The sequence below is a fragment of the Coloeus monedula genome (assembly GCF_965178545.1).
Source record: "Coloeus monedula genome assembly, chromosome: 17".
Lineage (NCBI taxonomy): Eukaryota > Metazoa > Chordata > Aves > Passeriformes > Corvidae > Coloeus > Coloeus monedula.
The window spans coordinates 724,125-972,500 of NC_138797.1; the positions used below are offsets into that span (position 1 = coordinate 724,125).

The 248,376-nt window shown below is 54.7% G+C and overlaps 7 protein-coding genes across 19 annotated transcripts; 3 read left to right on the top strand and 4 right to left on the bottom strand.

The window, feature by feature from the left end:
- The first annotated feature begins 17,406 nt into the window (after positions 1 to 17,406).
- TP53INP2 (tumor protein p53 inducible nuclear protein 2) lies at positions 17,407 to 39,240 on the top strand. 2 transcript variants are annotated; one of them, XM_082292689.1, is made up of 4 exons: positions 17,407 to 17,567; positions 26,403 to 26,733; positions 29,904 to 30,213; positions 31,641 to 39,240. In XM_082292689.1, exons 2-4 carry the CDS (start codon positions 26,610 to 26,612, stop codon positions 31,891 to 31,893), a joined length of 687 nt encoding a protein of 228 aa, XP_082148815.1. In that variant the 5' UTR covers positions 17,407 to 17,567; positions 26,403 to 26,609; the 3' UTR covers positions 31,894 to 39,240. The 2 variants fall into 2 exon arrangements, with proteins under 2 accessions (XP_082148815.1, XP_082148816.1); XM_082292690.1 differs by having other exon boundaries at positions 30,084 to 30,213.
- A 3,018-nt stretch (positions 39,241 to 42,258) lies between these two features.
- On the bottom strand, positions 42,259 to 86,576 carry NCOA6 (nuclear receptor coactivator 6). 7 transcript variants are annotated; one of them, XM_082292876.1, is made up of 16 exons: positions 86,476 to 86,576; positions 79,725 to 79,827; positions 74,351 to 74,503; positions 73,973 to 74,247; positions 70,960 to 71,115; positions 70,269 to 70,391; positions 68,745 to 68,873; positions 67,113 to 67,925; positions 64,233 to 64,379; positions 62,176 to 63,295; positions 56,345 to 56,466; positions 52,463 to 55,456; positions 50,835 to 50,903; positions 48,878 to 48,914; positions 45,880 to 46,028; positions 42,259 to 42,944 (listed from the first exon to the last, which is right to left on the bottom strand). In XM_082292876.1, exons 4-16 carry the CDS (start codon positions 74,205 to 74,207, stop codon positions 42,898 to 42,900), a joined length of 6,141 nt encoding a protein of 2,046 aa, XP_082149002.1. In that variant the 5' UTR covers positions 74,208 to 74,247; positions 74,351 to 74,503; positions 79,725 to 79,827; positions 86,476 to 86,576; the 3' UTR covers positions 42,259 to 42,897. The 7 variants fall into 7 exon arrangements, with proteins under 7 accessions (XP_082149002.1, XP_082149003.1, XP_082149005.1 ...); XM_082292877.1 differs by having other exon boundaries at positions 42,259 to 45,750; XM_082292879.1 differs by lacking the exon at positions 67,113 to 67,925.
- A 7,914-nt stretch (positions 86,577 to 94,490) lies between these two features.
- GGT7 (gamma-glutamyltransferase 7) lies at positions 94,491 to 112,774 on the bottom strand (the record flags this gene model as incomplete). Its single annotated transcript, XM_082292641.1, has 15 exons — positions 94,491 to 94,654; positions 96,102 to 96,201; positions 97,164 to 97,301; positions 97,807 to 97,924; positions 98,445 to 98,597; positions 99,374 to 99,462; positions 102,227 to 102,354; positions 103,386 to 103,473; positions 104,756 to 104,949; positions 105,755 to 105,828; positions 106,456 to 106,523; positions 107,040 to 107,154; positions 108,365 to 108,516; positions 109,605 to 109,831; positions 112,588 to 112,774. The coding sequence occupies 15 exons, from the start codon at positions 112,772 to 112,774 to the stop codon at positions 94,491 to 94,493; spliced, it is 1,995 nt and encodes a 664-aa protein (XP_082148767.1).
- Positions 112,775 to 116,539: 3,765 nt separating this feature from the next.
- RAB5IF (RAB5 interacting factor) lies at positions 116,540 to 121,847 on the bottom strand. Its single transcript, XM_082292731.1, has 4 exons — positions 121,657 to 121,847; positions 119,979 to 120,082; positions 118,849 to 118,978; positions 116,540 to 118,242 (listed from the first exon to the last, which is right to left on the bottom strand). The coding sequence occupies exons 1-4, from the start codon at positions 121,783 to 121,785 to the stop codon at positions 118,201 to 118,203; spliced, it is 405 nt and encodes a 134-aa protein (XP_082148857.1). The 5' UTR covers positions 121,786 to 121,847; the 3' UTR covers positions 116,540 to 118,200.
- A 3,709-nt stretch (positions 121,848 to 125,556) lies between these two features.
- MYL9 (myosin light chain 9) lies at positions 125,557 to 134,325 on the top strand. 2 transcript variants are annotated; one of them, XM_082292777.1, is made up of 5 exons: positions 125,557 to 125,665; positions 126,595 to 126,669; positions 131,867 to 132,070; positions 133,135 to 133,296; positions 133,464 to 134,325. In XM_082292777.1, the coding sequence occupies exons 3-5, from the start codon at positions 131,887 to 131,889 to the stop codon at positions 133,634 to 133,636; spliced, it is 519 nt and encodes a 172-aa protein (XP_082148903.1). In that variant the 5' UTR covers positions 125,557 to 125,665; positions 126,595 to 126,669; positions 131,867 to 131,886; the 3' UTR covers positions 133,637 to 134,325. The 2 variants fall into 2 exon arrangements, with proteins under 2 accessions (XP_082148903.1, XP_082148904.1); XM_082292778.1 differs by lacking the exon at positions 126,595 to 126,669 and having other exon boundaries at positions 125,583 to 125,665.
- Positions 134,326 to 139,636: 5,311 nt separating this feature from the next.
- On the top strand, positions 139,637 to 144,653 carry TGIF2 (TGFB induced factor homeobox 2; the record flags this gene model as incomplete). Its single annotated transcript, XM_082292722.1, has 3 exons — positions 139,637 to 139,670; positions 140,484 to 140,719; positions 144,108 to 144,653. 3 exons carry the CDS (start codon positions 139,637 to 139,639, stop codon positions 144,651 to 144,653), a joined length of 816 nt encoding a protein of 271 aa, XP_082148848.1.
- Positions 144,654 to 149,357: 4,704 nt separating this feature from the next.
- Positions 149,358 to 211,858, bottom strand: DLGAP4 (DLG associated protein 4; the record flags this gene model as incomplete). 5 transcript variants are annotated; one of them, XM_082292586.1, is made up of 12 exons in its annotated part: positions 149,358 to 150,994; positions 152,082 to 152,234; positions 153,371 to 153,462; positions 155,236 to 155,645; positions 156,078 to 156,169; positions 157,493 to 157,854; positions 196,817 to 197,063; positions 198,101 to 198,151; positions 200,812 to 200,926; positions 204,014 to 204,231; positions 209,460 to 209,627; positions 210,908 to 211,858. In XM_082292586.1, the coding sequence occupies 12 exons, from the start codon at positions 211,856 to 211,858 to the stop codon at positions 150,779 to 150,781; spliced, it is 3,075 nt and encodes a 1,024-aa protein (XP_082148712.1). In that variant the 3' UTR covers positions 149,358 to 150,778. The 5 variants fall into 5 exon arrangements, with proteins under 5 accessions (XP_082148712.1, XP_082148713.1, XP_082148714.1 ...); XM_082292587.1 differs by lacking the exon at positions 209,460 to 209,627 and adding an exon at positions 210,272 to 210,325; XM_082292588.1 differs by lacking the exon at positions 209,460 to 209,627.
- Positions 211,859 to 248,376: the final 36,518 nt, after the last annotated feature.

Sequence of the window (248,376 nt, forward strand, 5' to 3'; positions counted from 1 at the left end):
GTGGACCGCAGGGGCAGCAAATGTCCTCCCTGCACGGTACTATCCCCTCCTCAGCCCCAGGGTTCTGGCCACAGCAGCTCCACTCGCCACAACTTTCCCCCACAGCGTGAAGGGGAGGACATGTCCAGAGCACAGGGTGTCCTGAACCCGGCACGAAAGCACCAGGGTGCTCAGGGTGTCCAACACAGAGTAGTGGAATCATTAAGGTTGGAAAAGACCTCTTAAGATTATCCAGTTGAGCTGTTAACCCAGGCCCACCACTAAACTGTATCCCCAAGTGCCACATCTACATGTTTTTTTTAACACTTCCAGGGATGGTGACTCCACCACTCCCCACTGCCCTGGGAAGCCTGGTCTAATTCCTGACCATCCTTTCCATGAAGAAATTTTTCCTAATATCCAACCTAAACATCTTACTCTGCCATTGGCTGGAGCACTACATGGACACATGAGCCCCTGAGCTCTTTGGAAGTCCCCTGGCATGGCCATCCTGCTGTGAACCTGCACAAAAGCACTGCTGCTCACCCCACAGCCAGCCCCACTCTCTGCCCCGTTTCTGTCCCCCTGGGGATGAGGAGCAAGGGAGGCTCCCCAAAACCACATTCCCCCATAAATGGTCCTTCACTCGAGACTTCTCCCTTGTCCACTCTGCCTCTTCCCACCTGGAGGACAGGCTGCTTCCAGATTGAAAATATGCTGAATTTCTTAATTAGAAAACTTTGCAGATCAGGGTCTGGCTGGTCCCACACTACCCTGACCTGTCAGAGCCCTGGTGGGTGGCTGATCCTGGTGGGTGGCTGATCCATGGTCTGTGTGGTGCTCCTGGGCTGCGAGGAGCTCCCTTCTCTCTGCTGTGGGGTGCACAAGCCAGGCTTCCCCAGCCGGGCTTCCCCAGCCGACAGCAAAACCTCCAAGGTAGCAAACATCTGTCTCATGTAACAAACCCCCCAGGACCCCGTGGGCAGGGACAGAGCCACGTGTTTTCTTCCCTGGCAGCAAATGTAGCTCAGGACGTTCCTGCCTCACCCCAAGGCCTCATCCAGATGCTCCCAGGCTTTTAAGGTTATTAAAAAAATCAAGCCCTGGTGCAAGGTGCTGGCCATGAGCAAACCAGCTGGGAGTGTCCAGCTCAGCACAGCCTGGACTGCTGGCTGAGCTGGGCAGGAGGTGCTGGCACCACTGTGTCTGTGCCAGGTTGCCTGGGACAGAGGTGTGTCACCAGAGCAGAGGACTCCCAGCTCCGTCTCCTGGTGCCGGGCGAGCTCTGAGGGCTGGCTCCTGTCAGAGCTGAGGGTGACCCTGCCTGGACACAGGTCCCCCCAACCCTGAGTGCTCCTGGAGGTCTCCTCGTGGCACCAGTTTGGTGGGGATGAGCCTCCTGGCACAGGTGGGGGTGTCAGGAGAAAAAGAACGGGGAGAGGCATTCTCAGGGAGAGGGCAGAAGTTCAGCCAAGGTGTGACAGTGGGAAGGAGGTGCCGGGCAGTGCTTTGGGCAGTGGGGCTGGAGGGGAGCCCGTGGCTGGAGCTGGGGCCTGTGGTGCTCAGACCTGCCAGTGACTCAGCCGGTGACCTCAGGTCCTTCCTCCCTCCCGTGCCTGAACCTGGGGCCATTTGTGGTCATGCCCAAAGCCTCCATGAGGCATGACCTGCCTGGCTGTGACTGACACTGCTCCGGATGCTCAGCATGGCTGCTGGGTGCTCAGCCCTCAGACCGGCTCTGCCAGAGGAGTCACTCCCCACCTGTTTTGTCCCGTGGGACCGGGTTCTTTGAAGTCCCCACCCCGCCTGTCCTATGGTGCGTGACTCGGCTGTCAGCTGCCCCAGGGACCCTTGTGCTTGTCACACGTTGCCTGAGCTGCCAACCACATCCCCATGCTCTCCCCATCCCGTGGCCAGGAGTGTTGGGGGTCTCTGAGCTATGAGCTCTGGGAAAGCAATGGGATGTTTATAGCCAACATCTGGAAAACCATGTCCTCCCAGGTGCCACCACAGCAGAGCATCCCTGCAGCCAGAGCTCCTGTGCTGCAGCCCTGCCCTGGCCAAACCCTCTCCCTGTGTCCTGCCTCGGGAAGGACGAGAGCACTGGGGTTCACCCTGTCCTGTTGGGGTGCACCCTGGCTCTCTGGGATGCACCCACTGCCTGCCTCTACCCATGATGGCCATTCCTTTTCTCACAAGGAGGGACTCTGGGGCACAGGGAGGGGAATGGAGCCCCGCAGCCCTCCTCAGGGGGAAGGTAGCTCCAGACTGTTGTAGGTGCCACCCCAGCACCTCTGCTACCGCAGTGCCGTGCTCCAGAGACCATCCACACCTGCCACGGTAACCACGGTGGTCTGCAGGGCCCGCGGGAGGGGGAGCGCAAGGTGGGCACTGCCCCCTCCATCCCGGCACCCGGACCCACCCGCCTGCTCCGACAGCGGGTCAGGGCTGTGCTGGCGGGTGGCAGGAGGCAGGACAGACAGACAGACAGACCCTGGGGGTGCCCTGCTCTGCCTCCCACCCACCGCACCTCTGGCTTTGCTGCTTTCCCCGGGCAGCCACGGGGGGTTCGATGGCCACTACACGGACTCACGTCCAGGCGATCTGGCTGCGGAAGGACCGGTCCAGGCTGCCCAGGCTGTTTGGAGGAAGCTCTGAGGAGGTGCTGTCCTTCTCCCAAACCTGCCTGTCCTGCTCTTTGCCGCCCTGACTCTACTCGCCCGGCCAGATTGCTCAGGCCAGCCTTCCCCAGCTTTTGTCCCCAGGGTGTTTTTGCCAGTGCCCGCCCCGGCTCCGCTGCCTGCACGGCACTGGGAAGGTCTGCTGGACACGGTCCTCGCTGCCACATGAACCCAGCACAGCCCCAGCCGTGCCGGTGCCACCCACTGCTCCTGCTGGGGGTGGGCATGGAGGGAACCCTGGGCCGGGCGCTGACCTGGTCACTCTCCTCCTGGTCACTGCTGCCTGACCCCAGGGCAGCAGGGCGGGGGATGCACTGCCCTCCGTGGGATGGTCAAATTGATTCACCTTTGTATTTCTTCAGATTTCTGTCAGATAGAGCTGGCGATGGAAACACCACCTTTAGGTTCCTGGTTATAGGGTGGCACAGGAGCAGCTGGAGTCCCGCTGCCCTCAGAAGGATCTTTCTAAAGAGAAGCATGTCTGTGAGCGTTCCCCTATAATGGCCACCCCTTGAACCAGCCCCACTGATGCCAGCTCCAGCGGGGGGGGGGACAACATTCTGGCTCCATCCCGTTTGCAGGGTTTGGGATGCTGAATTAGGCACATCTAAAAGACTTTTTGGTAACCAGAAGAATGGTTTCTATCCTCTCTGTTGCTTTTCCACATCTCCCCCACCTCCCAACCTCTCTCTCCAGCTGTACTTTCACACCAGCTCAGTAAATCCCCCCTTGCACAACACCCTGTGTACCGGGGCAGGAGAGCAGGGACGGTGCTGGTGCCACCCAGCTGCAATCACAGCTGTCTCTTGCATCACCTTGACAGCGTCCTCTGGGTGCAGAAGAGCAGGAAGTAAAAAGGGGTATTTTAATGACCCAAGTTACACACACACACCCCCCAATTATCCAACTGGGGCAAAATGGGGTTCACAGGAGAAGCAGTTCTGCAGGAGCCTTTCATCCAGGTGTGTGACGGTTCCCAGGTGAGAGGTTTGTAGCCAGAAAAGCAGCAGTGCTCCTGGACATACTCCTGCTGCTGCTGCTCTGCTCTCGTTGCTTTAATTTGGACAAGACCAGGAAAGAGGTTTATTGAAAAAAAATTCACAGGAATTTTATTTCCTGGGAGTAATGCCTGCCCGGGAAGGCATGCAGCAGAGCTGGCAACAGTGCTGCAGGGACGTGGGGTTTTTAATGCAGAGACAGGAGCTGGGTGAAATATATGGGGTGATTTTCCCCATTGGATCCATGCTTTGATTCCCCTCATTTTGGGCCAGGCCATAACAACCTCCCTGGTGTCCTTGCTCAGGGAGGTTTCCCTGAGGTCAAACCCTACTCCACAGGCACAATCCCATGCTACTGCTGGAGCTGCTGCCCAGGTGGTGGTGCAGGAGAGGAGTGGTGTTTGGGGAGTTATTCCCAGTGCTGCCTGGCTTCATCCCAGCTGGCTCTGACCACCAGCCACGCACATGCTTTGCTGGATGAGGGTCATGGTGCCCTCATCCAGGCAGAGTCCAGCCCTGTAACTTTGAGAAGTGGATGGTGCACAGGGCAGGCTCTGCCCCTGTCCCTCTGCCTACCCAGGTCATGGGCGGGTGGGCACAGCCACCCACGCCTGCTGGAGCACTCTCAGCTCTGAGTGCCACAAAGTGCTGTTTGTCCTCCATCTCCAATGCCCCTCCCACAGGTGACCTTGCTCCCGGGAGGAGAAGGGAGAGGCCTCGCAGGAGCCTCGAGCCCCCAGGGTTACCAACAGCAGCACTTCCCCTTCCCGTTCCTCCTCCATGTTACGGGTTCTCCTCATCCACCAGCGAGCACCCTGCCCTGCACACCCATGGGCAATTCCTGTGCTGGCCTCACCTACCAGCCCCTTCCTGGTCTCAACTCTAATGATGGGGTGTCACGGTCCCATGAAGGACAGGTGAGGACAGGAATGCCTGGCGCTGTTTGTCAGAGCTTATCTGCACCCTGCCATGACACTGTTTTTATGAAATAAGCTATTCAGAAAGTCTGGGGCATCAGGGAAGATCTGGGCACAGGTCCTGGAGGCTGTTTGTGTTTCTGGTGTTGCAAAACCAGCTCCCTCGGTGGCTGAAACTGGGTGGCTGCAGCTGGAGGTCAGGAAGGGCTGATGCGAGCTGGGAGCAGAAATGCTGGGGAAGCACCTTGGCTCCTGAGGGCAGTGCCCTGCAGAGGAGCAGCAATCCCCGTGCTCCTTGCTGAGCTGCCTGCATCAGACCTGCCTGGAAAAGTGTGCATTTACCTAAAAATCCACAAATAAAGTGCATCTGGGAGCACTGGGGGAGGAAGGCAGCCTTGTGCTCCAGGTGTGGCTTTGTTCCCAAAAGAGACCCCACTGCTGAAGGTGAGGCTGTTCCTTGGATCTGCTGCCAGCACCAGCAGAGGAGGATGCCAGGCTGCCAGGGCTCACTCGGGCTGCAGGCAACGAGCCATGAGAACTTCAAAGGATCTTGGACCTTTTTCAAGGAAACTTTCCAATCTCATTTCAAAAATAAAGCAAGACTTGGCCCTATAAGACACATTTTATGTGCTTTTTTCCACCTTTGTCAGTCCTTACAGTCAGTTTTTTTAATCCCAGGAGCTGGTGACCAAAAGCCACCAAACCCTAGAAACATGCAGAGCTGATAGATCCATTTTGGTGCTCACCCAGAGCTCTGGAGATCTCCTGGGAGAGAAGTCCTCCAGTGCCTGGGGATCGCATGGGCAAAATTCCCTTCCTTCCCTCCTGCTGCCCTCTCCTCCCCCAGACCATGCTTGTCCTTGGAACATGTGTGTCAGGATGGTACGGTCACTCCCACACCTTGATGGGCAGGAGATGGAGAGGAGGTGGATCTATCACGTCAAGGGGTCTGGCAGGCTGCAGGCAGAAAAATTCTCCCCTGGACCTGGTTTTAGTGCCCCAGCCTGGGCAAGGAGAGACTCACTGGGGACATCCCCTCTGCAGGTGCCAGAGGCAGCAATGTTGGATGGGCTGATGGATGCTGGTGGGCTCAGGGATGCCTGGACCCCCCTTCCTGAAAGCTTCTGCAGCAGGTTGCCATTCCACTTTGGGCAGGGCAGAAGGAAGGGCCAGGCTTTCACAGGGCTATGAAGCGCCAGAAAACTGGAAGTTTTCCCACTGTGCTGTAAATGGAGCTGAATGACCTGACTCGGATGAAGGGAGCCCTTGCCTGCACCTTCCCCTCTGCTTTAAACCAACAGCAAAGTCAGTTGTGAAGTTCTGAGTGATTTGAGAGGTTTGGTGGCTGTGGGATTCTGGTTGGTGGCTGTGGGATTCACTCCCAGCAGGATCACCTGTGCCTGTGCCCTCCAAAAGCCAGTGCAGACCTGCAATGGAGGTTCCATGTCTGGGGTTGTACAGAGCTGGGTTGCTGCCTCCTCCTCACCCTGGGAGCACCCCCGGGGATGGGAATCTTGGGCACTCACTTTGGGTGCCCTGAGAGCCGAGGCAGAGCGAGGTGGGGCTGTAACCGACCGAGGTATGACATGAAGCTGCTCTGAGCGTGTCAGCTGGGACTGCAGGCCTTTAAAATCCTGTCTGTCTGCAAGTGACACTGAGCCCTGTGCTGGGCTGGCCCCGCTGCAGCTGGGGCTGAAACACTTTTGTCTATATTTAGTGCATTTTTCAGATAACCCTCGTTCTATTTTTGGGCTATGTGCTGACTTAGGGCCCCTTCTTGCTCTTGTGCTCAACTGTATCACAGGTCAAAGCCTCTCCATTTTTGGGATCCTCAGGTACTCAAATATTTGGAAGGGGGTTAAGGAGAAGTCAGGCAAATAAGCTTTTTGGCTTCTTCCTTAATATTCCAAAAAAGGCGAGAAAATTGTTTTTTAAGGCATTTTGGTGGAGCAGCTAATCCTGGAAACCATGAAAGGTCTTTGCTAGCTCTCCTTCAGAAAGAAGGAGACTTTCAGAGAAGCAAAAGCCTGGACTTCATGTAGGAGATAATGGGAGAAGGTGCAGGGGCATCTTCTGCCTGGAGTGGTTCGGTGGTTCTTGAGGGTTTCATCTCCACGTGCAACATGGAGAGAGCAGAGAGATCCAAGGGCAATTTCAGTGAAGGGTCCTTATAAGGCAGCAGTGGCTGGGCTCGGTGACAGCCACCCTCCTGGTGGGAGAGCTTGGCTGGCAGGGCCAGGGTGCCTGCCAAGACCCAATGGAAATGCCTGAGAGCAGGAACCTTCAAAGCAGCTTGTGTTTTGCTCTTTTTAAGGTCAGCTCCTTGGAAAGAGCCATGCTTGGGCAGGCCACTATCCAAGGAGCAAAGTGACAGGCACACGTGTCCCCAGCATCCCCGTGCCAGGGGACAGGTCTTGCTGCTGTGATGGAACAGAGCCAGGATGGTGACACAGGGCCAGGGGCGCTTCACCTGCCTAGGGAGGTCCTGGGCAGTGGAGCCACGATGCCCTGGAGTGGAGCTGGGCACAGCCAGTGCAGTGCTCCTGCAAGTCACACCAGACCAGTGCCACCACCAAGCTTGATCCAGGCAGGGTGAGCTCTGCAGAGCTGCATCTGGCTGCGGCTGCCACCACACTCACACTCGGCCTGCACCCAGGACCCAGATGACGTAACCCAGAGGCACGGGGTTACCAGGGATTGTGTGTATTTTAATACTTCTCTATGTATCAAAGGTCTTGGGATGGTGCCCGAAGAGCAAAGGAAAAACTTTCCCCTTGTCCTCTCCTCAAATTTGGAGTCCCATCTCCAATGTAACTGTGATCCTAATTCCTCTCCTGGCTCCAGGGGAGGGTGACATGGTCCTTCAGCAAGGTGCCAAGGTATACACAGCGGGACTCTGCCTCTCATAGTATCTGGGGGAGGATGTTTGAAATGCCACAGAGTCCTTGAGGGCTCTCAATCCTGTCACCGAGCTCTGCAGTGTTTACCTCCACCCCAGCCTGGCGTGGTGAGACTGGATACACCCAGCTGAGGTCAGCTTAGGGCTCATGGAAGGACAGAGCTGCTGTCTCCCATCTGCCTTGGGGGTGACCTCGGCCCCAGTCTGCAGTTCCCGACCAGCACTGGCAGAGCCTGGCTCACCTAGCACCCCACCACGGCAGGACCCCTCTCCCTGCCCCTGTGCTGGGCTGCTGGAGGATGCCCTGCCAGCACAAGCAGGTGCTTGGCAGCACCCAGAGCAAACACGACCATTGACGCTGCCCATCCATGACTGCCAGCACGTGGAGGTGGCTCGTGCTCAGGTTTTTAGGAGCCGGCTGCACACGAGGCACGGCTCTGTACAGAGGGGCTCGCTCCTGGGCATGCCCAAGGCAGCACAGCTGCAAGGTGGTCTGCTTTTGTGCCTGTGGGAGAGGGGCAGCAGGAGGAGGACCAGAGCCAGGATGAGACCAGGACTCTGCTGGCCTGATTCATCTGAGACCTGCAGGCACTGAAGTCCGATGTCCATCAGCTCATCTCCTGTCAGGCACCAGATGTGCAGTGGTGGGCTGGGAATTTTCTCCACCATGGCCCTAATGTGGCTGTGCACTGCAGTGCTGCCTCCCCAGGCCTGTGCATGTGGCTGTGGCTCAGCCTGAGGGAATAACTACAAACCCCAAACATCTCCAGGGGGGTAGAAAATGGAGCCTGGCCATTTGCAGTCAAGTTGCAGCCCCTCTCTCTAGATCCCCACTCCATGCCTGGCTGGCTGTAGCCATGGTCCCACATCTTACACTGTTCTGGTGTGGCAGCTGTGCTCCTTCTCCAGCCAGGGCCATGACATATCCAGCCATGCCACTGGTATTGCCCCCAAGCAGAGTTGCTGGCCTGACTGGAAATAGCCCCAGGCTAATTTTACTCTGGGTGGTGGTGTATTTTTCAGGTCATTGGGGTGGGTGGTGGGCAGGGCTTGGAAGGGTGTCCTGGGGCCATGCCGCGTGCAGGGATGGGCACACACCGGCTCTGCACAGACACCGGGACTCGGGGGAGGCACCCTGGGTGCGGTCACAGGGGATCTGTTCCCTTCGGCTCAGCACAAAACCAGACTGCGGATTAAGAGGAGACTTTAGTGTTCCCTTCCTCCCCTCGATATAGCGAAACCTACAGAGGACAGGACATTTATAGCTGCCCTCCCTTATCGGGAGCTCTCTTGGGTTTCACTCTGGAGTGACACCTGGGAGCAAACTCTGGTGCTCCTGGAGGCAGCTGAGAGGAGGTTGCAGAGTCCTCCTGCCCTGCACAGCCCCAGGTTCCTGCAGGCTGGGGCCAGCGTTGGGCAAGGTGGGGGCACAGCGGTGGTGCCAGGCACCTGTAGGACCCGCCTCATGCCCCTCAGAGCCATCCCACTTCTCTGTGAGCATCAGGCACGGGAGGTCTCTCAGTCTGGCATCACACCACTCCTGTGCCACCTGTGCCATGAGACTCCAAAGACTCTGCCTGGTGCTGCCATAGTCCTTACCACAGTCATGGGAGCTCAACAAGGAAGAAGATCCCTCCTTTGGAAACTGGTGAACTCGCTCCAGGCTCTCCATCAGCTCCTCAGTTCCCTCATCTCCTTATTTCACACCTGGCTTTACAATCTTGTTCCACGAAGGATATAAAGTGATTCTCAAGAGGGTACTGAGAGCAAGGGTCTCTCCAGGGAGAGACTGAGCCAAAGAACCAAATGGGCAGGAAGATCCCAGTGGGGCAGGAATCCTCCCAGCATCATGGACCAGGGAAGCACGTAGGGAAAGCTGCAGGCAGCTAGTTCCTGTCCCCAGGCAAGGCTGAGGCTCGGGGCTGCAGGAGCAGTGAGGTCCCTGTTCAGCCAGGGCAGCTGCAGAGTGCAGGTTCCCTCCTGGCTGCCTCTCACCACCGGGACAGGGAGCTCAGACACCGTGGTGGGAGCTGGCCTCTCTCCTGGGTGGCATGTCATGGTCTGAGAACAAAAGAAGAGTCAAGGTGACTCAGCACAAGACAACCATCAGCCCAGCTGGAACAGATCCTCCAAGGCTGAGGATACCACTGAGTGCTGGATAAGCCTGTCCTTGTCCTGGGGTCTCTACTCCAGCATGAACAACTTAGGTTGTTGAAAATTCACCCATTAGAAAAGGGAAAACAGAGCAGAGATGGTGCTGGTGACCTGGCCAGGGCAGCTGAGCACAGCATGGCCATCCCAAGGCTGCTCTGCCAGCTCCTGACATCACAAGGTTCCCAGCCCCTTCCTGGGATGCTCTGGGGAGCTCTGCCCCTCCACATCGGGACAAAACCAAACTGCAGGACAGAGAACTCCTCAGCAGAGGGTGATGAGTTCGCTGTTCCCCACTTTACTCAAACCTTCTTAGATGAGGATGCTAATGGTGAGGCCATGCAGTTTGGGTGGGAGCACAGGTGTCCAGAGGAAAGCCTGATGGAGCAGCCTTGTCTCCACACCAGAACTGGGCTGTGCCACCATATCACCAGGTCAGCGTGGTGGTGTCCAGCAGCAGTGTCCCCTGCGGACACCGGCTGCTGGGGAAGGAGTGGTGTGACCCTGTATCATGAGGTACAAGGACCAAAGGGAAGGAGCATATCTGGATGGCACCAGCAAAGTGCAGGAAAACTGGTTCACCTGGGGCACACCACCTTGACCAATCTGCAGCAAGCCTTAGCTGAACAATCAAGGCTGGGCAGCTACAGAAGAGTGATTTTCTACCCTGTAATTTTCCCATCCCCTGAAATGGAAGACCCAGGTTTCATTTTATTTTATAGTGATTGTCCTGGCTTGAATTTGAGTGTAGGAAATTCCTGCCTCTGTCCGAGGGAGGGATTTAAAATAAAATTGGAACAAATACATGGGACTATGAGCAGATGAAGATGAGGATGAAGTCCTCCGTGTTCAGCACTGCCTTGTGCCTCATCCCAGATGGGGTCACAGTTCAGGGTGTGCACTCCTGGGGCTCAAACAAATCCGCACTGAACTGTGGGAGGCCTGGCTGGGTGATTGTGTTGTTGCTCTTTTATTTAGCTTCAACCCAGCCTCTTTTTCCACTCTTGCCATAGAGGGCTGAGCCACCCCGGCCTGGGTGGATCCCAGGGCTCAGCACTGCTCTGCAGCAGGACCGACACAAAGACCTCATCTTGCACGAGACAAATATGTGGCAGGAGTCAAAAGAGCCAGAAATGCTCTCGTGTGGGAGGTGGCAGCTTCCAGGTTGAATCACCCAATCCAGACACACACAGGGCCCCAGCAGCATCATGGCATGACCTGCCCTGACCCAGTGGGCTGCAGCACCTTCAGTGACAAAGGCATGGCCAGGCTTGCACTTCTACTGGCCTGGGGTTGGCTTAGGCAGGATTTAACCCTGACCTTAAAGAGGCCCTGAATGCTGATTCAAATACTCATCTTACTTTTGGGACACACAGACTCGAGGGCAACTTGGGAACGCACTAGAATAAAGCACCACTGACTGGGCAGAACACGGGGCACCTCATGGCACCTGTCTGGAGGGGGTCACTTCAACCCAGGAGCAGACAGAAGGGCCAGAGACGTGTGATCCAAACCCTGGGAAATCCAACTGTCCCGATTTATAGAAGCCACAAAGACATGCCATCACTGAAGCTCCTCAGGAGTGTCAGAGTCTTGGGGGACTCTGGAGTGCCAAGGCTCCCAAGGGCTCCAGGGTCCTCGTCTAGCCTGCTTGCAGTCAGAAGGACTACAGGAAGAGCAAGCCTTGAGCCAGGGTCCATTCCTTGCCTCCACAGCATGATGTGCCCTCTGGGCCAATGCACACTCAACGGAGCTCACACTTCCCTCTGTGGAGAACAACTCCCCCATGGAGAACACCCTCCCCACGGAGAGCACACTACCCTGTGGAGCACATCCCACCCCTGTGGAGCACATCCCACCCCTGTGGAGCACACACCACCCCTGTGGAGCACACACCACCCCTGTGGAGCACACACCACCCCGTGGAGTGCACCCCAGCACTGTGGAGCACACACCACCCCGTGGAGTGCACCCAGCACTGTGGAGCACACCCTACTCCCACGGAGCACAGCCCACTCCTATGGAGCACGTCCCCCCACTGCGGCTTATGGCATGAGCTCTTTTGGGGGTGAGGCTGGGGGACTCTGGAGGCAACAGCTGCCTCTGGGATCCAGGAAGGCGGAGAATGACGAGCCCCGGGGGATGCGAAGGCTGCCCAGACCGGGGAGCAGGAAGGAGCGGCCGTTCCCTGGAGCAGGGTGGGCAGGCTCCTTCTCCTGGCGAGGTGCGGAAGGTGGAAGCTGGGTATCAGTCACTTTCGAGGAGACCCATCAGGAGCTAAGGGTGAGATGCTCCGTGGCCGGTGGCTGTTAATGGCGCAGCAGCTGCGTTCCCCACTCTCTCCCGCAGCGCAGGCAGGGAGAGTGCAAACCTTTCCCTGCTCTCCTTGTCTGTGCCAGCTGCCTGCTCCCACCGCCGGGCTCCGGCGGAGGTGCCGGGGCGGGTGGCAGTGGCAGGGGGTGACAGGGAGCTGCCGTGTCCAGTCCCACGCCTCACAGGCAGTGACCCCGGCTGCGGCACCCCGGCCGGCAAGGCTGCTGCATGCTGAGACACACACCCCAAAATCGCCTCGGGTCAAATTACCGGGCTCATCTCAGCAGCTGCTATTTCCTTCTGTCCCCGAGCCAAGCGAGGAGCTTGTGGAAAACAAGGAGGTGTCAGTCCGGGGTGCCCTGAGTCAGAGCGCCGCCGGGCCGGGATCCCGGGGCTGCTGGCGAGGGGCTCAGCAGCGCCCGCAGCCAGAGGGACACCCCGCCCCGCCGGCCGCTGCTGCGAGAGGCGGCCAACCTCTCCTCTGGTCACCCCCCCGGTATCTGCCTCCCTGGGCAGCCTTCCCGACCGGACACTGCTGCCTGGCCCAAAGCCAGTTTGCAGCCCTGTTTTTCAAAGTTGTTTTGGTGTCTCCTGGCAGAAAGCTGCTGGTGACCCAAATTCTAAACATAGAAGCAAGCCCGTTTTTTATACGACAAATGCAAAACCTCTGTTCATCGTTGGGAAATAGGTCTTTTTGCCAGAGAAGTGCAAATAGAACGCCCGGATTTCTTTCCAGTGAGGTCACCTCCTGGCTGTGGTCATTCCCAGAGCGCACTCACGGTATTTGTTCTAGGTAAACTCCTCCGTGCTCCTCCGCTGCTGGAAAGCCACACTCAGAGCCTCAGGCAAAGCCCAGGCTCTTCATGGACCGTCCCCATCTCAGGTGCTGGGCAGTTTCTCTGGGATGAAAGCGTGTCATGAGGCCATCCTGCTGCCCTCTCCCACGGCAGAGCAGCTGGGGAGCCAGGCCCGGTCTCTTCCCCTCACCCTTGGGTGCTATGTGGGCTATGGGTGTCTGTGGGTGGCACAAGGAGGTTTTATGGGGCTGGAGGGTGGTGGTTGCCCCATAGGTATGATCATCAACCACCTGCTCTGCTCCTCGCTCAGGTTACTGTCTCTCGTCCAGGCCATGCAGCACAGAGCAGCTCCTCCCACTGCAGACAGTCCCGGTCCCACACGTGTCCCAGGGGAGGAACTGTCCCCAGCCTTGAAACAGCCACAGGTTCCCAGTGCAGGCCAGGGAGCTGGGCAGAGGTCTCTGTGCCCACTGGGGGCCGAGGCAAAGCCCTGTGCTGGGAGCAGGGGGGTGCTGGGAGCAGGGGGGTCCTGGCCACCAGGCAGCAAATGACCAAAGTCGGTAACAAATCCCATTTACCACTCACCTGAGCCGCACTGTATCGATCCCCACTGCAACACACCGCCTCTGGCAGGGCCTGAACCAAACCTCCCACCTGGCCGTGAGACTGGCCAGACACAGCTGTGTGACCCTGCCAGCATCCCTTTGATGCCAGCAGGGAGGAGAAGGAAGAGGGAGGAGACACTGCTGTGGAGCCCTGTGGAGCTGGGATGGAGACCACGTGAGCCAGCCAGGTCTCGGGCATCTCTGTGAAGGGCAAGGCATTGGGCGAGAAGCCACTCTGAGCCTGTGCCTCATGGACCTTACTCTGGCCACCAAACCCCAGCAAGACCACTGAGGCTTCTTAGGAACTGGTAGTGTTTCCCAGTTTAAGTAAGGAGCACACCTCCGTCCCCAGTGCCACCACTCAAGGGACCAGGAGGGCTCCCAAGGAGATCAGTGAGGATTGTGAATGATGTGAAACAGTGCACGTTGCATTTTCTTGATCTACAAAACACAAACAACTTCAGGCAGGAGCTTCCAGGCAAATACATCCCAAAGGACAAGCAGCATGAAAACAGCCACCTGAAGAGCTGAAGTGTAGCACATACAGACACCAGAGGTGTGTGTGGGTGATTGGTGGCACCTTCCAGTCCCCTTCACTGCGGCTGGGTGGGTGTCTGGGCATATCCCTGGGGCCCTGGAGTGGATGCCCCAAGGGCTCTCAGCAGGATGGGGGAGGCTGGGACAGGGTGGCTAGGGGAAGGAGAATGAGCAGCTTCTGCTCATTCATAAAGACCCTGAGATTAGCTCAGTTGGTCAGAGCATGGTGCCAATAATGCCAAGGTGAGGCCTCGATCCCCGTATGGGCCATTCACTTTGGAGCTGGACTCCTCGGTCCTTTTGGGTCCCTTCCAGCTCAGTATATTCCGAGATTCATTTCCCTGTTTTCTGCTGTTTGGCACAGAGCCCGTGTTGAAGGACTGTCTCTGTACACTGCACATGTACTTCCTCATTAACTGCTCTTCCCAACCTCAGCTAACGAGCACCCAGCTCACGGTATGGCAGCAAGCCCTGTGGCTCGCTCAGATTGTGGCCTGCAGGCACCTGGGAGCTGCAAGGACTGAGCCAGCTGCTGACCCATAGCCCCAGGACATGGCTGGGAAATGCTTCTTCAGGTGCTCAGCAGTTACCTGGTGACCTCAGCATCACCAGGAGGAATGGCTGGGGCAGAGCTCCCTGGGCCTGGGGAAAGCTCATGTCAGGGATGCCAGGAGCAGCATCTGCTTGGGATGCAGCAAGGTCACCCTAGGGACCTGCAGGGAAACCAGAGCGGGCAGCTGGGGCTGCAGGGGTGCCCTGGGACCCCCTTCTCAGTCAATGCCAAATGCTGGAGACATGTTCTTGGAGGGCTTTGCAAAGACCTAAACATACTTTTATTTCCTGATCTCTTATTTTTCTAGAAGTTTTGGGTAGCTGGACCAAGCATATTTTTTTTAATAAAGGACAGGTAAATGGGGTTTGGAACTAGATGATCTTTAAGGACCCTTGCAACTCAAACCATTCTATAATGAGCACCCAGCCTGCTTTGCATGCCATTTGTTGGGTGAAATGAAGCACGTGCATTGCACACTGGTCCTGCACCTTGCCAGAGGCTCTCAGTGCTGCTGCCAAAACCTCCTGCGTGTAGCCAGCGTGATCACCTTCCTATTTTCAGCCATCACCCAAATTCACTGAGTGCCTCCAGTTAGGTACCTGAGCAGCAGAGCCCGAGGCACCTGCTGGGGTGGACTCATGCTGTGACACACCAAGGCCCCAGTTAACTCCCCATTACCTGCGGGCAGGTGAGCTGCAGTCAGCTGCTTGCTCGTCCTCTCCAGGCACAGCCACCTCAGGCCGTGCAGCTCAACTCAGCGTGACTTTCCCAGCGACCGGAGAGCCAGGGCCATCCAGGAGTCAAAGCCAGGTCATGCCCTGTGTCCCCCCCACCTCAGGATGCCACAGGGAAGGCACTGTGGTTTCCTTTCCCTTACTCAGTGTCAGCAGACGCTGCTGTCCCTGGGCACCGAGGGGGGGTCCCTCCAGGATCTCCTTGCTATCCCCATGCACGGACAGGAGTCACAGTGATGTGGACCCCAGCTCAGCACTGCAGGCTTTCAGGCACGTGAGGGCTGGGCTACCACGGCTTCCTGCCTGCTGCACCCTGTGCCAGCAAGATTAAAGTCATTTCCCGCTGTCACACAGCACAGCTGCCACCCACTGCCAGAGCCCCCGACCACAGCCCCCGGCCGGGCACAGCAGGGCCTGGCAGCCAGCGCTGCTGGCCTCAGGCTGCTGAGAAGCTCCTTCCTCTGCTTCACCGTCTGTGCAGCAGCTTTCCCAGCAGTAAATCACTGGGGCAACACACTGCCCTGGGAGGGGACTGCCATCCCCTTTTGGCAGTAGAAGACCAGGGCAGGGTGCAGCAGAGACTGAAGCATTTCCCACCCCTGTGGGAATGGAGAGAGGGTCATCCCATTTAAACGGCACGAATGGGGCAGTTTACCCTGGAACATGTTTCACATAACAAGATTAATTCTGCTGCTTTTATTTATATCCCCTCCTCCATGGCAGAGGGACTAAAGGTTGATTTCTGTATTCCTGCTGCAGCCAGCAGGAGCCATCTTGTAATCACTCCCTGTGGAACCAGGACTAGTAGAAGCAGCAAAATGAACCTGCATGGGGAGCAGGAGCTCCTGGCTTCGGGCAGGGACCAGGCTGTGGGTTAAGTGTGGCTATGCTGTAACTCCTGGGTATCTGCTGCAGATTATCCCCCGCTATGCCCAGCAGCTCCTTGGGTATTAACTGAAACTGCCATGGCCAGCTCAAAATGCCCACTATGGACATCCCAAATAAGTGGATTTTCTTTTTAGGACTGTACCAAGCTTCATAGGCTTCTGCTCCCCTCCTAGCCAAGTGGTGTGGGAGCTCTGCAGGGTGGCAGCTCTCCTCCCGAAATGGTTTACACTCTCCTGCAAGATCCTTCAATTACAGAAGACTAAATGCTATTTAATTTGTGACCTCGTGTTGAATAAGACACAATTAAATTCTACCTCTTGTGAATTTTCAATGGGGAATTCTCACCTGTGATGCCAGATGAGTCCTAACTGTTCCATGCATGACTCAGACACCCAAATTGCTCCATTAATGACTGTTTTAATAAATGTTCTATCTTTATACAGACAATATCCTGCCCTGTGACAAGCCTGGCACGGTGTCAAACCAAACCTGGGTCCCATGGTCAGCCCATGCTGAGGAAGGCAAACCTGGTGATGCCAAGGACCCTGAGGGACTGTGACACTCCTGGGATGTTCCTGGTGTCGGTCTGCAGGAGCCCCCTGAACCCGCTCCTGTCTCGCAGGTGGGTAATGGTTGGGTGGCACATCCAGGGGTTTCAGCCCCAGCCCCCTCACTCGTGTCCCGCAGCAGTGAGAAGGGAATGGGTGTCTGGGCAGCCTCCAGCCTCTGTCCCTTCCCTTCGGCAGGGGCCAGCACATCCCCCGCACCCTTCCTGTCCCCCCCGCGTCCTCGGGGCGCTGCGGGCGGGACTCGGCTCTATCGCTTTTTTTTTCAACGGCTTCAGCTCGTAATTTTCGTCCATCTCGCTCCTCCCGCTCCCGCTGTATCTCTGTGCCGGGGCTCCTTCCTCCCCCGCACCCCCGGGGTCTCAGCCCTTCCCCTCCACCCCAGCACTCTGGGGGTCTCCATCCTTTCCCTTCTCGCCCCACGGCCCCGGCGGTCCCCAGCCCCTCGGCGCTCCCTGCCCGGGGCTCTGCCGCCGCCTCGGCCCCGTGGCACGGAGGAACGGAACGGAACCGAACGGAACCGAACGGAACCGAACGGAACGGAACGGAACGGAACGGAACCGAACCGAACCGAACCGAACGGAACCGAACCGAACGGAACCGAACGGAACGGAACGGAACCGAACGGAACCGAACCGAACCGAACCGAACCGAACCGGCCCCCGCGGCCCCCCGGGACCCCGCTCCCCGTCCCCACCCCGGGGCGGGCCCCGCCCTCCCCGCGCCCGCTCCCATTGGCTGCGGCGGCGGGGGGCGGAGCCGCTTTGTGACGTCACGATCAGCTGTCGGAAGGTCCCGATTTGTGCGGGGGAGCGGCGCGCGCTCGGCAGAACCGCGGGGTCCGCACCGGCACCGGCACCGGCACCGGCATCGCCCCGGCATCGCCCCGGCACCCGCACCAGCACCCGCACCAGCACCGCCTCAGCGCCTTCCGGGACCCGCAGGGCCGGTGAGTCCCCTCGGGACGCGGTCGGGGCCGCGGGGTTGGGGTTTGTCGGGCTCGCACCGCCCGTGCGGGGAGGGGGCCCGGGGGGGGGGGTGGGCTCGTCCCGGGACCCCTCGGTTCGGCCCCCGCGCCTGTTGTTTTGTTTCTTCATCACCGGATTAAGATTCGCGGTCGTTCCGCGCTCCCATTGGTTGCGCTGCGGTGACGTCGCGTCATTTGCATATGACATTGAGACGTCACGGCGCTTCCCCCCTGTCCCGCCGTGACCCCGGGGGCGATGGTGGGGCTGGCCCGGCTGGCCCGGGGACGTGGCCGTGGTGGACACGCCTGGGCGACCCCCGTGTCCCTCCCGCGCCACTCGCTGCTGTGGCTTTTCTGAGCAGGAAACGTGCGTGTGTTTCCCCCCGTGATGTTTAGACGCTCTTCGGGTGCAAAATGTGGCTTATTGGAAAAGGAATGCGAATATATAAATATAAGTATATGTTAATCGATGAAGTATGTCATAGAATCACAGAATGAGTCGGGTTGGGAGTGACCTTAAACATCATCTCGTTCCAACCCCCTGCGGGGGCTGTCCTGGCAGGGACACCTTCCTATACTATATACTATATAAAATACAGTATATATAGGATACTATATAGAATACATTTGTGTAAAGAATGTAAATAGATGTAAATCTCGAATGCAGAAAAGTATTACCTATTTAACTTAGTTCCAGCAAATCCTTGGTGCTTTGGAATTCTGCTGTCTTTAGATCTCAGTTGTCTTTGTAAATCCCACCAGTTTTAATGAGATTCAGATGTATGCTTTGGTATTTTTATTGAGTTTAGTTGTGCTGCCCAGGAAGGGGCCGTGCGTGGCAGGGGGAGGGTGCTGGCAATGCCAGGCTGAGGTTTGTGCCGTGGGGCAACTCCACCACATCCCAGGGTGCTGCACCCAGGAGTCCCTCAGGTACCACACACAGCATCCCCTTCTGTTATTGCTGCTCTAAGGGCACCTCCTTTGGGACAGCTCAAAACAGTCCTAAAAGGGAACTTTCCTCTGGATTTTGTGTCTCTCACCTCAGCTTGGGTGACCCTGGCAGGCCCTGGAAACTAATCCTCCTCCCATCTGGGGAGACTCATTGTGGAAAAACTTGGACTTTGTGGAGTGTAGAAAAGGGTTAAAAAAGGACATTATTGCTCTTGTAATTATTTTATGCACATACATACACATTTTTGTGTAGGGGAGCTACAGCCCTGTCAGAGCACGTAGGCAAAGAGACTGGCACCCTGGGATCCCAAAATAGTGGATTAAACTGTCTCCCTTGAGCCCAGCAATACCCAGTGCTGAAGTGGCACCAAAGAGGACTGAGCTGGGTGGCTGCCAAGTGCTATTGCTTGTTTGGCCAAGGTTTTGCTGGGGTAGGAAACCATCCCAGAAACCCTCCCAGAAACAGGTGTTGGGCTCTGGTACAGGACTGTGCTGGACCTCCTTTCCCACCAGGCTTAATCTATAGAGTGCCAAGAACTGTGTTGTTTTGCTCTAAAATAAATCAATAAATCTTTCCTCTCCTTTTATATTCCCCCCCCCCCAAGAAAAAAACCCAAACAACAAACCTACAACAAAAAAAGACAAAAGCTGTCTGCTGTAGGTCACTGTCACTGTTGGGCACCTGTTGCATCAAACTGCTGCTTATCTGGCTGAACACAAAAGGAAAAATACAAAAGTGTCTCCCCAGATAATAAAATGGTAACAGCTGCTTGTAATAAGACTGGAAAACCCTGTGACATAAACTTGTATCTAAGGGGTTTTTGATGCTGACTGCACAGTGAGTGGGGCACTGGGTGGGCTTGGGGGGAGCTGCTGGGCAGCTCGGGGTGTTTGTGGTGTCCAAGTACTGCTCAGCCTCTGTGATTTATGGAGGCTGTGAGGTTGGGCTGCTCCCCTCCCGGTGTGCAGCTCCTCGGGATGCTTCGCTCCTTGGGATGCTTCACCCAACGCATCCCAGAGAAGAAGGTTCTAAAATTTCATAGCACAGCTCATGGCAAATCTAAAATTTCCTGGATCCTGCCAGCCACTGGCAGATTTTCCAGGACTGTGTGTGATGATATCAAACAGCACAAGGTCACATTTGTCCTTGGGGTAAGGACCTTCCTGCAGCAGTGACACAAGAGCCGGTGTGCATGCAGAGACCAGCTCTGGGAAAAACATTTCCCCCTCATTCTGCAGGGTCCTTCTCCTTCAGGCAGGATCTGGAGGAGCATGTGGGAACTCCAGTCCCTGCTGAGACCCTGGACTGGCTGAGGAGAGCCCTTCCAGGTCCTGTCCTGGTCTGCCGTTAATAAGAAGAGTCTCATGATGAAGAGTTCTGTAGGGATTTTTCAAACTGTTCTGTGCCTTCCCCCCCTCTACTCCCCTGATCTGCCATGGAAGAGACTCTGGCTGTGAATCAGCCTCTGTTTTGCTGGAATCAGCCTGTCTGTGCCAGCAGCACCTCGGGGTGCAGCTCTGCCCCTGTGCCCAGGGCTCCCCCAAGGGAATCCCATCAATGGGCCTGCTGGCAAAGCAATGGGATCAGCTGGACCTGTGGCACAGTTGTTGTGGGACCAAATGCATCAATTCAGCCCCGCCAAACTGTCCCAGGCAGGTCTCTGCCAGCTCTGGTCCCTCCCTTGATGGGCATGGAGAGAGGACAGCACAGGGATGATTCACTGGTCATTTCTGGGGTGACGAGCAGAGCTCGCCTGAGCTGCCCAGCTGCCGGACCCCCTTCTCCTGTGTTTTGTGTTTCTGTGCCAGGTTTAGGATTTTCATACATCCAGCACAATGAGCCTGTGAAATGGTTGTCTGATTTAGGTAGAACGAGTTGAAAATCCCGTTTCCCAAGTGGGTTGGAGGAAGGCACCTGATTTGTACCTCTGCCGCCTGCCGGGATGCCTGCGCGGGGTATTCTTAGCTGTGCCGAGGAAGGAGCGCTCCTGCGCCTGCCAGCAGCATCCCTCCCGCCCAGTATTTATGGAAAGTTTCAGGGAGCCTGTTGCCATTTCCAAGGGGAGTTGCTGTTGTTCTTGCAGACTGTGACTTTTGAGAGCTGCCAGTCCCGTGGCGCTGCAGCTCCTGCCCCGGCGAGCTCCTGGCGCATCCCAGGGCTTTGCTGCCGATGCTGTTCCCTATTCTTAGCTCCTGGGGTTATTTGCAGCCACGGTGACTCAGAAAACGAATTATTGTGTCAAGGTTTCTGAAGGGGAAAAAATAACTTGATGCACTGTGGTTTCCTTACTTCCACTTTAACTTCTAATATTTTTAATACCTTCTGGCTTGTTGTAAAAGGCTGTTGGACTTTGTGGAAGGATTCTGATAAACGTAATTCATTTAGAAACTCATCTGTCCCCAAGTGAGCGTCCCTGGTGGGCTGTCCCCTTGTGCTGGCAGTGCCTGGGATGGGGCTGACATGCCGAGTAAGGGGCTTGTGGAGGCCTGGGAAGGATGGCAGCTGTCCTGTGGTGGTGGCCCCAGCTCTGGCAGGGGACAGGAGGTCAGTGTGTGGTTTCTGGGGCAGCTCAGCCCCAAGGATGTGGTGCACAGGGAGTCCCCTTATGTCCCGAGGGGGGACACCTGGGACACACCTCCCCCACAGATGTGGGGCACCTGCAGACACAGGACAGCTGGAAGAAGGGACCTGAGAGGAAGAGAAGCCACGTCCTAGTGCAAACTGGCTCCGTGGGCACCACCTCTGCCTGGTGACGAGGCACAGCACTGATTTCAGTCCCTGTCAGGGACACAGTTGGGTCCCTCCTGTGCTGCAGTTCCCGTGGAGGCTGCCGGCCCTCCATTCCCTGCTGTAAATGGGGCAAATGTTTGCTGCAGGGAAAGCAGAGGCTTTCCAAATACCTGGATAAACTTCAGAGCTTGATCTGCTACTGGCTGCCCCAGCCAGAGAAATGCTTGCTGGAACCTGCAGGGACTGAGGTGGCACGGGGCCATCTCACTGTCTGGGTAGGAGCCAGCCAAGGAGTCTTTTGCCTCGTGAAGGGTTGAGCAGGTCACCCTGAGCTCTCCATGGTGAGCTGATGGAGGAGCTTGGTGGCTGCCAGGGAGGGTCTGGAGCAGCTCAAGGCCAGGAGCTGCTCCCTTCTAGGGGGGCTGGGAGATTGCAGACTCACAGAATGGTTGGGGTTGGAAGGGACCTTACAGAGCATCTCATCCCACACCCCTGCCATGGGCAGGGACACTTTCCACTAGACCAGGGTGCTCCAATCCCCATCCAACCTGGCCTTGGGCACTGCCAGGGATCCAGGGGCAGCCACAGCTGCTCTGGGCACCCTGTGCCAGGGTCTCCCCACCCTCCCAGGAACAATTCCTTCCCAGTATCCCATCCATCCCTGCCCTCTGGCAGTGGGAAGCCATTCCCTGTGTCCTGTCCCTCCAGCCCTTGTCCCCAGTCCCTCTCCAGCTCTCCTGGAGCCCCTTTAGGCCCTGCAAGGGGCTCTGAGCTCTCCCTGCAGCCTCCTCTCCTCCAGGTGAGCACTCCCAGCTCTCCCAGCCTGGCTCCAGAGCAGAGGGGCTCCGGCCCTGGAGCATCTCCATGGCCTCCTCTGGACTCACTGCAGCAGCTCCAGGTCCTTCTGATGTTGGGTCCCCAGGGCTGGAGGCTGCTCTGCAGGTGGGGTCTCACCTGAGCGGGGCAGAGGGGCAGAATCCCCCCTCACCCCTGCCCACGCTGTGGGGTCAGCCCAGCACAGGGTTGGTTTCTGGGCTGCCAGTGCCCATGGCTGGGTCACATCCAATTTGTCACCACCAGCACCCCCAAGTCCTTCTCGAGGGCTGCTCTCCACCCAGCAGCCCCAGCCTGTGCTGGTGTGGGGCTGCCCTGACCCAGGTGCAGGACCCTGCACTTGGCCTGGCTGAACTTCATGAGGTTCACATGAGCCCACTCCCCCAGCCTGCCCAGGACCTTCCGGATGCCCCATCCCTTCCCTCTGCTGAACTGACTGCTCCACGCAGCTCAGTGTCATCCACAAACCTGCTGAGAGTTTTGGAGATCAGAGCTTCATCCTGCTTCTTTAATCTGAGTTTTTCAGAGGAGACAGGATAAAGTGAGGGCAAGGATTAATGCTCACTTTGGCCCTTGACTGCCTTTTGGCCTTGCTCCTCCCTTCATCCTGCAGGTTTGATCCTGAAGGCTTTGCCAGGAGCCCCCTGCAGCTTCCTGGACACCACCATGGGGCTGATCCTGCCACTGTAGCCCACCCATGGCACAGATTCCCTTGCACCAGTAAAGGGGTCAGGGCCACCCCACGCTCCCTATCTCAGAGAGGGTGACAGCTGGTGATTTACTTGAATCCTTCAGGGAATGAGCCTTTCAAATTATCCATTTCAAGTTTTGCTCTTAGGGGAGCTTTTAACTCTCTCCCACTTCCTCCAGAGCTATGGCAGCTGCCTGTGAGCCCCTGTGCCTTAACTTAAGAAGTTAAATTTAGGAGAGGGGACAATCGAAAATAAGTGTCTGTTGTGTCTTCAGAAAAGAGAAAATACCTCTGGGTTGGGGTGGGCACCTGGGGAGTCCAGACACCTTACTCCCATTGCCTGCATCCTGTGATTTTCTGGGGACCAGTCCCTAAGCAGGGGGGTGCTCTGAGCTGTTCCTGGGGGATCAGCTTTCCTGCTGTCCTGTGAAAGCTTTTGTCATGTTTTAACAAAAGAAAACTAAAAGGTTTTGGCTGGGTCATTGGGCACTTGACTTTGAGCTTGCTGGAGGACGAGCCCCTTGCAGGGGGCTCCCAAAGCCAAGCCTGCAGAGCATGGGAAGCACTCACTGCTGCAAGACTTTGCTTAGGCAACAGCAAAATCCCTGCCTGGCTCAGCCCCTGTCCTGTGGTAGCTGCTCAGGTGCTTTCTTAGTGACCCTCCCCTGGCAACCAGACTGGGGCCCTGACTTCCCCTGTCCCTGTGTGCCCGCTCTTGTCCCTAGCTCTGCTGTTGGGTGACACCCATGTCTAGCAGGGAAAAAGACTGACAATTGCATGAGGTAGGTCAAGAGCATTGACAGTGTCCTCCCAGCATGGCAGGCTTGGGACACAGCCCAGGGACCCTGCAGTCCCCAGCCCCAGAGTGTCATCCTGAGGACCTGCCTGGGGACACTGGGGTCAGCTTTGGCTCAGCACTTCTGCCAGCCTGGAAACGGCCCAGCTCAATAAGCACATGAGCCCACTCGTGGCCTTGCCCTGAGCCAGGGCCATGGTGGCCTTGGGGGACTGGAGCTCCCTGGGACCCCTGTGCCTGTCACGAGCTGCCCCAGTCCCTCCTGCCCGGGCACCTGGGGAGGAGCAAAGAGTGGGAGACTCTGGGACATCACCAACAGGGACCTGGGAGCTGTGGAGTTTCTGTCACAATTAGATATCTAATAAACTTCTTAAATAAATAATATTAATGTCATATTAAAAGCTATTTACTGACTAGGTGAGTGCTCAGGCAGGTGCCCGGCTTCCAGGCAGAGCTGGCGTGGTGAAGCTGTGGCTGTGTGCCACAGCCCTCAGGGCTGGCCAGGGTGGCCTGTGGCAGCCTGGCCCGGTGGGAGATGGATGCACATGGGCATCGTGGGGGAGGGAAATCCCACTGTGCTCGGCGTGGAGCACACCAGAGTCCCTTCAAAGCCCAGCCGGGCATCAGCCCCTCCTCGTGTTTTTTCCCTAACTTACATTATTGTGCTTTACTGATCCAGGTAAAGGGGCTGATTTAACTGGGAGCACTGGAGGGTAACAGAATGGCCGAGGCCTTGCTGTGGTTGTGGGGTCAGAGAAACAACTCTGTCATGTCTCAGTGCTCAAACCCTCCCTGCTCAGTGGCTCCAGGGGAAGCCAGGGACCCTCTTAGGACACAGAGAGTCCTTCCTGACCTCTGATTCTTCCTGGTGGGAGGCTCCATGAGCCTCAGCCGAGCCATCCCAGAGTGAGTGGGAAGCTGCTCTGGACCCCTGAGCAGTCTGCAGCGGGGCACAGCTGTGGCTCATGGTCTGCCTCATGCCTCTGGGGCAACTGGAGTCACCAGGGGCTTGAGACCTGCCCTAGGGGACAGGTAGTGTCACACTGCTGCCCTGGCCGTGCCAGGGAGGGAGAGCTGGGTGTTGGCAGGGCTGCTTCATGCTCGTTGACTCTTCTGCGTCTGGGAGTGGTGGAGATCAGAGCCCCTGAGGTCCAGGGGATCCCATCCAGGGGAAAGGCTCCTTTGATTCTCTGCCTTGTAGAGCAGATGTTGTTCCTCCTGAGGCACATGAGAGACTGCAAAAGGTGTTGCCATCCCACAGGGATGAATAAAAGAGTGCCTGAGCCCCAGAACTGCAGTGCCCATGCCAGCCACCTTCCCAGGGTGCTGGGACTGGGGAAGCCACTTCCCTGGGCAGCAGGGCTGAGCTAGAACTTGAGCTGCCGGAGGACTGGGGTGTGTATGCACACATGGTGCCTCCTGTACCCTTCCCATTCCACGCTGCCTGGAGCAGATAGAGTTTCCCCTGGCTGGAGGATCACTCACAAGCTCCATGGCCCCTTGGTCAACAGGGCCATGAACTGGGGCTTTGCCCTTTGAATGCACCCACATCAGTGTGCCAAGCACTGTCCCCTCTCACTGCACTGAGCTCCTGATGACATTTTAGGCCTTTAAATGCCATAAATGTCTTTAATGTCTCTGGACCAAAAGGCACACAAATAACACACAAGTAACACTCTGCACCTTTTGGCTGCCATTCCCATGCCTTGCCAGGAGCTTGGCATTTGTTAATGAAATTAATGAGTGCTGACCTCCCCCCACACTGGGGGGAATCTGCTTCCCCAGGGGTAAAACAGTGATGAGCTGAGCAGACATGAAGCAGAGACCCACAAAGGGCTGGGGTGAGAGGCTGGATGTGAACAACACTGTGAGCCAACAGCATCCTGGGCTTGTCCCCCCAGTGTGGGCAGCATGGGAGGGGAGGATTCTGCCCCTCTGGCCCACTCAGGTGAGACCCCACCTGCAGAGCAGCCTCCAGCCCTGGGGACCCAACATCAGGAGCACGTGGAGCTGCTGCAGTGAGTCCAGAGGAGGCCATGGAGATGCTCCAAGGGCTGGAGCCCCTCTGCTCCGAGCCGGGCTGGGAGAGCTGGGAGTGCTCACCTGGGGAAGAGAAGGCTCCAGCAGAGCTCAGAGCCCCTTCCAGTGCCTAAAGGGGCTCCAGGAGAGCTGGAGAGGGACTGGGGACAAGGCCTGGAGGGACAGGACACAGGGAATGGCTTCCCACTGCCAGAGGGCAGGGATGGATGGGATACTGGGAAGGAATTGTTCCCTGGGAGGGTGGGGAGGCCCTGGCACAGGGTGCCCAGAGCAGCTGTGGCTGCCCCTGGATCCCTGGCAGTGTCCAAAGCCAGGTTGGATGGGGATTGGAGCACCCTGGTCTAGTGGAAACTGTCCCTGCCCATGGCAGGGGTGTGGGATGAGATGCTCTGTAAGGTCCCTTCCAACCCAAACCAGTCTGGGATTCTGTGACAACAGTGTCCTCACCCTGCCTGCTGCCAGGAGCTTTGCATGTTTGCCTGACTTAGGGACAGTGTCTGGCTCTGTCCCTGCCAGCTCCTGGGGATGGGTCTCCTGGGACACCCCACCCAGGATGGGAACACACTGCGGGGCGTGATGCAGGTGGGGGCTGCAGGACACAGCCCTTCACTGCTGCTTTCAGGTATGACACCAGCTGGGACAGCCCATGGCACAGGTCAGTGCCAGAGCCACCGTTTTGCTGTCCCCTTGAGCCCAGCTGAGCCCCTGGGATGCAGGAGGGCCACACTGCTGGCCTGCTTTAATGTGCTATTCCTTTTTCTCTCCCTTTTACAGGCCTTTGCACTGAAGCCAAGTGAAGAACCTCACAATTGCACTACACACCGCTTAGCTCTGATTTCTCTGGCAGCCAAACTTCTCCGTCACCAAGACCTCGAGGGCTGTTTTTCCCCTCCCTGCCCATCTCTCCTGTGTCTGTGCCTGGAAGCTGGTGCCCAGCAGTAGCTCTATCTCCCCGTCCATCCTGCTGGACTGCTCCCCACCATGTTTCAGCGTCTCACCAGCCTCTTCTTCAGTGACAGCAACACGCCAGAGGGCCTAGAGGAGCCCAAACCCTTTGTTGAGGAAGAGGAGGAGGAGGATGGCTGGCTCATAATTGATCTTGCAGGTGAGGAAAGTGACAGAACTGGCTTCCTACAGCCTCTGCTGCACCTTGTCTCTTCAGAGCTGGGCAAACCCTTGAGATGTCAGCAGATGAGCTTACACCACACGGGAGCAGCTCTGCCCTTCATTTTTCCTCCCCTGGTCCCCATGCCCTGCTCATGGTGCCCAGCCCTGTGGTCACTGCAGCAGCCCCTGACCTGCTCCTCCTTTTTCCCTTTCCTCTCCCAGTGATGGTTCTCAACTTTCTGCCAGTGTGGGAGCAGCATCAGCATCTCCAGCTGGGGTTGCTGCTGCCCTGAAGCCTCCAGGTGCCTCCATGCACCAGCCAGGGAGGTCCCCTGGAGTTTTGCTGTGATCCTGCCCGCCAGGGGTCGGTGGGGTGGGGACCCAGCCCTGGCAGGCTCTGCCACCGGCTGTGGCACTGCCATGGCCCGGGCTGAGCTGTGCCCAGGACAGCACTTCTCCAGGAGGAGCCAAGCTCAGCTGCTCCCTGCCCTGCCCCTGCTGAAAGCAAACCAGGAGCCTGTTCCCCTGGGAGACCCCAGTCCTGGGGCGCTGGTGGGGGCGTGGGGTTGTGCCCATGTGAGGGCAGGTGGCAGTGGTGCCTGCCTGTCCCAGCTGGGGATGTGCCACCAGTGATCTGGCCATGTTTGGGTCGTTTGAGAGGAGTAAATCTCAGCTCCATGGGGGTTATCTTCCCAAGTTATTCCCACTGCCCATGCCAAGCACAAGGGATGTTTGGCACCAGGTCCCTGTACCTAGAGAGCCCACAGGGCTCCCCATTCCCAGAGCCATCCAGAGCCCTGTTTGACACTAACCAGGCAGATTGAATTCTTCCTGTGCAGATCTTCTCCTGCTCTGTTCAGACCTTGGAGTTTCTGTTGTAGATTGATGACTCAGCCAATTGCAATGATGTTTTTATGACCTTTTCCTTGCAAATCCAGCAGCAGTAAGAGCTGTGCAGGAGCTCCTGATGGCCGTGCTCTGCTTTGGTAGCCCCTGGTTGGTTGTGACACCCCAGCCTAGGGGACCACAGATGTATCCTGCAGGTTTAAGAGGAGGGTTTTGTCCTCCCTCTTGCAGGCAGCACGTCACTGAGCAGATGTTCTCTGCCTGTTCCCCATGCTTGTTTTTGTGATTCGAGTTGTTCATTAGGGTTTTTTTCCATATGCAGTGACCTGGAGAGGGGACCAGAGCAGGGATGAGCCTGGGATGGGGCGTGGTGTGGGCAGGGGCAGCTGTGGAGGATTCCCTGTCCTCTGGGCATTCAGGTGACTGTCCAGGGAGGGTCACGGCAGTGCCATGGCAGGGGGTGTTGCAAGGAGGTCCCTGGAGCAGCAGGCACACAGCCACCACGTGTCGGGGCCAGCTGGCAGCAGCTGCAGTGAGCCTAAAGCATGGCAGGAGGAGCCAGCAGCTTCCCCAGCCAGAGAAACGCTACTGTGAGCCCTGATCCCTGGGTCGAGATGCAGATGGCTCAGAGGGGACCAGGGCTTGACTCTGGCACAAAACACTCCCATGTTGCTCCAGTGAAGTGCCTTGGCTCTCAGTGCAGCGCTGGCTTCCAGTGGTGTCTGCCAGTGAATGCCACCCCTCTGCTAATTCAGCTGCAGTCTGTTCCCACAGCAGTCCCTGAGCAGTGGGAGACCCGATTCTTTCAGCCCTGTTTTTGGGGCTGGAGTTATACCAAGCACTCCAAGAACCAAACCCGGAGACTCCAGCCCCATCCTTCCCCTTGGAGCTGTGGTGGCCAGCAGCAGCTCCCGGCCTGGCTCGCTCTCAGCAGCAGTGGCAACCTAGGGAGCCTCTGGGTTCGGCCCCTGTCAGCCTGGTCATTGCCCCCTGTGTTGCAAAATGCACCCAAACTACTCTGCCCTTCCCGGAATGTTTCTGATGCCATTCTTGCCCCCTTGCTTAGCCTGGCTCTGCTCAGCACCCAGGGAGAGAGCAAAGAGCACTTCCCAGGATGTGGCAGCATCACTGAGGTACTTGAGGAACCCCAGATATTGCTTGTGACATTAAAACCCACCTTGGCGAAGGATGGGGACAGGGTAGCCCTGTGCTCCTCGTGCCCACAGACCACTGCTGTGGGAGTGCTGCTGGCCCGGGGATGCTCCAGCCGGGCTCAGTGGCTGTCTCCAGGCTGACAAACAATCTCCAGCCTGGCATGTCAGCAACTATTAATAGACTGATATCCTCTGACCTGGAGAAAGACATTCTCGTGTTTGCAAGGCCAGCTGTGGCCTGTCCTGAGCCCTGGGCTGGAGCATCAGCTGCAGGAGGAGCTGGGGATGCACCAAGCCAGGAACACCCGGCCCCGTGCTCTGCATTTCTCCACGCAAGAACAGCTTCATCTGTGCTTCCTCCTGCTCCCTCACCCAGCTGCAGGGTCACTGTGTCCATATAGATACTGCACTGCCTCCCCCCTCACCAGTTCCCTGAAATCCCCCTGATGAGTCTGGGAATGGGTGTGGGCATCTCAGCAGTTAGGTGCAGGCTCCCCTCCCATTGCAGCACCAGGAATTCCAAGCACAGGCAGCCTAGAAAAGCACCGGCCCAAGGTAGAGATGAGGAAGGGAAGGCATGGAAGGCTGCGGGGGGTGGGTCAGCTTCTGGATCAGCCGCTCAAAATTTGGCCTCTAACAGGCTGGAGTTGAAGGCACAGTGAAAACCTTTGCTGAAGAATTTATTCCCATGATTTCTTCCAGAGAAAAGGTGTGGACTGTTTTTCTGCTCTGTGTGTGCTTGGTTTCCATGTTTGCGGAGTGCTGGGTGGTGTTTGTGAGCAGGGGCGTGTCGGCGCTCCCCCGGCCCGGCCCGGCCCGGCTCAGGTGCTATCAGAACGGGGAAAGCAGCGTTTCTCACTGGCTGAACTTCTGCTCTCATTTTGAGAAGGAAAAAAAAAAAAAACCAACCAACCAAACCCTTGCTGCAGTAAACCCTGCGGGTTTCCCAGCCTCGCGGTTCCCCTTGTCCGAGCAGCCCCGTTTCCAGGGGTCCCCGGAGCGGGGGGTTCTGGCCGGGGCGCGGCGCCGGGCCCGCGTGTGGCGGTGTGGTGGCGGTGGGTGTCTCTCGCACTAACGATGCCCCTTTCTCTCCCCCTCCCTCCCCACTGTACATGGTATGTGTGTGTGTCCCCGCTGTGCCCCGCATGGCTCTGCACCCCCGCCCCAGGCAGCCGTGCCCGCCCCGGCCCCGCCCGCCGCCCCGGTGCTGGCGGTACCGGGCGCTCGGCGCGACCCCGCCCGACACCCCCCGGTCCGCCACCGCCACCGGCCGCTTCCCCGGCTCCGGCCGGTCCCTGCTTGATGGACGAGAGTTGGTTTGTCACCCCTCCCCCCTGTTTTACTGCAGAGGAGCCCGGCCCCGACGGCGTGGGGAGCAGCCCCATGGAGGACCTGCTCATCGAGCACCCCAGCATGTCCGTCTACGTCACCAGCACCCTCGAGGTGGATGGGGAGGGCCCCGAGGACGATGCTGCAGCGTGAGTGCACTTTGAGGATGTTTGGGGGGCCGGCAGCCCCAGCACCCACTGAGGGATCAGGGGTGGATGCTCAGTGCTGCCATCCCAAATCCCCACCTACACCCAGGAATGTTTCACCCATGGACGTAGTGGGGGACATCAGTGTCCCCATGCCCACCTCAGGGAACACCCTACCTATCTGACAGGGTGCCCCAGCTGGCACCGTGCATGGCTGGCAGCCCCCGTGTCCCAAAATCCTCTGCTAAGGGGTCTCAGTAGCATATTCGGCTGGCCATGGGTGCAGGACATGAGCTTGGCACTGGGCTGTGGTGGGAGAGGGCTGTGTTCATCTCCCCTGCCCTTAGCAGGGTCTCCTGGCACAGCCGCCCGTGTCAGTTCCACTCCTGCCAATGCCACCTGCCCAGGGGGGTTTGCCAGGCAGGGCTTGCACCGGGGTTTTGCATAGGTAGGGCCCAAGCAAAGCAAACCCCATGGGACAGGGTGGCCTTTGGGCACAGTGGCCCCCTGAGGACCCCTAGGTCCCCCAGGCAGGAGGGTGCTTCAGCCCCCCTCAATCCCCCACCTGGCCCCAGACTGGCCCAGCACAGGGGTATCCCACAGCTGTGGGGAGTGGGACACCACCAGCTTCTCCTTGCTCCAAACCCCAGCTTAGCAGTGGGGAAATCAAACAGAGAAGCCCCCAGTGGCCCCTTTCCCCCCAGGCCTGTGGGCTGGAGCCCTCCACACCCATTCCTGGGGCCACATCCTAGAGCTCTGCCCTCCCCCCAGGGCTGCTCTCCACTGCCCAGCAGCCCAGGGAAAACCCGGAGCATGCACACACATGCTCAGCCCGACTGCTGCCGGACAAGCCCTGCCTGCCATGGGGTCGCTGCTGTCCCCTCAGTCCCAGCCCTCCAACGCCTCCCCCTAGAGCCCCTCAGTGGGGCCGGGGAGGAGTAAGAATTTGGGGTGAGCTTTGCTCCAGGCCAGGAGACACTGTTCCTGGTTAGGGGACAGCATTCCTAATAAGGGGTGCTATTCTGGGCTAGAGAACACCATTCCTGGTTAGGTGACACTGGTCCTGGTTTCTGGACACCATTCCTGTCTAGCTGACCCCTAACTGAGACTCTTTCCAAAGTCTCCCTGAGGGCCGGAGCTTGATCTCCAGAGCTTCAGGAGCTCCTCAGTGCTGGAGGGGGCAGAGAAGGGCTAAAGGGAACCCGAGACTAGCCAAGGCTCCAAAGGGGTCACAGTGGGATGGAGACAGACCAGGCTCAAGGGACTTAGTGGAGTTCCCGGTGGTGTCTGGATTTTTTCGGGCGTCGCAGAGCCTGCCTTGCTGGAGCATCCCTGTTCTCCGCAGGCTGCTGGGGCGGGGGTTGGTGAGCTCTGTCCCCCGCTGCCGGGCCGAGGGCAGCGCTGTCCCGCTGACCGCGCTGTCTCCGCAGGGACGGGCCGGAGCCGCGGCCGGAGCGGCCCGTGGCGCACCACGGCCGGGCGCTGGCGGTGAAGGCGGCGGCGCTGGACAAGGCGGGGCAGGCGCAGCGGCTGCAGCGGGCCAAGCAGCTGGCGGAGCGGCACCGCCTGGGCCAGAAGGCGCTGCAGCGGCAGAACCGGGCCCGGCAGCGCCCGCCCCGCCGCGCCAAGCAGCTCCCCGGGGCCTTCGTGCACCAGCCCTGCCAGCGCCACTGCAACTACTGACCTCGCTCCCCCGCCCAGGGGCTGCCCCCGGCCCCGGGAGTGCGGGCCCCACGGACACCGGGACACGGCGGCTCCGCTCCACTCCCCGCGCCCGCACGCCTCGCCCGCACTCCTCATCTTCCTCCTGTCGCCCTCACCGCGCCCCTCGCCCTCGATGCCGTCTGGGCCACAACCCCTGGAGCCGCCGGCATGGAGGGCCACGCCACCCCTCCGCAACAGCCTCGACAGCCTTCACGTGGGAAATCGGTATTCCCAGTGACATCACCTCTTCCCGAAATACGCCTGTTCCCGGTGAAGCCTGTTTGTCCTGATAAGCCTGTGACATCAGTGCCTTTCCTCACATCATGACTCCATGTACAGCCTGGATGGGATGTCACACAGACAGCGAGCGGGAGTGACAAGAGCAATGAAGCCACAAGATTGGGGATTTTTAGGAAAATCTCATCAATGACACTAAATAATGCTTCCGCCCTGCAAAACCAGCAAGTGCTCCTGTCCCTCGATTTCTTAGCTACATTTGACCGTGATAACCCCCCACTGCCAGTCCCAAAGGGGCTTGTGGTTGAAAGCGCTGGTGGAATCTCTGTGGCTGGGCCAGCCAGGCGGCTCCTGGTGCCTCACGGTGGTCTTTTTAAAAATCAACCTTAAAAGGAATCTCAGGAATCAAAGCACCGTCCCAGCGCCGCGCCGGAGCCCTTGGCTACCGTGCCAGGAGGGGTGGCCAGACTGGGGTGGCATCACCGTGGCTGGTGGTCCCATCTGAGCGAGCCCCATCCTCCTGGAGCCAGTCACCTGCCCCAGCCACAGCTGTATCCCTGTGGGTACGCCTGTATATGTGTGTGTATATATTTCTCTCTGTACCTTCATACTCAGAAGAGCCCCTGTTAAGCCGAGGAGCGTTGTCTGCCTGGTGTCAGTTCCCGGGAGGGGAGAGAGGGCAGGGATCTGCACAGCTTCCCCAAGGTGGCCAAAGCATGTCGGTGGTGGTGGTGAAAGGATGCTGAAGAAGAGGCCGGAGGGAAGAGGCTGAAGTAAGGACAAAGATGGATCTGGGAGCCACTGAAATGGGTCAAGATGGGGCAGGCCTGAGTGAGAGGATTGCTGTAAGAGGAGCTGTAACAGGAGCATCTTCTTTCCCCACTAAAAATTGCATCCTTTCCCATGAAGGGCCAAATTCCTCTGCTAGGCAATGCTGATTTTTAATGCAAATCCCTCCTCTCTCCATGATGGACTCCTTCTGCCTTTGGAAGAACATGGCTCCAGCACCAGCTGAGATAGCTCCAAATCCAGCAGAAATTTACTGAGCTGCCCCCCAGTTCTCTCCTTTTAGGAACTGGTTTTGCACCCTGTGCCCTGCGAAAGAGTCCTGCTCACGACCAGCTCACAGTCTGGATTCCCGCACCCTCTAAGACGAGAAATACCTCCACAACTCCAGAAAATTCCAATTTCACCAGAGGTTCTTCCACTCACCATGTTGCATCCCTTAATATCAGCCAGGCACCTCGGCTGAAGGAGTCTTGGTGAGCCCAGACTCAAGACAGCTGATAGTTATTAATTCTTTTAATGAGATTAAAACCAAAATGAACCTTCTTAGGAGCAACAGCCCCCAGCTCTGGGCCAGGGAGCCTGGGCCGCAGTAGCCGGCTGCTGCTGCTCACCTGCAGCGTTTCCCCTTCGCTGCCTCGGCGTTCCCAAAAGCCCAGAGCTGGGGAATTCCGTGCCCCCGGCATCGCCCCGCCCTCCTCGGGCCTCACTGCAACCTCTGTCCCTCGCCAAGCCTGACACCACACTGCAGATCACCCTGTCCCACCCCTGCTGTCTTCTTGGCGAAGAGACTGACATCTGGCTCCAGGGGAGCGTTTACATCCTTTGGCTTCCTGGGCTTCACACTCGATGCCTTTTTTTCACCCTGCAGTGATGCCTGGGATGGATGGGGAGCAGGGCATGTGCAGGGACACTGGCACAGGTGCATGTGACAACAGGCAGGGGCTGAGCCCGAGCTCCCAGATGTCTGATGGGGTGCTGCCTTCCCATCCCGCTCTCCCCGTGTCGCTGGATGAGCCCCTCTGTGGCCACTGGGCAGCAGCATTAGAGGAAGCGTTTTCTCTGCAGCCCCAATACACATCAAGAAGTGAAGCCCAGCACTGTCCAGCCCCCAGCTTGGTCTCCACTACAAATTCTCCTCCTGTGCATCCAAGTTGCTGCCAGAACCCCTGGAACACTCCAGAAATCAGAGGCTGGCTGCGACCCCATTGCCCCCTTGGCAGCTCCCAGAGGAACAGGCTGGGGGGAGCAGTGGCCCTGAGGCAGATCCTGCTATGTCTCCCCTGCCAGGCTCTCCTGTGCCTGCCCGACTGCTGGAAATGGTACCCCAGGAGAAATCCCTTCTGGAAACCCTCCCGTGCAGCCCACTCATCTGCTGTGAGCCAGAGGCCTTTGGCCGTGTTCCGGGGGGACTTGTCTCAGTCTGGCACTGCCACCAGCACCCAGCCCCCAGTGCCCATTCCAAACAGGTGATCTTTCTCCGTCCTGGTTTTCAGAAGCAAATTCAAACAGTTTTCTTTTCCTTTCTTCTTTCCATGCCAGTCTGAGATGTCTTTCATCATGCTGTGCCCAGCCAGCACAGGAGATGAAGCAGAACTGTTGTCACACTTTATATCCAGAGTATGTTTATAAAGGATTAATAAATTATTAATAATGTTTTCATGAAGAGGTTAATCCAGACCCTGAGCCTCTGGCAGCTCAGTGGAGTGCACAAACCACAGCAAATGAGCTCCTGCAAGCCCCCTCTGTTGTTTGCACCCTTGCCGTGTATTAACACCCGACACTCACCTGCCAGCCCTTCGCCCCCAGTATGACCCACCCTCCCTGTGCTGTGGCAAAGGTCTGTTCAGCCTGGGCTTTGCAGAAGACCTGCAATGTTCTGCTCCTGCCCAGCAGCAAGCACAAGGCCTGGCCTGGTCACAGGCCTCCTGCCCAGTGCTGCCAGAGCAAGAAAACCCCTTTTCACTGAGGTTTTTTGTCTCCTCAAATGTTAAAACAAATGAAAGGTGCTTAAAAACTGAGAACTTCCTGTGTCTGCACCCGTGTGCATGTGTAGATATTTCACAGCCCAGTGTGGGTATTCAGTAGCTTGTTTTGGGGTGTGGGATTGAATTTTTTAGGGGTTTGTTGGGAATTTTTTTTTTTTTTTGCACCCAGTATTTGTGATGCGCTGTGTGGTGCTTCCAGTGGGAAGGTTCTGGTTTGCAGGGAGCACTTGGGCTGGTCCTGCTGGGACAGGTGGGGTGAATTTTGCTTTCTTTTCTGTACTTGTGTAGGGGGAAACTACAGCATGGACTCAGGGACAAACCAATCTGCTGGGGTCTTTAAAAATGTCTTTTTCCCAGGCTTCTCTGTTAGAATGGGGGGTTTGGTTCTGGGGTGCTTGCAGGGATGTGGCCTGTGGCAGCACATGGTGGTGACAGGAGCTGTGGGGTGCTCTGACACTCCTGTGTGGAAAAGAATTTGTGGCCATTCATGGTGGGACCATTCCTGGGCTGCAGCCCCTCTTCATTTGTTCATTGCCCTGAAAATTCACCTTTACAACTACTAGAACGTGTCTGGTCCCTTTTTAGACTTGCTTGTGAGCTACCACGTACAGATTTTCAGCACTGAGGCTCCTAGGGTTTGGGAAGTGCAGCAGAGCTGTGTGTTACAGCGTGACCCACCACATCACTGGGATCAGGAGACAGCCAGGATGGGGCAAGCCATTGGAATGATCACCTGGAGAAATGGTGATGCAGGCAACTGAAAGAAAGTTTTGCATTTCTTGCAATGAAAGCATAAAAAAGGGGAGAGTGGAGAGACCTGGGCAAATGCCTGTTCAGTACATGTCAGCTCTGCTGGGCAGCATGGCAGTGCTGGGCTCAGACACCTGAGCTGGCTCCAGCCCCAGCAGCAGCTTCCCAGCCCTGTACTGGAGTCGCAGGCTCGGGGGCAGCAGGGCACTGGGACGGGCTGGGGCAGTGCCCTCAGTGATGGCTGGAGCTTGTCACACCCCTTATGGAGGGAAGGATCTTTCCACCACTGAAGCCCCCATGGTGCAGGGATCTTCTCCAAGCAGGATTTCCATCTGCCTGCCCGGTTCCGCTCTGCCTGCCCGGCCCAGCGCGAGGGATGAACCCCTGAAGTGTGACGGGGCCAGGAGGGACAGCCCTGCTGGAGAAGTGTCACCTCTTGGGATGCACCAGGGCCCCCCATGCCCCCAGGCCCCCAAGGCTGTGCTTGCTGCACTGGCAAGGCCAGGCTGTGGCACACTCAGGACCCCTCACTGACAGCTGCAGCGAAGTTCTCGCACTGAATTCTGGCTCTTGCTTGGCACTGCGAGGCTGGAGGGCTGCAGAGGGAGTAGGGGCAAAAGTCCTCCTCACCTGTTGCTCTGAAATTTGCACTCACAAATGTGCTTTCTAAGAAGCTCTGCTGCAAAAGCGTGGTCTGGAAGAGAAATGATTCTCTCCGTGGGAGGCTGTGTTTCCTTCTCATTGTGGATAACATAAATGCATGGCTCATCCCAAAGATCACTGCTGTGGAAATCTTCTCTCTTTAGGCATGTTTCTAATCAATAGTTTTACATTTACATCATACTGATAATTCTTTGTCTTCTATCCAGCCCTGCTGGGGAGCAAAGTACCCACTTAGATGTCTTGCCATACCAGAAAGGAAAAAAAAGATGAAAAATACTCCAGTGAGGTTCTAGGCTTGAGTCCCACAGCTTTGCAGTTGCCCCTCTGGATCAGTATCAATTCCATTGCCCTGCATAAAGTGGAAATTAAACTTCATGTGAATTTATTGAAAAACAAGTGAGCCCCCAAAGATCAAGCATCTAATAATTAGGAAACAGTAAGAAGACCTAAGTCACCTTAAGTCAAGAGAAATCATTCTCAGCATCTCTCAGAAGGCAGCACCGAGCCCCACTGCCCTGGGAATGGCTGGTGGCAGTCCTTGAGTCTTCCCTGAGTGTCTGGGTTAAAACAAGAGGCCATCCATGTCCAGCTGGTGCCAGGGGACTCTCGAGCCACCGGGGATTGTCAGCTGCCACCCCTCCCACGGGTGACTCTGATGTGCCTCCAGTTTGCTGCTCCTCCTTTGCTGCATGCACTCAGAAATAGCTGCTGGCAGCAGGAGGGATGCACCAGCACCTCAGCATCCCCCCAAGCTTCACAGAGCTTCCCCCCAAGCCCTTCTCCACCACTGGACTGTGGTGGCCTCAGCACAGCTGCTGGCAGGGACTGGAGCCTGAGGAGGGACACCCACAGCACTGACAGCCCCTCCCTCCCAGGGGACTGCCACGGGCAGACCCACCAGGGACAGGAACGGGCCTTAAAAGGGGCTGATCCCCTCAGGGCTTGTCTTCTTCAAGCTGGAGCTTTCTGTCTCTCAGACCTGCTCCATACAAGTCAGTAACCTCCTGTCATCCTCACGGCCTCCGTCCTCGTCCCATTCCCATCACTGGAGTGGCTGCTACAGGTTGCCTGAATGTGGCTGTGGGAGCTGGATGCAGCAGTGGGAAAGGCTCTGCCTGCCTCAAGAATCCCTTCTTTGCTGAGAGGTGTCCTCAAACCTATTGGAGATGCCACCTTCTCCTTGCTCGTCTCCAGGATCCCAGGGCACTCCCCAGCCATGGGCTCTGGACAGCTGGACACAGTTGGGCAGGAGGTCTCCCTGTTCCAGGCTGTCCATTGATGCATCTCCATCAGCTTTTCTTTTTGCTCCTTGAGAACATTTGTCATTAACTAAACCTGTAACTCTCTCCTTAGAGGAATGACAGGGATGAGCAGCTCCTTTTAATAGCAAAGGTGGCTCTTATGTGTGATCATCTTTCCAGTTCTTCTGTGCAGAGTGGTGACACCCAGGTGTGGCCCCTGTCACTCATTCTGAGCTGACACCTCCTGGGCTGGCAAGGGGGTTGCTTTTCCAACCCTGTATTTTATATAGGGATGCTGCCCCATGCTCCAGAGCACAAAAAGAGCTGCAAAGCTTTCACTCTGTTGCAGCTTAATGTGAGAATCTTTCTGCCTTCCACTCTGACCCTATTTCATTACATGGTGGGGGGGAAGATTTTATTCCCTGCAAATGGAGGGGAAAACAGCACAGTAAATTCTAAGTGTAGCTTGACAAGGGGTTGCATAGGGGAGCCCAAAGTTCCTCTGCTCTTTCGCATTCACCTCATGTATCCTTGCTGGGGAAGCCATGAGCAGCTGTGCCCAAGTCTCACTGAGATCTTATCCTCAGCTTTATGCTTTAGGAAGTCTGGGGATGAGGGAGCAGCACAAGGCGTAGCAGTAAAGTGAAATTTCCTCTTGTGTCAGAGCTGTGCTTGTACAGAGCCACCGAGCACTGCAATATTCTATCTGTATGGATCCACCCCTGGTATCTGCTTGTAAAACTCATGCCCACACATTACCCTCCCTCATGCTGCACTGACTGTACATGTGCCTTCACCCTTTTTCATGGTTTGGCATCTTTTTTAAACACAATTACAGAACTTGAATAATCACTGAACTGCAGTTACAAGTCCTATGCAAGAGGTGACCAGGGAGTCAGTTTTCAATATTTCTGTGTTTCTGTGTTGTTTTCAGAGTCACTGTGGGGTTTTTCAGAGAAGCCCAACAGAATGAATGCCCCAAAAAGCATTAAGATTACTTTTTTTTTTTTTTTTTAAAAGCATTTAGCATTTTGGATATACTTAATCTCTTAGGCAGCTTTGAAAAGCTCAGTCTAAACCCCAGTTGCTCACCGGGCCGTGTTTGGAGCAGGAGCAGGAGCAGCAGGATGGACGAGCGCCAGGACAGATGGCCTGTTCCATGGTTGGAAAAGGTTGCCTTAAGCCTTCCCCAAAATGCACCGGAGAATGTTCCCGTGCCCTCCTGCCCCACGCCCGCGGGCAGCTCGGGGCAGAGCAGCTCCTGCCCTGGGCTCTGCTGGACGGGGCACAGCTGCCACTCGGGGATCTTGGAGAAGAGGGAAAACCAGCCCCACGTTTTCTACATCACCTATGCTGTAGGACTGAGACCTCGTCTGAAACTCGAAGCTAACAAAAACCCGTCCTTTTGTGTGTTACGTGTTCAGTTGGTGTAAGCAGGGTTCGTAGGGAAAGGGCGTTTCCTCCTCTAGGACATTGTGTAAACATTTGCCGTGTGTCGACAGACTGAAGGACACGACTGCCTGGGATGCATTGTGTAGTGTGCCTGTGTGTGTGTAACCTGGTTTTGGTTGTTAGGTTGTAATGCTGTCTCTTGACTGAAAAAAAAAATCTAATATAAAGAAAAATCACAAGAAATAAAAAAAATATATATTTAAAATCTATTTATGTGTAGTCCTCTAAAGCCTTCAAGTAAATCTGTCTGCAAAATGCTTTGGTTTTTTAAAAAAGCTTCTAAAAGTTGGTGGTGTGAGAGACAAGTAACAGAAAAAGTCCCCTTTGAAGACAAGGACACACAGGGGAGGGTATGGCACAGGCTGAGGGGCCAGAGGGGATTTTTTTTCCCCTCCCCGTTACCGAACCCAACAACTCAGCAGATGATGACAGAGCTAAAGCAGATGTCGATTGCCCTGAGAAAATCCCAGAGCAGCCAGTCTCTGCAGCATCAGCTGTTTCTCCAAGCACAGTGTGAGATGTTCTCAGCACCCACGAGAGGCAGAGATGCCTCCAAGGGGATCAAGGGCGTGGAGATGAGGAGAGGCTGAGAGCTGGGACTGCCCAGCCTGGAGGAGGTTCAGGGAGATCCCCCCCTGTGTGTGGATTCCTGATGGGGAGAGTACAGAAAACAGAACTGGAACATTCTCAGTGCAGGGACAGGGTGAGAGGCACAAATTGAAGTTAAAAAAAAGAAATTTCACTTACACGTAAGAAAATGCTTTCTCACTGAAGGGTGGTTGGCCACAGGAGCAGGTTGAGATGTTGAGGAGTCTTCATCCTTGGAGATACCCAAGATGAGAGGAGACACAGTCATGAGCAGCTTTGGGCAGGGGTGGGATGGGGCTTGCCCAGCCCAGTGGCTGTGCCAGCTCCTCCAGTAGAGCCAAGCCAAAGAGAGACCCATGACCCCCCAGCTGCTGGGAAAAGCCCTTCAAAGAAATGTTAGATTAGATATTGGGAATGGAAAAAATAGCTGAGAGCTTTCATAGTTTTGATAAACCCTCTCATGGGAAAACCAAATCTGGCAGCTGGAGACAAAGCCTAGGGTTATTTGGGATAGATGGAGCTCAGGAGGTGCAGTCCAACACCCTGCCCACAGCAGGTTAAATACTGAATTCAGACCACGTTGTACAGGCCTTTGTTCAGCCAATGCTTAAAATTCTCCAGAGAGAGGTCCTGCCACTGCATCCCGGGGGGAATATTTTCTCCTGTTCAGTCAGAACCTCCTCTCTTTCTGTTTATTCCAGTGGTGTCTCTTTCTCTCAGCTCACATCTCTATAAAAGCCTGGCTCCATCTTCTCCAGAGCATGAAAAGGTGAGGAAGCCCATCTCCCTCAGTATCTCCTTTTGGCCAGATGTTCCAGCCCCAGGCCATCCTGGTGGCCCTCTCATGTCTCCTCTACCTTATCAACATCTTGTGGGTGGGTGGGAGGTGGAAACCAGGTGATAACATTCCAGCTCCCCAAATGCTATGGGGAGCAATCACTTCCCTGCCCCACAGACTGCCCCCCCTGGCCACAGCCTGGCTCAGCTCTCCTCCAGGGCTCTGACTGCAGAGCTGCTCCCCAGGCCAGCACTGCTCAGGGGACCAGTACAGGGGCCCTTTGTTCCTTCCAAGGCTCCTCCCAGCTGCAGGATCTTGCAGTTCTCCTTTCCCAAGGTCCATGTCCTTGTAAATGGTGACCCTGACCTCAAGCTTGTCTGCTCCCCACAGTGTGGTATTTCCCACAAACTGAAGCACATCCCCTCTCTTCCCCTGGTTTATTGGTGTGTGGACCTTTTCTGTGAAGACCTTCCAGTTTAGTGGACTTTGTCCTCATTCTCCAAAACTTCCCACCCAACCTGAGCAGGAGCAGTGAGGCCAAGCACAGAGCAGGGTGAGCCCCAAAGGAAAGCAGGGGCCCAGCAAAGAGGGGCTGCTGGGGCAGCACATCGACTGTGCCTGTGCAGGGACACGGAGCAGCCACACTCTGGCAGGGAGGATGGAGACACTGAAGAGTGCCTGGAAAGCTGCCTGGTGGGAAAGGCCTCAGGAGTGTTGGTGACAGCAGCTGAACAAGAGCCTGGTGTGGCCAGGTGGGCAAGAGGCCAGTAGCACCTGGCCTGTACCAGCCATGGTGTGGCAGCAGGACCAGGGCAGTGACTGTCCCCTGTGCTGGGCACTGGTGAGGCACCTCCAGTCCTGGGGTCAGTTTTGGGCCCCTCATGGCAAGAAAGACCTTGAGGGGCTGGAGCATGTCCAGAGAAGGGAACAGGGCTGGGGATGGGGCTGGAGCACCACGAGCAGCTGAGAGAGCTGGGGAGACTCAGCCTGGAGAAAAGGAGACTTGGGGGGGACATTCCATAGCTCCCTGACAGGACAGTGGAGCTGAGTGGGGTCGGGCTCTTCTCCCAGGAAACAAGGACAGGATGACAGGAAATGGCCTCAAGCTGCACCAGGGGGGGTTCAGGTTGGATGTTGGAGAAAATTTCTTCATGGAAGGGGTTGTCAAGTCCTGGCACAGCTGCCCAGGGCAATGGTGGAGTCCCCATCCCTAGAGGGATTTTTTAAAAGTGTGGTTGCTGTGCTTGGGGACATGGGTTGTTGGTGGCCTTGGCAGTGCTGGGGGAACAGATGGACTTGATGGTTTTAAAGGGCTTTTCCAACCCCAGTGGTTCTGTGACATCAGCCTTGCTCAGTGCCTGTTATCTTGTGCACAAATAGGTAATTTCTGTGATTATAAAAGCTGACAACTTATATTTAATAACAATTTATATTTAATCAGCACTTTGAGATACATATTTTCAAAATTCAGCGAGAAAGGGAAGAGGTGCAAGTGTGTGTGCACAGAGCTGAGGCTCCGGGCTCTCCCAGCAGCTCCCGGGAGCACCGAGCCTGACCCACTTTCTGTGGCAGCACATCCCAGCCGCCAGCGCCCACGGCAGCAGAGTTACCCACATAAAGGATGCCAGGCTGCTGCCTGGCACGAGCCTTTACCCCACGGAACTGGGCCTTCTCCCTGCCTGTTCCCTGCTGAGCAGCCCTTTGTGGGGAGCCAGGCTGCTGGGGCTCCTCTGCTCCCTGCACAGCCCCGGGGGCAGCAGGGTGCCCTTCCCGTTTTCCCCTGCTGTGCAGGAACAGCTGCATCGGATAATTTGTTTGTGGTTAAACAAATTCCTTGCTAAAGCTACATATAAGGAGCTTGCAGGCCTGGAGCTCTAAATAATCCCTCCAATCCTTCTGTTTGGAACGATGCTGCTGTTGTTGCTAATAATAATTCAACCCAATTTATAGGACAATAACATTTATTTAGAGCATGAGGGATTCCACATTATACAAACCCTTAAATTTATTTTTTGTCTCACTGGTCCATTTCTACAACAAATACATCAGATCTACTATATAATAAAATTATTTACATTTCCAAACAACATGGGGTTTGTTTATAAACCCTCTGACTGCTATTCACATACAGTACTTAAACAACAGCACATTACATTATTTTAATACCTAAAAATGACAACCCTGTATTCTAAATTGTTTATGAAAAGTGGAAACAAATAAATTTACAATTGTCTTCCCCTCCCCTTCCATTTCATACAAACACGTTACCCTAATGTGCTAACCCTGGACTTCACTTTGCAAATCCAGGGGGTTTTAGAAGAACCCAGTTTTTATATCTATTTATCTGTTTTTTAGAAAAAAAAAAATCATTTATTGGGAACAGTATAATATTAAAATGACTTACTGTACAGAATTTTATTTAAAAAAGAAAAATCACAGCTCAAAATTGCTATTGGTAAATTCACACTCATTTACAAGTCTCATGTTTCCATGCAGTAATTTACTTGGATTTTCTTCTTTTTGACTGCATTGCACTGGCACTCGTTTCTGAAATCAAGAGAAGAAAAAGAGCATGGATACGGAGTCGGTAAGCCATTCCCCAGAGGGGCACAGACTGCCCTGTCATTTTTCCAAACTCACACCAGAGTGGAAAGCTCTGGAGAGCAGGATTTCCCCAGCACCGGGACTGACTCTTCAGCAGCTGTGACAGCCCTGGGCCGTCAGCCTGACACACCCGGGGCCCCCGCGCTGCTCTCCGGGCACCAGCGGCCTCAGGCAGACATTTATGGAGCCCCAACAGCCTTTAGAAGAAGAGCCAAATATTTTTAACTGTCCCCTATGTTCAGTCCCCCCCGTGCCACAGGGGAGCCGTATCCCGGGGGGAAGCACAGCCCCAGGTGCCACGGAGATGGAGCTACACAACACTCGGGGAGGTGTTTTGGAGCCTGCCATGCCAGTTAACAACCCAGCTGTCTGAGTTCTTAGAAAGTCATTAGAAAACAAGTCTGTGCAGTCTACAGAGTCACAGGAACACAGCTGATGCAGAAAGACACAAATATTAACACCTGCAGGGCCACGGCGACGGCAGATGACATGTCCAGTGCACTTACCAAGGCACTAAGTTTCCATTTCAAAACAAAAAAAAGAGTAAGGACCAAGGGCATTTGCATTTTAGATCTTTCTAAAAATGTGATTTCAAACGTTGGCAATGTCTCTTTGGCTCTTCATAATGTTTTCCAAAAACTATTGCAGCTGTGTGTATTTTAAGAGTCAAAAGGGAAAAAAATTTCCAAGCCCATCTAAAATTAGAACAGCAGCAGTACAACTCCATGGCTGTTACATGTGGAATTAGAAAAACAATCAGCATTTCAAAATTTAACAAACTCAAAGCTACAGTAAACACTAAAAGCAGCCCTTGCTGGAAAAGTACTCCAAAAAGGGAAAACACCAACACAGCACCAATTTTCAGAAGTGAAACATCTCCACAGGCTCGGCTCCAGCCTGGAGCCCCTCCAAGCAGCAGGGCTGACTTTGAAGTAGCTTCAGCACCAGCTGTTGCCACCCTCGTTGGTGCTCAAGGCTCCGTGTTTGGGAGGAGGAGTGGGCCAGCAGCGCTCAGTCCCTGGCTCAGTCCCTTGGGAGCATCAGCAGCACCTCCCCAAACCCTGCACCCCGGGGTGTGCCCGACACACGTGGACAGGGCTGACCCTCTCACAGTGACCCTTCTGCCTCCTCCTTCCTGAGGCTTAGCAACCGAGTTCCTACTCCAGCTGGTCAAAGTCTGCTTCTCTCTCTCTGCTGATTTTTTCCTAATAATGACTTTACACAGCCTCTATCTCACGAGATAACTCCTCCCAGCCCCACATTCCTTTTACCATGGGTTAGGGGGTTTCTCAGGACACAGATAACATAATGAGGACAGGAGCAACCAAACCAGAATAATTAAGCTCTGATTGGCTAATGAAAATGTACAACAGAGCAGGCACAAGTGGCAAACCAGGTGACACTCCTGCAGCCACCTCATTAACGTGCAGCCTTGTCCTCTGCCACAGCTGGTTTGGCTCATTCTCCACAGCTCGGGAGCAGCTGTGTGCCCACAGGTAAGGCAGCACAGCCAGGTGTCCCCTGGGAGCTGCGCCCCAGTGTCCAGCAAAACCCTTGGACACGGCGGCAGCTTCAGATGCACGATTTAAAAACAAGGGTTTTATTTACAGAGGTAAGTGAATTACACAGTCAGCACAAACCCCTGTGAGAGTTTTGGTATTATTTAAATTTGATGCACTTTCCTGTTCCCAGGTTTTCAGAACTTGACGTGTCACTGGTTGTCATCTTTAGGTTTACCCAGTACAGCGTGTGGGGCAGGTCACACGCTCCAGATCCCCTCAAACGCAGGCAGGGATTTTACACTGGCTTCACATTTTTCGAACTTTTTTTCACAATCATGAAAGAGAATTTATTTTTACAATACAGACTCAGATTCTTCTGCACAGTCCTGCCACAAGTAGTAAATGTAATTAAATTCAGCAGTCACAAAAGTGCAGAACATATAGGTCCCCTGTGTAATCTTTGGGAGTCATTGCAGAATGACGTAAAGCTGGAATGCTTCTCTGAAACTCTGAAAACACAATATTCTTACCATCACACTTTAGTACCTCCAGTATGGAAATGGTGGCTGAATTCAACTTGACTTCCTTTTATAATCATTTTATATTAATACCTCTTTGTTCTGTATATTATCTTTAAAATAGTGGTCGAATGTTGCCTCTTGACGGTCTCTCTCTACTCTCTTGCATAACTTTGGTCCATCAGCATTTTTCTGACCCTTAAACACAAGAAGCTGATAGAATTAGCTTCAGCCTGGCACTGGGCGTGCATATCACACAATTGTTAAAGGCTGTAACCTGGGTAGGAGTAAGGTACATCAGCACCTGCTAATGCCATGGCTTAATAACTTCAGGAGTTCAGATGTTGTTGGGAAGCAGAGCTGAGGCTCTGTGCTAGCACACAGCACTCCCTGATGCTCCCGGCTGCCACCCCAGCAGCCTCTGGAGCGTGCCTGAACCATGGCATTTGACTTGGCAAAAGCTGACCGTGCACTTGGGAAGACTTAAGTCTTGTGTCTTTCGGGCTTCAGGAAAAGGAAAATGTCACTTTTCGATCTGAGTACAGTCCTTCCAACAGCAACACATTTCTGCCAAGAGAATTCAACTAGGCAAGGTGCTGAACACCACGGTGGCGAGTGCTGCAGAAAACAAGTTCCACAGATGTACCAAAGAGGAATTCATACAGGGTTTACTGCCAGTGCAGATGCCGGGAAACGCTTCAACACCAACCTGTGGCTAAATCCTTGAAACTAGAGATAAAGCACCCAAGGTGTACGAGCTGCAAACCAGCGTTACAAGGCAGCTACTGCCAGGGCAAATAGCTGGGGAAGCAGGCTAGGAGCTGCCCTGTCCCCAGGAAGGGTGGCTGTGCATGTTACCTTTTGCCGTGCCGGATGCAGACGCGGGTCGCGAGGATCTCTTGCGCTGCCCGTTCTCTACAGTTTCCTGTGAAGCGGCAGAATCCTCTGTTCTTGAATTTCTTCTACTTGGAGTTTTAGACTTTTCACAATTCTCTTTTGTCTCATTACTAATAAAGTGGGACAAAATATTTCTGATGAAGTGTGAGAAGAATTACGTTTTTCTATGCAAGTCAGACAAGCTGGAGGGAGGATGGCCCGACACAGGTGCCAGTTCCGGACTATTAGCACTGAAGATATGAAACGCTAGAGATACCAGAAGTTCTATCAGATGAAGAAATGACCTGAGTAAGTCAGAGTATAGTCCATTTCTATCAAAAATTATCAGAGGGTACAGAATTGAGAAGTCCTCAAAGAGAATATTTTCAACATTAGAAGACCAAGAAATTAGATGCATTATAAATTGTCTGCTCTGTTTTCCACAGGTGCCACCATTACTGAAGTCTAGGAAAAGCAAACAGGTTACATTAGAGACTGCTGCAGTATGGGGGTACAGAGTTGAAATTGCAGATGAACATCAGGAGGAATTAAGAACTCTTCAGGGAGTATGCCAGCTTTTTGGGTTTGCTAAAAAGACTTACTCCATTGATCCAAGTGATTCCTTCACATATTTAAAAAAAAAAGGTTTCTTTAAAACTTTCTTCAAGTTTTAAAGCTTGAAGTCAAAATCCTTTTTTTTTTTTTTTTTTTTGTAACAGAAAGCTTCTTCTGCTATAAAATACTAATTTAGGTACTGTGGAAATCTGTTTCTTGCCAGTGAGACAATAACGGGAGTGCTACATTTTGTAATCAAATTCCTCCTTTATTTTATCTCTCTCAGCCCTGTAAAGTCATCCTGAGCTTTGGGTGTTTTCTCCTTAATGCATTATTGCCAGACAATTTCTAGTGACTAAGCAGTTCCAGAAGTTTAAACTAAACTTCTCTCCTGGGAATCCAAAGGTAAGCAATTAACTAAATAAATTATTCTGCTGATAACTGAAAAGAAGAAAGCTCATTTCAGGGCCTTTGGGTGACACTTGCAGGATTTCAAGGAAAGCTGCCTGAATCAGAGACTGGAGTGAACACACAGCACAGGGTGACCTGTGTGTGACAGGTGCCACTGCAGTGTCACCCTCCAGATGAGTCCTGCTTTGAGGGGAAGGACTCAAACCACTCAAAAGGTAAGGTTAAGTAACAGAAACCTGAAATAAAACAGTTTCTCAATGGAAGGAGAGACAAACATTCTCAAGGAAGGACACGCAGCAGAGGAGACTATGGATTGTAGATTATCTCAGATACAAAATAAATCCTGAAATCTATTTCCCCATAAGGGAGTACTATGGGCAATCTATAAACTGGATCCCCCAAAACAGGTCTCAAACTGGTCTTCTCCTATGGAACTGGGGCAGCTGAACCAGCAGTCACCTACCTCAGAGGATCCCTGGAGGGAAGCAAACAGGCACCTGAAGTTCAGTTAGTACAGGTAATTTTTACAGATTCCAGTGACTAAATCCAGAGCTGGGATTGTCTCATAGGAACCAGCACATCACTTCCCTCCTTTTATAGGAGGAAATCAAGTTACTCTGAGTGAAAATATTTCTAGTGCTTTATGGGTTGCAAGGTTCCCCTAAGGTTTTAAAGGTTTTAAATGGCTTTAAACTGAGAGTAGGTTTAGATTAGATATTAGGGAGAAATTGGCACAGGGTGCCCAGAGAAGCTGTGGCTGCCCCATCCCTGGATGTGTCCAAGGCCAGACTGGACTGGGCTTGGAGCAACCTGGGATAGTGGAAGGTGTGGAATGAGGTAAGTTTTAAGGTCCCTTCCCACCCAAACCATCTGTGATTCTATCACAGTTTGTCCTGTGTGGTTCAACTCCAGGAGCCCAAAGCTGCCCACTGTATCAGCCATCACTAGACCCGGTTTGGCTGCAAACTTCCCTTCTTTTCCAGTCTTGCTCAGAAAAGCATCAACCAGAAAAACCCTGAGAATGCCCTTGTGGTAATTTGATGTGCTGGGTGAGTTTGGAGATGGTCACACAAGGACACTTCATTTGGAGAATTGGCTCAGCTGCCAATGTCCCACCTTGAGCTCTTCAGAAAAATTCTACCCTGAAGAAAACTCACTGTGAAATTTCAGCTTGTCTTTGAAAGATGCCAATCCAAATGAAGGTAAATATGGTTAAACATTCCATTCAGAGCCATTCCTGATCTGAGGAAATGTGCTGCATTCCCTCCCTTACGAAGGAAGGCACTGCCTCATCTCCTGAGGAACCCAATGAGGGGCTGCCCCTCCTGCCCTGGCCTAGGGGTCACTCCACCCATGAGGGCAGTGTCCAAAACCCGGCCAGCTGTGCCAGCACCAGTAGCCAAAAACCTCCCCAAGGGCTCTCACTGCCAACGGAGTCAGAGCCTGGGGTGTTTAGAGTCTTCCAAGTAAATCTTGGAAACTGTATTTTCTTCTGACAGAACACAACCATTTGAAATATTATCTTTTAATTCCTGAACGTCTTAACCAGGACAACATGAAGTTTCTACCTGACTTTCCTATCAAGTTTTGGCAGTGTTAACAAGCAAATAGAGGAAAACTGTTGAAAACAATCCTCAAGGCAGAAGAACAAACTTTTGAGAGACTTCCTTTCAGAAAACAAAAATTCACATGACAGCTAAGCTGCAGGCTTTGGGTGGTTAGTTTTGATTTGTTGTGCGACCATCAAGACCCTTCCAGGACATGAAACACCCAGGCCTGAAAGGATGAGAGGAAACATTGCCCAAAGCACAGACTAAGGAAAAAGTTACCTTATATTCATTGCATTTCAGCAATGGTTTGGAACATTCAACTGGCCTGATTTCCTAGCAGGAAAGAAAGGGTATGGCCGAGAAAATGAAAAGCAGTAGCAGAGGTTGAGCAATTGAAGCAAAGAGAAAGGGACTTCCTCCCACGAAAGCTATATCTACTCTGAATCTACAAACTATCTCCTTACCTTTGACCAGCAACTACTGCAGCATTTGTCTCAAGTTCTACAAAAGAAAAAGATAATTTTAAAGTCTGCTGTAGAAGTAAGTACATACCTGCTGACAAGGCATGACTAGCTCACATTTTTCTATCACATATTAGATCTCAAGGACAAGCTTCTCTCAAAGCAAAGCAAGCCAAAATACCAAATACCACATTGGCCAAGTGCTTGGTCTGACTGCAGCTTTCAGGACACTGCTAAGTGTCAGCTAAGACAGGGGACAATTAAAGCAGAAGAAAACTGTAGAGAAACTCCCTGACAAGGGCTACACTCTTCTTGCCCTATAAACTTCCATTTCAGACAGCTTATTTCTACTAAACCTAGGTTTTATTCGTTTTTAAACCTTAAAAGTACCCATCTGGCTCTATTGTGCATGTAAAAATTTGCCTTAACCCAACTGCCTTTCACAGCAATATCTTCTAATGACAAATTTCTGAAGCCCAATTGCACCTGTACAGAATTGGAAAATATCTCAGGGGAGATGATGCAAAGAGAAGTCCGACCTGTTTTCTCTCCCTCTCTCAGTGATTTTATACATACAGGTCAGGTTTCCTTTGGAGTCTTCACCTCAGTAAACAGCTCTCCTTTTCAGCATATAAAATGTCAAGTCTTTTTACTGTCTGGCTTTTGATTCTCTCCACATCCACCGTATCCTTTGTTGAGAGGGAAGACCTATGCCTAAACACAGCCCCTCTCATGAGAAACTGCCAGAGATTCAGGGATTACCATTGCAATGTCATGGATGAAGTCCCTGTGCTTTGTCTCATTGCCCACAGCGAGATCCAGCTCAATTCCCTCATCAAACCTGGGGCCAGTGGGGCACAAACTGGGGCTTTGCCTTTGACAGCAATTCAGCACCCAAAGGTAGCTAGAGTGTGCACAGTGAATAGAGGCATGAAAAAGGTAAGAAAATGGGTAATGTCTGTCTTCCCAGGATGAATTTGCAGTGTTGGAACATCAGCCTCTTCAGAGTAAATGGATATAGCACCCTCTGAGAAAAACAGACGTCTTGGGAACAAAGGAAGAACAGACCAAGCAACATAAGGAAAGAGTTACCTTTTTTCCCACCCAAAATTTAAACAGGGAGATTATCCAACAGCAAAAAATGGATAGCACCAGTGCTTCCCCCAGCAGGAACTCCCCAGTATAGTCACAGCAGCACAGGGCAATGAGTCAGATGTGAAAAAACAAGGGTATATGACCACTTTGGCTTAGTGGAAATTCAAAGAAAACGATTTTGTACAATTTCTACTTTCCAAAAACTCTATTTCTAATCAGATGAGAGATAGCAAATGGATGGAGAGTGGCACTTCCCATAAGTAAGCCCACATCTATCCGTTTTCCCTACTCAGCTTGGGAATTACTTTTTTAAACCACCCCAAAACTGACAGTGAAACACCATGATAGTAGATGGCAACACCACAAAGTCATCTGCCAGGGCTCCATCCTGAAACACTGCTGAGGGGGCATGAACAGAAAAAAAGGATGACAACTCTAAAACACATTCCCAGCATGGCATGACCATATTTCTATATTCAGAAGTGTGCAATGAAAGAAAGACCCCTCTTACTAGCTCTGAATAGAACTTCAAAATTCAAACACACTGTATCATTACAAATCCAGTCCCTCCAATTTATCACTGAATGCCTAAAACCTTCCTCGGTGATTTTTTCATTTTTTACTTGACCCCATCCTGAATCTCCCACAAGGCTTTGGAGACCTCCAAAGCACAATGTAAGTAGCAAAGAAAAACAATCCCAAAGGCACAAATAATAATAAAAAACCCAATAAAAAACCCCACCCAACCCCCAAAATAGCCGGTGTGTTAGTGACCACTGAATATGCATTCAAATAAATGCATTTTCAGTTCCAAACATAAAGGGTTTAGTTCACCTCTATTCTGCTTTTCCAAAGGAAGATTTACCTGTTCTTTGAACAGTACTTTCTGATGTTGCAACTGAACTTTTTTTCTGTGTTAAATGTTGAGAGGATGCTAGAATAAAAGTGAAGGGAAAAAGCATTATTGTCAAAGGGAGTCAAAGGAGTTCCTGTGGTGTGATCAGGCTGGTACAAAATGCCCTCTCTCCCAGCTGGCTGCACTTCAGCATTTACAGATGCAGTATTTTTAATCTACCCTCCACTTCCCTCCCACCATGTGCCTCCCCCTTTTTAAAACAAACTTTGGCAAAACTATCCCAAGCAAGTTTTCTCAAACTAGAATGAGTGATGAAATGGAAGTATCATAAACCACATTTCAAAAAGTAACAGTTTTTCAGCAGTCTGAGACATTAAAGGAGTCCTAAAATTTCAATAGTTTAGTCTCCGTTATTTTAATGTTCATTTCAACAGAGGTTCTGGGGGAAAACAGTATATTCCTAACAAATCAGTGCCCTCACTCCTTCAATTAAAGTGCACAATATGCTCCAGAATTGCCCTTGAAGGCCTTTGGCAATAAGATGACAACTTAACCTTTCTTAGGTTGACAAGTAAAAAAATCAGATGGAAAAATAATTTTTGTTGGGCTAATGCTTTCTAGCCTTCTATGTGATAGTGTATTGACAGAGAACAGGAAGACAAAAAGTTTAACATTCCTGCTTAAATAAAGACTATCACTTCCATTTTTCTCCTAGAAAGCCGGAACTCCTCTGTGAAGCTCAAAGGAAGCATTTCCATTTTCCAGTGGCATACAGCTATGACATCCAACAGCTACAGGGAAAGTCACACTGAGGCTGAAGTTTTCATTTGCCCTGACTTCTGTGGATTTGATCATCCATGATTTTATTTTCTGTGTCTAATTCATGTTGTAAAGCACAACACTCAGCTCACTTCAAGAGTGATAGGTTTATGTCCACACCAGATTCAATAAATTAAAAATGACATCAAGAAATAGCATCAATGTAATATATAGAGTCTGTCAGATGCTCAAATTAAAACAGCAAAGCTCAGGTGTAAAGGTATCTTATGTTTTCAAATTGAATGCAGTCAACCTTTTCCTTAATTTCTCTGAAATGAGCATTTAAGTTCTTCCCTAGACAAAAAGGCATGGTGGGGGTTGTTTTTTCCTTCTGTTCTGGAGGTTATTCAGTAATTTCCCTAGAGGGTGAAGCTTATTCAGAGAGGGAAATAGTATTATTAGGATTAATTCAAAATATCATAATTAAGTCAATAAATTGAAATAATTTACAAAATCAAAAGTCTATGGCAAGACCAAAGCAGAATCCCAGAGTATCTACCAGTATAAAAGGCACCCTAAACACTTGTCATTACTGATACATCTGCTTTTCCTCCTTGCTTCCAACAGTTACATGAAGTTACTGAATCCTCTGTTCATGACAAATACCCCACTGAAGCAGCAAACGGAAAGCGAAATAAAACATCTGAACTCAAATCTTGGTGAATACAAGCCTGTGTATCACCCAGCTGTTAGAAACAAACAAGCAGCTGGCAGCCTGGCCAGCAGAGCCTATATTTTCTGGTGCTCGCGGAGAGCAGCCCCCGGGATGTCCCGCAGCCAGCTCGCTCCCCCCGAGCCCCGCGCAGCCCCGCACTCACCTGCGCTCTGCAGCAGCTCCGGGGGTGCTGCGGGCTTCTCCTCGGCCGCGGCGCTCCCGCTCTGCTCCGGGCCCCCGCCGGGGCTGCCGCTGCTGGCGCTGGGGCCCGCGGGCTCCGGGGCTGCCGGGGGGGCTCCGGCCGGGGGGGCTGCGGCCGGGAGCGCGCCGGGGGCGGGAGCGCTCGGGGGCGCGCCCGGGGACGCGCAGGAGGGAGCGGCCGCCGCGGGGCTGAGGCTCGAGCTGCCGGGCGCAGAAGTGCTCTGTTTTGTAACGCTGGCTGCTGGAGGTGTCCCGCTTTTGTTATCGAGTTCTGCTGGTGGTTGCTCTGTTCCCAAACTATTTGGGAGCGAGGTTTCTAGTCCCTGACCGTCTGTTTCTCCATCCAAAGCATACTGCTCTTCCCCTTTCTCCAGGGAGCCAGTGACCTTCTTGCACGCTTTAGTCAGCAGGAGTTGGCCAATCTTGTCTACTTTTCCCTTTCCCTTGCTGGATGAAACAGGACTGCGCCTGTTCCCAGATCCCGGGCTGCTTGTAAGCAGAGGGGAAACAACAGGTCCCGACTGGGCTGCTGGCACAGGGCACTGCTCACCCGACCCTGCACCTTGGGAAGGCTCCTCCGGGCTGAAGTCCTTGGCTTGCTGAGCAGGAAGGTGTGAAGGAACACTGGAGGGAGTTGGAGCAGAAGAAGGCAGTTGGACAGGAGATGCCAAGGGATTCAGAACGAGTGATCTGCTGGTGGGAATACTGGACACAGGACTGGTGGATGAGGTGCTGGGAGGAGCGGGCCCAGAGGAGAACTTGATATTCTGTGGGATATGCAAAGGACCAACAACCGCGACCGACTGAGGCATCAGGCTTGAGTTAGAAGTCATGGGGGCTGCTGGAATCGTGCTGGACTGAGAGCCCTTCATCACCTGGATGATTGAGGATGAGTTTATGAACACAGGTGTGATGAACTGCGGCCGGGCGCTGGACTGAACCGCGGACTGTCCTTCCGAAACCATCACTTTGCTCCCCACATTGGGCATGGTGACAACAGTGGACACTAACGCAGATTGCAAGTGGGATGGCAATGGAGCTGATGTATTAGCAGCAGATGTAATAGGGTTGGAAGTCACAAAAACTGTTATCTGGTTGGGGGGTAAAGGACCTGAAATAGAAGAAGAACTGACAGGCCTCTGCATTACTGGAGGAACACTCTGTGCCACGCTTGAGTTCACTTCTCCCAGTTCCTGGTGCCCTGGATTTGGACAGGGCTCATTATTTTGAGGCAGGCTAAGTGAATTAGATGGCTCCTTGCTCAAGGATGAATCCTGCAGTGGAGGAATGACAGCTATCTTCTTTAGCTCCTCACCAGTGGGGACTATCGGTGCCATTTCAAGACCTGTCAGCCCAGGGGGCTTAATGGTCACATTAGGAGCTCCAGAATTGTCAAGAAGTTGACTTAGAGAAGTTGGTGCCTCCCTCATAGCTGGAGATACCATGGTTTTACTTTCCTCCATGACTGGGAGCTTACTGCTGTCTAAGGCTTGCCCATCTTTTTTTGCCTGCTCTTCAGGAACCACCACTTTCATTTCTGGAGTAGGGACACCTTTCAGTTCCATAGTGGGCTGGTCTTTGCTACCTTGGACACCTTGTGCACTTTGACTCTCAGTATCTTGAGGCACACTAAGGCTCTCCTTATTGTCTTCAGGAATGCCAGTCACAGCAGGTACAGAAACTGCAGGATTCTGGTTACTCAAAATGGAATTATTTTGAAAACTTGTAGTCACAGGTGTTGGCAAAGAAGAGGGACCAGCCATCATATTTCTTTGTAATTCCATGTTCTGCAAGAGAGATGGATTCTGCTGAGTTGTCAATGATAATTTAGCTGCTTTTGAATTCTGTCTGCCAGGGCTTGGCGTAGTTTTCCTACTGGATCCAGGACTGGACCTTCTACTATTGCTTGGACTTGCTCTCTTTGTTCCTCCAGTGTTGGTTTGTTTGCCTGAATTGATGACCACACCTTCCAATTTGTGTGACTGTGAGGCAGTAAAACTGGACTGATTGTTAATTGTGAGATTTGATGGGGCTTGTCCAATGGCCTTTAAAGTAGTGGGATTCAGACCCTGCTGATCAAATCCTCTGTTGAGGCTAGGCCTGGGAGGTAAAGGAATATTGATCTGGGGAGGGAACAGGCCAGCTATAGAAGCATTGAGCCTCTCTGGAGACAGGCTAATTTCTGAGGGTTCTGTGCTGGGTGGACGGTTATTAGGAGTCTGAGGGTAATATGGCCTTGGGCTTGCTCTGTTTGGGGTTTTAGGCCTTGAAGTTTGTGATGGGGCAGCAACATTGGGAAAATGGTGTGTAAGAGCACTAGACAGAGAACTAGACTGCTGCTGGGGACTTGCACCTTGGGCAGCTGAAAGTGGGGATGGTCCAGGCTTGGGTCCTGTCATCATTAACTGGTTCTGTGAAACTACTAAATGAGATGTCAAATTATTCTGAGCTCCTGATGTCGGAGGGCCCTCAGCTCCACCTCCTTCTGGAAGAGAGGGTACTGATGACACCTCTCTGAGGGGAGAGCTGGAAGGATTCTGTACGTTATCTGGATAAACCATTTTCCTGGCATTGTTTCCCAGAGGAGGATTGCCCGGCAGGGCCAGTCTCTGTTTGTCAGGAGATGGAGGCACCGGCCCAGGCCCCTGGAGGTTCACCATCACCGGCATGTTCCCGCTCTGCTGCATCGGCATCCGCTGAGCATCTGGGTTCAGGGGCCCCCTGGGGGGGTGAACCCCCTGGGACACAGGCAGCCTGACTGATTTGGGATCCTGTTGCATCATCAGCATCATCATCATCTGCTGCTGCTGCTGTGGGGTCTGGGGGGGTGCCTGGCCTTGCTGGGGGGCTGGCTGGGGCTGCTGCTGCTGCTGGGGCTGGGGCTGCTGCGTGTGTGGCATGAGCTGAGGTGGCATCTGCTGAAGTGGCCTCTGCTCCACCGGCTGAGATGGATAACCTAAGGCAACAGGATGACACATTCATTAAAACCAACCAAAGATCAGAGGAAGCAGAATTTCTCTAACAAACAGGATTGGATAGAAAGTACAGCCTGGAGCCTGTTTATCCTGGATGGGAGCCACATTAACAAAACAGGCTTTACAAACAAAGCCGAAGATTTTACTTAATTCATAGAAATAGTTTTACTTCATGTATGACTTGCATGAGATTTAACTGGAGATCTCTTAGTGTATTGTATCAGCTACTAACCCAGGTTCACACCAGCTGAGAAGTCTCTGCAACAGCCCACGGGCTTCCTTGCACTGACAAACACGGAGCTGGACTTCCACTAATTATTACTCCTTAAAGCAAACTTCAGTTTGACAGCCCTGCAGCACACCTGCTACAGACCTGACATTTTCTAGAGTACAAAGTAGCATTTGCCATGCATTACTCAGCCAAAAACATGCTAAGGACCCCCCGTGTGGTTTATAATATAAATCCTATTGCAGACTTTAGATTTAATCCTCTCTACATGCAAAGGATCATTCCAACTACAACCCCTGTTTCTTCTCAAAAATCAGCTATTGGTCAATGCTAAATTTTTAAGACATCAGTCTGTGCTACATCTAGAAACACAACATTTTTTTATCAGTTATGTTACTGCTGAATAACTCTACAGTACTCAGTATGATACCTCAGGATGATACCTGAGAATGGGGCCACCTCTTCATTTTGAGCTAACCCAAAGAAAACACTTAAACAATGGCACCAGTTACTTACTAGGAGGAAAAAAAGTTTGAACTTGAATGTGTGATAGCATAAATAAAATACAACTGTCACAAAGATCAGTTAAAAGCTCTCCTGCAGTTATTACATTCAGATAATCACAGAAAAATCCTTCTACCTGGTGGCCTACTTGCAAAATCTGAGAGTTTAGGGCCTGACTTATCTAAATTCATTCCTTGGTCTCCAGACATCGACGACTGATCACTCTCCTCCAGGCCAGCTGGACGTGATTCTGAAGAACTGAAAGAAAAATAATCACAATTAAGATCCAGCCCCTACATCAGTGTTTGATTTCTGCTTCTATAACCAAGTACTCCAGTAATTAATTCCTAGCACTCTCCACAGACCTGGAATAACCCACTGAAATGCCTCTGAGGTAACTTGCCAGACTGGAACACACACACCAGGTCTGTGTATAGTCACTGCCTTAAGGACTACTGAAAAGGAAACAAGTTGCTTGGTGCTCTGTTGATCAGAAACATTTATTTCTACTGTGAATCTGAGCTTTATAACTAAGAGATGTTGCAAATGATAGAGCTACACATATTTCAACTAAGCAGGCTTCCCTATGACATCTCTGTGGATAAGCAAGTGCCATGGGTAGATGCATTTTTAATTTGTTTTAATGGTAGCACCTTTTCTTCCAGTACTGCACCCAGAAGTGACTCACTCAGGGTATCCAAGACCTCTGATAACATCACAGCACAACTGCACTGATGTGTCAGGCACTGCAGTCACCCTCCAGAGCACAGACCTGGGTGGTTCTGGGGCTCTGTAAGTGATCCCGTGCTGGTCTGGGTTGGAAGGGACCTTAAAGGCTCATCTCATTCCAGCCCCTGCCACGGGCAGGGACACCTTCCACTATCCCAGGTTGCTCCAAGCCCTGTCCAACCTGGCCTTGGACACTGCCAGGGATGGGGCAGCCACAGCTTCTCTGGGCACCCTGTGCCAGGGCCTCCCCACCCTCCCAGGGAACAATTCCTTCCCAATCTCCCATCCATCCCTGCCCTCTGGCAGTGGGAAGCCATTCCCTGTGTCCTGTCCCTCCAGCCCTTGTCCCCAGTCCCTCTCCAGCTCTCCTGGAGCTTCTTTAGGCCCTGCAAGGGGCTCTAAGGTGCCCCCAGAGCCTTCTCTTCCCCAGGTGAGCACCCCCAGCTCTCTCAGCCTGGCTCCAGAGCAGAGGGGCTCCAGCCCTTGGAGCAGCTCCGGGGCCTCCTCTGGACTCTCTCCAGAGGAGTGTCCTTCTTGTCCCTCGGGGCTGGGGCAGCTCTGCAGGTGGGGTCTCACCTGAGCAGGGCAGAGGGGCAGAATCCCCCTGGACCTGCTGCTCACACTGTGGGGTCAGCCCAGGACTCGAGGCTGTGAGGGCACATTGCTGGGTCACATTCAGTTTGTCACCCACCAGCTCCCCCAAGTCCTTCTCCTGAGCAATCTGATGCTGCAGGAGACTCTCTAGGACAATTAAAAATTGTTCAGACTCAATGCCCAATACTTCCACTAAATCAAGACAGATTTTGCAGACTCAGAAAAACCCCAAGTTTCTATAGCTATCAATATATATGGTCAGAGGATGTAAAACAGAGGGATCAAGAGTAGAAGAACTAAACTGCTTATCACCTTCATGAAGGTTATGGGAAGATCTATGTAAGAAAAGCTCTAAGCTAAAATTAAAGACATCAAAAAAAGTACACTGCCAATAAAAAGAGGCAGAATCATGCAGAAATGCCACGGACAAAAGTAACATTTTCAGCAAAATAAGAATTTGAAATACATAAAGGTGGGGAGATCTGTCCTATTTCAATTTACTTGAGAATAAGTTTCTGGCGTCGGTACAGTTGACCCAAAGCTGTAGACACCCATGGAGACACCCTGGCCTGTCCTAATGCTACCTAATCAACATTCAAAAAGCAGCATGTGACTGGAAATCCCTGAATTTTTGTGGGTCAAAACAGGGGAGAACATACACCAAGAGAGAAGAAAGGTGAAAATAGGGCAAACACAAAATTTCCAGCCATTGCTGCTGAGGGCAAGTACTGCCAAGGAAAGCACCTGGAGTGCAATGCTGTGTCTAACCCAGCACATCACCAATTTTTGTGATGCAGGTGGGGTAGGCTTACATGCCTCCACTAATGAATTTGATGAAAACTGGCAAAATGCAGAGATATGCCCCAGAGCATTATATTAACAGCCACAAATGAACAAAAATTCTGGCAGCAAAATCACCCAGAGGAACTGCAGCCTTTGGTGCAGGTGCCAGCCATGCGAACTGAAAGAATGCCTAAAATTGTGAATGTAATCTCCGATGTGTCAATTTGCTATTTATTTAAAATGGTGGGAGATTAAAAATGCTACAGTTAAAGTTCAGCTCAAAGCTGATACACAGCATCACTGCACAGACAGGTTTAACACAGAGAACAAACCTGGTGCACAGTGGATCCTCAGCAAACATCTCCTGCCAGCTGGGTCTGTGCAAATCTGGCAGAACAGACCCGAACTTGGTTTGCCAGTGAAGAGCAGCTATGGCAGGAAAGGCTGCTTCCATCACTGCTGGGAAATTTAAACATCAACTGAATCTCAAACACAGCTGAAATTCACTGGGCATGTTTAGCAACCACCATTGGTGAAAAAAAACCAGAATATGAATAACAAGATGTTTGTGTGAGGGACAAAATATTCCATGTTTATTCTTCTTTTCTATTGCTCTAGAGGTAAAAAAATATATAAAAGTATCTGCACCCCAGGTACAGTCTGGATTGTCATCAGCAGGACCTCTGCTCCACCAGCTGCGCTCTGAAGTACAACCTTCAGACACAAATCTCTCATCAGAGCAGAGAGAGAACTCCAGGAAAACCCAAACCAACGAAGGTGGCAGCTGTGCCATCAGGAGAGCAAACCTAAAATGCCAGGTGTGGCAGAGCCAGCCTGGCCCAGGAGCAGCAGCTCTGGTGGAACAGAGGCTCCTCCCCTGCTGCTGGGTGAGGGCATTTCCCAGCTCTGCCAGGGGACGGGCACCCCCAGAGCTGCAGTGAAACCCTCTGAGTCTGTCTGGGAAAAGCCTCTTTGTCCTGCAGTGCTGTCACCACCTGCACTGGGCACTGCAAACCTGAATGGCAGCACTGGGAATGACCTTCCACAGTGGATTATTTCTGTTCTACCAGTGCACAGGGTGTTCATAGTCTGTGCACAGGGCAATATTAAACAACTGCTTGTTTGTGCATGGATTTAATAGAATTAACCAACCTGTTTTATCCACAATCCCATTCCAGCTAGCATCCTGCTCCTCAGTTTACATCCCATTACCCACAGTCTTCAGGTTCAGCACACAGATGCAAATGCTTTTAAACAACCAAAATGACCTGGGTTTCATTCCAATGCAAAGTTGCTCAATTAAGCAAACCCTTGAAATTATTTTAGACTCAGGTGAATAAACTCTTTCAATAGCTCACTTAGCCTATTTACATTCCAACACGACTCAGTCTGCAATCCATATTACTAATTGTATTTTTGTTACTGTTATTATTTCTCAGAAATTATTTCTTTTTAGTGTCTTTATCAAATTAGCTGCATTTCCACACAAGGCTTGCTGCTCTGAATTCTAACATTTCTGAGGAAGAATGACAGAGAGGAAGCTGAGATGAAAAGCATCATATTTGCTTCTGATGCAAGAGAAAGTGATCCAAATTGGATTTAATTCCTGCCAGTTCCAAGGCAGGAAAATGCTGAGCTTGCCCAACGATGTGAGGGAAGCTGAGAGTGAGGGAGGCAGGAGGGTGTTACAGCAGCTTGCACTGCACTCTCCCTCTTTTTGCTGGAGAATACTCAGGAACTTTTGTAAGAACAGCTCTCTTCTTAGTGCTTCTGCAAGGGTCAAGTATTGATATAGTCCCTGTAGAACCAAAATGCTCATCCATATCAGAACAACATTCTGGTTCCCTTGTTAATTACACCGAAATCTGATTCAAAGCCTTATTTAGGAGCTGGAACTGAGCTGTCAGAGCTCATTAGAAAAGCTGTAATTGAGACTTCTACTGTGAAAACTTTTTAATAAGCAAATAGTCTTGTGAGGCTTTGCAAGCTCAGAGGAAGAGCTTTATAGACCCATTTATTGATATTCCCAGGCCACACTGAGGCCGAGTGCTCATCAGTAAGACCAATGAAAACAAAATCCTAAGAAGAGTTTTCTTTAATGATTAGTGGATTTTTTTTTTCAGAAGGTGGTACCAACTCAGCTGCTCCCTCTGAATCCTCTGTCACTTCCACAGCAAGGCACTTGCTACAGCAGTGGTTATCATTGTTTTATTGGAATCTATTTGCACTGGAGGAGCTGGTGTCTGTGTTAGGTTTCTAAGTCACCCCAAAGCTGCAGACTGGCCACACACTTGGTTCTGGCCAAGTTACTTTACCCAGGTTTCCACATCTGGCCACAGACTGGGTCCTCCTCCAGCTGTAATCTGAGATCACACAGCAGCAGTGAGGACCTGACAAGCCATACCATGACTGTATACAACTATACAGGAGAGGCTTGAAAAGCTTTTCTCCAAGACCTACTAAATTAGCATGCTTTGCTTTACCTTACAGCATTTCTGCATTTTATTTTTGTACTAGTTAAGCCAATTAATGATTGTCACAAAAGATCACTTGCTATAGATGATGTGAGTTTTTCAGTCCACAATTAAAAGGTCCACGAAATTATTAATTCCACCTTCACGAAGGAATCTTGACACTGTGCAGAAAATGCAGGCTGGGGCTACACATTGAATAACCAAGGGAAAATTAGAATATTGAACAGTTGCTTAGTACTTGATGCCATCTTCTCTTTGCACTGAACTGAACATGTGTCCCTAGGAAAGGCAGCATAAACTTCAGGTTAAGGACATAATGATTATTCAAAGGGGCCAGACTGGTGGAACCAGAGCCACACCAGGAGCTTAATGTGCTACTGCCACCTTTTTGTTTGGTTTTAAGAATTTAATTTTGATATTTGGATATTTCTGTGTTATAATTTTCTGTGCAAAGTTTTTTCATTTCCCCCATTTTTTCTTGATTGAAAACAATCTCTCAAAGTACCATCAGGTGGATTTCTGTTAATGCCCCATGTGCTCATCTACAGCATCAGGATAATTAGATAAAGCATATCTGCCTTCTCAAACCTACCATTTGAGCTGAATAAAAGCACAGCAGCAGCAGCTACCACGCTGTGCTGGGTGACAGTGGGCTGTCAATGGCAAATGGTTACAGGACAGCTGGCCAAGAAAGAACATGCTGGCCAAAGAAGGAAGAAGAGATTCTGCAATCTTGTCTTTTCACTAAAAAGGCACACTCATTGATTATCTTTCAATCTTTTCCATTGGCCTCCTCCCTCTCAAGAGCTGTGGGGTTTTTTTCCCTTCCTAATCTCTGCTAGGCCAGGAAGACCAACTTGCTTGGATTTGTTAATCTCATACCCAGAAAGTACCAGATTCCTCCCTCTAAATTCTAGCTGTAGCCTCAACTAAGAGAGAAGTCCAGCTCAATTCCAGGCAGAAATGTGTCAGAATATGCACATAATTCAGGAAACAAGCCCCCAAAATCTGTCCTGCACAGGTTATATAGAGGCTTCTAGTTCTTCTGAACATACTTCCCACCCTTTGATCGTGGCTGTCAGGCTGCTTAAAAAAGGCAGCCTCCTCTTCCAAGGGCTGTGGCACCAGGGGCTGCATGCTAAACTTCCTTCACCCAGTAAAGGTAAGGAACAGTGCTGGTAAAATTTGGTTTATAACTGAGTTTGGATATTTGCATGTTATTTTTAATCTTGAACAACATTCCAATGACAGACTCTTGAGAGAAACTGCTACAACATGAATTAAATACAGGTCCTTCCTCACCCATTACTTGCTGATAAAATATTGACAAGGTGCCTGTGGAGTTTCTTCATGCCCCTTATAAAAAACACTGTAATATTAAACCTACGTTGTTTGTTCTAGCTGTTGATTATTTTTCTTCTTCCTTGGAGGCTTCTTCTTCTTTGGCTTGCTGGCATTCTGGTTATTCTGTTTGTTGTTCACACCAAAGTGCCCTGCTGAGATATCGCTCTGGAGAAGGTTAACCAAGAGTGGACTTGTGAGCGTCACATCTTTATTGACAGGAAACACAGGATTCTGCCCACAGGAAACCTGATTCCCATTGGGAGTTCCACTAAACCCCGTACTGAAAGGCAGCCCATGGCCAGAGAAATGACTCCCTGAAGCATTGTTGTTTCCTTGCATTCCTTGCATATGAGAAGGCACCATGTTTGGCTGCTGCACAGGAACCTCAGGTAACATCTGTGTCAAGTTCCCATCGTTGTTTGCTGTGGTAGCAGTATCCCCAAGTTGCTGAGAGATGTGAGGACCAGGTCCAGTGGGTCTTAAAACTTGCCCTTGAATTCCCATCACCTGAGAAGGATTCCCATTCACGGGGCCTTGCTGTGCCATCATCTGCCCAGTGAACTGCACCATATTTCCTTGCATGTTTGGGGTTGGTCCTCTCATCAGTTGAGCTGGCCCCGTCATAACATTGGACTGGTTTTGGGTATTAAAAGGCTGTTTATTTCCTTGCATCTGAGTGGTCATCATCTGTTCCATCATTGAGTTTTGCTGTAGCAAGACCTGGCCCTGAGGTCCCATCATCTGATTGTGTGTGGACATCATCTGCTGTCCCTGCTGGGGAATCATCTGTTTGGGTGGGGTCATCCTTTGAGGAGAGGGACCAAGATTTTGGTTTTGAGGTGTCACCATCATCTGGCCTTGTGGCATGAGCTGAGTTCGAGAAAGTATCATCTGGTTTTGAGGGTTCAGCGATCCCTGAGCCTGAATGTTCACCATCTGTCCTTGAGAGGACACGATTTGCTGATGCATCCCCATAAGCTGGGACTGTGGTCCTTGCTGAGGCTGTCCCTGCATGTTGCCCATGTTAACCTGTGGCACCCCACTAGCACCAGCCTGCTGGTTGTTCATATTTCCATGAAGTCCCATTAGATTGGTCTGCATCATATTTGCTGGGCCATGTGCTGCTTGCATCTGAGTTTGAGGAGGTCCAGATCCTTGGCCACCTTAAGAAAATAAAAAGAAAATACCAGTAAGACACTAACTGGATTGGTGTAAGAGTTTTCACACCTTTAACTGTTGAGTACTCCAAAAGTCCCTTTTCCAATAAACTGGTGTATCTCATATATTTGCAGTCCTGGGATGCAGAGTTTGATGCTACAGACACGTGTTAGTTGTCAAAACAGAATATCATACACCTCAAAATAAACACTTGGGCTGGTATTTCCCCTGTATCCCTCTGCAGAAGACAGAACAGAAACTTAATTTCAGTTGTTATCTGCACCTAGGTTTGAAAACCTTCCATAATGTCACCTAACTCAGCAGAGTAATTCCTAACCAAAATGAGCTTCAAACCCTGAGGTTACTTTATAATGGGTTAAAGAATAAATGCACAGAGTACTGATGAAATGACATCATCAGGGTATCCATAATCCAGCCAAAGGACTAATAATTGAATTGTTAAATTGAGACATTTGTGAATTAAAGATTTCATTTTCACACTTTAAGCAGACTTTCAAAATTTTTGAAGGAAGTAACAAGTAATCTTTTCAAAGCAGAACAAGATATTTTGCTATTCTGCTTCTAGGATAATTACACTTTTTTTTTTTTTTCTGGACAAGAAGTTCCTTTTGTGTTGTATCTTTATTACCCCTTGCCTCCAAGTTGCAGTGTTACCTTCCATTCAATTTCTGAACAGCTACTTCTGAAGCCCAGACCCACAGTCCTCATCAATAATAGTTGGGTTTTGAGAAACATGAGCAGCCTTATGCTTTTCTTTTCCTTATCCAGCACTACACCCAGAGTGCTGCTGCAGTCCCAGGCAGCAGCTCCCTGTTGATGGCAGGAGTTGAATGGCTTGGGACCCGTGTGACACAGGAAAAGGCACCATGTGCTACAAATGGAAAGTGGAAAAGGCTGAGGAAGGCCCCAGTGCAGTCAGACCTGTGTGCTGCACGTTCTGGCTGGTTGGCAGCTGCGGTGCTCCGCTGTTCCCTGGTGTTCCTGGAGCTGTGGAAGGCACCTGACCTTGCAGGAAGTTCTGGTTAGCCTGGCCTGCAGGGAACCCCGGGGGGAGCCGCTTGGGCATTCCTGAACACGAGAATTTTCTGATTAGTTAGTATGGAAAAGGGGAAGGAAAAAATAGACAAAATCTGTAATTGGAGAATACCTTTGAGTCTGTGCCATCATGTGACACGTTTAGGCAGCAATTGTTTTTTGCCAATATACAAAATCCACTGAAGACATTCATAGTTCTTACCTGTGCAATAATTCTGCCTAACAAATTACTATGACTAATTTCAAACTATAATTTCAGTACAAAACTTACTGCCCAGAGAAGGTGAAAAGTCCACGTCTGACCTTTCAGAAACTAGAACTTTAAGTAACGTGGTTTGTTGCTTTCTGCTCTCCCGCATCTCTTAGCATGCCCTTAACTTATTTCATGTACACAAGCACAAATAACTGGTATTTTTGCTAGTGATGTGCTCCTCTCACCAACTCTGACACACCAGGCACACACTCCTTATCAGTGCTGCTGTGTGCACACAAACCCAAAGGGTCTTTTCATCCCAGAGTGGGCTGAGGAACCCCATGGTCCAGTACATCCAGACCTGCTGCTCCTTCAAGTAACTCTGCTATTCCTGCTGCAAGAGCAAGGAATTCTGTCAGGCCCCTATGTGGCACAACACCCACACTTTGGCACATCCAAACATCACTGCTGCCCTGGGACAGAGAGAAAAACCTCCCCTCTACCTGCCAACATGAGCAGCAGCACAGATGGATTTTAGAGAACTCAGTTCTTTTTAACTCACTGTCCACACAATGCCTCAGACTTTAAGGCAACCCTGCCCACCGCCCCCTTTATTTTCCTGACCCAGTGCCAGAATGTGACTTCAGTTCCTTCTGCAGTTACAGCTTTCTTGCACACCTAATTGTACTACTTGTGCTAATTATCTGGTCTTAGGTTGTAATTAATATTTCAAGGTAATCAGGTCTATAGGTCAAACACCAAATATATTTACAAATACAGAAACAGACTTCTTGAAACACCACATCACTCCAGTTTTAGTTCTGCGAAACTTTCAGGGAAGTTTTGCACATAGGAATGCTTCAACTGAGAAAAAAAGAAAGTGTTAGCTTGGTCTCTTCCAAATCTGATATAAATTTTGATTTGCTAAATTGACTGTGTGAAATGCAAAGTGTTTGAATGCATTCATTTACACCAAACCTTTAAATGCAAGGTGGCTTAAAAATGGAAATATCTATAATGAAAAATTAACATATAAACTGCAGCAAAGAATGAGTATGCACAGAAGTCAGGCAAAAATCTCAGCAGTGGAAGCAACGCAGCTTTGCTAAAACCAAGGAATCCTGTCTTTTAAAATCAGCTGAGGGTACAGCTCACAGCAGGATTGTTGATTTTAGCAATAAGGTCTACAATAAGACCGAGTAACATATTTTGATGGTTTATTGTGGTGTCACATTTAACTCAAAAAAATTGAGGTTTGTTTGTAGTAGGTTTACTCAGGAAGCAGAACATGGTTCTTCTTTAGCCAAGCATATTCTGGCTAAAGGTCATGGCTAAGATTTCTGATGGGGACATATGGCTGGTGAGGCAAAACTGTAGGGAAATGTGACTATAATGAATAATGAATAACTGCTTCCAGAGGGAGACAAAACAAGATACACTAAGTGTAAGGCACTGGCAGATCCCAAGAGGAGAACATTGAAACAGAGAAAATTCATCTGACTTCAAACGAGACCCATGGTACAAACAGTGAAACCAAGAGGCTTGTCCACATCAGCAGACCAAGAAACAGGAATTCCTTACAGTGTTTTGACAGATTTTGGATGTACAACATGAGAATGCAAGAAACTAGAATGTATTTATGTGTGTGTAGGTAGACAAAGAATATGGCCCATATTTAATAAGTACATAAAGGAATTATTTCAAAGGCTTAAACAAGAACTGGTGTATGGGACCTGAGAACAGCCATCCAAGAGGAAGATGAACAAATGAGTGAGCAAAGAGAAGCACGACAAATCTGCATGGAAATACAAAGAGCTCAAGGGAAAAAAAACCACCAAGGACACAGAAGAGATCCTGGGACTGACAAAAGAAATTCCTTCATTGTTAGAGAAGAACTCTAGGAGTAGTAAGGAAAAGAAGTGAGTGCATTGGTCCAAAGAGGAAACTAAAGACAACACAGCCAAATGAGAAACTAAAACATCCCATAACCTCTTAATTTTAGGATAGGAAGTACAACAGCATGGCAACAATAGCTCTTTCCTCTTTATATGGGAAGAAATTGGTGACAAAGACAGGGTGAAGAAGAAATATCCACAGCTTAGAAAGGAAGATGCAAAACAATGCCTCGGTTCTTTAGAAAATGTAAATGGTGACAGAGGAAGCTGAAGAGAGAAAGAAAATTTGTTTGTTTTCATGACACTCTCTCGCAAAAAAATCCTCCCTTTCCCCCCCAAAAAGAACAACTCCCAACCTAAAAAAATCCCCACACCATCTCTGAACATCCTAAGCTTGCCTAAAGGCAACAGAAGAGCTGTCAACAGGACAACTGGCAGTAATAACAGTAATGCACACAGCAACTCCTCCCTGACCCTTCAGGCATCTCTGTGACACTGCAGGACAGAGAGAATAGAAACCAAGGGATGCTGATGCTCATTCACCAATACCCACCTCATACTCCATCTATTTGTTGATTCTGTCTCATAAAGGATCTTTTCAGAACTAACAGCAACATTAGTTCTTGCCACTTTATGCTTGGGTTTTTTTAAATAAAAGAAGATCTCAGTACTTCTTACCTCCTAAACCAGGGTGTAAACCTTGTGGACCTTGGTTTTGCTGCTGCATCACCATGAAGTTGGGGGGTACATTCCCCTGTTGCACCATAGGATTACGACTAGGAGAACTGACAGGCTGCTGGAATCCCTGGGGAAGTGTGCTACTCTGGGGAGGCCTTGGTCCCAGCTGCTGCTGTGTCTGGTTAACAGTTGGAGATGAGGCAGGAGAGCCCTGCTGGAAGGAGGAGGGAGAGGAAGCAGGAGACTTGTTGGTCAGGTGGGGTTGTTGTAGTGGTGTAGGAACCCGTGAGGGCCCTCCCTGAAGGCTTTTCATTTGAGGAGCAGTAAACTGGCCAGGATTGCTCATCTGGGGAAAGTTTGAGTGAGCCTGGGAAGCTTGCTGGCTTCCAAAAGGATATGGAGGTGGAGGATGAGTAGGAGTTTGTACTGTAGCTAGAGATGGTCTTGCTTGAAGCTGCTGCTGCATTTGTCCAGGCAACGGGGCCTTTTTCCAACCCTGGTTTACTGTCAGTGTACCCAGTGCTCCCTGGGTTGGAGGAGGCTGAAGTGCTCCAGAAGGAAGGTGGTTCCAGCCAGGGGGAACTGGAACCTGTGCTGGTGAAGTGAATGAAGGTCGAATACCCTGCTGTGGCTGCTGATGTGGCTGGGGAGGCCGACTCTGCAACTGCTGCTGCTGTAGCTGCTGAAAGTTGGCTGAGTTCATCTGCCTGTTTACAGGAACTGACTGCATTGAATGGAGCTGGGGAGCTAAAGATCCAGATGGATGATTTTGCTGCTGTATATTTAGCCCAGATAAGAGTGGGTCCATTGCATCTATTAAAATAGCAAAGAAAAACAATAAAAAAAAGTAACCTACTGTAGACAAAACCCATCACAAAACAAGAAAGGCTAAATTGCTTGCTTGCATTTCCTGATTCTGCATAAAATGTCATGTTCCAGAGAAGCCAGGTCTTATCAATTTATATCCTCTAAAATAAAGCACAACAGCCCCACAATGCTACAGACTGATGTGAGCCCTCTACACACTTAGAACTGCAGAATCACACAGTATCTCAGCTGGAACAACCATTGAGCCCAAATCCCTGCTCCTGGCAGGACCATCTAAAACTAAACCACAGGACTAAGAGCATCATCCAGACACTCCCTGAACTCTGTCAGGCTTGGTGCCATGACCACTTCCCTGGGGAGGCTGTGAAGAATAAACCCTAAACATTCACACCTACCAGACCCCTGATCCTTAAACTACCAGTCCATCCACCCTTCCTGAAAAGAGGGGAAAAAAGAGCACCAGAAATATTCCTGCCTCGTTGAACTAATCCTTCTCTTACCTCTGGCTAAACATAAAGCTCAGTCACAACAGTTCAACTGCAAAAATACCACTGCCATTGCTCAACACATTTGAACAAAATACCAAGTAAGCTGATGATTTATTAAGCACCCAAATTATTTGAAAAAATTTAACAGATTAAGGGGGAAGGCAAGTTTTCACAGGAAGAGTAGCTCCCAGAAAGGCAGGGAAAATGTTCCAGAACAATTCTGGAGTACTCTCAGGAATACACACTCAAGCCTGTGTGCTGAAGAATCAACATTTAAGAACATTTTCAGATCAGTACTATGACTAAATTTTACCACCTGGCTGTGAGGAAGGCCGAGGTGTTCGTGGCTGCAGCTCAGCACTAGCACCACTTGCCACCATAGAGGAGGGCACATTTCCACCCTGGGACATCATGACAGCTGCAGCATTGCTCATTCTTATTAAACCTTAAAAAATAAAAATAGAAATTATCAAGTCTTGCAGTTACATAGAGAAGAATTTCAGAATTTTTTCCTTTAAAAAGAAAAAATCATATTTGTCAGTAAAACATTTCTTTAGACTTCAAGAATTGTTTGTCCAAAATAACCTGAGGACACACCTCTCTGTCTGAAAGCTCAGATTCCCTGGTATCAAACAAGTTCAGGTCATGCTGTAGCTCTTTCTTTAACACTAAATTTTTAAAAAGAGTACAAAAGGAAACACTACTGACTCATGAATTAATGTGAGCCTGACTTGCCACTGAAAGCACCAAGTGACAAGATTGTATCAAAGCTGTACATGGAGCTCAGGCTTTTGCAAGATCTGAAACTAGAAAGTAACTGAGGTGTTGCAAGAGAGAAAAAAATTCCATGTTTTACTTCCACAGGCTGCTATTTTCTAAAATGATTGCTATTGTTGCCCTGTTGGTTATACTGCTGTTATGTTGTTGACCTGCAGAGAGGAAATAAAGGCACTGATCAGCACAGTGGAGAGCAGAGCCCTTCTTTAAATGTTTTAAAGGACAAAGATTTCACTACTGTGTAATTAGGTTTTTACAAAGGCAAAATGTTCTTTCCATTCCTTCTCCTCAACAGCCACTAATGCATCTTAGATAAACTGACCAAAAATGCTCCTGCTTTAATTGCTTTAAATCCTATTTACTAAAATATTAGTTATTTTGCCCTATGAGTCAGCTATTTTAATAAATTACATAGTAGCTTTCTTTGTAAAAAGTCTTTGTAAAATCTGAATTTTGTAGCTGAAAATTCCTTATGCATATACAAAGCTCTAAAATACAGTTTGATCAACTACACCTCTCCACAAAAATTCCTTCTTTACGATCAGACCTCAGAAGTTTATCAGAAAATAAAATGAGAGAGTAACAATGACAGTCCTGTACTTCCCATAATTCTAACGGATTTAATCTAAGTCAGTTTATTGTACACTGAATAAAGACTTATGCACATTTCCATAAAGGGAACCAAACAGAACGCTGTGAAAATTTGTGCATATTTCAAAGTGAATTCACTATACTCAACTCATGTGCTTTAAAAGGCTTTATGTGAAAAAACCCCAACCAACCAACTAACCAACAAAACCCCAAACCACTACACCCTCAAAATACCTGAAAACAAACAAACTGGCCCCACCAAAATCACTCCAATGCTTGTGGGACACAATGCAGCCAACAAGTTATTTACATAACACCGAACATGGTTTGACAGCGCAGAACAAGAACAGACATTAATTTAAATGGCCATTACAATTCTGCAAACAATAGCTGCTGTAAGCAGTAGTTTCATTAGTCCAGCAGCAGATTTCTGAGTGTCTGAAGCTGCACAAAGGCAGCTGAGGGGATTTACCTTGCCCCCCCTGCATGGGGAACCCCGTGTCCATGCGCATGGCGCTGCTCGCTCCCAGGGGCCCGTTGATCCGCACATCCTGGCTCCTGCTCTGGGCTAAGGCCAAGTTGATAGCACCTTCCCCTAAAGCAATGCACAGGGTGGGTGAACAGAAGAGACAGAAAAGCAGAACACAGACATTTGCAAAAGGACATGTAAGAAACGCTGAGGAAGGAAGAAGAGGCTCCACCTCCACTGTGCACTTTAGAAGGACACTTACACATCACACCATCCTTCTGGATTCAGTTTTAAGAAAACCAAATGTCATGACAAGCATTACCTGCCCTTGGTTTCATCCTGAGGGTGCTCCTGGACAACTGTCCAGAATGGATAGTGTAACAGTGAAATCCACTGAAAACTTGCCTTAAAGACAGCCTCATATGAAACAACAGGGAAAGAAAATGAGCCAACCCTTTCCTAAGTCAACACACAGAAAACATTTTCCAGGAGGGTTCCTGATGCCCAGAGCATTTTCAGGTTTCATTTTTATTCGTAGTAAATTTTATTCTTGAAAGAATAAAAGTCCTGGGCTATCTTTTTCACTAAAGCTAAAGTAGTAACTTAGAAGTTTTGCAACATTAACCAAGTACACAAAACTGCTTTTTGAGTCTGCTTAAATGTGAGCTTTGGAAGCAGATTTGGTGTGAAATACCTTCAATCTGAACTGAGAGAATGCCCAGGTCTCGGAGCTGTTGGTTGTTGTTCTGAGCCAGGATTCGCAGCCGCTCGGCTGCTTCCCGGGGGATGTTGAAGGTGACACGGACACTGTTCCAAGGCTCTATCTTCTGCACTTTTAACTTGTTGGATTCTTAACAGAAAAACAACCAAAGTCAGTGCAAAGGCAGTTTTTAAACATGTCTGATGAAACAACTTGGTTAAAAAGTTGAAAAAAATGAAACAGTTTTTGGCTTTGAAAATTGCCAGTGCTTAGTCACAGGTACAGGAAATTTTTCCCCACACAGGTGTACAGTGACCAATGCTGCCAAACCACATCAGGGATTTTCCAAAAAATTAGCAGTAAAAAAACTACTCAATGATAACCAATGCAACAGACGACACCCTCACTTGATAGTATTACTCAAAAATTGAAATATTCTGTGGATAAACTACTTTGGAAAGATAAGAAAATATCTAATAAAACAGATTTCATACAATTATAGGTATTAGGTTTGGGTTGGAAGGGACCTTAAAGCCCAATCCATTCCACTCCCTGCCATGGGCAGGGACACCTCCCACTAGACCAGGGTGCTCCAATCCCCATCCAACCTGGCCTTGGGCACTGCCAGGGATCCAGGGGCAGCCACAGCTGCTCTGGGCACCCTGTGCCAGGGCCTCCCCACCCTCCCAGGGAACAATTCCTTCCCAGTATCCCATCCATCCCTGCCCTCTGGCACTGGGAAGCCATTCCCTGTGTCCTGTCCCTCCAGCCCTTGTCCCCAGTCCCTCTGCAGCTCTCCTGGAGCCCCTTTAGGCCCTGCAAGGGGCTCTGAGCTCTCCCTGCGGCCTCCTCTCCTCCAGGTGAGCACCCCCAGCTCTCCCAGCCTGGCTCCAGAGCAGAGAGGCCCCAGCCCTGTGATACAGTACATTTGTTTGGGAACCAGATGAATGAGGGGAAAAAACTGACTACAGGAGTGAAACACTTGAAATATTTGCTCTAAAAATGCTTGTGAAACTTTTTTTTTTTTTTTTTTTTTTTTTACAAGGCCAGTGCCAACAGAGTCCTAGCAGTATTTCATTGATTTCTACCTTATTATTTAGTTTTCTGGGTAGGTATTTCATATCCACTGCCAAAAATGTCTCAAAGTCATGCAAAATACTTACTTGCACGTTTTCTGAAAGCCTGTTCTACACATGAGTGTTTCTACATAGACCAGTGGTTTTCAAAGTAACAGCAAAAAGGTTGGGCAGTTATGTTGGATACATTATCCAAAGTGGTACCTACCTAAATGATTGCTACAAAATGCAGTTAAGGATAGTTAAAAACACAGCACCCAATATAGCTTTATAAGTTTCCAGTTTCTATCTTCCTGTAAAGAAAGTTCCTCTCAAAACAGAAAGCATTGACCCAAATTTTCATCAGCCAGCTCCTCCACTGTAACCTTAGATTTACTCAACATTTGCTACCTTTTGGAGTCTGAAAAACATGTTAGTTAAGAATGCCAGCACTCATTCCTACTTAGGAATCTCTTGTTCACCACTAATTCACCAAGCCCCTTTTGCTGCTACAGTAACAGAATTATTAAATTCATCCTCGTTCTACCTATAAGCCTGTTTTTGGCTGGGAACATGTCAGGAGGAGTTTTAAAATCTCCTTTTGTGGAGGTTTGAACAGTCCCATTTTCTCTGTTATTAATGTCCCAATATTTAACACAGAAAAATTGTATTATCAGTTTTGGTATTTCTATGTATTTGTACCCAGGTTTCTCATTTTTCAAACACTGCATCTGCCAAGATAACCCCATGTTATTTACTAACTCCACATTCAGGATATCCTATTTTGCTCTGAATCAGTTTAAATAACTTCTCACATGGATAATTTTCAAATTAGCTTGACATTGATTTTAAAAATTTGCTTTCTCAGCTGAGGTCTGAATCATGTTTATTAATCCTGGCATTAATATTTATAACAGACTCAGCATGCAGATGCCTCTGTGTAACAAAGGTGACTACGTGCAGCAACAGACTGAATAGATGTCAAAAACTACACAATTCATCTGTGGAATTACACACATCCCTTCACACCAGTAACCATCTGTTAGTTTACATCTACTGCCAACTGTTTGTAAGATACAGCTCAAAACTGTAGTATTTCTTCATAGTATTTTTTTCTTATCCCAGCTTTTTTATCTCCCTGAGCAAGAACAGCAAGAACCCAACAAACTGATGCCAGCTGACTACATGGACAAACTTGAAAGAAAGGAATAAAGTGACAAAGAAATTCAGTTTGGTTCTTGAGGAGTAATGTGTTATTTTTCTGAAAAGGTGTTTGACACTGTTGAAGAAAACAGTCACGGCTACCTAACTGAGCAGCCATCAATAATCAGCCTAAGACCTTTTGCAAGGAAGTTCAGACAGGATTTTCCAGATCTAAACATGCTGGCAAAAGATGTCCCAAAAAGCCTGCTATCAGTGACGTGCCATGGAGCTGCTCCCAGAGCTGGGTGAGCATTCAGGGGTACATGAGGGCACTCCCCCACCCCCAACACAAACCAATCAATCAATCAGGAAGGGTAGGTCAGAAAAAGGCAGTAATATCACAGGTACTGGAGAATGAACACATTCTCAGATGAACTGCAGTAGTTTAAAATGGATGGTTTGGGCAGTAAAACACATCTCCTGTGTGAACCAGCCTGGTTTCACTTTCATATAACACAGTCGTGTAATAGAGGGACATGAAAGAGAATAAAACCAGGCAAAATGTGGAAACAGAAGAGAAATGAAGGAACTTGCTAAATAAATCAGTTTCAAACAACAAACCCACTGCAGACACTTGCAGTCTACATTTCTGAGAAGAACAGCTCACAAATTCACTAAGAATAACCCCAACCAATATCATAACAAACTAAGTAGCTCAAACCCAATATAAACTACTTTTTGTGCAAGTACCCTGACTACCTAAATAAGCTTTTTAAGGACAGCTGAAAAGTGACAAGAAGGTGCATTACCCATGTGTAAAAGGCCAGGCACATTCTCCAGTATGGTATCCAGCTTCTGTTCAAAGTCTCTGTCACTTATATTTCCTTTAAAAGCTACAAAGATTGTGGAATCCCCAGGAGCAGCCTCCTGTTTCAGTTCATCTTCCTCCAGTCCTGAATCAAAATCCACCTCTAAGTCTTCCATAGCTGAGGAGTACAAGGAGGCATATGTATCTTTTAAGTTAGGTAGATCATCCAAAACCATTGTTTCCAACAATGGGAGCCTGTCAGACGTCAAGGTGATGCTTGGAAGGGAAAAAAAGAATTATAATACATATAATAATAATTGTGTAAGGACATTAACAGCTGCTTTCAGTGGAACATTTGGTCATTGCCAGAAAAACCTACCTGGTGACCCAATGTTGGGCTCCGTGAGACCAACTGTGTGAGGCTGCAAATGGTGGCCATGGCAGTGTCTGAGCTGTTTCTCCACTAGGACAAACAGAAGGGGTTTCCTGACAGAATCCTGCTGCACGGGACTTGAGAAGTATTCCAGTTGATCTAAAAGACAGACAGGTAGAAAGGAAGGTAGAGGATAAAAAATCAGAGGAAAATGAATTCTATTCATCTCCATATCATAGAGGGGACAAGCAGGCATCTGGTACCAATGCTGCAGTGCCTGACTGCTGGGAGACTGTAAAACTACTCACAGCAATAGCTGAATTATAGAATGATAAGGAGAACCACCAAATTCACTTTTAGAGACTGCAGATGCAATAGGTGCAAAGCACTAAGAAAGCCACAGCACATGTTTACCAGGAGAAATGTAGCATTTGACAAATATTTTACTCCCACCCAGGGAAATCTCAGGCATAATGTGCCAACTTTCTTAAAGTTTGTAAAGATTTAGGTGTTTTCAGCTTCTTAGGCACATAACAACCTGAAATCTGCTCCCCCTGTCACAGCCCACAACTCTCCCCATGCCCCCACATCGTGCTCAGATAACAATGAATTCAGTAAGCCAAGTCCCACACCTGATGGATTTTGCTTAATAAAAAGTCTAAACTTTGCAATGAATTTTGCCATTATGACATTAATCTATGCTGTTACAGAAGTACAATCTATGATAAAATTATCCCAAAACTTCCAGTGGTCACCACCAATGTTAAGATACACATTTTCCCACTCCATCACAAGGGCAATGGCACTACCCTTTCCAGGTGAGACATCTGCTCTAACACTCAGCACTTTGCAAGTATTGCTAAAATATTCAAACCATCTGTAGAAACAGCCAAAAAAGGGACCTGTTCCTGACCACCATTGTCAAAACCAAATCAATTCACCAGCCAGGACTGTCAAGACCTCATAACTCCAAAGCTGTGGGTATTTGGCACAACTCACCCAGAAGGTTTAGCTCAGGACAACAGACCCTTTAACAGGATACAGATTGGGGTTTTGGCAGAGGTTCAAGTTCCCAACACAAATTAAAACCACAACTTTGAGATTAAAGGTGAGCTGCAGATACTGGCCGGAAAACAGCCCTTTCTAATAAAAAAATCTAACAATGTTAGACAAGTGCAGATTCAACTCTGCACTGTTTGCACACTCACATAATGCTGCTGAAGGGACAATATCACAAAGGAAAAACCAGGGACTTGGAAGCCACAAAATCCCCTCAGCTTTTTGGTCAGATCTCTACACATATACTCACTATATTTCAAAAATACAGGTTTTTTCTTCCTTGCAACCCTACCCCACACCAGGCAATCCAACAGCACTAAGGAATAATCCCCTATTTTACATGCAGTTACTCTCTCATCCTGCAGCACCAGCCTTCATCCTCAAATCTCAGATTAAAAACTGAGCTAATTTTGTCTCACAAGCTCTTCTGCAGCCCTGCATCAGAAAATAAGTTTAATGTTTCACAGGCACTGATCTGTTTCCACAGTGCTTTCATATACTTATTATTCCCATGGAAATTTTCAAGATGGGCAATAGAGAAAGAAATTTTAAAAATTCATTACCAGGTGAACACAGAGACAATTAAATCTTCTTTTTTTCCCCAGACTCCTTGCTGCTCAGCTCTGTGTCTAAATTACTGCTCTGAGTGTTTGGCACCTCCATTAAGTCAAACTCCTCAGTGCCATGTCAGGTGCCCAGATAATGAGAATCACAATTGATAGGAGTCTGTGGATGTTTTAACTGATTTTCACACAATTTCTTGGACAGATAACTTCCTTACCCAAGCTGGCTTTACACCAACCAGGAGAGCAGGCCTTCTCCTCCTGTGTTCCTACATCTTTCATTCCACATCCACTGACCCCAGGGAGGGAGGAGCTGGGAGTCCTACACAAATGGCCTTTTTAATGACCAAGCACAGCCATTCTGTGCGAGGAATGAGGCAAACATCCTGTGAAATATAAGCACTATATTTTGAGGAAAATAACACAGAACATGATTTGTCAGAAAGTCTTGAGTAAATTTTTTAGGGAGAGAAATCTCAGCTCAAAATACAGGCTCTTACGTGTTGAAAAGGTACAACTACTTGGAGGTGATGGGGTGTTGCACCTGCAGCAAGAAACATGAGTACACCTGACAATCCCTAACACCAAAGAAATAAGAATTTATCTACAAGAACACAAACATTTCAAGTCTTTATTTGAATGGAAGTGTCTGAAGCCTCCATCTTCCCTGTGAAAGAGCAGAACACCCCCAGACTGCTTAAATCATGGTTTTTAAGCAATTCATAAAAATGCTGCAGCTTAGACCAAATTTCAGCAACCTCATCTCAGTGTGCTAAAATCTGACAGGATTTGTTGAAGTTATGGCCGTTTGTAAATGCTATAAAAATCGAGTTTTCTAAATCCCAAAGGACCATGGGCCTTGTTTCACTTGACTCAGAGAATCACAGGACCACAGGGATATGGTGAGGGAAGGAAACAAACCAAGACCAAGCTTTACATTTTACATCCCAGATGAGCATATATAGCTACAGCTCCCATTGCATTTTTTCTTTACATCATGCTCCTCAAGGATCTCTGCTACATTCATCTGCACTCTCTCCTTCTCAAACACATGGAATTTAGTCCATTCCTATATTCAGGTATCATTTATCTCAAGTATGACATGAGAAAGTGATGATTTGCAAAATTTTCTTCTTCAGGCAGTGCACAGCACACCATCCATGTCAGAGCAAATGAATCCCAGCTGCAGAGCATCCTAACAACTTCTGTAATCTCATGGTTATAGGGCTGGCTTCCATAAACCCTGAGCAAGCACTTGACCATAATCAGCAGGTACCTTCCCTCAACACTCTTCCACACAAACACAAAATGCCTTCAGCATAAGCACACCCAGGTAAACACTGGTCATTCAACAGTCCATGTAAACCAGAACTCCCAGAAGGTTATGGAGGATCTCTGATGAGTAAGAACCACACCTGAGCTGATGTGTACAACTGCAGCACACTTCAGGAACTCAAGCACCCATGCTCACTTGGCAGCACAAAAAGGTCTCTGACCATCATCCTGCCTTCAAAAAGCCCACCTGGCCTCCTTCCTGTCCCTGCACCTGCTCCTTTAGAGTTTCCAAATTAGTATTTCCCATTTCACAGTTGTTTCTGGGAACTCAGAGCAAGTCCAGTGCTACCACATGGCAACCATTTACCCTCAAACCTGGCCTGGAACTGGCTACAGCAGCAAAACCAGCGTTATGCCTCTTTATTATAAAGTTGGTCTTAGTACATCTTAGTACGCCTAACTGAAGTAAGAGAGGTGGGGATAAACAGCCAAATAACAGACAAATGGCCAAAATGCACCTGCACTGTTGTATGGGGACAGGGGGTGGAAGAGCACGGCCCATGAAGACCAGAGTGTCCAACCCAAAGGATGCAGGGCACACCCTGGGCTGCTGGAGCCAGGAGCTCCCTGGCACACTCACCATATGCATAAAACAACTGACCCACTAAAATGTGCAAAACAGAGACTCTTCAGAGGAAGAATTCCCACAAGATAGAGGATGCCACAGCTGAGACCTGGGCTGATGGACAGCTGGGGCACACACACAACTACCAGGAGCCCCAAGGCATTTTGCCACGGCCTGTGCTGTCCCCACCAGCAGCCTGACAGCAACAGGCAGCCTGCACAACAAACCCAGCACCACATGGCTGGGCAAGGCTTGGAAAATCCCATCCAGACCCTGGGAGAGATGGGATTAGAGCAAAATCTGAAAGAGCCAGTTGTCACTAAGTGGGGAGCAGCTGAACACTGGAAAGCCAGCAGGCTCTGGAGTACCTGCAAGTGCTGGCCTCTGGGGTGAAAAACAACAGAAAGGAAAAAACCCCAACTGATATCTTTCCTGATATGAGGAAATCTTATCCCAAGGTTCACTTAACTGATCCAAACTTATGTCAATTTGTCTCTTAAATAGAACTTGAAATCTCTTGCCTTCCTTTCTCCTATCTATTGCACTACACAGAGCACACAAACCAAACCAAGGCCTTGTCTGGCCACCTGTCCCAGGCTTTCTGCCATAGTCTATTGATTTACAAGCTTCTTAATGTATTCAAAATAAACACTTTCACAACTGGTGTCACACCAGAACATGCACTCTCCCAAAACAAATAAAAAGTACTAAAATCCTGCTCTACATCTCAGCACTCTTCCAAATTACACGAAAGATTGGAAAGGGTGAGAGCAGAAGGTAGGATGGATTGATGCCCTTCACTAGCAGATGGCACAAGCTGGCACTAAGCAGGGTCCTCATCCTCACACTGACCATTATTTAAAGCTGCAACAGGGAAGGGAAAGAAATGAGGTTACAGTCAAATCCCTTGAGGAAACCAGAATTCAGAGTGAGGAGGGAAAGTCTGGGATACCTGTACCAACATAATTTCTAAAGGATTGAAATTGCTTTTGCTGTCACTGAAAAATGGTTTTCAAGCAACTTAATAGATTAAAAAAAATCAGGAAAAAAGGATGTCCTGGATAACACACTTTAATGTTTTCTGCTTCCTTTGTTTTAGGTGCCAATGAGAAAAAGATGTAGAGATTTTCATGATGGGGGCAGAGAAGGCTCAGTGTTGCCAGAATATTGGTGAGAGGATGGCTTTCTTTGAACCTGTAACATGCACTCTTATACAGTCACACAGGCTTCATTTAAACTGTAACACCTGGAAACCCCAGAGACACTGATCACAACACTGTCTCTACTGGAGATTTGTTAACAGTGTATTATCCTCCTACAGCTGTTCCATTTGTTGCCCAGCATAGTGATCTTGGAGCTTGTTAAACCTGAGCAATGAATAAACCTAGACACCCACAACCATTCTACGATACAAAGATTAAAATAACATCATGGTTTTGAGCAAAAAAACAAACCAACAATACTTTTAAACAAATTCTAGGCAAGTGTCATTTAACAGTATAACACAAGGAGATTAAATAAGGCTAAGAACCACTGTTACAATGTGAAAGAATACCTAAAGATAAACCTAAACATGCACTAAAATTTCCTCTGAAACAACCTAGCCAGGGTTCCAGTAATTTTGAACTTCCAACGTTGGTGTTAGATGAATGACACCACTAAAGCATCTCAACTGTTCTCCTTGGGAGGAACAGCCAAAAACCTGATGGCAAATACCCCTAACCCTGTATGGCCGAGTGGGGAGTCAGCTCTGGAGCCAGCCCAGCCCTGCAAACACACACAGCAGTGGGGACAGGCAGGGGGAGAATGTAAAAAAACCAAGAGATATTCAGATGCATCCTATGCTTATTTTACCTACCAAAACAAATGTCACGACTTCAGTATTTTGGGGTGCGCAACAGGATTTCAGGTAATTCCAGACTGGCAAACATGGTTAAACAGCAACTCCCAAATATGGAATCCTGAAAGAAAACCATCACATTTCATCAGACAATGATGCACAATAACAGAAATACTGAACATAATGGCAAATAGCTCCACTTTTAATGCGCAGTTTTGCACCAAGTCAGATGCTCTCCTCAGCAGTGTAAAAAGCACATGTTACTATATTCAAATCCAAACAGCAAAACCTGAGGAACCTGAAAAAACAACCTTTCATTATGGGCAGAAAATGGAATACTTCCTTTAGCTGGAAATGACATTCTATTCTTCTAAACATCGCAAGTTTTATCTAGAATAATGTATTTATTTAGGTTTAAGGACAAACTCATCTAGATTGAACCAATCTTCAGAGAAACCAGCACAGCCAGGATGTCCCTCAGCTCATCCTAAGCAGGCGCCTAAACCGGCTCAGGTTAAGCTCATTCCAGAAACACGTTCCGAGCCCACAGGACCACCTCAGACAGACAGTGTTGCTGCAGGTGGCCAACATGGGGAGGTGAATCCATTCCTAGCTCCTGCTGCTGGTCACAGGCTCATCAAGCTGCACTCCAGCTCCTGGGATCATAAAAACACAGCAGTAAAGCTAAATGGCCTCGGAACAACAAAACACCGCCCCTCGAATCAACGGGATTTATAGGCACAGCCCAGGGCTGGTGCTCAAGGAGACTTTCTGCTTACGTGCTTGCCTGCTCCTCAGTGGGGAAGGGGACTGCCCAAAAACAAACAGGGGAAGCAGAACAGGGAAGAAGACTCAGAAAGAAAAAGTAGAGATTTGTCTTCTGTCTAGACAACAAAGCAAAATTGCTTTAAAAGACTTATTGTGCTACAGCCTTTGCACTTCTGCCAACCCAGCAAATCAGAGAGAAGGAAAGAGGTTTTACATTAAATCAAATCATGTATGCTTTGCAGCACTTTTAATAGTCATCTAACACTTCAGCCTCTTGTATTTTCTTGTATTTCTAAGTAATCGTAACTCAAGAAGTGTTGCACCAAGTCAAAGGCCTGATGACTAAATCACAAGCAGTGACCTGTTTCCAGCTATATGCACCTGCCTAAATACCATGACCAGACACCAAGCTGAGGGGCAAAATCAAAATTTGAAATAGGAAATTTTAGTATTGTTTGTTGTGTAAGCCAAAACTAAAAAAGGTTTTCATGTTCTACAGCAGATACTGCATTAGTTCTACTTTTTCACCCTTTTCATAAAAGGATGTTCCACAGCCTAAAACTGAGTCCTGTAACAAACTGGCTGGTTACCTCCAAAGCTAGGTCAAGACTTCACAGGAAAGGCCAGGCCTTGTAAAAGCTGATTTTAAGGAAGCCTCCAAGGTGCAGCAGCCAGTCCCCATGTTGAGTGCCCATGCCTTAGCCTGGCAGGGAGAGGGTTATTTTGGCTAAAGGGTGGGGAAGTAGAGGGAAGAAAAATCTTCTGAAGTCTTTGGTGCAAGGAACCAAAGGAGTTTTGTTCCTCCAGTTCTCCCTTCTGAGTGTCTCACACCATGACGCCTAACTGCTCCAAAGGACCGGGAAAGACAGGCTGCCCTAGCAAGATGCAGTGAGAAACTGAGAATGGTCAGCCTGGGCTATGGGAAGAAGAAGAAAAAATAACTGCTGCTGTCTCCATTCCCATTGTGCACATGAGATGAGACCAAATTTGATTAATGAAGATAAGCAATCAACATTGATTCATTAAGTCCCGCTTTCACTACAGTGAGTTACTCGACAGACCTGGAGACTGAGCACACACCTTAGCACACCACAAGGCATCACAGAAACAGCCCTGCAAAGTGTTCCAGCTACAGAAAGAGTTTTGTTTAGAGTTTATGCTTTCCCAAACACCAAGAAAACAAACCAAGTTAGTCTCCAGCAAGGCAGGCTTTGTTCACTCACACTGACACAGAACTGGTCACCGTTCCTCACACTGGTCTGCTGTACTCCCATAGCCCTCAAGCGTAGAACACTGAAACCCAAATGTTTCCAACAAGGAGAAAATTACAGCTTGTTATAACACACATGACTCTTTGCAGTGATAGCCTCATGTAGTCTGACAGCAGCTTTAATGAAACATCAGTTTGTTAAAGTTTCATGAAGTTTGCTGAAAGCCCACAACTCATGCCAAGCTGCAATGGACACACCTCAGCTGAACCATTCGGTTTTATTCCAACAGAATTTGACTGCTGAGACGCTCAGGACTGCTCTAAAATGCAGGATGATAACTCCAGAATAAGCAGCTAAGTTAGCCACCTAGAAATTACCCCTTTCAGCAGCTGAGATACAAACCAAGGCAGCTGCCAGGCACAAGGGAAACGGGAATCAGCAATGCTCTTGGAAGCTGCAGTCTACCCAGCACAATATTTGGTCAATCAATTCCCGTTAGCTGAGTTACTTATTTCCCATGTTAAGGATATTTCCATCTGGAAGAAGCACACTGTGAATACTGACAGAGCTTTGCAGTACATAACTTTCCACAAAGATCCACCAACGCAATCAGCAAACAAAATGAGATGCTATTTAAAAGCAGGAGCATCTTGACTGTATTTGATCTTGCCTTCAAAAGTTATGAAAAATGCCTTTTTAAGTAGCAATCTGTGCTCTGTGTTACAACAAGATTTTCATTTAATCCTGAATTTAACCCGTACCAGACCTTTTTGGGCTGACACACCCCACAGGCTCTCCTTTATCACCAAATTCTCACACCAATAGAACCAGCCCAGAAATTTCTGCAATCATCAGCACTGAACTAAGGTTTGACTGAAAACTGCACGTTCTGCAATATTATTTCTTCTTACATCTAATAAATATCTAGGAAATCTCAGTGAAGCTTTTAAAATTCTGAAATTATATAAAGGATGAAGAAAGAATTGAAGCTAAAACAAATGGCTTAAAAGAAATTCTTTGATAGGAGACACTCAGTATCAAGGAGACTGTGTTCCCTGACCAAAAAACTAATCTTCATATAACAGAAGCAGGTACAGCTTTGGTAAAAATTTGGATTATTCTGAGAGTTTCCTGATTGTATAAAAACTTGCAGTTTATTTTGTGCTGCTCTGGGCTTTTGGAAAAATCAAATTTCAAGTGTTATTTCTTGTCACTACTGCCATTAAGAACCACGTAAGCAGCTTAGGACCTTCTGATGAAATGTGGATGCAACAGAACTGGAGAGCAACGCGTTCTTGCAGGGATGGGAAGAGCACTCCCAAAAAACCCTTAGAAGGAACACTTTGCTATGCATGGCAACAGATTGGAATGAGGTGGTCTTTAAGGCCTCCCCCAACCCAAACCATTCTGGGATTCTGTAAATGCAGAACAGAGCCTTAACTCAGTTTCTGTGAGCACCACACTGAAACCACAATGAGAAACACAATCTTACACCGGCTGCATGGTCCTGGCAGGTCATTTGATTTTCAAAACAATAAAAATTACAAAATTAAAATAATTTGCCTAGGACTTGGGGAATTCAATAGCATGCATCTTTTGGTGGAATAACTAGATGATGCCCTTTCATACACCAGACCTAAAGCTTGGGCTTCCATATATGCAACTGAGCATAAGCAACTTCCTGTCCCAAGTTATTGGCTTACACAAATTAATTTAGACAAGGTATCATTCATCTCCTGCACTTTACTATTTTCATACAAATCCAATCCAAAGCCCTGTGCAGGGCTGTGCTTCAGGGCACTCATACCAGCTGGAGAAGCAGGCAACTGGACTCAGTTCCAAGAAGACAATGGCCCTCACAAGCTGGGGAGTCCCACATGTGTCTCCATCCCTCACCCCAGCTCCCAAACAAACAGCACTGTGACACACACCGGTTGGTTTCATTTTTTTCCCAAATGCATAAAGAAGGGTTATTTACTGAGTTACAGCCTCAGGGCTGTCACATATACATGACAAATCCAGTACTTATTTCTATTTTTGATTACTACAGCAGCAATTTTTGATGTACCATTCAGTGTGCAGGTGGGATGCTGTTCCACTGGGTGGAAAATGATGCTCAGTGCCCAGTGGACTGAGAAAAATCCCCAGCTCCTGGACCTCTGGAAGACTTCCACTACTGTCCTTCTGCATAATTCAAAGCTTAGATTAACTTTAAACTCCAGCAGCATCACTTTAATTATCCAGGACACAAGACAATCTAAGTTATCTTCATCCTCTTGAGCTAAACCTCCAGCTCTCCATGCAGGAACACACTGACTGCATGGCTGAAACGCTCAGTTATCTGCAATTAATGGGTGGCTCCTCTGCTGAAGAACATCAGTGACCTGCTCCAGTGGAGACAGCTGAGTCTGTAACAGTGTCAAGACAAAACACGAAATATCCACCTCTCTGGTAAAGCAAAGGTGAGTTGCTGGTCTGGCTGCTGGAAATGGAGACACTCGCCTGGAGATGGAAAACACCTCACCTGGAGCCTGACGAAGCATCTTCCCTGCTGCCTCAGTTCGGTATCCGGCGTTATTTCTCCTTCCACTGCTGGCCCTTACCTTTTCCCAGCCCTACACATTCTTTCTCATTCCTTCTGTTCAAGCTCATGCTTGAACCCAGTTTTTGCAGCACCGAGGGTCGAATCCTGCTGCTCAGTGCCCTACACGCCAGCAGGCCTCCTGCTCCCTCACACCATAGTGGCACCACAGCTTTGTATTTCTCAACAGACACCACAGGATTTTGAAACAGGCACCCCCATCATGCCTTCTGCCCTTCAGAGGTTCTCTAGTGACCTATAAAATTTCACCATTCTCAATGCAAATTGTTACAGCCACATTAACTCTTCAGTCCCTTCAGCAGCAAGCCCTTTGCCACTGCAGATCTATTAAATTTAGTGACTCTGTGTAATTGGGTTGTAACTCCAGCTTCCACCTGAAAGCAATCGCTATGGTACTAGAACATCAAAATATACTGCCAATCTAAGGTTTAGTTATCATGTTGAAACATTTAACATCTCTCACAAAGGCAGGAACCTTTGTTATGCTCAGACAGCACAAAGAGTGGCATTACAGCTGTTCAGCAGAAGTAACCTCCACAACCTGTGTTTGCATGTATTTAAGCCACTGAAAAATGGAAACACCAACATTTCAAGATGCACAAGGACCTGGAATTCTTTGGCTTCCATACACACAGTTGTTTCTTATTTTAGAGAAGCACATGCTTTTTTACTAGAAAAATGCAAGATTACTACATCACCTGGAAGCCTGTTGTAAACAACTCCTTCCTCCCATTCCTACAGAAGGACAGGCCTTCCAGAGAAAATGGCTGGAGAGCACCGCTGGGAGATTTTCAGCCAAAATCCGACGCCTAACAGAAGATCCTTCCTTGGGTTTAAAATACTAACAAACGTGATTTCTCAACTGAAGGTCAGGTCTGTGTGCAGCCCTCCTTGTTCTGATGTCCCACAGGAGAGTCCCGACACAGTGTTACTGTGAAACATTTCCTCCCAAAGCCGGGTAACTTTCAGAGGAAGCCACAGGGCTCAGTGGATACTTAGAATCTCTAGCAAACACCTGGATGCTGTGCTGCAGCACTGCGTGCAGTCCCCAGGCCCGCAGACCCGGCCATTCTGAACACACGCCTTGAAACCTTTGTTTCTCACCCCACAAGATACACAGAAAAGGTGGGACCATTTGCTAGAATTCGAAAAGAGCTGCTAAATCCAAAAGTTGTGGTTATTACACTTGGTAAGCTTTACAGAAAATGCCACATTTGTTCTTTGTGGTTGTTTTCCACATACAGGAAACACTGAAAGGTGCCTTAGCTAAAGAACCAGTCAGAACAACACACAATAATTACAAAAGCAACAAGAGGCATTGCCTTTCTTCTAAGAGAGGTTTTCCTGTAGTAAAACTACTGTAGTAAAAGTCTGAGAAAGGTTTTACTGCAGTTCCCAGTGAGGGGAATGAGCACAAATGTGTCTGCCAGGAGGCTGAGGAGTTATGGAGAGACAAAGCTCATGAAGCTCCAACCTGCTCCCAGGATGCAGACCCACAGAAAAGCTCTGTCCTTCCATCCCCAAAGCAGCGGGAAGGAATCAGAGCCCTGAGCTTCCCGAGATCTTTCAAAAGTAGCTGAAATTTAAAGAAACACAGAAACCACACGGAGGGGACGAGTGAAGGGCCTTTTTCTGACTGGTTTAAGAGTCACCGAGGACGCGAACAAAAGCGAAACGTCAACGCGCCCCGGCTGACACGGCACAAAGCCGTCACCGCCCGCATGAGGTCAGGGCTGAGGGACCGGGCTCACACACAGCGGCCGGACCGCGGGGCAGCTCCCGGGTCTGACAGCGCTGCCGGCCCGGCCGCGCTCCCTCCCGGGCCGGGGGAGCCGGGCCGAGCCGCCGCCCGGGAGCGCGGCCGAGAGCCGAGTGCGGGCCGGGCAGGGTCGGCTCCGCGCCGGGTGCTGCGGGGCCGCAGGCCGCGGGCGGGCGGGCTCTGCCGGTGCCGCGGCTCCGCCGAACGCTGACAGGCTCCTGCCGAGCGCCCCGGCACCGCCGGAACGCCCCCGGCTCGGCCGCCGGCGGCCCGGGCCCGGCACCGCTCAGCGCTCCGCCAGGCCCCGCCGCCCCCTTCCCCCGCGCCGCGGGCTCGGCCTGCGCCCCGCCCGGGCCGGCCCCGCCGCTCCCGCCCCGCCGCCGTCGCCGCCGCCGCCGCGTCCCGACCCCCGCCCCGCCCTCCCCTCACCTGGACCCGCCGCCGCCGCCGCCGGGGGCGCGCGCGGGGCCGCGGGGGCGCGCGGGGCGGGGGTCGCGCGCGGCCCGGGACTCCAGCGCCGCTCCGCCGCCGCCTGCGCCGCGCACGTGACCCGCGCGCGCCTGCGCCCGAGCGCGCGGGGGCGGGGGGGGCACCGCGACCCCCGGGGCTGCCCCGGGACCTCCCCGCGACACCCCGGGAACACCCCGGGAACACCGCGGGGACAGCGCGGGGACACCCCGGGAACACCCCGGGAACACCCCGGGAACACCGCGGGAACACCGCGGGGACAGCGCGGGGACAGCGCGGGGACACCCCGGGAACACCGCGGGGACAGCGCGGGGACAGCGCGGGGACACCCCGGGAACACCGCGGGGACACCCCGGGAACACCCCGGGAACACCGCGGGGACAGCGCGGGGACACCCCGGGAACACCGCGGGGACACCGCGGGGACACCGCGGGGACAGCGCGGGGACAGCGCGGGGACACCCCGGGAACACCGCGGGGACAGCGCGGGGACAGCGCGGGGACACCCCGGGAACACCGCGGGGACACCCCGGGAACACCGCGGGGACACCGCGGGGACAGCGCGGGGACACCCCGGGAACACCGCGGGGACAGCGCGGGAACACCCCGGGAACACCGCGGGGACAGCGCGGGGACAGCGCGGGGACACCCCGGGAACACCGCGGGGACACCCCGGGAACACCCCGGGAACACCGCGGGGACAGCGCGGGGACACCCCGGGAACACCGCGGGGACAGCGCGGGGACAGCGCGGGGACACCCCGGGAACACCGCGGGGACAGCGCGGGGACACCCCGGGAACACCCCGGGGACACCCCGGGAACACCGCGGGGACAGCCCGGGAGCACCGCGGGGACAGCGCGGGGACAGCCCGGGAGCACCGCGGGGACACCCGGCCCGGGCACCGGGCGCCGCACGGCAGCCCCGCCGGTCCCCCGCCGGTCTCCCCGCCACGGGAGAGCTGTGCCCCCCTGCGAGGGGGGCGGCGGCAGCGGCGGCTGCTTCTGGGAACGGCGACAAAGTATCTGCTGGATGGAGTTGAAGAAAAAATAATAACTGAGGCCTTTATGGGAAATTTCCGGGAAATGAGGTTTTTAGTTCGAATTTTAAATCATAACGTTTCATCCGAAGGTTTCGGACTCCTTGAATATCCCTGAATTATACTTTCGTTTTACCAGTGGGGAGACGGGGAAGAAGCCAGGGAGTGACCTGGTATGGACTCAGCAAAGGCCACAATGCTGAGTTTTAATTAAAGGTCTAGTAATGTGATTAATGAACAGGTCCATGGGCCTAAAATCCCCAGTGGGCAATGCCAGATCCCTAAAATGTCCCCTCAGCACATAGGGATTTTACAGCTGAAGGGACCCTCACAGGACACAGAGCCCATTGGTTTGTCTCTTCCTACATCCTTTATTAATGTGAGAAATGGTTGATTAATACAAAAACTGAAATGTCTGGTTTCCTGCTCATTGTTTCTGTGGGCACAAAGCTCTTGCCTGGCATTGGGGGAGAAGCGAAACACGTGGCAATTCCTATTTCAGGGTAGGAAAACAATCAAAAGTCCTTTATGGGAAAAATAAAGACTGGTCCTACAAAAACACATGATTCAGTAGCTTGAGCAGGTTCTGAGGAGGGGTTTCAGGAGAGTGTGTGCAGCTGGAGCCAGCCCTTACAGCCTCCCTTGGCTTCATGTGGAATACTGCTGGATAAACAATGTGAAAAAGGGATTTTTTTTTTTTTTGCAAAACCTTTTAAATACAACAAACCTATATCTCATTGGGCACTACAGCTTGCAACACAGAGAAAACCCCTTTTTATAAATTCACATATAATTGCATTCCACAAAACCCACCAAAACGAAATAATTAATGTCGTGGTTAGTATAGGACTTATCTCAAGCATTACATCTGGTTGGTGTGTGCAGAGCTGCGGGCAGATTGCCGCTTTCCTTCGTCTCTGTGGCTCTCCAGCTCCCTGCTGGCAGAGGGTGAGGAATCCCTTCCTCAAGGATTGTTCTGCTCGTGCCTTTTTGTGTCTTCCACAGTCTCTAGGGCAGCAATTCCAGTGTGCTGAGACAAGGGCAAAGCCCTCCTGAGGCCCTCCGGGCTGTCAGGTCAGAAGAGACAGGGATCAGTCACAGGAGTGGGAAGGAGGAACATTCGATTCACCCGATCATCTGTTGGAGTTTCCATTTGCCTTCGTGTGGATGATTCCCAGGCTTTGCCTAGCTCTGCTCCTGGATTTTGGGACTGGCTGGAAACACAAGGAAGCTGTGAGAAAATTTCTTTGGTACCAAGAATTAACCTTTCTTCCCCACGTGACTTCATGTTTTCCCTGTTTCATGAGACTCTTCTTAAACCAGCTGCACTGAACTTCCTCCTCCAGCCTCATCTTCCCCAAAAGGCATCCCCCCAGCACAGAGATCAGAGCGCTGCTTCCAAAAAATCCCAGTGTTTCCCACTGCTGTTGCTGTGCTTGTCATGCCAGATTGTCCTGCAGGATTCTTGGCTTGCTTGCTTTTATGTGTGTTATGCCCATTAATACCAGGCACATCTCAAATCCCTCAGCAAACAAGAACAAGTCAAATGCTATTTTCCAAAACCTGACTTTTCTGAAAGCACAATACTGAGGTGTCCCACCAAGATCTACTCCAGCCATCCAAGTGCTGTGACTTTCTGATCTGGGCTTGAGAGATCCCACACGGACAACTTCCCTGTGCCTAATCACACAGAGAGTTTGCAAACAAGCCCTCCTTTCCTTAGCAGCTTGAGGCCTGTACATCCACTTCATTCTTTGGAGCACGCTGCTTCCCATGGCTTCTGATGCTTCTGCTCACTGCTGGGAAAGACCAGAACTGGTTCAGTCTCACATAATTAAAATTAACCCAAATTCTCTTTAAATAGCCTTGTCACATATGTAAGGAAGCAAAGGGAAGGTGGAGCTGAAGGGACACCAGGGTGACAGGACACAACCAAAGACCTTTTTGAGGCATCTCTGCTGCAGACTGAGCAGTTGAAGGAACCACCAGTGGCCTTTCCATCCGCTGGCAGTGGGGAAAAGGGAATAATGTGATGTGGAGGGGTGAGAGGGAAGAAACATGAGACAGCTCCAGACCTGCCTCACCACATCCCTGCAGCAAAGTGTGCTGCAGGCTGATCTCCAGAGCTGAGCTTAGTACACGGCCTGGATGTTCCTGGGTCTTGCCCAGGCTCTGTACAGCATAACCAACACAGGAGAAGCTGTGGCTGCCCCATCCCTGGAAGTCCAAGGCCAGGTTGGACAGGGCTTGGAGCAATCAGGGATGGTGGAAGGTGTCCCTGCCCATGGCAGAGGGTGGGACTGGACAATCACTAATGCCCCCTCCAACCCAAACCATTCTGTGATTTTTTGTCATTCTGTTTGTGGAACTCATCCAGGAGCAGAGCCTCAGTTTGTTTGGGATGCTGGAGCTTTGCTGCAAAACAATGACACACAATGATACCACAGCACCTGCAGGGAAGGAGGGCTACTTGCAGCAGAGGCAGCTGTTTGAGCTGCCTCATTGTCCACAACAGAAGACAAATGCATTTGATATCACGACAATCAAAACTGTGGGTTTATTTACACACATTTTCATATGGCAGTATTTTCAAAGGACAGGTATTACACAGAAAAAGCAGCTGGACTCATGACCAGCTTTGGATTTTTCTGGATTTAAATAATGTACAACGACTTGAACAAAATAATGCCCCCTCTAACACCAGTACAACGCTCACTTGGAGAGGAGGAAGGAAGATCTGTTGCATTGCAGTCACTATGACTTTTGATCTGGTGTTTTGTTAAACTGTGAGTGTGGGGAGAAAGAGAGAGGTGGGCAATTGGCCACAGCTGTGACACACAAGGCAGGGTTACGCGGGAGTTAAGCTCTCCTCCTCCACTCTGAGGATATGGAAAGGGGAGTCCCGGCTGTGCCAGGAGCAGCCCTGGTGGGTGAAGGTCCATGGCTGCCCAGGAGCTGTTGTAACACGGGATGCTCCCCGCGGGCAGCAGGGTCAGCTCTGCCAGGACAATCTGCCCCTAAAAATGCTGTGACCACTGGAGAGCTCTTCGAGGGCAGCGTGTGTCAGTGCTCTGGTGTTCCTACTCCACCTGCCCTCCACACAAGTGTGCTTCATGTTTAATGGTGCCCTGCCTCTCCGAAACCAGCTCTGCCTGTCAGAGCTTTCCTGTCCCTGACTAGGTGCCAATTTCCATCACTGAGGTATGGAAGAGCTTTCCAAAACCGCTGGAATCACCTGGGTGCTACAGGAGCTCTTCCCGCTCCATCTGATTCTCCGCAAAACTTTACCAACCCCTCAGTGCTTCTGATCTTCATAAAAGAGATGCAGGTTTCCTCTCAGGGTGTTTACCGAGGCCTGACTCCCCTTTCTCTCCCGGATCAGCCCTGTCGGGTTGGGCAGCAGTGGAAGGAGGCTCCAGCAGGCAGCCGGAGGCTGACCCAGCCGGCCGACACTCAATGGCACTTCCAGACCTGCTGCCCCAGCCGAGGGACCCCTCCGGGTGATACCGGCAGAGCCGCAGGACGCTGGTCATCACCCCTGAGACGGGGGACCCGAACCTGCTGCCCCAGCTATGGCAGCAGGGGCTGCTCTCTGCCCTGCCCTGCCCCTGGCAGTGCCCGCTTCCCCGGGCACGGGGCAGGACACGCTGCCGGAGCTGCTGCAGTGCAGCAACAACCGGTGCGCCCAAGGCTGCTCTTCAGCAGGTCCCGCAGCCGTGCCCAGGGGTGCCTTGTCCTGTGCCAAGCCCCACCAGCAGTGATTGACCCCCCTGAGCACCCCAGCAGCCCCTGCCCCGCCCGAAGTGCTGGGAGCAAGGCGGGCTCCAGCCCCTCTCCACGTCTGGGCACCCCCGGGACAGCGATGGGAACAGAACGGCACAGCCCCAAAACCAGAGCATCCTCATCCCCGCGCTGCAGGAGGGCAGCGCTGGCTCCTGCCCCGTCCCCCTCTGGGTGCTCCACGGTCAGGGGCAGCAGCAGTGCCCAAAGCCCCCAGGCAGGTCGAGAGGGGCGCTCAGCCCTAGGGAGAAACACGGATGAAGTGCTGATACTCAGTGGCTCCAGCCTGTCCCCATGTGAAACCAGTGCACACTGACGGCGTGCACTGCAAACCTGGGCAGAAGCAAGCTGGCCACATTCCGGATCATAATTTGTCACATTTAGCAAAGGCATCTTTTTAAAAAAATGTACTTTGTTTGTGTTACTTTGTTCCTTTTCAAATGGTTATTGTTTTTCTCAGCCCCTTTGGATTTTGTGCTCTGAGCTCCTCACTGACATCCATGACAAAGTTTCAGAACAAATTCTCATTCAGAGCTGTCGGATGCCTGCAAGGGCCAGGCTGAAATCAGCACAGGTACTCTGCACACACATATCTCTGCAATACAGCCCTTTATTTCGCAATGTCCATCTCACCTGTACTGAGGGAAACATCAGGTATTTCTTGGTACCTCACGTTAAATTTGTCAGCTCTTAAATTCATTAGATGTTAAATTCATCAGATCGCAACAGATGGGCTCAAAATACTAGAGACACTGGGCCAGTTAGCAGATTAAAGGTGTCCATGTTGGATACATCTGTGCTATACTGATGCTGCTTTTAAACAGAAAAAAATGGGAAATAATTCAGAATACCTTTACTTCTCTTAGCCTAGGGGCATAGGTCTCATCTTCCAATCATTTTTGGTTTTCTCTTTTTTTTTGCAATACAGGCCATGATCCAGCAGAACACCTTGGAACATGCTTTATTTTAAGATTCTGGATAATTGCTGTGCAATTGTACTTTGGGACATATGAGTGCCCTTTTGAATCAAGACCAAAGTCTTTTACTCCCAAACATACACACAGAATCCAGCATCAGAAGTTGGTGAAGTCAGTTAGTAAGGAGGAATTTCATCTTTCAAAGTGTTTTGTGACATTTCATGCAAAGTCCTGCACTGCCAGTGACTTCACCACATATTTTGCAGCTGTTCATAGAGAACCTCCATGCCCAAGGGGCAGATCTGGGCTGGGACAGACCAGAAACCCCCAGATCATGTCCAGAGGGGTTCAACACACAAAACTGCCTTCTTCCCTTCCTGTGGAGCCTGGAGAGGTCTGCTCCAAGACACATTTATGAACTCTCCATCTTCGGGCAGTGACCAACTCTAGTGCTGATGGCAGAAAAATAAATAAATAGATTTGATGTCCCTGTGGTGAAGAAAGTCTCTTCTTGGTGGCACAGAACATACCTCAGATACAACATTTTGCTTCCCCTGTCCCAGCTGAGGGCATGGATGCACTTGGAACAGGAAATGCTACTGATGGTCCTGTCAGTTGGAGCTGCTGTGCTCCTCTCATGGGTGGCTGCACTTCAGCAGAGCATGAAAACACCTCTCTTGTCACTCAGCCCAACATGCTTCACTGGGTGTTCTGAGATCTGCAGCTCTTGGGTGGCAGGAACAATTACTCCAATTATCTGCCCTGTGACCCTGACTACCCCAAAACGAGCCACACACTCTCCATGGCATCAAGTGGCACAAACAGGGTGCCACAGGGTGCCTCAGGAGGAAGGTCAGGGTGAGTGGTGTGATCATCAAATCAAAGAGCAAGACACCCATAAGCAGACATACATATCTAATATGTACAGTGGCCACGGGTGCATTTGCACCATGAAGGAAAACATCACATTTTAGACCATAGAAAATGATCAAACTCCAGAATTTTTTAGTGCCAGGTGTCTCTAACTTGCCAGCAAAAAGAGCAGGAAATGTCCAAATGTGGGCTGAATGATGTAGTGCAGATGTCAGCTGGGGTATTCTTCCCTTCTCAATTTCAGACACAAAATGCAGGAGCATTCTTTTATTTTCACTACATGTTGTGGACATAAAATTGTCTCAGTAGTGTTTGGTTTGGTTTGTATCTTTTCTCTCACTCTTTTCAGCTTTTCCAATAGCTTCACTGGTACTAAAACATGGAGCTACGTTACAGCCATGAATTCAGTCAGGAGAAATTCCCAAGCCTCTCTGTAGGAATGACACAGGCTTTTGGAACAGACTGAGATAAGGCAGCGGAAGGAAAGCTCTGAACCCACCCAAATGCTCTCCACGTGGTCTTCAGGCCATGGTCTGTGGTTTTTCACAACTGTGTGGAGTACTGCTAAGATATCTCCAAAAAGTGTCTAAGAAAGTGAAACCTGTTACCTCTGAGCTGAAATTAATCACTGAGGAGGTTGAACTTCTGTAAGAGAACTACTGGGGGGTGCACAAGTTGTTAGAGGAAGAAATTGTTAGAGCTGTTGAAAACCATTGCTCTGGTTACAGAATCAGACTGCCAGTGAGTCTGTGCAGCAACTGGATTCAAAACATTTACTGCCGAAATTCAAGGTAGGTAGTGATGTGAGCACAGGAACTTCCTTGGGATGCTGCACGCTGGTAAAAATCAGCTGGCCCAGATGGAGTGTTGGAGGACTCTGCAGTATTCCAGCTGCAGGCACCCACAAACACTACATTGGGCTGTGTTAATTACTGCCTTACCCTGGAGGCAAAGAAGGAACTTGGAAAAGACATGAAGATGAGGATAATCATCATCAATAATAACATCATCATCAATAATAACATCATCATCATCAGCTGTTTTTTCCTTTGCTCATGTTCCTGCTCCCTTAAAGTAAGATTCAGGCTAGAACTGGGCTTTGGAAAGCCTGAACTATTAGCAAGACTTCCAAAAGAAAAGTGTACTCCTGCCACTCCTGCAACAAGGACTGGGCTGCTTGCAATCCAAATCATTGAAAAATAAAAAGAGAGCTGGATGTTGGTGCTGCCGACTCCTCTGGTGCTGTCGGGGTGGGGAGTGCAGAACATCTTCCCAGCAGTGTGTGGGGCTGGAGAAGGGGCCACTTCAGAACATGCACATCACTGGGGTTGTGTCAGCCTTGGTCACAGAACACGTCCCCTGGGAGGTGCTACAAGATCGTGGCTCCAGCAGCATCTGCACTCCTGGGGTCCTTCAGGCCAAGGATGAAACTGTTGGTTCTCCTGGCCCCGTGCACCAGGGACACCACTGGGACTTTATCCACCTGATAGCCCCTGGCCACGAGAAATTCAATATCTTCCTCAGGAAACTCACCTGCAGGGATTTGGAAAGAGGAGTTGGTAACTGAAACCAGTGTTTGATGCAAATGCTGCTGAGGTCTGCAGTGGGGGGAAGCTGCCTGCAGCCCCTGCAGCCCCTGCAGAAGGTTCCAGCTGGGCAAGCCAAGGGCCAGGGGCCACTGCTTTGTGCTGTGGGCTATGGGAGGATCTACACCACCATTTAAAGATGTGGGAGATTCTCCTCTTTGGAAGAAGGGGAAGATACATGATTGACACCAATTGTAGTTATTCTCCTTAGAGAACACAAGGCAGTGCCCACTCTTAGTTACAAATAAGAGTATTAACAATTATTAGTCAAAATAAGACGCAAGACAGCTCAAAACAAACAACAGTGAAGCAAGATGCCAAATGACAAACTTTGTGCTAAGCATCCCAACTTCCCCTGCGTGTATTTCTTAATCTTCCAGATGTCTACCTCAGGTTGCTGCTCTTCTGCTTTTATTTGGCTCATTTGATGGTTTATAATTTCTGTATGAGTAGAAGTGCCCAAGGCCCCGGAGCTGGGAGTGCAGCTGGACAAATGGAGCAGGGACACAGAAACCCCACTGGTGTTTAAACTTTATATGTTGTGTCTTAACATGTATCTTGTTGATGCCAAATGTCCAAACTCACAAATTAGGACCTTGTGAAGTTTTAGATTTAATTCCATTTTAGTTTCCAAGTCTGCAGGGCACACTGCAGGACAGACCCTTTTTAGATTTTCCTCTGAAATGGGAAAGCCCAGGAACTTTGGCTATTTGGTGTGGAATGAGAACCAAATTTCACTTATGGTTCACTCTGGTGAAGTTTGGGGTGGTGTGAAGAACACCAAATAGACCACGACTTACAGTAACCAGGACAGGAGCTGACAGTACAGACTCCAGAGTGCCAGCACTGATGCTGTGTTTTCAGAACTGTCAAGCTACAGGCCTTGCCATAAGCCTTGCCTTCTTCCCAGCTGCTGGAATTAAGGGACATGGACTGAAAAGTGAAGGAATATAATTTATGGCAGTGGGAATAAAGTGCAGGAAGCTTTGAGCACATGTCTGGGTGAAGTTGAGGCTGCAGTCTTGTTGATTTGGATATCCTCAATGGCATCTGATCTCCAGAGGGATTTAAGGACAGGACAAGGCCACTAGCAGGAGGTGAGCTGGGACAGAGGGAGGGCTGGGGAGAAGCACCTGAAAGAGCTTGGAGAGGTGGTGCTGGAGGGGTCAGGGAGCATTTCCAAGACAAGAGGGAAAGGATATGGCTCAGCACAGACTCCAAGCTTTGAAGAAGTCAAATTCTGATTTTTGTCTTCCCCAAAACCCTCCACACCCCTGGGGACCCTAGAACATGGTGACTTGTGGCACTTCCATTGCAGAGTACTAAGAAAATCCTGCTCTTTACCTAAGCTTGCTGGATTTGTAGGCTGTGCCCCACCCAATGTCCATACTCACTGTCAACCTGCAAGATGTTGGACTGAAGCTGGGGGTGAAGTCGACCAAGGGACAAACTTTCACTCAGATTCTTGTTAAATGTTAAAACATTTACCAAAACCTACAAGAGAACAAATTATCTTCAATAACACAAGAAGTGATGAGAACAGGAGAAGCCAACTTCCTGAGCATCCCCCGAACTGGTGGCTTCAGCATCTGCACATGCAGCAGGCAAAGGAGATTTTGAACCATTTACTGAACTGCATGAATTACTGCAGGGGTGTGCACACACTGAGGTCCTTGGAATATGGCCTGTAAGTTGTTGGTTGTAAAGTAGGACATTTTCAGGGTAGCGTGGGCTTTTTGTCACATAACTCTTGCTAAACTAGCAGAGTTGTGTGTCTGGAACACGATGTGAGCTCTAAGTAAGTGTTTGTTACAGCCAAAAGCTCAGCACGTGACTTCTCCCAACAAAGCACTACAAAGCAGTTCTGGGCTTTGGTTTTGCTCTGAGTAATGCTTTCCAAAAGGTAAGGAAACTGGGACCCCTTCCCGTGCTTTTCTTTTTAGCAATCCTTTACTGCTGTACATGCAATCAAGCCATTGGCAAGTACTTCTCTTCATTAAAAATCATAAATTAAGAGGAACTGCCCAATTTATATCCAGTGTTGAGCAGAAGGAATTCAGTTGGGAATGCCCTAAAAGGAGCTTTTCATACAGAAAAGGGCCAAAGGGCTGCCAGTTTCCTGCAATTTTCTGAATAACAAAACGCTCCTTTTTTTCTTAATCATCCTTAAGATGAGTTTTGAACAGGTATTAGAATGACAAAAACCATTGTAGATTTTGCCAAAAGGCTTCTCCTCTACAATTATGAGTCGTGTCACCAGGAAAGGTGCAAGAAAAGTAAATTGGTAACCCTTAGAGATTTGAAAACACCAAAGTGTGGAACTGGTGACATCAAAGATTGAACCAGTAACCTGTGGCCACCAGTTCTGACCCAGCCTGGGCCAATTAGGAAGGGAAAGGAGGGGACCCTGCTCAGCTTTGAGCTGAGCAGCTGCTCTGGGAGGACACAGTGCTGACCTGGACGATGCTGCTCAGGGCTCTGTCCCCGTTGTTGGCCCCCAGACACAGGTAGGTCCCACACATCCCCTCGGAGGGCCTCACGATGGTGGGCAGCAGGAAGGACCGCGGCCGCTTCCGAGGCTGAAGGAGGTTTTGCTGCAGTTGAAGAAAAGTCACACCAAAAAATGTCAACAAGCCAACTCTCCCACAGAAGGAACATGGAGCTCATCAGCCTCTTCCAAAGAACCACCCTAGCAAAGTGGGGTGGGTTTACAATGCATAAGGCAGCGCTGAGGCCACCAGGGCAGGTCTGTATTTATTTCTTTCCACGACCTGAAGACATTTTTCCTGCTACCTGTTACTTTTTAACCTGCAGAGCAACAATTCGTGAAGAGAGTCCTTAACACAAGTCCACACTTACTTAAAGTGCATCTGGGCTGCAGTGTTGTTTGATAGTTCTACATTGCAATAATAACTGCTGGACATGGAGCCCTCTGTTTTCTCACTTTCAGTGGCTCATATAATGAAAACCAGCAACTTTCTACAGGCTGTTGTCTCTGTTATTAATAAGGCATTAAATTGCTTCCCTGTTGTGAAGATGAGAATAAAATTGGGAAAAAAAAAAAAAGGTAAATAAAGAATTTGTCATGTCATTCATTACCAGCCTGGGAATGGAGTGGTTCATTGTTTCATTTTGCCAGGAGAAGTCCAACATCTGGCTGTTCAGGAGGATTCCAGATGGTGTTATTATTCCACTGCCAAAGGGACGATTCAAAGAACTGAAAAGAAACACAAAGAAATTTCATCAAAATCATCCCAGAGAATTTTGTACACCTTGAGGCTTTCAGGGTTCCAACTTTCTGTGCCACCTTGTTTTGATAGAGATTCTTTGGTGGTTCTCTAGGGCTGGTGAGATTGAGAAGAGGCAGTTTCCATGCACTAAGGAGCAGGAGCCACATAGGCCACAGCAGCTCTGTCCCTCCCTGTGTCTGAGCATTCCTTCTGCTGTGATGGATCTGCCTCCATCAGTCCAAAATTTGCCATCACCTCTCCCCCAGGGAGCAGATACAGGCCACTCCAGCCATGTTTCATTGTGAGAGGGCTCCAAGATTGCACAGGGCAGAGCAGCAGCAGCCCACACATCTCAAGCCCATCTCTCCCATTCCTCTGCTGCAGGACTGACTGGGACAGAGCAGCCCGGCTGCTCCAGGTCTGGTGCCATCCTGTCCTGCTGAACCTACTCCCTCCTCCCTGCTCCCACTCTGAGCTCATTATGGAGGGAAGAGGCCAATCCTTTACCTCACCACGGCGACGATGAAGTCGTCGGGGCCCATGACGAGGACCTGGCTGGCGGCGGTCCCGCTCCCCAGGGGGAGCTGAGGCACGCGGAGATCGGACGGGAAGGACTGGGAGTCGTTGATCAGCTGGCGCAGGGAATTGGCTTCTGATTTACTTCAGCAAGGAGGGAGGGAGAGAGGAAAGCAAGCAGTGAGCCTGGGGAGCTGGACATGTCCTGGTGTGTCTACACAGCTACGGCCAGGTGTCCCCGAGGGGCTGCACGAGGACAGGGAGCTGGTTTGGTTCACCCCAAGGAAGGAAGGGGTGACAAGGTGGCTCAGTCTGCACAGAGAGGCACTCAGTCTGCCATGGACCTCCAAAGGCTCTGTCTACTCCTGTTTGCCCTCAGCAGGACTAAACCCACCCCCAACAGCCAAGGTGACAACCCCAGCTGAATGCCAGTCTTCAGCAGGAGGACAAGTCCAGTCCAGCCCAGCCACCAGCTGTGGCTAAACGTGGCTCTGAGGTGGGAGGCTGGGCTGAAACTCCAGGCCCGGCCTCTCCTGCAGATCTGGGTGTTCTGCAAGGCCCTGAGCCCCACAGTGGGGCAGGGAGAGGCAGAAATGGCACATGTGGCTCTGCCCACAGGGATGGCTGCTTGTCCAACCCACACAAAGGGAATGTTTAGAGGAGTGGCAAAGTGGGAGGAACCCTCAAGCTCAAGCTGGCTCCAGGAAACCTCTGAGTGAGGACATCCTGTGACCCACCCCCAGAGCCCCATGGTATCAGCTGTGATCCTTGTGAAAGAATGAGCCCTGGGAGGACACTCAGGGTCTGACCTTTCCTTAATAAAACAGAGGGAGAAAAAGCTCAGGGCAGAGCAAACCCGGGAATGATATCCAACCCACACATCCTGCAACTGCCACCGTGCCTGTCCTCCTCAGACATACCTCACCATGCCTTCTGCTGTGTGAGTGACAGACACATCACCAGATGGATCTCCCAGGTTGCTCACCAGACTCAGGGCTATTTTTAATGTCTAAAGAAAGAAGGGAAGGAAAGGAGAAGAGGAAGAGAGCAACAAAGAGGAGGAGGAGAAGGAGAGGAAAAGAGAGGAAAGGAGAGGAAAGGTGAGGGGAGGGAGAGGAAAGGAAAAACATTTATGTGGCCCTGGAAATAAAATTTCTGATACTCCAAACTGGAAGAGGTATCTGGTGTCCTGGTGTGTTGGCTAAAGCTTATGAAGAAAAATGACCAAAAGTCTGGGTTCTGGGAATACCTCAGTGCAGAGGGCTGCCACATGTGGGTATGGGAACCAAAGAGCCTCAGTCTGGCATGGCAAACTGTGCTGGGGAAGCCAAGTGAATCCAGCAGCATTTGTACAATCACAGAATCACAGAATGGTTGGAGTTGGAAAGGACCTTAAAGCTCATCACATTCCATCCCCCTGCCATGGACAGGGACACCTTCCCATGTTGCTCCAAGTTGCTCTTGAACACTTTCAGGGATGTGGCAGCCACAGCTTCTCTGGGCAACCTCTGCCAGCAGCTCACCATTCTCACAGGGAAGAACTTCCTCCCTATATCCCATCTAACCCTGCCCTCTGGCAGTGGGAAGCCACAAGTGCAACGTGCCTGGCAGGAGCTGATGCCCAGCTCAGTGGTTCAGCTTCATCACCAGCTGGCAGACAGGGTCTCCAGGATGCCATTTACTTTCTATTTCCATTCCTGAGTGGTCACCACAAGAGCAGAGATCAGACTGAATCCCAATGGGACAGTGGGTGCTGGGCTCGCTGCTGCCTCTGAATCCCAGCTCGGCTGGCCCAGCACCAGTGCTGAGCAGAAATGAGCTGTTCTGCTCCCCAGCTGCTGCCCAGCTCCTGGCTGTAAACCATCCAAAGGGTTTGAACAGAAAGCATCAGTCCCAGCACACGTCAGGGAGTGATGGTGCAAAAGGAGGAAAGGATCTGGTTTCTCAAACACGCAGAATCCTGCCTAAGACAGTCCATTGAAAATGGGAAGGTGCAATTTCAAAGGACTGGGATTACAGCACAGCCAGGGCAGAGCCACAAGGAGAGAGAGCTGCTCCTCAGCCAAGCCAGCCTGTGCCGAGCAGAAACACACTCAACGTTCAGCTTGCAGGTCGAGCCATGCTCATTCAGGACTCAGAACAGCCCACTCCCCTGCAGGCAGCCAGTGAGATGGCACTGCTGGTCTGGAATGTGCCACACAGCAACAGCTTCTCCTTGGTTATCAACTGTGTGGAGAGTAGAACATGACCAACCTCTGGAGAAGGCAGCATTTCCATGGAGCAGCATCCACTGACCACCACACCATGGCGGGGGACAAGGGCTTGGTGGTCAGGGAAGAGCTCCATGGAAACATGCAGAGCACTTCCACCCCTGAGGTTAAGGACATCTTGGTCCTGGTTGTCCCCGGGCTGGATACCTGATGCTGCCCTAGCACTGTGATGCCTTTTCCAGGTCTTAAAATCAAGAATCAAACATGGTTAGAAGGGAGAAAGGGGTTTTACCTCTGTATTTGCTTTAAGGATCCTTAGGTGCACACATCCAGGTGGAATGTGCCAAAATGCACCCTGCAATGCCCACCCACGATAGATTGGGTATCACATTATAGGTGTTACTAATTAGCAGATCTATCAAAGATTCCCCAATGAGAGGCTTGAATGAGCCCCTCTCCCCGAGGAACCTTCCCCTGGATGGTTCTATCTTAGTTTACAGAATGTGCTCTGGAGAGGACCTTGGGGTCTGGGGCTTCTAAGATGTTTAGTCTCCTAGCTTAACAAAATAAGTCTAAGAATGTAGGCTAAAAACCACTAAGAATACAAAAAGCTATAAAAGGTATATAAAAGGGGTATAAAAGAAAGGCAAAGAATCACCATGGCATCAACTGAGCCTCAGCAACATGTTCAGCTGTGGGACCCAGGCAATCAGGGTTACACATCTCCTGAAGTGACTGCCTTGGAGCTGGAGGTTGCTGCTCCAGGATAACCAACAGGTGAAACTCTTGGCAGAGCAAATAGACTCACCCAAAGCTTCCTGAAGAGAGCTCAAATATAACTCATGTGAGTCAACCTCCTGTGCCTCTGCACAGTGTGTAACTCCTCCAGTTGCTGCATTTTTGCTGAGACACTTCCATGCACCCATTGTCCTGTCTGCTACAAGGATGTGGTTAAATCCTCGATTAAAATTTCCAACTCATAAACCCCATCTGTGGATCTGTGGAGCATCTAAGAGCATAACTCTGCTTACAGAGCAGAGACAGAGCACTTGCTCAACCTCCTGGGAAGCTGCAATGTTTTGGTAGGACAGTCTAAATGCTGGAAAAATTCTGGACCACAGAGATCAGGAGGTGGGCAAAAATGTGTTTTTTTAAAATGTGGAGTATTGGTCAGTTTTCCTTGTCATCACCATGTAGAGGCTTTTGCTTGCAGCACACCTTGCAGTGCCCTCGGGTGCTCTGCAATGGCCAGGGCCACTGGAGCTCAGAGGTGGAGGAACTTGATGAGACCACCCTCAAGTGCTGTGGGGTCATTCTGCAGAGATGACTGTATACGAGAAATGGACAAAAGCAACAGTTTGTTCTCAAAAAGCTCTTCCCAAGCAGGAAAGATCCTCCTGCTCAGCCTCTGAGACAGCAGCACTGCTCAGTTTTACACCTTAGCAATCTATTTGCTCATTCTCCTCTGGGAATAACCTACAAACATTTTTGTACAACCACAAAATAAATAAATCATTCTCTAGCAGCACAAGCAATTCAGCCAAATGTTGAACTTCCTCTTACCTCTGCCATCCAGTGCAAGATATTCCCTCTGGATCCTTGACTTGTGATGTTAAAGCCCTCAAGGATGTTCAGTGCTGCGATCAGTGCAGGACCTGCATGCGGAGGTGGGGGAGTGAAAACAAGGTGACCTGTGGAGGGAAGAGGAGAGGAATGAAGCTGCTTTTGTCAGACACCATCCAGTGAGAACACTTGTCCATGAGTCGTGTCCTTGAGGACAGGGAAACCCTTCCAGATTAGAGGGGAAATAATAGAAAGAGACACGATTTGAGAAGGGTTCCCCAGAACATCCCTGTTGTATCTTTCTGTTTCTTCATGAAGGATGAATGAAGCCCAAACAGGGATGCTTTTTCACCTCTGAAATTCAGTTCTTATTGGTTGGCTGTTGGTTTGTAGACTGCAGTATGGAAGAATGGAGATAGAATCAGAGAAAACCAGAATAGTTTAGGTTGGAAGGGACCTTAGAGGTCATCTAGTCTCACCCCCTGCCATGGGCAGGGACACCTCCCACTGTCCCAGGCTGCTCCAAGCCCCATCCAACCTGGCCTTGGACACTTCCAGGGATCCAGGGGCAGCCACAGCTGCTCTGGGCACCCTGTGCCAGGGCCTCACAACCCTCACAGGGAGAAGTTGCTTCCTAACATCTAATCTAAATCTCTTCTCTTTTAGTAGAAAATTATCCCCCTTGTCCTGTCACTATCTGCCCATATTAAAAGTCACTTTCCCTCGTTTTTATAAACCCTTTTTACATACTGGAAGGCCACCTAAAAATGAGTTTGCAACATTACAGCTACAAGGAGGGTAAATATAGGGACTGCAAGAAAATGATGACATTTTAGAAACTTCTTGCATAGTTAGCTTTTCTCCCTTTGGGAACTGTCTTTAACTGTAGGTCCAGCTTCTACTGAGATGTTGCCTCAAGATGTGACCATGTTGCATCTTTAGACTTTCAAGGGAAAAAACATTTCAAACTCCTGAAAATCTTCTGAACCACCCATGACACATCAGTGTCAGCAGGGAATAGCAGGAAACTCCCTGGAAAGCCTTTCTGCAGACATCTCAGCACAGCTTTGACTTCAACTCTTGTTCAGTGCTGTTGCCACCCCTTGTGAGGTGAAGAGAACTTTTCCCTGGAGCTGCATTGCAATGGGTGAGGGTGTACCTCGATAGATTGTGTGCACAGGATCCTCCACAGTGACACTGTAATTGCTGAAATCTTCCTCCACCAAGACTCCTCCGTAGCTGTGGACCTGCACGAGAGCAAAGCAGTCCACACTGAACAGGCTGGGCCAAGGCTCCCTGTGCTCCTCGTGCTGGCCCAGGGGAGCACACCCCTCACTGTCAAACACACTCCACTGAGATTCCTGAGCCAAGTGCCAGGTTCCTTCATCTTCCTTTCTGTGATTTCACAGCCCTGGTGGCCTGGCTCACTGTTCAGCATCGCAGGAAGGCTCTGCACTCACCTCCAACAGCTCACCCACCCCAGGGGTGCTCCCAGGACATTCTGTCTGCCTGGGAAGGTGGGGATTGGCCCTGCCCTGCAGCCTTCCCTGCCCTGGCTGGCAAGCAGGAGTGTGTTAAGGGGTATTGAACACTGCCAGGATTATGGATCCAGGAGATATGGAGTCCAGGTGTGGCAGGTGGCCATCACTAGAAATTTCAACTAAAAAGTCACTGTTCCCACCCTATTTGAAATGATTTTAGCTGACAGTGGGTATGCTGTAGCCTTGGTCTTCCTGTAAGACTCCTGTCAGAGGTACAATTTACCAGGGTTGGTAATTTTCATGAACACAGGAAAGACGGGGTGATTCCCTCCACGCAGGTCTTCTGTGACTGAGTCATGATGGAGATGGGGGAGGACCATCAGAGGGTGATTTCCAAACACAGAGCCCACAGATGTCTGAGGCTTGAGTGGAATGAACACATTCCAGATTCTTGAACTATTGAAGGAGCATCATTTGAACCACAGTGGCTCAATAAAATGGTGCCCTGACCACCCTGACTGCAGCCACACAGAGGAAAGTTGTTATGGTTTGTTGGGGGCTTTTTTTACCAGAATTACTTTGGTTTTGATATTTTTTCCAGAGCACCTGTACCAGGAGTTAAACTAGGGCAACCCCAAGTGGGACCAAGCCTGTCTAATCCTCTGCTTTCAAGACTCGCAGGTTTCTTTTTCTAAACCATCTTCCTGGAGTCTGTATCCTACAGTTCCACTAACCACAACAACTTGTTTCTCAACAGCCTCTCATTCTGGGGAAAAAGGCTTTGTCACCCAAATGAACAGAGCCCAGAGGGGGCTTCAAACTGATTTTTATTTTCCTTCCAGACTGTCCTGGTTATAGAGGAAATGGAGGTTTCACTTCTGTAGACGGTGGGAATGGGCTGTGTGTCACTGACACCACCGCAGGGACAGGAAAGGAAAAGGAGGCCTCTGTCCCCATCATTGTGCTGGCACCTGGCTTATCTCCCGTTTGTCACCTTAAGCAGGTGGCAGCCCCAGCCTGGCAGGTGACAGGGACAGTCCTGGCTCACCTCGGAGATCATCTCCTGGGTCAGGTTTCCGCTGTAGAAGGCTGACACCCCTTCTGCCCCCAGCAGCTGCAGCACGGCCGCGAGGTCCGGGCGCCGGACCAACATTCCAGGCAGCAGGGGCTGCCCATCGGGCAGGAAGAGCTCGTGGAATCGGTCAGAGTAGTTCAGGTCCTTCAGCTCACTCAGGGCTTTGGCTGCAGGTGAAAAGGGGAAGGACATCCAGAAAAAGCAGGGGTCAGGAAGGCGCAAAGGACCTGATGGGGGCGTTGGAGGCCTGCTGCTGCCTCTGGCCTTACTGCAAAACTAGAGGGGAGCTGGATCATGGGTCCTTTGGAACTGGCAAAGAAACCCAAAGAAACCCAAAGAAACCCCAGCACCCCTCCCTGTCTGGCCCTGGGCACTGCCCAGTGTGGCTGCTCTGCCCTGGCTCTGCCCAGCCACAGCAAAGGGCTCCAGTTTGGCTGCCACCACGCTGTCCCCTGGCAGACTGTGGCTCACACATTGTTCAGCTCCCAATATCATCCATCTCCAGGAGCACAAAGCCCTGATTTCCCTGACTAACTGTGGATAGTAAAAAGCTAGGAGCAGAGGAATTTTCCAGCTGCTATATCTTGTGAAGTTTTTCTTTCTCATGCAAGCAAGCTGAAAACAGTTTTAGGGTTTTTGTAAATCAAGACTTTATCTTGCACCTGCAAACTTGTTGTCCAAGTTGTTTTGGTACATTGGAGAAAATATTTTGAATGGGCGTTGTGGAACCTCCACCTATCCTTCTAGAGGGTGGGTGGTCAAGTGACCAACGGGGTCATGCCACCCTTGCAAATGAAGCTATATAAGCTGATTTATATCATTAAATATAGCCATTTTGGCCACTTATCCTGAAACTGGACTCATGTTGTTTTTCACTGTTCTCAGTACAACACCAACAATTAACCACCTACATGCCCAGCTCCCTGCACAGTGAGCTGCCCTGTACTGGGCAGCTGCCCACCAGGTACTCACCCAGGTCATGTGTGACATTAAAGCCGTTCTGGGCGACACCGGCCGTGAGGCCCAGCAGCTCTGACCACGGGAGTCTGCCAAAGGAGAGAGGACAAGGAGAAATGGGCCTTGGAGGGGTGCAGTGGGGCAGGGTGGTGGGCAGCAAGCACAGGGCTCGGCTCTGCAGTCAGGGGCTCCTGGCAGACCAGGCTGTGGGGCCAGCAGGGGCGAAAAGGAGCACCGAGCTTTCAGAGCTTGTGTTTCTCCTTAACAGGATCATCTCAGTGCTCCAGGATGTGCCCCAGAGAGGAATGGCAGTGCATGGATGGGGGAAGGGGCGTCTCAGGAGCAAAATCTCAAGCCAGGCTCTGGTCCTGAGCAAGTCATTCAGTTCCCTCCCTATCCCAACAGAGCACCAAGGACAGGCACACCTCTTAGGATGCAGCTAAAGAGAGAATGAAGAAGCACAGACATGAGAGGCAACGTGCTGCACCCCTAACAGAACACTTATGGTACATCTTCTTAGCCAAAATCTCACTTTGCAGAAAACATGACCTGATGCTGAATTTTGTCTTTTGTACATGAAATACCAAAAAATAAACATCTCTTTCAACACAAGCCTCCCAGTACTTAGCTAATGGTTTTGAGTGGTGGCTGAGAACGTGGCCTGATGGCAAGGGCTCATGGGGACCCCAGGGCACAGCCTGTGCCTCGTGTCTTACCTGCCATGTAACTGGTGTGCCTGGTGCATTCCTTGGATCATGCCTGGCACCCCCACGAGCAGACCTGGCTGTAAAATAGGAAGGACAAAAAGGAAGAGAGTAGTCTCCTTTCCACAAGGACACGGTCCCCAATTGCAAGTCAAGGAGGTGCAAGTCATGTTTACTTTAGAATTATCTGCATAGTTAGGAGAGGGGAAGAGGTCTGTAGCAAGCCACTTTACTATGGAATAAAAGGTTTTGAAAGGAAAGAGGCAAATTCAATCTTGTTTTCAACCCAGTTTGGTCAGGAGAAATAACTCAGCAGAACAACCTGGGATTATGCTCCTCCCTGGGGCTCTTGTTCTCGCAGCACCCTGCTGCCACAGGGACACGCCTCTTTACTCCCTAAAGCTCGGCAGGCATTTTGGGGCTGATAAAGAAGTATCTCCCCTAAATTCTCCATGTCTGTAGGGCCCAGGATCTCCCATGATGAGAGAGACCTCCTGTTACTTTGCTGGGCATCTGCCCTTTGGCCTGAAATTTGGAGGCAGGAGAGCTGGAGACAACAGCCCTGGAGGCAACGGCTGTGGGATACTGGCTCTCACCCTGGTGTCCTGCAGCAGGTCCTCTTCCAGTGGGATGCCCAGGGGAGCCACCTCACGGAAGTCGATCACCCAGCTCCTGTTCTTGCGGATGTCGTGGACCAGCATCACCCCGCCCCTGTGGCGAGACAGCGTCAGGGCACGGCCCGGCTGCTCCTGCAACAGCCGCTGCCGGAGAGCTCGGGTGGCACTGCGGCCAGGGCTGGTCCAGGGTGACGAGGGTCACTGTGACAGGTCACCAGCCGCAGCAGGGCCCCGGGGTGGCCGGAGGAGCAGGGAATGCTGCCGTCCTTCCCTAGGGCACACACCAGGACAGCCAAGGCAGGGTCGGTGTGGGACACAGGCAGCCCTGTGCTGAGTCTGGTGAGGCTGGAGCAGTCCCTGCCTTCCTGACCAGGGAGCCACTGGCTCTGTTCCAATGCCAAGGTGGGACCATCTGGGATTTTCTTTCTAATCTGAGCAGTTTTGCAACAAAAGAGGGTTTTTGCTTACAGCAGCAATGGGTGGTGCAGCTGGAGCAGTGATCAGGTGGCTGCGGTTTATGCAACGCTCCTGAGCCCTCCTGCAGAGCCAGGAGCGCCAGGCTGACGTGGATGCCACCCCGGGTGTGAGGGCTGGGAGAAAGCCACCCCCACCCCCAGCAGCTGCCTGGAGCTGGGCTCGGGCTTCAGCCTCAGGAGCAGAGCTTGTGGAAGGCAGGACTCAGGCTCTGGAAGCACTGGGACTGAACCCGCGGTGTTTGCAGCTCCTGGCACACTCACAGCAGAGCTCACCAGCCCTCTCGAGCCTGGGGCTTGGATGATCCTGGCAGTCACTACAGCAGAAACAAATTTCCCTGCCTGGGGGTCTCTGTCCTGTGCTGGCAGCACGGTGCACAGGAAGGGTCACTATGGCAGACTGTGGACACATCATTGCCTGATGTCAGAGCCTTGGCACCACACCCTGGGCCTGGCACTGCCACGGAGGCATTTCTCAGCTGCAGAGGGACTTTTTACAAGGGCAGACAGTGACAGAACAAGGGGGAATGGCTTTACACTGCCAGAGGGCAGGTTTACATCAGGTATTTGGAAGAAATATTCCTCTGTCTGAGGGGGAGGTGGTGGGGGCACCATGCACTGGTGCAGGCTGCCCCATCCCTGGAAGTGTCCAAGGCCAGGCTGGATGGGGCTTGGAGCAACCTGGGATAGTGGAAGGTGTCCCTGCCCATGGCAGGGGTGGAACTGGATGGGTTTTAAGGTCTCTCCAACCCAAACCATTCTGGGGTTCTGTGAAACCACTCACTTGAGGACACCTGAAGACAAGAGCAGGGGCGAGTGCCCCACACTTACCCTCCCAGCCCCGAGGTGTGGGGGTTGACGATGCCGGCGCAGAGGGCTGAGGCGATGGCCGCATCCACCGAGGAGCCACGCCTGGCCAGCACCTCGGTGCCCAGCGCGGTGCAGCGCGCGGCGTCCGTCACCACGGCGCCGCGGTGGAACAGCTGCCGGACAGGAGAGGGTTGTGCTGGGCTGTGCTGCTGGTGCTGCCCAGATCTGCACCCACCAATGTGGGACCTGAAGCCTGGGGCCAGTGCCGAGGCCGTGGCTGATCCAACAAATGGCAGTGGGAACCGTATGTCCCCTGGCACATCCCCGCTCCAGCGCAGCTGCAGGTAGCCACGGCCACCATTTCAGACAGCTTTCCACACTCTGTGTGCTACTCTAAGCTGGGGGCCACGTCTCTCTCTGCCTCTCACGAGCCCAGAGCTGTCCCTGTGCTGCAGCCAGGCAGCCACTGGGAATGGGGATACAGCGGCAAAGAATGCAGCGTGCCCCCAGAACCACAGCCTGTTCTCATCCTTGTGCCAGTGCTGTGCTAATGCAGTCACACGATGTTTTAAAGAGTTGATTTCATCCCTGTGGCACAAATTGCAGCATCACAACATGAGCCAGGCTGGCCTGGGGACATGCACAGACAAAAGGGCCATGGCAGCACACGGAGATGGTGATGGTGACTCCTGGCTGACTGTTACCCCAGCAGAGGTTCTGCAGGAGGATCCAACCCCTGTGGCCATGCTGCCTTGGCTCTGCAATCTAGCACTGGGCTGTGGGACAGATTAGCAGGAGGTTCACCTCTGTTTTCAGCTATTTCCCTGCTTGGTCCTGGATGAATCTTCCAGAGGTGAATCTGGGCATGTATGCCCATAATCCATAAAACTCTGTCCAAGTGGACAAGATGCCTACTGTTTAACCAAGGATTATTTTCTGAAAGCACTCCCATCTGGCTCAAGCCGCAGCTGGCGTCACAGCAGTGGGGCTGTCTGTTCCCCACCAGCAGCACCCCCAAACCCTGGCCATGGGGCAAGCTCTGAGTCCGGCTTGGCTCTCCAAGCACAACCTCCAGGCACAGGAAAAGGCTTTCAAGCCAGTTTGGGGTGGAGCTGGGTGAGACTGAGCACCCGTGGCCTCACTGACACCAGCCATGGCTCCCCAGTACTCCCCTTGCCGAACTGCTGACCAGGAGGAAAGTTAGGGAGCTCTCCCATCTTTGGAGCCAAAGCCCAACCATAAAGCCACTGTTTTGTCTTACCTGAGGGTCCCCAAAATAGATCTGCATGATGAGGGCCACGGTGACGCCCGTGGCGAAGGTCAGGCAGGCGGTGATGATGACAGTCAGCCCGTCCTGCCGGCAGCTGCAGTCTCCGGAGAAGGGGTCCTTGCTGGTCTCCTGCAGAGGGGACACGTCCTGGCTTCCCATCTCCGAGGAGGATGAGGGCAGGCGCTGCAGGCGCGCAGACTTCAGGAAGGAGTCTGGGTCTTTGTGGGCAGCAGGGAGGAAACAAGTGTGAGTTATTGAGCAACTCGGGGCTCTTATTGCAGTGTTTATCCAGCACTAACACTACACTGAGCCCCTTCCAGCATGGCTATCACCTTCCCTATTGATCCCAGCTCCCAGGAGCCTTTCTGGCTCGGATACTGCTTTGGGTCATTTTACTGATCCCTTCCTTTAGCTCTAGTTATTCCAAACTGACTTCCCTGGAGATTAAGAGAGACAAAAACCCCCTGAATTTTACTCCATTTCAGTCCATTCATCAGTCTTCAGTGATAGGCCCACTCCTGTGCTCCATTAGGAGGGGTTCTTAACACAGCAAACAGGTCTCTGAAATGCAGCGAGACTGAAGAAGAGGAAATTAAGATATAAAAAAAAATGCAGCAGCTTTACTTGGAGCTGTGATAGAGCTAAAGCACCTGAGCAAAACAGAGGTAAAGCAAAACATTTGGCCTGTGCACAGAAAATACCTCTAGGGAAGCAAGGGCAGAGAGGAGCAAACCTGCAAACCAGAGGCCTCGGAACATCCACTCGCTCCGCTGCAGGAAGGACTCTGCTTTAATTCCTTGCTTCCTCTGGCAGATGAGGCCCACTGGGAAATGAAGCCGCACACTGGACACCCGGCTCCAAGATGGCAAAGCAGTGGGGCAGGGGTTTGCTGGGCCTCAGCAGGATGAAAAAGTCTCTTTTTTGCTCTGAAAGATGCCTTGAATCTCTGTGAGTGTCAGCTGCTGCCCTTGTGCTGGGAGGACACCGGCTGAGGATGCCCTGCCCGTCCCAGTGGCTGCCAGGCACATGGAGCTGCTGGGGCAGCTGTGAGGTCGTGCCCATCTCTGCTGGGCTCTGAAGTGGACCAAGTAGCTCAGGGCATCATCCAGGGCTCCTGGAAGAATTTTTTCGGGGGCTGCAGTGCTCTGTGCATCCACAGTAGGAAAAAGAGGAGCACCAAGTGGAAAAGACAAAATGAGAAGCTTGTCCCTCCATACAGGAGATGTTTCCTGGGTTTGGAAAGGGAGAGGGGAGTGAGCAGGAAAGCCCACATCTCCCATCAACTGCCTGTCCCTCTGCTCTGGCAGGTGGTATTGCCCTGGGCACTGTCAGCCCAGTCCTTGCCATGGCATTCACATGACCTGGCTGCAGCTCTCCTGAGGCCAGGGAAGGAGGGAGTTTTAATTTCAGTGATGCTGCAACCAGGAGTAAACTCCCACAGCCAGGGAATCCCCTCAGGGTGAATTTAATCTCGTTTGTGCTGTGGTGGTTTAGGAGTGAGACTGGGAAAGGCTCAACTTTTCCAGACTGAGCCTCTGAGCACACACTGAGCCCCTCATGGGCTCTTCTGGTCTAAGTGAGCTGGACTGAGTGGGAGGACTGGCTGGTAGCCCCGGTGGGGGCCACAGCTGGCCTGGCAGGGGCTGCCATTGGGGTGGGGTGTCACATACAGCCCCTGGCACACCCAAGTGAGGCCCCAGCCCCACCTGCAGGGAAACAGTGAGCAGTGAGTGGACTCCTCTGCCCAATCCCTCCAGGACACCATCCCTCCCCTCTGGTGACAGGCCAGCCCAGCACAAGGGGACACAAATACCTAGGAAGCAACTGGAAGAGGGCAGACCACGGCCCTCCCACCACGAAGTACCTCCATTCTCTGCCACAGACATCCTATTTTCAGTCTCTGTGACCACTGGTGTTGCAATAGGGACAGCAGAGCTGTGGTTTGGGGATGGGAGCAGCTGGAAGGGGTCACTTGGGAGCAGCAGGAGCCAGGAGCAGCCTGCACAGCCAATGCCAGCTGCCCATCCCACCATCAATGTGCATGCTTTGAAAGAGAAGCCACCAAACCCCACTTGGCTTCCGTGGGGCCGTGAAGGAGACGTGGCTTCATGGGGGAGCCAATGCTTTGGAGAACCAGGGCCACCTCAGCTCTGGAGCTGCAGCAATGAGACAGCAGAGACTGGAGCTGCGGGGGGCTCTGCAGGTGCTCCTGCAACAAATGCCAGGAGAGCAGCAGCTTCCCAGCTGCCCCACCTGCATGCATTAGCACAGCCAAAACTCCATCAGATTCTGGGTGTGTGACAAGAGGCCTTGTGCTTCTAGGAGAGCTGTTCCCACACCCCTGCAGGCAGTGGCTTCACCTCGACGGCCAGCAAAGCACAGGGTGAGAATGGGCAATGGGAGCTTCACCCGTGGGCACAGTGGGACAGGGCAGAGGGCAAGGGGTGCCTGGGGCTGTGCAAACTTGGGCCTGGGGGCTGGCAGGCACCCGGATTGGGAAGCAGCCCCGGGGGGGAAGGGCAACGCCGCTTGAAGACACATGACATGGGGGAGGAACAACATTTCTCTCAACTATGGAGGAGGAAGCAATCAGTTAAAAATAGGCAGAGGATTTTCTCAGGGATCAAATGATCACCTGACTTTATTCCAGCTGAGCACCGGAGGGATGGAGCATCCCAGACCGAGGGATGCTCGAGGAGCATCCCGGATGGAGAGATGCTCATGGAGCATCCAAGGAGGCCATGCACAAGTGGTCCAGGCTGGAAGGCCAAGCTGGCTGTGGGAGAGCACATTCCAGGCTGCCCTAGGAAGCTCTGTGCCGAACCCCTGGATCTCTGGCTGCCTTCCGTCCCTCGGGGTGAACGCGGGGCCGGGGCACAGGGACGGCGGGAGCCCGGGGAGCCTCGCTCCGGGCGCGGGGCCGAGGGCCGGGGGGTGCCGGGGGCCGCGGGCGGGCTCTGCCGCCGCCCCTCACCCGTGTCCTGCTCGCCCAGGAACGCGTCCTCCTCCTTGCGGGCGCGGAGGCCGCTCTCGGCCGCGCCGCTCGGCTCCTCCTCGGGCAGCCGCGGGAAGCTGGTGATGCTCATGTAGTCCACGGGCGAGCCGGCGGTCAGGGCCCGCTGCCGGCCCGGCACCGCCTCCGCCGCCGCGGGCACCGCCATCGCCGGGTCACCCCGAGCCGAGTCACGCCGAGCCGGACGCCCCGAGCCCAGCGGGTCCCACAGCCGGGCCGGGCCGGGCCCAGCGCTCCCGGTCAAACGGAGCCGCCCCGCGCCGGGCCGGGCGGGGCCGCCGGAAGGGGCCGGGCCGGCAGGGGCGGCTCCTCCCCGGGGCCGGCGGGGGCTGGCGGGGGCTGGCGGGCCCCAGCTTCGTTTTGTGCTGGGTGCTGCCGGGGGCAGCCAGGACCGGGACCCGGGACTCGGGACCCGAGGCGGAGGGGAAGGGCCGGGCCCGGCTCCAGCCGGGGCTGCTGCATGGCCCGAGCGCCCCTTCGCCGCTGACCCGCACCGGGCGGATCAGCCCAGCCCCACCGCACCGGGCGGGTTCGCGTTCCGGGCCGAGCCTCCAGGGAGCTGCATCCGAGACTCCTCAGTCCTGCCTCCCGAAGGCTGAAAGAGTTTTCCAGGGGATGTGCATGGACATGATGTCGCCGCCACAGCCAGCCCGTAGCAGGGGGCTCACATGTCACCCCTTGTCGCGGGGCACGGGGGCACCCGGTGGGACCCTCAGCGAGAGGTGCCGTGAGAGAGCCGGGTGTCTGCTCTGCCACAGCCGTCCATCCTTGGCTGCTCGTGCGTGTGGCCCTCTGGGATGAGAGCCGCAGATCGTGGTCCCCTCCGCAGCACAGCGGGTTTGGGTTGGTGTTTGCAGGTGCAGCTGGCCAGGCTCACCTGGCACTGGTGGCTCCCTGCTCCTGGCTCCAGCAGCACCGGCACAGGTGTCAGGAGGGGCTGAGGCTGCTGGGCAGCACAGGGATCAGCACAGAGCCGGGGGGAGCCCAGATGGGGGCACAGGACCAGCCATGCCTGGGGCAGGCCTGAGCTGTGGTTACCAACAGCTCCCTTTTGGCAAAGAGTTGTGGTGGACATACATGCGGGAGTGGTATGTGGTGTTGGGGGTGAGTTGGTTTACATGGATGTTTCTGAGATCAAACTGGCTGAAACATTTATTTTTTCCCACTACACTTCTTTCAGAGACTGACCTAAAAACCACCAGTAAAATAACTGGAAGATGGAAGATGGAAGATGTTGTTTCTTATCATGGTCCAAAAAAATGGTGAAAATTCCTTATCCCTGCAACAACACTGGGCTCTCTCTTGACTTGGCACATACACTTGGTTCTCTGGCTGCCAGATCTGAAGAATCCATCTACTGCCCCTATGTATCCTGGACATCTGTTGTTTTGGGAGGCAGAGCATGCGGAGTGCTGGGCTGTTTGGCTCTGGGGAGGTCACCTGACAGGTATGTGTCCTACTTTCTCATCCTCCAATGAGCCAGCTAATCCCCTGCGTGAGCAGCTCCACTGGCTCGGTGTTCCTCAACGCAGGGACTTGTAAATCTTCCTTTGCTGTGGCACTGGCAAGGTTTTGGTTGTGCCTTCAGCAGCCTGAGGGCGTCATGGCCATTGCCAGCTATAGTAAATAAATAAATAGGAATAGGGATAGGAGTAGGAGTAGGAGTAGAATAGTTTGGGTTTTGCAAGCCAGTCTCAGCCTGCTCCACTTTCAGGCATCTCTCCAGTCTTCCCATCCCCAGCAGCTGGAGGGGTCTCTTCCCCATCACTGCATCTTCTCCAGGGCCAGGAGCTATGTCCACACTGCATCCTCTTCCACCCACTGCCTGGCAGAGGATCAACCCACCAACCCAGCCTCTGCCTCTGTGGTGTTTATGACAAACCCAAACCAACTGGCTGTGGCAGGAGCAGCCACCTCAGCCCCTGTGACCTGCCACCCCTTGGTCATGTCACGGCTGGCTCCAGCCTGACCAGCCCCTGTGGCTGTGGTGGGGCAGAAGGTCAGAGCCCTGGTCAGGGAGGGTTAATGTGACTCTGTCCCATTAGATCAGATCCCACGAGGCTCTAGAAGGAGCCACGCTGGGGGCAGTGGAGTTGCTCCTGAGAGCTGCAGGTCAGCAGGGGTCAGCAGGAAGCTCCTCGAGGCTGAGAGCCCTCAGCTCATCGTGTAGGGATTGTGCATTCCAGATACCCTTCTAAGATTTTGAGAATTCTTACAGTCAAGTCAGGTAGTTCCAATTCTGTTTCATAGCATGAATCTGTATTCAAATGTTGGCTGAGGTTTAATTGGTTTATCTAGTTTAATTGGTTTATAAAAGAAGTTTATTTGAATGTTACAAGCTTTGGGACAACTGTGGGCAGCTGAAAGCTTGGAAATCGAGCTGGGGAACTGCAGAGATGGTGACACCCCTTGAAGGGGACAGAGACTCCTTAGGGGGTGCTGCCACCCCAACAGGCACTGCTCGGTGCCAGTGGCAGGTCTGGCTGGGCTCTGACAGCTGGGATTGGCAGGACTTGAGATGCCTGGGGGCACAGCCACCCTCCAACAGTCCTTGGCACCCACCCCAGTTTTCTCCCTTTAACACCCACAGTAACTTGCATTAGTTGTAGCACATCCTGTGCCTGGAGCCCAGGGACCACCAGAAACTCCTTTACCATTTCCACCCCACAAAACACTTGCTGCTCGCCTCTCAGCAAGGCTAGGCCAGGGGATACCTCTCTCCTTCCTGCCAGGGACTGGCTGCTCTTTGCTGAAAGCCAAGGTGATGTTCTGCAGGGAGCTCCACTGTGGGCAGTGCAGCCTCCTCTCTGCACCCTCGTGTGAGCTCCGTAAGGATACAGCTCCTGCTGGAACTGTATCCCGACAGCTGGGGCTCCCACAGCCCAGCTCTCCAGTGCAGGAAGGACCTTTTTCTCCCCGAGCTGAGGCTCTATGGTAGCACCGACCCCCTCCAGCCATTGGCTCTTTCCCACCAAGGAGTGGAGAGAGCAGAGCAAGCTTGTTGCACCAGGGCAGAACTGTGAGGGCAGGGGTGCTGCCCAAGCCCTGCCCTCCCAGAGCGTTCCCTGCTCCTGTCAGCCACTGCTCTCCTGTCCTCCCAGCACCAAACCATGCTCTCTGCTAGACCAAATCTCTGCACGCCCCCCCCCCACCGTATTTACAGTTCTCATCGTTTGCAGGATGCTTGGCTCCCATCTCCTGGCTGCCACATTCCCTTGAGCTTCTTAAAATTAACTCCTTCCTTTGTGAGCAGACACCAAAGCCTTAGTTCTGTTGCTGACCAGCACAGGGGATACCAGCTCCTAGCCCCTGAGGCACCCCTTAAAACAAGAACCTGAAGAGATAAAAACCTGCAGCTGAGCAACAGCAATCAGTAAATTCTTTACAAGGAGCCTTGAAGAGATCGAGAGGCCAATGTCTGTTCATGGTCATGATTCTCCTCAACAGAGAATCCCCCTCGGCTCAGGTTCAGCTTCCAGCCACTAGAACTGCACCGAACTGTCCAAGGAAGTGAGCTGGTGGGAGCACAGGGAAGCAAGGAACAGAGCAAAGGGGCAGGGAAGCAGCTCTGCACTCTCTCTGCATGTGGTACAGCAGTGCTCCAAGTCCTGCTCCAGGACACACCTGAGCACTCCAGAATGAGCAGCGGCACAGGGCAGGGACAGTCACTAAAGGAGCAGAACAGCTTGAACAGGCAACACTCGGCTTAGCCTGCTTAGCTGAAGCATGGATCTAAGCATTAGCTACCACTGCAACTGCTTCTGGCCTCTTGTCCAAGTGCAGCACAAGAGACCTGAGAATCCCAAAAACTTTACCAAAATATCCAACTCTGAAAGGAATCCCACACTCCTACCATTTTACAAAACATCAAAGACCAGAGGACACAGAAGTTGCACAGTGGATTATTCAGGCAACATTTATTGGAGCATTTCAAGTATACAATGGTTTTACTGATGGCTGTGAGCAGCTAAGATGCAGACAGATGCCAGCAGGAAAGGGTGACCTAGAACTAGCAGGCTGTGCAATTCTCATGGGAAGTTACTGATTTCAGCTGATAGGAGAGGAAAAGAAAGTAGCAGACTAAAAGTTTGAGCAAGTTTGGGGATAGGGAAGAGAAAATAAAGAAGTTTTTATTTGAGATAATTTACTTAAATTGGCCACTCACAAGTAGCAGAAGCTGTCTGCTATTGCACTCATCCCTTGGCATCCCAAGGACCTAAAATAACCAGGGCTGTTTCTTCCACCAAGAACAGACAGATTTTCCCTGGTAAAAACGGAGGCTCGCTCTGGCTCAGCACTTGGAGATTGAGATCCCTGGCTTTGCACTCCCAGTGAGAGCCAGGCTGTGGCACTTCCACCAGTGAGGAGGCAATGCAGGCTTGCAGCAAGAGCACACTAAACTATCAACCCCTCACTATAAGGCAGCAGTAGGTCAGGACTCTTTCTGGGTGCCTGAGCTGTTTAGAGAAGCAAGGGCCATATGGCAACAAGACTACAAGGTCCTCTGACAATAACAAGGACTGTGCGTGTTTCCCAAGAACTATTTCTGAAAGACACGTTTTTAAAAAATATCTTAAAGCAGAGACTCCCCACTGATGCACCAAAAGGGCATGGCTAAGGAGGGACTGAGCTATGAAGTGATCAAGCACCTCCCAGACCAGAGGTTGTGTACTCTGCCCAATTTGCAAATTGGTACTTCTGCATTTAAGATAATAGCTGCCTCGATTGTGTTTTAGTCTCCTGCATTTATGAACAAGGAGCAGTTGAATTCAAGAGCTTAAAACCAAACTGAAACGCTAACATTTAACAGGGTAGATCCAGAATGACTCCTTCGAGACTACAAAGCTCTGAGGTATGTGATGGCAACTTCATAGTCAGGCTGGCAGAGTGCAGTGGAGCTTCTAAGCCTCCTGAATACATCTTGGTTCACCAAATGGAGCAATTCTTCCTAGCAAAATCACTTAAAAATTTGTCTTGGGCAAAAAGCATTTAAAAATTCTGATCGACAACTGATTTGCAAGTAAAACAAAAAAATATTAGAAATGGTAACAACACAGTGTTTAATCAAATCAGATCTGGTTACTACAAAAACATGCTAAGGACGGCCACCAGCTCATGTCCTGGGTGCTGCTGGGCCTTCTGCCCACGTATCTACAACTGCTTTTGAAACACTGTTTGTCTAAAGGACAACCATGGAAGACAAGTCAGGGTTTAATGACAGATTTCGAACAGAAGGGCATACATACATTAAATTAACAGAATTCAACCTTCAGCACACAGGAGTTTGATAGAGTTACTGGCTAGTCACAGGAAGTTCCAAATTTGAACAGTCTTGAATCACTTCCAAAAATTCCAATGGCTTTTTAATAGTTCCAATAATTCACAGGTGTATAAAATGGAGACAGGCTTCTCCAGCAGAAGAGTTGGGGCTCCTCCAGGCTACCCAGACCACTGGTACAGAGGAGAGCTGGTTTGACTTCCCCACTTTCCCACCAGTCCACTAAAGACTAGGATTTATTAGAACCTTCTCTATTTATTGACGACTGATTTGACAGGCAAATGCTGCAGACTGTGTCAATCATAGTGGATGGCAGTATAGAAGATTATCCAAACAACCTGTGGGAAGGAAAGGAAGGGAAGGTTATTTGGATCCCTCTGGAGAGGGCTCAGACACAGCAAAGAGCCTCGGGCCTTGCTCTCACTAGGGGACTGGGGACTGAATTCCAGCTTTGAGGTGGTCCTGGAGAGATCTTAGGATCACCACGTGCCACGAATGGTGGCATTCAATTTATCTGCTGCCTGGGGCGCCCAGCCTTTCCACATTAAAATCCCACCACAGCTCCTCCAGGGATTTAGAAGCACCAGCAAATCAAGTGCTGTGATCAGAGACTTGGGGGAGGGGAGTAAGGGAAAAACAAAGACACCCAAAACACCAGTCCAGGTGTAACTAGTTCGAGATGGGATGGAACTCCAGGATATCTGGGACAGTGGATGGGAGTGGTTGATGCATCCTTTCCTACAGAGAAACCCCAGGTGTCAGCACTGTATTTCACAGGCAGCAGCCATCAGATTTTGGGATTTTCTTTCCCAATCACTGCCACTTATTCAATGGTGTTAACACAATCTGTCTTCTCTCACCACTTCACCTGCTCTCCTTCCAGGTCTTCAGAAAGTGCACCAACACAATACACAGATCAACTTAAAGAAAGCAAGAGGTATTACCAGAAACAGTGCAAAAGATGTCATGAATCCCTCCTTCGTCAGCTCCCACGTCCCACCATACTCCTCCTCATCTATCTGCTGGAAGCTGCTGAAGTAGAGGTACAGAACACCAGCATTGATCAGGCAGAATCTGCAGGGAAGAGGTTAGGAACCATCATTCAGTGGCACAGGCTGCAGGTACCCCACATACCATACAGTGAAATATCCTTCATCAGCAGACAGGAAGCAAAGAGAAATTCTTTTCCTGCAATGCTTCCCAGGCAGCTCAGTCACTTGTTGAAAGAGCCCCTGCAGGCTATTGAGACCTTGGCTAGGCAGAGACATTTGCAAACAGAGACTCCCAGAGCAGATCCAGCACCTTCCCAGAGCCGGTGTCCAGAGAGCAGGGCTGTGTCCCCACCTCTGCTGTCCCTGTTCCAGGCAGGGCCAAACAGATTTTCAGTTCATAACTCACTGCAGCCTTCAGACACCTCTGGGGAGGTGACCCAGCTCACATGTCTTGTGGGGATTCAATGCACACACCCCCTTCCAGGCACTGCCTTCCCCACTTCAGCCCTGACTGGCTGAAAGAGCCACGTCAGGAAGCCAGGAGTGCTGCCGGTGCCACTCTGCCAGGGCCACTCTGCCTGCTTGGCACCTGCGGCCTCTCATGTTCTGAGCAAACCTTTTCTTTCACGGAGCAGCTGCCCCTCTTGTTTGCTGATAGAACCTCCTGTCTGAGCAGGGCTCCTGGCTCAAAGCCCAGGAGGTGCACACCTTCCCCCATGGATCCTTCCTGGGTAATCACACCAGGAACCCTGCTCCCAGCCCTTCCCACACACGCAGGACACACATACCAGGTAACTGAAACTCTAGTTCCCTTCTTCTGCCATTGCCCTTTTTAACAACAAAACAAATAATAATTTTAAAAAGTATCAATCAGGCTGAGGAGAAAGAAACTGATGGACATGTTATGATTTGGATGAATTTCATGGCAACCAACAGTCTGGAATGCAATGCTGGCTGTGAGACCCAGAGCAGGCAGAGCCTGCCTTTAGCCAGCCCACTGTTCACAGTACAGCCTCAAACAGGCTCCCAGGCCAGGCCAAATGTGGGAAAGTACACGAGACAGAAAAGGAAATAAACCTTACACTGCTATTCCCACGAATCCCTTCAGTGGAACTACTCCCCAGATGATTCCCAAAATAACCGCAATGATCTGCCGGAACCAGTAGATCACATCTAAAAACTCGTCCTGAGGAGATAAAGCACAAGAAAAACATTGGCATTTATTAAAGCACCACACAATTAACAGGTGAAAATTCAGCATACTTGGATCCCCACTCAGAGTATAAAATACTGCACTCAGAACAGATAAAGCAGCTTAGGGCATCACGCACCCTGGACTTCTCAGCTTCCACATTAAACACACAGCTTTGTCCTCTGACGGGCCAACTGCATTGGCAAACAAGTCTCTAGTCCCCTTATTTACTAAAGGTGCAATTATAATCCCCTGGAATAAAAGTTTAAGGAACTGTTTATGCTTTAAGACTGTTCCACTCACTCTGCCCCAGGCCCTCCTGCCCCCAAGAGCACTCAGGGCAGCTCCAAAGCACAGCCATACCTCACTCACACCACGAGAACTGCTGTGCTTCCCGAGCAGCAGGGGTGTGCTCATTCCTTTTAGTCCAAGGCCCCACACTCCTGCAGCTGCTGCAGCCCAGCAGTGCTGGCTCACACTTCAGTAAGATTCACTTCAGCTGACGTCTCTTTCCTCAGCCTCCCCAGGACTGGGATTGTCCCAGCATTCCCCCAAACACCAAAGCCCTTGTGATCCCACCTAAGCCTGTGGGATGTGCCAGCTGTTCCGCTCCGTGTGGAAGATGTGGATCCACGTCAGATACAGACATTTCTGCTGGTCACTGCGCTTGTCAGGCAGCTCAGCCTTCCATTCACATCCTACTGTGTCAAAACATTGGCACAGCTGTCCCTGCTCCCCTGCTGACTGAAATTCCAGCTCCATCTGCCAGAGGTGAGGGGGCAAGGCCACACGAGCCCCACCAGTTCGGGGAGCAACAGGTAAGGAAAAAGTGACACAGATTCCTGCCTGTCCCCCAAGGAAACAGAGCGTGCGCCTTCCCCACGCCAAAAGGCCCAGCCAAAGCCAGGGAGCAGAGGCCCTGGAACACGCGCTGTGTGCCCAGGCCGTGCCAGGGAGCCGGCAGGAGCCGCGCTCCAGCGGGAGCTCCGGGCAGCTGGCGGCTGTGCTGCTGGGAGGCGGCAGCAGGGAGAAGCACTGAGCAGGAGCACTGCAGCACACGGGAAAACTTCGGCAACTGGATTCTATTTCTCCTTGAACTATACAAGGGCAATTTTTATTTGATCCAAAAAGAGTTTTAAACCACAAGCCAGAAGTAACTGAGGTGTTTTAACCCTGTGTTTGCCTTGGCTCCACGCCCGAAGAGCTGGGCGTGCTGCGGCACCCGGGGCACCGGCCGGGCCACGTGCGGGCACGGGGGACGCGGAAACACGGCCCCGGTTCTCGGTGGGGCGGCGGAATGCTCGGAACAGGAGCATTCACCCCCCCAGACACCCCGCCGCTCACGGCGCTGCGGGCACCGGGCACCGCCGAGCTCCGCCACAGCCGCGGCACGGCCCGGGCGCGGCACCGGCTCAGCCCGCCGGGTCCCCGCGGGGGCTTCACCCGCTCTCAGAGACGACGGCTCCTCCGGCACCCCCGCGGGACGGAGCCGCCGCACCGGGCGGGTCCCGGCCCCTCCCCGAGCCCGCAACTCAGGCCCCCCTCCGGTGCCACCGCCCCGGTCCCACCTTGTCGTGCCAGGCGGAGTCGCTACGCAGCGCTTTGCCCCACACGGAGCCGCGCCCGGCCGCGCCGCCGTTGGCCACCGCGTGGTGCTGCGGGTGCGGCGGCTCGTCCCGGCGCCGCCCGCCGCTCATCCCGCCCCGCCGGGATCCCGCACCGCGATCCTGCGCCGCGATCCGCCCGCCCGGCCGGAACCGGCCCCGCCCGCGCGCCGCCAATCGCCGCGCGCCTCCGGGACACGTGACTGGCGCGGGGCCGCCGCCCTACGGCGGGCGAGAGGGGCCAAGACGGGGCGGGGCGGGGAGGAGGGGAGAGGCCAGGCCGTGCCGGGCCGTGCCGTGCCGTGCCGTGCCGTGCCGTGCCGTGCCGTGCCGTGCCGTGCCGTGCCGTGCCGGGCCGGGCCGTGCCGTGCCGTGCCGGGCCGGGCCGGGCCGGGCCGGGCCGGGCCGGGCCGGGCCGTTCCGTGCCACTCCATGCCACTCCCCAGCGAAAGGGCCGGACAGCAGTCGCAGTGTTACTGGGTGGCAGAGGGGACAGCCCTTCGCACCCCTGCGGTGGCACTGAGCCTGCAAACACGGCCGCCACGTGGGGATCTCGGTTCACAGCCAGGCTCTGGAGGCTCCACAGTTGCTTCCTGGGGCCATAGGGCCGGAGGGTTGGGAGTCCTCAGAATACTCGCGGTTGTGCAGCTTCTTACCTGGTGATTCATCCCCCCTTAGAGCCGCTGAACATATGGGGGCTGTGGATAGAGTTATCACATGTGCACTGCTAAAGATTTGACTCTTTTTTATATTCTTGCCTTCCAGCAGCAGTGGTACTCAAACCAGTTGCCCTCCTCATGGGAACGACTCCTGCATGGCGTGGGCAGGGTGTATGGCTGGGTCTCACTCTCTGTTACCCTCCTCAGCGTGTGATTATGTGTGCAGAGAGGGGCCTTACTGACAATATTCCAGGTGCCCTTGGGCAGCTGAGCTTGGCAGTGCTGGGGCCACTCCAGGCACTGCTGGGAGCCGTGGATCCTGTGGGGATCCTCACCGGTGCCAGTGGAGCTGAGTCCTGCCCAGGTGCCCTGTGTGAAGCCCTTCCTTCCTCCCTTGCTGTGCACATCCCCCTGGCACTGGCACACCGTGAGCTTCACAGTTCCTTTTTCCCCAGTAATAAACCCCAGGCCCGAGGTCCTGCATTTCTTTTTGTCTCACAGATCTGTAAGCACGACATGCTGAGCATCTCCAGAGCCTGACTGCAGCTCCAAATGCTCCAGCAGCAGCTGCTTTGCTGCCAGCAGGACCTGGAGCCCATGGGTGCAGGCTGACCCTGTGTGGGGTCAGCACAGAGGAGGAAACAGGCAGAGGACTCCCTGTCCCAGACCTCTGATCACTTCCAGCCAGGGCCATGTAATTTAAATACAGATTATGCAAGATACTTATGGACTTAACAAGTATCTTGCCCTGCTCCTGCAAGGCCATCAGGCCCCTGATCACCTCCAGCCCCTTGGGCATTTGCCAGAAGCCAGAGGCTGGTCCAAGCCAAGGGACCCACGTGGCATGACCAGGAAGGGGACATGCAGTGCAGGGTCATCGCTGTGTCTCTGGCAGAGCCTTTGCCTCTGACCCCCACACCAGGGCAGGGCCAGGCCAGACATGTCCTGGCTCCAGCCCTGCTCCCAGGACACTCCTCTGGTGCTTGGGGAGAGTGGAAACAGTCACAGGGCTGGAAACGCTTGCATGGTGATGAAGACACTTGGTCAGAGAACTGACCTAAAATTCCTACTCTTAAAAAAATGGCTTACTTTACTCCATTTCCATTGCCTGATCCACAGAGAGAGAGAAGCAAATTAAAATTGGGCTTGAAAGAGGGAGGCAGGAGAGGTGCCAGAGGGTACAAACAGGCCGCTGGTAAGGGATGTGTGTTGGCAGACACGAGGATAACGTGGGCAGCCCTGGCACAGGCAGGGGAAGGCAGGCAGGGCTGGATGGGGCTCAAGGGACGGCTGTGAGGAGCTGCCACGTGCCTACAGCCCCTCTTCACCAGCTCCCCTTGCAGGGGTCAGGCTGGACACTTGCCCAGTGGCGAGAAAGCAGGGCTCAGTGACGGACAGCAGCCACCCCGGAGAGGCTGGAGGTGGCTCCTGGGCTCCTGCTGGGCTCCTGGGAACACCTGGACCCTGCTGAGGCTGGGCTTCTCCAGCACGGAAAACTCTGGGACCAGCCACGGGGTGGCAGCTCGGGCTGGCTGACTCCTGGTAGATTTTTGGTTTTGTTTTGTGGTTTGTTTTGGTGTTTGGTTTTGTTTTTTTGTTTGTTTTTTTTTTTTTTTTTTTTTTGTTTGTTTTTTTTTTTTGTCTTTTTTTCTCTCTTTTCTTATATTTTTTATTAAAAAGACAAACCTTCTGGGGTCCCCCTGTCCAGCTTACGGGCATGACAAAGGTTCTGTGCTTTCCCTGACTTGCCTCTGCCCTGGCATAGCATCCAGCAGCATTTTCAACTCTATTCCTGCATTTTGCTGGCTTCTGATCCCACAGCCTGGCCTTTGGAGGGGCTGCAGGCAGGACGCCTGCTTCCAGTGAAGGGTCAGGAACCTCTGTAGCTCCCCAGAGGAGGCAATGCCCCGGCACATTTCATCCAAGCAGCACAGGGACATGGGTAGGATGTCCCCAAGTTGGGCAGACTCTTGGCAGAGCAGGTCAATGGTCTTCTGAGCCAGTGGGAACAAACTCTGTGCCCTGGGCAGGGTCTGGCCAGGCTGCCAGAGGGCACGGCCACTGCTTCCATGTCAGGGTTGAAACAGGATTTTTTTTGCTTTTTAGCTGTTGTTTGCAGTGATGCCCTGCAGGAGAATGGCAGCTGAAGATTAGTTTGTGTCACTGCTCATTTCTGTTCTTCATCTGTGTTGCTGCAAGTGCAGCCTGTGTGCTCCATGCTGTCCCCTCAGCACCTCTGATCGGGGTCTGGTCCTCACCCTCAAGTTCCATCTCCATGGGCAGCGATGGAGCTCCTGGGAATGCTTAAGCAGAGCAGTCCTGCTCTGGCTGCCCACTCAGGGTTGGGTCCCCAGAACACTCCCTCTCAGAAGTGTGCCTGGTGTCTCCCTCTCCCACCTTCCTGCTCCTCTGCAGGCTGAATTCAGCCCCCAGTGTTGTGGGACCCCACAAAACAAAGACAAATCTCCTCTGGGATGATGTCTGGAGGGGCATCACCCTCCCAAGGGGGATCCCACAGGACCAGGAGCTCCTCTTGGTGCCTGCAGGACTGTGATGAGGCTCAGGACTGCTGATGGGAAGGAAATGTGAGCAAGACCTGCTGCCCTGGAGAGGTGTTCCAGGACCAGCATGTGTGCTGCCTCAGGTGAAGGCTAGGAGCTCCCCAGCCCTGTTTCTCCAGGCTTTGAATCCCTGCTTGGGAACGGGGCAGTTCCCCAGCTGTTCTCTGCTCCAGGCCACTTTTTAGAGGCCCTTTGAGGGGCTGCTTGACCCTTCCAGCCACTGTTCCCTTTGCGTGGCCACAGGGACCATTGACAGAGGCCACCCGTGGTGCAGCCTGTGGACACTCTCTGGCCTCTCCACGGAACCCCAGGGGCCCTGGTCCTCCAGCAGCCCCATGCCTGCCAGCCGGGACCTGCCGCGCCGCAGCCAGAGCTGCTCCGGGGAGCTCAGGGTGAACCACGGCCCGCGTGTCCCCGGCAGCGTCACCCGCGGGTGCCCGCGGCTCCGCAGGGCGCGGCATCCCCGGTGCCGCCGGGCGCTGCGCATCCCCCGCGGGACGGGGGGCACGCGTGGGCCGCTCCTTACGTCTATATAAGGCCGTCCCGCCGCCCCGGCCCCGCCGCCCCGGCCCCGCCGCATTCTTCTGCCTTGTATGGGCCGGGCCGGGCCGGGCCGGGCCGGGGCGGGCCGGGACCCTGAGCCCGCCCGCCCCGCGGAGCCGCGTCCCGCAGAGCCCGCAGCTCCCGCAGCTCCCGCAGAGCCCGCAGAGCCCGCAGCTCCCGCAGCTCCCGCAGCTCCCCGCTCCGGGACAGGTGAGGCGGCGCCGCAGGGACCCGCCCCGGGACGGGAACGAGCGGCCGCGGGGGGACACGGGCGGCCCGGGAGGGATGGAGCGGGAGGGATGGAGCCGAGGGGAGCAGGGCGAACAGCCCCGACCGTCCCGGGAGAGCAGGGGGAGTTGGCCCGGCTGCCTCGGGGAGCAGAGGGAGGCAGCCCCACCGTCGCTCCACCTCTGCGGTGCTGGTGCCAGTGCCGGTGCCGGGGTCAGGCCTGGGGACGGGGCGAGGTGGCAGGCGGATGCCCGGCGTGCCCTGCCGGGCATCCTGTACTCGGGCAGCCTCTTGCCAGGCCCAGCAGGAATGTCCCGGTAAGGGCAGGCGAGGATTGCTCCTGAGCCAAGCTGTGGGTAACTGTCTGCAGTGCCTTGGAGCTGGGACATCCTGGCTTCCCCGGGAGCGCAGAGCTGCAGGAGAGAATCCTGCTGCCCGTAGCTTCACCCACCTCCTGATCTTTCAGACTGTTCCAGTCTGGAACATCTGCTTTTGCTCCAAGTCCTTTTGCTGATGACCACAGCCAAGATCCAGATGCATGCGTGATACTTCAGATATCTCCCCGGTGACCTGGGAGCAACTTCAGGCAATAAACTTCTGTAAGGCAGAAAAACTTTATTTAGCTCATTTCCTTCAGCCTTAAGCACAGAGGGATGTTGTGTTTTGTTTAGTCTTTCCCATGAAAACTTGAGGTCCTCTTGGCTTCCCTCCCAGCGTGCCCTTTTGGTACAAAATGTTTCGACTGTGATAAAAGCCAGGGAAGCTCTAAAACATGGATGTGTAGGAGAAGGCGGTGGCCGGAGCTGAATTCTTTGGAGTGGAACATCCGCAAGTGTCAACAACCACCGCTGCTGACCAAAGATGGTCGGGTTCCTTCAGTCGCTGGAATTCTTTTCCTCTCTCCCTGGCAGGCTCTTTGCGTTTGTAGGAGGAGTTTGCGGTCACCTCCCCCCTCCGAGGCGCTGCGGCCACATTCCCCCGCCGAGGTGAGCCCCTTAATTCCCCTGGGAAAACAGCAAACCCCGGCCAGGGCACGTTATGCTGATTGCCCGAGGCCATGAAGACCTTGTGCCGGTGGTCCATGTCCCAGCCTCCCCGGGCATCGGAAGGTGCTGGGTGCTTGGCACACCGAGGGTGTCTGTGCCAGGGCTCCTCGTGGAAGGCTGCAGAACTTGTGCTTTGGAAGGGTTTGCGTGGGTCATATGGTGAGGTCCTTGTCTCCTAAACTTGGTGGGAAGCATCTAGTCCAGAAACCATCTGCTGAGCTTGCAGCCCCGCAGCTGTGCGTGGGCCTGGCCAGGTCCCCAGTGTCCGGTGGAAGCTGGGGGAGGGCTGGGATGAACTCTGCGTCCCCGGGGTCGCTGCACACTTTGCTCTGGCTGCCTGATGCTGCCCTGCTCCTTCCTCCCTGGCATCTGTGCTGGTGGCTGTTGCTGGACTGGAGACACAGCCCAGGGCTCGGGTTCTGCTTTCCTCTCACCTCCAGGCTCCCTTTCCCATCTCCAATAAGGCCATAAAAGGAGCAGAAGGGCAGCCGCCTCCATTCCTGCAGTGCCGAGTGGGCTGCTCCTCCCGCAGCTCCCGGTGCCTCTGGCTGGCAGTGGGGCTCCCCTGGCACCAGAAACCCGCGTTGGTGAAGCTGAGCAGTGCCACATCCCGCGGGCATCCTGAGCAGGGCTGTGCTGGAGGAAAGGGATGGTTTAACAACAAATGAAGCAGGGAAGGTGAGCTGCTCCCTGCTCCCTCCTCCAGCGTGACACCCCGTGCTGCGGAGCAGCCCTGGGGCTGGGAGAGGAGCCTGTGGATGGCAGAGCTTTGCGGGTGGAACGATGTCCCGGCTGCTGCACTGCCCTGCAGCCTCCTGTGCCACCTCACCCTGCTGGCCCTAGTGCCACCCTGGAGGAGGGGTGGGACCTGCTGCCTGTGCGGGGCTGCCGGGTGGCCGCGTGTGGTGGGGGGCCAGTGCTTGCCCACCAGTGAACGTGGCTGCTTCATGCTCGCTGGTACTCACAGCTCACTCTGGGAAGTGGCTCTGGGCAGAGGTTTAACCACAGTCCCCATGAGGAGCCAATGTTTGCCCTGCAGGAATATCCCTCGGGACAGCCCAGGCTGTTGGAATCGCTCTTTCCCTCCCTGGCCCAAAGCATCCAGCAGACGTACATCGTGCCCCTCGCTGCCAGGGTCTGGTGGAGGAGCTGCTGGAGCAGATGTCCCTGCCCGGCTGTGCCAGGGATGGCAGGGCAGCCCCACTGCAGCCTCGTCAGCACTTCCAGAGGTGGCTCCTGCTGGAGCAGCTTCTGAGGAGCCACCCTTGGGAAACCCTTGGTAGCATATCCCGGGAGATCATAGCTGCTGGATACATGTGAACACCTCGGGGACGGGGATAGGCTGCTGCCTGTGCCAGAGGAGCTGCCCTGTCCCCTGCCTGCCACTCCTCCTTCGTGCCACCCATCCTGTCGCAGCCCCCTCAGCCCAGCAGTGAGCTCCCGCTGGGAGAGTGAGCTGGAGCAGCACAGGAGGAGCTGCAGGGGGGGGTGGAAGCAGGCAGGAGGGAGAAGGACGGGGCTGGGGCTGCCCTGGCAGCACTGCCATGTCCCTTTGGCTTGTCCCACCCTCCCCAGCACAGCCAGGAAGCAGCACCAGGAAGGAGTTGCTTGCTTGGTTTTTACCAAGGAGGAAACACATGGCAGTTTATATTTCTGATAACAGTGGGTCCTTTCCTCTTTCAAACTAAACTATTTACTAATTTATGAACTCTTTAGGTCAGCCCCATGGTCCCTTGGGTCTGGCTCTCAGGTGGGGGAGGCACAAGCCCAGTGGGAGATCATTTTGCCTCCACTGCAGAAGGCTGGGAGATTGTTTTGGCAGGAGCAGTGGCAGAAGGACAAGGGAATGAGGGCAGCTGGTGAGCTGGGGACCAGATCAGTGTGTGACTGTCACAGTGTCACCCAGCACTGACCTCCTTGGCTCTGCTGCCCAGGATCCACAGTTCCTGGGCTGGAGCAGTGCTGGGATGGGCCTTTCAGCGGGCGGTGCCAGCAGCAGGACCGGTGTCCGTGAGTCTCCCTCTTGCTGAGGAGGAAGCTGGAGGTTTGGTGGCTGCACCACTTGTCTGAGCCAAGTCCACCCCAGCATGCAGGGCAGGATGGCCAGGCATTCCCTGCAGTGCTCTGGGAGCTGGGTTTCTGGGAATCCCAGAAAGCATGGCTTCGAGGACCGGGGCAGCGTGGCCATCAAGCCCTTGTGCAGAGCAGGGACTGCTTGAGCTGAATCAGGTCTTGCTGCGGATCCCTGCACAAAATCCATGCACAGAATCCATGCACAGGAACCTTTCCCCACACTGACCCAAAAATCTCTTCCCAAGTCCCAGGCAGCCCAAGGCAGCTGTCAAACAGCAGAGGTGAAACGACTGAGCTGGACCTTGGGACTGAGCATCTTTCCAGGGCACATTCTGGATCAAACTGCAGATCCATGTGCTGTCAAAATCGTACTTAATGCTGCTAAGGAGCACTGTCTCTGTGGAGAGGCTGCCAAGCCATGCTGCTGCTGGTCACAGTCAGGGCAGGGTAAATATTTGGATAGTATTAATTCATGCAGTGAGAGCAAAACTCCTGCTTATTTCTATAGTCTTCTGCTAATAATTCTGCTAATAATTTGATGTGCTTTGAAAGCTGAGCCCAGTGGCATGGGCCAGCAGCAGAACTTTTATTTCTGGCTCTGACTCGGCCTGGTGGAGTTGTGGTGTTGAACTGAGCCGAGGGATGTCAGCAGCACACGCTGCCTGGGGTGTCACTGCTGCTTGGCAGGGCATGCAGAGCGGGGCTGACCTGCTGCAAAGAGCTCTGTGGTGCTGGAGGAAGCAGCAGGCAGAGATGGACTGGGGGGATGAGGTCTCCTGCTCACCCAGTGTGGGCACAGCTGGGCTCCCCAGTCCTGCTGCTCCCCTTGGCTGGCTGATGACAAACATCTCTTTCCTGGGGACTGGGAAAGGATGGAGGGTTCGGGGGATGTGGGAGGATTTGGTGGCTGCTGTCAGGTGCTGGGCTTGGCACAAAGGAGGGAGCTGAGGGAGGTGTGGATTCCATCCTGGAATGGGGGGCATGTGGGGGATGAGGGAGGACTCCTGGGGACATGGGGGATGTCCCCTGCAGATGAAGGGCCTTGCTTGGACTTGGTGGGTGCTCCCACAGTGGGATGAGAGCGTTCTCAGGGTGTGGGAAGAGTGCCCAGCCCCCTCTGAGCTTGGCTGGTCACCATGGTGTGTTGGGCTGTGATTTGGCACTGTGTGATGCCCCTGGAATGTCCTTCCAGCACAGCCCAGCTCTGGGAATCTGGAGACCACAGCAGGCTGAGGACCAGGCTGGTGGTCCCCTACCCCAGCCTCTGCCTCTGCTACCCCTTGAGAGAATGATAGCAGGAGGGGAAGGAGAGACCTGGAGAGTGGTTCTGGTGTGGGGAGGGCAGGGGAAGGCTCTTTGAAGGCTGTTTGCTCTGCTCTGGTCCATGCCAGCAGCAGAGGATGTTCCCCAAGACCCCGTGGTCCCCCTGGGGTCAGCACTAAGGACCCAGCTGGGAAGCAGATCCCAGAGCAGCCCAGTCAGGGTGTCCAGCCCAGCAGGGACAGTCCTGGCCTGCAGCTCACTGGGGTGTGTGTCCATGAGATAGGATGTGGCTCCTGGATTGCTCCATCCCAAGGGCACTGATGAGGAGCTGAGGTCCTGCTGCCCACCAGGCACGGGGCACACAGAGCACAGGACTGACACTCTGCTCTTCCACCACAGAATCCCTTCAGGGCCCGTTCATTTGCCATTGCCCCTGCAGCTGCTCCCCAAGCCGGGCGCTGGCCTGGAGGAGGCCCAGGGCTGTGTGTGAGGGAGGAATGGCTGCGGCACAAACACGAGGGCTCGGAGCAGTGTCCCTTCCCTGGGCTGACCTCAGGCCAGCCTGTCCCATAGGCCAAGCTGGGCTTTGCTGCCATCCTGCTGGGCTAAGCCTGGCAGGATTCCCCTGGGAGAAACCTGAGCATCCTCCTGTCAGGCAGCGTGGTGGGCATGTTGAGCTCCCATGGAGCAGGGTGTCCCAAACCCTGGCTGCACCCCCACTCTGCCAGCGTGGGGATGCCACCGACCCCCTGCTCGGAGACTGAGGGGGCCTGGATGCCATCCCGGGGTGGGAGTGGGCTCTCTGCTCCAGCCCTTTTCCTGCTGGGGGCCCCAGTTCTGGCTGGGCACAGGAATCCCCACCTTGGAACAACCAGGTTTTCCTGCTGTCGTCCTGCCTCGGTGGTGCTTGGGGTCCGCGTGGTCCCTGTGCCATTCCCCATGGGACACACACTGCCCCAGCTGTGTCCCCAAAGGTGGGCCTGTCCCACTGCTGCCCCCCTTCTCCTGGCATTCGTCAGCACCATCCTCAGTGCCCCGTAGCCCTGGGGCTGCTTGGCTCCTCTCCCGGCTCTGCAGCCCGCTGAGGCCAGTGGTCCCCTCTCTCCTCTGCCTCGGGGCCCTTCCCATGGGCTCCCCAGGCAGGGTGGGGGGCACCTGGACAGGGAGGGCAGCGGCAAGAGGTCTTTGACCCACTGGGAGGTGGGATGGATGGATGGATGGACAGACAGATGGAGGGGCATGGGAAGCAGTGGTATGTGAGGAATGTGCCTGGAGCAGATAACCCCTCCCTGCTGGCTGCTGGGTGCTGGGGCTGCTTCTGTGCCACAGCATGGAGGGTGCGAGGCTGACCCACCACCTGGCAGCTGGGCTGGGCCTGGGAGAGCCTGCCAGAGCAAGGGGAGGCTGGAGGGGCATGGCCACAGTGCCTGAAGTGTTGAGACATCCATCCCCATGTCCCCGGGACTGGCACCCAGCCCCGTGCTGGGCTGAGCATCTCTCCCTGTGCCCAGACATGCAGAGAGGACAGGCAGTGAGTGGGTTTGGAGGCTGCCTGCAGCCCCTGGGGGACAGTCCTGGGGAAGGGGAGCCAGTGAGCACTGCCTGCTCCGTGACTGCCCACGGAACTCGTCAGAGCTCAAGTCCTGCCCGTCCCCATGTCTGACCCTGTGACCACCTCATCTCCCTGTGTTGCCGAAGTGTGTGACAGCTGGGGAAACTGAGGCACAGGACTGGAGGTGCCAGGGGCAGTGTGTCCCTGCCCTGGCCCCCCAGCTCAGCCTCCTGATGCTCCTGCCCCCAGGTAGCCCCCCAGCCACCAAGATGTCCAGCAAACGTGCCAAAGCCAAGACCACCAAAAAGCGCCCCCAGCGCGCCACCTCCAACGTCTTCGCCATGTTCGACCAGTCACAGATCCAGGAGTTCAAGGAGGCCTTCAACATGATCGACCAGAACCGTGATGGCTTCATCGACAAGGAGGATCTGCACGACATGCTGGCTTCCCTCGGTGAGGACACTCTGCCCTCATGCCCCATGGGCCCCTCTGCCCCCAAGGAGCACCTCGGCAGCGAGGAGAGCTGCAGGGTGACCTCGTGCCCATGCCCAGTGCTGGACAGTGGCTGTGCTGGGATGCCTCAAAGCCTGGGGGAGGATTTCTCTGCTCCACCAGCTGAGCACAGAAGGGGTGTTTGTGAGGCATCCAAGGGCAGGCAGCAGCTCTGTGTGCTGCTCACAGGCGCACTCAGGAGAAGGGAAGAGACCCTCAGGGCTGGAGAAGCTCTGCCCTGGGAGCAGCCACCAGCTGCAGCCATGGAGTGTGCGAGTAGTCTCACCCCAGAGTGTCACTGGGGCTGTCCCCTGTGGAACAAAGTCCTCCTGTTGCTCTCAGCTGGGGTGACACAGGTTGGTCTCTGTGCTGGTGAGATACCTGGACTGGTTGAGACTTGCAGGTCTGTGCCCACTCCCTGCCCCAAGCCATTCTCCTTTGCTGCAGACCATGGCTCCCTCCTCCCACTCCCGGCAGTACCTCCACTGCGCTTTGGGAGGTCTGTCAATGATTGACCTGGCAGCCAAACCTGTTCTGGAGGTCCTGCTCGACCATGGGAGGGATCTCGCTCCTCCTGGTGAGCCAGAGCTCTGGGAGCAGAGAGGGGCCGGCGCTGGGGGCACAGACCTCAGCAGAGCAGCTAAACCATCCCCGGTGCACCTGTGGTGGGAGCAGTGCCAGGGACATCAGCAGCATGAGGCTTGTGTGAGGAGATTGCTGCCCCTCTCCTCGGAGCTGCCAGGGGAAGGAAAAGCCATTGGTTTCATTCCAATAACTGCAAATTAATAACTGCACCTCCCCCGAGGCAGAGCTTGTTCCCAGGTGTGGATGAAAGCATTGGGAGAGGTGCTGAGGGGAGAGCACTGGGCACTGCAGAAAATCCATGTTCATGGGGTGGGTGAACAAGAACCAGCAGATCAATTTGCAATGGAAAAAAGCCCTTCCAGCTGTTTGCATGGGCTGAGCCCAGGGATGGGAGCTGGGGGAGCAGGGCCCTGCATCCACCCCCTGCCTGTGTCCCGCAGGGAAGAACCCCACTGACGAGTACCTGGAGGGGATGATGAGCGAGGCACCGGGGCCCATCAACTTCACCATGTTCCTCACCATGTTTGGGGAGAAGCTGAACGGCACCGACCCCGAGGACGTGATCCGCAACGCCTTCGCCTGCTTCGACGAGGAGGCGTCAGGTAGAGCACAGCCCCTCCGCCATGCAGCCAGTCCGAGGGCTGGCCAAACCCTCGGGAACGGTCCCCAAACAGCTCCAGAGCGGGGTGTCTGTGGGACAGGTGGGGAAGGGGCCGTGCTCAGCCCTCCTCCTGCCCTCTGCCAACGCCGTCCCCTGCCCTCCTTGCAGGCTTCATCCACGAGGACCACCTGCGTGAGCTGCTGACCACCATGGGGGACAGGTTCACCGACGAGGAGGTGGATGAGATGTACCGGGAGGCGCCCATCGACAAAAAGGGCAACTTCAACTACGTGGAGTTCACCCGCATCCTGAAGCACGGGGCCAAGGACAAGGACGATTAGAGCCCAGGGCCACTCACCCCTTCTGCCTCATCCTGTGCACACCCCCTGCCCCTTGTCCCCCCTTGCTGCCCCAGATTCCTCCCAGGAAACACCTCCCAGGACCATCACTCTCCATCAGGACACGCTTGGAGGGGACACACTCCCATCACTGTGTGCCCATCCAGCCCTTCCCTCCCATCACGTCTCCCACCCACAGGCTCACCCACTGGGCCCCCCAGCCTGGCTGTGACCCCCCCCCCCCAGCAGCCATTGAACCCCTCAAAGCCACCATGCCACTGGTCCCAGGGCTGGGGTGAGCATCCCCCGCTGGTCTGCTGGGATTTGGGCTGGCTTGAGCCTGAGCAAGCCCAATTCAGGGCCATAGCACAGAGGAAAAGCATCTCTTCCTCTCCTCCCACACTCCCCTTTCAGGAAAGAACCCCCACTTTGTTCCTCCTCCCTGGCTGTTTTATGGCTTTAGAGCCTGAGATCTGAGGGATTCGGGAAGCTGAAGGGGTGTATAAAGCCTGAGGGGTGTGACAGACCTGTGCTGTGTGTGGCTCCCTCGTGACCAGTGCCGTGCTGTGCCCGGGGCTTTGGGAAGGTGGGTTTGGGCACTGCACCTCCTCACCTTGCTGTCCTTGTCAGTCAGGGCCCCTTCCAGTGGGGCAGCCTGTTTTTGAAACCAAATTGCTCTCAAATGATGTAAAGTCAGCTTGAGCATCATTTTCTGCATTAGCTGGTGGGCTGAAGCTCGTTCTGCTCGGCCCCTGTGTCGGGATGGGCTGAGACACTTGGCAAGGTGCTGACCATGCTCCCCACATCAGCTGATCCAGGGTCCCAGGGGCTTGGCTGCGGAGGGCAAGAGACAGAGAGGGTAAGAAATGGGGAGGGGGTTTGTCCCCTTGGTTTGGTTATTTGTCACCACCCTGACAGGGGTGTGGGAGCATGGGGCACTCCCACCTTGTGAAGCTGTGTTTGTAAAATGCTGCTTGGAGCCAGCCCATCTCCCTGCCCTGGAGGGAGGGATGAGATTCCAGCAATTCTTTATCCAAAAGGGGGGACAAAACTACAAACCCTGGTGAGGGCATAGTGCATGGCAGAGATGCTCCCAGTGCTGGGAAGGCTTGGGTAGGGTCTGTGGGAGCTCCATGGGCATATGCTGGGATCAGAGGCATCAGAGACTTGCCAGGCCCCAGGTGATGCTCTCTCACCTGGGAGATGATCCATGAATGAAAAGCTTCTCCTTGGTCCCAGTGCTTCTATTTTGTAGGCACTACTAACACAGGAAAAAGGAACTAAATTGTCAGATATGAAGGGCTGAACCTGTGATCTCCAGGGAGACCCCCAGGGTCAGGGCTTGTGCTCTGCAGCAGCAGCCCCAAACCAGCCCACCTCCAGCCTCGTGGGTACCAAGCTTCTTCCCTAATTCCTTGCTGTGCTAGGGAAAACCTACAGTTCTCCCACTTCCAGAGAGAATTCCCAGGCCTGAAGGCTGCTGGAGGGTGGGATGCTTTATGAAACCTCCTTCACTGGGACACCCAGCAAAGTGAACATCCCACAGACATCACTTTGGGGCAGAGGAGCTGATGCTGGAGCTGTGGAGAGATTGTCTCCTGGGGCAGCTGCATCCAGGAGTGATTTCAGTCCCCCTGACCCCAAGGGATCACCTTGTGTGACCAGCCCAGATCCTCACAGCACCAGGAGTGGGATGGACTTACTGCTGGTCCCAGCTGGGAGCTGCCACAGGCTCCAGCCTGCAGCTGTCAGAGGTGCTGCCTCAAGCAGCTCCCAAAACTGCTCGGTCTGAGCTGCCCCTTCACTGCCATGGCTGTGGTGGCACCGTGGGACTTTCAACCCTGAGGCAGCAAAGCGGAACAAATTTGTTATTGGACACTGGGGTACATGTGGGAAGAGTAAATAAACTTATTCCACTGGCTCAGGTTTCCCAGGCTGCCCCACCCCTGGAAGTGTCCAAGGTCACGTTAGACGGGACTTGGAGCGAGCTGGGATAGTGGAAGGTGTGGAGTGAGATGAGCTTTAGGGTCCTGTCCAACCCAAACCATTCTGGGATTTGATGGATCTCTGAAACCCCAGAACTATCTGGGCTCATGTGAACCTCATGAAGTTCAGCAGGGTCCTGCACCGGGGTCAGGGCAGCCCCACACCAGCACAGGCTGGGGCTGCTGGGTGGAGAGCAGCCCTCGAGAAGGACTTGGGGGTGCTGGTGGTGACAAATTGGATGTGACCCAGCCATGGGCACTGGCAGCCCAGAAAGCCAGCTGTACTTGGGCTGCATGAGAAGCAGCAGAGGCAGCAGGTGGACCAGACCTGACTCATTTCAAAGGTATTAAATAGCAGCAAAATAAAGACATTCATTTCAGAAGTGTTCGCTTGGGGCAGGAAGACACCAAGGTAGGCAAATAACCCCCTTTTGGTCAGTCTAGAAGAGCTGCTCCCAGTGCAGAAGTGTGTCCTGAGCTCGGAGGGCCCCTCCTATGTGTCAGTCTGTGCCCGTGGCTCCTGGGGCTGTCCCTGGCCCCATCCCCTCTGCGGCCTCCCCCCGGGTATTTGTCCACAGGGAGGAGATGCCCTGAGCCTGCTCTGCTCCAGGCTGGGCAGTCGCAGCTCTCTCAGCCTCTCCTCATGGCAGAGATGCTGCAGTCCCTCCATCACCTTGATGGCCCTGTGCTGGACTCTCTCCAGTCTGTCCCTGTCTCCTGTACTGGGCAGCCCAGCTCTGGGCCCAGCACTCCAGGGCTGCCCTCACTGGTGTGGAGCAGAGCGGAAGGATCCCCTCCCTCTGCCGGCTGTGACACAGCTCCCAGTGCAGCCCAGGACCCCCTGACCCCAGAGTGTTTGCTGTTCTCCAGTGCTGTGAGCTCCATCCTGGTGTCCCCACAGCTCCTCTCGCCATGTCCAGAGATGTAGGTTAGAGGAAAAGGGCACAGCAGTGCCTGCTGAGAGAGGGTCTGTCCTGCCCTACAGCCTCCAGAAAGGAAACAGAGCAGAGCTTCCCCAAGGGAAGGGGCAGGAGGAGATGGAGGGGCTGCAGTGCCCAGCTCCCAGGACCAGTCCTACTGGGGGAATCTCAGCCTGCAGCAGGTCCAGTGGCCCTGAGCAGGGAGCAGGACCTGCTGCTGGAGCAGTGGCCCCAAGGGCAGGGTGGCAGCAAACAGCCAGCACAGCCAACCACAAATCCAATTTTCCTTGCTAAAAATGCAGATTAAACATCAGAGGGTGGGCAAAGGATGGAGAGAGTCCTGTCTGGGAAGGGTCGGTACCCTGGGAGGCTGTCTGGGGATTCCATCATCCCCCTGGGGTTCCAAGCACCCCCCTGGGAGTTCCAGCTTCCCCTGGATTTCCAGAGCTTCCCCTGGGAGTTCCAGCTTCCCCTGGATTTCCAGCATCCCCCTGGGGTTCCCAGAATCCCCCTGGGTTTCCAGCATTCCCCCTCAGGCTCTTGTTGGCTGATTGTTGTTCAAATTGCTGAAGTTTAATAGTATTATCATGTCAATGGGCCTGGGCAGGGCCCAGCCTGGACGCGTTCGTGATGGGAAGGGCAGGGAGATGCACCACAGCCCCTTCCCTGGCCCCTCATCCCCGAGGCTCCTCACTCCCCATCAGCTGGGCGCTCCCCGGCTCCTGTGCCAGGCTGGGCTTGCCCAGGGATTTGGGCTCCTCCCGCGCTCCACTCTGGCACCAATGGGATTTTTCCAAAGCTGCTTCCACACAACCAGCCCGGGGACCAAAGGCGGGTAGAGGGATGCGGGGTGGGGGGGGTACTCGTGGCCCCGTGGGCGGGTGTTTGAGCCCAGGGACCATTTCCCGGTTGTATCAATTCGGTGGAAGACTAAAACAGCGTTTGCCAAAAGGTGGGAGCAAAAGTAGCCTGCTCAGGAGGACAGTCTTGCTTGGGCAGGACACAGACCCTGGGCAGCGTCCACGGGGGTGTCCGGGGGGGGTCTGGGGTGTCACACACCAGGAACGGGCTGCAGAGGGAGCAGAGTGGGCAGGATGAGCCCACCCTGCCCGCTGATGGTCCGGAGTGGGCAGGAGCCAGCCTGGCGTGAGAGGGCTGGAGGGCCAGGGGATGCTCCCTGCCCCGGGGTGGCCCTGCAGAGGGTGGGATGTGCTGCCAGGGCCCCCACACCCCACCTGTGCTTCACCAGCCCCTGCTGCCTTGGCATGAATGCAGCAGTAGCAGGTTGGGGCACAGTTCCACTCAGGTCATGGAAGATTTAGAACCAACAAAACAAATGCTTTAAGGAATTCTCCTTTTTCTTTTGCTATTTAATCCCTTATTGCACGACACAATCTGCTTTTCCCAGACCAAAAATCAACCATAAAAGAAGGTTTTTTGTAGCTTTTTTCAATACATGAAGGGATTTCCATCTTTTACCCTGCGAGCAGCAAAAAGGGAAGGGAGGGAGGGAGGGAGGGAGGGAGGGGAGCTGCAGCACAGCCTGCAGAGGTGGTGGAGCCTGGGAGGAGGGAGCTGCCTCTGAGGCAGGGTGACATCAAGCCAGGTCTTCGTGGGGAGAGGTGGAGCAGGACCCGGTGGCCCTCGGGGTGCTGTGCCCCAGCAGCACACAGGTCGCTGGGGGATGCACACGCGTGTGCTCGGCTTGGCAAGCACGAGCATGGATGTGCCCAAGACGGGGGATGGACATCCCGGGAAAGGACATCCCCAAGAGATCCCCCCCAGACAGGGGTCTCTGCGGGCAGGGCTCTGGGCTGGCTCCAGGACAGGGCCATCTTGGCTTCCCATGGTGGCACCTTCTCCATCACAGGCGCTGGGATGTGGCACCACTGCTCAGAGCAGCTCTTCTCTCTTCTTCCCACTGATGAAGACACCGCTCCAGGGGACCCATGATGGACACATCCCCTTGGGCCCCACTGAGCACTTGGCAGAGGGTGACAGTGCGACCCAGCCCCACATCACAGAAGGGCACAGAGCTGTGCTGGGGAAATTCCATGCTCACCACACCTTGGACCAGCAGCGCATAAATGGAGCAATTTGGTCTCCAAAACTCCAAAGGTGACCTTGGGCTCTGCTGGGATGGTGGAGAGACACAGGGAGAGCAGAAGGACTTTCAGAGACCTTGGCCAGCCTGATGGCCATGGCACAGTGATGGTTCCACCTGGTTCCTTCTCGGTCACCACCATTGCTTGGAAACACCTTCCTCTGTCACGGAGCAGTGATGTGCTGGGCTTCTGATTTCCCGTCTGGCAAGGACCAAATGAAGCACTGGTGGAACTTCAGGGTGCTCTGAGGTCCCCAGGGTTGTCACCCACACCTGCCCCTGCACCTCCTGTCCGAAGGCCTGTCCCTGTCCCCTGCCCACAGACACCAGTAACCCCTGGGGCTCAGCTACAGGATTCAACCAGGGGGAAGAAACTTGTGCAGTGCCCTGTGGGGCACCCCGGCGTGGATGCCCCTGGGTGGGAGTCCCAAGGTTGGTGTCCCCGGGTGGGTGTCCCCAGGTGAGCATCCCTGGATGGGTGTCCCTGGGCGGGTGTCTCCCGTGGGTGTCCCTGGTGGGTGTCCCTGGGGGGAATGTGCCCAGGTGGGTGTCCCCGGGACTGGTTGTCCCCATGTGGGTGCCCGTGGCTGGGTGTCCCCGAGGGTGCCCCTGTGCGGGTGCAGCTCCGCGGGGGGGGTTCCGCGGGGCCGGGCGGGTGCGGGGGCTCCGGGGCTCCCCCTGTCCCTGCTCCCTCCCGCCGGGGGCCGTGTCCGGGAGCGGGGCCGAGCCCGGGGGTGCGCCGGCGCCAGGTACCGGCCGGGACTCCGCGGGGCGGGGGGGCCCCGGTGCCCGGTGACAGCCGGGGGCGGGCGGGCTGGGGCCGGGGCCGGGGGCGGGGGGCCCGGCGAGTTCCTGCCTCCTCGGGAACAAAGGGAACTCTGTCTCGGCATCTGTCACCGCCGCCCACCCAAAACTTTCCGCCGCGCCCGGCTGCCCGCCCGCCGCCGCGGGACGGCCCCGCACCGGCCCCGGCACCGAGACCCCGGCGCGGCCCATGCGAGCGCCCAGGCGGCGGCGGCGGCCCGGGGGTGAGCGCAAAGATGGATCCCGGGGGGCGCGGGGGGAGCCTTTGTGCGGGACGGAGCGGCCGGGCCGCGCCAGCGCCGCCCGAAGTTTGCGGGAGCCGCGGGCGGGGGTCCCGCCCGCCCCCGCTGCAGCTCGGAGTTACGGCGGAGTTTGCCCGGCCGGGGATAACTCGGGGCCGGCGGCGGAGTGCGGGGCCGGGGCCGCTCTCCGGCCCCTCTCTCCCCCCGCCGCCCGGGGCCCGCGGCTGCCGCTGCCCCGCTTTGTGTCCGCGGCCCCGGCCCCTCGCTGCCTGTTGCGGCCGGAGGGGCCACGGGCCCGACCCGCACCGCCCCGCACCGCCGGGCCCCGGCCCGCACCGCCGAGCCGAGCCCCCGGCCCGTGACAGCCGCCCCCGCCTCCATCCCCGCCGCACAATGACCCCGCGTGGTTCCTCTCCCACTCTCCAGCTCCGGCCTCTTTCTCCTGCTGAGATTGTTTTTGTTTTTAACTTCCCCTCCTCCCAACCCACCCCATGCTTGATTTTTTTTTTTTTTTTTCCCCTTTCCCGCTGCGGTCCCCCCCGAGCCCCGAGTGCCCCCGAGCCCCGTGCCGTGCGCTGGGCTACTCCGCACCCCCGGGGCTCTGTTTGCTGCCCCTGTTGTCCCGCCGGTGCCGGTCGTTTGTGTCTCCCCGGGGGTCTCTGCCTCTGGATTCCCCCCCGGCCGGGCCCAGAGGGGGTGAGACCCCCGCTGGAGGCGGGGGGAGGTCGGTGGGAGGCCCCTTCCCCTCCCCCGACCGGCCACCGCCTGATGCTCCCTTCGGTTCCCCCTCTCCAGGATTCGGCCAGGAGGGTCCCGCGGGCAGCTCCACCATGTCGGACAGTGAGCCGGGGGACGAGGACGGCGCCACATCCCCCGACCCCTCGCAGTGCAAGAGGAAGAGAAGGGGCAACCTGCCCAAGGAGTCGGTGAAGATCCTGCGGGACTGGCTGTACGAGCACCGCTTCAACGCCTACCCCTCGGAGCAGGAGAAGCTCAGCCTCTCGGGGCAGACCAGCCTCTCCGTGCTGCAGGTAGGAGCCAGCCCCCAGCCGCTGGGGACATCGCTGGGGACACTGCCACGCTGTGTGGGACAGGAGAACCCCAGTGAGGATCCCAAAGGACTGGGCAGGCTGGGATCATTTGCCACTGAAGGGTACTGAGGAGGCGAGGGAAGGGATGTTGGGGGAGGAAAGGCACCTGTGTGAAGGGGGGTCTCTTTGGGGAGCCGTCTGAGCCCTGGGGACCAGCTCTGCTGGAGCAGAGCATTCTGGCCAGCCAGAAGGTGGAGGGACTGGAGTGGGAGCAGGCTGAATTCCCTGTTGTCAGTAAAAGCTGCACAGGTGGGAGGGTTTTGGGAGATGCTACTTTATCCTGTACTCCTGAACACCCCCAGCAGAGGCCAGGATGACCACCCCCTGCACACAGAGCTGGGCAGAGGACAGCCCTGGGGCTGGGCAGGGCCAGGAGTTAGACTTGATGATCTTTGTGGATCCCTTCCAGCTCAGGGTCTTCTGTGATTTTAACCAGAACAGAGAGGCTGGGCTGGGCTTTGGGCCCTGTGGGCTGGTAAGTGCTGGCTGGCCCCTGGTCCCAGTTACACCAGCTGCATTAAGGGGAGCCCAGCTGGGGACTCCTGTCCAGGAGTCTCCCTGTCCTGCTGCTGGCTGTGGGCTGATGTTCTCCATGTGGCACCATGGCACAGGAGCCCTGGGCAGCAGGGGGGATGAGCAGCGCTCGTCCTTCCTGCGCTGGCGCGCTCCCTGCCTGTGCTCAGGGTGTCTGGGAGGGCCTGCCTGTCGCTGCTGTCCCTGTGCTCCCTGCACAGGCCTGCTGCCCCGGGCCCCATCCCCCTCTCCCAGCCTGACAGGGTGTGGGCTTCACTCTGTTCTCTGCTTCTGGGGTGCAGTGGGGTGCAGGGCAGTGGGTTTGCTCCTCTCCTGGAGCTTCCTCTGTACCTCTCGCTCCTGTCCCTGTGGCTCAGCACAGTCCTGGCCAGCCCAGACACCGAGTGTGGACTGGGGCTGTCTGCTTCCCCTCTTCCTGGCCAGCAAGGCAAACCTGCTCTTCCATTCTAATGTGTTTCTGGAAGTGTTGGCTGTGCCACAGGTGTGTGTCTGGCAGCTGCTCCTGGACAGGCTGGAGCTCCTGGACAGCCTAAAGGCTGAGTGTCAGGGTAGCAGCGACGGGCTTGGGGCTGTGGGAACTGGACTTGTCCTGGCCCAGGTTGGCATGACAGTGCCTGGCACACGGGGGTTGCCCAAGGGCTCTGGTGGGACTGGCAGGTGCCTGGCTGTCGGTGCCCTGAGCCCCATGGGACTCAGGAGGAGGCTGGCACATGGGTGGGCTTTTGCTGAGGTGTGGCCTTGCTGTGTGCCAGCTGTTGTTTGCTCCAGGTGACCCCCACAGCCAGTGTGTGGCCCCTGTTCCCCCCAGGCAGGGGGTCCCAGCCCAATGGGTGGCATTTCCCAGTGCCATCCGAGACCGGGATTTCTGCCAGTCTGAAGGGATGCTGCAGGAATCCATGGGGATGCTCCCTCTGCCTGTTGGGGTGGAGGAGTGGGACACCCCATGGTGTGGCTGTGGGTTTCAGTCTGTGGTGCTGATCTGACCCCTCCAAAAAGCCTCTGGAACGCGGGGCTCTGCCACAGCCACTGGCCAACCCCCCCAGTTGTTTCTTTGTGCACCCCCCTGCCCGCTCCAGTGGCCTGGGGAGCTGGAGCCGGGCACTGGCAGCCAGGGAGCAGGGAGAGTGGGAAGCCATGTGCCTCCCTTGCAGAAATTCCAGAGCTAAGGAAGCGGCACCTGCTCCCACTGAGGCTTCCCGGACAGCAGCAGCTCTCCAAGCCAGTGCCCTGCTGCGGGATGGATGGGCTTTTCCTCCCTGTGAGGGGATGCTGCTCCCGCAGTGCTGGGGGGACAGATGCTGCCCAAAGGGACAGAGTGGGGTGTGCTGGTGGGGGGGAAGGGATGGCCGTGATTAAAGATCAATAAACTGCTTCAGAGGCAGAGCATGTCCCAGCTCTGTGACAGTGCCTGCTGTCACAGGGGCTGCGTGTGCCCGTCTCTGTGCCGTGTTCTCCAGTGGGAAGTGAATGCTGGAAGGAGCATGGTGGTGGGGACAGGCAGGATTTTGGGGGGTTCTCAGCACTGAGGAGTTGGGCTTTTTGTTGGGAGTCCATCTCTCTGGTTGGGGATCACAGTGGTGGATGGCCGTGGGATCACAGGATCATGTCAAGGGGGCCCAGCTGAGGCTTGCAAGGGAGGGGGTTTGGAACAGAAAAGGGAGTAAGACTGGTGTATTTGAGGGTTTTAATGCCAAATATTGTCTTAAAGACAAAAAAACGACAACTGACATCTTGCTGTGATTGAAGTTGTGGCAAGTTCTCTCTCCCTGGGGGAAATATTTTCCATAGCTGTTGATTTAGGAAAGATCAGGCATTTTTTCCCCCCTGATTTATTCTCTTCTAATTGTTTTCTAGGAAGACGAGACTAATTTTAATGTAGCATTTTATATAAAGATGCTGAAACAATCCATGGCCAAGGCTCAATAATGGCAAAGGGCTGCCAGACGTGCAGCCTCTGTGCTGTGCAGATGTTTCGGGGAGCCTTTAGCATGAGCTGTGACCCAGCTCATGGGCAGAGGCACGGGGAGATGTCTGTGCTACCCTGTTCCCAGCCCTGTTAGGGGCTGAGGGGCTGCAGCTCCATCACCTGATGGTTTCTAGGGTTTTCCATCCGTGCTGCTCTCCTGCCATCCATCTGCTCTGGCAGCCTCAGTGCTCCCATTCGGGTTGGCAGCGTGTTGACACCAGCAGCAGCGTGGAAACAGGGCTGAGCCCTAGGATGGGTCACCTGGAGAAGGAAAAACTGTCCCGAGCCTGGGGACCTGCAGGATGGGCTCCGAGCCGGCTGTATGCAATGCCACGGCCTCTGGCTGGGGAATGGCAGGAGCTGTGCTGTACCCGCCTGCAGCTGGGACCTTGGGGCTGCACTGGGGGACAGCACTGAGCCCCTCCTTCCCTGGGGGCAGCTCTGCTCAGGAGCCACCGCAGCTCCCGGGGCTCCGGGCAGTGGTGCTCTGGCTCGGGGGCGGCTTGGCCCCAGCAGCCCAGGCTGTGCCCGTTCCTGTGCTGCGATGGAGAGCGGGAGCTGTGGGGCACAGTCCCGCAGCAGGGCTGCCAGGGCGGGGGGTAGCCGGGACAGCGCGCAGGGAGGAAGGGGCTGCCCCGGGCAGGCGGTGCCAGGCAGGAAGCAGCCGGTGTTGGGGTTTCCGTGGGTGCCAGCACTAGTTGTGCCCCTCTGGAGCCCCACGGGAAGGAGGTGCAGGGCTGAGGGGGGACCTGTGGTAGTCGGGGTGTGTGGGAGCTGCTGCCGGTTCGCTCTGGGGCTGCAGCCCCCGCTGACCCTCTCTCCTCGCAGATCTGCAACTGGTTCATCAACGCGCGGCGGCGGCTGCTCCCGGACATGCTGCGCAAGGACGGCAAGGACCCCAACCAGTTCACCATCTCCCGCCGCGGGGGCAAGGCCGGCGACGTGGCCGTGCCGCGGGGCGCCGCCGCCGGCTCCGGGCTGCTCGTGGTGCCGCCCGTGGCGGCCGCGGGCTCCTCCAAGGTGCTGTCGGTGCCGGTGTGCCCTCAGGTACTGTGCCACCCGGCGCTGGCCGTGGTGAGCGCCCACAGCCCCGAGTGGGAGAAGCCCCCCGGGCCCGAGGCCGTGCCCAGGGCGGGCGCGGGGCCCGGCGGCAGCACCCTGACCCTGCTGGCGCGGGCCGAGGCGGGCAGCCCCACGCCCGGACTCTTCAACACGCCGCCCCCGACGCCCCCCGAGCTCTTCGGGGACGACTTCAGCAGCTTCCAGCTGCTGGTGGAGGTGGCCCTGCAGAAGGCGGCCGAGCTGGAGCGGCAGCGGCAGGGGGGGCAGCTGCCCCTGGCGCCGCACACCGAGCCCCCCGGAGCCTCCAAATAACGCCGGGCCGGGCCCCGCAGTGCCCTTCCCCGGGGGGGCCCGACCCTCCCGGCCTCTGCCTCACCCCCACAGCCCATCCCAAGAGCGGCCTCCTGCCTCCCGGCCGCTCCGGTCTCTCTCGGCAGCCAAGGCGGCAGAGGAAGGGCCGGCCCGGCCCGCCACCCTCCTGCCGGGAGATGCCCTGGCTGCCGAGGACGCTGCCCCGGCTGTGCCCGGGACCGTCGTGACCGGAGCTCGGCGCTGGCCGGAGCGGGCACTGGAGCTCCCCTGGAAAACCTGCTGATCTCTTCCTCTCCTGCGAACAAGGCTCCAGCCAGCGCCGTTTCCTCAGGGAGACAGAGAGAACCTGTTTTTTTAACGCTGGCGTCTATTTTAAGGACTGTGGATGATGAGCTTTGTCTCCCAAATCTCTGATCTCTTCTCCCTTTCCCCCCCGTCCCCCCCCTTTTGTTTTTGGGGGGCCTTTCTGTTTCCCGGTGCTGGCCAGGGGCCCTACCTTGCCCAGGGAAGGGCAAAGGACAGATGAACTGGAAACATGGAGTCTGTGGCATTTTATCATGGAAAAAATAGAACCCTCCTCTTCCTTTTTAGGTTGTTCTGGATGCTGCCAGTAGAAATCTCTATGGTGCTGTTTAGAAAGTTTTTTGTTGAAACATTTTCCCTTTAATTGTGATTTGTTACATGATTATTACATTTTTTTTTCTGTTTTCTTTCTTTCTTTCTTTCTTTTTTTTTTTTTTTTTAATCTATAAGCATTTCCACAACTTCCCCATGTTCCCCTCGAATTCATGCTGAATGTGTGCATGCTGTGCCCAGAGCAGTGAGCGCGTGGCCAAGCCTGGGCAGAGCTGAGACTGTGAATTTTGTACCCAACTTCCCTTTTTTTTTTTTTTTTTTTTTTTTTTTTTTTTTTTTTTTTTTCCATAAAACCTTTGGAAAGAGGCGTGGTGCGGGCACGGCCATGTGCGTCCTGCAAGTGCAGCCGGGGGTTCCTGGGAAGCAGCGCTGGGAAGGCGCAGGATGGAGGTGTTGCTCCCGGTCCCGTCCCTCCCCGCCGCTCGCCAGTGCAGTGCTGGGGACCTCTAGTGACAAACTGGTGTGTGCTGGGAGCCGGGCCCGGGCGGGTCGGGGGCTCTGCGGCATTTTTTGGGCTCCTGGCTGGGCGTCGCTCGCTGTCCCTGGGTGCGGTGCCGCGGTCAGGCGCTGCTGTGCCCTGGAGGGTGTCAGGTAGTGACTGTGCCCTGCCCGAGGAACACCAATCCCGTGGGTAATTAGCCAGATGAGTTGATGACCAGAGGGGGTAAAGCTGCAGGACCGGGAGCTCTGCGAGGCTGGGGGAGAGCACTGGAGGCAATGGGGCTGGAAGGGAAAAACACTGATTTGGGGGACTGCTGTGCTCCCACCCCCCATTTCTTCAGAGGGAAGGTGCAGAGGAGAGGGTGCTGTGGGAAGGCTTCCCAATAATGTCACCTTGGCAGGTGCCCTGCTCAGTGCTGGGGTGGCACCAGGGCGGGTGGGTGCTTGTCATGTGCCTGTCACCAGCCCCTCTCTCACGCCCACTTCCATTTCTGTGTCCAGCCTTCTCCCTTTGACACCTTTCCAGGGAAAGTCCTGAATTTTGGGACTCCCTCTTTCACCTTGTCACCCCCCCGCAGCTCTGTCCCTTGCCCTAGGGGAGGGAGAGGTTTTTTGGTCTCCTGCTCTGGTCTTGCCCCAGTCAAACCAAAGTGGTTTCCTTCCCCCAGAGCTGTGCCTGCGCCAGGGGCTGGTGCTCCTGCCCTGGGATGGACCAGAGAGTGGGGAGGGCAGGAGTTATTGGAATTAAATTTATGGAGAAATAACAAACTACTGTAAATATCTTTTTGTTTGTTTTTTCTATTGTCAAATAAAAGTTTTTTTTAGTTTTGGTTGGTTTTTTTAAAATATGAGCTGTGTGCCAGAGTGAACTGTGTCATTTGTGGGTGCCTCACTTGATTCTCCACCACCAGGAGAAACGCCTGGGCCACCCCGGAATAGCACCTGGGTGTCCCCCACTCTCCATGGGCTGCTGGGGCTTTGTGCTTGTGGTGAGAGACGTGAGATGGGGCACGTTCCCAGGGGAGTGGGGGGCTGGAGCCAGGGCAGGGTCTGCCAGCCCAGCTCGGGGGTCTGCTCTGTGCCAGGGGGTCGCAGCTGGGGACACCACAGCTCTGCTGCCCCTTCTGCAGCCCCAGACAGCACCTCAGGGCTCCCGAGCTTCACAGAGGGGCCAATGCCCCTTCGGACCCCCAGGCAGGTCCAGCAGAACCTCGGGGACCTGCTCCCCCCACCAGAGGCCCGCGGCTCCTGGGGGCTCAGGACACGGGGCCGATGGGCGGTGTGAGGGCACAGGGGTCACGCGGGGGAGGCACCGCTCTGACCCCCCCCCACCCACCTCCATCGCCTCCCAGGGCACCAGCGGGGACTGGTGGTGCTGGGAGGGGTCCTCCAGTGGGACCCCCAGCCCTGCCCCAGCCCTGCAGCCCCCCAGGCCCTGGGCTCTGGCCTGGGCACACGGAACAGCCTCATTAATGTGACACTCTCCTGTGTCCCAGAGCGGTTTGGGCTGGAAGCACTTGGGCCCAGCCCCTTGCCATGGGCAGGGACACCTTCCAATGTCCCAGGCTGCTCCCAGCCCCAATGTCCAGCCTGGCCTTGGACACTGCCAGGGATCCAGGGGCAGCCCCAGCTGCTCTGGGCACCCTGTGCCAGGGCCTGCCCACCCTCACGGGGAGGAATTTCTTCCCAATATCCCATGTGTGTCCTTGATCTCTGTTAATGTGAAGCCATTCCCCCTTGCTGTGTCACTCCAGTCCCTTGTCCAAAGTCCCTCTCCAGCTCTCCTGGAGCCCCTTGAGGCCCCGCAAGGGGCTCTGAGGTCTCTCCGGAGCGTTCCCCTCTCCACGTTGAACACTCCCAGCTCTCCCAGCCTTTCATGCTTCCCACGCCACTGCCGACCCTGCCCCCAAAATCCGCACGAGTGGGTGGGTGAGGCTCCGGGACGCCTCCGGGGCAGCTGTCGCCCATCGCTGGGGCGGGTCCGGGCTGTGCCCAGAACAGGGCAAGGAGCGGGCAGCGCTGCGCATCCCGAGGGACCCCGACCCCCGGGCCCCACCCCCGCCTGGTCCTGCCGGGAGCTGTGTCCGGGCCGGCCCCGGGGCCAGCCGCTGCCCCGCGATGCCCGGGCAGAGGGAGCCGGAACCGGGGCCGCGGGGATTCCCGCGGGAAGCCCCGGAAAGAGCCGGGAGCGGCTCCTGGCGCTGGGAGAGCGCGGGGCTGCAGCGCCCGGCCGAGACGAGGACACCTGGACCCCGCACACGGACACAGGACGGGGCCGGGGACCGGGGACCGGGGACCGGGATACGGGATACGGGATACGGGATACGGGATACGGGATACGGGACCCGGGATAGGCACACCGCCCACGGCCGCGGGCACCGACCCGCCGGGAGCCGGGGGTGGGGCGAACGGAGGCCACGCCCACAACCGACACAAGCCCCGCCCCCTCCCCGCAGCCTCACGCCCATTCGCCGCAGCGGCACGTACTGTGCTGTGATTGGCTGACAGGGCCATCCCGGAAGTGCTTTGATACACGGCCTCACCCCCTGTATCCACTGGGGGCGGCCATTTTGTTTCACCCGCCATCTTATGGTAGGGCGCAGCCATTTTGTTAAACGTCATGCCGCTCTGTGATTGGCTGACAGCCATCTCGTGACACCACCATCCCCACGTGATCTCAGGCAGCCCCGTGATTGGCTGCCCGCGTCCTTGGGGCTCAGAATGAACAGGTGGATACAAGGTACGGAGATGAAATTATTCATAGATGTGTTTGTGTTAAATATCTGTAACAAGTACTTCTCGGATTTATAAAAGGTGTGTTTAAATATTTCTAACACATTTTTCTATGTGTGTTACACGTATTTATATGTATATGCATGTAGAATATGTAACTCTATGTATGTATGTATTTTAATATATGTAGGAGAATTTGAAATACTGTTTTAATTATAAGATATAAGCAATATTAATTAATCTTTACAGCTTTGTAAATTCACTTATATGTTAAATATATGCACATATATGTACAGAGAACATAAACATTATGGGCAGGCCCAGCCCAGGGCAGCAAGGATCGTTCCACAGCTCCATGAGCAGCAGCTGGGAGGGGTAAGTAATAAAAACAATAAGTTAACCCCCACCTTTCCTTGGTGTTCCCCCTTTCTCTGCCAGAGATCCCTCAAGCTGCATCTTTACAATCCGCCCCAAAACCCGACAGTGCAGCCCAGCAGTGTCTCTGCCCCCACGGAGTCTTGAGGTTTGGGAAAGGCCTCCAAGGGGAGCCCGGGCTGCTGCCAAAGCCCAACAGGCCCCAGGGGCCACCTGCACCGACCTTGCCAAAACCTCCAGGGCCAGGGACTCCACCCCTGCCCTGGGCAGCCCTGGCCCCCTTTCCCATGCAGGACTTTCCCCCAGTATCGAACCTGAGGCTGTTTTTCCTTGGCCCCTGGGAGCAGAGCCTGACCCCAACCTCCAGCCCCGTTTGAATCCCAGCACAGCCAAGCTTTGGGAATTCTATGGCTGGGGGCAGAGACCTCTGAGAGCGGCTTCATGGACAGCCCCAGACAGCACACAATGGGCAGCAGGCAGCATTCAGGATTTCACTTTTATTTATTTTTTGCCTTCTGGATCACCAACACTCTCACTGAAACCTCTGGGATTCCACCTCCACCCCCATGACAGTAGCACACAATCTCCCAACTTGTTCAAACATGTGAAGAGAAAAAAAAAAAAAAAAAAAATCCCCAGCGAGATCCCTCAGGATGGGACAAAAACCTTCAGTGTGAGAGGGTGGCAAAGAATCGGGGGGGTGGCAGCTCTGGCTCCCAGGAGCCAGACTGGAAAGGAGACCTACAAAGGGGAAAAAAAAAATGGGCTAAAAAATATTTAGCAATCCTTCCTCTACCCAGAGAGCAGGGAGATAAGGAAAAAATAGTCATCTGCTTACACACAGGGTATATATTTTTACACACACTTGGACACACATCTAGATATAGTACATGTAAAAATATATGCTATACATCTGCCCACCCCCGCGGCGGCGTGGGCAGGATCCGTGTGTAGGAATTACTATACAGGTACTACTAAGTGTATATGTGCATATGTACACCCCCTCCTCCTGGACACGCTGAGCCCACAGCCGGGATGCTCCCGCAGCCCCCCGCTGCAGCAGCTCCTCTCTCCAGCAGCCATCCAAGGAAAATGGTGTTGGAAGGGGAAGAGGAGGGAAATCAAAGGGATGTGGCTCGTGCTCTGGGGTCCTTCAGCTCCGCTCCTGTGCCCGGAGCAGGGTCCGGCTCTCAGGATCCCCTGCGCCAGATTTATTGCACATTTTGCTTCTGGGCTGCATTTCAACCCCACATTCCACAGCCCCGGCGTCCTCTCCCTCCAACAAGCTGAGGATACGACCCCCTGTGCCCGTCCTCCCCCACCCCAACATCCCCATCCCAAGAACACAAAGGCCAGGAAGGCTGCTGGCTGGAGAGGGCAGCAGGAATAACACACCACAGGTGTTCTCTGCGGGGACAGCGGGGTCCGGACACGGGAACCGAAGCCATGCAAAGGGTGGGAGAACGGGAGCTGGAGGAGGGAAAAATAAAGGATGAGAAGGGCAGAACAGATCTGAGGAGGAGGAAGAACACAGCATGGCAAGTGCTCAAGGCTTCGTGTTTTCTTGTCCTCTTCTTGTAAACAAGCTAATAATTCTCATGAGATAGAACAAGTAAAAAGACTGAAGTTCCAAGTCGAGGGGCTGGAGTTCCCAGGAGTCTGTCCAGTCCATTCAGCAACACCACAGCCGGGGAGAAAACGAGGGGCATTTTTTCTTTTTCTTTTTTTAAATTTTTTTTGTTTGTATTTTTTTGTGTTTTTTTTTTTGTTAAAATCTTCATTACTTAAAGCTGAGAGAGAAAAAAGCCAACTCAGGAGCCCTTTTCAAGGATGGCTCATTGTCTCTAGACTGAATAAATCACACTAGTTTCGAGAGAACCTTTTTTTTTTTTTTTTCCATTTAATGACTTATAAAAGCCGCGGGCTGGCCGTGGCCGGGCTCAGAGGCGGGTCTGGGCCTCGGGGACGTAGATCTCGATGCTGTCAGCGCTCTCGGTGGCCGAGTTCTGCCGCACGGACGCCGCGCGCTTGGCCGCCATCAGCCGCTTCCGCGCCTCCTGCCGCTGCTTGTCCGAGTCGGAGCCTTTGTCCCGGCTCAGCTGCGATTTGGACTTGGCCGGCTTCTTTGGCACTGGAGGGGGTGGTTTCTTCTCTTCCTTTAGGGAGACAGTAAGGAAAAACCCAGACCTGATATAAATGTGTGCAGCTGGGCACCAGCTCGGCCCCGGCGGGGCCTTGCGGGACAGGACTGGGATCATGTCGGGGAGAGCAGCTCTGGAGCAAGATACCCCTCAGAATCAGCTGCCCTGGTTTCTACAGTGAGCTGTTTGGCATTTCATGGAATCACAGAATGTCCTCAAATGGGAAAGGACCCACCAAAAGCATGGAATCACAGAATGGTCTGGGTTGGAGGATCATCCAGTTCCAGCCCCTGCCATGGCAGGGATGCCTTCCACTAGACCCTGTCCAACCTGGCCTTGGACATTTCCTGGGATGGGCTGTGCACAATCCGGAGGTTGATGATCCACAACCAGGATCATCAAGTCCAACCCCTGCACGGACCCACCTGCAGGACGCCCTGTGCCTGGCAGCGCTGTCCAAACGCTCCTGCAGCTCTGGCAGCCTCAGGGCTGGGACCATTCCCTGGGGAGCCTGGGCAGTGCCCAGCAGCCTCTGGGGGAAGAACCTTTTCCTCATCCCCAGCCTGACCCTCCCCTCCATGCAGCTTCCATGGTACAGGGCTCTTGTGGAGTGGCCTGGAGTTCACAGACTGACTGGTTCAGCTGCAGCTCAGAGCACAGCACAGGGAGTATGAAGACACAACTTAATGTGGAACTGCAAAATTTTAATCAGCCACCCTGTCCTGAGCCACAGTCCTCCCTACCCTTACCTGCAGAGCCAGGACACCACCTCTCCTGCATTTCCCAAAGGTTCCAGTTGTTTTTTTACATTACTTAGGCACCAGGGATAGTTAAACCCATCCACACAGTGCTGGGAACACTTGAGGCCCCTGCACCACTGCTCAGCACCCCAGGCTTCCTCCATCCAACACCTTTTCCCCTCGTACAAAACTGTTCCCACTGTTACTCAAGAGGAATGGCCTTGGTGCCTTGCAAGGCTGTGAGGTGACAAGTGCAGGATGGCCAACGCCCTTGAGAACATCTGTTTGCAGACAAAACCAGACCTCAGATACCCCAAATGTGTCCAAGGTACTCAGGCCACTTCCCAGTGCTCCTCACTCACCTTTCTCTCCGGTGTCTCTGCCAATTGCCAGCTGTTAGCTTTGAGGTGGTACAGCTCGTCAAACTTCATGCTGATGTCTTCAATGGACAGCTGGAGGAGATCCCAAAATCCAGCCAAGTCCTGGGCTGTGGGTCTGGGATTGGCGTTAGGGTTCTAGAAGGGGAAGTGTTAAGAACACCCTTTCAGAAGGAACACACCCAGCAGAGCAGCGTGCACAGCACATTCACCCCTTTTACGTCTGCCTGCAAACAAACCCCGTGAGAACCCACAGGAGAAACCAGCCCTGAACATGGACACACAAAGCTGTCATTTACAGCCCACATTATTTCTGCCCAGCTCAGGAAGCAGGTCCTGACTGCACTTCTCTTACAGCAGAGTAATCCTGAACCAGACACTCAGTGCTGGCACTAACCCCACAGCAGGATCCAACAGCAGTGCCCAGCATGGGAATCAGAGCCACAACACTGGTTTCTGACACAGAGACCCTGATTTCAGGGTGGGAAATAATGGAAATGGACACCCAGCTGTGATGCCTGGATCTGCAGCACTCCAAGGAGCCAAACTGAGCTTTCATGAGAAAAATTATTTTGCTACATTTCCCCCCAAAACAACCTGAAAGCATCAGTACTTCTTGGGCTGGGTTGAAAAATTTTAAGTAGCTTAAATTTCTTCCAAGAACAGGATTTTCCCAATTCCCAGACAGCTGAACCACCACTGCAGGCCCTGGAAAGCATGGGATCAGATCTGAGCAGCTCACACAAAGCTCTGCTGGTGCTGCTGCTCAGCTGGGATCAGCACTTTATCTCCTCCTGCTGCTCAAGTCTCTCCAAGATTATTTTGCATGTAAGGAACTCTAAGGAAGTTTGCAAAATCCATATTACCATGAAGCCTGAGGGGAAAACCAAACCACAGATTCCATCAATCCCCATTAGCCCAGGTCAGCTCCGAGCAAGGGCAAACCCCTGCACTCCCTTTCAGAGATCAATTCCCAGTGACCTGGGGACAGTGTCACCAGCCACACACACAAAGGGAGCACGTTTGGTCAAGAGCAGACTTTTCAAACAGTCCCCCCTCTTTGGCCCAAGCTCAGGGGTTTGCCTCAAAAAGCCCTTCAGAAGCAGGAGGCAGCTCTGTGCTAACCCAGCCCTCCCCCAGCCCGGCACTGCAGGCTGTGGCTGCACTGGCTTTGTTTTCACAGGGACAGCAGCCTGTTAACACCTGACCAAGTCCCTGGAGTGCTGTTGAGAGGCACCCTCCCAGAAACCAGGAAAAAAGAGATCCAGACTCACCAAGTTTTGTTCACAGAGGCCGTGGAATTGCTGGAACTTCTGTGACATCAGTAACTGTGCACTGCCCACTGCACTCAGGACTTTTCCTAAGACTGTGGGGGACAAAAAAAAAAAAAAAAAGAAAAGAAAAAAACCTGAGTTGAACAGACCATTAAATGTAGCAATGAGCTCCAGCATTCCTGGAGCAGAGAAACACTCGAGTCATCAGAAAAGCAGTTTCAGAGATCCTCAAGGCGCTAACTGCTCTCAGGAACAAGATGTTTTGAAACCACATTTGTCTGCCATTGCTCCTTCTGGCAGGCCAAACACAGACCTGTCTGAGGACATTACAACACCCAAGCTGGCAGAGAGCTCCTTAAACTGCCCTCAGCACCTCAGAGGAGCCACCAGCACCACCTCAGCAAGGTCTGCTGGCACTTGCTAGAGATTGCAGCCTGCTCTCCCAGCCCTGCACAAGGGCAAGGTGACACAGGGACCACTCTCCAGCCTCCCTGTACCAGCAGGGATGAACACACAGGCCAGGCCTTTTAACACCCAGGACTTCATGGTGCTCTTAACAGTTTTTCCAAGCAGCCTCCGGGCATGAGCATGTTCCTCTGCTCACTAGAGGAAATACAGTCTGGGCTTTTCCCTTCCAGAGGCAGGCTCAGAGCCCCACAGGCCACAGTGCCTGCAGCTGCATCACCAACAGGGACCACCTGAGTCCCATCCCTGCTCTGCTGCTGCCCCTGAGCCTGCTCGGAGCATTGGGAGCTCTTGGTGGGACAAGTGCACCCTGGGCTCTCTCACCCACCAAGGCTGTGGTTCCACAAGCAAGCAGCTTGCTGCTGGCAGTCACAGCAACAATGCCATGCAGGTCTTGCTGTCTTTCCTTGCCACAGGTCAAGCCAGGCCAGCCCCGAGGCAGGGAGATCCCTGGCACAGCCTGTCCCCCTGGCAGCCAGGGCAGCACCTCAGGGAATCGATTAGGGATTAGCTCCTGGAGCCCCAGCAGTGACAGTGAGCTAAAACTGAGCCTCACCTTTGTTTCACCTTTCTCAGGTTTTAAAAACATCAAGACCAGGCTCCACACAAAGATCCTGTCCTCTGCAGCCTCGTCACCCACTCCTGTCACTCTGTATTCACCAGAGGCACGGCTCCCACTGCCAAAAGCTCAGGTTTTGCAAAGGCATTTGAAAATAAAAGAACAAGCCCAGCTGTTCCATAAAATCAACTGGCCTCATGTTCCCTGTTCCAGGCTTTTGGTGTATCCAGCACAAATTCAGTGAGGCTTTCCCATGTGAAGAAACCTCCTCTTTGCTATAAAGACAAGTTCATCAACTGAACTGAGCAAACAAGCTCCGAAGTCGTGTTCCTTCTGCCCCACTGCCAGCTAAGCTTTCCCCTGCCTGTTTGAGAGTAATGGGTGAGGCAGGGAGAGATCCCACAGCCTCCCTGAAAGCTTTTTCCATTTAATCATTTTTAAGATTAAATCCATTTAAGCTTTCAGCAGTTTTGAGTGGTCAGAAGCTGCACCATCCCCTGCACGTCTTTTATGGTGCATCACAGCATTATTTCTTACTCCATTTGCTACAGGAAGTTTCATTACCCTTTCCAAGGAAAAATCATTCCTTGGCCCATCCTCATCTCCATGCTCTGGCTCTGTGGGCTGTCAGCAATTTCATAGAACCCCAGAATGGTTTGGGAGGGAAGGGACCTTAAAGCTCATCTCATCCCATGGGCAGGGACACCTTCCACTATCCCAGGCTGCTCCAAGCCCCAATGTCCAGCCTGGCCTTGGACACTGCCAGGGATATGGCAGCCACAATTTAACTGACCCAACTGCTTCCTGAGGGAGAAGCTGCCGGGCTGCTGCCCACACCCACCTTCCTCAGAGAGATTGTTCTCTTTGGTCTCCTGGTCCATCTGGCGGCACCAGCCCTCCAGGCGCTCGGTCTCCGCCTGCAGCAGCTTCAGGAACCAGAAGCCGTCCCGCCGGCAGGGCCCCGGCTGCACCGGCTCCGACGGCGATGTGGAGGAGCTCTCGAGCCAGGGGTCAGGAGGAGGGAGAGAAGAAGGCTCCAGGGCCGGGTCGTTGTTTTCTCCATAGGAGAGGTTTCTCTTAATCTGTGAGGGCTTGGCTGGTTGCCTGGTGGAGGCATCAACACCAACAGAGTTGTTGTGCTGGGGGCACTCAGCGAGGCTTCTCTCAGATGATTTACAGCTGGAGTTATTGGGCTCCTGCGTGTCAGAGTCTGTGTCCTGTTTGGAGGACATGCTGCGAGAGTGGCTGTTTCTGGAGGGATCAAAAGCCATGGTTCAATAGCAGAGCTTGGCCTGGCTGGCCTCCCACACCAACAGCAAAATCCATGGCCACAGCAGAGCCTCTCCCTGCCCCTCCTCACACACAGACACACCACACACTCAGACAGACAGAATTATAAGGTTGCCTGCTTACTGCAATCGGCCGTTCAGACGAGAGGGCTGACGCATGTCTATAATTACAGCTTGGAATTTCTTTATTTTTTATTTAATTTCAAGCTCCCATTGATTTGGCTGTTAGAGAACAAGTGCTTTTTGCAGTGGGTGTGTGCTGTGGAGGAAGAGCTCTCCGTGGGCCTCATTCAACACCACTCACTGGCACAAAGCAGGGAAGAAGGTCTAAGCACAAGTGGGGGAGGCACAATTTAAAATAAAAGGAAACTGCACAAGCTTGCGTCTCACTTACCGCCACTCGTCCTCTACCTGTACCCCGATGGACTGGAATTTGGTGGCTGGTGGAGGAGGCTCCTCTTTTGCCACTGGCTGAAGGCAGTCAACCTTATTGAACAAAAAAAAATACAGACAAAAACAGACACGAGAACTTGCGGCTGGAATCCGCGTTAGTCGACCAGGAGTGTGCACACACACAGAGCATGCTGACACCACACGGGAGGGCTGGCTAAGGACAGGCACGAGGCTACTGCTCAGCTCTGCTCCCACCTCAGGATCAGGGCTGTGTCCTGCCAGGCTGCTGCTGCTGCCACCACCTGTGCCAAGAGCCCTGGGCTCTGCATGGCTGGGGCTGTGTCCCTGCGCCTGTGGCATCCCACACAGTCAAGGACCACGGCATTCAAGGGAGGACAGCGAAGTGATTGAGACTGACAGCAAAGCCTCTCTCCCAGGGATTGACACCCTGGATAAGAGGGTTAGAAGGTTTTAGGAATGATATCCAGGTGACTTAGGAACCAACTCAGAAAAGGAAAAGGAGACGAACGCAGTCAGCCTCTCCAGTGTTTCTCTCCCCTCACTGCCCTTTCAGGTGTTCTGTCCCACCAGCCGTGCAGAGAGGCCTTCACTGTCACCTGTCTGAACTGGCCTTGCTGTAAAGCTGATGGAGAACTCGTTCAGCACACACAGAGCAGCTCAAAGCTCACATCCTGCCCTTGGAGCTGCCCAAGCTCCCGTCTGCTGGTAACCAGCACCTGGGACAGAACCAGAGCTCACAGCTGCCTGTAATTGAGAAACCTGTCCCAGAGGAGAGCACAGCCCCAGAGGATGCAGTTTTGCTGACTGAAGTATGGATTTACACTAGTCACTGGTTCTCGTTTGACTGCGTAATCAACAGCTCATTTGCATCTGCTCCCACAGAGTTAAATGCTTCCAGCAAGGGAAGCACCAACCTGCTGGGAACACTGAGCAGCAAGGAATTGCTCCCTCCTGCCTGCAGCCCTGGGACCATTTGACACTGCAGCAGCCCATCCCACGTAGACATCAAGCAGAAGGGCCCACCTCTCAGGGGAGGCTTGTCCCAAGAACCATGGTGGGCAAGGAGCAGACTGCTGGGAAGCAATACAGAGTACAGGGCACAGGCAGACTGGCAGCAAGAGGCCTCTTCAAAGGGACTCATCCAATTAACATGGCCCCTCTGCTCTAGAAAACATTTCAAATTTGTACTAGAAGAACTCAGTCCTTTCTGGGCTGTTAAGGGAAAGTGCTGCTGTCTCTCACCCTGGAAGCACTGGCAGTTACTCTGACAAGGCAGTGAGTGGCTCTTGCTATTCTAAGTGAGCTCAGATGCACACCCGGTCACAGAAAAGGCACACGCTAAATGGATGGGGTAAGGACATTCCTTGGGACGAAGGAGAACAAACTATTCCATACTTGTATTCCTATAGACGATAGCTTTCTTTTGGGGATATTCTCCACTTTAGGCTCTTCGTTAGTCAGAGTCCCTTTGTCACTTTTCAAAGTTGCATTTTTCTGAGGTAACTCTGGGGTGTCTCTGGCCGGAGTCACGACGCTGCCCCTGGTCACGCTGGGTGTCCTGGTGCTGTCCAAGCTGTCTGAGGAATTGCTGAGCCCCGACTGGCTGGTGACCTCACTCTTGTGGTCCTGGCTGTCCAGGTAGGTGTCCTGCGCCGACTCAGTGCTGCTCTGCACAGTGACAGAGATGAACGGCTTGGACGTGGTCCGAGGTGGGACGGGAGGTGGAGTCTTTTTATATGCCACTAGGCATGATGAACCTGCAGGGACGGAGCGGGGAGAACGGAGAACGCAGGAGACAGGTTGGAGGGAAAGAGATACAGTGAAAGAGAGAGAAAAAGCAGGTCAGTCACGACATCCAAGAGGAGCCTCCAAGCAGCAGCTGGAGGCAGAGGTGCAGAACCAGCCCACAGGCAGCAGCTCACGCTGGGGACCCACACCAAAGCATAGGGAAAGCGAAGGCAGAGCCAGAGCTAGCTTGCAAAAGAAGTCAAAAGGAATACCATGATGCGTGGAAATCTGGAAATGGAGAAGAGGGATAGAAAAGCCTCCCAAGAATGCTACAGGGTTTGGCAGGTGTAAGCCTCCACAGTGGGGAAATATTCTTTGGCTAAACCCTATGTTTTAGTGTCCTAGTACGGCCAAGTGTCTCAGCTCTTTGTCCCATCAGTTGACAAGTTTCAGTGTCTGGATCAGGGTGATGGTTTTTCCTACAAAAATGGAAAGAAGCCATAAAATGTGTTAGATGTTGATGGCAGGAACACACATTTGAAATCCCTGACAAGCCCAGCTGCTTCACACCAGGGCAAAAGACCCAGGAGTGGTGAGGCTGCTATTCTGTGGCCCCAGATCCAAGTGGCAGCAAGGCTGCAGATGTGTGCCCAGCAGACACACAACACACATATCCCACACCAACCAGGACAGCAGCCACAGCCCCAACCTGCTCCTGTCTCTGGCTGGACAGGATGGAAACCCCCCAGCGAAAATACATGGAAAATACAAGTAAAATCCATGTGGATCCTGCAGCAGCCGTGTTTAGGCTCTCAGATTTCCAAGGATATACAAGCCCCTGAGGCCACAGTACCTCTCCAGCTGCTGTCCAGCCAGGACAGGCTGCACTGGGCAGGGTGTGGCCAAACACACTGACCAGCCACCTTCCTATACACAACTGACCCCCTTTATCACCCTACCCCTGTGCTCTTGGTCCTCCTCAAGTCACCAGACTCCCTTTCTTATCCTACCTTTGGTTCCTCCCATTAAGTCCTGTGCAATCCCAAGCTGCTTTTCCCCTGCACATCCCAGCCCTTGCCAGCAGCCTCCTTAGTTCCAGAGAGCTGCAGTTACTCCCCATGTCACACCTGCCTCACCATTTCCAGTGGAGCCAGAGCCAGTCCCAAGCATCCCTGGGAGCCACATTCCCTGTGGGGCAATCACAGAGCTGCCCCACGAGCCTTATTGACAGTATGTGGACATGCCTGCATTTACACATCCTACTATTTACCATATTAAGAGCTAAAGCTCCACTTCAAAGGAGGAAATAAAAGGGAGGAATTACACAGGAGGAGATCTGTGTTTCCAGCAGCATTTTTGTGCCCAGAGATGCTGAGCAGCACCTGGCAGAGGAGAAGTGAGAGGCCTGTGCAGGGCTGCCAACCCAGCTGCCTCCAGCCTGGATGGGAGCTCAGAAAGCACTGAATGCATCCCAGCTCCCTCAGGCCACTGCACCAAGCCCAGCACAAACTGAGCAGTGTCCTGACAGCAGGAGAGCAGGACCCATCCCACCACCCATCACTCTCTGACTCACATGGGTGACCACAGTCCCCCTGCCAGAGCTGCCTGATGTGGAGCATCATCTCCAACAGCAATTCCTCGGCCCAGTCTCATGGCCTGACTCACACAGCCCATCCCAATGGGGCAGTGTAGGAGCAGCCTGACCAGAGCCATGGCAGAGGCAGCCCTGGATCAGCTGTGTCTACAGCCCAAAACAACAGGTTACTCCTGTTCCTGCACCAGGGCCACAGCAGCCACTGGCCAGGGCAAGCCAGAGCCACCCCAGCTGGCAGAGGTGAAAGCATGTCACATGTCTCTTCATGGACAGTTAAATACCTCCCCATGGCCCCTGCTCTTCTCCAGGGACAGTGCTCAGGGTGTCCTGCTACCCACAGCCCCTGTGACACAGTCCTGCTTGGAGCTGGACTGGCCACAGCCCTTGGTGGCTTGGCTGGCACGGTCACCAGGAGCTCAGCCCAGCTCCCCAGCTGTTGTGGCCACCACCAGGGCTGGGACTGGAAAGGATATCGATGGCTATTTGACATTGAACAGCCCAGCCACGCAAAACAAGGGGGAGGGCACAGCAGCACAGAGAGTTTCTGGGGCAGATCAGTGGTGTCCAGGGTCAGTAAGCCAGACCCAAAGCCATTCTCCACTTACCAACAGACAGCATGGACACTGTGCTGCTCTGTTAAAGGGGAAAACCACAGTATCCCCCTGGCTTGTCCCTGGGAACCCTTTGTGCCACCTGGCTGGGCTGAAGGGCAGCACAGGCTTTGCTGGAAGGGAAACACCCGGGACTGCCAGAACACACCCCTGCTCATGTATCTGTGCTCAAAGGGCTGACCACCCAGAAGTAAGCCTAAGGCTCTAAGAAACATTGCAAATGACAAACACAAAGGGATCAGGAGCTTTGAAGAACTGGGGATGCATTAGTTAGTGCAATTGCAGATTAACCTCACTGAAACCCTCTGCAAACATGAAACAGGACTTCTGACTGCCCAGCAAACTCAGAAACCACACCTTGCAAGGACAGGCTTCAAAAGCCAAAGTCAGAGCAAGCCCACCCAGAACAGCCTGTCCTTGGCCCTCAACACAACGCTGAACTAAGCTGCAGTGCTTCCTGCATCTGTGGGAAACAAGAACACCCCAGTGTTTCCATAGGAGAAGCAGGCAGCATTCTCTCCTGGCTCTGAGGCCAATCCCATCAGTGAGGAGCATTCCAGTAGCTGACTTACCCCTCCAAAGGGTTACAGCTCAGCAGGCATGGATCTGCTCGGGACTTGCTGAGGTCACACTATTTTAAAATCAGCTTGTGCTGTGCAATGTGGAATTACAGTTCCTGTGAGCACTGGAGCAGGACCTCACTCTTCAGGACCCGCAGCTCAGTTTGCTTGGGAACACCATCCCTGCTCCAAAAACATGTGGAACAACAGGAGAACATGGAATTCATGCTTAAGCTTCCAGTTTTGCAGCACTAGGCTCTTCCTGCTAACACCATCTTCCACGGCTAATTTCAGCAAGCAGCTGGAATTCACAGCATGCTGTGGATGATTGATTTTGGGGAGGAGGATGTTTGTTTATAGTCTTTCTTCTGTAATTATTTTTAGAAAGCAGCATGTTTCCAAACTAGCACCTTGCACGTGCCCTCAGGGGCTTGGGCAATCCTTGGGCAGAGGAGCTGGTTGCAGAGCCTTACACTGGAGAGTCCCTCTGGACCCTCAAAAACCAGCTGGGCATGCTGGAATCCTCTTCCCTCTCCTTACAGAGGCATTTGCTTCTTGGAAGACTAAAAGTAGAGTCGTAAGGGAATGTGAAATTCAGTCCCTGTTCCCATCCCACCAGGCTGGTACCTGCTCAGTACCTGGCAGCAGCACCAGGAGCACAGCCAAGGTATTTGGGCACCACAATTGCCCTCAAGTGTGTCTAGCCTGAAGTGCCAGTGTTCTGCTGCTATTGCTGATTCAATACAGCCTGGTTACATTTCCAATCATTCCAGGAACTTCAAAGACCTACTCAAACCATTCTTATTTTTGTTAAATCACCTCAAAGGCCCCCAGCCACGGTCAGCTGTGGAGGCAGGTTCCCCTGCCCTCAAACATCAGCAGGGCTGGCTGCTATCCCTGTCCTGCTCCATGCATCCCCCTTTCCCTATGGGAAGGGCTGGAAGAACGACCTCATTTCCTCACACATGAAGCAGAACGCTCTGAAATAATCTCTCCTACAAGACAAGCTCATTTGCCTTTTAAATAAAACAACCATAGAATCATCTTGCAGCAAATGGCATCAGTGGCATTATCCCCTCGGAGATTCCAGCTGCAGGGCTTTGGGCTGCCCTTTGCCACAGGGTCTCCTGGCTGGAAGGAGCTGCTTTGGGAGGCAGTTTCCAATAGCAAAGGGAACTGGAACAGCCACATTCCAAGCGACCTGACCTCTGATTTTCATCAGCTCGAGGAACACTTCAAGGTTGGAGCTGCAGTGAACTGCAGGATGTTTTATTTGTAGAGAGTCCAAGTGAAAGTGAGCCCCAGTGACAATCTGCACTGAAGACAATCCGGACACACGGATTTTATGGTTCACAGCTATTACTGTCCCTGTCTGGCTCTGTGGGGTCACATGCATGCACACACAGATGCACGGCTAGCTTCAGTACAAAGCCACTGACAAAGAGGCAGGAAGGCTCCTTGCGTGCATTCCAACAGGAGCATTTATTGATTCCACACTGTTGAAGGCTGCAGAGGCAAATACCAACATGACCCCAAACCCCCCAGTTTTATCCAGGGGCAGGGAAAAGGCAGGACCAGGGAATGGGGACCAATGGAGAACTCTGGGGGAGTGATGAGGGGAAGAGGCTGACAGCCAACCGGGGAGTCCAAACTGGGGTAGATTAACATAACAGAACAATGCATCCCGGGAGAAGCCTTTTTGGTCACCCTAACATGAAGTGGTTCTTGTGGTACTAGGGACTTGTCTTACTGAAAACTCTCTGTCCCTTGTAATGTGTGTTCACCGGCCACCACACACAACAATCACTTCAGACCTGATTTTTCTGCACACTGAAGGTCAAGATACCTGCACCAGTTAGAGGCACTGCTGAGAAACCTACCCAAATTTTGTTAGTCAACAGGAAAACCATACAAGTCAGAAATCATAGAGGCTTGGGTTGGAGGGACCTTAAAGACCATCTTTTTCCATCCCCTGTCCTGGGCAGGGACACCTTCCACTATCTCAGGGTACTCCAAGCCCCATCCAACCTGACCTTGGACACTTCCAGAGATCCAGGGCCTGCCCACCATCACAGGGGTGATTTTTTTCCTAATCTAAATCTCTCCTCTTTAAAACAATTTCTGCTTGTCCTATCACTATCTGCCCATGTGAAAAATCACATGGCTCCCATGTATTTCCATCTAGACATGATGGGAAATGCCTGTGAAGATGCCACCTCTTGCTCTGACAGAATGACTGTCTTTAGAGTGCTGGAGGAGATTTAAAAGACGTTTTATAGTGGTTAAACAAAACTCCTGGAAAGCAAAGTCAAGTGACTGCATTTATTCAGAGAGGCAGTTTATGGAAATGCTATAAATACCTCCTGCCTCAGTGCCTTGCCTTTGTAAATCTCAGTAGCACTGATCTTTGAAAAACTAAAAATCTCACCTTGGTACTACACAGAGGTAACAGACACCTGATGGTAACCACGAGTGGGCTGTGGGAGCCAGGGAAGGGCTGCGGGCGCCAGGGAAGGGCCGTGGGCTCTCCTGTCAGTCCTCACTCCAAGCTGCAGGGTGACCCCAGGAGCAGCAGCATCCTGGCACAAGCAGCTCCCCACAGCACAGCCCAAACCATGTGCCACCTCTGTGGTGGTGCCCACAGAGCCCTGCAGAGTGCCCAGCCCAGCAGAGCCCTTTAACTCTCAGATGATCCCAAGAACACCATGAACACTTCACCAGCTGTTTCTGCTTGTCACAGAGCCCGTACACCAGCCAGGCTGTGCTTGTGAGTCAGGGGACAGAGAATTCCCCAGCAGCTCCTCCCAGGCAGCAGCACCAGGGAAGAGCCCTCTCACCTCTTGTGCCAGCCCTGCATAAACCCAGCCTGGACACCCAAAGCACCTTGAGTACTTCTCGAGGAGGTCAGAGGAGAAATTCAACATTCCCCTTCTTATTGCCCTACCCATCCTCAGCTTTCAGCCCCAGCACGGCTCAGGCAGAGCAGCAGTGCTTGGGCATGGCTGGAGTGGCAGCTGGGACAAGGGGACCACTTGTCCCACCACATAACGCTCTTGTTCCCAGGACAGAGAGCCAGGCCTTGGGCTCTGTGCCACAGGACACCCTCAGCCCAGCCCCGGGACTCCAGGCAGAGGCAGGAGCACCCCGGCAGTGTCAGGGAGCACAGCACAGGGCGGGTGGGTCTGCAGCAGGGACCAAGGAGAGGTGAGGGGCAGCGGGCTGGGGTCACACCCTGACACTCCAAGGCAGAAGTGTCCCTCTGACCACTGCAGCTGTTCCCACCAGCAGCTACGGAAGGTGAGCAGCCCTCACTCAGAATTACACCCCAGCCACTTTTCCTGACCCATGGAAGCGGCCATTTCCCCCTGAACAGCATCATCTCACTTGTGAGGTAAGCACACAGAGGGGAGATGCCCTTCCTGAGCACCACTGCTCCCACACAGGCTCCTCTGGGAGCAGCCTCCCCCCAGCCCCACACGTGCCTGACCCACTCTGCAGCTCCCCCTTGGCACAGTGTGGCACCGGGTGTGCAGACTGCACTTCACCTATCTGGCATTTTGTTACACAAAGAAATGACTTAGCTTTAAGCAAACGCCTTCCTCAAAGCCCTCCCTGAGCAGCCAGAGAGGCTGGCACAGCACTAAACAGACCTGTGCCAACAGCTCTTTGCTGCCCAGCTGGGAGACACCTCCAGCTGCTGCTCCAAGCGAGCGCACAGCTGTCAGAGATTTGTTACCCCCTGCTCCTGTTCAGGTCCAGCACACCTGTACACCCCAAAGGCTCTGCTGGCAGGACAGTATTTTATCACCCAAGTATCCATCTGGTACCTGGTGTTAGGAAAAAAGGGGCTGCCCTGCACTTTTCCAACCACTGCCAAGTACAGCAAGTTCCTGCATATCACTGAAATGAAAGGACTGGACAGATCTGCAGAAAAAGGACCTCAAACTCAAGGCAGCATCTCTCCAAATGCTGCAGTCAGAAGCAAATACAGAAGCAAAGGGCTCTCTCTGAACATCAGCTCTGTGTGTGTAGACTAACAGTAGAGCTCTCATCCAGAAATGCACCACAAAATGCTCTGCACAACCATTTGTGTTCTCTGGTCAGCTATGACTGAGATGCCCTTAGGGAGAGCTGCCACACAGGGTGACCAGGGATGCCTGGGGCAGGCACAGGGGCACTCAGGGCTGCATGAGCCCCAGCAGCCAGTTCTAACCACAGACCCAGTACTTTGGGAGGGAACATTTAACCAGAGCAGGAAAGGCTGATGGCTGTGAACTCTTTACATGAGGGACTTTGGATTTTTCAATATACCAGAAGTTTAAGCATCATGGAGAGGCTCCAGTTTCGAATTCCTGAGCACAGAAATGATAACGAGCACTGATACACTGAGAAATGTTATACTGGGAAGGCAAGGCAGGTTGCTTTTGTAAAAAAAAAAAAAAAAAAAAAAAAAAATCTTCTTGTAGAAGGTCACAAATTTAAGAGCCATGAAGCAACAGAAGACACCCTCCAAGAGTGCTGGGGTTAAAAACAGGGTACCTCACACTGCTGGCTCCTGGCAGATCTGGCCATCCCTCTTTAGCACAGCCTGCTGCAGAGTCAGCAGGGCCACAGCAGATGCTGCAGGGGACACCAGCCACAGGCACTCCCAAACCCAGCTGCAGCAGCAGCTGACACTGGGGCTGCTGAGTGGGCTAGAGGAGACACTGGGATTTCTCCCCACCCTCCCAAAAACGATTGTCAGGGGTTTTAAAGCGAGTTGAAGCCACGGTGAGCAGCTCCAACCTGCTCCAGCCACACATCCAGCCAGTGTCCTTCTGTCCTGGGGGCTCAGACAGATCTCCAACCCAGCCAGCACAGGACAGCAGCCAAAAGAGCATTTGCTGCCTCTCCCTGCCCCAGGGGTTAATTCACTAACAACCACCAAGGTCCCCAAACCCAACCATTCTGCCTCAAGAAGTCACCGAGTGGGAAAAGAAAAGCCAGAGCACGGTGCCAGGAGGAGCAGAACTGCATCTCTGATGGGTGGGGGTGCCTGATCCCCAGGGGCGGGGTCCCTTGCCAGCTCACTGCCCAAAAGTGCTGGCACACACTTTTTCCACAGAGGGGCTGGACTGAAGGGATGGTCCATCAGTTCAGTGCTCCTCAGGGTGTGCTTATCCCCCCCCAAAACCCTCACTAGTGAGGGCTGATGCTTTTCACACCAAAGAGGTGAAGCAGCAGAGTTAGTGGGAGCCCAAGCTTCCAGAGCCCTGGGGTCTTTGATCAGCAGCCACACTCCTGGTGTCCACCTAGCCCAGGACCCTGCACCAGGAATGCAGCACCAGAGTGCCCAGCAGCACCTGGACTGTCCTGCCAGGTGGGCACAACAGAGTCACCAGCAATTCCTCCTGTTGCCAGATCCTGCCTGGCCCCTCCAGCAGAGCCAGGGCTGCCAGAGCAGCTGAGAGCCCACCCAGGCAGGCCTGGAGCTCCATGCCCATGGCCAGGCACAGCCCTTTCTCAGCCAGGCCCCTGGACACGGGCACCTGTGGCACAGGGTGGTGAGCAGAGGTCATGGCAGAAGGGCCAGTGGCATTCCAATCCCATGGCAGGTTTCATAGGAGTGCAAGGCTCTGGGCAACAGGAGCCCAGCTGGGCTTTAAGGGCACACCATTTCTCCTTGCTGGCCTTTGTGCAGAGGATGCAGAAATGCATCCCACAGTGCTAAGGAGGCACCAAGCCATGAGGCCCAGGGCTTGCTGCATCACCCAGCAGCCTGTTTGCTACAGACACCTCACCCTCACTTCAGGACCTCCTCACTCACAGCTCCACAGGGCTCTGACCCCGGCCTGAGCCATGGCAGGCACAGGGGGAGGGAGCAGCTCCCCAGCTGCAGCAGAGTGGGGATGCCAGGATAGGGGCTGAAACCTTTCTGTGCACACAGGAACCAGGAACAGGGGAATAGGGAACACAGAGAACCCACACTGCCACTTGTCCTGCCTCTGCAGAAGGCAAGGAAGCGCTGCAGATACCCTGCCCACCCATCTGCACGGAGCAGCCTGTCCTCTTCAGAGGGCCATCAGGAAGGGGCTCAGCTCTGAACTGTGCCACAGAGGACTGCTAGAGAGAGCAGGCACTTCCATCAGCTCCTGGAACTGGTCACATGGACTTTCCTGCAGCCAGAGGCAGGTAAGAGAATGCAAGACTGGACAGACTGGAGCATACAGCACCTCACAGAGCCTGCCCAGCAGCTCAGCACGCCACCACTCCACTCCCAGGGCTCCAGGGGATACCAGGACCACTTCAGAACTGTATGGACCACAGCTTAGTGAGCACGTATCAGCCAAAAGCTCCTCAGACAGGGAGACAAGCTGTGCTGAAAGGTGCTGCCACAACAAGAGCAGCAATCCTTTCTGCTGATGCACTGAAGCATCATCCACTTCACCCTCCTGATGCAGAGACCTGTGCCTGCAGCATCTCACCCAGATGTGGCAAAAAAAGCTCAGCAGCAGCACAAGGAAATGTCCACTGGACTCGACCACACACACAGGTGGTCAGTGCAGCAGCACAACCACGCAGTGCCCAGGGCAGCTCTAACACCATCAGCCAGCAGGTCAGAGACAAGAGGGGCCTGCTAGCAGAACAGGAGAGGGAAAACACAACTGCAGATATCCAGAGATTTGCATTCCAGAGAGTATTTCTCAGGAACAGCACTTACTGCAGGCAGGCCCCATCCCTCCTTGCTTTTAAACACTCACTGTGGCAGCCCCAAAACACCGATTCCGCCGCCCTGGGACTGCAGGGTCTGTTCTGCCAACTGCACTCTGCAGCTTTGTGTCTGGGCTGGTTTGGGCTCTGCAGCCCTGAGTGTCTCTAGGAGAGAGGCATGGGACATCCCAGCCCATGGATAACAGGCAGAGAAGGGAAGGGAACTGGGCTGAACCAGGTGCCACAGAATTCCCATCCCACAGCAGTGACCAGTCCCTGCACCCCCCTCCCTGTTCAACACTGCCCTTTCTGCAAGGTTTGCTCAGGGTTATCCAGCACAGACATGGAATTAGGGCACAGATGTAAACCAGACAGGAATTAGCCAGTGCCACCAGGTCACAGGCTGCTCCCCTATCCCTCCTCCACATGGGATGTCATCCTGCTGCTCTGCAAAGCAGCAAACTGTGGGGAGTAGGGGATGCCTTCAGAGGACACAGGTAAGGAAGGATGGCAAACCCTCCATGCACCCACTGCTGTAGCCACTTCTAAGTGCACCGAGAGTATTAGCATTAATCATCAAGGTGTTTAGCATAATTAGGGAGGCTGATTTAGTTTTTCTCCAAGCTAGCAGTTTCTAGAATCTCCTGCAGAAGTAAGTTCCACCAGCTAATGATGCACTGCATGAAATATCCTCTCCCTTCACCATCACTTCATGCACTGCCACATCACTTGGAAGATGGCATATGTGGATGCTTTTAACTCGCTTCCCTGCCACTGCAGAAGTCCAGGGAATCTCAACACACCTCCTCAAAGTCACAGCCAGTCAAAATCCATATGGCCAGAAATGGCTGGAAACCATGGCAAACCGAATCTCTTCTTGTCTGTGTCAGAGCTCAGCAGCTCAAACGGGCTATTTTAGGTTATGCTGATTGCTTGAAGCCCCAAATCCAGTCATTCCCAAGCACTTGCTCACGTGTCACAGGAGACACATCTCAAGTTCTCCCTGTACAGGCAGCAAGCTGCACCTTGAGCACAAAAATAAGTGCAATAACCCAAGTTTTGCCATCTCAGAAAGGCAAGCGTGTCAGTCCAGCACGGCACACACAGCACTGTGACCCTGTGGGACTCCCCATGTGCCTCCCTCTCAGCCCAGGGACCACCCCCCAGCCCACCAGGAACCACTTTGTCCAGGACTTCTTGAAGGCTCCAGGAACAGGAGTTGCTCCCCTACAGCAGAATCACACCTAGAGCTCTGAGGAACCAAGCCCACAGCGTGGTCCACAGAAGGTTTTGCAAACACTGCCCAGTTGCTGAGACATTATTGGCACATTCCCACTGGTGGACAGTCCTGGAAGCTGGGTGGAGGGGTTACCATCATTTTAAGTGTGCCACTAAACACTGTTCACAGAAGAGCTGGCCAAGAGGGTGCTGAAAACACTGATGGCAGCCAGCAGCTTGTCAGCACAGAGTGTGATAACAGGAACAGGCCTGTGCTGATGGCAGCAATCGCCGAGTTCCCCAGCACAAATGGGGCTCCCAGGGAATTGCTTCATCCCCAAGAACAGAAGCAGCCAACAATTCTGTAGCCTACCTAAAATTCTGAGAAACTGCCACCATTGCTGCCAACAAAACCCCCCTCAAGGTAAGAATTAATTCCTCCATCACTTTGTTTAACATCAGGATTTTTATCACAATTCTCCGGTACTGTATCCCGAATTTTACCTGATGCAGGATATCTGCTACTCTCCCTTGCTCACAGGAAGACATTCCGCTGTTTTAGGCAAGGGTGAGCACTCGGTGATGCCACCAGGAGCAGCAGAGGTGGTTTTCCCAGGACATTATGAAAAACCCTCCCCACACCCAGATGACGAGGGATTCTTTGTAAGCTGAAAACAAACCCCACCCTGTAGCCATAGGGCCAGGGAAAGCACATGTGTCAGCAGCTGAGGAGACAGCACTGAACAGGGAGATGGGAAGGCATCAGGCTGGACTCATCTCCCAGTGAAAAATTCCAGCCTTTAGCCAACACTCTTTCCACTTGGACAGTGGCTGTCAGACAGCCAGCATCGAGATTTACATCTTCAAAGCTACAATCATCAAGAGGTTTTAATAGCCAGATTCAATTGAAGCTATTTCCTCCCTTAAGTATGTACAAACCAAGATGTGGCAACACTATGCTAATACTGAAGAATCAAAGTCAAAATTGCTGGGAAACTTGTGTTGGCTGAGGCACAGGACAAGCTTTGCATGTTAGAGAAAGCTCCTCCATATTCTATTTCACTGTTTAACATGGCATTATCCATAAGATTAAAAAAAAAATCACATGAACAGACACAGAAAAGGCTGTAGCAGGCTGCTCCCTCTCCATTAGCATTAAATTTGACAGTGGTTCAGCTGTTGCAGCAGTCTGGTCTGTTCTGGAGAGGAAGGGAGTCCTCAGACTCAGAGCAGGCAATTAAGCAAATATTCCAACCTTTTATTCCCTTTGGGTAGGGTGCCAGGAAGCTCTGGAAAGCCGTGCTCATTGCTTGCATTGCCGAGGGCTCCCACCTGAACTAACCACGGACCCTGCAGAGCACTGAGCTTTCCTCCCTGGTGACAGAGGCACACAGAGGAGCAGTGCCGTGTGTCCCCAGTGCCACTGCTCACATTGATCTCCCAGAGGCCAAGAGTCCCCAGCTCTGATTCCCTGAGAATTTCAAGTATCACAAGCACTCCCTGAACAATGGATACCCCAAGGGAGGGGGTATCCGGAGCAAACCCGGCACTTTTGGAATCCTTCATTTCAGGAATCGAGCAGGCATCTGACAAAAAAGCCACTGTGCAGCTCCAGCTCTGAAATCAAAGAGCACAGCAGATCCCAGGCATGCACCCAGAGCTTTCTCCAAGCACATCTGAGGCTCCAGTATCTGTGACCTACATAGCTTCCAGCCACCACCAAGTCTGCATCTTCACAGCTCGGTCTGCTTTTCCTGCAGGCTCCAAAACACCACGTTCCTGGTTCACAGGACTGAAGAGTCCCCATAAGCTTTCAAGTTCAGAGCCCAGACCACCACTTAGCCACAAGTATGGGTAGCAGGTCTGGATTCAGGGGTGCAGGACCTGTTTGCCCACACAGCTGGCCCCTCCAGCCTGCAGAACCTGCCATGAAGATATTCCATGGATCTGAGACTATAAACTAGGAAAGGGACACAAGAGAGGCCAGAGCACAGCTCTATTCACCACATCTAGTGAACTGATTCAGTTTTAGGCCACAGAGCTGAAGGCACTGGCTTAGTCATGCTGTTCCCATGGCACTGGGACCTACTCCCTTCTGTCCCGCTGTCTGGAATTCAGAATGTGACAATGACTCCCTGGCCTTCCAAGGAGCGTTATCAGCGAACCCCAGCCTCCAGCAAAAGCATTAAACGTCACCAGAGCATCCCCTGCTGCTTTCAGGAACCTGCTCACTGTGGAACAGACCATTTTCCTGCCTTGGAAGCTATGTGCCAAAAGCCTTCTTGGCTTCAGTTCCCACCTAGCTTATATTTAGTCCTGTTTCCAAATTAGTGTTCTCCTCTCCCTCCACTCCTTTCACCTTAGCAGTTGTATAACTCCAGCTACAAAATAAACACCATCCACACCAAATCCTGAAATCTTAGGGTGTTCTGCAGGATATTCCAAAATATTCCTCCCAGGACTTCACCTGCAAACACCAAGTACCAACCAGCAGGTGAAGCACATGCATTTTTGCTTTTCCTCATCTGTGGCTTGGCACTGGATGGTAGAGGGTGAACGGTGGGGTAGGGAGCAGGTAACAAGTGATTTAGAGTGGCTTAAGAAAGGTGATGAGAATGATCCAGCCAGACTGTTTTGAAGGTATTCCCCTAAGAGACTGTTTACCAGAGGTGTCTTTGGAAGAAGCCACTTCTTGCTCAAGCACAGCAATGGGACCTTCCCACAAAACGGTGTTCACTTGTCTCCCAGAGCCTGAAGGGCCTCCAGAGCCTCCTGGAAAACACACCAGCCCAGCAATTCCATAGTCCAAGGAGCTCTAAGCACATCATGAGCAGCCGTGAAAGATGCCCATCCACAATGCTCTGCTTTCCTGCTCCTCTTCAGCTCTCCCTGCCAGCACATTCTGCAGGGCCCTCAGGCACCTGCACCCACAGCAGGCACCACAAGGAGCACCGGGGCTCAGGAATGCCAAGCCCCTGCTCCAAACGAGCACCTTTGTCAGTTCTAAAGTGACCTAACCAGGAAGTGCAGTGAGGCCACAGCAAAACCACGGGATCTGCTGGACTCAATCTAACAGAAAACATCAGTCCAAGTGACGTTCCTGACAGGAATTTATGGGGCTTTTGCTACAGGTCTTCAGAGTTACAGCCCTGCCCAGGAGCTGTGTGCCAGCCTTTGAACACACCCAGAGGTTCAGCAGGCTGGTGATGTTCTAACCATGTCTGTACCCATCCTTCCCCTTGCTCCCAGCCCAGGTCCCAGCTCTGGCCACAGCTCCAGCTCCAAGGCACACAGGGCGAGTTCTTCCTGCAAGGGCAGATGGAGGGAACAAATCAAACTGCTCCCTGCAGACACCTCCTCACCCAACCAAGGCCAAAAGGGTTTCGGAGAACCAGCTCAAGATTTCTAAAACCTGACTACCAAGAGCTGACACACCAAGGAAATGATGCTGCCTTCAGTTCTCCGGGAAAAATCCCACCTCTACACTTCTCTGAAAATCCCAGCCAAACTGTGAAGACTGCCCAGGGCTGGAGTTATTCCTCCACTTGGCCAGGGAACAATTTTAGACTTGGAATGTATTACTGCATTCAAGCAGCCACTCCTTGTCGTGCCAGTTGTCCAACCCCCAGACCAGCTGGAGGATGAAATTCCTAGGAATAGCGAAATGCCAATCTTTGGATGCAGGGCTTTCCAGGGCAGTCACCAGCATGGCCTCTGCTGTGTCCAGCTCAAAGGCATTGCTGAGAACAGCTACTGTGGCCTCCCAGGACAGAGTGACTGTGTCAGCTACTTGGCATTAGTCCAGTAAGTGCTTTCACCTGAAGTGGCCTCGTGAAACAAGAACCACCAGCCAAAAATAACCCAACAGTGAGCACGGACACAGCCCCAGAGCAGCAGCGAGCTTGTGGGATACAAGGGTGGGATCAAGGAGCAGGTCTCCAACTATCTGCTCAAGGGGTTTGTTTGCCAGAAGGAATCCTCCATCAGCCTGTGGCAAAATACACCAGAACGTGGTGCCATCAAGGGGGACACGGCTGGGAAGGACAGAAGGACACTGCTCTGCCCTTGTCACTCCAGGGTGAAGCACAGAGCACACCCAGGCACAGACCCTCAGCACACACAGTGGTCTCAGTGTCACCTGTACAGGGACTGTGCACTTGGGGTCACTTCTGATGCTGGTGACACTACACTGGGAACAAACCCACCCAACCCCTGCTGCTACATTTTCCTGGAAAGCACTTTCAAGAGAACACTGGGGGTGTTTACATAGCAGAGGCCCTGTTTCAGAGAAGAGCTGCCCAGTCAGGTTTCTTGGATCTGGGCCGTGTCAGAAGCCTCAAGACACACGCAGTGGATACTGACTGAAGATGAAGGTCAGTGGAACAGGATGACTCCACCAGACATCTCCTCTGTAGGGCTCTGGCAGCCAGGCAAGATAAGCACTGTGAACTTGCTGTCAGCAAGAGACCGATCCAGCAGGGAGAAGTCCTGCCCAGTGCTGGAAATAGGGAGTGCTTTAACTCCCACTGCACCCCAGGTTACTGGGGACCCGGAGCTCATACTGCAAGAATAATTGTCCTCCTCAATACACCTAAAAAAACCACTGCTCTCAGCTCTGTCACTGTATGACAGCAAGACAAAAAATGTCCTTTATCCCCCAACATCCTTTCCAAGGCCAAAAGCAACCACAAACACTTTTGAAGATAAATGAACGGTAAACTGCAGCAAGCAAAGAGGTGGGACAACAACGAGTAAGTGCCTTCAATTTTCACATCTGACTTCTTGTGTTTCCAATGGCACAGAGCTGGTGAACAGCTGGCAGCTCCTGCCTGCTCCAGCCTGTGCCTGGTCCCCAGTCCAAGGGGGGCTTGTGCACCCCAGAAACACGCGGGGCCCAAAGCGCTGCTGCCCTGCAGCCGCTGCCCCACAGGGCCCCCACGCTGCTGCAGGGTGGGGCTCCACCTGCTCCAGGGGCATCCCAAACCCACTGCAGGTGCCAGCTGCTCTGGGATTAGCCTCTTGTGTCCTTTCAGGGAGGCAGGGCAGCTTGGCCAGCCCTTCCCACAGTGCCCATTCCCCACATGCTGTGGCTGGTGCCTCCAGCACCACCATCACACCAACAACGAATCCTGCTCTCAGGGGCATTTCTATTCCTGTCCCAGACATGCAGCAGACACAGGATGCCTATGAGATGACAGCAGACAAGCTTCATACCTACAAGCCCAAGGCTTGAGATGGGGAAGACAACTTTGCATTAAAGCAGCCATAGAAAAAAAGAACAACAACCTCCTTTTAGCAAGGGATTCAGTTCTATTCTTCAGCTGTAACCATGACACACAGCCCAGCTGAGGAAACAAAACAGCAACACGTTATTTTGGATACTGCTTTGTAAACAGATGCGTGGCCAGTTATCTAATTGTGGGAACATGGATGTGAGTAGGCTTGGAGGGAGCAGCAGAGCACTTGCAGGGTTATTGCACTCACAGCAGTTTGCACCACCCATCTCCACCAGGAAATTTCCACGGACTGCAATGTCAGCAGCTTGTGCTGCAACACACCTGGGAGAATCTGTGAGGTGCCACCTCCCTTGGGTACCACAGCACTGTCCCCTCCTACTCTGGCCACTAACAGACACAACCACAAAGACAGATACAGGAGGTATTTCCTCAGCTAATTGCTAATTACATTAATTGACAAGACATCTGACTCAGCTGCTCTAGAGCCTGGTGGAAGCTGGGCCTCCTTCTCCCTGTAGCAGGAATGCCTTATCCGTGGGGAGAGGGTGTAACAGCAGTGAGTCACCTTACAGACACACAGGCCAGCCCTGGGACAGAGCTCGGGCCAGCACAGCCTCCTGACTGCAGGGGGATGTGCCTGCCCTGGCAGCTCACAGCGGGCAGCCAGCACTGGCAGTGCTCCAGCACCACGAAGCCCACTGAGAGAACAAAGGTGTTCTGCACAGGGTAACACAGCCAGAGCTCGTGTGATGGGCTCCACGAACAGGGGACCGCAGTCACAGCTGCTGAGCTCAAAGGGAAAACGAAAGAGTAGCCCAGGATCAGGGTGGCACAGTACAGAACACTGAAGTGTGCTTGCTCTCCACACTGCCACACGAGTGTCACCGCCACAGAGCCGAGGGACAGCAGCAGAGCTCAGGGCTGGGAACTGCAGAGCCAGGGCCCTTTGCCTCCCACCTTCACCTGACCCCCTCGGTGCTGAGCAGCCACTGCCCATGCCCAGGTGCCAGATGGGCACCCACAGCCCCCACCCCAATGCAGGGAGCTGGAGGGCTCAGGTCTGAGCTCTGTTACCATTCCACTCACGAAGGACAGAACATCCAGGTAACTTTTGGTTTCTCTAGGTCTGGAACCCATGCATGTTCCAATTTGCAATACAAATATTAGTATTGTGTTAGATTAAGTACCAGCTGTCCTGAGAGCCAGGATGACATCCCAAATCCAGCACACCCTCCCAGGCTGCTGTCTGGCAGCACACATGCCTGGCACGACATCAGCCCCCAGGACTATTCAGTTTGTTTCAGAAGTGCTCCCTGTTCAGAATTCAGGGACAGAGTTCAATGCCATGGCAGTGCTTAAGGAAACATCTTGATACAACTATATTGGGAGTTTTGGCTAAGCTGGTGAATTGTCCACAGGAGCACCAATGCACCCCAGTTCTGCAGGCACAGTTGTGCACACAGCATTTCAGTGAGTGGTCAAGAATGGACTGGGAGGCCGAGTATCCCCTTCTAAACTAAAAGCACCCTGGAATTCATCTTAAGGACTTCAGTCTGAGCTTTCTCTTTGCTCACTTCTGCAGTGATCTTACAGTATGAACATGATTTAGAGGAGATTTTAACAGGGTATGAATTCACATGATCGCTGGAAGCCTCGCCTTACCCGGCTGCCTTTTCTTCCATCAGTTCCATCCCAGGATGCCTGTCCTTTGCCTATCCAGGCAGCTGAGAAGTACTCCACCTCCTCAATACATACAGCACTTCCTAAAGCTAGAGATGGGCTCCCTTGAGCAAATGATCCTGCAGTTCCTTATCCAGTCAGTTATCAGAGGAATAATGCTCTCAGGAAACTAAGGAGAGAACTGTGCCATGGTTCAATTCAGCAGCCCCTGCCAGAATGAACCACTGTGCTTTAGGCTTTGGTTCTTGCACACCAGATGTCAGGAGTTTCAAAACACTCAAGTTATTTGACACTTAGATTTCCCACAAACAGTGTATATTCTCTGTAAGGATCTGAACAGCCCTTGGTTACTGTTAGACATAAGAGCAATAAAGCGCAAAGAGCAATGCCATGGAATAATAATTGCTTCTGTAGTTGGAAAGCCCTCAGGCCAGCTGGGGCAGGTTTAAGTCAGGCTTTGTCCTGCCATGTCCCACTGGCATTCGGAGTGTGCAGCCCCTGGACAGAGGGATTGTTGACCTGTTGGCTCCCTGAAGGTACCAGGGAACAAGAAGACAAACTGAGCAAACCAGAAGGCACAACCTGAAACTCTGGAAAGAGACCACAGGTCAAAAATCCCCAAACCAATACTAAGTGTAGGTTTCCCTATATTAAGATGACCCATCTGTCCCCCACTTTCCCATCCCTGTCCCCCTTCCTGCCAGTGAGCTCTGTGGGGATCTCTGTGCAGCCCACCAAGGTGAGCAACAAGCACCTGCTGCGCCTCAAGACCAGAAAACACAACCATAAAGCACACACCATAAAGCAGCTGCACTCTGAGGAGCAGGTGCAGAGCTGGAATCACATCACTTGAAGAGTCATTTCCCGTATGTTTGAGAACACGGGCCCAGATTTTCATGCCCTGGTGCCTAACAGGATACCAGGTAGCAGTTCAGGTGTATTAAGCACTCTGCTTTATCAATACTAGAAAAATCAGAGGTCCCAATCAGAAACTTCTTACTAAGGAAATTCACTTGCTTATCTGTGAGAGTTCATCATAAAGCCAGCTAAGGAATTTATTCATGTATCTCACCTGCAAGAGGAAAAATGAGTTCTACCTTCAATTCTTAGTTACTGGAACATGCAGAAACTGTGCAGAGACCAGAGCTCCCATATGCACAAGTTCCACTGCAGAACATGCAGAGTTCCCCCTTCAGCAGCTCCTTGCTGGACTATTTCCTGCCTACATTTCTGACTGTAGCTGCTTGAAAACCCCAACTCTGACCTTTACCACTTAGAGATGGAGGAAAACAGCAACCAAGAGCTCAGAACTGCAGTCAGTGCTTCCCAGCAAGAGAACTCCACTGGCAGCCTTCCGAGCCTGTGCACTGGACCTCGACATGTTACACATGGCCAGCTCCAAATCTAGGCAGCCATCAGCACCACGCTCCAAGAGCAGGGCCAGGTCTGGCAGGAATCAGCTGTGGTACAGATGGATGGCTCAGGGAACCTCAGTACAAGAGGCCAGTTGAACAGCAGCCACTGCCCCTTCAAATAAAGAAGTCTGTTGGTAGCCTGAAGCCAAGTGCAAGAGAGAACACGTGGAAGAGGTGAGCTTAGGGGTGCCCACGGTGCAGCACAGCACACACAGGCATTCCCAAACCAGCACAGGCCAGCCACCTCCTGAATGCATTCCCTCTCCAGGAAAACCTCAAAGGACTTGGAAAACCTGGGCATGGGCTTAAGCACAGGTTATGGCTTCAGGAGGTTACTTGGAATCCCAGAAAGATTTGGGTTGGAAGGGACCTTAAAGACCATCCAGTTCTACCCCCTGCCACAGGCAGGGACACTTCCCACTGGCCCAGGCTGCCCTGCCTCTGTGGCCAGGTGTGCAGGCTTTCCAGTTTACCAGCCATTCCCAAGTTCCTGGCAATCCTGCCAACAGGATTAAGCACCAGCCAGCCTGAGCAGAGTTAAACTGACAGCTCAGCTTTCAGCAGCAGGAGCACAGAGGTGTCTGACAGCACTGCCAGCTGTGCTTCCCTCCGAGCTTCAAAGTTTCTCACAGCGTTGCACAACACAGAGTACAGCAAGGCTGCCTAAAATATGCAAATACTACTGACACACAAGTGATTCACAGCCCTGAGATTTGTCCCTGGCTAGACAAGGAGATCTTTAAGACTGAAAGCAGCCAAGTGCCACCCTTGCCCACTCTGTGCTCGCCCCACATCAGCACACAGAGCTCACTGAGTGTAAAGAGCTCAGGCACCTTGGCTCACTGAGGTATCCTCCTCCTACTGAGGGCTTAGAAAAGCACAGACAATACAAAGAGCAAATGCATTTCTCCCCAAAGCAGCAGGAAGGACTCTCTTGTCTTTTGCAACTCACTGACCAGCTACCAAGAGGTAAAGGGACACCAAGGGAAAAGTGCTGCCCTGTGTGGCAGCTGGCCCAGATGGGAACCTGAGGCTTCCACACATTGAGTAACTTCACTTTTCTACTCATCTGCTTAAGAGCATCTGCCAGCTCTGCAGCCTCTTCTTCTGTTTGCTTTGAGCACAAATCCACATTCCTTAACCTCCATCTCTGGGTGATGCTTGCAGGAGCTGTCACCTGCATAGGAGTACACCAGGCCATGGCTGCAACAGGATGAGGCAGCTCTGGTTTCACAGCCTTTATCAGAGATCACACACAACAATTTGATGCCTGCTGCAAGCCAGGACCTGGAAACAAGCAATCTGTTGACTTGCAGTCTGAACAAGCACTCAGTGTCACAACCCTGAACCAGCTCCTGCTGCAAGAATGCCCAAAACTTCAGCACTGGGAAGATGCCCAGAGAGACTTGTAGCAATTTTCACTACTTTATCTTTCAGGCAGGAATGCCATTTCCCTGAATCTCATATATTTTTGCAGTTACTCTGTAAAACTGTCAGTGTCCACTCACTCATTGGGACACTGCTTACCACCCTGTAGGTGACCATCTTCTGCAAAGATAGCTTTTAAAACTTTTTTTAAATGACAGGTCTGAATTCCAGAGAACTCACCAGGACACCACATTAATTTGCAGAATATTAGGTTTTATGTTTCTGTTCCCATCCTCAAGCACTCAGCCTGCCTTGGTTGGCACCTCAGCTTTTCCTTCTTTTCCTTTTTCAGAGGCCAACTGAGCTCACCTGAGGGCTTCAAGGAACCTGTAGGTTCCCAGGGAAGGGGTTTGGCACAGGGGCAAGGACATCACCCAATGCATTTGCACGGTTAAAACACCTGCACTGCAGCCCAGGGGGTCTGTGCAGCCCTGCAAGGGGAAGCAGCTATCAGTTAATCCTCTAGGGCCCAAATCTGGGGGGATAAGGAACTCCACAGAGTCTTATTCTGAGAGAATAAACCATTTCACAGTGACTTGCTCATGTAATAAAGGAATTTGATGAGGTTAACTGTTTAGACAAGCCCACGAGTAAGGACAGAAGGACTAGTTTCCTTCCAGGAAGCAACCTATTCATAGCCTTTAATGGAAATCTCCAAATACTTGGGAATTACTTGTTTTGCTGTGTTAAGGGAAACTTCATCTCACCCTTCCCATAGATATAGTTCTCTACACACACTGAAAATAGACAACATGCTACAACACAGCTAAACCTCCACACCACGCACAGTTTGGAGGTGAGCTTTTAACTCCTTTCCTGAGCAGCCTCTGTCTGCCCACTGCAGCCATGAACAGCGTCAATCTCAGACCTCCATGCAGTTATTTTCTCCTCTACAGTAGCTGGAGTGCTGGAAGTCAGAGCCAAGTAGCCTTGGAATGGCCTTGCAGCCACCAGGCCAGATGTGACCAGTGTCAGGAGAGAATGAAAACACATCCCACCCTCTGCTTTTTTAAGCAATGCTGGTTAAAAAGCAGATTTTAGTGTCTTTAGCCAGACAGCAGCTACTTTAAAAACAGCAGCACTATAAATTAACATGATTCGAAAGCAACTGGCCTTTCAGTCACATTTTTCTCCTAAACAGGACTGCTATCAAATGTTTCAAGGAACAGACAAGGTGAAAAAAGCCTTTGTCTTCATGCTATAAACTGTTGTAGCCTTTCATCCTGAAGACCTAGCAATCCAGAAGGAAAAAAAAAAAAAAAAAAAAAAAGATGAGTCCATCAGGAGAACTGCTGGAAAACAGTTTTGATCTTTTCAGGAAAACAGCCAAAAATTTCTCTCACACTGAAAAAGTCAACTTGTTTCAGCTTCCACATTACATGAAGTTCTGTCCTTTTTGCCTGAATACAAGGTTGCTTAAAGCAAGCAAAGCTCAAGGGAGTTGATGTACTTGCCAAGGAAGTGTCAGCCCGGAGAGATGGCAACTTGGAGCAGCCCCAGCCAAAATGTGCAGGTGCCATGCACGAGGTCCCTGCTGAGCAGTGGGACCAGCACGCAGCACCAGGAGAGCACCCCAATCTCACCCAGAGACACCCCACAAACAGGGCAAACCCGCATGTCCATGCCCCAAAATCAAGCATTGCTGGCAGAACAGTCACAGGTCACAAGCTTCTGTGACAGGTATGACAAAGCCCCCTATCACACCAAGAAATAACTGCAAAGCATCAACTCCCTGCCTGCCAGGCCAGGCACTGCCACCACCCTGCCTCCCATTAATCAGGAGGAAGTTAATTAATATTTGAGTAGGCTATTACAGCTCGAGGCAGAGGATCGAGTACACTGTGCCATGCTCCCAACTAGACTCCTTACAAAAAAATTTAAAAACAATAAAGCTGAACACAAATGCACAGCAAAGACAGTACAGAGCAGAATACATCCTCACAGTGTTCCGGTGACAGATCATGGTATTTCAGGAAATAGGAAGTCCCCATCGTTTTGGCAAAGGGTAGAACTAAGCCAAGAACTAAGCCCAATTCTCTGCTACATCCCCACCTCTGCTGAGCTCACACAGACAGTGTTGGCTCTCCTGGTCTCATCACCCAGCTCACCCCACCGGCTGCTCTCCACAGAGGAAACAGCTCTCTCAGAAGTGCTGCAAAGGCAGGAGACCCCAAAAAAGCTCTTCCAAATCACACCCTGGTGAAACACCAGCTTTTGTGACTGATGTCAGGGCTGACAAAGCTCAGTGTACCTGTCCCCCAGCTCAGCAGCACCAAGCCCGGTGCTGTGCCCAGGATGTGACCCAGTGGGTGCCCGGGTTTTTAGCACCACAAGCATTTGCCAGCAGGGCCCAAGCACAGCAACTGCTGGACATCTGGGGCTTCCTGGCATTTATTTAAGTGAGCTCAGCAACACGCAAGGAGATGGAGACAGTTTTGAGAAGGAGGGTGTATGAGATCTTTTCTGCCACCACCACTCTGGCAACAGCCTTCAAATCACAGCTGTAATTCAGGCTCATTTCAAAGCCCCGTATCTTCCCTGAAGTCTATTGAGCTGTTCTGCTTTCTACTCCAGCTATTGATTACCGGGGTGGATGGGGTGAGGGGGAACGTGAGCAACTGCCTCCCAGCCACTTTTCAGTGATGCCACATCTCGTGACATCACAACTGTCTCCATGGTGACCCAGCAACACAACTGAATTGAAACAGGAGGAGGCCAATTAGAACAAGAAAGCTCTTTTGTGGCTGGAACCATAGTAATTAGCAGAAATAAGAGAAGCTGTTATAAAAAAGACATCGTTGTAACAATAAAACCCTTGCTTTTAGCTTGCTAGGTGAACCCCAATCTATCTATCTATATATATATAATCCCTTGTAGACTGGAAAACCCATGATATCACTAGCTGCATTCCCAGCTTCACAGAATGCTGAGCACAGCCTGGATCCGAAAGATCACTTCTCATCTCCCCTCCTGTCAAGTTCTCCTCTCCACTGGAGCCTGCTCACATGCTTAGGAGGCTGCTCAGCCCTTCAGCTCAAGCAGAGCCCCCAAGCTGAGGTGCCTTTCAGCCTGCCACAATTAGCACACACACGTGTGTGGGGGCACACACAAAAGAAACCAACCCCAGGCCGCCAATCCACAGTGACTCACACCAGCTAAGGCTCCACCTTCAGGGACGAAGCACAGGGCCTGGAATGGATGATATGAACAAGAACTGGACCCCCTAAATATCTACGTTGTTTTGTTCTCAACCTCCAAATGAGAGACACAGGAGCAATCTCAACTAGTGCCAGTGCCAAATCTGCCTCCAGCTGGTCTGCACTCCCCATCCTGGGGTGCACGCTGATCAGGAAGCACTTGCTGCAGTCCCAGAGATGAGGCAACTCTCTATTGCTCCAGAGTGGCCAGAAGCAACACACAGCTCTAGGAATTCCCCAGGGAGAGCAGCTGCTTGGAGTGTTCCACAGTCAGGCTCTCAGCCTGAGGCACCTCCACTTTGGCCATACATTCAGCCCATTAAACACCAGTGACACGCCGCAAACTCACCATATTTTTCTTTTCTCAATCAAGCCTAAAAGCTGCAGCAGGCCAGGAACAAGCTGAGCATAAACTTCCCAAGAAAGGAAGCCTGAAGGTGTGAGGCACAGCACAAAGTCAGGGCACCTGGAGCGAGGAGAGCAGCACCCAACAGAGCCACTGGAGCACAGCAACTCTGCACACACTGGAGGTTAAACCTGCACGGGGAACGCTGCTTCCCACAGCTCCTGGGAGCGGCCCTGTTGTGCTCCTCTCCTGCAATTCCACAGGAAAGTGAGGCATTCACTGCTAGCAGGGCAGGCAGAGCACACAGGTCCCTTGTACTGGCACACTCATGGCATGTGGAGGCAGGGCAGCAATCTGCTTGGCAGCTGCTCTCTGATAAGAGGCACAGCTGCCTAAAACTGAGTCACCTCAGGGAAAAAAAAAAAAAAAGATGCTGGAAAGCATCACACTGTAAGAATTACGATTAATTAGATTTAACAGGTACCTTCAACCACAGCAGAAGCATTTTTCAGTCATAATCCATGCAAGTGAGAGTCTTTGTACACAACGATTGTACCAGCCCCTGCATCTGTCAGGGGAGGTTATTTCACACTCAGCAGCAGAACATGAGGTAAGGCACTAACAGTGGCTGGGGTTCACCATTAAACATGAGCCATCCTCTGGCACACACCTGAGGAACAGGACAATGGGACTTCCTCGAGCCACTGTCACCTCTGAGCACAGCTGGTTCAAAGAGCAGACACCTTCTGGCACACGGCTTCTGCAGAGCTGCACCCGAGTGGCTCCAACTTCCAAATGGTGGAGATTGACCCTTCAAAAGGCTCGTGTTCATTTTTTAGTACATTCTGGACTCAGTATTCCTGCTCCACCAGCTCGTTCACCCAGAACTGCAATCACATGCACCTGCTGCCTGCACACACACCATCACCCACACCCAGAGCATGTTTGCTAACAGAGCAAGAACTAGCACAGAGCAGAAAACATGATTTTCTGTGTGAACCAGGCCTTGCAGCAGCAGAAAAAGCCATTAGCTACAGAAGGGAAAGAACCAGGCAGAGGCAGAAATAACGGCTTTGGAAATAACCAGCCTCTAAAGTTATTTTTAGAGCTGCCTCCCTCAACACCCAAGATATTCAGAGATGTTGAAAAAAAGAATATAAATCAAAGGTAAGCGCACAAATAGCACTGCCAGGAGAAAGCAGACAGTGCTTCAAAGTTAGTGCTGCCACCAGCAGCGATGGCTGGCCTGGTTCTATTCCATTTGGAGCAGTCTCCTTAGCTTGGACTCTGCTGTGCCACAGAGAGCTCAGGGGACCCAACCCATGGGTGCTGGGCACTGCAGGATGGTGCCAGCTGGGCATTGCTACCTCTGGGACTGAGCATAGTCTGGATGGGGGAAAGGACAGGCAGTGCTTCCATTCCCTTTGGACAGCACACTGCTATCAATGAATCAATTAGGTTGGAAAAGACCTCTGAGACCGAGTTCAACCTGTGACCAAACACCACCTTGTCCACTAAACCACGGCTGAGTGCCATGTCCAATCTCTCTTTAAACATCTCCAAATGACCCCACCACTGCCCTGGGCAGCCCATTCCAGTGCCTGACCACCCTTACTGGGAAGAAATTCCTCCTGATGTCCAATTCAAACTTCCCCTGGGGCAGATGAAGACTGTGCCCTCTCCTCCTGTCCCTGTTCCCTGGCAGCAGAGCCCGAGCCCGGCTGCCCCCTCCCCTTCAGGGAGCAGTGCAGAGCCACAAGGAGCCCCCCGAGCCTCCTTCTCTCCAGGCTGAGCCCTCCCCCGCTGCTCCCTTCCCTTCCCTGGACAGCCTGGGGCTGTGTCCCTGCACACTGACAGAGCCCAGAGCGCTCTCGGAGCGCGACTCGGAGCTCTCCCAGCACAGCCCTGCCCCGGCCGCTCCCCGGGGCGGCGGCCCCGCTCCGGCCCGGCTCCCGCGGTGCCCCGGGGCGGCTCGCCGGGGGCCGGGGGGAGCTCGCCGGGGGCCGGGGGCGGCTCGCCGGGGGCCCGCACAGGAGCGGCCCGGCTCGGCTCGGCCCGGCCGGCGCTCACCTCGCCCTACGGCCCTGCTGCAAAGCGCGGCGGCCGCAAAGCGCGCCCGGCGCCGGGCAGGGAGCGCCCGGGCCCGAGCGGGGCCGGGCCGGAGCCGCCCCCAACACCGGGACCCCTCCGGGGCCACCCCGCCGGCTCCCGCTGCGACCCCCGGAGCGGCACACTCCCCGTCCCGTTTGTGCGCCCGTGCGAAATCCACTCGGAACGCGTCCTGCAAGCACTGGGCATCTCTCAGCTCCAGCCCAAGGCTCCCGGGGCCCAGCCCGCTCCTGCTGTCACAGGATCACAGAATCACTGAAAACACTTCTGAGACCACCGAGTCCAACCTGTGACCCATCCCTGCCTTATCATCAGCCCAGAGCACTGAATGACACGTTCAGTCCTTCCTTGGACACCTCCAGGGAAGGGGACTCCACCATCTCGCTGGGCAGCCCTTCCAATGCCTGACCACCCTTTCCATGAATAAATTCCTCCTAATGTCCAACCTAAACAGCTTAAGGACAATATCCTGTCATCCTGTTGCTGGTTGCTTGGGAGCAGAGGCTGGTCCTTGGTCCCTGCCCTGCTGCTCTGAGGATGCCACTCAAGGTGTTCTCCATTCTATCTTAACCCTTCTATCTTTTAATTTCATCAGTTCTGACATGCTACAAACAGGAATTAAAGCTTCACACAGATGAACACCCAAAGCAGGGATCCCTTCTGGCCGGGGATGGCTGACAGCGAGCAGCATTCACACCAGCAGGCACACAGGCACGGTGACAGCAGCCACAGCTCCATCCAGGCCTTTGTCTGCCTTCCCCAAAGCCCTGATTGCCCCAGTCAGCCTGGTTCAGTGTTTGACTCGTGCAAGAACAACTCCTGGGAGGGAGCAGGGCTTGGAAGGCTGCTCTGGCAGCCTCCCCTCAGCACCCAGCTACTCTGCAGCACTCATCTCCAGCAGGGCCCTCAACAGAGCAGTGATAAAAGTTAATGTGTGGCACCACACCGCTGGTAGTGCAGCAGAGAGGAGATTGCAGGGTGACAGCTGACACTGAACCTGTGCCAAGCACAAAGGCCAACAGCAGCAGCACCGTGGCCAAGGCAACAGGCTGCTGGTGAGCAGGGCTCTGCCTCCCAGCATCCAGGATTCCCCGCTCACGGCCTGGCTCTTGGCACACTGTGAACCTCAGCACCACTGAAACCCAATACTTTGGAAATAAAGTAGCTGCTTTGTCCAGAACCAGGAGCTCAGGAGGTGCAACACTCCTGTACTTCCAAGGGATCAGATTAAACACGGGTTCAGGCACTGGGAGAAGTTCTCCAGCTCCATTCCACCAGTACCCATCTCCCCAAAGCCACCTTCTCCCCTGGGAAGTTCCAGCCCAGGCAGTACAAAGCTGGGCATCACAGCAGTCCTGCACTGCCAGGGAGCTTGCTGTGCTCAGAGCAGCAGTGCTGAGGGGCCAGAATTGCCAGCCTGGGCCTGCTGCTGGAGTGGCAGCTCAGGCTGGCAGCTGCTCAGCAGAGCGCAGCGAAGCCCGGAAGAGCTCCCGCACAGGAATGGTGTAACTCGGGTCCCTGTGTCTGGGGCACGCTGAGGGACTGGAAAGCCTCAGGGTTCAAACAAGGGGAAGGAGGGTTCCCAACACAACAGCCACTCCAGTGACCTGAGAGCCCAGGCATAGCGTGCTGGCCCATGACCTGTCCTGCACATGCTGCTCTCCCCAGAGCAGCACTGACCAGGCTGGCAACCAAGCATGGACACGGCTCCTCACGAGGGCCTTCAGGAGGGTCTGGGGACTCCCTTGGGGAAAATTCCACAGCAGCCTTTGGGACACTTTCTCTGGCTTCAGACACAGGTAGATGGCTTACGTGTAAGGCCTAAGAGGGATGCAGCATCCATGCTTTAACTTCCCAATTTTAACTTCCAATTCAGTGCAGCTGTAGATATGCCCACTCTGGGTAGGAAGTTTAGGCTTGGAGATCCCTCCTGCACACAGCAAATGCCTGGCTGGGCTCTGTTCAAGTAGATCTCAACCACTCTCAGAATAGAAACAAAACAAGACAAATAATACTTAGAAGTTTGACTAATCTTATGAAAAGAACTCACAATAAAAATTTCCTTTTATCAACTCTTAAATAGCTTTCAGCTTTCATCAAACATCACCTTGCACTATGACAGTGCATCAGTAGAAAGGCATAAGCAACTTCTGATCTCCACTTTAATTCCAGCTCTGACAGACTGGCACCACAGGTAAGAATTTACCTTTGAAACATTCACCACTCAAGTTTCTTGGTCAAACTTCAAACCGGAGAGACAAAACAGCAGCTTAAGCTTTGTTCTCTTGGAACTAGGTTCAGAAAAGATCACTGCAGTGAAACCTTGATGTCTTAATGAAGAGCACTAAATAGGATACACAAGATTGATTGTCAACACATCCTTGATGCAAATACTAGTGCTAAGGTTTAAAACTTATGCACATTCACCGTTTCCTTTTTTCGAGCACTGCTGTCTGATGCACCGAGCTATAGCCTGGCTCGGGCGAGTTCCCTTAGAGACTGGTTTCATGTTCTTGGTGTTCCCAGAGGAGCTGACAAACTTCACCCTCTGAGACCCTGCAGAGCAGTGGGGATAACCCAGTTCCTGCGTGCCCTGTCTGCTCAGGTGATGCTGCAGCACCTATATGGGCATCGAGCACCCTGCCCGTGTCCCAGTAGGTGCACGTGCCCCTCTGCCTTCACCAGCAATTCACACTGCGAGTCTGAGCTCAGCACCAAGGAGGGAAGGAGGAGAGAATCAGAACTCAGCTGTCTTCCTAGATGTATAGAAACTTGGGAAGAGGCCTGGCAGTGCATAACCCACAGCCCTGTCCTCTATGGAAATCAAAGTGTCCAGTCCTGGGGGACCAGCAATGCTTGTCACCTTCTGTGACAGCAGACCAGCAGCCCATGCTGAGCTATGCAGACACTGGGACTGCCCTGCCTTAAGTTGCCCATTTAATTAGAGACCAAACTCATGTGGGCAGATGGATCTGAGCACTTACCTCACTGTTTTCAGTGAAAATCACAAATGCTTTTGCAATGGTGCCTTTTGCATTCACCAGCCAGACCCTGGCAGAGCAGAAGTGAAGCTCAGGGCTGAGGCCCAGCTCAGGACTTCAGCCATGGGGCTGTTGTTCCTCTTGCTTCTCCAGGGGACAGAAGGTTGGTACTTAATGCACCCATCTGCACCAAAGGGCCAGCAATTAATTAATTCTGCAAGATAAATTGAAGTGGACAGAATTTCTAAATATTTTCTCCTCTCCTAAACTGGCCCATCTGCAAATAGTTTAACTTTTGACGGTTTAAAGGCAGCTTATGTCAAACCCTGGTGTCATTCTGCACCCCATTTCTTCCTCCAGGTGGGAGACCAGAAGAGAAGGGAAAGAAACTCATTTTTCCATGAGCTCTTCTGGAGAGACCCAAATTCACCATCCCCAACTCCAGCCCCCACAGAACTTTATCTGACAGCCTGAACTCTAATCGCCTTTCACAGCAAACGGCAATCATACTTAGCACTGCTCCCCTCCCTTTTAAATCTGCTCTGATAGGAAACACACTGACAACTTTTCACTGCAGAAATTAAAGTGGATTTTTCTTGAACAAGGCCACCAGCCTGCACAGCCTTAATCCTTCCAACTCACATATGTCCTTGTAACTTGCACTGCTCTGAATCCAATTATGCCTCCTCAATCCATTAAAAAATATTTGAGGCTGTTGTGCAGGTTGCACAGAGCAGGAGTATCAGCTGAAGAGGCACAAGCAAACCCTGCTGCTCTGAGGCTCTGCAGGCTTCCCTCTGCAGGTGTGCGTGAAGTGGGTTACGAGAAAAATTAAAGTGGCACAGAGTGACTTTCACAGAGTCCAGCGACTAGTTCACTCCAAACGATCCCAGTCTGGGCTCAAACAACAAGAAAATCCATACAGAGACAAGAACTGACACACAGCTGTTCGCAAATGCCTGACAGTCATTAGTTATCCATTAAAAGCTTTTAAAGTTCTCTTGCTCTGGCAGCATGCACAGCTAGGAACGCAGCCATGGAGCAGCAGAATAACCTGGAACTGAGCAGTCAGAAGTGTCCACAAATCCAAACTGCACACACAGATTAAGCACCCGACTACCCAATGACTGACAGACAGAGCTGCGAGCAAAACAAGCTGACAACGTGTGCTGGGACACTGGCTACACTTCCACACAGGGACCTGTGGGGCTCCCAGCACATCGCGCTTTGCCAAATCCCATTGGATTTGACAGACAGACAACCCACATTTCACAGAAACCAAGCTCTTCCATTATCACCTTTGCTGCCCAGGGTCTCCTTGTCCTTTCCAGGCTGGCACAGTGCACAGTAGTTACACTCCAGCACTTCCAGGGCCACACTACAGATCGTGGGGTCCCCAGCTGCACCCCAAACTTACACTGCCACGACAGAAGTGGGATGGAAGCAACAAGCTAGATGCAAAAATAGCATGTGGCAGTTCGGCATTTCCACCTTAAAGATGAGTTTTTAGGTTTTCCACGCCTGCCAACAACAGACAAATTCTGCAGATAACCCTCCTCTGAATATCTGGGTACGGACACACATCAATACTTTATCTGAAAGCCAAGCAGACGGAATTTGATCAATAGCTATGCTTTTCTCCACCCCTTCAAGAACATGTAACTTCATAGCACCAAACGCCTATTGGAAGAGCAATTACCAGCAAAGTAATTTGGACCCTCTGGAGTCAAGTCTGCCAACTTACACGACTTGGCAATCTGGCTTGTTATCATCCCACATGATCGGAATTTATTTTAGAATTCAATTCCACATGCTGTGGGGTTTTTTATTCTCCCTTTTCTTCTTTTCCTCCCGCAAGTGACAAGCTACAGCCTAGGATTCAGAGGTCCTAATTCCAGTCACATCTCAAAGACATTTCCTGCACACCCTGGGGTCAAGGTCTTTGCAGGCTAACTAATATTAGTCCTACCACCAGCATCCTGCAAACAATCCTCCTTTTTGAGCCTCTCAATCAAGACCGGAGTGGAAATTACGAGCTACATTTACTTACTGCTCACAACCAACCTTAACATCCCCACTCTCTTGCAAGGCACACCAACGCCGAGCTGCACCTGCGGTTAAATCCCGAGGGATTCAGCCTCAACTCCTGCACAGGGCGGGCGGCTCCAGGCTGGGCTGCCACACCAGGTACCTTCAGCCAGGACCTGTTCTCCCAGGCTAAAAAAAGAGACTTTTCAGAGCCAGCTCTGGCCGGGAGGTGCCAGCTCGCTGCGCTGCGAAATGTCAGCCTTCAGCTCCGTGCCTCGCCCAGACAATTCCCTTTTCTTCTCCAGGGGAGGGAGAATCTGAACGCCTCTCCAAAGAAAGGGCCCGTGTCCCCCAGCGGGGAACGCATTTAGCGAGGCGCCGCTTCCTTCCCAGCGGCACCCAGGGACTCCTTCAGGGCCTGAAGCACCGGGCCGGGCACCGGCCTGACCCCGCACGGCCCCCGGGGGACGGGCACAGCGGGGCTGGCACCGGGGCAGCGCCCACCCCCGCCCGGGCCCGGCTCCCCGCGGCGCAGGCGGCATGCGGGGGAGGAGGAGGAGGATGGAGCGGCCCCCGCACCCCAGCCCAGCCCCAGCCGAGCGGGGCGGCCCCGCCGCTCCCGCGGAGGCCCGGGACGCGCGTGGGAAGCGGAAGGGGCGGCGGGCCCGGCAAGCGGCGGAGCAGCGGCAGCAGCGAGGGAGGAGGGGGCGGCACCCCCGCCCGCAGCCATGCAGGGCCCGGCTCGGCCCCCCGCTCGCGCGGTCACTCACATTGCCTCAGGAGCTCCAGACACAAAGCCATGGGAGACACAAAGAGGGGCGGAGGGGACCGGAGAGACGGGGGGGGGCGCGGGGCGAGGGCGCTCGGCCCGGCCTGGGTCCCGCGAAGGGGAGGAAGAGGAGGACGAGCCGCCGGCGGGGCCGCTCGCGATCCGGGGCCGCTCCGGCTGCTCGTGCGGCCGCCGCTGGAGAAGGGAGGAGACGCGCGGAGCCGCCGCCGCACTCACCGCGCCCGCCCGCCGCTCCGGCCGCGCGCCCGGGCGGGGCCGCGCATTAAACGGCCGCCCCGCCCCGGGACCGCCCCGCGCCCGGCACCGGCGCCGCCCCGAGCCCCGCCCCGCGCCGCTCCCACGGCCGCGCGGGTCCCTCCGCCCCGCCGGACACGCGGCGGCCGCGCTCGGCTCGGCCGGGACCCTCGGGACGCCCGGCGCTGCCGAGAGGGGACGCGGGCGGGGACCGCCGCTGCCGCACCGCCGCTGCCGCGGGGGGAGCCGAGCGCTGCTGAACAAAGCGGGAGCCGCTCCCACCCCACGCGGGAGCTTTGTCTCCTTGTCGCGGTAGCCGCGGTGACATCTTCCCCAGCGCGGCCGCGGTCCCACCCACGCGCAAACGTGCGTTTGGCTGAAACATCCCTCCCGTATCCCTCCCGCTCCAGCCCCCGGAGCGGGCGCGGTGGGACCCCCGTGGGCGGCGGGTGCAGGACCTCCTGCAGCATCGCGGAGAGGAACCCCCCGGTGCAGAGGGAAATACATGGGAAAGAAACAAGTGGGACGAAGAGGTTTTCCTTGTGGGTGTTTTCCCCTGGTCCCAGATTTGCTAGTGGAGTTCTGCCCCGCTGGGCACGGGGAGAGGGAGGGGAGCCTCAGCGGGTGCGGGCGCTGTGTTGGGGCTGTGCTTTGTGCCTCCCCTGGGGCTGCCAGAGCAGGGCTGATGGAGAATGGAGATGCGGAGGGGAGCAGGGCTGGCACAACGTGCGGGCTGCGGGAAGAACCTGCCGGGTCTGCACCCTGGGCACAGCCACGCAGGGTGCTGGAAGAGCATCCAGCTCTCCCTGAGATCCTGCGCCGGCACACGGAGCTGAGCGCAAGGCTCCCGTGGACCGGGGCTGGGAACAGCTCTGCGAGGGCAGAGCCACTCTGTGTGGCGGCCGGCCGAGACGAGCAGAAGGTGCCCACCAGCCCAGCGTGGCGTGGGCACTGGTAGTGCCCGGCCCTGGGCAGGGCTCGTGGCTGTGCGAGCAGCGGTGCTGCCGCGTGGCTCCTGCCAGCAGCACGTGGGCTGCCCCGGCCCCTCGCTGCTCCCATCACTCCTTGATGCTGTGATTTATTGATGGCTCGCTGGGCTCCCAGCACTCGGAGAAGGGGTGGTCTGCAGCAAGGAGCGATCAAAGCGCCGTGGGAAACAGCGCGCTGAGCTCGAGCGCTGCCGGCTCCGCAGGCAGGGCTGAGCCGCCGCCGCCGCCCTCGGCATTCAGCGACCGAATTGCTGCAGATTTGCTGCTTCTGCTCTGGGAAGCAGCAGCACAATGGGGCTGAAGGACAATTTGATCACAGAGTCAGCCCTGAGCCTTGGGACCCTCAGCCTAGGGCCTCCCCACTCCGCTGCCTACCAAGGAAAAACGGAAACTTGTTTTCAGTTCAGGGTCTCCCAGGTAGCTCTGAGCTGCCAATCTCTTCCTGAACCCTCAGAAATACCCACGTCATGGCTCAGTAGATGGAAAAGATAATGAGAGAACGTGAAGGAGAAGAAAAGCAACCCAAACCAAGACATACACAAAGAAACCCTCATTTGCCTGCACTGTCTGACATCCTGAAAATGCTCCAGGCTGTTTGCAGAGCCTCGATCAACCCCACCCAGCCCTGCTCTCCTGGCACACGTGTGTGTCTGTCTCAGCTAAGGCTACCGCTGGTTGCTGCTGGGCTGCCCCAGCGGTGGCACGAGCCCTGTGGCCATGGGAGCTGCAGAGGGGCTGAGCATCACCGACAGCGGGCCCACAAAGGGGCACCTGTGACTGCCTGGTGTCAGGGCAGCTCTGTGCTCACCTGGGTCACAAGGATGGCCAGCATGTGGGGAGGCCACCAGGCCTTTTGACCTGAGGAGAGACCTCAGGTGTCTGTGTGCCTGGCACACTGCCCTCCAGCCAGCTCTCCTCACGGGCAGAGCACAGCACCGTGCACAGACTCCTGGTGCTGCCCTCCCAGAGGCTCTGAGTGAGCTGAGGCACCCCTTGGTGCTTTGGATTCTCCTCTCCCACAAGGACAGCACCAACTCCCTTTCCTGCTATCAAAACTGATAAAAGCAAGCAACAAGGACTTGTCTTTCTGACCATATCAGCAAAGGGAAATGCTGACAGCTGCCTTTGTTTCTACTCCTTTGTAGATGGTCCCTGCTGCGAGCAGGCAGGCTTGGCCAGGACCTTGGAGCTGTGCTCACCTCCCCTGTGTCTGTGCCAGCACAGCATCACACAGCGTGGCTGCAGCTCCCCCCTTCCCAGGGACCTGGGCAAGTGGCATTTCTGTGGGCTCAAACCCGTTGCAGCTGCTTTTGGGTGCCAGACACGTGCCTGCAGCAGGCAGCGAGCTCACAGCCTGGGTGCTGCCCGTGGGAGCGCTGAGATCTGGCAGCAAAGAGCACCAGGCACATAAAGACAGAGATGGTTTGGGTTTGGGGGTGGAGCCGAGAGCAGGGCTGTGCCCATGGCACAGCTTCCTGGGGAGAAGGGAGCGCTGGCTGGGCACAGGGCGGTGGTGGAGTTTCCATAATAACAAGGGAAAGATCAGAGGTGAAAAATGAACTGGCAAATGTGGACAGAAACAGCTGTCATGAATTTCTCTTTGTCCCACAGACACATGAAGGCATCACAGAATGTGTGTACGTGCCCTTTTTTCCTCTGCAAACACTGATGGAGCATGCAACAGAAATCTTTCCCTGGCACACACATACACACACACACTCTCCCTCTAATCCCTTTCCTGCTTGTATGTCAGAGAAAGCTATTTCTGGAACGTGAAATCTAGGTCAAAAAGAAGGAGAAAATCTGAAGGGAATGATAAGAGTCCCTCCCAAAGGCCGTGTGGGGTCAGCTCAGGCCGATGGGATTAGCGAGGGGCCGCAGTGGTGCTTCACCCCTGGCTGGCAATGCCTCCTGGCCTGGTGTGAGCTCCCTGTGCCTTCCCATCGCTGCTGCTTCCCCACACAGGAGAGAAGGCCATGACAGCTGAGAGGAGTGCAACAGAAACTGCCTGCCTACACAGAGCCCGGGATCACGGCACACAGAGGAGGAGAAGGAGGAGGAAGATACACGACTTTCCCAGAAGCCGTGGAAACGTCCCACAGTGAGCCAGCCCCTGGGGATTGGGCCAGCACAATGAGGGGTGCAGGCACTTTGTCCATTCTCCTAAGCACAGCCCTGCTGCCCCTGCAAGAGCATCAGTGCCAGGGGACTGGGCTGGCACCTGCCTTCTCCTGGGGCAGGGCAGGGTCCCCAGCAGAGCCATGGGCCCGGAAGTCAGCTCTCTAATTTAGTCATAAACAGGGAAACGAAAGCAATACAAAGAAGACAGGAAGCAGATGAGAGGCAGAGGGCAGCTGTTCTGTCCTGACCTTTGGGAGTATCTCTCCCAGGTGGTGCTCTCCTGCCCAGCCTGGGCTTGGCAAGTTCTGGTATATGGATGGGCACAAGGTGTGTGCAGCCCTGGCCTCCCTGCAGGAGATCTGGACACAGGATAAGGAGCTGGACACCTGAGCTTTTTGGGAGCAGGATGCTCTGAGCAAGGGTGGTGTAACCAGATGGCACAAGGAGGACTGGGAAGAGCTCGGGTAGAACTGGCTCGGTGGGAGCTTTCCTGCTGTATTTGCTTGCTCACCTCTGCTTTCCTGTTTCCCCTGGACATCAAATATTCCACTCTGCATTACAAGCAGTCTATTAAACAAGCAATTCCCAGAGCTGCCTCTAATAAGCAGGAGCTGGGGCTGGGGAGCCCTTTGTGGTGCTCGGGAGCCGGCGCGGCTGTCACCGCACGCCTGGCAATTAGAGCAATAGGTTCCACTGGGGCTTTTGAGTCTCCGGCTGCGCAAGGCACAAAGCTTTGTTTAAGGCTGATCGAGGGCAGCTCATCATCTGTCTCGCTGGCTGTCAAATGGGAGCTAATTGCCTTGTAATGTGCCGGTGACACAGGCATCAGTGGGAGGAACTGGCGTGGCAGGGGTGTGACAGCTGTCAGGGCTCTCCCCCGTGCTCCCCACACAGCCGGCATGGAGCTCACTGCCCCTCCTCCTGCCCTCTGACAGTGCCTGGATCCCTCTGCTTTAGCATCCAACCCCCACATGGCCCTCAAAAAACAAGAAGCCTGTGCTGGCCCCAGCACTGCTGCTGCTGGTGCTTCTTTAGGATGTGTCCCTACAGACACAAAAGTGTGGTGGTCCCCATTCCTCTGGGCTGGTGCATGGATGCTGGAGGAAGAAAGGCGTCCCTGGGACGTGTTTGGGTGAGGGCTCTTAATTGTGTCATCCCAGAGCCCTGTGTGGAGCAGAGGTCATCAGTGACCATTACACCTGCAGGTGACAGTGCACCCACTTCTCCCTGTTGGTCCAGGCTGATGCCACCGAGCTGCCACCTGCTGCTTGGGAGGCCCTTCTCCTACACCACCAGCCACTCAGAGCCTCAGGGATGCACAGAAAAGGCCCTGGGGGTGCTGGATGACAGCAGCTGAAAATGCACAGGTGGACAAGAGGCCAAGGGTGCCTGGCCTGTACCAGCCATGGTGTGGCCAGCAGGACCAGGGCAGTGACTGTCCCCTGCGCTGGGCATGGCTCAGGCACCTCAAGTGCTGTGTCCAGTTCTGGGACCCTTGTGACAAGAAAGACCTTGAGGGGCTGGAGCACGTCCAGGGAAGGAAACGGAGCTGGGAAGGGGCTGGAGCACCAGGAGCAGCTGAGGGGCTCAGCCTGGAGAAAAGGAGCTCAGGGGGGACCTCACTGTCTACAACTCCCTGACAGGAGGGGCAGCCAGGTGGGGATCTGGCTCTGCTCCCAGGTAACAAGGGGCAGGATGAGATGAAAGGGCCTCAAGTTGCACCAGGGGAGGTTTAGATTGGATATTTGGGAAAACCTCTTCATGGACAGGGCGGTCAGGCACTGGCACAGCTGCCCACAGCAGTGGTGGATTCACCATCCCTGGGAAGTGTTCAAAAAACTTGTGGATATGGCACTTGGGGACATGGGTTAGTGGTGGGCTTTGCAGTGCTGGGTTAGCAGTTGGACTCAGTGGTCCCAGAGGGCTTTTCCAACCAAAGTAATTCCATGATTTGCAGGGGAACTGAGCCCAGATGGCTGATTAGGGGTGTGAGTGCTGTCCAGATGTGTCTCCTGCCTCCCACATCCTGTGCATGCACAACCACAGATGCTCCTCCCTGCTCCCCAACCCTCTGCCAAAACTCTTCCCCCCCCGCCCAAGCCTCAGCAGCCAACGTGGAGGGCTGGGGGATGCCCTGGGAGCCAGCAGAACTGTGCAGGGTCATGTCAGAGAGGGGTGGCACCCATTTTGGAAGCCCCCTCTGTGCTGTGCCTGCTGCTGCTGCCCGGTGTCAGCCTGGAACTGGCAGCACCGAGCTCAGCAGTGCTGAGCCAGCAAGGAGAGGGCTGTGGGACAGGGGCAGCCAGGTGGGAAGAGTGTGGGACAGAAGCAGAGTGGAGAGGGTGGCAGGAAGGAGGGACAGGGCTGAGCAAACAGCCCATTCATCCCAGGGGGTCTCTTCCAGTTCCTGCCTCATCCTGTGGACCTTGACTGGGATGCCTCTGCAGCTCAGACCACTGCAGGGAGATGTTAGGTCATGCTCATATCTCGGGGGGGAAGGCCTGGAGCCAGGCAGGAAGGCTGCTGGTGCCCCCTCCCCAGTGCCCACTCTGCCCAGAGCTGGGATGTGCCTGTCTCCCACTGACAGCCCACCCCAGTGCTCTGCCAGCTTTGCCCACAGCAGATGAGCTGAGGCTGCTCTGAACTCCCCTTGGTGCCAGAGCTGGTGCTGACCCCGGCTTCCCCATGGGGACAGGACATGCTGCCTGCACAGCACCTGGGCAGGTGCTGCATTCCTCCTGCCTGCTCTGGCATCTGCCTTGCTCCATGTACAGGAACTACCATGTCTGGGAACACCAAGGTATCACCTTTTCTAACCAGTTCCCAAAATTATCCCCAGGATGGCACCTCTCAGCTCCTCACACCTTGTGTTACACCTGAGCCTCACCTGGGGCTGGCCAGAGCCGGGAAGGGCACAGGCTGCCTTAGAGAAAATGATGCAAAGTGATGCAGATCAAGTGACCTGGAGCATCATGGAAATGCTGCCACGGCTCAGCACAGGGATGCTGGGGGCTCTGGGGCTTGGGAAGGCTCGTTAGTGCCTTGAAACTCAGTGCAAGACCTGTTTGTACCCCAGAACTAGGGATGTTGGGGCCTCTCTATGTGTCATCACAGAGTCCCAGAATGGTTTGGGTTGAAAGGACCTTAAAGCTCATCCAGTCCCACCCCCTGCCATGGGCAGGGACACCTTCCACTGTCCCAGGCTGCTCCAAGCCCCATCCAGCCTGGCCTTGGACACTGCCAGGGATCCAGGGGCAGCCACAGCTGCTCTGGGCACCCTGTGCAAGCACCTCACTAACCTCTAAGATCTTCCTGGAGCCTTCTCTTTTCCAGGTTGAACATTCCCACCTCTCTCAGCCTGTCTCCAGAGCAGTGGGCCTCCAGCCCTTGGAGCATCTCCGTGGCATCCTCTGGACTTGCTCCAGCAGCTCCATGTCTTTTTGTGCTGAGGGCCCCAGAGCCAGAGGCAGCTCTGCAGGAGGGGCCTCACGAGAGCAGAGCAGAGCAGGGGGAATTTGCTCCCTTGACCTGCTGGTCACACCTCCTTTGATACAGCGCCCAGAGCCCGCCTGCCATTCCAGCACCCACATCAGCTGCTGCCCATCCTCTCGGGCACAAGCCCCCAAAAGTCATGGACAACCACGGCTGGGGATGCAGGTACCCGAGCCCAGCGCCCCGCATGCTCGACAGCCCCCAGGCAGTGCCAGCAGTGTCCCCTGTCCCCCGCTGGCTCGCCCCGTGCCCCCCACGCCGCTGCACTCACTGCTGTTGGTGGGCAGGGTCCTGCTGCCGCTGAGGCTGCCCGTGGGCGGCGGGGAGATGGAGCGGACGGAGCCCGTGTCGTCTTCCTGGGAGCAGCCCGCCTGGATGGCGCGGAGGTAGCTGTGGCTCCGGGATCGGAAGTAGCTGGGCAGAGGCAGGTCCAGCACCTCCGCAGCCGCCGACTCGGCCTCGCTGTAGGTGGAGTCGCAGACGGGCTCGTACTGCTCCCCCAGCTCCGGCTCGGGTGCCTGCACGGGGACAGGGGCAGCCCCAGTCAGCCCCCGCCTGCGGCCGCCCTTCCCTTCCCTCCTGCTCCTCGCCCTCCGGCCGCTCCTGCGTGGTCCCGCTCACGGCAGCGGGACGGGAGGTGCAGTGGTCAGTGGTCAGCGGTCAGTAGTCAGTGGTCAGTGCTGCTGGGGCACAGGGCGCCCGGGGCTCTCTGCTGAGAGAGGGAAGAGGGGCCCCTCCTTGGAGGTGAGACACCGGCACAGTGCCTGTGGAACACCCCCAGTCCTGCTGCTGAGAGCACGTGTGGCCAAAATCCCAGTCCAGCCTTTGCCAGGGCCCCTGTCCCAGCACAGCTGGGACACCCCAGCCTCAGGTGTGAGACCCACCAGGGCAGCTTGCTCCTCGGGGGGCAACACTGGGAGACAGCAGGGGAGAGGTGTGGGCTGGGGGACAGCCCCCACGCTTGCCTAGGCTGGGTCTCGGAATCCATGCCAGCCCCATTCCTGGTGAGAGCCAGGCGAGAGCTTGGCTGTGGCCAGGGGTGAGCTCTGCCACTGCCCCCACCTCCCTGCCCCCTGCTCACAGCTCTGCCTCACTCTCCTGTGGCAGCTGCTGGGCAAACTTGGTCTTGGGAGAGGCTCAGCCAGGTCAAACCAGACCCAGCCCAGAGCAGACTGTTCTGAAATACAGGTGAGATGCTGAGACTGGCCCTGTTGCCCACATCCATCTCTCCTGGCCCTTTCTTTCTCCTGGCACTCAAGGACATTGCTTCTGCCCAGCATCTGAGTCCATGAGGTTTAGCTCAAGAAGTTCATCTGCTTTCCCCCTAAAACTGACGGTCCCTAAGCCCCTGCTGGGCCGAGGACTCAAGCTCTCCAGCTGCCCTGCAGTGCCCAGGGCAGGAGTGCTGTCTCCTTCTCCTCCTCTTTTCCTTCTCCTGCTGCTGGCCTGGGCATGGGCTGACCCCAGAGCCTGCCTCACACCCTGCTGTGGGTGCCCAGGCTGGCCCCAGAAAGCTCCGTGAGGAAGGATGAGAGAAATGCCAGTGGGACAATACCTGCTCTCCATGGGTAAATATCTGAGGGATAAGTGAGGGGGGTCCAAAGATCTGGAAGAAAGAGTTGGAGAAGGTTAAAGGCTAAGAACAGGGGAGCCCCTCACACAGACAGTCACTGCACAGGGACCGAGGACAAGGGGAGCGGGGCGCCCGTCCCCTGGGGCCACCGCTGCTGACACTTCAGTACAAACTGCAGAGCTCGTAAGATGCCAAGCGAGGCCACACAGGCCCCTCAGACAGTGGCACGGACACGGCAAAGCTCCACAGGACACCTCAACCACGGGAGAAGCTGCTGAGCATTCGGCCTGCTGTGTGCACCATATATCCATGTATGCCCACAGGGGACACTGGGATCACACTGTGCTGGGACACCCCTCGGCACACAGGGGCAGCTGGACGAGGCGGCTGTGGCTCCCATGGAGCAGCTCTGGGTAGCCCCCAGCGCTGGCCAGCACCTCACAGCCCACAGAGCCAGGGGCGTGGGCAGTCCGAGTGCTCCACATGGGGGGAACTGTCCTTCAGCCTGCAGGGCTGGGCTGGCCACCTCGCTGCTGTGTCCCCGCGCCAGAAGAAGCCACACAGAAGCTGTTCTGCTTCCCCAGCAGAGCAAAGCCACGGCAGACACTCGGCAGACGGACAGACCCCGACAGACACTGCCCTGCCGGGGGAGCACGGCCTGCCTCCTCCTCCTCTCCGCCCTCAGGGCTCTGCCTGGCACCACCTGCCCAGGATGAGCCCCTCGGGAAGTTCTAAGTGTACCTGAGGAAAGAGGCCCAATTGGCTCTGGGGATGGGCCTGGCCCTCTTGCACAGGGCACAGCTCACAGTGGGGCTTGGCAGTGTTGGGGTCACCAGCTCTGTCCCCCTTGGTGTGACAGGGGGTGCTGACACACACACCTGCTGATCCCCGGACTGCCAGAGGGCTGCAAGGTGGAGCTGGAGGATTTGTTTGTCAGAGTTGAGGTGCTTCCATGTGGGAAGACACTGGGGTCTGGCTGGACACACAAGGAAGGTGTTGGAGGTCACACAAAAGTGAGGGCAGGGCAGGAACCACCTCTGGCACTGAGATGGATGAGACCAGCATGCACTGGTGGATGAACCAGCTCCATCCTGGATCAACAGACGTGCAGTTTGTGGGAGGCCTCTCAATCCCAACCAGTTGCAGCTGAACTCTCTGGTTTTCAGGGGACAGTGGCAGAGTGCATGTGATGGCAGCAGCCCCACATGTGAGCGGGTGCTGTGGCAGTCAGTGTGCCCCCAGCATCCCAGTGCCACCAGTCTGGCTCTGGGCTGGCTGCCTGGGCAGCTCCTGGCACATGATGGGCTGCTCAGACCCTTCAGCTCCAAGTCCCTCCTGATGTCTCCATGGGGGTGCTGCACTCAGCTCCTGGAAGCAGCTCTAGACATGGATAGAGCACAGACCCAGTCTCCAGCAGAGACCTGGCTTCAGCACGGACTGACACGCAGAGGACAAGGCCACAACAGTCCTGACCCCGCTGTGCACTGACACACCCAGCACATTGCTGCTGCTGCACGAGGGACAGGACCAACCACAGGGAACAGCAATGCCCAGCAATGCCCCTGCTCCCCCCTGGCTCCCCTCCAAGGGCTCCCACTGCTCTGGGGCACCAGGAGACTCCAGCCAAGGGGCTCAGAGCCCCCCACACCTGGATGGGAACATGGGCAGGACATGCCCTTTTACCCCCCTCACCCTGGGGCTCCTGATGCCCACCCCGCTGCTGTGCCCCCCTGCACACACAGAGCAGCTGTGTGGGCACATGTCCCCATGCAGACACACAGGGACAGACGGGACAGAGGCCCAGGGTGATCGGGCTCGCTGGGCAAAGCTGTGGAGCCATCGCTGCCCCACGGTGAAAGGGCTGAGATGAGCACACGGGACCTCTGCAAAGGCTCGTCCCTGCACCGGTTATCTCCGGCCTGTGAGGCAGCTCCAGAGCAATCCCAGCCCTGAGGAGCTCCAGAGTAACCCACGACCACAGCATGGGGAGTTAGACCCATTTTGCATCGACTGCATCCCAAATGTTGGTCGGGGCATGAACCCACCCTGTGGCAAGGGGTTTGCCACCCTCTGCTAGCACCTCACAGGCATCCTTGGCTTTGCCATGGGGCCCAGGAATATCCAAGAGAGACATCTCCAGCTGGCTGGCAGGACGGCCTCCCGAACTACGGGCACCTTGTTCCTGGGTCCAGTCTGCTGCATGAGGGGTGAGGTCCTGAGCTGAGCAGGGTGGCTGTCCCTGGTGACCCTGCAGGGTTCCAGGCTGGACACCACCAGGAGAGGTTGGCCCTGGCTCTGGACCCACCCAGTGGGCATGAGGGGCTTGCAGCAAGGTTGAACAGCCTTGCAGATGGTTCTGGGGGGTGACACAGTGAGACCCTGCACCCAGAGCAGCCCTGAGCTTCTCCCAGCGCTGTGGGGCCCCCTCTGGGCTACCATACCTGTGGCAGAGGGATTTTGGCTGCACCAGCAGTGTGAGAGGAGGCAAAGCTGCAGGAAGGAGGTCTAATAGGAATCCTGATTAAGAGCTGGCCATGACACTTTGGTAAAGCTGCCAGGAACAGCCTGTGCAGTTCCTGGAGCACAGCCAGTGCCTTGTTTTGAAGAGGGAAGAAGATGCTCCTTCTCCCCTGAGCTGGCCTCCTCCCTCGCTGGCCATGCCAGCACAGTGGGTCAGCACTTCAGCACCTCACCTGGTTGATGCAGCTGGACTCGTTGACACTGTCAGAGATCTGGTTGTATTCTTCCTCCCAGGTCGGGAACTTCGGAGGTAGGAGTATCTCGACAGAGTCCAGGCGGTCCAGGCTCCTGCCAGCAGAGAGAGGGTGTGAGGGTGTCCCTGCAGCAGGGGCAGTGCTGGGGCAGTGCTGGAGCAGAGCCAGACCACCCCTGCCCATGACCAGACCACCCATGCCCATGGCCCCTCTGCCAGGCACAGGCAGCACGGAGACGATGCTGGGCACCGCATCCACTGCTGGGCTCCGGGAGAAGGCAGCACTTCCCCACCCTGCCGGCCCCTGGCTCGGGCGTGGCACACAGGGACAGGGCTGCGGGGTGCAGTGGAAGGAGAGGGGACAAGGTTTTGGGTTCTACTGCCCCCAGGAATGCACTGCAGGTGCCAAGTCAGTCCAGCTGAGCCCCAGGGAGCATGTGGGATCTGTGCTGGCCTCCAGCCACAGCACTGCCTGGATTGCCGCAAAAGCAGGGAGAGGCAGGGTGAGAAATGACTTCTAATTTGTATTTTGTGAACTTTGCAACTGGAAACAACTGCAAGACACATATATTTACAGTTGTATAGAGGAACCCAAAAGATTATCTGGAAGAAGTCCAGTGGGAACCTAGCTGGAATGACACCGCTGCACGAGCAGGGGATCAGTATTTCCAGTGCAGCTTTCCTGGGAGAAACTGCCACGAGGTCGTGGAGCACAGCAGCAGGCTCTGCACAGGAGGAGAGCAGGGCTCTCACTGAACCTGACCCAGCGCAGCCCTCAGCTGAGACCAGGCACACGGGGCTGGGAGGGATGGGGAAGGATGGGGCTCCCCTGGGGCTCTGTCCCACCACGAGACCGTGTGTGAAGGAGTGCTGGTCACAGGCTGGGTGCACATGGTGGGGGACATCGTCAGCCCAGGACAGCTGTGGGACGTCTCCCTCTGGAATTGCCTGTGATCCCAACAGAGGCCCTCATGGTGCCGCTTCCCCCACACCTGCCAGGGCCGTGGGTACAGAGGTCTGATCGTCACCTGCCTGGGGACAGCAGAGCTGAGGGCAGGGCACGCCCTGTGCAGTGCGTGGGCATCCCACAGGGACTCTGAAGTGTCCATCCCGGGATGGGATGGGAGTGGGGAATTGTCCCTTCTGCCAGGGGAGATGGAGGGGACACCCAGGCCACGCGGGGACCAAGGGCCATGGGACACGCCTCGCCCTGTGCTCTCTGCTGACCGCCGGCTTTCCCTCGTGCTGAGGGTTTTGTCTGTGAGCTCGCACCATGAGCCAGCCACGTCCTGGGGTGGGCAGCGTCCCTATGCCACCCACCGGCCTTCACCCCGCCTGCCCACGGGGAAACCGAGTCACAGAGCGGCCGACAGGAGCAGCGACCCTCGCAGAGGGACGGCTCGTGGCTTGCTCTGTGCCTTGCCCCGGCTCTGTCTGTCCCGGCGGCCGCCCCGTCCCAGCCACAGCCCGGGGTCCCTCGGCTGCTGGAGCCCGGGGCTGCGGGCAGGGCCGGTCAGCAGGTGGCGGCCGCGCTCCATCCCGGCTCCATCCCGGCTCCATCCCGGCGGTATCCTCGACTTCGGCTTCAACCCCGCTTTTATTCCCAGTTCCGGCTTTATCCTCGCTTTTATTCCCGGCTCCATCCCCGGCTCCGGCTCCGCTCCCGGCTCCATCCTCGGCCCCGGCTTCAGCCTCACTTTTATTCCCGGCTCCATCCCTAGCTCCATTCCTGGCTCCAGCCCCAGTCCCGGCTCCATTCTCGGCTCTATCCCTGGTTTCAGCCCCGGCTCCAGCCCCGGCTCTATCCCCGCATCCGGCTCTAGTCCCGGTTCTATCCCCAGCTCCAGTTCCGGCTGCAGCCCCGGCTCCATTCCCGGTTCTGGCTCCGGTTCTGGCTCCGGTTCTGGCTCCGGTTCTGGCTCCGGTTCTGTCCCGGGCAGGGTCCCGCAGCGGAGCCCCCTCCGCCCCGCAGGGTTCTGCCCCGCAGAGCTCCTGTAGGGACGGGCCCTGCCCAGAGCCCCCCGCGGCCGCATCCCTGCGGTCCCGCCGCTCCCCAGACCTTTCCCAGCATTGTCCCGGCTCTGGCTGCGCCCAGGGCTCAGGGCAGGCCACATCCCGATGGACGTGGTCTGGATGGACAATGCCCAGGGCAGAAGGAGCCCCAGACTCTCTATGTGGTATTTTTCACCAGAGACCCCATGGCCGCACTCTGCTCCCCTGAGGTGGATGTGAAGGCTCGGAACAGGGATGGATCCAGAGCAGGCATTTCCAGGGCTCCCCAGAGCTGATTTTGTCACCATCTCCCAGCAGAAAGCAGCACCTGATGTCAGTGTGAAGGCTCTGTGAGGGGTCCCCACACTGCCTGCATCCCACTTCCCTCTGTGTGCTGAGCCTCAGCAGTTCACCCCCAGTGGCTCCTGCTCCTTCCTGTCCCTCCGAACCACTCACAGCCGCCCGAGCTGCAGCATTCGGAGCACTGACAGCCCCCAGGTGCCTTGTCCCGGGATGTGCAGCAGCTGCTGAGGACACAGCATCACTGCCCGGGTCACACAGAGCCCGTCCTGCAGGAGCCGCCTCTGGCCCAGCAAAGCTCCTGCTCTGCTCCCCCGGCTTGGTCTGGTTCAAACCACTGTGAGTCCTCCTCCCTCAATACCTGGTGCCAAACCTCTCAACTCCTCAGGATATCATCCAGCCCAGTGTGCCAACCTTCTGGCTGGTCACAGGGTCCCTGGAAACCTTTGGAGCAGAGCAGCTCCAGGCACAGCCCCAGCGGGCCGAGTGCCCTCAGCCATGCCGGGTGAGCAGCTTCCAGGTCCAAGTGGCATCTTGGCATTGGGATCTCTGCATTCCCCCAGAGCAGAAGATGCTCAGAGAGGAAATCCCCACAGCTCCATCAGAGGAGTGCTCTCCCCATGGCTGAGGGGACAGGGACCTGGAGCAGCTCCTAACACCAGGGCTACTGGGAATCACCAGGATGGGGAGCTCTCTCTGTTCCTCCGCCACATCTTCTCCTGTCCCGCTTGTCTCCTCATCTCTCTGTTAGAGCTGGGGTGCAGGAGCCCTGCTGGGCTCTGATCCCACACGGGGCTTCTGTGGGGTGCTGCTGCTGGCCAGACCCCAAGGGCTGCTCCAGGATGGCCCTGAGGACCCATGCAGAGCTCCCAGAGGAGCTCCAGTGTTACCTTTGTGTGGTGCTCTGCTCACTCAGGGACTGTTGGGTGGCCTTGAGGTAACTCTGCCTCCGAGCTGCAGTTTTCGGGGATGGTTTGGGGCTGGTTTCTGAGTCTTCACTGTCGTCATCCCCCATGGCTTTGATGTAACTCCCGCTCCGCATGCGCCGGCACGGGATCTCGCTGTCCTTGTCCCGGGACAGCGTGTTGTTCCACTCCCCCTGAGGCACCTGCAGGAGGAAGAGGAGTGTGAGCAGATGTGAGGGATGGCACACGCCCATGATCCTGGGACCTGTAGGATCATGGGGAACTGGGGAGATTGCTGGACCTTCCCCTGGAGTGTAGTGGGAATAAGCAACACAATTCCATCACAGCCCTCCCTTACCAGTTCATGCCAGGCAGCCCTTGGCTTGGTGGCCTCTGTTTGAGCACATCACAGCCATTCCCCGCCGCTGGACACCTCCATCCCAGACATGCTCCCACAGCCAGGACAAGCTGCACAATGCCAGGCATAACAGGGGGAGAGGGACAGTCTCACTGGGCCTGTGTGGGGCACTGGGACAGGGCTGGATGTGGCTGTTCATCGCACAGACCACGTCACTGAACATAAAGTGCTGTTGTGGAGCAGGGCTTGGGGGGGTCAGAGCCCAGGCCTTCACGGGCTCTTTAAGGTTTCTGAGTTGAATGTGACTCTGAGTGGCTGAAATTACTTTCTGGAACCAAGTCAGGCTCTCACAAGTCCCTCTAGAGCAGCTTGGGCACACAAACCTTTTGCTGGCCTCTCTGCAGAGAGATGAGCAGCACCTTGGGCATGAAAAGCACTTCTAACCCCACCAAGATGACGACTCCACAGTTAATTTAAAGCAGACATGGCCTCTTGTTCCCTCACTAGAGCTGATGGTCCCACGGGAGGCTTGAAGCACTGAGCAGCCACAGTAGCCACCACCCTGCCTGCCCATCCTGCGAAGGGTTTGTGGTTTGGGGATTGAGGCAGAGCCAAAGTGCCCAGGACTGACCAGGACAAGGCACATGTGGTGTGGGACAGGTCAGGAGAAAGATGGGGAAGCCCGAGTTTCCAGGAGCAAGCCTTGGCTTTGTGGCTCACTTGGATTGCAGCTGGCCTTTGTCCGGCCCTCGAGGACACGGCCGAGGAGCAGCCAGGCCAGACGTGAGGATGCAACAGTGTCCATGCCAGTGCCAGTGCCAGTGCCAGTGCCAGTGCCAGTGCCAGGGCAGCCCAGACTGCTCCAGCAGCAGCTGGGGATGCTGCGGGGAGCAGTGACAGGTCTTGTGCTGAGGAGAGCGTCCACACTGGCTGTGCCAAATGGAGCTGCTGGAGCTGCCCAGGGAGCCATGGGACTGAGCAGCCACAGCTCACACAGGGCTCTGGGGACACAGGGCTGTGCTGCAGCTGCCATGAGCCAGAGCCGTGTGGTGCCTGTTCCATCCCTGCTCCCAGCAGGGCTCCCGTGGGAGCCAGAGCCAGTCTGAGGCTGTGTGTGATGCTGCTGGGGTGCAGCACCTTCAGATGAGGCTCAGTTCTGCAGGCTGTGTCCAGGTCAGGCTCAATCCACACACCACAGCCGAGGGCTTTCTCCTGCCCGAAGGAGCAGAGGCTCAGCCCATGTCCCGCCAGCCTGCCCCATGTGTCCACTCTGGAACAGACCCCAAACCACCCTTGGGGCTGCTTTGGTGACAGGCCCCCGCCTGGAGTGCGCCCATGACCCAGCACCCACATTCCTGGGGGATGTGGATCGGAGCCAGGGCTGATCCAGGTGTGTGAGATCCAGCTGGGGACCGAAGTGGAGCGAGTCTTCCACATGAGGCACGCACACTGGCCAGGCCTCCCTGGCCCCACTTGCTGCTGGTGTGGATCTTGCCAGCCCTTTCCACTCTGCTCCTGCCATCTTCGTGCCTGGCCATGGCTCCCAGGCTGGCTGCTCACACAGCTGTCCAGCTCAGGGGCTGTGGGTGTCATCTGTCAGGTCCTTGTAAATAAATGCAAGAGCCGAGAACCCTTTCCCTGCCGGGTGTGAGTGCTGCCTCTGCCCCAGCCTCTGTCTGTACTGGTGGCCTTGAGGCCAGGAGGAGCCCTGCTGGCTCCAGCTGAGTCCTGCCACAGGAAAGATCCCACAGGTCACTGGGATGCCTGGCTCCGACCCTTTCTAAAGGAGACAGGGACCCTGAGAATCACTTTTTTATCTGTCACTTTGGTGTCACGGCTGGCTGGAGACTGCATTTTACTGTCTGCCTTCTCCTCAAGGTGAGCTGCAGCTCCTGCCTGTGGGGTCTGGGCCAGCATGGGGCTGGTGAAGGGCCAGGCAGGGCTGGTGAGGGCTGGGAGGGCTGGTGAAGGGCAGGCAGGGCTGGTGAAGGGCTGGCAGGGCTGGTGAAGGGCTGGCAGGGCTGGTGAGGGCAGGCAGGGCTGGTGAAGGGCTGGCAGGGCTGGCTGCAGCCCCTGGCTGAGGAGGACAGGGCCAGCCAGCAGCCCAGTGGGCCATGCAGGACAGGGACTGCAGGACAGGGACTGCCCAGCTGTCCCTGTGCGGGGCCAGCGCTGGATGGTGTGGGGCAGTGAGGGTGCTGGGCTCAGCTGAGGACAGAGAGGGCTTTAAGACCTCAGGATCCTGCAGCTGCTCTGCTGCCACTGCTCGGGGGTACGGGCTGGGGGCTGCTCAGTTCTGCCATGGCTGCTGCATTTGCCCCCTGGCCTCGGGCTCTCTGGGCACGGCAGCACAAAGACAGTCCCAGCGTGTCTCTCCCTGCTGGTGCAGCCCCAGCACTGCCTGCCCCACACGGACCTGTCCCTCTCCCAGGAACAGCCTCCCTGTGACAGCGCCTGGTCCTGGCCAAGCTGCCTTAATCCTCCTTTCCCTGCCTCTCCTCTGCTTTGCGCCTTGGCAAGGCAGCAGGACACAGAGCTGCTCTCAAGGTGCTCCACATTCCAGTTCAGCAGCCAAGGGGAAGGAATTCACCCTCTGAATCCGCTGCCCCACTTCGGAGCGTGTCCCACCTCTGCCTGCACAGAGTCCGCTGGGACAGAGTGGGACGAGTGTCTGTAAGTGTCACACCTGCAAAGACAAGCAGGTGCCCTCGGGGACCCGCAAAAGCAGTACAGGTCCTTTGGGTGCTGTTCAGAGCCCTCTGGGGTGCTTCTCTGCTGGAGGATGTGAGGAGCCTGTCCCATAGTCTGAAGCTCTGCGATGGGGATGGCGAGCCCAGAGCAGCTTCTGTGATCAAGGACAGACTGGACAGTGGCCAGTGCAGCCCCTCGGTGGCAGCAGAGTTCCCGGCAGGTGACACCCGGGGCTCTGAGCACAGCCTGTGTGTCACGCCCAAGGGGGCATGAGGGCACCCAGAGCAGCTCCAGAGGCTCCTCACAGGCAGTGGGGCTCTGCTGCTGCCCTTCCTGCTGCTCTCCCAGGTGTGGCCTTGGCTCTGCCCATGGTGCTTTGGGTGCTGTGGAAGGGGGGGCAGTAAGAGGATGCCCAGGTCTGGAGACTTCATGGGGGCTTGGGGATGCACCTGCCCTGAGGCTGCACGGAGGTGAGGAGGGGGCAGCAGGGATGGTCTGCCAGGCTGCAGGACGTGGGTCCTTCCTTGTGCCCAGTCGTGGTCCATGTGGTGCCAAGCGGTGCAGGGATGTGGGATCCAGGCACGTGTCCATCCCTGGAGCTGGGCTCCACTCAACCCTGCATTGTCCCCAAGGGCTGCCCAGTCACTGGCCAGCAGTGCCACCCAGGACAAAGAGGGGAAAGGGAAGGGGCACGGGGAAGCGTCCCTCGGGCATCCCCCATCCCTGGAGCACGAACAGAGCGGGGACTGGGGGACGGGGAAAGCTCCACTCTGGGCTCTGGCAGGAGCTGCAGCGCTCCCTCCGCTCGGGGCACGTCAGGGGGAAGAGACTCAAGGAGCAAACGGGGTTCCACCACACAAGTGCCAGCTCTGCCATGCAGCCCAGCCCCGCACACACGGACATGCAGCACAGGAAGGCCCTGCTGAGCGCTCCAGGGGTGCACGGGCCATGCACAGGCTCCACTGCTGCGGGCACACCGCCAGGTCCTCGAGAAAGCAGGAGCCAGGCTGTCCCTCTGGCAGGGCACCCTCTGGGAAGGACCTGGGCTGTATTCCTGCCCCATGGCAGCTCGGTGGGGCTGGCGTGAGGTGCTCAGCATCGTGGAGCAGCTGGCACTGAACAGGCCACCCACTCTGGAATATGAATTATTGTCAGGGCTCCTGGGGGTTAAGGATGCCCTGGTGTGGTCTGACTGTAGGTGGGGTTGGGGAGGCTGATCTGGATGATGCATCAGGTTAATGGTGACTGTTCCCTGGGAGCCCCCACACTGCCCGTCCCTTCGGTGCTGTCTGCGGATCCACAGCTCCTGCTCACTCCTGCCTGGGGCATCTCCCACCCCAAGGAGCTTCCCAGCCTCTTTCCTTGTGCTCTCAGCTGCATATGGGGCCCATGGGGACAGGGGGACAGGGGATGGGGAGCATGGCCTCCCTCCTTGGGGACTGTGCTCTAAGGGTGGAGCTGTGTCACCCTAGGGACTGATCCTGAGAGACCCCTACTCTGATGGGACAGGGCTGGGCATGGAGCTGGGTGATCACCAACTCCAACATCTGGGTATGGATGTTTCCAGGGCCTGGAAACATCACATGGACCCCCAACAGTTCCTGATGAATCCCCAAAATACCCAGACCCTTCAAATGGGGCAGGAGAGGTGAATAGCCCTGGGGGCTTACCCAGCCTGGAGGTTGCGGTGTCCTGTTTGTCTCCATCCCACTCCTCCTGCCCTCCCTCCTGTCCCCTCACCACTGGGACCCACTGGGCATTTCTGCGTGGCAGCTGCCCCCTCTGCAGCAGGGCAGGGCCCCTGTGCCCCCCCAGGCACTGGGAAAGCAGATCCTTGCTGTTCCACCCCACGGCACACGGAGGGAGTGGGCTCGCCCTGTCCCCAGGTGTGACCGGGGACATGTGGCCTTGCAAAAGGACGTTTCCCACTCACAAGCTCCAGAGGTGACTTCTCCATCACCCTTCCTGTGCCCAGGAGGGGTTGGGATACAACGACCCCATCCTCCCATGAGGTGCCTGAGCCCTGTGCCCCGATTTTGGGGCTGGCACTGGACACCTGGGGACAAGGTGAGCCCAAGCACCTGTGACCTGTTGGCTTGTGGGGGCACCGGGCACTGTGTTTTCGGGGCTGGGTGCCCGGGGTCTTGGTTCTGGTGGTGAGCTGCTGGTGAACCGAGCCCAGGGGCTGCCCCAGGCACTGGGGATGTTGGTCACACCCCGGTGTCCCCCAGTGCCCCTCCAGCCGTGCCCGTCGTGGCTGTCGGCTGCTCCCTACCTGCTCCAAGTCCGGTGGCGCAGGCTGCTGCCCCTGGCCAGTGGTCCCAGGAGGATCAGAGTGGGAGGGAGCTGGGCAAAAGCTTCTCCTCAAAACAAGATCCCTACCTGGGCGCTGCCTGCGTCGGTCGGCCCGGGGCTGAGGGGCTGGTCCCACCTCCGCGGGGACTCGCTCGGCTGCCGCGGGGCACCCGTGTCCTCCCAGCTGAGCGGTGGGGCTGCCCAGCTGCTGGCCAGGCCCGTGCCACCCAGCTGTGCCCACAGCCCTGCGTCAGGCTGTCGAGAAACGGAGGCTCATTACATGGGGGGGAATGAGCAGGGCAGCCGTGCACCCCAGAGCCCAGGGGCTGTCGGGGCTGCCTGCCGGGCTCTGCGCTGCAGCCTGAGGGGAGCAGAGCCCTTGGAGAGGTTGGCTGCAGCTCTTTAACCTCAAATGCTTAACTGGAAGGAGCAGGGGCAAGGAAAAAGGAACCAGGCCAAGACGATTTTCCCTGCTGGTGTTCCTGATGCAGTCAGTTCAGTCCCTTGGAAATTTGATTTGCAGCCCTGGCCAGCAAGGTATTGGAAGCCGAGTGTGCTTCAATAATTCATCGCTTTTCAAAGCCTCTAAGCCCGCTGGGCACAGCCAGGGAAGCCCCTGGCACCTCTGCATTAAAAGGATGCTGGAGATTTACATACACAGACCAGTCCCCTCCTCCCCCCCACCCAGGCCTGGCTTATTTGTCTCCATTCCTCTCTCCAGGGCACAACCAGGTTCATGCCGTTCCAGCGCTGCTTTTGGAACCTGCCACAGCCCTGGAGCTGTCGGTGCCAGGGTTTCAAACCAGCATCAGCCATGCAGGCCATGCAAGCGGGGCTGGCAGTGCCCTGCTGCCCCAGCCCTGCCCCGCGGGCGAGCAGCGAGGCGCTGCCGGTCCTACCAGTGCTCCAGGGAAGCTGGGCAGAGCGGGGCTGACTGGGCACGCCGGCACATCCTTGCGATGCGTGGAGATAAGGGCTGAGTGTCAGTTAGTGCTGCTGACCTTCAGCCCCTGGGGGGTGGCACAGGGGTCTCCACGGGGGCCTGGCGAGCTGTGTCCGGTGTGAGAGGTGGCCCCTCAGCATTCCCGGCTGTGTGGGCACTTGGGAAACAGCCACACGTGGCAGCTACACCCCTGCCTGCCCAGGAGTGTCCCCCAGCACCTGTAGGGCCCGGGCAGGCAGTGGGGACACGTGGGGGGCCTGCAGGAGATGGGATCCCACCCAGCACAGGGGGTGGGGTGCCATGGCATGTCCCCTCCACCCCACATTGCCACCATCCAGCACAGGGACCGGGGGTGCTGGGGCAGCACTGCAGCTGTGGGAGATGGACCCCATCAGCACCTGTGTCCCTGCAGGAGGAGTAGGGGTCTGTGCCCAGGGCCCTCCCCAGCCCTCTCCTGGCAGCGTGACCTGAGGTGGCAGCTGAACCATCTGGAGATGTTTGATAAGGTCACACGGGTGCCCACCGAGGGGATGTCCCTGAACTCCTGTGCTCTCCCCGCACGGAGCACCCCGTGTTCCCCCGCAGCACCCACCTGCAGGTAGTGGTAGGCCAAGTCCTGGTGGCAGGACTTGGATTTGAGCAAGGCTTTGTCGATGGTGGCGGAGGCCTTCTGGCACACCTCCCGGGCATGGCTGAGCGTCAGCGTGGACCAGGAGCCCCGCTTGATGTAGTTGGAGTCGTTGTTGATGGGGATATTGGTGCAAGGGGTGACCTTGAGGTCGTTATTGCTCTTGGAGGATTTCAGCATGTGCTCGCTGATGGTGTTGTAGGCGTGCATGAAGTACTTTGGCTGGCTGTGGTCGGGCTGCCGGCCCAGCGTCATCAGCCCCATGGGGTTGCGGTAGCTGCAGGTGTCGCTGTCCAGGTTGTCATCAGAGCTCCACCAGCCGGAGATGTTGGACCGGGTCCTGCGCTTGGGCTCGGAGGTCTTCGCCCGGTCCTTGCTCTTGCTCCTCCGGTTTTGCTTGGCGTCATCCGCCCCCTTCTTCCCGTTCACGTTGCCCTTGGTGGGGCCCTCCAGAGACTGGGACTTGGCAAAGAGCTTCTGCACGGAATGCACGAGGTGCCGGATGCGCCCCGGGCTCTCGCTCCGGTGCTTCGCGTCGCTCCGCTGGAACTGGAGGGTGCTGAAGCCGTCCCTGTGGATGGGCAGCTGCTTCTCAAACTGGTCGAGGAGGTTGGCAGGCAGGCGGTTGATCTTTGTGGCTTGGGCATGGCTCGGAAAAGGGTTGTCATCCGGGACCTCGAAGTGGGAGTTGTAATGGATGCGGGGGAAAGTGCTGCTGTTGGAGATCTGGTTGTTGAGCGGAAGGAGACAGTCCCCATGGACGGTGTTCTGGGCCGGGAATCGGGGGTCCATGGCGAAGGAGTCGGTGGGGCTGAGGAGATAAGGGTTCCTGTCCTGGGGGGCATAAAGAGAGTCTTGAGGGGAGTCCAGGTTTTCGGAGAGATGGCGGCTTCTGTTGTCTCCTAAGCCCTTCATGGTCCCAGGGCTTCCTAGACCATGGCTCAGGGACGGTGTGGCAGAGCCCTCGCAGACCTCCCTGCAGCTGGAGGAAGAGGACAGATGCTGAGAGCCCACGGGGAACCCCTCTGGCAGCCCACTCCTCAGCGGGAGCACATCCCTGTCCCCCTCTGAAAGCAAATGCCACCACGGGTAAGGGACAAAGGAGAGAAGCAGGATGGAAGAGGCAGGATGGGAGGAGAAGGGATGTGAGACCAGGGGCTGGAGAGAGCAGGGCCCAGCAGAGGAGGGGCAGGATTCACTTCCCACTGCAGCTGCAGCACCACGGGCTGCTTCAACGCTGCTGCTGCTGCTCTGCTGCTGCACGGGGTTATTTAACAGCATCCCCTCCCCAGCAGCGTGACAGAGGCACTGCCAGCAGGGCCCTGCTCTGTCCCATCGGCTCAGGGGGCTGCAGGAAAGCCTGCTGTCAGAGCCCAGCAGCTCCTGGCTGAGCCCAGGCAGCCCGGAGCCGAGCACCCCAGCGCTGCAGGGTGCCCGGTGCTCCCGTGGTGGTGGATCCCGGGGCTGGCACCGCTCCTGCAGCTGTGCTAATGTGACACGATGGCAAACACCTCCTCTCCAGCCAGTGCTGCCTCCCTGGCAGGTTCTGCCCCGGAGCACGGTGTGTCAGTAGCTCTGTAAGAGATGAGGTGTTTCCGAGCACTCAGAGCCTGACCTGAGAAGCTGTTGGCTGCTCGGCTGATGATTCCTGCTGTGCTGCACCACTCCTGGGGAGCTGTGCCACCTGTGCCACCCTCCGAGCCAGCCCATCTGTCCCCTCTGCCACAGTGAGGGGCTGGCGTTTCAGCAGGTACAGATCCCTGTGGGGTGGTGGGAGGGCAGCTGGACAGAGGGATCCCCCGAGGGATCCTCACTGAACATCTCCCCAGTGCTCTTGCCCCATCCTGCTCGGTTCAGAGGGATCCTCATCTTCACTGTGTTATACAGGGGAAAATGACAAACCTTTTGGGTTTGCTTAAAAGAAAAATCAGTGTACATTTGTATGAGTTGAGCTGTCAATCAATAAGTTGACTTTCCATACTTGAAGCCTACTTGAAATCACGGAGTGTATAAATGAACTCTTGTTACCTGTTAGTTTAGTTTCTTAGTTCCTTTTTGGTTTAGTGTGAGTGTCACTTAAAAAAGAGAGTGACTTTTAACACATGCAGATGGCATGTCCCTGTGAGGAGCAGAGCTGGCAGTCTGTGCTCCTGGCCTCTCCCTTTCAGCCATGAATTGGTCTCCAGTCTTCTCGAGGAGCTTGTCCCCCAACGTGCAGCGTGGCCAGCAAGGTGGTGTGGGAGTGGAGGCAGTGACCACTGCAGGGTGGCAGGAATCAACGGGCTTGTCTTCCTTCCTCACTCAGGGAAAAATGTATTAATAATGAAAAGCAGCCAGAGATTTAAATAATTGTTTGGAAGCACAGAAAAAAAAAAAGAAGCGGAATTTATTCCATGGCTTGATGGGCTTTACAGTCCTCCTGCCTGTCCTGCCTGCTCCAGGATCCCTTCCCTTGCTGGCCAGGGAGGGGTGAGGTGCATCCCTGCTGCTGGGCATGTGCTGGTGCCCACCACGCTGTGTTTGCTGCCTCCTCTGTCAGCTGGTTTGCCTCTAAGAGGGATTAAACTGTTTTCTTACATTTCAATTACTCTCTGCAATCCTTGGCACTTTCTTGAGACATGGGGTCAGGGAAGGGAAAAGTCCAACAAGATCTTCCGCACCATCTCTTAGATTTGGAAGGATGAAAAAAGCTTGAAACTAAATCTCTCAAATCCATGATCAGACTGGGCAAGGGCTGTCTCCTGGGACAGCTGCCCAGTGTCCCTGCTGTGTCACCCAGCGCCAAGCCAGGCACCCCAGCAGGGGTGGTCACCCTGCCCCACAGGGGGGCACCAGGGTCATGGCAGGAGAAGACCTGTGGAGCAGAGGGTCACAGCAGGGGCTGCCAGGGCCAGGACAGGACCCAGAGCCCATGGAAAGGGACTGGTTTAACCCCATTACCTGTCTTCCCCTCAGTCAGTTTTCTCAGACTGCCCTTCCTCTTCCCAGTGGCTTTGCTGATGCTCAGATGTCTTGGAAGCAAAGGGGATGAACTGGCCTGACCTGACCTGACCTGACCTGACCTGATTTACGGCACTTTTGTGTCCCAGACCCCAGCCAGAGGCAGCTTCCTCTTGGGCCTGGCTCACAGCCTGCAGGTTTGGATGGGCTGCACCCAGCCCACCTCCAGCAGCCCCTCTGGCAGCTCCAGACACTGGGCAGGGGCTGGGATCACAGAACAGAATTCCTGTGTGGTTTGGGTTGGAGGGACCTTAAAGCCCATCCAGTTTCACCCCCGGTCGTGGGCAGGGACCCTTCCCACTACACCTGGAAAGTTGCTCCAAGCCCCAACCAACCTGGCCTTGGACACCTCCAGGGATGGGTCTCCAGCCATGGCAGGGATCACTGGCTGTGAACAGCTTCTGTGCTGGGGCTCTGCACCACAGGAGAATTGGGCAAACTGATGCCACTGCCCACCCTGCCCCCTCCTCTTTAACTTCTGGGGTGGATGTGGGTTTCAGGAGATGTTGCCCTATTTCTATTGTCCTAAATGTTGCAAGTCCACCTTAGATCAGCTTATCCTGAGGGCACAGATAACAGGGCAGACTCCCTGCCCCCCTCTCAGCAAGGAGGGAACAGCAGGAGGAGCCCCACAGCCACATCCCACTGCTCTCTGCTTCCATCTGTTCCAGGAGCCCTCTTTGCAGCTGGCTGGCATTTGCCAGCCCAATCCGTGGCAGAGGCCCTGGGCAGGGCTCAGTCCTTCTCACCAAGCCCGGCAGATCCCAGGGAGCTCTGAGAGCACCCCACACTCATCCAGATTTCTGCTCCTTGTACGTGCACACTGGGACCGTAGCCAGAAGTGTTCTGCAGGCGTGTGGATGTGGCACCTGGGGACATGGTTTAGGGGTGAATGTGGCAGTGCTGGGTCAATGGCTGGACTCCATGGAGCCTTTTTCAACCTCACCGAGCCCATGGGGGCAAACACAGCTCTGTGTGGCTGTGGGGGTGTGTGTGACACAGTGCTGTGTGTGACACATGGTGCACGCCCAGCTCTGTGGGCTGTGGGGGTGCGCCTGTCACTGGGGTGCCCTGGGTGTTACAGGGCTCCTGCAGGACAGGGGAGCGCTGGGCTGGTGGCTCATTCCACCCTCCACAGGCAGCTCTGTGCTCCTCCCTCCCTGCCTTTTCCCCTGCCCTTGGCACACACGTGCCATGCAAGGGCTCCCTGTCCCCTCCCTGGCCACCCGGCTCTGCTGATGCAGCTGCTGCGGCTGAGCAATGCCTTGACCCAGAAAACGGCACTTGAAGAGCTCTCCAAGTGGTGCTGAGGCCCTGGCACAGGGTGCCCAGAGAAGCTGTGGCTGCCCCATCCCTGGAAGTGTCCAAGGCCAGGCTGGACGGGGCTTGGAGCAGCCTGGGACAGTGGGAGGTGTCCCTGCCCATGGCAGGGGGTGGGATTGGATGAGCTTTAAGGTCCCTTCCAGCCCAAACCATTCCAGAATTCTCTGGATCCCCGATTCCATGTCCTGCTGAGGCAGGGCTGGCCAGGAGCCACTTGGGTGATGCTCGGGAGAGGCTGGCAGCACACCAGGAGAAGCAGCAGCCTGTGAAATGGGAGCACACAACCTCCAGGAGGAAGCCACCCCTGGACTGACGGGGCTGAGGGCACCCTTTGGGGTCAGCTGGTCCTGCCCTCTGCCCATCAACTCTTCCAGGGCTCCACGTCCCCCAGGCTCCCACGCAAACCCTGGCCCAGCCACCCAGGCTGGCTGCAAACACAGAGGCGGCTTTTATATCTGGAACCAGCAGCACGATAATAACGGGCTGGAATCAGGAGAGATGATTGGCAACCTGCAGGGGGAAAATGCCTCCCCTCTCCCTGCTGCAAGGAGCTGAAAGGATTTGTGTGCTGTGGTGTAGGTGACGTGGGCCTGCCCACACGCTCGGAGTCAAACGTTCCCTGAATTAGCAGGAGCTCTGGATGTGGCGCTGGCGAGGGGGCCGCCGGCTGCCAGAGCCCTGCATTAATGATGATTCAGAGTTCACAATCTGATCATGGCCGATAAAAATAGCTGGCTCCTGCTCGGAACAGTTCATTACACAACAGAACCTCCTCCCGCCACGCTGCTCCCGCTGCTGGCCCGGCAGCTCCGTCCCAGGGCAGAGCCCATCCCCAGGGATGAGCAGGAGCAAGGTGCCCATCCTGGGATGGAGGCAGGGGCTCCTGAGCAGGAGTTAATGCCACCCACCGCGACAGTGTCACCAGGGGAACCCGGCACTCGCCGCACAGCAGTGCAGGGGACAGTGGCTTCCAGCACGCCAGCTGTGCCACCTATTTGGGATCCCTCCTTAGGAGATGGGGAATCCTGTAGAGCCTGCCCACTGCCTAGGGGTGTCCCGGGGCTCACCCAGCCCATCCTCACCGCCCTGCCAGGCGGCCATCACCAGGTGAAGCACAGCCCCGTTGGTAGCTGAGCTGGGCAGAGTCCGATCCCTCGGCCGTGTCCCTGGGGAAGGATTTCCCCACATCCCTCCTCACGTGGGAATAAATGGCTGGTGCCCTTCGAGTGTGGGATCTGCACACAGCTCCTGAGGCCCCACAGGAGTCAACACCAGGGGCCTCCTGCTTGTTCTTCAGGCCAAGGGGTGTCTCTGCCCACTGGTGCACACTGGGGTGATGAGAGGGACAGGATCTGACTGGCACCATCCCAAAATGACAAGGAATAACTTATCTTACCTTAAGAGCTCTGAATACTACTTTTTTTTTTTTTTTAAATCTACCAGCAAAACCAAACTCTGAAAGTCAAGGGCTGTGATATGACAGAGATTTTTGACTTCAGGTGTTGTCTAAGCTGGAGGAGCAGATGAACTCCTGAGAGAGACAGAGAACTTATTTCCACATAGATGTCACGGGTAATATAATCAACTCTCCAGGGAGCAAAACCCCAGAAATTCTGCAACCTATTTGTCTGTCCCTAAATAGAAGTTTCTCAAAGTTCTCCGTGAGACGGGATTTGCTGTGAAGCAGGAAATGCAAAGCATTAAGTAGGTCAAATGAGGCAAATGAGACAGGTAAGAAAGGGAATTTTCAGGGAGGGAGCAGGACAGCTGATGAGGTGGCTGGAGAGGAAGGAGCAGGGCAGGGAGCTGGACTGCTGTCTTTGAAATCCACCTGCAGCCCCTGCTGCCCTGCAGAGCACTCGGGGCACAGGCTGGTGACCACATGGGCCATGTTCCAGCTTGGCTGGAAAAGCAGCTGATGAGAACATTCTGGCCCAAAGCTGACCTGCTCTGGCCAGTGCTGTTCAAGGGGTCTGGCGGGGGTGAGGCAGTGTCTGCACAGCCCCCATGGAGCGAGCGTGGGGTGCAAAGCCCTGGATGCAAAGCCCAGAACACGGCTGCCCTTGGCCTGCCCCTGCCCTGACTTGCAGGGAGGGAGGTGTTCCCCTCTGCACTGAACCCTTGTGACCCAGGCAGCGGCAGAGACTCTGCCTGGCCTCCTGTGCTGCCACCCTGCCCAAAGCCCATCACAGAGAGCCCTCCTGCCTCTCTGTGCTGCCAGAGCCATCAGCAGCCCCAGCACCACGGCCTCAGTGCCCCTCCCAGGGCACAAAGACCACGCTGAGGAGGAGGAGGAAGTTCAGCCTGGAGAGGAGGAGACTGAGGTCAAACTTCACTGGAGTCTTCACGAGCGGAAGGCGCTGAGCTCTGCTCTGTGTGAGCAGTGACAGGAGCCAGGGAATGGCTGGAGCTGTGTCAGGGGAGGGTCAGGCTGGACATCAGGGAAAGGCTCCTCATCCAGAGGCTGCTGGGCACTGCCCAGGCTCTCCAGGGAATGGGCACGGCCCTGAGGCTGCCAGAACTCCAGGAGCGTTTGGACAGCATTGCCAGGCCCAGGCTGGGACTGTCGGCGTGTCTGTGCAGGGCCAGAGTTGGATCCATGATCGTTGTGGGTCCCTTCCAACTGAGCACTCTCCATAATTCCCTGTCTCCTTGCTCTGTTTGTGGCAGAGCAGTCCCAGGATGCTCTGAACGGCCGTGGCTGTCACTGCTGCACCACCAGCTCTCTGCAGCTGAGCAAGGACGCTGCTTTGCTCCAGGGCAGATGTTCCCGTGTCCTAAACGTCCGCAGGGAGCCAGGCAGGGCCCTGCCTGCACTCGGGATGAGGGATGGAGATGCTCCTTGGCACTGGGTTTGCTCAGTGCCTCAGACAAAGCAGCTCCTGTTGCCTGAGGGTCCCGGGGCAAAGAGGAGCAGGTGGGCAAAGCCAGCAGCTCCCTCTGCCATCCCTTCGGAGCCCAGGCTGGGCCCGTGCGCAGCTCCCGCGTGCTCGGAGCTCGGGAACACTTCCTTTGTCTCAAAGTGGGTCAGGCGGAGGCGTGACGTTACTATAGCAATGGGCATGAGATTTCATAACTTTATTTTGCGAGGGGTGTGTTGCAGGATTCGCCGGGAGATGGAGGGAGGGTTGTCATTGCATCACCCTCGCAGCGTCCCTTTCCCAGCCCGCTCCTGCAGGAGCCCCCCCGGCCGGGTCTGTCCCCCCAGCCCCCTCGGGAGTCCCAAAGCTCCCCTGGGCCACCCCGTACCTCTCACAGCTTGCTGGGCTCGGGGTCTAGGCCACACTCAGCATCCTGTGCACCGTGTGTCCCTCTGGGCTCCAGGGCTGTCCCTCATGAAGACCTGCGGGGCAGAGACAGAAGGGGACATGTCCTCAGGTCACAGGGGTCAGAGAGGGATCCTCCCGACCCACAACCCCGATGCTGCAAAGCCTCGCCAGCTCTGCCCGACACCCAGGCTGTGCCCAGCAAGGGGCAGACAGCAGACAGCGAGGCAGAGGCAGTGCCACGGGACAGGGAGAGATGTGGGAGTGGGTCCTGTGTCCCTCTGGGTGGCACGTGGACTGAGAGGATGAGCTGGAGATCGGCCAGGCGGGGAGGAGAACATCCCAAATGCTCCTTGCTGGGGGCTCAGGGCTGGGCAGAGCCCCTTTGCGGCAAAGGGCTCTTAGTCTTTCCTTGTTTCTTTATCATGGAATAGCCCCCTGCAGTCAGGAGCCGCTGACCTGGGCAGGGGGGACCCTGTCACCTTCTGTGCCTCACCCTGTGGGCTGTCCCCTTTGGGCTGAGCCCACGGAGGCAGGAAGGACAATCCTGGGGACAACCTGGCAGCCTCTGGTGTTGCCCTTGCTGTGTCCCAGCCACGCATCTGCCAGAGCCTGCTCGGACTCTGCCCTGCCAGCGCTGCTCACGGCAGCTCCCCCCAAACCCCTCCCATCTGGGCACTGGGTGCAGCTGAAGCTCCTTCCCTGCCACCCAACCACTGGAAAAATGCTCCCTCTTGGAAAGCCGGGTAAATAAATACGGGGAAAAACTCCAGTGTTTCTTAGCGTCCTCAAAACCCTACTGACCACACAGCGAGCACAGCCTGGGTTATCTAATCAGTGGCGTTAAATACTGCTCGGGGTTTGCATCGATGAACATGCCAGGCTGGTTTGTGTGCACACACAGCCTGTCTGCCCTGCACTGGGAGCTGCTGGGGCAAGCTGGGCAACTCCTGCTGCAGGGAAGCAAGGGGTGGGAATGGCACAGGAACCAGACAAGGAAACAGCCTTCCTAGGACAGCTTTTTCATTCCTAGTTGAATGGAGGAAGCCATCTGGGCTTGGGAAGGTCTGTGAGAGCTCAAAGAGGGGTGAAAATAGGTGAACCCCAGTTTCTTGGCTCGGATGGAAGTCTGGGACAAGGATACAAACCTCGGCAATTTTCTAGGAAAGCCAGATCTGGGTGCTGGGCTTGATTCCCACCCTGGTGATGCAGAAGATGACCAAACTGGTGCCCAGAGATGAGGCAGCAGCTCTTTGTCCCCAGAACGGAGAGATGGGCACTGCAGTGCCCCTGAGACCCCGCTCTGCCACCTGCCACCACCCAGCAAGAGGGGCTTTATCCCCAGGTAGCTCCTGCCTGGGGGGTCACGTTATGGCACAGGCACTGTGTTCTCTCAGACACACCCCGCAGCCCTCCGAGAACCTGTCCCAAGGAAGCAAAGACTGGACAGGTGGAGAGGCACAGTGCAGGCAGAGAGTAAGAGGTCAGTGTTCCCTGCAAGGCCCTCATGAGGGATATCCCAGCAACAAGAGAATGGAAAGCCTGGGCAGCTCAGCAGACTGGCCTAAATTGGGTACAAATCCTCCTCACCGTCCCACCAGGCCTGTCCCCAGCGCTGCAGAGGGGATTGTTAAAGCAAAGGCACGTGTCCTGGGACAGCCAGGCAAGGCAGTCACACCTGTCCCCAGAGCTCCCCTGTCCCCACACCAGAACAGCCCTGTGGTGAGGGAGCTGGGAGCTGCTGGGAGCTGGGCTGTGGAGCCGGAGCCCGAGGCTGAGACAGAGGTGACGCACATGTGGCTTCACCCAGCGTGGGAGGCCTCTGCTGTGGCCCAAGGGACACCTCCCCACCCCAAACCCAGACACTGCTGGGCTCAGGGGTATCCCTGCGGTGGCAGGCACTGCTCTGCGTGACTGTGCCAGGATGAGCTGTGGCAGGGCCAGGTGCCACTGACTGCAGTGCACTGGCACTGCACTGCCACCACCCTGCCCTCTTGCAGCCCTCTCCATGGGAAAGGGAATTCCAGCTCCTGTGGGCTGGTTTGGGCCCACGATCCAGACAGCAGAGCCACCAGCACAGCCAGGATCCACGGCCAGTGCTGCCTCCAGTGCCAGCACCCACCGGTCTCTGTCACCCACTGTTGCTGCCCTGCTCTACTGCACCAGTGCTGGCATGGAGGGCAGCACCCTGGAGCCACTGATGGCCACCATGGAAGCCACCAGCATCTTCTAGAAATGCCCCCAGCACCCTCCTGGGTGCGCAGGTACCACCACAAGCACCCAGCACCCTGTAGCTACTGGGATGGAAGTGCCTGTCCAGTGCTGCCGTCACCCACCGTGCCTGTGCCTGTCACCAGCACTCCGAGGGTGCCCCAGGCCCCCAGGCACAGCCCAATCCTGGCACCCCTTGGCACATCTGATGGGTGGGAGGAGCAGTGCCCAGGTGCCTCCCATCACCCAGCAGGTTCCTCCAACTAAGCAAGGCCATTGAAGCTCTGGAGGGAGAAGCGTTTTGGTGTGGAACACTGTTTTTCTCTTTGCATGCTGCTCTCACACTGAGAAAATGGCACCATAATTGCTTTTAATTAATATCAGCATCAACGCCCAAGGAAATGCAAATGAACAATTGTGTCACCAGCACAGGCACCTGATGTTACCCACCAGCCAGACACCTCCATCGTCCTCCTCTCCCTGCCTCCATCGTCCCCCTCTCCCTGCCACTCTCAGGAGCAGGATGCTCACGGCTGTGCTGGGAGGGGGTGGGATGGAGCTGCTGCAGGGAAGGACAGGACAGGGGCTGTAAGCTCAGGGAAGGGGACTGCAGACCAAGGGAAGGGTGGGGAGCAGGGGCCAAGCTGGGGCCCTGATTCTCCAGGCAATGAGGGCACAGGATGCCAGAGGAAGCAGCCAAGGGTCCATCCAGGACCTCCTGCTCCCTGCTCAGGAGTGTCTTGCTGATGAACTGATGTCCCTTCAAGACAATGTTGGTGAACGGGGTCTCAGATGCTCTGCAGCCAAACCTCACTGGAGAATCAGCTGGTGATTATTGTCCTCTTGGCCTAGGGGAGGAGGCCACAGCCTGCCCTGCTGCAGCCTGGGTGGTTCTGTGGGGCTGGAGAAGGCCTTGAAGGGATGGATCTGGTGCTCCTGATCCCACCTCAGAGGTGGCTGCAGGTCAGGGATGAAATATGAATTATCCAGTGTCTGCTGGGGCCTCCTGAGGAAGGTGATGAGGTTTCAGCCGAGTGAGCAGATGAGGAGGGCAGGGAGGTCCTTCCCCTCCTGCCACTCCAAGGCCACACTGGTGTGGTCAGAGCTGGAGCAGAGCAAGGCAGGCAGAGCTGGGTGGGTGCAGGTGGTGCTGGGATCTCATTCTGGGGAAAATCCTGTGAAATGTTCCAGGCTCCAGCAGCAGCAGTTTGGGCTGGTCTCTGTGAGAAGAGAGGTCCCTCCCAGGCTGGGCCCTCACCTCCTGCTCCTTCCTGCTTCTCCTCCAGACTTGGAAGAGCCTCAGCAAACCACCCACAGCTGCTTTTGGTAAACCTGAGAGGAGATGAAGCCCTCATTGCAGGGAACAAGCACAGTGACCTGGCAGCCAGCCTGGTGCTGGATCCAGAGCTCTGGGAGAAGGCTGTGAGTCCCTGTGAGATCCCACGAGCATGGCAGGGATGCTGAAGGGATGGGGGACGAGCAGGTCTGGCACAGGGGCAGAGAGGAGAGGGCGAGGAGCAGAGCACAGCCCCACAGGCAGGTGCCCAGCCATGGCAAGGGCTACTGAACACAGGGCTCCTTCTTCTGCTGTCACCCCTCCTGCTGTCACCCCTCCTGCTCTCATGCCTGAACTCCTTCTAGCACCTGGATGTACAGACTCTAAGATCAGGTACAGACACTGCCAGCCCTTCTGAAACAGGCCATAACATCACAGTGTGCAAATCCAGCAAGAGAACTAAGGGAAATAAATAAATGTGGGCTCTGGTACCTCTAATCTCTGCACTGTTTCTCTGGGTAAAACAAACGCATTCAGCTCATTTGGGACTCGCACAATCACCCGTTACACAGAGGACGTCTGGGGGCTGAGCTGGCAGCAGCACCTCCAGGGAAGGACAAGAGGCTGCTGTGGAGAGAGGGGAGAGCACAGCTGAGATATGGCTGAGCACGAGGGGAGACATTTGTAGCCAGGATTAAGATCCTTCTGAGGAGGCATGAAAGGAAAACTACGTGTGTGAAAACAGCAGAGGGAACAATTGAGCAAAGGTGGGAAGAGTGGGAAGTCCTGCTGAGCTGTGAGGAAGGTGCTCCCTCCCCAAGGCCAGAAGGCTCCCACGCAGATGCTTTGTCAGCAGGGTCCTGTTGGGGCATGGGAGCAGGAAACGAGGTTATGGCACATGGAATGGGCTGCTCCTCTCCCTGCTCCCCTGACGGGAGCGTGTCCTGAACACAAGGACAACACCCACTGATCCTGCCTGAGATGGGAGGTGAAGTCAGCAAGAGGCTGAGGCAAAAGATCCACCCTCATGACTCCCAGAGGACAAACCCCACATCACTGTCAGCTGAGAGGGCCCCGACAGTGGCACTCCTTTATACACAGGGAGACCTGCCAGACCTTGGAGGCATCTCCTGAAGCAGAAAGACTTTGCAGAGAGTGACTCTGAGTGCCTGAAATCTGTTTCATTTGAAAGAAACATCACCCTCCCTTCTGCTAAGATCTTATATTAAATTTGCTGCCACCGATTTACTACATAAAGACAGAGATAACCTCTGCTCGACTCGACTGGTTCAGATCACATATTAGACAAAGTTGTTTCACTGGAAGAGTGGTCAGGCACAGGAACAAGTTGCCAGGGATGTGGTGGGGAAGTGTTGAAGAGCCACCCGGGTGTGGCACTTGGGGACACGATTTAGGGGTGTCTATGGTGGGACTAGGTTGATGGTTGGACTTGGTGTCGAGGATTCTGTGACCTGAGATGGGAGCGTGGCCAGGCCAGCAGCTCCGGAGGGCAGAGGAGGGCACTGTGGGAGGGGTTACCCGTTCTCGGCATGGGAACAGCAGCAAACAGCCCCGAGATTCCTGGTGCAGGGACGGGGGAGCAGAACTGAACTGAGCCTCTCCCTGCAGGCAGCGGGGGAACTGTGCCCCGGCAGGGAGGAGAGATGCTCCTACTGGGGGACTCCAGCGGGGTGGCACGTCCCCTCCTCAGGGCCCATCGTGAGGTGTGTGTGAAGCTGGGCAGCCTGGATGGTGAGGAGGGACTGTGCACTGACACCACACCCCGTGGACAGGAGCAACCAGTGACAGGGCAGGGCACAGCTGGGGCACAGCTGGCAGGGGCTGCGGGGACCTGTGAGAAGCTTCCTGTGGTGGAAGCCTTTCCTCTGAGGCTGTGGGGGTGTGGGACAGACCCAACAGGACCTGAAATAGTGAGGGAGAAGGGCAAGCAGGAGGGACTGGGAGCTTTCATCTGCGTGACATCGTGATGTAGAGAACAAAACTGGTCCAGACAAGGCACTTGGAGAGAAGAAATTCTCAAAGTGCCTTCACTCCGCTGCCAGGGAGCCTGGATGACACACTCTGCTCACATATGGACATGGATTTGACCTAGTTGTGCTCCCGAAATCTGGCTGGGAGCGTCACATAATTGGAGTGTTACAAGCAGCAAATGTTAAAATCAACAACTTCAGGGAGGAATGAGGGCGCAAAGGGACATCAGATGTCACGGCAGGCAAGGTCAGCAGTTTGAGTCATACCCACCTGTAAAGCTCTCAGATCTGTCCCAGCAGAGGGAGCAGAAGGTGCAGAATGCACAGGGCCCTCCCCAGCCTGGCAGCTGCTCTGCTGTGATCTGTGATCCGCAGGGAAAACGCGTTCCCTTGCTCTGGGAGAGAGCCGTGCCGAGCGCTGCATCCCAGCGTGAGCCCAGGATGGAGGTGCAGGACACGGTGGCTCAACAGCTGGACACATCTGTACAGAATGATGGCTAAAGCGAGACCCTGCCTCAGCCAGGGAAGGCAGCAGGAGCAGGGCTCTGTGGCACCCACGGTCTTACCAGGAAAGAGTCTGTTTATGGCAGCTCGGTGTCTGGGAGGATGCTCATAGAACCAGGGAGTCATTAAAACTGGAACAGCCCTCTGAGATCATCAAGTCCAACCCTCCACCCAGCACTGCCAGGTCCACGTCCCCAGGTGCCACATCCACATGTTTTTTGAACACTTCCAGGGATGGTGACTCTACCACTGCCCTGAGCAGCTGTGCCAGTGCCTCACTCCCCTTGCTGTGAAGAAATTTCCCCTAATATCCAGCCTGAGTGACTGTGGAAAAGAATGGAGGCGCATTGACCCAAAGCCAGAGAAAGGCTGATTTCCAGTCCTACAGCTGCGCTCACACCCGGCCACCGATGGTCACTGGCTCTGCTGGCTCCTACTTCAGCAAAGCCAGGGCACACAGGGCTGGGACAGCCAGCCTGAGCTGGAATGTGGCTGCAGAGTGAGGAGAAGGCCAGAGGTGCTGGCTCAGAGCCACCTCCTGTGTCCCAGCCTGTCCCCAGCCTGTCCCCAGCCTGCAGCCTGGCACAATCTGTCCTCACCAGGGAACCCCGGATCCTGCCTGGGGTCAGGAGGGGGACAGGCTGCAAAGTGCCCATGTCCTGACCATGCTGGGAACCCAGCTGCTCTCCTCTGGCAGGAACACCTGAAGGATCTGTCCTCACTCCCTGTCCCCGACACTGCCTGTCTGCTGACAAGGGCCAAAGGGCAGATCTCTCACTGAGGCTGGGCACAGCCTGACATGGCCACACCAAATTCAGCAAAAAATCCCTAAACCAGGTCAGCCACACCACCGCGGCCGTCAGAAAGCCTGACACCCGCCAGCACCCGGTGGTGTAGTTCTGCTGAGAAGCCCTTAACCTTGACAAAAAGGCTCCTGGTGTAACAGAGCCCGCATCACCCAGGGGTGCCACGGTGCCACCCGGGCGCCCCTGGGGCAGGTCCCTGCTCTGCGCTGACGGCCCGAGCCCTGCGCTGGCGTGGCCACAAGGGACAGAGCCCGGGGAGAAGGGTCTGAGGCACACGGGGAAGGGCAGCGCTGCCGGCTCAGCTGAGCTCAGCTGTCGGGGCTGCTCTGCTCTGCTCTGGCCGCTGTCACAGCCACGTCTCCGCCTGCCGCGCATCGACTCGTGGCAGCCCTCGGCATGCGCGGGGCTGGTGGCCACGGCGTTGGGCTGGTGGCCACAGGGTAGTGCTGGTGGCCGCGGGGTCGTGCCGGAGGAGGGGACACGCCGCGCCCGCCGGGGCTGCCCCTCGCCGCCGTCACCGCGGAGCTGCCGTGGCCCCTCAGCAGAGCAGTGCGGAGGATGCTCGTGCTCTGAAAGCAAGGAGAGCTCTGCAGGTGCTGCCTTGAACGATTACGATGAGTAATTCCCTTTCAGTCCTTTAATCAGTCACTTTTAATTAGCGTGCCAGTTGTTTTTTCCTTAGCAAACAGCTCTTTCAATGAGGGGTTTCGCTGCATCTGCTGGGTTGGGAAAACACTGCTCCCTGATGGGGCTGTGCGTTCATTCTTTGGCAGGAGCTTCCTCCTGTGCAGGCTGTGGGACTGGGCTCACATGCAGAGCATGGCACAGGTCCTGCTGGTCCTTGGGAAGGCCCTTGCTGCTGAGATGGAGGCATCCCTGGAGGTGCTCTGTGCTGGTGGCATCCTGGACATTACTTTTTCCAGAGGCCCTCTTGTAGGCAAGGACATCCTCCTCATCCTCACCCCTTTCAGGCTTTTCAATTTCCCCTTTGAAACTTCCTTAGCTCTGTGATTCTGGTATCTCAGGGCAGCAAGTTCCACAGGGGGATTCTGCCTGTGGAAAAGGATCCCACCTTGATTCCCACGGGATGCTCTGCTCCCTGTTTGGGAACAGAGACCCCAGAGCAGCTGCTTTCCCAGCTCCAGCCCCTCTGACAGACCCAGAGGTGCCCTCACCTGCAGAGGTTTGTTCCTGGTGCAGGTGTTTCCCTGCTGCTCTGGACACCTGGACACTGCTGGCTGTGGGTCACCCAGCCCCATCTTCAGAGCAAATACCCAGGTGCTGCTTCCCCTCCTCATCTCCACGTCACTGAACTCCTCCTGAGCTCATCCTACATCCATGTCAACATCCAGCTCTTGGGCCAAAAGCTCTGCTTTCATTTTCCCTTGAATAATAGCCCACTTTTGGGTGGGTTTTCCCTCTCCCAAGGTGGCCTTTGCCCTCTGCCCGCAGAGGACCCTGTCCCTGGCTCCTTTCCCCTCTGGAGCGAGGGAAGCTCTGTCTCTCCGAGGGGCTCCAGCCTCTTCCCTTTTCCTGCCCAGGGCGGGATGTCCAGGCTGGCCCAGCTTCCCGTGAGTCACCAGCAAATCCCAGCTTCCTTCTCAGGGCCCTGGCACCAGAGCCCTAATTACAGGGCAAGACTAGCGGAAACAAGCTTATTATTTACCAGGCTAATGAAAATTAATCATGCCTCCCCCTCCCTTTCCTGGGAGAACAGTCACGGCCAAGAAAGCAGATTATAAAAGCATTATGGGTGACTGCTGTGCTGGGCTTTGGCACTGCCTGAGGGCTGTGGGCTGTGTTTGCAGGTCACCTGGAATCCAAGGGTTAAAGCTGCCCCCCGGTGCTGCCTGTTCTCCCTGCAGCCTGCTGCTGGGCACTGATGGAGCCCCGAGCACGGCCAGCCAGGCTGGAGAGCCCTTCCCTGCTTTTCCAGGCAGCTGCTGCTTCTCCTGGAGCCTGGACCCCTCTGGCATCATGTGTCCTTGCAGAGAGCAGTGTGGGGTGCACAGGGATCCCAGCCCAGGGACTCCCAGCCCAGGGCAGTTCCCCAGCACAGCTCAGTTTGCTCCACACAGGCAGCCAGTGGCTCCAGGCTGCTACACAGGGCAGATGGAGGAAGACACAACAAGGACTGGTTCACGTTGCACAGATGTGGAAAACCAGAGCATCCTGCCCCCACTGGAGCCACTGGTTCTGGAGAGAGTGCTGCAGCAGAGGGATGAACCCTGGCAAGTGCAAAACCCACCACCCTCGCTCAAACTATCACCCTCACGGAGGGGAAACCGAGGCACGGGATGGGGCAGGTCAGCCTGGAGGCAGGGAGAGTGCTCCAGCCTGCTGAACTCTGCCAGTGCCTGCCCCCGTGGTGCCAGCTGGGGAAGGAGGTCCCAGGGATGCAGCACTGCACACCCAGCATCCGGAGCTGAGCCCAGAGCTGGCCTGCCCACCTGCCAGGCTGACCACAGCCCTCCTTTTCCAGGCTTAAAGATCTCCACATCCATGATCAGCCTCCCTCTCCCTGAGGCTGCACAAGCTGGGAGTGGGAAAAAGACAAGGAAGGGGCAGATTGCCTGGACCAGGATCTGGGATGGAGGGAGGGAGGTGAGGACCAGGTTCCAGGGCCAGGCTGGAGAGCTGCTCCCTGCCAGGCCTGTCCAGGGCAGTGCTGCTGGAGCAGCCCAACCCTCCTGCTGCCCACCACAATAATTAACTGTTGCTGTGGAGAAGGCAGGAAAATGAGCAGGAGGTCAATTTTCCATTTCCCAGTTGTGCACAACCAGTTCCAAGCACACAGCCTGAAAATAAATCTCCATCAGGCTCGTTACCTCTTAATTAACATCACCAGCTACAACACGTACTCCCCAGCCCAGGCACGGCCACTACTGATGTACAGCGAGATGGAGCCAGGGCTGGGCACAGCTGGTGGGAATTCTCCAGCTGGAAGTTCCAGCCCTGCTGTCCAACATGCTGGACTTGCCTCTGCTCCAGGATGGGGAGAGCTGCTGGATCTCCCCAGAATCGGCTGCGTTGGGGGCAGCTGGCACAGACAACTGAAAGAAAGTTGGTGAAACAACTGGAGTTTGTTCTCCTTTTGCATGGATTGGAATAAAGAAGAAAGGAAGGTCCTGTGGGTGAAACATTAGATTAGAGAGATGGAACCTCACCCGTGAGGAAAGGCTGGGAGAGCTGCGGGTGCTGTCCTGGAGGGGAGAAGGGTCCAGGGAGACTCCAGAGCCACTTCCAGTGCTTAAAGGGGCTCCAAGAGAGCTGGAGAGGGACTTGGAACAACGGATGGAGGGACAGGACACAGGGAATGGCTTCCCACTGCCAGAGGGCAGGGATGGATGGGAGATTGGGAATTGGGAATTGTTCCCTGGGAGGGTGGGGAGGCCCTGGCACAGGGTGCCCAGAGCAGCTGTGGCTGCCCCTGGATCCCTGGCAGTGTCCAAGGCCAGGCTAGACAGGGCTTAGAGCAGCCTGGGGATGGTGGAAGGTGTCCCTGCCCATGGCAGGGGTGGCACTGGATGGGCTTTAAGGTCCCTTTCAATCCAAATTTTCCATGATTCTCTGGTTCTCTGCTTTTCGATCTCCTCCCCATCAGTGATTTCTCTCACAGGCTGTCCCCTCCCCTGGCCTGCACCTGGAGCAGCCCTGTCCCCACCAGGTGACCTGGCACAGGAAGGGCACAGGGGCTGCCACCATCAGTGAGGGGAGGAAGGAGTCAGGATGAAGGAATCCAGTTCTGCTCCTACCACCCTCCCACTTCGCACTTCTCTTCAAAGCACTGTGCAAACATTAACTAATTAATCCTCCCAACGCTCCTGGGAGGAAGAGACATCGACAGGGCTCTGTTCTAGACACCTGATAAACAAAAAGGGGGGTTGGAGGAGAAGCCAGACAGGCAAAACCTGCAGGTCACGGTGGTTCCTCTGCTCTTCCTGCTGCTCATGGCAGGGCTGGGCAGGCAGGGGCTGTGCCAGGAATCATCCTGTGCTCCAGGATGCAGGAGGGGGCTGCAGGGCAGAGCAGGGAGGAAGATGAGCCCTGTTGTCCTCACAGACAGACAGATTCTGTTTCCAACTCCAGCTTTGATGGAATTTTGTAAGCATCATGGAATTAGCTTAAATGGAAGGAAACCCTGACACGGCTGCTGAGGCATCCTGGAGGGAAGTACTGAGAGAAAGCACTTTGACTTTAAAAAAAAGGGATTTTGACTTGCTCAGTTCGGCAGGTGAGCTCCCAGAGGATCTGAAAACTCAAACCGTGGGTTTCCAGCCTGAACATCCCCAAACACTGCAGCAGTTCCCGTGTCCTTTAGCTGAGCTCTTTCTTCTCCACCCTCGTGTTTACCCAGGAATGCATCAATAGGCAGCTGCTGCAGCCCCTTCCTTTCCAACAAGCCAGGCATCCCCGGGCTTTGCAGCCTGGCTGGGATCCCTCAGGACTGGCCCCATTGGGATCCTGCATTTAATGCTTCCTTGCCTCCATCCCTAAACCCTCCTGGAGCTCCCTGTGTGCCAGCATCCCACTCCCCGGTCCACGGGCTGTGCCCTGCGTTCAGCACTCCCGGCAGCCAGCTCTTGGGAAGGACCCTGGCTGCAGGAAAATCCCCGTGCCAAGGGATGCAGATCCATCCAGGGAACCCCAGCAGTGCCCACAGCCCTCTGGCCTCCTGGGCTTCTCCAGCCTGCCTATTCCAGGGGATCCCCAGGGGGCTGAGATCTGCAGGGCCCAGCCAAGGTCCTGCTGTTTCCCTGGGAGTTGAGTTCAACTGGTCCAGAACAGCTGTTTCAAGGAGAGGCTTGCCTGCTGTGCCCCAAATCACAGCTGCTCAATGTTCAAACACAGCAGCACGTGAAGGCCGAAACCAGAGTCCAGGGGCTCTTCCCAGTCGCTGCCCACAGGTCTGGAGAGACACGGCCCATCTGCCTTGGGTCTCAGTCCCCTGTGGGGTTTTCTGGAGGTGGAGAACCCTGGCAAAAACCTGCCATGGCACTGGCTGGATTTTGGGCTGGGCCTGGACCCACCTCACACAGCCAGACGCACTTGGCAGACGGGGATGTGTTTTGTTCTGGATCCCCTGCAAACAGCGGCAGATTCCAGGATAATTCCTCCTGGGGGCCCCGCACCAACCAGGCACAGCCCCTGCCCAGAGACACCTCACTGCTCCCCAGAACCACAGAGGGGTTTTCTTTGCTGGTGTTTTCCCCACGGGGCTGCTGGTCTGGTGCAGCACAGGAGAACCCCAGTGGGTACCAGAGGGGAAAGGGGAGGTGACATGTGCAGGGGTGGCAGGACAGCCCTCTGCCCAGGGTGGTAATGCTGAACATCCAACTTCCTCACCAAACAGAGGGATGAAACCCCAAATCCTGATGTTTCCAAAAAAAAACCCAGCCAGGAAGGACATCTGCCCCTGGCTGCCAGCACACAGGCTCCAGGCACCTGAGGCCCTTCCGAGGGAGCTGTGGGCTCTCCTCTTTCTCTCACAGGACATTTTTTAGCAGCTTGATCCCATTCTTGTCATTTGCTGACCCGAAGCACACCCACACCCACACCCAGCCACGGTCCCCAGGCACCAGCCAGACCCAGGGCAGCCCCTCTGTGTCCCCTGGGCAAAGCTCAGCCCCAGCACCACCACAGCCCCAGCACCACCATCACCCCAGCATGACCATCACCCCAGCACCATCGTCACCCCAGCACCATCACCACCATCACCCCAGCACCACCATCACCCCAGCACCACCACAGCCCCAGCCTAGCCCCAGGTCCCCGGGCTCAGACCCTGCCACAGCCCAGCAGCCTGGAAGTGCCAGCAGCCAGGGCAGGCTGGTGGCAGTCACTGGTGGGCACTCAGCAGCCTGGAACAGTCACAAGAACTCTCCTGCAGCACTGGGCGAGGAGGGAGACGTGGCTGAGCTGCAGGTGGGAGGACAGGCTGTGGGATGCAGGAGGGATGCAGCTGTCTCAGCAGGCACACAGCTCCGTACATCACAGGGAATTCATGTGACCCCTCATCCCCAGCCTGTCCCAGCAGCTGGGGGAGGTTCTCCTCTCGGGGTGCTTGGCACAGTCCCGCAGAGGGACTCGGAATCCGGGATGCAGCTGAGGTGGCAGAAGGGCTCCCTGGCTCTGCTGCTGCCCCAGGTGTCTGCGGGCACTCTGCACCCATCCCCAGCTCCCAGGGCCTCAGGAGCTCCCTGTGCATCCTCCTCTACTCAGGCAAGTCCTCCCCAGGTCTGGGGGTCAGAGCACTGCTGGGGTCCCTCCTTGGACACTGCACAGCTGCTCCCGAGGTTCTGCTGGCATGAAATACCCGCCTGCAGACCTGGCACTGCTCTTCCCGAGCCAGGACATCAGGCAGGTGTTGGGCCAGCCCTACAAGCACAGTGAGTGACAATGGAGAGCCACAGGCACACTGGGTCCAGGGACAGCACAGGACGGGGTGGTCAGAAACAGCCCTGGGCTCACCCCAATAGGGCAGGGACAGCTCCCACGGGCTGAGACACACCCGAGACACAGACTGCTCACAGGACAGGCAGGTTAGAAACAACCAAAGCCCTTTCACCCCAAATTTATAACAGATGTGCCTCAAATCCCTCCAGCAGTGCCTCAGAACCGGGATTCACAGCCCCAACCTACACTGCCACACCTGCTCCCAGCAACTCCCCTGCACCTCCTGTCCCCAGTGTTGCTGCAGCACCTTCCACCTGGCCTTCAGAAAAAAGGAAAGGGAGAAAAGCAGCAGCAGAATTATCTTTTTTTGGGTTGCAAATTCTGGTTTGCAAAGCTGAGCCGGCTGCTGCTCCACAGGTGAGGGGGTACCTGGCCCATGGCCTGGAGCTGTTGGGCCTTGAGACCCCTCTGGATTCCCCAGCTTGGGTGGGGGGTGAAGCAGAGGGGGTGTTCTGTCACACAGCATCTCAGACCCAGAGGTCCAGAAGCCCCTCTGGAGGGGGCACAGCATCCCCCAAACACCCTGAGTCCATCCAGAAGCCCCTCTGGAGGGGGCACAGCATCCCCCAAACACCCTGAGTCCATCCAGAAACCCCTCTGGAGGGGCACAGCATCCCCCACACACCCTGAGTCCATCCAGAAACCCCTCTGGAGAGGCACAGCATCTTCCACACCCCCCGAGCCCAGCCAAGAGCCTCTCTCCAGCCAAGCTCCACATGCTGCAGGGCCACTTTGCACTTCCACAGGAAATTACCAAACCTTTTCCCCAGCTCAGAGCTCAGTTTATTCCTCCCCACAGCACTTTCTGGTGCATGAACACTCAGCGTGGGGTCACCATGCCCAGCTCCCGCATCACCCCAGCCTGCTGTCCTGTATTTAATCAGCAAAGCTCTGGCCTCCTGATCCCAGCATTCCCGCAGGGTGCTGAACAGCTTGGAAAATCAGAAGGCAGCAAATAAACCTCGGCATGAGGTGTTTACAAATTCCTCAGTCTCTGGCTCTCCAGAAAGCCAAACGTGGCACCTGAACACCCAGCACTGATTGTCCTGCTCCCAAAACCACCTCAGTGCCCCTCTGCAGAACAGCTCCTGGCCTCCCAGAGCACAGCAAAGCTGGGCCACCGGGTAGGACAGAGCCAGGGCCACCTGCACGGCCGGTCCCTGGGGACACAGGTGTGCCGGGGGCGGCTCAGCCCCGCCCTGGATGTCCGCAGGGAAGAATCCCTGGGGAGCCCCGCCTGTTCCCTGTTCCAGCTGGGAGCCATCGCACCCTGCTCCAGGCCAGCCCCTCGCCCACCCCAGCCCTGGCCCGCAGGCACTGTGCCCTCTCCCGGAGCCCGGCACTCCCGGGGCAGTGCTGGCAAGGGATGATGCCGGGGATTCGGGTTCCAGGACTGTCCCCCGCCCCCGCGTGCTGATGCCCGCACACCCCTGCCCGCACTCACGCACAGTTGTACTGACACAATTCCCCGAGCTGTGACAACGAGCCAGAGCCACCGCAGTGCCCAGGGGAAGGAGCAGCAAAGGAGAGGGAGACAAACCCCTTGGGAAGTCCCCAGGAGTGCTCAGGTGCCAGCAGCAGGCTGGGGACATGCAGCGTGACAGAGCCCCTGGCAGACCGGCTCCCTGGGATCGCTTGGGTGCCACTGATGGCAGCAGGACAGTGCCTTTCCTTAACCTTGGCACTGCTGCTGCCCCGTGGGCCAGTCCCTGTGTGTCCCTGCACAGGGCAAGGGACAGCTGAGCAGAGCAGGAGGAGACACAGATCCCTGCCTGGCCACTGTCCCAGGGGCTGCCTGCAGCCCACCAGCCTCGTGGCACAGAGGAGCTGGGGGCACACAGAGGAGTGGGGGGCACACAGAGGAGCTGGGGGCTCATGGAGGAATTGGGGGCATGCACAGCAGGGCTGGCAGCAGCAATTCGGAGGCTGCTGCCACCTCCCGCTTGTGCCACCCGATGTTTTTAATGAGGTGGACACTGAAAGGTCACACCTTCTTCCAGGGATGCTTCTGCACCTGGGCTCTGGAGATGTTCTTCTCCAAATCCCTTTTAAGTCACTTAAACCTTTTGGTGCCTCAATTCCCCATCGGTAAAGCGAGGCTTATCCCATTTCCTCTGCCTGGCTTACCGGGAGAGCTCATAAGCCCTGCAGGAGAGGAGAAGTCTGTGAATATGGATTTCTGTCTGCCTGGCACAGTGGGGTCCGGGCTCATTAGGGACTGACGTGCTCACTGTGCTGTGTCTGGCAAGCAGAGGCCAATGCTGTGTGCTGTGGAGCTGGGAGGGGAGCAGGGGGGACACAACACACACTTCCCAGGCCCCCTTGTCAATTTGATCCATTCCCATGTCACGAGGGTGGTGGGCTCAGCTCAGGCACCCACAGACACCAATTCACCTCATGCCATTACCTGACAACAGACCTTTGCTAAGGGGTCAGGATGGGTGAAAAACACCCTTCCAAGGCAGGGTGGCTGCAGTGCTCCTGTGTTCACACATACTTACACTGTGGAGAAGCACAACACCTCAGATGGAAGGGATGGTCACCTAAAAACACCCTCCTCTTGCACTTCCCCTGCTGCATCCCTGTGCCTGTCCTCCAGGGACAGCTGTGTGAGGATGGGAATAACCAGGGAGTGCCCTGAGGAAATGAGATGGTGCTGCCCTCAGCTGTCCCTCAGACACCCCTAAATCACCCTAAACCACCACCCTCAGACCCTAAAAACTCTAAACCATCACAGCTGAACCCTTTGCTCCTCCCACCATGGGGGAGCAGCAGAAACTCTCCAAAAAGATGTGCAGGGTAATGGGGCTGCTGTGCCAAGGGCTCCTGGGGAAATCTGGGGATTGTGCAAAACTTGACAGGTGTGGAAAGTGAGGGATGCTGGCAGAAGGGGAGGAACAAGCACTCAGTCTGTCCTGCCTTCTTGTTTTCCTGTCTGGTGCATCCCATGTGGTGATCTGAGCTGGTCATGAACTGCAGGGCAGCCTGTGAGTGCAGCAGGCAGTGCTGGAGTCAGATCCTGGAGACCCTGAGGGTCTGGGAACAGATTCCAAGGAGACTCAGGTAGGGATTTTTCCCTGAGCTGTGAGCCTCGGGAGGAGGATGAGCCTGTTCCTGCTGCCTCTGTCTCCCTCCTGCCCTGGTTGTGGGTGTGTGCCCAGCAGGGACCTGGCCACAGTGCTGGGAAGAGATTCCTTACCCCAACCACATCCCTGGGACCTACAGCCCACAGCACTGACTACCTGGAACAGTCCTGGCCAAGGACATGCTCAGAAATGATCCCTGGGGCAGGAGAGGCTGAGAACCCCATCAGTGCTGGGCTGGTGGGTGCTGTGGGAGTCCTGCAGCTCCGGGGTGTCACTGTCCCCTGGCCCAGCAGCCCTGTGAGCAGCCCAGGGAAGCTGCTGCTCGAAGCGATGAGTGAATGTAAGATGAGGATTTATTGAGCTCTCCCTAGTCCTGCCTTTGGGACCATTTGTCATCAGGGCAGCTCGTGCCGCTGGCTGGAGTGCAGTGGCTGCCAGGCAGGGCGAGCTGACCTCGCCAGGAACTGCTCCAGAGTCAGGACAGCATCGGGATGCCACAGAGCACCAGCTGGAAATGGCTTCTGAGCATGTCCTCCTTGCCCCTGTGCACACATGGAGGTGGTCAGGGACACCGGGTCCCTGTGGGAGCTGACGTGGCAGCTCATCACACGCCACTACCGAGGATCTTCCTTTCCCAGCTCTCCCACGGGGCAGGATGCTCCACCCTGCTTTGCCCAGGTTTAGCAGCAAGTGTCTCACTCAGGATTCTGCAGGAAGCACCTGGTGGACTTGGGAGGGCAAATTCATGTCCCCATAGCCAGGTCCAGCCCCTTCTCCAGCCTGTGGAGCCGTGCCAGGGCCGATGTCCTTCTGGGAGCTGGAGGGGCTGGGATGGGGGAAGCTGCAGCTCTCTGCACTGATCCGTGTGCTCCTGGCAGTCCTGGGTGTCTGTGCCTGCATCTGCCAGAGAGCAGGACTGACAGCCAGCTCAGAACAGCTCCTGGAGCGTGGGCACAGCAGCCACAGTGTCACCTGCACGGCGAGACGAGGAGGTGATGCTGGTGGCTCCCACAGCCAGGAAAGCTGGGAGCAAGGGCCCCGGGCCAGAGTGGGCATGGTGGGCCAGCATCCTGCTCAGAGGGTTGGGAAAGGGGTCTGTGCCAAGTATGGAGCCAGCATCCCCCTCAGAGGCCCAGGAGAGGGGCCTGTGCTGAGTACAGAGCAACACAGCAAAGGTGAGAGGGAGGCCACGCTCAGGGGACATTTCAGCCCTCGCCCACTCAGCGGCAGCTCCCCAGCTGTCCTGTCCTCCTTTTCCTGCTTCCTCTTGTGACCCACACATACCAAAGTGCCTCTTTGCAGACCTGCTACAGCCTGGGCTCCTGCTGAACGCTCTCACAGCCCACTGGGGACACAGGCAGAGGCTGTGGCACTCGTTAATGCAGCTCCTCTGCGGAAACACACAGCCAGGAATGACTGATCAGCAAAAACCCCGAACAAACCCTCTGCAGGATGAGCGAGACAGAGCCACCCCCTCCCTCCACAGGGGACGCGTGTGCTCCATCCCCAGAACACGGGACAGGCCGTCCCCCCACTCACCCACCCCACCGCTGCATCCCACTCCCTAAACACTGCCTGACTCTTGGAAGGCCTGTTTGGAAGAATTATTTTTCCACCAAGAGTAGGAAGTAGTTTTTTGGCAGTGGGGCCATGCACTCATCAGGGCTGCCTGGTCTCCTCCAGCTTGGGTGGGATGGAGAGCAGGACCGGGGCTGGGCAGAGCTGGGATGTCTGTGCTGGCAGCTGCCTTGGCTTCCCGGCCATCTGGGGTTATCCAGGAACAGCTGTCAGTGCCAGGCACGGCCCAAGGCACTTGGAAGCACCAGAAGGAGTGTGGAAAAGTGCAAGGGGCAAGGACATGCAGTCATTCCCCCCCTCGCCTCCTTCTGCCTCCCCAGCAGCAGCATCCATTCCCCAGCTCCAAGGGCTTTGGCCAGGGGCCTCTGTGACCCCCCTAAGCTGGGGGGTTTTTGAAGAAGCTGATGTTGGAAGTGGAGGCAGAGAAGTGACAGGGATGAACTCAGTGGAAGGCCGAGAGCATCATTTCTGGAGAGGCAGCACTGCCTCCCTCTGAGTCCAGCTGCACACAGCCCCCACTCAGGGTCCCCCACCCCAGAGAGACACCGGTGCCATATCTGACATAGCTGGGGCCTGGGCAGACACAGCTGGCCCTGGGCTTGGTGTCGCCACGACTCAGGAGCTTCTGGAAGCCCAGCTCATACATTAACATTTGCTCTGCTCTGAGGTCTCTGCAGGGCACAGCAGCAGGGCAGCAGCCACCCCCTGCTCAGAGCTCCAGTGCCTGCCAAGCCTCTGCCTTCACGGGGAGCTGAAGGGGATCAGCATCCCTGGGGAACTGCCTTGAGGCTCAGCATCCCTCGGGAGCTGCCTTGAGGCTCAGCATCCCTCAGGAGCTGCCTTGAGGCTCAGCATCCCTTGGGAACTGCCTTGAGGCCTCTCCTGCAGTTGCCCAACTGGCCAGACTGGGAGCAGGGTTTGAATGTGTGATTCGGGTCCCCTGAAGGCAGAGCCATCCCTGCCCCTGCAGCAGCATCTCCTCAGGGCAGGACATTGGGGGTTACTGTGCCTCCTGTGCCTGAGCTGCATCAGAAGAGGCAGGAGGAAAGTGAACACCTCCCCCTCTCTCCAAATAACAAAAGAGCCCCAATTTTGGAAGATATTCCCCCCGAGGAACCTCAGCCCAAACAGGGTTTAATTCCCTGCTGACAACCCTGGCAGTGACTGCATCAGCCGGCACCTGCAGGAGCCTGGTTTGTCATGAGGGCCCTGCACATGGTCCCGTTCTGGAGCTGACGCTGAGGTGCTCATCTGTCCCAATCCATGCAGCACACGCTCCTGGGCTCCTCCCCAGGATGGCACCGTGCTGGGACCCTCTGGGACACCATGTTTGCTGCCACCTGTGAGGTCCCTCACTGCCCCAGAGGGCACACGGACCCAGGAAAGAGTCACTGGGGCCACTGCCATCAGTCTGCCCCAGCCCCAGCACTGCCACCAGCCCTGTCCCTGCCACCAGCCCTGTCCCTGCCACCAGCCCTGCCCCTGCCACCAGCCCTGTCCCTGCCACCAGCCCCATCCCTGCCACCAGCCCTGTCCCTGCCACCAGCCCCATCCCTGCCACCAGCCCTGTCCCTGCCACCAGCCCCAGCACTGCCACCAGCCCCATCCCTGCCACCAGCCCCATCCCTGCCACCAGCCCTGTCCCTGCCACCGGCCCCAGAACTGCCACCGGCCCCAGAACTGCCACCGGCCCTGTCCCTGCTGTCAGGCCCAGTCCCTCCATCAGCCCCAGCTCTGCCTCCAGCCTCTCCAGCACATGGCCCAGGCAGGCCCTTTTTCTCCTGCAGACAAAGTCTGGCACCTCCAGGCTCTCAGTGGCTGAGCCCCACCAGCCTCACATGGCCCACCCACCCCCTCCTCCCTGCCAGGGCTGCGGACATGGCCCAGCTCAGGCTGTCCCTGTCACTGCAGACTGAGTGAGCACAACAGAGCTGTGTGGGGAAAGGCTGAGGCTGGTCCTGCTCCTGGGGTCCCATGGCCGTTGTGGCACAGGCTGGGCTCCAGCCACAGCAGCAGAACACACCTGGCTGGCAGGGAGGTGAGTGATGCAGGGCAGCCCTTGGCCTCAGCTGAGAAACAAGGGACCAGCGTCCCGAAGAGCACAGGAAGGGATGGCTCCAGGGTCTGCTTCTTCCTCTGTGGGATCCCTGCCTGGGCCTGCTGTGATCCAGGAGGAGGAGAGGGATGGGAGAGGGTCAAGTGGCAGCAGGGCTGGGGAGGGTGGGCAGCCCCAGCCCCAGCTGCAGCACTGAGCTCTCTGTGCCCTGTCCATGCAGGAATGCACAGAGCAGGTTTGTGGCATTGCCAGGGCTCGACAACCCTCACTCTTAAAGTGCTATTACAGGTTCCTTCTTGTTAAAAATACTTCTCTAGTACCAAATGTCCCTGATCCCTGTTAAGATGCCCAGTGCAGATGGGAGGGTGGTGTCCCACAGGAAGCTCCAGCAGCTCTCCAGGCTGGGAGGCCAGCTCGGAATTCCAGAGGATGGTCAGGGGCTGTGTGACAGCTCTCTGGCTGAGATGCATCACCTCTGGGGGGGGGCAGGGGAGGGGGACTTGGCGGGGATGGCTTGCCCTGATCCTGCACCCCTGCCCTGATCCTGAATCCCTGCCCTGATCCTGAATCCCTGCCCTGATCCTGCACCCCTGCCCTGATCCTGAATCCCTGCCCTGATCCTGCACCCCTGCCCTGATCCTGCACCCCTGCCCTGATCCTGCACCCCTGCCCTGATCCTGAATCCCTGCCCTGATCCTGAATCCCTGCCCCGATCCTGAATCCCTGCCCCGATCCTGAATCCCTGCCCTGATCCTGCACCCCTGCTCTCCCTTGGAGCAGCGCTCAGCCCCACTCCTGCCCCAGGATCTCTGGCATCCTGCTGTGCCATGGGCTCAGCACTGGTGCCATGGGCACTGCTCTGTGCCACCAGAGACTGCCAGGAATCCCATCCTGACCCCAGCACTGCCGTTCCCACCTGCATGGCACAGAGGGCCCACAGGAATGGGAACATCCCCTGCAGCCCCCTCAGACCCAGTGCCCTGCTGAGGGGGTGGCTTTGAGCTGCTGAGGCTTTGGCCACAAATTCCCCCCCAGCTGATGATTCCTTTCCAGTCCCACTCAGCTGCTCCTGAGGACCAGCCTCTCCTTACAAGCCCTGCTCCTCCTCATCCCCAGGAGTAACAGCCCCAAAAGAACAGTGCTGAGCTCCCTGTGGAGCTCGCTGGGCCCTGATGTTCGTGGAGCAGAAACAAGGGCTCCCTTCCACATGTGCACCACGCAGTTCTCCCTCACTGTAGGAACCCAGAGTGCCGAGAATATTTCTCTGCCCATTTTTAATTAAAACAGACAATGGTCCAGCTTATAGAGATGAACCCTTGACACATTTTTGAAAAATTGGGGTGTTTGTTATATATTTGGCATTCCTAATTCTTCTACAGGCCAAGCCATCATTGAGAGAACACACCATACCTTAAAATCCCTTTTGGATAAACAGAGAAGGGGGGAAGCAGAGGCTACACCTCAGATGCGGTTGAACAAAGCTTTGTATGTTCTAAACTTCTTGAACAGCTCCTTTTCAGAACCTACTCCACCAATTATCAGGCATTTTTCAAATAGTACTCAGGCAAAATGGAGAGAAATATTCTTGGCACTCTGAGTTCCTACACTCACCTTCTCCACGCGTTCTCATGGCTCTTCGTGCTCACCTCTGGCTACTTTATCCTCGGTCCCCAGCCTCCCCAGCTGGTGTGGGCTGCATTCCTGAGCCCCAGCCCTCGGGCAGAGCCAGCGGAAGCCAGGACTGCCCAGGGCAGAAGGTGCCACGTGCCAGGAGCAGTCAGAGGGGAGGGCACTGCTGGGAACTCACTCCACACGGACAGGGCGGCCCTGGGCTGCCCACAGCTCCCTGCCTGGCCGAGGGGCTCCTTGCCGAGGCTCCCGCAGACCCTGGCAGCTCCAGCTCCCTGCTTGGCTGCGTTTGGGAGCGTGGCCAGCTGCCTGCCCGCGGGTCCTGCCTGCCGAGCCCCCTGGGTGCCACCGTGCTCCTGCCAGCTGCGGGTCACAGCGCGCTCAGTGTCACCTTCCCTGCGCTGGGGCGGGCGGAGCTGGGGAGGCACGGACGGCGCATCCGGGGGCGAGAGGTGCCGGAGGCTCTCGAACCTCAGATCCTGCACCAGCTCCAGGGACAGCTGCTGACATTCAGCGCCACAGGCTGGGATGCACGAGGTCTGTATTTGCACAGTTTGCAGCAGGGAGCTCGGGGACTTCTGTTTATTTTCACAAATGGGAAGAAACCCCCACATTTAGCTGCAGTCACTCCTCATTCCCAGAGCTGACCGACCAGGGAGCGGCTCCGTGGCTGTTCCCCGTGACCCACGCTGCTGGCACAGCTGTGCCCTGGTTGTAGCGCTGGTGGTTCCATCGGGAATGCCCCTCTCTGTCCGTCCCAGCCCGAGCAGGAGGGGCTGTGGCAGTGGGAGCCAGCTGTGCTGTGTGACACAGAGCCCTGGAAGCCAGGACTGGGCTCCAGCTCAGCCCCTGCCCAGCCCGGAGTGGGGCCTCCCTTCCCCTGCCAGCCGGGGGGCACAGGGGTGTGACATTTTCATTGTTATTATTTTATTATTATTTTTAGCTCCAGAGAGCTAAAAATAACCACTCTGGTCCCCCAGCTCACACCACAACACCTTCACCGGGCGCCAGCCCTGCCGAGGGCTCAAAGCACTGCAGGAGCCAGCAGCAAACACAAGCAAACACCCAGGGATGGAGCTGGGGCGGCTCTGGCAGAGCCCTGCACTGTCCTGGTTTGTGGGAGAGCTCTCAGAGCTCCCCTGCAAGACTCAATCCCCACGAGATGCTGCTGATCAGGACTTGGCAGCGCTCATAAAACCAGCCAGCAAGACACCCAGGTGTCCCCAGAGCAGCCCGTGAGTGCCATCAGTGTCCCTGCCCACCATGGCCACCCTCCCTGCACGGAGAATGGAGGTGCTGGAGTGTTGCTCAGGCTCTGCCTTGATCTCCCTCTCAGGAGCCCCAGCTGATGGCAGCTGTGCCTGGGCTCCCTGCAGCTCCTTGGGCTCTCTGCCATAACCCCCTGATGAGCCACAGAAAGTCCCCCCAGTAAGGAGAGCCCTTTGCCCTGTGCTCGCAGCTGGCCAGGGCCCAGGTGTTCCCAGGAGCCAGCCCACCCCATGGCACCGTGTCCCACACTCCGTCCCAGCCCTCTGGGGGGCTGCAGGCAGGCACAGAGCCCTGCTGGGGGTCCCAGGTTGGGTTCTCAGCCCACACACCTCACTGAAGGATTTAGTGGTTTTGTATCTGGCCAACACTGTGGGATCAATGGGATCAGTGGGATCAATGGCAGGGCCACCACTGCTGATGGCTGAATAACATTACCTTACACAATTCCTCCAAAAATGCAGTTCTGCCTTGCTGTCTATGGGCAGGAATTTCCCTCCAGGTGATTTCTCCCAGGGACTTCACTTTCTTAGGTCTCCTCCATGAATCCACCAAGCAATCACGTCAGCAAGGCCCAGAGATGGCTGTGGCCACAGATCCTGCAGCAGATGGCCAGTAAACCTCTGCCCAGGGCTGTGTGTGCCCCAGCTACAGCAGGGAAAGGTTTAGTGAGAGCAAGGAGATGCTGGAGCTTGTGATTTCTCACAGTGTTTCACCACAGAAGAGATGAAGGACAAGAACATCGTCTTGAAGCTCTGGGGGAAATACACAGCTGGTAAACAGCAAAGGAAATGATCACCTATGGCCTTCACAGCCCTCGTCTCAGCAATTTCCTGACAGACTTGGGCTCATTTGTCCCTTCTGGTCGCTGTAAAATATAAGTATGAACCAAGCAGTGAGGGGAAGAGCCCTGGCACCACAGGCAAATGAGTCCTGGCACCACCACTGCCCTGGGCAGCGCCTTCCAATGCCTGACCACCCTTTCCATGGAGAAATTTTCCATAATATCCAACTTAAACCTCCCCTGGCACAATTGGGGCCGTTTCCTCTTGTCCTGTCCCTTGTTCCCTGGGAGCACAGACCAACTCTCACCTGGCTGCACCTTCCTGTCACAGGGAGTTGGAGAGAGCCAGAAGGTGCCCCCTGAGCCTCCTTTTCTCCAGGCTCAGCCCCCCCCAGCTCCCTCAGCCTCTGCTGATCAGATCTGTGCTCCTCAGGAGGGCCCTGATGGCCTGTGCTGGACAGAACTCCCTCCTTCCGTGGGAGTCCTGGCAGCATTTGGAACCTCCAGAGCTGCCAGATGTGACCGACCCCTGTCCTGAACAGGTCCCACTCCTCTGTGTGCTTCCAGAGGAGCACAGACTGAATCACAAAATCACAGAATATCCTGAGTTGGACCCACAGGATCATCCAGCCCAGCCCCTATCCCTGCACAGACACCCCAACAACCCCACCCTGGGCATCCCTGGCAGCGCTGTCCAAACGCTCCTGGAGCTCTGGCAGCCTCGGGGCCGTGCCCATTCCCTGGGGAGCCTGGGCAGTGCCCAGCACCCTCTGGGGGAAGATTTCCTGATATCCAGCCCATGCCCCTCTGAGCTCCCCAAACTCCTGCGATCCATTGGGTCAGCAGCCGCTCAGAGCTGGCCCAGGGGGAGATCTCCAAATTGGCTGGTGGTCAGACAGTCTCCTCCCTGGCCTCCTGCGCTCCCAGAGCACTGCCATGGCTCAGATGGCAGTGATAGATATCTGTAGATATAAATTTGGAATCAAAGACCCATGAGGTCATTAAAACCCCGCTTTCCTCGCCCGGCTCCGGGCCTGCCGGTGCTCCTGCCGCTCTCACCTGGGCAGGGGCAGCAGACGAGTTCCCCCAGCCCTGCTCTGCCAGCATGGGAAGAGGAAAACCTTGATTTGCAAGGAGAATGATGGATTTGTGAGGACCTCTGATAGCCTGGGGGACAGCGTGGCAGCCAGGGCCCTGCCAGGGGTGGCCACTGCGGGTGACAGGGAGGGGATGGAAGGAGCAGAGCAAGGGAGGGAATGGCTCCCAAAGCTGTGCTTGGGGGCTGTATCTGGGGCTTTCAGAGCCAGCTGAACCTCTCCTGCCTTGAGGAGCAGCCTGCAGGCACACAGCCCTGTCCCTTGGGGCCAGACCTGGCTTTTGCCACTCTCTCTTCTACTCTGGTCACCACTCAACCTGCCAAGCCCATCCCAGGAGGTCCTGAGCCCCCCCACCTCCAGGGAGCACAGGGATCCAGAGTGCCTCCCTCAGAGGGGACATTTGACTCCTTTGCCTTCACTACAATTTACTCGTAGACTCTCCCCACTTTTTCCCTCCTAGCTTGGTGTACCATTGCAGCTCCACAAGTACCAGCAGCCTTTGAGTTCCCACAAGATCTCAGAGGGACTTGTTAAGGTGACAGGTGAACTGTACCCAAAATGACCTCAGGACCAGGTGAAACAGTCTCTGAGGGTCAGAAACGTCCTCCCAACATAGAAGAAGTGCTGAGCACCCATTCTTCTTCCCGTGGGGTTCATATCCTGAGCATGTCTGTCATCTGTGCCCACTGAAAGGAGCAATACATTGTTTTCTCACCCTCTGTGGAAGTTGAAACCCTTTGCCCAGGTTTCCCTTATTTCACTCATTGTATTCATTTCTTGGACAATTTTTCAATGAAAGCCCTGTGCGTGCCTTGGCTCTTTGTGGGAAATGAGGATTTGGGGTTGGATGAACACTGAAAAGGAGGAAAAGAAAGAGAAAGAAACAAGAAGAAAGAAGAAATCTCTCACCATAGGGACCCTGTGCTCAAGTTATGTGTCATAAATTGTTGTGCCACATGGATTTATCTCTGATACAGGCAGTGTACAGCTTATGGATAAACAGGGAAATGTGGAATTAGGGGAAGGCTGAGCTCCTGCAGGTCACCACTGCTGCCAGGGCTGTTCCTGCTCCTGGACCCACTGTAGGGCCTTGCAAAGACTCTTCCCTCTACCACATCCTGCAGACAGGTCCCGCAGCCACTCCTGCTCCACATGCTGCCCTCTGGGAAGCAGCCCTTCCACAGGCCACCGTGGGTGGGGAATGCTCCAAGCAGCTGCTGCTGTTTCGGGGTTTCAGCAGAGACCTGAGATCCTGCAGCTCTGTCAGAGCTTTGCTGAAGGTGACCCGCAGGAGGAAAGGACTAAACATGGAACAGTGGGTGGAGGAGACAGGGGAGAGATGAGGGACGTGCTGGGGTCACGGTGACAGTGATGGAGCTGTCAGCAGTCTCCAGGCTGAAATCCCAACTAAATCACAGAACCACAGACCTTAAAGTTCATCTCGTTCCAAACCCCCTGCCACGGGCAGGACACCAGGTCACCAAGTGCTGTCAAACCTGTCCTTGAACACCTTCACGGAAAAGCTCCAAGAATCAAACCTCAGTAACCCTCTGTGAACCTCCTTCCCAGCCAGATAAATGAGCTCCCTGTGACCCTTGTGCCTGGCAGGCTGTGTCCCTGTGCCCACCGCGGGGATGGGAGAGGGCTGGGTCTTCCTGGGATGGGGCTGCACAGATCCCACAGCCCTCCTCACCATCCTCACCCACTCCACACAGGCAGTGCTGGGATGTCCAACACCCCACACAGGCAGTGCTGGGATGTCTGACACCCCACAGGCAGTGCTGGGATGTCCAACACCCCACACAGGCAGTGCTGGGATGTCTGACCCCACACAGGCAGTGCTGGGATGTCTGACACCCCACAGGCAGTGCTGGGATGTCCAACACCCCACACAGGCAGTGCTGGGATGTCTGACCCCACAGGCAGTGCTGGGATGTCTGACCCCGCACAGGCAGTGCTGGGATGTCTGACACCCCACAGGCAGTGCTGGGATGTCCAACACCCCACACAGGCAGTGCTGGGATGTCTGACCCCACAGGCAGTGCTGGGATGTCCAACACCCCACACAGGCAGTGCTGGGATATCCAACACCCCACACAGGCAGTGCTGGGATGTCTGACCCCACAGGCAGTGCTGGGATCTCGTGCTGTTGGCTGCCACGGAATCAAGGTGCAGGGGCTGCTTGCCAGGCTCTGTGGGGCGATCGCAGGCAGCCTGGGGTGAGATGGTCCCAGAGGGACCCTGGCTCCTCTCCAGGAAGCTCTTCCATGAGTTCCTGGGGAGCAGTGTTCCCAGCGCCGTGCTCTGCAGAGCCGTGCTTGGCGTCACCAGGGCTGTTTGTTTCCCAGCGTGCTATTCACTGACTCCATTCTCCAGCCAAAAGAGCTTTGCAAGTAACAACAAAAAAGGATGAATGGGATGGCGTGGCATGATTAACCAGGATCGTGAGAGATGGGCAGCACCTGGGCAGCACAAGCACCTGGCAAACAGGGCTCTGTCCCACATCCCATCCTCTGCTGGAGGGGCTGCCCTGAATCACGGAGCCATGGAATGGCTGGGGTTAGAAGCGACCTTAAAGCCCATCCTATGCCACCCCTTCCATGGGCAGGGACACCTTCCAGTATCCCAGGGTTCTCCAAGCCCCATCCAGCCTGGCCTGGGACACTGCCAGGGATGGGGCTTCCAGGGATGCCCACAGCTTCTCTGGGCAGCCTGTGGCAGTGTCCCGCCACCCTGAACAGAGCATCTGGCACCGACCAGCCCCAGCACCCAACAGCCCAGCAAAGCTGGGCTCTCACACTCCCTCTTGTGTTGTTGTGTTCAGGTTTTTGATCTCCTTCCAGCAGAACCTCCCGGATTTATCCCTGCTCTCCCCACACCTTGCCACGACAGTTGGGATTTGATGCAGTTCTAATCGTTCTGGACTATAAAAAACAAGCCCTGTCTTTCACTAGCATATGGTTCTCCCCGTACAACAACAGACACCAGAACTTTCAATTAAGTTTCTGGAAGCGGTGCTGAAGCACACATGACTCATTTCACAAGTGCACTAACGAGTGAAACGATCCTGCTTTTTGCCAGATCTCCACTCACCAGGAAACAAACAGTATCTGATGTCTTTCTTTCTTTATACACTGACGAAAACAACACTCTTCTCCGTCGCTGCCGAGCCCGGGTAGAGATCGCCCAGCTAAATATTCTAATATTTGATAACAGCCCTGCCAGCACGGAGCTGACTCATTCCATGGCATGTGCTGCTCCCCGAGGATTGCTCTCAGCACAGCGAACAATTAGCTGCTTCATTCATCCCAGCTTGAGAATGGCAGATAGTTACAGGACCACGGGCACGCTCCTGATGGGAGGGATTTATCAACACTCGGAGTTGTTGCTCCTGTAATTAATCTCACGCTATTTCCACACACACTCACTCACCCTCTGCTCCCACTCTGCTCCTGGCTCCCAAGCACTTCTTTATGCTCAGAATGCCATAGAAATCATTTTGGTTTCTGGTCAGTGACACGGAAATGATCAGGCAAAATCAAGATGTAATTCAGGGGCTCTGCTCCCCAGCATTCCTTAAACACTTTGGGGCAGAGCAGAGGGGTCCAGCCCCAGCCCCAGCCCCAGCCTGCACTGCCCGTGGGCCAACAGAGCCCTGTGACAGAGATGTCACACCGCCCTCCACGTGCCTGGCCCCGCAGCAGCCCAGGAACACACGGCTGCTCCATCCCAAGGGAGCTGCTGGCTCTTGGTATCCCAGGGCTGCTGCCTCCTGCCTCTGGGGAGGAGCTCAGCATCCCTCTGGGATGTGCTGCCTGGCTGGCTTGGCAATGGGAACCCCTGGCAATCCAAACCCTACCGTGCCCCTGCTGCCCGACAGTGCTCAGCAATCAGACACCTGCATCCTCCAGGTCACAGCGAGATGGCAGACACCAGGCAAAGCATCTCCGTACCCACATCCCTGCAGAACAGACAGATCCCGGGATCTTCTGCCTCTGATTTTCTCCCTTCCAAGTCCCCAGACTCGGGCTCCAACTGGAGATTTATTTTACTGGCTGTTCATTGCTACAGTTATGGCCCGTGTGAGGACGGTGTCCTCAGCACAAATGAACACAGAGAGTTCAGCATCCTCCTCCTTATAATTACTGCCCAACAGCTCGCCATGGAAACCAGGAGAAAGAGGGGATGCTCAGGAAGGGATGGGAAGGGCCATCCCCAGTGTCCCCAGGAATCACCCCAGTGGCTCTGAAGGTGGGACCCCAGGGTCTGTCAGGCTGTGAGGAGCCATCCCGTGGCTGCAGAGAGCTGGAACTGCCACCCCACTGCCAGGCTGGGCTGGCCATCCCCCTGGGACAGGGCAAACGTGTCCCCACAGCTGCCATTGCTGCTTTAGGGTCACACCCCAACCCCATGGAGGTGCTGCCGCCAGGGATGGAGCAGGGACACCTCTCACATCTCCATGGACACCATGAGGCCACCACAGAGCACACTGGCGTGTCACAGAACCCCTGCATGGTTTGGGTTGGAAGGGACATTAAGGCTCAGCTCATTCCAACACCCTGCCACGGGCAGGGACATCTTCCCTCAGGTGTCCAGCGCTGCCCCTGAGGGCACAGCCTGAGCCTGGCCCGGGCTGTCACAGCTCTGCTGTGCTCTCATCCCTTCACTGGTGGCTCTGCTTGTGGCCCACCCTGCCCTGCCCTCCCTGCAGCAGATCCCCCAGCCCCTGGTTGCACAGGCAGATATCCCTGATATCCACACTCTTCATCAACCACGCCAGCCAGGAGAGACAGGTGTCCCAGCAAGCTCCCAGCTGTGGCTCATCCATCCCAGCTTCCAGCACATCCTGATGTGTGCCAGGAACAGGGGCCTGGACAGGCACCAACCATTTGTGCTTCCCCATTTCCCAGGTGCCACAGCCCTTGGGGCTTGCACTGATGTGCTGTGGCCTTGGTGCCCTGTGGCCTTGGTGCCAGGTGCCATCAGTGCCTGGTGCCATTGGTGCCCGGTGCCATCACTCCCTAGTTCTTGCAGTTTCTCTCCATGGGCTGGACATGGACATGGGGCAGGAGACACCTCAGGACAGGACAGCTGGGGCAGTTCT

Bases quoted from the DNA above. Each gene is read 5' to 3' on its own strand.
- TP53INP2 (XM_082292689.1), top strand. From the start codon at position 26,610: ATGTTTCAGCGTCTCACCAGCCTCTTCTTCAGTGACAGCAACACGCCA. The intron at 26,734-29,903 runs GTGAGGAAAGTG...CCCCCGCCCCAG, and splicing joins GCTCATAATTGATCTTGCAG to GCAGCCGTGCCCGCCCCGGC. The intron at 30,214-31,640 runs GTGAGTGCACTT...CTGTCTCCGCAG, and splicing joins CCCGAGGACGATGCTGCAGC to GGACGGGCCGGAGCCGCGGC.
- NCOA6 (XM_082292876.1), bottom strand. From the start codon at position 74,207: ATGGTTTTGGATGATCTACCTAACTTAAAAGATACATATGCCTCCTTG. The intron at 64,380-67,112 runs GTAAGAAGTACT...TCTCGTGTTCAG, and splicing joins TTTACACCCTGGTTTAGGAG to GAATGCCCAAGCGGCTCCCC. The intron at 46,029-48,877 runs GTAAGGAGATAG...CCACTTTATTAG, and splicing joins GCAGTAGTTGCTGGTCAAAG to TAATGAGACAAAAGAGAATT.
- RAB5IF (XM_082292731.1), bottom strand. From the start codon at position 121,785: ATGAGCGGCGGGCGGCGCCGGGACGAGCCGCCGCACCCGCAGCACCAC. The intron at 120,083-121,656 runs GTGGGACCGGGG...TTATCTCCTCAG, and splicing joins ACTCCGCCTGGCACGACAAG to GACGAGTTTTTAGATGTGAT. The intron at 118,243-118,848 runs GTAATACCTCTT...TCCTTCCCACAG, and splicing joins CATCTTTTGCACTGTTTCTG to GTTGTTTGGATAATCTTCTA.
- MYL9 (XM_082292777.1), top strand. From the start codon at position 131,887: ATGTCCAGCAAACGTGCCAAAGCCAAGACCACCAAAAAGCGCCCCCAG. The intron at 132,071-133,134 runs GTGAGGACACTC...TGTGTCCCGCAG, and splicing joins CGACATGCTGGCTTCCCTCG to GGAAGAACCCCACTGACGAG. The intron at 133,297-133,463 runs GTAGAGCACAGC...CCCTCCTTGCAG, and splicing joins CTTCGACGAGGAGGCGTCAG to GCTTCATCCACGAGGACCAC.